Consider the following 243,793-nt stretch of genomic DNA (forward strand, 5'->3'; position numbering starts at 1 on the left):
TTGGTGATAGAGTCAGCTTCTTCTCAAAGGGCAGAATGCCTCAAAGACACTTCTGACACCTCCAAGAGGAATCTGGCTTAGGGAAGAAACCCTGTGGCCCACTACATCCTAAATGCATGCACCTTACTCTGTCCCTTTTGCTACCACCACTTTGGGGCATACTGTTGAGATGAAAGCCAGGATGATTAGTCACCTGAATCATGCCTATTCCCCCAAACTCACTCTGGAACAGCTTAGCTTTGCCACCAGCCCAGCTCTATAGGGCCCTTCCAATACCAAAGATGTAAAGTACTTGTTCTTAAAGCTGGTTGAGGAAAATGATATGCCCCTCCTTTTCCTCCTACATGAGGCTTCCTTCTTCCTTTCCCAAGGGGAACTGTTATGCTTTGCCTCAGGGAGCTGGCATCTGGTGTGAATCCCACCAGTCTCCAGTCCTGGACAGGTGAGAAGGTAAACAAAAGCCACTGTGGCCACGTTAAGAAACAGACTTACCAGGTAAGTCACTTCACCGTTCTGAGCTTCTCTTTCCCAACTGTCAGATGAGAGTAACCACTAACACCTCTTCTGCATCTCTCAAAGCTATCACGTAAAGCACAGTGGGCCTGATCCTGGAGACCTGGGATCGAGTCCCACGTCAGGCTCCCTGCAAAGAGCCTGCTTCTCCCTCTGCCTGTGTCTTGCCTCTCTCTCTCTGTGTGTCTCTCATGAATAAATGGATAAAATCTTAAAAAAGAAAAGTACCTCTGTACTCAGTGGTAAAGTACCAAAGAGAAGAATGTTCATTAGCTTTGTCTTCCTAAGTAAAAAGTTGAATTGGACTGCAGATGGTAAACGTTTCTGGGCCTTAGGAGAGTATAAAACAAGGTAAGGTAGTATGGAGTGCCCTGACCTACTTCTTATATACCAGCCTTGTGGGATGGGAGAGGGATGGACCAGCAAAAGCCTGGTCTTGTTCTGAAATGCACAAAGTGGGAGAAAGTGGAGAGAGGTGAGGTATTCATTCAAAAATGTCTGAGCTCTGGCCATAGACTGAAGGTGCAACAGGCTTTCATCATTATTCTTTCAGCAAGATCCTTACAAAGTGCACTCTTTACAACTTAGTCTTATTCTTCTTATTCTTCCTGGGAAAGGACAAATGGCAAACAAACAAACAATGGGGCTGGGAGGAGCAGGTGACATCCACCAGAGGGGAAGTGCTCAAGGACTATGAGGTCATCTGTCCAAAGGCAGGGTGGGGAGATAGGATTTGGGGCAATTTTTTTTCTTTCCTTTTCTTAATGCCTGGTGAATGAACATTTCTTTTAAGTGCTCAGTGATAGTCAGTGCTTAATTCTGATTAGTTATGTTTGGAGGTCACCAAAAGAAGATGTGGTCCAGGTGACAAATTGTAACTGTACTTATGGTCGTGAGCATTTCATAATGTATATAAATATCAAATCACTATATTGTATAGCTGAAATTAATATCATACTGTATGTCAGCTGTAATTTTTAATGAGGAAAAAAATGTTCAAAATGTTTAATGAGGAAAAAAATGTGTGGGTCTACAAAACACCCTCCAGAGGAAAATGACTACTCAAAAGGATCTGTCACCAGTCATTTCCCTGGCCATCCAGGGCACCAGGACCATGTTGTCCTGCTGGAGGGGCACCCTTGCCTTGCTGCAGTTACAAATGCCATGGCTCAAAAGGGCTTCCTGTAGACATGCCACAAGTTCCACTCCATGAGTCTGGAAATCATGAGACCAGCTAGAAGGGAAGTCAGAGCTGCTCTCTTGAGCTTAGGCTCAGGGTCCCTGTCTGCTTTGCCTGCCACAAAAACCAGACTTTCTTACCTCTCCAGTAACTCAACCTACCTAGGATCTACTTACAGCTTCTCTGTGCCTGACATCATGCAGGAGACAGTCCCTGCCCTCATGTACTCCAGAATATGTTGGGGGAAATAAGAGACAGAAGCAAGTGCTCATGGGACAGAGGGGCAATGTGCAAAAATATAAGTATGAGCAAAAGTTGTAGGAGCTCAGAAGAAGCGCAACTAACTCTGCCAAGGAAGGCTCCATGGAAGAAGCAACACTGGTGTAGTTTCTTGGAGGATGAAATCAGGAGACAGAGAAAGAAGATAAGAGTACTCCAGACAAGGGAAGCTAACATGCCAAGACTTCAAGGAGATAAGAAGTAGAGTTCAAGAAAGAGCATAGTAGTTGAAACACAGCATGAGGCACAGCAAGCCAAGAATACTTTGGTATGAATGCCCTCACCCCAGGTCACCCATAATGTGGGAATGCCATGCCAAAAGAGAATTTTCCATGCCATGAGAAGCAGAAAAGCTATTGGGGACTATTGCTCCATTCATTACCCCACTCATAAAGAAGGAAAGTCATCTGAAACAAGTATGTCACTGTTTCCAACCCGCCTCCAGAGCAGTGACATGGTGGACCTGCCCAGAGAAAGAGGCAGGCCATAAGAAAAGAGCTCCATAGGCCCCCCTAAGAGGACTGACTTTATTTGGAAGAGAGCATGGGGAGGTTCAACCTAAGGGTGCTATCAAAAACAGTGGAGATTTTGGTGGCAGGCAATTAAGAAGAGAATGGCGCTTAATGAGAGCAACAATCCAAGGTATAAACCAACTGGAGGTATGCAATAGAAACCAAGAAAGGAAACTGCCAAAATAAATCCTCCTAGGCTAAAACAAACTTCAAAGACAGTTTTCAAAAACTACTGCTATAAAAGGTCCAACTTTATTTGGATATGACTATAAAGCAATTTATATCCCAGGGCATTGTCAAAAACAACAGCAATCAGCCAGCAATTAGTGAAGGCTAATAGTAGGATGTGGTACCAAAAGAGTCAGAAAAGCAGACAGAGAAAGAGGCAAAGAGAGAACAGCTAAAAACCTTGTCATGCCCCCTTGGGGAATGCATGTGCCCAAGGTGGCATTCTGAGGAGTGACAGAAGAACCTCCTGCACTACAGAGGAAACAGACTTCACTGTATTGGTGAGTCAAGTCAATAAAAAATAATCAAAGGACAGCAACAGATGCATAGACCAATTGAACAGAATAGAGTCTAGAAAGAAACCCATAAATATGGTCAACTAAACTATAACAAGTGTGCCAAGGGTATACAATGGGGAAAGAATAGGCTCTTCAATAAATGATGTTGGGAAAACTGGATATTCACAAGCAAAAGAATGAAACTGAGCCCTTATCTTACACCATATATAAAATCAACTCAAGATGGATTAAAGGCTTAAACATAAAGGCTGAAATGGTAACACTCCTACAAGAAAACATAGGGAAAAAGCTCTTTGACATTGGCCTTGGCAATTATATTTGGATATGACACCAAAAGCACAGGGAAGTAAAAGCAAAAATAAATAAATGAGACTACATCAAACTGAAACTCTTCTGCATAGCAAAGGAAGCAATGAACAAAATGAAAAAAAAAAAACCAACTATTCAATGGGAGAAAATATTTGCAAACCATACATCTAATAAGAATTTAATCTCCAAAATATATAAGGAACTCCTACAACTGAATCGCAAAGAAACAAAAAACCGAATCAAAACTGGGCAAGTGACTTGAGTAAACATATTTTCAAAGACATACAAATGGCCACCAGGTGCATGAAAAGGTACTCAACATTACTAATCAGATAAATGCAAATCAAAACTACAATGAGATAACAAACTCACACTGTCAGGATGGCTATTATCAGAAAGACAAGAGGTAACAAGTGTTGGCTACAGTGTGAAGAAAAGGGAACCTTTGTGCAATGTTGATGCGAATGTAAATTGGTGCAGTAACTATGAAAAAAAGTATGGGGTTTCCTCAAAAAATTAAAAATAGAACTACCATATGATCCAGCAATCCCACTTTTGGGTATAGATCCAAAGGAAATGAAATGAGGGTCTCAAAGAGGTATCTGCATTCCCATGTTTATTGCAGCATTATTCACAATGGCTAAGATATGGAAACGACCTAAGTGCCCATCGATGGATTAATGTATGAGGAAAATGTGCATCTATATACAATGGAATACTATGCATCCATAAAATGTTGTTGCATTTGCAACATGGATGCAACATGGATGACCCAGGAAGACATCATGCTAAGAAAGCAAATACTATATGATCTCACATGTAGAATCTTAAAAAGTTGAACTCAGAACCAAAGAGTAGAGCAGTGGTCAGCAGGATCAGGGATGTAGAGATGTTGGTCAAGGGGTACAAACTTCCAGTTATAAGATAAATAAGTTCTGGATATCTAATGTACAGCATGGTGACTGTAGTCCATAACATTATACTGTATAGTTGAAATCTGCTAATAGATCTTAAGTGTTCTCATCACGCACAAAAAAAAAAAAGAACGAAAAATAAAAAAAGGAAATCATGATGATGGATGATTGCAGTAATCATGTCACAGTGTATCCATTTTTCAAAACCTCACATTGTGCACATTAAATATATACAATTTTATTTGTCAGTTATACCCTAATAAAGCTGGGGAGAGGGAGACATAAAAATAAATAAATAGCTTTCCTTCAAAAAAAAAAGGTAAAATATTCAGGAATAAATTTAATAACAAAAAATGCACTGAAAACTACAAAACATTATTGAAATAAATTAGAGAAGATCTAAATGAATCGAAAGATGTCCCATGTTCCTGGTTCAGAAGACTTAGAAAAACTTTTTAAAATGTTTTAAGCACCATATATGTACTATAGCAATAAATGAGGGAAAGCAAGCTAAATGCCCAATAATAGTGGACTAATGAAAAGAAATAGTGGTATACCCATATAACTGAATATTATGCAGTTGTCAAAATATTTTGAAGGTAAAATTATGTAGGAAAATGCATGTTATAATACTAAGGAAAATGCAAATCTGGCAAATTACACACTATGGTGTGGTCCTGATGGTGTAAAAATGTCTAATAATAAATAATTTACTACTTTTCTATCCACGAATTTTGTTTCTATATCAAACTTTTCTTTAATGTCTACAATAATTTATTACTTTTATCCAAAAAAGTGTTGTATGTACTTTTTAAAGAAAAACAATAGTCATTTCATTCCCAGATGTCAAGTGCAACTCCATAGCCATTCTTCACACCACCCGCAGGGGTTCCTGAAGCCTGTCTCTTGGCCTGGCAGGGGTTGGGTCCCAATTTTGTGTTAGCTTCACCTGTGCATCTCAGCTGTGCCCATTCTTTCATGTCTTGACTCCCAGAGAATCCCTTCAGTGCCTGTCTTTCCATGAATAAGGCTAGTCCCACTGAAATCTGCCCTTATCTCCCACTTGTGGAAAGTGTACTGGCAGGTACCCACTCTGCTCAGTGGTTGGTCCTGCCAGGCAGAGAAGGAAGCAGGATTTGCCACCAGGTGGAGCCCGGGGTCCCAGAAATAGGGAGCCTGCCTCAGGCCTGCCTCTTTGCTCCTCCCCAACAGTGAGTGTACAAGAAGGCAGGGGACTTGACACACCCACCTCCCAAACACACATGGAATGAACTTATATTTTAATTTAGTTCAGCTCATTACTGAATGTGTACCAGTTCTTCAGTTGGCGCTGGGGAGGGGAAGGGCTGTGAGCCTGAGCCTAGTAAGTGGGAATGAAGTGTGGGGGGTGCAGGCCAATACAGAAGACTTATAAAATCATGTCACGGCAGTGGGAAAGCTGACCACCCATGGAGGCTTCCTTCTAGGGAGCAACATCTTCTACTAACATCTCTTTCAGATTTCAGCCTGAAAATTAGAAAGCTGACCGATGACTCCGCCAGGCAGCGCGCTCCCCAGGTGCCGGTCCCAATTCCTGGAACATGTTTGCTGTGGAGTCCACCACATCTTCTGTCCCAGAACTTCCAGTCAGTGGCCCCCCGCCCCCAGGAGCCGTCACCAAGCAAGCCTAACGCCTTCCCCACCATATCCGTCTCCCCGCCCCCAAGTTTCTTCAGCCAACCCGCCCCCCGACCTCCCCGAGCCCGCAGGCCTCTCCAGACAACACCTAAGCGTTGGGACGTGTGTGTTGTTGACCCGGCCTCCCTCTGGCTGCCCTGCTCCCTGCTCTCCTCGGAGGATCTCTTGTCCTGAGAGCGGCTGGCATCTGACTCCCTTCGGTGCCCACTTGCCCCCTGCCGAGAGTGACATTCAGCCAAGCCTTTGGATGAAGCCAGAGCTGACCGAAGTCTCTGGCTTCCAGAGACCACTCTCCGTGTCGGCTCTGGCGTGGCTTCCTCCAGGGAGTCTTCCCGGAATCCCCAGGTGAGTCTCCCCTTTCCCTGTAAACTGCCAGAGCACCGCTGGTCTAAGAAACCATGGCATGGGCGATCACCCCAGTCACACTGGGAACTTGGGGAGTGTAGGGACTATGTCGCATTTTCTGGAGGTCCCCGGGACCCCAACCCTACGCCTTCTCGGACGGAGCCTGGCGCTGAGGCAAGCAGAGGCAGAAAGGAAGGGTGGAGAGCGGGAACGATGAATAGGAAACAGTGAGTGAACGATGCACGGGGAAGGGGATGGCAGCTTAGGTGGTCCCGGCCCCAAGACGCCTAACAGACACCGAGCGAAAGCCGCCGCGAGAGGCTGAACTGCGGGAGCCCTCGCTCGCCCGCCGCGGGTCGCGAGCCGCCTGAGCCTCGGGGCGGGCGGGGGGCGGGGCTGGGGCTGGGGCTGGGGGCGGGCGCGGGCGGGGCTGGGGCGGGGGGCGGGCGGGGGCGGGGCTGGGGCGGGCGCGGACTGGGGGCGGGGCGGGGGCGGGGAGCGGGGCGGTCTGGGGCGGGGCTGGGGCTGGGGGCGGGCGGGGGCGGGGCGGGGGCGGGCGGGGGCCGGGGCTGGGGCGGGCGCGGACTGGGGCGGGGCTGGGGCTGGGGGCGGGCGGGGGCGCGGGCGGGGGCGGGGCTGGGGGGCGGGCGCGGGCGGGGGGCGGGGCGGGGGCGGGCGCGGACTGGGGGGGGCGGGGCGGGGGCGGGGAGCGGGGCGGGCTGGGGCGGGGCTGGGGCTGGGGGCGGGCGGGGCTGGGGCGGGGGCGGGGGGGCAGGCAGGCAGGGCGGGGGCGGGCTGGGGGCGGGGCGGGGCGGGGGGCGGGCCTGGAGCTGGGGGCGGGGGCGGGGGGCAGGCAGGCAGGGCGGGGGCGGGCTGGGGGCGGGGCGGGGCGGGGCGGAGGCTGCGGCCCTGGTCCCCGCGACCCGCGGACGCGCGCGAACCCGCCGTGCCGAGGCTCGTGGAGCTCGCAGCCGTCCGCCATGCCGTCCTACACGGTCACCGTGGCCACCGGCAGCCAGTGGTTCGCTGGCACCGACGACTACATCTACCTCAGCCTCGTGGGCTCCGCCGGCTGCAGCGAGAAGCACCTGCTGGACAAGCCCTTCTACAACGACTTTGAGCGCGGCGCGGTGAGGGCGCGGGGCTAGGGCCGGGCTGGGCACCCCCAGGGTCCCGTCGGGGCGACCCAGACCAAGTCGGGGCGGGGGGCGCCCGGGACCTGTTGAGGTGGTAGGGACTGGGCTAGGGCAGTGTCCGGGACTCCGTCGGGGCGTCTGGGACCCAGGTGCAGGGGCGGGAGGCTTGCAGGGTGAGACCTGCAGGGCGCCGCGCTTCTGCCCGGCAGCAGGAGAAGGCGCGAGGTCCGCTTACCGTTTCACAGCTGGGACCCGAAGGCTCTGAAAGGTTCCTCGTTGGGCAAGTGCTGTGGGCAGCGCTACTTGTGCCCCGTTTTGTAGGGCTCCTTCCACATGTGGGGTTTGGGGGCGCGCAGGTCCTTGCCCTACTGTGAAGCACAGATGGCACCTCGAAGCAGCCTCAAGCTGTGGGGAGAAAGCACAAGTCTGGGAGTTCAGAGCTCTGGGCTGAATCTGGGCCTGACTGCTGGCACACTCTGTCCCCTCACTGGGACTCCGTTCCCTCAAATGTAAAATGGAAAGGATGATTTCAGGCTGGTCCAGGAATCTGGTTGAGCCTAAGCCCAGCTACTGGCCCAGAGTGAAGTTAGCAGATGTCTTCACACCTGTATAGCGCACATTCTCAGGACAGGTCCCCAAAGGAATTTAGAGGGAAGAACAAGAGAACTCAAGCAAGCAGCCTTTTGCAAGACCTGGAGATTGTCTGTCTCCCAGCAGGGTATACACTAGGGAACACTTCCACCCCAGACATGAGGGCACAGTGGATCAAGAAGAGGAAGGAGGGCTTCTCCTCTCCCCTTCTTACTAGATATCCTGGAGCTGTGGGAATCCAGAGAGCAAAAAAAGAGCCAGTATTTACTGTACGTCTACTCTGTGGTGCCACGTACAGGTGGCCCCATTTAGAAGTGAACTCCTGATGCTGATCTGGGCATGAATTCCAGCCCTGTGGCTTTCTCTCTGAGCATGGCAGGTCATGATCCTTACTGAGCTTTTAATGACTTGCCCAGTCCACTGCCAAGTGCATAGGAAATGTTCATTGTATGATTATTATTATTGTGACAGTCTCAACACACTGCATGCCCAACACACTTCCATCCGCCGCCCCCCCCCCCCCCCGCCCAGATCCTGAACTGGACCAAAAAGATTCAGACTTTACAAAGTGGTCTTTTCACCCTTTAGTTGTTTGTTAGGTTGAACCATATGTCAAAATTGCTCATAGTTGACAATTTTTTGATAAGCAAAACTGGGAATTTCATATGGTTCAACTGAATATTTCTTGGATAAAATTCATGAATTAGGTTTCAAGTCTGTAGAGGCTGCAGTAAGTAAATAATAGTCTACTGCTTTTCCCAAATTCAAACTCAAAGTGGGCTTGATTCATCCCCAGGAGCTTCAAAATCTTGTTATTAGAGGACTTGGCACTTAGCCAAGTTCAGGACGTTAGCCTGGTCCAAGCTCCCTTTAGGAAGAGTGAGGTGTTAAATATAAAAACAATGGTCTGTTGTTTGGTGTGCCCATTAGGGAACTGGCCCAGAGGACCGTGGTGCAGGAGGGCCAATAAGACATCCATTTGGGAAGATGACACCTTCTGCCATTTCTGTAGGACTTTCATTTAATTCCATTCATTCGTGGTTCCCCCAACATCTCAGGAAGGAGGATAGGATACAGATTATTTCCCCTTAATAAATGGACTGCAATGGGCCCTATTTTCCTTTACACACACACACGCGCACGCGCACACACACACACACACACATCTGTGTGCTCATGCTGTATAGGACAGGGCACCCCACATGTGGCCTCTACCAGGAGGAGACACTGTAGTGTGACAATAACAGGATCATTAGAGGAGGGGTAAAAGCACTGTTCTGTTCATTATTTCCCCACCTTGAGAATTCATTCAAATGACACTGTGACAAAACATCTCAGTGAAAGTCCCAGAAGCAAATTTCAGGAGAGGTTTGCATGTCACATTTCCATTGAGGTGGGAGAGGGCAAGTCAGGAGAGCCGCTAGGCTGCAGGGGAATTGGTTAGTTCCTAAAGACTCTGAAAAAAAAATTCACTTTTGAGAAAGTTCCTGTTGATGCAAAGCTATTCCACACTTTGTCTTGCACAGCCCAGAGCTACTTCCTCATTCTCCAGCTGCTGTCTCTTTAAGGACAGTCTGTTCCTGTTGGGTAAAGGTGAAAAAGAAACCTTAGAAGAGGAAATATTTGCTGAGAAGAACTGCCCATCCCCTCTTACTTGGGAAAGGGTTCTAATCATTATGGTCAACAACAGTCACAGTCACAATAAAGGCTGTTACCAGGCAGCCTGTCCAGTCATCCCTAGGTCTTTGGCAGGTCAACATGCACATTCCTCTGGGCACAATTCAAATGATAGAACTGATTTCTTCTCCATAAATTGAGTTACAGATTCCTAGCTATTCTCATCAGAGTTCCACATACTGATTCGGGTCAGGACTGGGAATTGAAGCCCTTCAAAGGTGAGATTCTCCTGTGAACGGTCATACCCTCAGTGGCTTCCCTACTGCCTGCTTGGGAAAGCCCATACCATGAACCCACACAGCCCAGAGACTGGCCCAAGTCTGGGCAAATTGATTTGTCTCCGAATTTCTGTCAGTTGAAAGCAGTTCAAGTCAAATGGGACAACTTCTACAGATCTGAAGATCTCTGGGAAATATTACTTGATCCATTTTCATTCCAAGACAGCACTTTTAGGAAAGCTAGGGACAATACAGAAGTGTTTAGTATGTTGTCCTTAAATGTATTCAGTGAGTGTAGACAAGTCTTACAACTATATATACTTCTCAAGTATATTCAGGGTATGTTAATCTTATTAATCTCCCTATGAAGCCAATACTCTAGAATACCTCCTCAGTAATAATATATTAATGAAAAATAAACATTTCCCTGTAAGCTTCAATCTCTATCCCCTAGTCTTCCCTCTCTGTCCTCTCTTCCCTACATTCTGGCTCCTGTTTCTCCTTTTCTTCCTTCCTGTCCCCCTAGTTCCCATCACCACCAAATGTCCCCCATTTCTCTCTTCTTTTCTGCTCCATTTTCTCCCTCTTTCTCTGTTTTCCAGTGTCCCCTAGTTCCCTCTTCCCTGCTCCATAACCTCCTCATCTCCCTGCCCAGCCCCTTAACCTCCATCAATATGAGCATCCCAGGCTGGGCCTCAGGACTCTGCTCTGTCCTTGCTCCAGCAGAGAGATCCCTCTCCCTGTCCCAGCAACAGCAGGGATCTGGGACAGAAACAAAGAAATCTCTCTAAAAATGCTGATATAAAGATCAAATGAAAAGTGACCAGCTAACACATTGATGAAATATTCAAAAGCCTTAAAACCATATATGTAATAAAGAGTTTAAAGCAATGAGTAAAACTAGAAAACTGGCCCTTCTGTGAGATGAGACTGGGGAATTGCATGTTTCCCTGCCTGTGCATCCCTCTTCAGCATCTGACCTTTGCACCTCTACCTCTAACCCAAGGAACTCTAGGCTCTAACCTCCTCCTTCTACACATGCATTCCCCACCTCAGGGGTCTTGCTCTCTCAGTTCCCTACATCTAAATGCCTTGCCCATCTCTTCCCCTCCCCATTCACCTCACCCCCCAAGAGCTGCCACAAATGCCATCTGTTAGGCTTTACCATATCCTTCCACTCCACTCCATGTTGGCCCTTCATACTTTATATCAAGAGGTTGAACCAGGACTAAAAGCAAGGTCAGGTGTCTCCCAGTCCAGGGCTTTACACATGATATTATCAGGGGAACAGTGGGAGGAACTTGGGCTTGGCCATCCACAGATACGGATTCTAAATGCAGAGCCACCAGTTACTAGCATGGTAGCTACCTTAGTTTCCATCAGTAAAATAAGATGATCATCTTCTTGGCCATGTTCATATACTATATTTATTGAGGGCCTGTTATGGGTAATCCACTGTTGATAGCATCCAGTGTACAGAATGGACATGAGAATTCGACGTTTCATGGCAAACAGATGATAGACACAGCATTCGCCCAGTGTACTGGCCTACAGAGAAGAGACAGGAAGATACATCTCACAGTTCCTAAGACCTGACTTTGCTGTCTGATGTACAGAGCCCTGAGATCTTCCTGGAGGCCTTACTCTCTCCTCTATGACTCCCCAATAGTGGCTCCCTTAGGTGCCAGAGCCACAGACTAGACTTTGTCCCTAAGACTTTCTGAGTTGGGTGAGACTGAATTCCTCTGGCCCTGGTTTACCTCCTATAGTACCAGGTCTGAAGCCAGGACCAGCCAGATACAAGCCAGACAGACAGGCCTGTCACTCTCCCCCTGCCAAAGACCCCATTAGATGGCATGTTGAGTCCCTGTTAGTCTGTCTGACCTGTTCATTCTAGGTGAAACTCCAGGGCGCTCTGCCAGGCATCAATGGGGGTGGTGGGGGAAGGGGACCTGAAGAGTTCCATTCTCCTGTGACTGCATCACAGGTATGCTGAATGGAGACCCCACTGTCCTCAGAGAAGCTGCTCCATTTCTTCCTGGTCAGTTACCACTGCCAGCTGGACACCTAGCCCTCCATCTGAGAATCACCCAGTCCTGCAGAGTCTTCTTTGGTCCCAACTCCCTTCCCTTTTTATTACAAGGTCCTGAACTCACCTTTCCCAAGATAGTGTCCACACTCAAGGCACTTTTTACTTTAGAATGGCTGTCCTCTCATCACTTACCCTGGCATCAAAACCACAGACACTGTCAACCCACTCTAGCTCCTTGGAGACACAGGAAAGCCACTTTCCTGGAGCAGCTGTCCAGGCCCAGTCCTTACCACATTCTGACTTCCCTTTGCCTGCCTGCAGTGCCAGCAACAAAAATGCACATGGCCCCTTCTCCACTCTCAGGAATTCTCTCCAGATTTTGAGCCAAGAGGTTTGAGCTCACAGGCTCAATTTCTTCCTCCCACATCAACTTCTGGCTACTCAATTTGCTGTGTGTAGTCAGGGATGGATCACAGCACAGAGGCCCATACTAGCTCATGGCTGTTCATAAGCAGTAACCTCAGGAGTCCAGGAAGAAGGACCTGTTGATTCTGATGCACACAGCAGCTGGTTACCTGTGGCCTTGGAGAAAGAAGCCTACTTAGATATCATATCACTTGGAATTCTCAATGGTCCAACAAGCTAGGCATTCTTTCCCCTCGATAGATGAAGAAACAGAGCTTCAGGGAGTAAAGCAATTTGCTGAGGCCCATGACCAGTCACTTTGGATCTGCAGTATGATTTCAGAATGAGGCTGGCTGAGATGCCCTGTTGCATGGCTCACCTTGCCCTCTGCCCCATACTGCCCACCCCCAGTCCTTGGTTGGATTCTCTTTCGTGGCCCCATGGGAGAGCTGAGGTCTCTGCCCATCTGCCTGGCTGGCAGGTGGAGTCTGGAGTGGGGAGAGGCCCTGCAAATGTCCAGTGCCTATTCTCCTTCTCCAAATGGACACTGGGCCTACTGTTGCCTCAGCTCAGGGGGTCTCCATTCTCTCCCAACCCCAGAAGCCATCCCACAAGAGCTGTGTCCTTCCTTTCTTCTTTTCCTCCCAGCTCCTCAGGTCATTCAGCCCCTCACTGGGACTCCTCTCCCACCCCTGCATCCTGGGACCTGCTGGCTCCTTCCCAGGCATCAGCACCCTGCAGTACAGACAGGCTCCCCAGCTGAGGTCCCACAGGCCTGGGGGTCAGTGCTCTCTGAGACCTCACCTGTGGATTCTGCTCTCCCACAGGACACACTGTGGGGTAAAATAGTTCTTTCACCCTGCAGGATTCTGCATTCTGGCAATACAGATGTGCCTGCACACCTGTTAGGGACCAAGAAGCGTCATCTCAGCACAGAGGCCTGGCTCCTTGGTCCTCAGAAACTCTATGAGGACCAAGGCTCAGACCACAGGGCACAGGGAGGAGGCTTCCTCTTTCTAACCACAAGTGTCTGGCGTCTTCCGTAACCACAACATGCGAGCTGTACTGTGCTCCGAGCCAAGAGGTTTGCTGAAAATACCCAACTTCCCATTCGTCTTAGGAAGTCCTCCCTGGGGCTCCTCTGGAAGCTTGGTGAGAGAAGGAAATAGAGACATATGGGGTCTCACGCAGAATGAACACCCCTCCCCTCCATTTACTTCACTGTCATGCTGATAGTGTTCCTCTAGGTTCTGCCATCAAGGAAAAAGTTCAAGGGTTGGTGAAATCTGGCTTAGAAAGTACCTTGAGGGACAGTCTGCGTGGCTCAGTGGTTTAGCGCCGCCTTTAGCCCAGGGCATGATCCTGGAGACCCGAGATTGTGTCCCACATCAGGCTCCCTACATAGAGCCTGCTTCTCCCTCTGCCTGTGTTCTGTCTCTGTCTCTGTCTCTCTGTCTCTGTCTCTGTCTCTCTCTCTCTGTCTCTCATGAATAAATAAATAAAATCTTTAAAAAAAAGGTACCTTGGGGGAGCACTGAGGCCAGGGCTCCCCAAACCTGCAGGTGTATAGAACACCCAGTACAGTGCTCGAGCTCTCCTTTCTTTCTGTCTGCCATCAAGAGCTGCAGACACACAGATCACCCCAAAGCCATGGAAGAGCTGCCCAGCACCCCACCATGCCTGCCCATCTCCTAGAGTAAGGAGCCTGGCAGCCTGGAGCACTGAGGCACTGAGCAGCTCAGTGCCAGGGACCTGGTGGGCAGTCTGCGCATGGCCTGCAGTGGCACCTTTTAGCAGCAAGACCAGCCTCAACCCACCACTGTGCCACAGATGTAGTGGGAACTGCTTATCTGATTTTCTTGACCTTGCTGTGGCTCAGTGAACAGCACCTGCCCTAGGATGACAAATATCTATGCAATTTCACTTGCGTCTGAGCCTCCCCATTTCACTCAGTTATCTGCTCCCCAGAAAATAAGAGAGACATGGAGCAGCTGTGGTGGAATGGTCTGAATTAAAATTCCATCTCTGCAAAGAAATAGCTGAAATGGGACTTAGTAAGCCTCAATATCTTCATCTGTGACACAGTCATGACTGCCCCCCACCCTCACATCATTGTGAGGATCTATAGCTATCAGCAGCAAGCCCTTTGCAAGATGGAAAGGGCTACCCAGAATGCAAAGGCCAGTTTGCCCCTCCAGCCTGTAGGGTGGAAAGGCCAGCAGCTCCCCTGCCCTCATCATGAGCAGGGGCATCTGAAGAGGACCCTCACCAAGCACAGCCTACCAGAGGGCATCCCGGCCTGGAGTATCCTCTCCTCCAGCCTGAATCATGTGCAGACAGCAGGACGTCCCTCTCTGAGCAGCACCATCCGTCTCTTACTCATTAGACCTCCATCTCCATAAAGGCAGAGCCCAGGACTTGTCCACCTGTCTCCTAGGTACAGCACAGAGCCTTGCCGAGGGCAGGCATTCTGCAAACATCTTGGCAAACCTCTCCTCATTCTCCCATGCCCTTCTTTCTCTGGTCAGGGTCCCCAGCAGCTGAACCCCATGTAAACTAAGGGGTGATGCAGAGGCTCAGGAACCATCCCCCCTCCAGACAATCTGATTTGCCCTTTTTTTTTTTTTCTCTCAGGTTGATTCTTATGATGTGACCGTAGATGAAGAACTGGGCGACATCCAACTGGTCAAAATCGAGAAGCGTAAGTATTGGCTCCATGATGACTGGTACCTAAAGTATATCACGCTGAAGACGCCCTGTGGAGATTACATCGAGTTCCCTTGCTACCGCTGGATCACTGGTGAGGGCGAGATTGTCCTGAGAGATGGACGTGGTGAGTATTTCAAGCTCCTTCCACTCCCTGAGCTTCCCAGGAACCCAAGGGGTTTGCAGGCCCTCCTTTCTCAAAGAACTGTATTCATGGGCTTAGGCTCCAGGGTATCCCACACAGGACTGGGAAGGGAAAAAGTTGACTAGGAGTGCCCCAAGCACAGCCTAGAGGGGCCATGGTCATGCCTGGTGGTCATGGGCACCAGTTGTTAAATATGAAGTCCTACATTTCACTAAAAGAGAAAAGAACTTAAAATCTGCCCTCTTCAGCAAGACCCTCCAATGTGCAGACCCCAACCTGGCACTTTCTTTCTTATTCCTCATAAGAGACAGCCAGCTGGCCTGGTATGGAGGAGCAGAGAGAAGAATGGATGGCAAAGGTCAGCTAAAGCCACTGTCTCTCTGAATTAGTCCCCCTTGCATGCTAGCCTCTTAGTGTGTGAGCGTCAAACCCATGCCTTGGCAAAATTCTGACTCCAAATGATGGTCCTTCAGTTTGCTCACACTCTAAACCCAGGACAAGAAGTCTTCAAAGCTGTGAGTCACTAAAATAATGAGGAAGAGGACAGATGCTTTTGTCAGTAAGATGTTTAATACTTCCTAGTTGGCAGTGCATTCCTATCCTAGTAGATCATTCATTCTTCACAGAGGTTCAGTGGGGTAGGTAAAATGGAAATGATTACTACCCCCATTTTTTAGCTAAGAACACCAAGACAAAACAGGAAAAACTTCTTTTCTACCCAGTATTCAGGCTGCACCCCATGGTTTCTCACATGGAATTTAAGAAACCAAATTCCAAAAACATTTATGAGCTGAATGACTGGAGCTAGGAGGATTTTTGTCTCCCGACCTGACAGGAAAAAAAAAAAAAAGTCACAAAATTCACTCTGTCTTGTGGTGGCCAGAATGTGAATAGTTGTGGACAGGGTACTTCTCTTTCTCTAGAATTAGAAAAACAACTAGCTCCAGGTCTCCCTCATACCCCTCCAACCCAGGATTCTTGGTTGTGCAGTCCTTTTTCCCACAGACCCTGAATCCTTTTCTGGCAAAAAACATATGCATATGGCACATTCAAATGCGGATATTTAGAAAGGTGTAGGCCAGTATGCTGGGGAGCACACCAGTGTGCAGGCCATTAGCACTGCTAGTTCAGGCGGGGTGAGGGGAAGGAAAGAATGCCAGAATAATCCCAGAAGGGGGGTGTCCTGGAGACAGAGCTCCATTAGGAGTAGCTGTAGCCACCAGTAGAGATATATACAGTGTGGGGAAGCATGGAGAGAGGACCTGGGGAGTAAATGTCCTCTCCTCATTCTCCCATGCCCTTCTCTCTCTGGTCAGGGTCCCCAGCAGCTGAACCCCATGTGAAGCCCAATGATGCAGTTCATTCCAATGAAGAATAAGATCAGGGCCTTCAGGGACAGGACAAGGTGAAGGCTAGATCTGGAGGGGCACATAGAAGCTATCCATCGATTGCTGTGAAACAATCTTAGTGGCTTTAAATAGCCATTTTATTTTGTTCATAATCTTATGGGTCAGAATTTGGGAAAGACTCAGCCAGGCAGTCATCTGTGAGCCGTGGAGCATCAGCAGAGGGGGAAGGACTAGCAGGCTCACTCCTAAGATGGTTCTTCTCTCACATGTCTAGTGCCTTGGGGCTCCTTACCCTCTCTCCCCACATGGAATCTCTCATTCCTGAAGCCTTCTCTATGGAGTTGGGCTTCCCACAGCTTGGCAGTCACAGGATAATTGCACTTCTTATGCAGCAGCTGGCCTCCAAGAGCGAGTATTCCAAGAGATAGAAAGTGGAAGCTGCCCGTCTCTTCCTGTCTGGGCCTAGAAACTTACAGAGGGTGAATTCCACCATATTCTATTGGTCCAAGCCCACCCAGACTCAAAGCCCACCTCTCAATGGAAAGAATGTCAAAGAATGTATGGCCATCTTTAATCCACCGCATAGCATAACAAACAATCCTTGGGACAACCTGGAAATGAAGGGGCCCAGCCCACAAATGACATGGTAACCTCTGCGATCTAATACTTCCCATGGCACTTGGGGTGAACACAATAGTCAGAGGACCATCACTGTGGTCCCAGGGATCCAGAGCACCTGTGTGAAAATATAGCTTCATTAAGGCACTCATATCCAGGTTCTGGAACCAGCTCCCACTCCTGAGCCTTGGGGCATTCAGTCTAGGTCTTGTCACCTGCTGTGCTCCCAAAAGTTCCATCGGTCACCAGGGTGGAATGTCCAATATCCTCAGGGCCAGGAGAAATGGAACCGATGCCTTTTGAAACTTGGTATGTGCAGTTCCACATGTTCTGACATATTCATACCACTGAAAGTGAAGAGACCCAATTTTTCAGAGCCAGGTACCTGAGAAATAGGCTGGTTCTTTGAGATAGAATAGAGATGATAGATGTTGAATGCCTACACCCATGTCTCCTACAGCTAGTGACAGCTACCATTACAGTGACTGATCCTGCCTTCCATGGGTTCAGGCTGCCCCCACTGGATGGCTTTCCATCCTCACAGTAGAATAAATAGATGCCCCATTGATCTTCCTCTCCAGGCCCCAGTTCCCAGCCCTGGACTGGAGCTGCCTCTACCAGAAGGAGCTCTGAGTGCAGGCTAAGAACTATTGGGTGCTGGTCTGCAATGAGTCAACTGTAGCCTAAGAGTAGGCATTTACCAATGCTTATAGCAACTTGCAAGAATTATTCTATTATTGTTTCATCTTATAATAAAAGCAGCCCTTGTATTCTGAATGTCCTTGGTTTGTTTTTTATTTCATTTTTCTAGTAGTTAATTTTTATTGTGTTTTACAAAAAATATCAGACTGTGGTGGAATGGAAATTTTCAGAACCAGAGAGCTGGAGAAGCGCTATTATAGACCCCCTTTTCTGGAATCCTACTATCTGGGCTCCCACTAATTGTGTTCACTGGCTCTACCTTAAATAACAGTATAAAAGGTAGTCATGAACCAGCTTCTCCTGCTTGAAATTCCCTGAGCAGCTTGACCCTGCCCTTAGCTACTTGCCCCACTTCTGAAATGAGAACCAAGATGCCTTTGAATCTGGGCTAAGAGGGAGGAAAAGGCAGCACAAGTCCATCATGATTATAAGGACAGTAGTGTTAATTATTGTTCCTACTTACTAAGTGTCAAGCACTATGTGAAGTGCTCACTAAATCCCCACTATGACCCTAAAAACAGGCATTATTATCTCCATTTTACATGTGAGCAAGATAAGGCAACTTGCTGTATACCCTATATGCCTGCCGGAGAGAGGTAGAGAATCATTGGCCTGCCTCCATAATGCCTGATGAGAACCAAGCCTGGCTCACGTATCTGGATGTGATTCTCAGGGCCCCAAAGTACAAGGTCCTCAGCTTGCTGAGTGAACAGGCAGAAAGAGGGGGAACTGGATTTGTCTTTTATAGTGGGAGTGCCTAATCTTGTGTTGAAACTCCACTAATTAGGGATCCCTGGGTGGCGCAGCGGTTTGGCGCCTGCCTTTGGCCCAGGGCGCGATCCTGGAGACCCGGGATCGAGTCCCACGTCGGGCTCCCGGTGCATGGAGCCTGCTTCTCCCTCTGCCTGTGTCTCTGCCTCATTCTCTGTGTGTGTGTGTGTGTGACTATCACAAATAAATAAAAATTAAAAAAAAGAAAAAAGAAAAAAAAAAAAAGAAACTCCACTAATTAGCTGTGTGACCTTCAGCAAAGTTCAAAGGCAAAGCTGTTCAACCTCCCCAAGCCCCAGTGTCCTCAATATGAACAGGGCAATATTCTGAGGCATGTAAAGATGGGGGCAGGGTTTGTGTGAGGGAAACCCGAATATTGAACATTGTTACCCCTTCTTCCCATGGCTCTTATCAGATCTGTCCTTTCCTCACAGCAAAGTTGGCCTGCGATGACCAAATTCACATCCTCAAGCAGCACAGACGTAAAGAGCTGGAAACACGGCAAAAACAGTATCGGTGAGTTAAGACATCAGACCAAATGGCCATAAATAAACTGTGCCCAGAGGTTATGGCCGACCACTGCTGCTAAGATGACCAAGCCGCCAGTTTGCTGTAGTGCTCCTCAATCCCCAACCTCCACCTGACCACCAATACAGGCAGAGATGGTAAACAGCATTATGGAAAAAACTTGAGGTCAACCATATTAGCATTTAGGAAGAATGGGACAGCAAAAGCTTAGATTTACATTAAGGTTCTTTAGCCTCTAAAGAACAGATTGTAGAGATTACCTCTCATTTTTTTATGTCTTCTGATAAGAATTCAATTATAAAGTGATATATAATCTGCAACAAAATTGACAAATATTTAGCTAACAGACCAACGAAAAAGAGTGAGAGAACTCAAATTATTAAAATTAGAAATAAGAGAGGAAGTATAGTACCCACCTTGCACAAATTAAAATGAATCAAAGGGAATGCTATAAACAACTGCATGCACAGTTGTATAACACATTGTATAACACATTAGATAACTTGGGTGAAATGGGCAAATTTCCAAAGAGGCAGAAATAACCAAAACTGAGTCAGGAATCAATAATCTTTTTTTTTATTGGAGTTCAATTTGCCAACATATAGCATAATACCCAGTGCTCATCCCGCCAAGTGCCCCCCTCAGTGGCCATCATCCAGTCACCCCAACCCCTCCCCCACCTCCCTTTCCACTACCCCTTGTCATTTCCCAGAGTTAGCTGTCCCTCATGTTTTATCACCCTCACTGATATTTTCACTCATTTACGCTCCTTTCCCTTTATTCCCTTTCACTAATTTTTATATTCCCCAAATGAATGAGACCATATAATGTTTGTCCTTCTCTGATTGACTTACTTCACTCAGCATAATACCCTCCAGTTCCGTCCTCATTGAAGCAAATGGTGGGTATTTGTCATTTCTAATGGCTGAGGAATATTCCATTGTATACATAGACCACATCTTCTTTATCCCTTCATCTTTCGATGGACACCGAGGCTCCTTCCACAGTTTGGCTATTGTGGACATTGCTGCTAGAAACATCAGGGTGCAGATGTCCCGGCGTTTCACTGCATCTGTATCTTTGGGGTAAATCCCCGCAGTGCAATTGCTGGGTCATAGGGCAGATCTATTTTTAACTCTTTGAGGACCCTATACACAGTTTTCCAGAGTGGCTGCACCAGTTCACATTCCCACCAACAGTGCAAGAGGGTTCCCCTTTCTCCACATCCTCTCCAACATTTGTTGTTTCCTGCCTTGTTAATGTTCCCCATTCTCACTGGTGTGAGGTGGTATCTCATTGTGGTTTTGATGTGTATTTCCCTGATGGCCAGTGATGCGGAGCATTTTCTCATATGCATGTTGGCCATGTCTATGTCTTCCTCTGTGAGATTTCTCTTCATGTCTTTTGCCCATTTCATGATTGGATTGTTTGTTTCCTTGCTGTTGAGTTTAAGAAGTTCTTTTTTTTATAAATTTATTTTTTATTGGTGTTCAATTTGCCAACATATAGAATAACACCCAGTGCTCATCCCGTCAAGTGCCCATCTCAGTGCCCGTCAACCAGTCACCCCCATCCCCCGCCTACCTCCCCTTCGACCACCTCTAGTTCGTTTCCCAGAGTTAGGAGTCTTTCATGTTCTGTCTCCCTTTCTGATATTTCCCACTCATTTGTTCTCCTTCCCCCTTTATTCACTTTCACTATTTTTTATATTCCCAAAATGAATGAGACCATATAATGTTTGTCCTTCTCCGATTTTAAGAAGTTCTTTATAGATCTTGGATACCAGCCCTTTATCTGATATGTCATTTGCAAATATTTTCTCCTATTCTGTAAGTTGTCTTTTAGTTTTGTTGACTGTATCCTTTGCTGTGCAAAAGCTTCTTATCTTGATGAAGTCCCAATAGTTCATTTTTGCGTTTGTTTCTCTTGCCTTCATGGATGTATCTTGCAAGAAGTTGCTGTGGCCAAGTTCAAAAAGGGTGTTGCCTGTGTTCTCCTCTAGGATTTTGATGGAATCTTGTCTCACATTTAGATCTTTCATCCATTTTGAGTTTATCTTTGTGTCTGGTCTAAGAGAATGGTCTAGTTTCATTCTTCTTCATGTGGATGTCCTATTTTCCCAGCACCATTTATTGAAGAGACTGTCTTTTTTCCAGTGGATCCTCTTTCCTGCTTTGTCAAATATTAGTTGACCATAAAGTTGAGGGTCTGCTTCTGGATTCTCTATTCTGTTCCCTTGATCTATGTGTCTGTTTTTGTGCTAGTACCACACTGTCTTGATGATCACAGCTTTGTAGGACAACCTGAAATCTGGCATTGTGATGCCCCCAGCTCTGGTTTTTTTTTTTTTTTTATATTCTCCGGCTATTTGGGGTCTTTCCTGAGGAATCAATAATCTGAATAGAACAATCACAAGCAAAAAGATCAAATCGGTAATTTTGAAACTTCCCACAAAGAAAAGCCCAGCCCCAGATGGCCTCACTGATTAATTCTGCCAAACATTTAAAGAATTAATACCAATCTTGCATAAGTTCTTCCAGAAAATAGAAGAGGATAGAACATGTCCCAACTCATTGGATAAGATCACTATTATACCAAAATCAAAGACATTATAAGAAAACTATATACCAATGTCTTTTACGGGTATAGATGCAAAATTTTCAATCAAATACTAGCAAGCTGGATCCAGCAGCAAGTAAAAGGCATTATACAATATGACCAGGTGAGATTTATCCTAAGTATGCAAGTTTGGCTTAACATCCAAAAAAATCACTTAATGTATCTGTAGAGTAAATCACCGTATCTGTAAAGAACAAAGAAAGTAAATCACTTACCGTATCTGTAAAGAACAACGAAACACAAGAGTGCATGTGACAAAATCCCACACCCTTTCATAATTAAAAATAACACTAGAAAAATAAGAATTAAAGGGAAATTTCTCAACCAATAAGGGGCATATGTAAAAAAAATTAGTTAACATCATACTTAATGGGAAAAAACTGAATGCTTTTCTCCTAAGGTCCAGGAGCAAGATAAAGATGTCAGCTTTGCCACTTGTATTAGCTTTGTACTGGAGGTTCTAGCCATGGCTATTAGGCAGGAAGGGGACAAAGAGCACCCACATTAACGAAAAATAAATAAAACCATTGTTATTCACAGATGACACAATCTTTTATGTAGAAAATATGAAGGAATTCACCAAAAAACTATTGGAACAGGGTCTTGGGTGGCTCAGTCAGTTAAGCATCTACCTTAGGCTGAGGTCTTAGTCCTGGGGTCCTGGGTTTGGACTCCCGCTCAGCGGAGAGCCTGCTTTTCCCTCACCCTTTGCCCTGTGGACCCCACTCATGCTCTCTCTTGCTATTTCTCCCTCTCTCTCAATCTCTCTCTCTCTCTCATAAATAAATAAATAAATAAATAAATAAATAAATAAATAAATAAATAAAATCTTAAAAAACATCCTGGAACTACTAAGCCAGCAAAGTTGCATGGTACAAGATCAATACAGTTGCATGTACAATAGCATCAAAAAGAATAAAATATTTATAAATAAGCTTAAAAAAAGAAGTCCAGGACCTATACAATGAAAACTACAAAACATTGTTGAAAGTAATTAAAGAAGACCTAAATAAGGTGAAAGACATCTTATGTTAATGGACCAGAAGACTTAATATTATTAAAATGGCAATACTCTCCAAAGCAATGTACAAATTTAACACAAACCCTATCAAAAAAGGTTACTTTTTTGCAGAAATTGACAAACTGATCCTAAAGTTCATGTGGAAATGGGAGGAACTCAGAATAGTTAAAACAATCTTGAAAAAAAAAAAGTTGTGGAACTCACATTTCCAGTATCAGAAATACTACCCTGCTGCAGTAATCAAGACAATGTGCCATAAGCAAAAGGTCAAATATATAGAGCAACTAAATTAAATTGAGAGTTCAGAAATAAGCCATTACATTTGTGGTCAATTAATTTTCAACAAAGGCAGCAAGGCAATTCAATGGAGAAAAAAATAGCCTTTTCAACAAACAATGTTAGGACAACCAACTAGCCACAGGCAAAAGAATGAAATTGGACCCTTATACCACATACAAAAATTAACTTAAAGTAGATAAAATATGTAAATGTGAGAGCTAAAACTATAAAACATTGAAAATACAGGAGTGAAATTTCATAACCTTGGATTTGGTAAAGGATTTTTAGAAATGACAACAGAAGCATAAGCAATAAAGGAGAAAGATAAACTGATGTCATCAAAAAGTTTTAAAAAACTTGTGCTGCAAAGGATAACAAAAAGAAAGTGAAAAAATGGGGTACCTGGGTAGCTTAATCAGTTGAGCATCTGATTCTTGGTTTTGGCTCAGGTCATGATCTCATGGGTCATGGAATCGAGCCCCACATCAAAGCTCTATGCTCAGCGGAAGTCTCCTTGGAGAGTCTCTTCCTCTACCTCTCTTGTGCTCTCTTTCTCTCTCTAGCTCTTTCTCAAATAAATGAATAAAATCCTTTTTTAAAAAGTGAAAGACAACCCACAGAATTGATAAAATATGTACAAATCATGTATCTGGTAAGGGACTTGTATCCACAATATTTACAAATCAAAAATAAAAGACAACCCAATTTAAAAATTGAGAAGCATCTGAATAGACATTTTTCTGAGGAAGATATGCAAATTATCAGTAAGCACATGAAAAGATGCTTGACATCATTGTTCATCAGGGAAATGCAAATCATTACCACGTCATGCTTGCTGTGATGGCTGAAATAAAAAATGTTAGATAATTACAAGAGTTGTGAGGGTGTGGAGAAATCAAACCTCTCAAACACTACTGGTAGGAATGTAAAATGGTGCAGCTGCTTTGGAAAACAGTCTAGTAGTTACTCAAATTATCTTTTTGTTTTTAAATATTTTTTAGTTTATTTATTTATGAGAGACACACAGAGACATAGGCAGAGGGAGAAGCAGGCTCCCTGAGGGGAGCCCGATGAGGGACTCTATTCTGAGACCTGGGGATCACGCCTTGAAATGAAGGCAGACGCTCAACCACTGAACCACCCTGGCATCCCTCAATTTATCTTTATTTAAAGATTTATTGACTTAGAGAGAGAGAGCATGAGTGGAAGGGGCAGAGGGGGAGGGAAAGAGAATCTCAAGCAGATCCCACACTGAGCACAGAGCCCAATAGGGGGCTCAATCTCATGACCCTCAGATCATGAGATTGAGCCAAACAGAAACCAAGAGTTGTATACTTAACCGACTGTACCACCCAGGCATCCCAAGGTACTCAAATTATTAAATAAAGAGTTTCTGTATTACCCACCAATTCCACACCTAGGAATATACCTAAAAGAAGTGAAAACATATGTCCACACAAAAACTTGTATATGAATGTTTAAATTACCCATAATAACCAAAGGTGAGCATAACCCAAATGTCTGTTAACTGATGAATGTATAGTATAAATAAAATGTGGTATGTCTGTACCATGGAATATATTTTGGCCATAAAGAAGAATGAATAAATACTTCTCCAGAGAAAATATATGAAATAAGCACTTGAAAAGATGCTCAATACCATTAATCATCAGGAAAATGCAAATCAAAATCACAATGAGAAACTACCTCACACCCACCAGGAACTAGAATCAAAAACACAGACAGTAGCAAGTACTGGAGAGGATATGGGGAAACGAGCCTTCAGATGTTGCTGGTAGAAGGTAAAATGGTGCAGCCAACTTGAAAAACAATTTAGCGGTTGCCCCATTTTTTCTTTTGTGTGTGGTATTTACACAAGAGTAGTGAGAATAGGGATCTCTACACACACACACACACACACGAATTTGTATACAATATTCATAGCAACATTTATAATAGCCCAAAGGTAGGAACAACCTAAATTCCACTAACTGATAAATGGATAAACAAAATGTGGTATATCCATATAATGGAGTACTCCTTGGCATTAAAAAGGTATGAATTATGGATCCATGCTAAACCATAGATGAACCTCAAAAACATTATGCTAAATAGAAAAGTCGTTTATAAAAGACTACATGCTGTAAGATTCTATTTATATGAAATGTCTAGAACAGGTAAGTCTGTGAGCACAGATTAGTAGATTATTGGTCTCCCAGGGCAGGAAGTTGGGGATGGGGTATGGGGACTATCAATGGGCACAGGGTTTCTTTTTGGGGTGAAAATATCCCAAAATTAGATTTTGATGAAGGTTGCACAAGTCTGTAAGTATACTAAAAATCCTTTAATTGGATATTTTTAAGGGGTGAACTTCATTATATGTAAATTATATTTCAAATAGCTGGTTTTGAAATAATACATGATCTAGAGTGCTCATCTGGAAAATGATGGTCAGTGTGCTGTATCCAGCCTGTAAATTTGTATCATGATCATTGTGGAGCTCTGAGTAAACAGGGCTCTCATCCCCCAGGCCTTCTCAGTCCAACACCTGTCCATCATCAAGGCATATTTCACGTCCTTCTTTGGCTGTGGAGACATCTGAGTTTGTGACTCCTTCCAAGGATGAGGAATGGAAGGAATCATGCTGAACAATCAGTATGATTACCTGGGCTGTGGAGGAGCTTTTGGGAAGTGATGACCATTACATATTTCCACATATTCCTCTATAGTGTAACTCCTTACAAGGTATGTGTAGTATGTCAGGGTTTTTTTAGTCCAATAAAGCAAGAGAAGAGGAGTCAGTGAACTGCTGCTATACAGAGCAACATGGGCAGCCTCACAAATACAGTGTTGACCAGTGGAAGCCATACACAAGATATCTGGCCAATCCATGGATTTTGGAGTTGTATTGTTTAGGGAAAGTTATATAGCAGTGCAACAATAGACAATAGCATGGAAACCATTCCCATAAAAGGAAGGATGGAGATGGGAAGCAGGTGTGGTGTCAGGGGACTGGTAATGTTCTGATTCTCCATCTGGATGTTGGTTATAGAGCTGTTTTGTACATTTTGTTGCATGTGTGTGCTTATATATGTTATATATATACAGATTATATACAGCTACAAACATACACGTATTCATATATTTGATTTCATAGTAAAATGTTTAAATAAAACTTTAATGTCTTTATATCAAGTGAAGGAAGGTAATCTGAGTAATGTTAAAGATTTATGAATTTGTGATATGTTTTAAGACGTTTGTGTTTGAGCCTCTCAGCTCAGACACCATATGATGTGTTTTGAGACTTTTGTATTTGGCACAGCGCACAAGGCATTGTCTGAGAGCTCTATACCACCATTCCCATTTTAAAGGATTGTTATTTCTATGCTCCTTCCTCAGCCTTCCTCCCCACTTCAGCCACACCTGTCAGAGCCCCTACAGTGAGCACTCCATGGACATTTGGCCCTGTGGAAAGAAGGAAATGCTAGATTGTGGTGATGCTAAACAGCTTTCAGAGAATTAACCTGGTTTGTATTCTGTTAGGTGAACAGACAGCAAGTTTTACCCATTACACTGTAATTCGGACTAAGATGTTAATGGCTGACAAATTAAATTAGTCTTACAGGCATGTTGTCTTAACTCGGTATTTTCCAAAGTGTGTCCTGGAGCAGTGGTCCAAAAACTTGGTCCCCATGATAAGACAAGCTCAGGAAACTGTTTATTACATCCCCCTCCTGGAGGTTCCCAGTACACATAAACATTGAGAATTCTGAGAAGTTCTGTGCTGGTGGGCTGTGCTAATTCTTTTTTAAGCCCAGTGTTTTCCAAGAGAATCTGACACATGATTCTAAACATCTACAGAACAAGTACTCTATGAGGCACCCTTTGGAAAATGCTACTTTACTAGGGAGCTGTGGATTCTGTGATGTGTTTGTTTCACAGGGATAGGGCTTTGGCAGGGCCTAGGGAGATGGGGCCAAGAGCTTTTCTGTTGAAGCAGTTTTCCCCTCTCTTAGATCTAATCATTATTTCTTCTTCCTCCTTCCACTCATCTGTCCTTTTCAGATACCCTCCTCTGCTTCCGTTCAGGAAACACTGTACCAAATCTGCACTATCTGCATAATCTAGGGTTCCTCTTTCACATAAACTCTTGGGGTTCCAGATAAGAGTTTGGAAGTAAAGTAACTAAGAATAGCCTCCAATCTGTTAGAAAGCTGCAGGTCCAGCTGGCTCTCACCCCTCAGTCAGCCAGGAAGGGCAATGGAGAAACCCACATAGGTGGTTAAGCACTGCCCCGTTCTCACCGTGACTGCATATTTCCGGAGGGCGCATGCACACAGAACAGTGTGCAGTGGAGTGGTTTGCAATCAACAATATTTAATCACTTCACAACTTTGCTTTGCTCACTCATTATTCTGTTTTAAAGAGGAGCCAGTTGACACAGTCAGGTGTTATCCATTCATTTGCAGCACATCATTGTATGAATAAACCGTCAGGCTCACTCACTCTCCTGCTGATGGGCATGTGGACTGCACCACAGTGAGCTTCCTCATAGGTCTCCTGGTGCCATCATGGAATAGTTTCTCCAGGGAATATTCCTCAAAGTAGACTTGCAGGATTGCAGACCACATTTTAAGTTTTCTAGATATTGCCAATTGTTTTCCAAAGAGGTTCTTTCAGTTATCACCCAGAGCAACTGTTTCTGAGACATGCTTTGCATCTTGAGACATTTTCATTCAGGTCAGTCTAATGTCCTGCAATCGTATCTCTTTGATTTCCTCATTCTTGAATTGCCGCATATTTCTAGGTGTGTGTGAATTCAGCCATTCCCCTATTGATGGACATTCAGCTTGTTTCCCACCTGTATGTTTGTCTGTATGTGGCATTACTCACAGTGGTGCAAGAAGCAGCCTTGTACAAGCAGCTTGATGGACTGGTGCCAGATTGATTTCCATAACTCATATTGCTGGGTCAAATGAGCAGTTTCATTTTAAGAAATACTAACAAAAGTCCTTCCCCACAATTTTATAGCAATCTTCAGTGCAATTTTCCAGTTGCACGTGTATATATACAACATACCCAATCATGCTGATGTTTTGTATTTTTAACGATCTAAAAATCTCTAAGTTGGATTCCATTGTTGTTTTAATGTGCATTCCCCGACCACTAGGAGTTATGCCCCTGTGCATTGCCTCTTCTTTGAATTGCCTATGTTTATGCTTTATTTTTCTGTCTTTCTTATTAATCTAAATAAGTTCTTTGTATATTAGGATAATATCATTTTGTTATAAGTATAGAATATGTCATTTGTCTTCTGTTGCTTTTGTCACAGAAGATTTTAGTTCTTTATTTTCTTAACTACATATATTGACTTTTCTTTACTGCTTTTGGGTTTCCTGCTTTGCATAAGAAGGCCCTCCCCAACCCAGTGTCACATTCGTACACCTATATTTTTGTCTTATACTTTTGCAATTTAGTCTTTAACATGCCATGTTATACACCCACAATTCACCTGCCATGTATTTTTATACATTACGTGAAGTAGGGGTCAAGCATCCTCAGTATCACTTATTACTTATTACATACTACATTCATCCCTACTACCTAGGGAGGACACCCACCACGCGCAGAGCCAGCCCAGGGTTGTGGTTATGGGCAAGGGCTCTGAAGCCAGTTTCTGAGCTCAGCTCCCATTTACTGCCACTCACCCCATGTTCTGTGCAAGTTGTTTAGGCTCTGTGTGCCTCACCCCCTCAAGCTATAAGATGAGTGAAATGCACTTGATGGGATGAGCACTGGGTGTTATTCTATTTGTTGGCAAATTGAACACCAATAAAAAATAAATTTATAAAAATAAAAAAAGATGAATGAAAGAATAGAACTACTTTATAGCAGCAATGTCCATAATAGCCAAACTGTGGAAGGAGCCTCGGTGTCCGTCGAAAGATGAATGGATAAAGAAGATGTGGTTTATGTATACAATGGAATATTACTCAGCCATTAGAAACGACAAATACCCACCATTTGCTTCAACGTGGATGGAACTGGAGGGTATTATGCTGAGTGAAATAAGTCAATTGGAGAAGGACAAACATTATATGGTCTCATTCATTTGGGGAATATAAATAATAGTGAAAGGGAATAGAAGGGAAGGGAGAAGAAATGAGTGGGAAATATCAGAAAGGGAGACAGAACATGGAAGACTCCTAACTCTGGGAAACGAACTAGGGGTGGTGGAAGGGGAGGCGGGTGGGGGGTGGGGGTGAATGGGTGACGGGCACTGAGGGGGGCACTTGACGGGATGAGCACTGGGTGGTATTCTGTATGTTGGCAAATTGAACACCAATAAAAAATAAATTTATTATTAAAAATAATAAAAAATAAATAAATAAATACATAAATAAATAAATAAGAACTACCACCCAGGGTTTTGAGAGAATTAAATAGATTAAACCATGAAAATTCATAGAAATAGTTTGGGGCACATAGAAAACACTTGATAAGCGTTAGCTAGTTTTATATCATAGTTACATATTTTCTTGGAGCTGTTTCTGGACTTTTCATGTTAGTCTGTTTTTCTTTCTGCAACTCAGTGCCATCTTTTGAATATTATATCTTTCTAATATATGTTAATAGCTCTGTCATTCTCTTTTAAAATTTTCATGATGAGCATTGCTTTGAATTACATATAAATATGTTATGTACTGAATGACATTCAGCCCTCCCCGCCCCTGCCTGAGAACACAATATGTCTTTCCCTCCCATCTAGGTCTTGTGGAATGACCTTCTGTAGAGTTTCTAATTTTCTTCTTGCAGACTTTTCTCCTCCCTGGGTACTTTATACAAGGGAAATTATAGCTTGTACCATTCTGAGCGGGATATTCTTCTAGTTGTAAATAAATATTGCTGGGATAAAGATATATTATTCATTTTTAAATATTTTGTATTGACAACTTACTAAACTCTTATATTGGCACTAATCATTTTTTTAAAGATTTTATTTATTCATGAGAGACACAGAGAGAGAGAATGAGAGGCAGAGACACAGGCAGAGGGAGAAGCAGGTTCCATGCAGGGAGCCTGATGTGGAACTCAATCCCAGGTCTCCAGGATCATGCCCTGGACTGCAGGCGGTGCTAAATCGCTGAGCCACCCAGGCTGCCTGGCACTAATCTTTTTTGTTAGTGGGTCTTTTTAGTTACCTAGTTATTCGGTCAGATTATCTAAATGGCGATAATTTTGTCTGCTATTTTCCATTATTTACATCACTGTATTTTTTTCCTTATTTCATAACTGGAATTCCCAAAACAAGTAATAGTAGCAATGATGGTTTTGATTTTTGAGAAAAGCCTTTGATATTTCTGTTAATTTAATATTATACTTGCTATTGTTTTCTGATGAACACTTTTTACTATATTTCAGAATTTTGTGGTTCATTCTAATGGTTTAGACTGAATTTGTTCAGTTAATTTCCTCAGAAGAGGTTTGGGGTAATATAATACCTGAATGGATGCTTGTCTCTACCTCCCGAAAATTCTCCTGCCCTCACCAATTACTTGACGATATAAGAGGCTTAGATGACGACCTAAAAAGAAATCTGTAAATACTTCACACTGTCTCCTCATTTTCAGTATAAAATGAGAAACCTAATGATAAGTCGATTATTTTCTTCTCCTAGAAACTTGTGAGCTTGTGAGAGCATCTCTCTCCTCCGCTCTCCCTTTCTCCCCCTGCTCCCTCTCCCCTTCTCCCTTCTCTCCACCCCACCTCCTTTTGTCTTTCTGCCCCACTCCACGCTTCCCACCAACACACACACACACACACACACACACACACATACACACACACACACATCTTCCCTCTCTCTGGCATTTTAACACTTAATCAGTATATAACTATACATGCCCTTTTGCCCTTTTCTTTTCCACCTGGGGCTTACTCAGAAAATTGAAGTCTTTTCAATTTAAGAAAGTTTTTCTCTTATTTCTGGATTTTTGGTTCTCCATATATCCCTCTCCCTCCTTTTGGATCTTAGTCTCTGCATGTTAAATCTTCTATACCTGCCTTTCATGTCTCCTGTGTTTTCTTTTTTTTTAATTTTAATCCCAAGTAGTCAACATACAGTGTCATATTAGTTTCAGGTGTACAATATTCAGTGCTTCTGCTTCCATATAACACCAAGTGCTCATCACAACAGAGTACACTCCTTAATCCCCATCGTAGTTTCCATTTCTTTGTGGTTTTGTTCTGTATTTGTGTTACATTTTCTTCCACTTTGCACAGAGCAGTGCCTGGCACCTGACAGGTTCTCAGTAACTAGTTATTGAATGAATACATTTTGTCCAGGAGACAAAATTAGATCTCACAGGGACTATTCTCTTTTCCCATTTCTCTACTGAATTTTCAATTCAGAAATCATGTTTTGTTGTTGGAGAAAGTCTTTTAACTACTTCCTTTACTCACATCTCTTTAACATTTCTCCTTTTTTCAAAGAAATTAAATGTCTTTTTTGCTTCTTCTTCCTTCTGCCTGGTTGTTCAACTTGGTCTTCCTCAGTGGAGTGTGATTTTTTTTTCTTTGCCTGTTTATCGGAGGACATGAAGGCCTTTGGCCCCCATGCAGGTTAGCCGGTCAGGTGTTTCAGGTAGCAGTGCCTACAGTGGGAGGGACACAGGTGTTGGTGGCAAGCTCACAACTGTGCTGTCTCCATGCACTCAGAGGCCATAGTCTCCTGACCACCCTGGCCGGGCACTTTCATCCATCAGTGCTGCCCACTCAGGAGGTGGGGCGACAGCAGTGAGAGACAGGAGTTCCCAGGAAATGAATTTTCTAAAATAAGGGGGGGGAAATATCAGTAGATTAGGATGTTGTACACTTGTACACTTGTCTCCATTGTATTCTGTTAATGTGGTGTTAAATCAAATATAACAAATATAGAAGATTTTCTTAGAGTCCAGGAAAATGGAATCTTATAAGTAAACCATCAATGAGAAATGGCAGTGCTGCGAGACAGAAAATGCTTTTCAAAATGCATTTGCTCTGATGGATCATATCCAGTTCCTATTTGGCTCTTGTGGTCCTAATGGAGTCCTACTGGACCAATAGGACTGCACAGAAAAGCCATAGGGATTTTTGTGACAGTAAAAGGCAAGATGAAGGCGGGGCGAGATGGAGGAAAAGTAGGGTCCCGAAGTCACCTGTCCCCACCAACTTACCTAGATAAATTTCAAATCATCCTGAAAACCGATGAATTCAGTCTGAGATTTAAAGAGAGAACAGCTGGAATGCTACAGTGAGAAGAGTTTGTGCTTCTATCAAGGTAGGAAGATGGAAAAAAAATTTAAAAATAAAAAAGGCATGGGGAGGGGGGTGTGACGAGCTGGGCTAAGGCCGCGGGGCGAGTGCCCCCAGGACAGGAAGGCCCAGGTCCGGAGAAGCAGGAGCTGCACCAACCTTCCCGGACGGAAGGACGGAAAGGCGCTCGCAGGGAGTTGGAGCAGGACCCCAGGAGGGCGGGAATGCCCCCGGGCTCCCAGGGGCACTAACAGACACCTGCGCCCAGGGGAGAGCGGCCACACGCTGTGGGCCAAGCTCCCTAAAGGGCTGGAGGGCGGGCCCGGCTGGCCCTGGGAGCAGCTCCCGCGACGGCTCCACACGGAGGGGGCTGCGGCCCTGGGAGCACGATTCCAGCAGTGCAGGCCCCGGAACCCAGGGCGCTGGACACAGCCCAGGATCCGGCGCTCACCCAAGGACAGGCAGAGGCCAGGAGGGCACAGGACAGCAAGGACGCTCCTGCCCCGAGCTGAGCAGGGGCAGGCTCTCATTCAGAATACAAGGAGAGATAAAGAGCTTCCAAGATAGGCAGAAACTGAAAGAATATGTGACCACAAAACCAGCTCTGCAAGAAATATTAAGGGGGACTCTGTAAAAGAAAGAGGAAGTCCAAGGACGAAGTCAAACTCTCCCTTTTTGCAGATGACATGATACTGTACATAGAAAACCCAAAAGACTCCACCCCAAGATTCCTAGAACTCATACAGCAGTTTGGCAGTGTGGCAGGATACAAAATCAATGCCCAGAAATCAGTGGCATTTCTATACACTAACAATGAGACTGAAGAATGAGAAATTAGGGAGTCAACCCCATTATCAATTGCACCCAAAAGCATAAGATACCTAGGAAGAAACCTAACCAAAGAGGTAAAGAGTTTATACCCTAAAAACTACAGAACACTTCTGAAAGAAATTGAGGAAGACACAAAGAGATGGAAACATAATCCATGCTCATGGATTGGCAGAATTAATATTGTGAAAATGTCAATGTTACGCAGGGCAATTCACACATTTAATGCAATCCCTATCAAAATACCATGGACTTTCTTTAGAGAGTTGGAACAAATACTTTTAAGATTTGTGTAGATTCAGAAAAGACCCCGAATAGCCAGGGAAATATTGAAAAAGAAAACCATATCTGGGGGCATCACAATGCCAGATTTCAGGTTGTACTACAAAGCTGTGGTCATCAAGACAGTGTGGTACTGGCACAAAAACAGACACATAGATCAATGGAACAGAATAGAGAACCCAGAAGTGGACCCTCAACTTTATGGTCAACTAATATTCGATAAAGGAGGAAAGACTATCCACTGGAAAAAAGACAGTCTCTTCAATAAATGGTGCTGGGAAAATTGGACATCCACATGCAGAAGAATGAAACTAGACCACTCTCTTTCACCATACACAAAGATAAACTCAAAATGGATGAAAGATCTAAATGTGAGACAAGATTCCATCAAAATCCTAGAGAAGAACACAGGCAACACCCTTTTTGAACTCGGCCATAGTAACTTCTTGCAAGATACACCCACGAAGGCAAAAGAAAGAGAAGCAAAAATGAACTATTGGGACTTCATCAAGATAAGAAGCTTTTGCACAGCAAAGGATACAGTCAACAAAACTCAAAGACAACCTACAGAATGGGAGAAGATATTTGCAAATGACATATCAGATAAAGGGCTAGTTTCCAAGATCTATAAAGAACTTCTTAAACTCAACACCAAAGAAACAAACAATCCAATCATGAAATGGGCAAAGGACAAGAAGAGAAATCGCACAGAGGAAGACATAGACATGGCCAACACGCACATGAGAAAATGCTCTGCATCACTGGCCATCAGGGAAATACACATCAAAACCACAATGAGATACCACCTCACACCAGTGAGAATGGGGAAAATTAACAAGGCAGGAAACAACAAATGTTGGAGAGGATGTGGAGAAAAGGGAACCCTCTTACACTGTTGGTGGGAATGTGAACTGGTGCAGCCACTCTGGAAAACTGTGTGGAGGTTCCTCAAAGAGCTAAAAATAGAGCTACCCTATGACCTAGCAATTGCACTGCTGGGGATTTACCCCAAAGATACAGATGCAATGAAGCGCCGGGACACCTGCACCCCGATGTTTCTAGCAGCAATGTCCACAATAGCCAAACTGTGGAAGGAGCCTCGGTGTCCATCGAAAGATGAATGGATAAAGAAGATGTGGTCTATGTATACAATGGAATATTCCTCAGCCATTAGAAACACAAATACCCACCATTTGCTTTGACGTGGATGGAACTGGAGGGTATTATGCTGAGTGAAATAAGTCAATCAGAGAAGGACAAACATTATATGTTCTCATTCATTTGGGGAATATAAAAATTAGTGAAAGGGAATAAAGGGAAAGGAGAGAAAATGAGTGAAAATATCAGTGAGGGTGACAAAACATGAGAGACTCCTAACTCTGGGAAATGAACAAGTAGTAGTGGAAGGGGAGGTGGGTGGGGGTTGGGGTGACTGGGTCATGGGCACTGAGGGGGGCACTTGGCAGGATGAGCACTGGGTTTTATGCTATATGTTGGCAAACTGAACTCCAATAAAAAATAATAATAATTCAAAAATAAATAAATAAAAGGCAAGATGATATTAAAGGGACTCCAGGGCAGCACCGGTGGCGCAGCGTTTCAGCACTGCCTGCAGCCTGGTGCGTGATCCTGGAGACCCAGGATGGAGTCTCGCGTCGGGCCCCCTGCATGGAGCCTGTTTCTCTCTCTGCCTTGTCTCTGCCTGTGTCTCTGCCTGCCCCCTCTCTCTCTATGAATAAACAAATAAAAAATCTTAAAAAAAAAAAAAAACGGACTCCAGACTTTTTTATGACTTCAACTCTTGGTGTTTTACTTTCCTTACATAAGAGAGATTTTTTTAAAGCTTTTATTTATTTTTTCACGAGAGACACAGAGAGCGAAGTAAAGACATAGGCAGGGAGAAGCAGGCTCCCTGCAGGGAGCCTGATGTGGGACTTGATTCCCGGACCCCAGGATCACAACCTGAGCTGAAGGCAGATGCTCAATCACTGAGCCACCCAGGTGTCCCAAGGGAGATTTTAATAAAGGGAAATTAGGAATACAAATGGAAAAGCTGTTAACCAGATTGTAAATTTTGCTTTTTAAAGACATAGGAGATCATTCTCCCTATGCTAAAGAGACAGTTTTGGTTAGTTTCGGTTTTGCATAAGCAAAGAAAGAAAAGTTTAAGAAAAAAATCTTTAAGTAAAATTTAAGGAGCACCTGGGTGGCTCAGTTGGTTAAGCGTGATTTCAGCGCAGGCCATGATCTCAGGGTTGTGGGATCCAGCCCCATGTCAGGCTCTGTGCTCAGTGGGGAGTCTGCTTGAGAGTCTCTCTCTTCCTCCCCCTCTGCCCTCCCCACCCCATGCTCACAGGCACATTTGCACCTCTCAAATAAAGTCTTTATTTAAGAAAAGTAAAATTTAAAAAAGACGTAAGTGATCAATGCTGCAGGATAAGTTTCAAGGACACCAGGACCTGAAATTTTTGGCATGGCCTGTCTTTGGGGGAAGCTATTTTGGTTATAACAGTGACTAAGCCTACCACTAGCAGTGGTCTGTGCCTGAAGCTCCTCATCGAACCACCCTGCTGCCCTGGACATGACCCTGCCCCCATTCCCCAGCTACCACACACAGTGCAGCGGTGTGTTGACTGAGCAGGGGACATACTAGCTGTCCAGGTCAGCCCAGAAGTGGGGTAGCATCAACCACTTCTACCTCCAGTGATCGTCAAGGCTGCTCTATGCCAGGGGAGAGATTGCAGTTGGGTGAGGTCTTCTGATGCTTCCTTTCGGCTTCTTTTTGTACACTGGTAAACATCGACCATTCACTACTCCTCTGCCGTGAGCCCAGTCTCAGGTTCAGGGGACCTCAGACCTCCTACTGTGATGCTCTGGGCACAGCAAAGCAGGCTACTGCCAGCCCCTGGGAGGGGTCCCAGTACCCCCCAGGATACACACTCAGCTAGAATGCGTTGACCTGATAGAAGACACATCCTCAGACCAGTTGAGCAGCCTTTAGTCTGAGAGGGCTAACCCAAAGGCCAAGCATTTGATGCAGTTTTCTTCTTTTTATTCATGCTCAGGTGGATGGAGTGGAACCCTGGCTTCCCTTTGAGTATTGATGCCAAATGTCACAAGGATTTACCCCGAGACATCCAGTTTGATAGCGAGAAGGGTGTGGACTTCGTTCTGAACTACTCTAAAGCGTGAGTTTCCAAGAACCTAAGGATGCTGGGCAGCTCCTCCAGGGGCTAGGGCTGCGAGTGAGATCCTCACTCCTTTCTCGGAGTGTGTGTGGGGGGGGTGCTTTGGATGGGGAAGCAGTTCAGCTGGGCACCTCTTTCCAAATCATCTGACTGTATCTTGGCCATGCTGGATCCTCAGTGTACAACCACAGGGTGGCCTGTATCTAAACAAAATTAAAACCTGGATGACTCCAGACACCAAACATAGCTCTGTTGTCAGCCCAAAGTAGAGGTCTTTACTTGAAGTGTCCCATCCCCACCCATATCTCATCTTCCCATGGCCAATGCAAGGGTGGACAGGGCCCAGGCTGTACCTAGATAGCAAAGCTCTGCAGGAAAAATGGCCACCATGCCTGCGCTGACCACTGACACCCATCCCCAGGCTGGCTGTCACAGCAACCCAGTGAGGCAGGCATGGTTATTATTCTCACTTTGCAGTTGAAGAATCTGAGGAATAAGGAAGTCACAGAACTTGTCCAATGGCCCTGGCTGATAAACAACAGAGATTTGATTTGTGCTCCTTCTTTGTGATTGAATTACTGCAGGGCTTTTACTGAAACTCTTAGGGTGCTCGTTAAAACATATGGAGCCCCAGCACCATCCCAGGGCCAGTAGAGGAGACTTTGAGCTGTGTCTTGACACTTTAGGGAGTTCTCACACCAGCATCTGCAAGGCCACTTCTACATATGTTCTCAAAGTCCCCTGGGGCCTCCAGTGTGCAGTCAGGGTTGAAACCATTGGCCTCCATGCCTCCCTTGGCCTCTTCCTCCACCCAGTTGCCTGTGGGGTCATGTCTATCTCCTGGGGTCTCAGGATGCATGTCTCCCTCAGGTTCTGTCATCCCTCCTTGGGACATTCAGAAACATCCTTCTACCTGCTTCCCCAGGATCCATCCCACACAGCAATTGGAAGTTCATTCTCAAGTGCACACATAGTTTGCTGGAAGTTCCCTCTACAAAGGCAAATATAATTCTTTTACTCCCCTTCTAAAATCCTCCAATGATTACCCCAACTATGGGTGAGAGCCTGCACATCTCTGCCCAGCTCACCTGCCTTCCCTCTTGCTCCCAGATGCACAGGACACTCCAGCCATGTGTGTCAAGAACTAGTTAGCAAGGCATCTTCATGCCCTTTGTCTTTGCATGTGCCATTCCCTCCACCTCAGATACCATTCTTCCCTTCTTGGCCTGGCTAAATACAACTCATCATTTTCCAGGACCTAGATGAGGTGGCCCTTCTCCCAGAAGCTCCTAGAAGCCCCTGGGCCTGAGTGATGTCTCCTCCCTTATGCTCCCCAGTACTGGCCACACAGGCCACCATTTCTCCAATGATACCATAGCCCATCCTTCTCTACATCTGCCACGTAACTTGGCCCCTTGAGTTATGGAATGTTTGGCAAAGGAACATAGCAAAGGAATCTTGAGATGGGCCCTCAGCCCCTCCTGGTACAGCACAGCTGAGCAGGCCAGCTAAGCCCTACCTCTGCTGGCTGAGGACCATGAGGTTCTAAGAAGGAAATTAGAGGTGTGCTCTCTGCATTTGAGGAGGGTACATCCTGAGTCAAGGGGACTGGACCTCAGCGAGGTAGCTCAATGTACCCCATACCCTGAGGAGATGAGGGGCAGATGGGAGAGGCCTCTGGGCCAGTGGAAGGTAATCTTAGGGAAGCTAACTTCTCAGAGCCTCAGTGTCTCATCTAAAGAATGAGACCACAGATCCTACCCAGGGTTGTTGTGAGAATATAATGAGGCCACATAGGTCAACCCCACACAGAGAAGGTTCTCCCTCAAAACAGCATTAGTTTCCATCCATTCTTAGTAATGGGGTCAGGCCAGCCAGGACCCAGGTCTCCATCATCACACACTTGCTCCCTCAGATTGGCCTCTGCCCTCAAGGACTCACAGAGGATCCTTCACTTTGTCTGGTGTTATCTTGTTATGGAACCCAGGAAGTCTTCACAGCAGAAAGGCATCTGGCCTGGCCTTGTAGCCAACCAGGCAGACAGAGGCAGGGGCCTAGAAGAATGGGACAAGGATGCTCTGGCAGAGAGGGTACCTTATGCAAAGGTCAGCTGTGGCTGGGCCTTTTCACAGAATCAAGTGGCTTGTAACGTTTCCTGGTGGTATTGAAGGAGGAACAGCTTGTGTGTTTACTCACCACTTGTGTTTACAAACTAGAACTTGATTGCAGGAAGTTGGTGGGCTGATTAGGGAATGTCTCTTTAAAGGAAATTGAGAAAGAGAGCTTCCTTCCTTGTAAGGTATAACAGTGCAGAAATGTGACTGAGCTCCAGAGGAGGTGACCAGCCTCGCACCAAGACCAAGGTGCTCAAACCTTCACCTCCTGTGCATTTTCCATCAGATGGAATCAGGTGGAGGCTGCTCCTTGAAGGAGCACCCTTCTCTGTGAGGTCACCAGGGACACCTCACCACCTCACTGTAACCACAGATGGCTCCCTAGGTAGGCAGCATCAGAAGCGCTGCCACAGTCTGCCCGGACTCCTACAGACCTGCATTTGCAGAGTTCGGGGAGATGTGAGAGCTTGGCTTGGCAGCCTCCAAGGGTCAGATGAGAGGACCCAGAGGTGGTGAAGGGAGTGACCAAAGAGGGACTAGGGGAGTGAGGAAAGAATGCAGGTTGTGGTGTGGATGGACCTGGGATTCAGGTCAAAATTAGGAGACACTGAGGCATCCTTGACCTATGCATCTGGCTGATCGGGGAAACAAAGTGGTCATTACATAGGGCAGCTGGGGAAGGAGTGGGGTAGACGAGCCCAGCGTGGGGGTCTTGTTGAGGTCAAGAGCCCCGTGTAGCCTCTGGTGATGTCTTGCAGGCTCAGGTCGAGGGCCAGAGGTCGTGTACTGGGGAGGGGCAGGAGGGGTAGGGCCATAGCCCCTTGGCCATAGCCCCGATCACTGCCTGCTCCCAGCCTCCTACACAGGTCACTGCTGCTAGTTGAAGGCCAGACAAAATCACATGTGTGGCTCCTTGAAAGGAGTTGGTGGTGAAGAGAAGGCTCAGGCGCCTGAGATGCTGAAGAGCAGGAGCCTAGAAGGGATGGAAGGGATGACACTGGCTGGGGGCAGTTCCAGCAGAGGAGGAGGAGGAAAGCAGGGAAGCAGCATAGTGAGGCCCACGGTGGGGCCTTTCATTTCTCCAGAAACTAAAGCCATGAGTTCTGTGCAGAAAGAAGACCCCATGCCCTCCTACTACCACCCCAGCTCAGAAACAAGTTGGCTGCAAGTTGGCTGCACATCACCAGAATACTCATAGATAATAGTGTCCTCCCCCTTAACCTAACAAATGCCACCCAAAATCCCCTAATATTGGAAGTTTAAAAACTATCTCCTTCTTCTTCCAACTGATGTCTGCATGTCTGTATATTAACCCTGTTTGCCTCTATCGAATTTTGTTAGGCAGTCAGAGATGCATCCCATTGGAAGATAAAAATGTTGGGAAATGTAGAGGAGATATTCCCACCTAAGTTAGACCTGGGACATTTTAGTTATATTTGCTAAAGTAGCATTTTTGTGTGTGTGGTTAAAAATGGGTCATAAAAGAAGACATAACACAAAGCATAAAATATGGTTTCCCTATAAAAGAGCTTGTTCTGTGGTCAAATTACTTTGGAAAACATTGCAACCTCATCAGAATCCCCTGGAGAGCTTGTTAAAAATCAGGATTTCTCGACCCATTTCTATAGTTTCTGATGCAGGAGGGCTGAGGCAGGACCTGATAATCTGCATTTTAACTCCAGGGGTTGCTGATGCTGCTGGTCTGGGGAGCATACTGTGAACCCCTGCCCCCAGGATTGTAAGGCCTTGAGAAACCCTGGCATAAAAAAAATCTGCTTAATATCCCTGTGCTCTCCCATCTCCTCAGACTGGCTTTCCTTTGTGGGCTGGAGGCCTCCCAGAGCAGGTGGCCCTCGGGGGACAGGAGGCAGAACCGTTTCCTCTTCTTGGCTTCCTTGTGTCCTTCTCTGCTCTTTACTTTAGCTCACCTGCCATTTATGTAGCGCCTGCTGGATGTCTGGACCCTAGAACTCTTGTAGGTACCAGCAATCCTTGCCTTTTCTTCTCCTGTGCCCCTCCCCCACACTTACCTCAAGCCTGCCCTGGGAGTAGAAAAAGAAAATACTGATTTCTACTATGAAACAAACTCAATGAAGGAAGGTGCAATTTTAACTGAATGTGGCTCTTTTGGCAAGGTTTATTCTGGGGCAGCTGGGCTCCTCCAGGACACCGGGCAGCTGCTCCAAGCCTCCTTGCTTAAGACAGTAAGGACAAGCAGCCAGGCTGCCTGGTGAGGGAGTGTGGGTCCAGACAGCATCTCTCAGACATTCATGTGCATGTGGGTCCGCATGAGACATTGGTAGACACAAGTTCTGATCATTGGGTCTGAATGGGGATCGAGTATGTATTCCCAGCAAGCCCCCATGTGATGCTGGTGCTGCTGGTTCCTGGACCAGACTCAGAATAGTGAGGTTGTATTTTGCTTTCTTGGGAAAAAAAATCTATTGATCTCTTAGAATTACAGCAATAAGTATCAACCCATGATTCATCACCCTTCAAAAACTAAAGGCTGCCTCCAGCAGCTAGGGCTGATAAAAATTCTAGCTGTGTCATCTTGGGAGAGTCTTTTCAGTGTCCTGACCCTGAGTTTCCTCCCTACGATATGAGGCTGATGATGCCTAGCTGCTGGAATTGTTATGAGATTTCTATGAATTCACCTATGCGATGCCCCCATGGTGATGTCTGATATGCCATAGGCGAGTTCCCTCTAGTGTATCCATTCTGGGTGCTTGGGAGGACTCTTTCCTCATTCCTGAGCCCAAGGAGGAGCCCAGCTGGGAGCTGCCTCCTCAGGCACTGTCACTGCCCACTTGCGAGCTCTTCTGGGCTTCCTCTATGCCCGTGCAAGCAGGGCTGGGGGAGCTACTGCTGCTCCTCCTTTAACAAATGTTTATGGAGCTCCTGGGGGGGAGGTCCAAGATGAATGAAAAGTGGGCCTCTGGTCCCAACTCCAAGAAGCTCAGAGTCTAGTGGAGACCAAGTTGTAGATAGCTGCATACAATGGATACTACATACAATGGCATGTAGTAGCTCTTCCCTAGGGAAGGGGTGCTGGGGGAACTTGAGGCAGGGAGGAAGTAACTCTGGGAGGGGGGGAACAGCATCAGAAAAATGCTTTCCAAGAGAGAAGATGCCCAACCTGAGTTTTGAAGGATACAGAAGGAATTTACACTGCTTGGAGGAGTGGAGGGGATGGCATTTTAGGCAGTGAGAATTCTGGCGAGCCAGGGGACCAGAGTAGAAACCTATGTGGGGAAGAGGGGCTGAGGCTATTAAGACGGGAAGGGGGCAAAGAGCTCAGCCTCTACCTGGCAGGGGGTGGAGGGGAGTAGGACCATGGTGGTCCAAGAGGCTCAGCATTTTAATGTCAAGAAGAAAGGAGTTGGTTGTCAGATGCACTAGAGAAATCAGGGGACTTTAGAGTCGACTATAGGGCCCTTTGGATGCAGCCACTAAGAAGTCACCGGTGCCCTGGATGAGAGCACTTTTGGGGGCAAAGGGGACAGGAAGTAAAAAGGAGTAAGTAGGTAAAGATTCTTCCATGAATTGGGTGTAAAGGAGGAAAGAGGAATAGAACAAGAAGCCCCAGGGAAAGGAGGGGGGTAAAGTGCTGTGCTGCAGACAAGATTTTGAGCCTGTCCGCTGGTTCCCCAGAATGCCAGTGCCGAAGGCTGCAGACTAATATTAACAGTGAGTGACGATTATGGCACTACTTGCTAATGTTTGTTGAACTCTTCTTAGGTACCAGAGTTTTCTGTACACTATGTCGACTCTGTGAGGCAGGGACTGTCATTGTGCCCATTTCACAGGTGAGAAAACGGAGACACAGCAAGATCAGGGACTTACCCAAGGCCACGTGTCTGGGAAGCGATGGGGCTGGGTTCTTAGGCCAGGCCCGTGACACCTTGTGCTACCAGCACCATCTCAGCTACCATCTTTCAGGGACTCCCAGACCCATCCAGTCTTGGGCCAGACGCCAGCACTTGGGTGGGGGAGGAGGGAGAGTCCAAGACCCCGGGTCCAGCCCCCTAGTGGTCTGATGGGGAAAAGACACCCAAGTGCCCAGCAGCTGGCTCTGGGCGGACAGTTCCAGATAGAGAGAACCCTCAGCCCCAGGGCCTCGCTAGCCTGTGCCCCTGTAGCCCAATCCATAGCGTGCCACTCTGCCCATGGCTAAACCTAGTCCTGCCTGAGGAAGACAGACTTGTGGCTGAGGTCAGCACAGAGACCTTCCCCATCGAACCTCCAGGTTTGGGCAGTTCAGTTTCCATGCCACTTCTGGGTAAATCTGGTAACCTGTTTGGTCTCAGCTGCCTGCTCTGGCTGGGATGAGGCCAGCCCTCCTCAGTAAGCTTTGCCTCCCACTCCAAACAACAAAACTGTGAGGTGGAAAATGGAGAAGCTGCTAGAAGGAAAGGAGCAGGGGAAGCAGAGGAGGCAAGGGCTCAGCCCTCTCCTGGCACAGCAAGCAGCCCAGTGCACGTCCCCGCCTGGCTGTGTGACCTTGAATGAGCCAGGTGCACTCTTGAGGCTGCAGGATCCTCTTCATGCAATAACAGATCCTTGGTCCCAATATTCTAGTTGTCTATAAGCACGTAGAAATATTTTGCCTCCAGATGACATGCAAATATTTTCCTCCTAACTCCACTTCTTCCTGAATTGGTGGCTTCCTCTGAGTACCGCTATACCCCACCCTGTTTTCATGACAACCTTTCGAGGTCAGAGAGACCCAGCTGGGGAGACGATGAGCCAAGGACTATGACTCACTCTTGGTTCCCCACAAGATCCCTCCATGTTCGGGACCTCTTTCCTGGGCACCATCTGGCACTGGGCTTGGGGTGGGGAGGGCGGGGGACTGCCGAGACCGCTGAGACCTGGGAAGGCCTCTCCTCTCCCAGAAATGAGTGTTTTTCCACACCCAGTCTGAAGTGGATGTCACAGTGAGGCTTACTCCTCTGGTTTACCGGTGGTTTCTGTCCCAGGAGGCTCAGCTGACAAGGGAGGTGGAGGAGGACAGTGGATGCTGGCAGAGGAAGGGGTGACAGTCCTGAAAGGCTTAGCCAGGGGCCTGCCTCGCTGTGGTGAGGCCCAAAAGCATGTGTGGAAAATAAGCAGTCGTGAAAAAAAAAAAAAAAAAGACGGGTCCCGAGAGTTCTGGGCACCTGCTGAGTGCGCCACACTGTCCAGGCTGCACTCCAGCACCTTCCAGGCACTACTGCCTCTCGATAGCCTGCAGGCAGCCGCTTCATCCCACTCACAGAAGAGAAGTCCAGGCCCCTAGGGATTCCCAGCATGGGCTCCTCCGGCTCCTGGGAGGTGGGGGAGGGCTGGTGCAGAGGAGAAACATTTGCTAGATGGAGCGGGGACCATCTAGCAAAAGGGGAGTCATAGGTGTCATGTTCTGCCTCACGTGCCTTTCCTGTGTCTGGCAGGGCTGGGAGGGGCCCCTGCATTTCCTGCTTGCCTGCTAAGTCCCTGCATTCAGCCACTCAGGCTCGCTGCCCTCATGCCTGCTCCCAGGTCACTTCCCTGGGATGAGGCAGCCACATGTCCCCATCAGCCAGGTCCGCTTGGGACAAAACACCCAAACCTCAGTCCTTTGATTCTGATGGGAAAGGCTTGAGGTGGCTTTGGAAGTCACACACCTTCCTGCAACAACACTCAGGCCCCAGCCAGCACCTCCCCTGTCCCACGACCGCCACCCCACCCCCCCCAAGGAGCGGGTCCCAGGACAGCCCTGGACCTGCACAGGTTAGGGCTGCTTCCTCTGGGCAGGGTTAGGTCTGCTGGCCCTGCTGGGGAGCTGGCTGGAGGGGAGGGGGGTCTCCTGCCCCAGGTACCTGCTGTCCCTCCCAGCGATCCAGGCTGCCCGAGCCACCGGGAACCTGGAGGCCTAGGCTCAGCGCTGAGCACGCGGACTCAGCCCGCCCTCCTGGTGCTTCAGGCAGAGGCCGAGAGCCACATACATGGCTTTGTACAGAATCTGCCATTGGCGCTGCTGAGACAGTGTCATGGGGCAGCCTGGTCTGGGCAGGGAAGGAGCAACTTCCCTGAGGTCAGGAGAGGACTAGGGTCACTCTAGGCAAGTCCTGCATATACACTCAACCCCGGAGGCTCAGGAGGAGAAGAAAGGAGCACAGGGCATTCCAGGCAGAGGGAGCAGTACACGCAAAGGCCCCAAGTGAGCACGTACGAAAGGCAGCGCAAGTAGGGGGCTTGAACTCTGGAGTGGGCAGTGGGGATGAAATAGGATAACTGCCTGGTACCCTCAGCTGTGGGTGTGCCAGACTGAGGCAGAGGGTGTCACATGAGCACTGGCTGGAATTTCCTAACCTCTGTCCTGTACCTTGCTCGAGTTAGGAGGGAAGTCTGGGATACCTCTTTCACGATTCCCTACCTTTCCCAGGCCCATCCCACAGTTACCTCCTCCAGCAGGCCCCCAGGATTGCTCAGACCACTCAGATCTCACTCTCTAGTGCCTGCAGCCTGCATTTTGAATTTATCACGCTTCTGTCCTGGCTTATTTTGCTACCCCTCATAATGAGCATTGGGAAAACTATCTCCCTCAGCACCAGGCACAGAGCCAGGATTAGGCAGAAAGTAGATAAGGGATAAAGTCAATCAAACTGCAAATCCTCTAAAACTCCAGGAGACTAGCTAGGGTAGCTGCACAGCAGCTAGGGCACTCTGTGCCTGGAAGCTTGCACCAAGCGGGGACTGCAAAAGTTTGATGAATGAATGAAGGTGTGGATGAAAGCAGGGATGGATGGGATTGGAGGCCCTATAGACTGTTCTCGAGGGCAGTAGTCAGGTTCCTTCACGGGGAGATGCAGTAGGAAGATAAGCACAGGTGCCTGTCTGTGTCCTGGTTCTTCAAGGCCCATCAGCTGCGCCCTCACAGCTGTCCTGGGTTCAGCTACCTGTTGCCCAGGGGCTATTCAGAGGCCTCAGGAGACACAGGGTGAGGGGGCTTTGGAGAGGGGGGCAAAGCCAGGATGAGTGCAAGTGGGGATGTGGTCTCCTGGCCTGCAGGATGGAGAACCTGTTCATCAACCGCTTCATGCACATGTTCCAGTCTTCTTGGAGTGACTTCGCTGATTTTGAGAAGATCTTCGTCAAGATCAGCAACACTATTTCTGGTGAGTGTGCCTTGGGGTTCTCTCGTGGTGCTGGGGAGACTGGCCTGGGAACTAGCCCACCCCTCCACCCCCCACTCCAGTGTGGCAGCAGGCTCAGCTGGCCGGGCCGCCCTGGCCTCCCCAGCACCCACAGCACCCTGCTGATCACCCTCATGCCCAGAGGCTTCTCCTCCTTGGACATTCGGGACTGAGCTCCCTCCACCTCACTTCATCATCAGAGGTCTCAACACGGTCAGAACTTTGTGTTTACATGAATCGCTCATTTATGATACTTCTGAGCAGAGCAAAGGCAGAACTTAAATGTGTTTTTAAAGCATTTACCAAATAGCAACTTTAGGTTCCCTCAGACTCGGAGGTGTTGAGTAGGTGTTGGCTCGCAATAGCATCGTAATTGCCGGGGTTGGCCCAGGAAGGGAAAAACAGCAACAGAAAGATAAGGAAACAGGAAGGATGATGAAGAACGGGCATCGAAATAAGCACCTGGGGGGCAGCCCAGGTGGCTCAGTGCTTTAGCGCTGTCTTCAGTCCAGGGCTTGATCCTGGAGACCTGGGATCGAGTCCCACGTCAGGCTCCCTGCATAGAGCCTGCTTCTCCTTCTGCCTGTGTCTCTGCCTCTCTCTCTCTCTCTCTGTCTCTCGAATAAATAAGTAAGTAAGTAAGTAAGTAAATAAATAAAATCTTTAAAAAAAAAGAAAGAAAGAAGCACCTGGGGAAAACTGCCTTTGCAGACTCCTCCCCAGGAGGGCTCTCTGCTCCCCTCCTTCTCCCTCCTTCTCCTTCCATCCTGGACAGAAGGACCCAAGTCCCTCTTTCCTCTACAGGCACAGTGTCGTACTGCAGATCTCTAGAATGAATTCATCTTGCTCAACTGAAACTTCATGCTCACTAATTGGTGACCCCGCGTTTCCCCTCCCACAGCCCCTGGCAACCACCATTCCACTCTGATTTTATGAGCGTGACTGTGTTAAATACCACGTGTAAGTGGAATCCTGCAGTATCTGTCTTTCTGTGGCGGGCTGACTTCCCGTAGCATGACGGCCTCCACGTTCATCCGCACCGTCACACACGGCAGAACATCCTTCCTTTCTTAAGATTGTTTCCACATCTCAGCTGTTATGAAGTGCGCTGCAGTGACCGCGGGAGTGCAGATATCTCTTCCAGATCCTGATTTAAATTCTTTTGGATAAATACCCAGAAGTGGGATCACTAGATCACATAGGAGTTCTAGTTTTAATTTTTTGGGAACTCACTCTCCTGTTTTCCATAGTGGCCACACATTTTGCATTCCCCCCAACAGTGCACAAGGGTTCCGGTTTCTCTGCATCCTCTCCAACACCTGTTGTCTTTTGGTTTTATAATAGCCATCCTGACAGGTATGAGGTGATATGTCATTGTGGTTCTGATTTGCATTTCCCTGGTGATTAGTGATATTGAGCATTTTTTCATATACCTGCTGGCCATTTGTATGTCTTCTTTGGAGAAATGTCTGTTCAAGTCCTTTGCCCATTTGTTAATCAGGTTATTAGTTTTTTTTTATTGAGTTGTGGGAGTCTTTACATATTTTGGAGATTAACCCTTTATCAGATGGTTGGTTTGCAAATGTCCTCTATTCTCTAAATTGTCTTTTTACCCTGTTAACTGTTCCCTTTGCTGTGCAGAGCTTTTTTAGTTTGATGCAATCCCATTTGTCCATTTTTTGGTGTTGTTCCTAAGAAAGGAATTCTTCAGGAACCTTCTGAGGCACCAAGGGTGGTTCAGGGAGGACAACATAGTGGCGTGGCCTGACCCCGTGGTCAAGCAATAGGGCATAGCCAGGGGAATCTGTGGTTGAACAGCTGCCTAGTGAACCCCTGCGAGAAGGTACCCAGCAGGGACGCTGACCCTCAGCCAGGGTCAGAAGGGCTGCAACCTGGGTTGCCCCCACTCAGAGTTCGGGCAGGGCCACAATTTTCTCCCCTACAGAGCGTGTCATGAACCACTGGCAGGAAGACCTCATGTTTGGCTACCAGTTCCTGAATGGCTGCAACCCAGTGTTGATCCAGCGCTGCAAGAAGCTACCCGAGAAGCTCCCTGTGACCACAGAGATGGTGGAGTGCAGTCTGGAGCGGCAGCTCACCTTGGAGCAAGAGGTCGAGGTAGGACCTGGTTGTCTGGTGACTTCGGCCAGGCCAGCTCAGATGGCCAGGTCACACTCTGTCAGGCAGAGACCACTTTCTGCCAGCTGGTGCTCACCAGCCTGCAGGCTGCTATGTCCAGGCTCATCGGCCAGGCTGACGAGATGAGCTGCCCTCGGTAAAGTGGTCTCTTCCCTTCCCTGGGCACTGATGGAAAATTTCCAATGTAGGAGGAGGAATTGAGGGTGACATTTCTCAGTGCTTGGAGCTAGGAACATGTCAGTATTTTCAATAGCAGTATCATTAATTAAAAGAGGGGTCCCTCTCAGTAGAGGCTGGTTGTGAGCCAGGCTTCATGAGAGAGGCTTTATACACAAGGCTGCAAAATTGTCACCAGCCTTGCAAAGGTAAGGAAATGGGAGAAAGAAGCAAACCTTGCAGCAGAAGAGGAAAAAAGGGAGAAAATGGATGGAATTTTTAACTTTCTAATTAGAAATGTTGATGTCTTCTGCTTCTGCCCTCCCCCTCTCTCCTGCTCTTCCTCTGGCTCACCTGCAGGGATTTGAGGGCCCAGAATAGTGCTTGCTCTCCAGGCGGTTAGTATCTTCCCCCAGAGCCAGGACAAGGGGGCCTCCTGCCCCTGCCCCCCAGGTGTCTAGGTGGCCTCTGTTTCTGGTCATCATGTCTGATTTGCTCAGCTTGCCTTGGGGCCCCAGCTAGAGATGGATGGTCTGTGCATCTGTGGACAACCCTCCCAGCTCGACACCCTGCCCACCGGGCTCTAGAGGGTCACCTGCCCAGCTCACAGTCCCCTGCCCCAGGGCAGCAGTCCCAACCCCCTCATTCTGGACCAGCCCAGGCCCCAGACACTACCTACTCACATGGACAGCTAATCAGGACAACACACACCCCTACACGGGCACATACTCACACATGCATGCACACACAGCAGTATTCCCTTGTAGATTTAATTTCTGGATGGATTAACATTGATTCAGTGGCTATATGTTTCACACTTCAAGTCAGAGAATCAGAACCTTGAAAGCCACAGAATCCTAGAATTAGAAGGGACTGTAGCCCTCTGGCAGGGGGCTACACAGCGTCTGCTTGGGAGTCCTTGCCACTTCACGGCTGGCCGTCTTTGTCACAATAGTCACCTTTCCTCTGAGTGATGGACTTGAGTCTCAAAGCAATAAGCTAATAGCTGCCACTGACTAGAGTCTTACACACCATCTTTCACATACCATCTCTTACACACATACCAGCCATCTTTTGCAGACCTCTCATCTCCTACAACACAAGTCTTAATTCCCTGAATTAGTTATTAGGGCCAGGAAAATGGAGCACGTGGGCCAAAAAGAGAGGACAGGGACACCAGACAGGCAAGAACATCAGTGTCCACTGCAGAATCCCCAAACGTCAGAACTAAGAGATACGTTTTCCCCCTCACGTTTCGGAAGGACGAAACTGAGACCTAGAGAGAGGAAGTGGCTTGGGATAACAGAGAAGTGTCCCAGGCACAGGTCCAAATCCCAGGGCCCCTTGTTAGCCTGCCCTCATCACCGTAACTAACCTGGGTCTTCTCGAGATGTGATCAGCAGCCACCCCTGTGCAGTACTCACAATGGTCATGTCCACTCTGAAAATCCAGTTGTCCAGCCTATCACAGAAGCCCACCCAGCCCTGTGACCCAGCAGCCCATGTGTCTCTACCTCCTTGACAAGGTGATTCCGAGGGGCCCCATCACACACTCTCCTGAAACCAGCTTCTCCCCATGCTCCTGCCCTCGTGAGCAATGGGCGCAAACCCCATCCTCCTCACCCCTGCCCCCCACACACTGCAGACAGACTGCTCAGAGCTCATCACTGGTGTCAGATGACTGCCATGGTCCTTTGGGTCGCAAAAGGAGGAAGCTGGTGGCCAGGCCCTTGGCTCCTGTCCCATCTTTGGTCTTTGGTCCCCCTTAGAGGGATTCCTGAAGCCTGTGCTCGGTGGCCCAGCACGCCCTCTACAGGCAGAGTGGTGGACACACATCTCACCTGAGCACCTGTGGAAACTGGGCAACCCTGCAGCAGCACAGAGCCCACCCCGCTCCCCAGCGGCATCCATTACTTGCTTAAAATAAGAAGGGCTTTAGAAGAAGCGCCACCTGTCCTCTACCCAAATTCTTCAAGTTCTGGCCTGAGTAGACCCCAAGTTTATGAAAGGAACCCTCACAGCACTCAGGGTGGGCTCCCTGTAGAAGACTGAACAATATTCTGCAAAGAGTAGCTTTCTCCCTTCCTCAAATCCCACTAGCAAGTTAATTTTTTTTGAAGTATAATAACCACAGAAAAGAACCCAAATCAGGAGTGTCAGCAAGCTCAGTGAATTTTCACCAAATGGCCCCACCATGCCACCAGCCTCAGACCAGGACACAGGACACACCATCCAGGGATACAGACCCCTCCTGCCCCTGAAGAGCCTACCCTCCCCCAAGCCCTAAAGAGCCCCTCCCCGAACCCTGCCTCTCTAGATCCTGCCCCTGCAGATACCCCCTGCAGAAGCTTCCACCACCAAAGAGCCACCCCCACTTCTCCTCCCAAAGGTGACCAGGTTGTGACACTACGTAACGGAGGCCGGGTGCGGTGCTCTTCTGTATTTGCATTCTCTTGTCTGTTTTGCCTGCACTCTATCTGCTTCCTTATTACACTGCCACCCTGCCACTGCTAGCATCTTCCCTGAGGGTCAAGCAGCTTCCAGTGACAATACATCCTTCCCATTACCAGAAAACCACCACAACCTCTGAACGTTCTGGATGTCAATTGGCCTAGAGTCAGAGAACAAACTGTAAATTCTGACCCTAATCAGACACTAGGGGCCTCTAGAGCCACCTTTCCCTCTCTCTGGGCCCGAGCCTCAGGTCCATCTCCAGCTGGGAGTGATGTGGACACATTTCCTCTTGCCTCCCGCAGCAAGGAAACATCTTCATCGTGGACTTTGACCTGCTGGATGGTATCGATGCCAACAAAACAGACCCCTGCACTCTGCAGTTCCTGGCAGCGCCCATCTGCTTGCTGTACAAGAATCTGGCCAACAAGATTGTCCCCATTGCCATCCAGGTAGGCTGCCTACCTTGCTCCTTTCCTAGACAGCTCTGGGGCAGCCAGGGCCTAGGCAGGAGTTCCCTGGGTGTCTCCACCTTAACCTCCAGAAGGAGGAGGCCACTCTCCTCACATCTCCTAAGGAGGGTGCTGAACGCTGAGACTCTGCCAGATGGACCAGGAAAACAAGATCTTAGGGCTTCCTGGCAGCTGTGGGGAGGGCTGGCCACGAGAAGCAGAAAAGGCTCCCTCCCCAAGGTACACTCGACAGGTTGCTGGCAGGGCCAGCTGCTCTGCTAAGGACCTGCCCTGGGGTAACATACTACATCCCTCCCACCCGCCCAGCATCCTGACCAGGGGACCCAGGTCAAAACAGCAAAAGGGAGTCTGGCAGGTGAAGCTGGGAGAGGAGCTGGAGACCATGGCCACCAGGGTGCATCATGGAGGTCAGGAAGCAGGCCAGACCAGCAATGCTCCCTTCTAGTGCCCTAATGCCCGTGGATTGTTGTTTTTACTAATGATGATGGAGGAGGAGAAAGAGGACCAGTTTGGGTGACAGGAGGCAGGGGCAGAGCTTCATCTCTCCAATTCCTGGCTGCCCTCTGCTTCCTCAGAGCACCCAGCACATTGTGACAGCTGGTATGTAGACAGGAAGAAAGAACACGCAGGACAGGACTAGATGTAGTTCTGTGCAGGGGGCTGCTGCCCCGGGGCTCCTTCTGGGGACAGGTGGGCAAGCATCCAGCAGACTTGACTTTGAGCCAGCTACAAACTGGGCATTGAGTGCTACGGGCATAATAGCAGCTGGCTTGCCTGGCGCTAACCCCATGACAAGATTGTCCCAAGAGTTAGCCTGCACAGTCCATAGTCCCTTACCTGCAATTCTAAAATCTAAAAAGTCCTAAAACTGCTAGGTTTTTCAAAAGTTTGCACCAAATTCATTGGCAGCAAAACTTGCTGTGAACCAAAAGGGAAGACTGTATAGAAGCTTTGCCCCATCCAATGTGGTATGCATGTCTGTCACTACAGAAATACTGCTGTGTTTGATTGTAAAATATTCTGTTGTCCAAGACTCAGAGCAGGGGAGAGAGGTGTCACATAATGAAGTATATATGCTGCTAAAAATCCTAAAACTTCTGGATTCTGAGACACCTGGTCATCAGGGTTTCAGACCAGGACCTGCCTTTATTTATGTAATCGTCATTACAACCCTCCAAGGTTGGGGACTACTGCTGTGGGTCATTTCCAGCAGGTGAGAAAACAGACACAGGTGCACACAGCACAGTGGGGATGGGTGCCAGGCCGTCCAGCTCCAGAGTCCAGTCCATACTCGCCCCAAACCCCCACACATCTCCTGGTCACAGGGGCACATCTTCCCCCAGAAGAATTCCCAGCCTATCAGCCTTATGCTTAAGAAACTGAAGCAAAAGATAAAGGGACAGGCGATGGAAGGGAAGCAAACAGAACTAAGAGACCTGAGGAGAGGAGCCATTTACCACTGGCAGGCTCCCTGAAGCCGCCTGTCCTCCAGAGTCTTCATGTGGCCTAGAGTCAGGGGCCTGGCTGCAGTCCCAGGTTGGCCGCTTGCTAACAGGCGTAGGACCTTGGACAAGTCACAATGTTCCTGAATCTCTTCTCTCTACTGAAAATGCAACCTTTGCAAACTATAAAGAACCATGAAAATGAAAGCCAGAGGATAATAAACCAAACTTCCGTTCTTAGAAACGCCAAGAAAATCAATAATCCCATTATGAAGCTAATGAAAGAAAAAAAGAGCGAAAATATACAAGAGTAGGAATAAGAAGACATAATCACAAGGGTGTTTGTCCTCTTTAATGGTAATAGCATGGCAACAAATTTGAAAAGCTGGAAGCAATGAGTAAAAACCTGACACCACTCCAGAGAAGCTGAATGTCTAGCCTGGTAAGGGGACCAGGTGCTGATCAGCCAGCCAAATTCCAGCCAGCCTTTACCCAGCAGACACTTCCAGGACTCCTTCAGGTGTTTCAGCTCCAGAAATCATTTTTTTTAAGATTTTATTTATTATGAGAGACACACAGAGAGAGGCAGAGATACAGGCAGAGGGAGAAGCAGACTCCCCATGGGGAGCCTGGTGTGGGACTCGATCCCAGGACCCCAGGATCACGACTTGAGCCAAAGGCAGACACTCAACTACTGAGCCACCCAGAAGTCCCAGCTCCAGAACTCATTTTGTGAAGCTGGCATAACCTTCATGCTGAAACCCTGAACAGGCAGGTTTCCAAAGAAAGTTAAAGACCAATCCAAGTTACAAATAAAGATTTTAAAGGAAATCCAAAGATGATATTAACAGAGTGAATACAGCAGTGTCATGAAGGACTAATAGGTCATAACCAAGCAGGGTTTCTTCCAAGATGTTTCAATAGCAAGTAAACTTCCGGTGTAATTCGTGACACCTATAAGGAACAATCTTTTGATTCTATCAATTGACACCAACAGGGAACTTGATAATATTTAGGAGCCACAACTAATAAATATTAAAATACCAATGAAAGGAATCTATGTCCCTGTGATAGAGACAGGAAACATCACCCAAAAAATGGCAACCCTATGGACACCTGTAGAGTGGCTCAGTGGTTGAGCATCTGCCTTTGGCTGAGGGTGTGATCCCGGGATCTGGGATCAGATCTCCCTCTGCCTATGTCTCTGACTCTCTGTGTGTGTCTCTCACGAATAAATCAATAAACCTTTTTTTAAAATGGCAACCCTAAAGCCATTTCTGTTAAAATCATAAATAAGAATGCTGATGTCACTATTTCACTCAACACCGTCCTGGAGGTCCCGACACCAGTGACAAATAAGAACATAATCAATAAGCATGTGGAAAAAAAACAGAGAAGACTATCTTTTGGTGATGATATGATGATGGATCTAGAAAACCTAAGAGATTCTCATTTTTCAAAAAGTTATTAGAATCAATACATAGGTTTAGCGATGTGTCTGGATAAATAGACTCCTTGAAAGCACCAGTAGTGGCTCTCCATACTAACAACACGATATCAAACCATATAAGCTGTAAAGTCATTTTAAATGCTGTAAAATCAAATCTTTTTCTAAATTTATTTTTATTGGTGTTCAATTTGCCAACATACAGAATAACACCCAGTGCTCATCCCATCAAGTGCCCCCCTCAGTGCCCGCCACCCAGTCACCCCCACCCCCCGCCCTCCTCCCCTCCATCACCCCTAGTTCGTTTCCCAGAGTTAGGAGTCTTCATGTTCTGTCTCCCTTTCTGATATTTCCCACACATTTCTTCTCCCTTCCCTTCTATTCCCTTTTATATTCAAATCTTAACAAGTGCCTTTTTCATATTGATCAAGAAAAGTTTATATCATAATAGGGTCAGTTCTATCAAAGTTAAACCTATGAATTTAATGTATTTCCAACTAAAATTTCAGTTTCTCCTCTCTCTCTCTCTCTCTCTCTCTCTCTCTCTCTCTCTTTGGTAAGGGGTGGAGAAAAGTTGAAGGTGAGAAAATCAAATAAAATAATTTAAAGAGTCATGTGGAAAAAGACGTATTCAAGGAAAGCCAAAAGGTTTTTTGGAAAAGAAAAAAATGAGGACTTCCTTGCTCTTATTACGGAATACCTTAAGGTCTCTGTTCAACACAGGTGCTACGCATCACAGACTGGGGGTGAGAGTGGGGTAAGTGTAAAGAGGCCAGAAATAAGCCCAGTATATAAGAATTGAATGTAGATAGTGGTGGTTTCTCAACTCAGTGCAAAGGGGTGAATTTCAATGATGCAATCACAGCTGCCTTCACAGAAGGAAAAGATTAAATTGGATCCGTATGTCATACTATTAACAAAAATAAATTTCAGATGAAGGAAAGATTAAAATAAAAAAAAGTAAAAAGAATTTAGGAGAAGGACGTATAATATGCCCGCTAAGGAGGTTCTTAAAGTAAAACAGAAAACCAAGAAGTAATAAAGGGAAAGATAGGTATATTGGATTGTCATCTTTTAAAAATTAAATGATAAAATACACCATAAACAAAGGCAAAAGGCAAATAATAGGAGGAAATAAGTGCTCTACAGGGACAGATAAAGGATGAATATCCACAATATACACATAGCTGCTTCAAACTGATAAGGAAAAGACAAATATCCCAATACTAAAATGGGCAGAGAATGAGAGGCAGTTGATAGAAGAGGAAACGTATGGAAAAATCAGCACAGGGAAAAATTCTCCAGGTCACTAATAGTTAAGGAAATGCAAATTAGTTACAATGAGATATCACTTCTGACTCATTAAGTTGGAAGCAGAAAAAAAAAGTGGGATCGCGCAACCTCTAGCAAGGATGGCCTCCCCAGCCCTGGCTGTGAGCTGCTGCAGGCCAGGGCGAGCGCACACTGTGACACCTGGGCCGGGGCAGCTCACACGCCTTACCGGGGCGTGCACCTGTGCGGCTAAGGTGTGCCTCTGAGGTTCTGGATTGCGGTGGGTGGTCAGAGGGTCCCCAGGGCGGGGTGGCATGGCCAGGCTGATGGGAGGGGCGCAGGGTACCAACGCCACTGAGCGGGCGTGTCCCAGCTGCATGAGCCCACGGGATGGGGGGAGGCGGGGGAGGACACTGCCTGCCCCAGAGAGCAGCCTTCCCAGCCCTGCAGCCTCTCCTCTGGTGCCCGGGCAGTAGGATGAAAGCGCTCCCAGTGAGCATGCACATGCGAGGACATCCCAAGCATGGCTAGTGGCAGGAACACAAACTTGGAGACAATCCGAAGGCAGTAGAGGATTGATTGAATGAAATCTTTTATGTCCAGATGATGAATTGTTGCACCACCATTAGTAAGAATGAACTTGAGGTATCACAGCCGACCCGAGGGGTTTCCACAGTGAGTTAACAAAGCGGAAAGTAAGACACAGAGCAGAGATCTCATGTCATCCATGCAAACTGAATGCACAGTGCAGACGGGGCAGGGCCGGCACCTGTGTGGGTATGGAGAGGTGCCCCAGGACACAGGTGCACCGGTAATGAACACTGGGATGGACTGGTTAGGGCACAAAGTGAGCCAAAGAAAAAAGAGACCTTCCTTATCACAGTGTTCAATTTATGGGAAACTGAACAGGTAAACACATCTGCAAAAGAAGCTGGATTATCAGGTTATTTTTTATTATGCTCTTCTGAAGTGACTAGAATTTTTTTTTTACGATAAGATTTCTAATCAGAAACAAAAAACTACTTTGTTAATAAAAACACAAATTTAAAAATCAAAAACAGCAAGGTATTTCATGGCACATTCTGGAGTCCCACGGTACCACTGAGCCTGGACAGGAGTTGGGGGGACAGCATGATGGGTAGCAGGGGACAGCCCAAGTCAACATGGCCTTAGAGGCCAGTGTACAAGTTCAAGGAGGAAGCAAGGGGGAGTCTGGACGAGGCACTGAGTGAAGAGATGGGCTGAAGGCAGCGCCCAGGAATGAACAGTGTGGGTCCCATCCCAGCTCAGCTGTTTGCCCAACCTGTGACTTGGGAGACCTACGCAACCACTCTGAGCCTCAGTTTCTCCCTGCTGGTGGGGATTAAATGAGATAGTACAGCAGAGCACCTGGTGGCAGAGGGTGTCCTCAGCTGCAGAGCCAAGTTCCAGAGCGTGGCAGGCCGCCCATGTGTTCTGGGAGACCAGGTGCCGAGTCAGGTGTCTGTGGGGCCAGGCAATTAGGACAAAATGAAGGAAACTCGGGAGGGGTGCCGGCTGGGGGAGGGGCAGGACAGTGGGTGAGGGGGAGCAGCCAGGGAGGTGGAGGCAGTGGCAGGGAAGGGAGAAGTGGGGTGAGGGGGGTGGGAAGGGTGCAAACAGGGAGGGCAGGGGCCGATGGCAGAGGTGGCACCATTCAAAAAGGATGAGTGCTGTTCTATAAAAATGTGCATTCAGAGTTCACAGACCTAATTTTTGAAGACGACCTGATAATTCGGATTTTTACATGAAGTTATCTGATATTAAAAGTTAGCAACTAAATTGCATTAATAAATAGACATGAATATTGGGAAAGTCATGGGATCCCTGGGTGGCGCAGCAGTTTAGCGCCTGCCTTTGGCCCAGGGAGTGATCCTGGAGACCTGGGATCAAATCCCACATCGGGCTCCCGGTGCATGGAGCCTGCTTCTCCCTCTGCCTGTGTCTCTGCCTCTGTGTGTGTGTGTGTGTGTGTGTGTGTGTGTGTGTGACTGTCATAAAGAAATAAAAATTTAAAAAATTCTTTAAAAAAAATATTGGGAAAGTCAAACCTTCCTATCCCAGGCGAGCAGAGTGGAGCTGGCTGTCATAGAGCACTTGAAACATGGTGAGTCAGAGCCCAGGTGTTCTGGTACATACCTGATTTCAAAGGCTTAGAATGAGGGGAATATATTGAGTAAAATAAAATTAGATCATTAGCAGAAAGTTCACCTGTTTCTTTTTACTTGTATTACTGTGGCCACCTGATACGCGGCTTGCACTGTTTCTACTGGACAACAGTTTGCCAGCGAGAGACAGGGAAATCACCTCCCAGAACAGTCCCTGTTACCTTAAGGAGTCCACTGAGTTTGGCCCCTCCGCCCAGTCCCAGGCGACCGTCCCCCTTGGTCTGTCAGTCGGCTAACCCGCTGGTGTCCCAGGAGCCGGAGGCCTGGCCCGCAGCTCCCCGAGCCGTATGCTGCTCCTTCCACTCTGGTAGTTCCTTCTCATCATAAATGTTCACCCCTCCAAGGCTCCGTGTGCTCCCCTGAAAGAGGTCAGGACAGCACTCGCGTGACCTCACCCTGCTGAGTCCTGAACCCGTGCAGGCTAGTGGCTGTTGTCATGGGCAGAGCTGGGACCAAGGAACTGGAGGGCAGGGAGGGCCGAACATAGGGTGACTTCCACAGAGGCGTCAGCTGCCAGATCATGGACTTTGGGGGCTTTATTTTCCTGCATTAAGAGGTGATCTTTTTTAAAGAAGAGGTTGATATTACCTCCTGTTTGGCATTTTAGAAAAAAGTCACCTTGGCCGCGGTGTGGAGTCCAAACTGGAAAGGGTGCGGGCAGGCCTGGTCTCACCTACAGGAGGCAGCTGGCTGCAGGTCTGGGCTCAGGTGACCGTACCCTTGGCCACTGCAACCCCAGGACCCTAGCACCTGGGGAGCCGGGGACCTCATCCAGGGCAGAAAGGGAAGCAGGTGTGGCAGCTGGAGGCTGCGGAACAGCAATGTTTAAGGGAAGAACAGAGGAAGGGCAAGTGTGGGACACGGAAAAGCAGCCATCAGAGCAGTGGGCAGAAACCAGGAGGGAGGAAAGCTGGGGGCCCGAGCGACGCACTCAAAGCACCCGGCCTGCTCCTTGCTGGGATTTTCTTGCCATCTTAGTCACTCGCCATCACTCTGGGAGTAAGCAAATAGTGCTGCAGGTGGCGGGACTGGAGCTCAGAGAGGCTCAGGAAGGTGTCCAGCGTCCCACAGATGATGTAGATGATGTCGTAAGTGATGTCACTGGGGTGGGAAATGCAAACCTTGGGCTCCCTGCACTCCTTGGTGATCCTCTCATGACTAAGAGGCCCCTGTTTAAGACATGTGGATGGATTCTTCTGGAATTTCCTGAGAAGCCAGGCTCTCCTACAGCTATATAGAACCAAACATTGCCATTCATTTTCTTTATCCAATGTATCAGCTCAACCAAGTCCCAGGAGATGAAAACCCAATTTTTCTCCCTTCGGATGCAAAATATGACTGGCTTCTGGCCAAAATCTGGGTGCGCTCCAGTGACTTCCACATCCACCAGACCATCACTCACCTTCTGCGCACACATCTGGTGTCTGAAGTCTTTGGCATCGCCATGTACCGCCACCTGCCCGCAGTGCACCCCATTTTCAAGGTAGGGCAAGCTCCTGCCTTGCCCAGCAGAGCAGGGCGTGGGCATGGTGGGGGGACAGAGGGAGGGAGCTGGGGCACGGACCACCCCACGGGAGGAGCCAGCAGAGAGGGGCCCTTGGAGAGATGCTCAGGAGGCAGTGGTACAGCTCTGAGCCTGTGGGTTCCTGAGGACACAAGGCCTGGGCCCAACACAGGGCGCCCTGGCTGGCCTGGGAAGAAAGTTTGAAGAGGCCGATGAGGTCAGTGTGAGCCTCGTGTGATCCGCGGTGGTAGTCCCCACCATCACCACGCTTCTGTCTTCCTGAATCCTACTGGCACCGACTGCTGGGGTGATGCAGGCTCAAAATAGCTCTCTGGGCCTGTTTCCTCATCTGTAAAGCAGAGAGCACTTGCCTCATAGGATTACTGTCAGAACCAAAATAGTTCACGAATTCAGAGAGCGTAAACCCATACCTAGCACCTAGTTAAACACTTGACAAATGTTGGCTATTATCATTTTTATCATTATCATGTCACTCAGCATCGAAGCTGCATTCCCCAGGCCTCCAGCAGCCCCTCTGCATCGGACTGGGGTGCAGGGTGCTTGGGGTCTCTGGGGGCCCCTGGGGGTGCAGACCTGGCCAGGATGAGGCCTGGCCAGGCCTGCTTTGAGGCCTTCTCCTGCTCTTCCCTGCAGCTTCTGGTGGCACACGTGCGGTTCACCATTGCCATCAACACCAAGGCCCGTGAACAGCTCATCTGCGAGTATGGACTCTTTGACAAGGTGGGCACCTCCTATCCACCTCTGTGGGGGGGCCCACTTCTCCAAACCTCCACCCCCATGCCAGATTTCCTCTCAGGAGACAGACCTCTAGGCTCTGTGATGGTTGTGGGTGCCTCGGAAGGGTTGGAGGCCAGAGGCACTCACAGTGACAGCTCCCCACGTCCTCTGGCCAATTTGTGGCACCTTCCATACCAGTCACCTCTTCCCTTCCAAATGCGCTGCTTGCTTCTCACCGCTTCTTCTCCTGGCCTGTGTCACCCTGTAGACTTCTCCTGCTCCTCCCCATCCTCTGGCCTGTGGGTAGAGATCCTGCCTCCTGGCACCCACTCCTCCCTCTCTCAGCTGGGCCTACCACCTGCCTGTCCCTCACATCCTCCCAGGCAGCACCTTGCCCATTTGGACCCCCTGTGGCCTTACCACGCCTGGACCCTCCCAGTATCCCTCACTCCTGCCCCCTTTCCTCTTCGATCTCCCATTAGTGAGGCAGTCACATCATCAGTGAGGCTGAACCACCGTTTGGGTTGAAAATGACAAAACCCAAGTCAAACTAGCTGAAGCTGGAAAAGAAGTGTATTCTCTCAAAACCCTGGACATAACAGAGGCGAGAGCGCCTCTGACCCTCCCAAAATGGACCCAGGGACTCGAATAATGGCCCCAGGGACAACCACACCAGCTGGTACTCTTCCTCTCTTTCCACGGTGTTGGTGCCATCCTCCCAGTCAGGCCCTGCAGACAGGCTTTCCCCCAAGGGTGAGGGACTGGGACCTCACCACAGGGAGCTCCAGGCTCACGTTCCCACATGGCAACTGCCATCTCCCATCCAATTAGAAGGTCCAAGGAGCATCTCCAATCACTCTGGCTTGGGTTAAATGACGCTGTGAACCGATGTGTGGCACCTCAGGATGCAAGTCCTCCTTTGAAGGTTCTGTGGCCTGACTGCCCAGCCACCATGTAAGCCTACGTCTCAACGGCTGGGATGAGGACCAGGATCCCTTCTTATGTATCTCTCCAGCCCTCACCTAAGCAAACACTGCCCTCAGGAGAGCTGAATGGTCCTGGGGGCTGGTATCTGCCCCTTTAGCCCAGAGATGAGGTCACTGAGAGCAGTGCTTGCACTCTGGGCAGCCTGTGCTCAGAATGAGAGCAGGCCCCGCCCTCTTGCAGCTGCCCCCTCGTCCCCCGTCTCTGCACACACCCCTTCCACTGCAACCTCTTGCACTGGATGGGGCACAGGTGCCTCCCCGTAACCTCCTCTTTGGGCTGCCCTTGGTATTCCCTGAATTAAACATCCCACCTCCCAAACTCACAGGACATGGGCTCGCCCCTCCACATGCCTGGCCACCCCAGTGTCCTTTCAGTTTCTTGTGGAGAGCTCTGGGCAAGAAGGCTGGAGAGGGCTGCCCAGGCTCAGCTCATGGTACTCTTTCTCCTCCCACTCAAGGCCAACGCCACAGGGGGCGGTGGACACGTGCAGATGGTGCAGAGGGCCATGCAGGACCTGACCTACATCTCCCTGTGCTTCCCCGAGGCCATCAAAGCTCGGGGAATGGACAGCACAGAGGACATTCCCTACTACTTCTACCGGGATGACGGGCTCCTGGTGTGGGAGGCCATCAAGACGTGAGTGCACGCTGGGGCTGTGGGGCCTGCTCTGTGCAGAGCGAGGGGAGGTCCTGGAGGAGGAGAGGCCCAGGGCCTGGACGGCTGACTTAGTGGGCCAGAGATGGCTCCATTGTCAGGGCACTGATAGAGGGAGGAAGGAAGGTGGATGTGTGAGTGTGGGTGAGTGACCGGAGTCTGGACATTAAGGAATAAGTCCCAGGGTCACCACTGGAGCCCCGCCCTGGGGCCCGGCTGCAAACCTGGGCCAGGTCATCCGCTCCTAGCTGGGCCCCTCCTCCTGAGCCAGGTTCACGGCCGAGGTGGTAGGCATCTACTACAAGAGTGACCAGATGGTGGTAGAGGACCAGGAGCTGCAGGACTTTGTGAAGGATGTTTATGTGTACGGCATGCGGGGCAAGAAGACCTCAGGTACACACTGCCCCAGCTCTCCCTCTGGCTCTCCCTTCTGCTCTTCCCTGCCCCTCTGACTGCCCTTGGGCAGTTCTGGCCCCAGCATCCACCTTAGCACCTGGTGCTGGGGCCAGAGCCCCCTAAGGGGACCCCTGGCCATCAGGAGGCCTCATGGGCACTTCCCAGGGACTTTCTGCAGCCACTGAGAACCAGGATGAGAAACATCAGAGCCCTGGCCAAGCTGCTGTCTCTCCCAGTGTCTTGCCCATGGCTGGGCCCCCCGAGCCCATGTGGGGGAGCTCAGGGCCTGGAGTGGGGTGGGGGAGGGTGCCCAAGGGTCATCAGTCCACACCCCCAACCCCAGGGCCTCAGCCAGCCCCTGGCTCTTCACTAGGTTTCCCCAAGTCCATCAAGACCAGAGAGAAGCTGTCGGAGTACCTAACAGTAGTGATCTTCACGGCCTCGGCTCAGCATGCAGCGGTGAACTTCGGCCAGGTGGGCAAAGGCTGGGCGGGACATGGCTAGGGTCACCTTGACTGCTGCTGAGGGGCCCGGCCAGAGCCACCCCTCTTTCTGGTCTTCTGGGGCTGGTCTCAGGCAGCCTCAGGGACATGTTCCGCCCACTAAGCTGAGGGCAGCAGCCAGCGAGGGGACAGTAGGCGGCCCTGTGGGAGCAGGAAGCCTAGTACAAGGAGGGCAGGCGTGTGGCCGGCGCTCTCAGTGGTGCAGGGAGGGACGTGGGCCACTGCAGGCAGTGGGACCAGCCAGGGAGGCACGCCTGTGTCTGTGGCTGTCCCTGCAGTATGACTGGTGCTCCTGGATCCCCAATGCCCCCCCAACCATGCGGGCCCCACCACCGACGGCCAAGGGTGTCGTCACCATCGAGCAGATTGTGGACACGCTGCCAGACCGTGGCCGCTCCTGCTGGCATCTGGGCGCAGTATGGGCACTGAGCCAGTTTCAAGAAAATGAGGTAAGCACGGGAGACATTCTGCCCCTTCTAAAGGGCAGGTCGCTCGGATGTAACCCATTCCTCCGTCTCAGGACTTTGCAACCTAAGGGCTTAAGCTGGACACCTGCTCTCCAGAAATCCTGACTTCCAAGGCTGGGGGTGCCCAGGAGGTCCTCAGGCCTGCGCCTGGATGGAGCTTGGAGCAGGGGAGCAAGGGACTCTGCTCCCCGGTGACTACCCCGAGGGAACGACCAAGAGTTTCCTGGGAATCTTTCCAGACATTTCCATGCACACACCCTTTACTGAACCTAATGTCAAAGCTGGGTATCTCAGGATCTCAGGCACAACCCTGTGGCATTAGCTCTGTGTTGCACAGAATGATGACCAGTTCTACCAGCCCCAGACCCATGTGCCATTTTAGGGGGCACTGAGGTTGCTTTGGGGACTTTGCTAATGTGTTAGTCCTCCACTAACATCTTTGTATACATGTCTTTGCACATGTGTTCAGTAGCGCCAGATGACGTGTTCCTAGTAGAGGAATTTCTGGGCCAAAGAATGTTGAGACGATCTGTCCTCCACAAACTAATCCAAAATCTCACCCTTTCCAGGCCTGGGTATGAAACTTTTCAGTTTTAATAACCCAATAACTTTTATAAAGCTCTATCTAGTTTGAATTTGCAGACATCTGTGTGAGTGTACAAACAAGCACAGTACCCCAGCAGGGCCTGACCATGGCCGTCCTGGGCCGGAGAGGCAAGCGCTGGCTCCTGTGCCCCTGTTGCCTGGAGCCCAGATGGGAAGGCAGGACCGTACAGCCGCGTGCCCACCACAGTCCCCCATTCACTCATGTCATTACACACCCTGGTAGCCACCCCACAGCAGGGCAGTTATCTTTCCCATTTATCTGAGACCCCAGACCAGGAGCATTCTTGGGGTGCTCTCAGCAGGTGGCAGTGGATGGAGGGAGGGAAATGAGCACATGCTCCCTCGCTCACTTCCCAAGAGATGGTCTCTGGGGGTGAGACAAGGCCTGTCATTTGACATCACCTCAGCAAAGATTAACCTGTCTGTATCTGGGCCCTTAGCTGTTCCTGGGCATGTATCCAGAAGAGCATTTCATCGAGAAGCCTGTAAAAGAGGCCATTGCCCGGTTCCGCAAGAACCTTGACACCATCGTCAGCATGATTGCTGAGCGCAACAAGAACAAGAAGCTGCCATATTATTACTTGTCCCCAGACCGGATTCCCAATAGTGTAGCCATCTAAGAAGCCACCGGAGTCAGTCTCACTTGGATATGGCCAGACGCTTGAGGCTAAGCTCAGGTCCCAGACTCCAGCCTGCCCAGGTGGGCAGGCACCCAGGTGGCCCTGGGGCAGACCTTGCAGCTTGCTTTTCTGTGGCTGCCACGATTCCTCAGGCCCAGGCTTACTGGCTTCAAACCAAAGGATGTCCAAGTTGGGCCATGTTATGCCTAAGCTTCAGTGCATTCTAAAAGTTTTTCCCTAAATCTTTAGTGAATCCCATACTCTGATCAGAGTGGGTACACTGCACAAATCTGTCTGACGCAGAGTAGGACTGTGTGGCCTCCTGCCCTGCACCCAGCTCAGTGCTTCCACACCAGACAGCAACAAGAAGACAACTGATAGACATCTGTTCTCATTGGGAGGCATGATTATTTCTGTTCTATTTATGCTTAGTCCAATTTCTTGCATATACTAGATGCCCAAATACATCCTTGTTGAATAAATTAGGAATTGTCATAAAAATAAAGAAGTGCATTCAAAACAAGTCTCCTTAAACATGCTATATTCCAATCAACCCAAACAGCTCACATTCCCTCTACCCACCAAAAAAAAAAAAAAAAAAAAACCATAATCACTGTGATTCCATCTAGGCAAAAGTGCCCCCTGCCAAAAAAACCAGTCTAGATAGAAGGTGGTTTTCCCAACTCGTTGCTCAGAAAGCTCCACTTTTTCTTCAGAACACCTCCCAAATGTCATCCACCCTGGGGAGGCGTCTTTGATTCTCATCTCTGCCCCCCGCAGGGCTTTGTTCCCCCCCCCCCAGGATAACTACTGTAATCCTCCCATGTAGCCTCTCCCTTGGACCTAGGGCTCCTGCAGGACAAGGAACTCACCTTCTATGTGTGCCCAGGGCTGGCACAAGGCCCCAGCCTGCTGCTCCCCCATTTTTCTCCTGCAAGGCACCTGACAGGTTCTAGGCACTACCTTGGGAGCTGGGGGCTGTTTTCTCTAATAAGAGAAGACTCAAAATGATTTTTTAAAAGATTTTATTTATTTATTCATGAGAGACACAGAAAGAGGCAGGGATATAGGGATAGGGAGAAGCAGGCTTCATGCAGGGAGCCTGATGTGGGACTCAATTCCAGGATCACGTCCTGAGCCAAAGGACGACTCTTAACCACTGAGCCACCCAGGTGTCCCTCAAAATGACTTTTAAAATGCATTTCTTTCCCCACACCCAAGAAACAGAGCCAGCCCTGAGCTTGGGCAGGGTGATTCATTGTGTCCTCCTACACACTTGCCCAAACTATATTCCCTGCCTCTGGCTTCAGAATTGAATCAGCAGGGTCTCCAGAATTTCTGGAAGGTGTACCCAATGTGATAGGCCAGAAGCTCAAAGTCTGCATAAAAGGTTTCCACAGGGGATGATACAGAAAGGGAGAGAAGGCATGCATGTGCCCCTGAAAGCTTAAGTCCCTCTGAGGAAGCCTGACCATTAGGTAAGTACCAGAAACAACAAAGTCTGGACATTTACTGACCCAGACTCCCTACCATCCCTTTGAGATGTGCCCACACTTATGAGTGGCCTTAGGGGTAGACTTCATTATCCTATGATCATGGGAGAGGTCCTCACTCAACCCCATGTCCTTGTGAGGGCGAAGGTACCAACCTTTAGAATTGGCAAGGCCATATGAGCAGAGGAAGGGAGAGGAGCAGGCATAAATGATGGTGCAGGCCTGAGCCTGTGGGTGCAAGCAGACCAGAAAGGAAGGTCGGGGCAGGATGGACCCCAGACCACCCGCACCTCTACAAAAGCCTCACTCCAGCTAATGTGGAGTCCTCAAACAAAAGTGATCCATTATAAAATCTTGCATCAGGCAGGAGTGACAAAAATGGTCTTGGCATGAATGTCACAAGAGATCCAAAAGTGTGGCAGAGGGAGCTCGCAGTTAATTAATGTTCTCTGCAGCCGGCCCTACCAGCTCCCTGCATATTTAGTAGCACCACAGGAGAGGGAAAACCCCACTTCATTGCATAAACTTGTCTAAACCTCTGGCCTCTGGTTGACCCCTAAGCCAAGCATGTATGGAGCAAACTGCAAATAGTTCAACTGAGGGTGAAACAACTAGAGTAAGATTTGAACTTTTAAACAGGTTTCAGTTTAGCGCAGCCAAGTTAACTGCTTGCTTAAAAAAAAAATTCCTTTTCAGAGGAATATAAAAGAACTCAGAATTTCTATATAATAACATTCACAATATCCAAGGCACAATCCAAAATTATGCAATATACAAGGAAAATGTGACCTACTCTCAAGGGAAACCAAGAGGAACTGTACAATGGAACAGATGTTGCAATCAACAGATAATGATTTCAGTGAAGATTTTATACCTGTGCTCTGTGGATCAAATATATTACCAATTCATGAAAGGATAGGAAATCTCAGCAGAGAATTATACATTGGAAAAGAGAGGAAGAGAGGAAGACATAGACATGGCCAACAAGCACATGAGAAAATGCTCTGCATCACTTGCCATCAGGGAAATACACATCAAAACCACAATGAGATACCACCTCACACCAGTGAGAATGGGGCAAATTAACAAGGCAGGAAACCACAAATGTTGGAGAGGATGTGGAGAAAAGGGAACCCTCTTGCACTGTTGGTGGGAATGTGAACTGGTGCAGCCACTCTGGAAAACTGTGTGGAGGTTCCTCAAAGAGTTAAAAAATAGACCTGCCCTACGACCCAGCAATTGCACTGCTATGGATTTACCCCCAAAGATACAGATGCAATGAAACGCCAGGACACCTGCACCCCGATGTTTCTAGCAGCAATGTCCACAATAGCCAAACTGTGGAAGGAGCCTCGGTGTCCATCGACAGATGAATGGATAAAGATGATGTGGTTTATGTATACAATGGAATATTCCTCAGCCATTAGAAACCACAAATACCCACCATTTGCTTCGACGTGGATGGAACTGGAGGGTATTATGCTGAGTGAAATAAGTCAATCGGAGAAGGACAAACATTATATGGTCTCATTCATTTGGGGAATATAAAAAATAGTGAAAGGGAATAAAGGGGAAAGGAGAAAAAATAAGTGGGAAATATCAGAAAGGGTGACAGAACATGAAAGACTCCTAACTCTGGGAAATGAACTAGGGGTGGTGGAAGGGAAGGTGGGTGGGCGGTGGGGGTGACTGGGTGGCAGGCACTGAGGTGGGCACTTGACGGGATGAGCACTGGGTGTTATTCTGTATGTTGGCAAATTGAACACCAATAAAAAATAAATTTATTTAAAAAAAGGAAAAGAGAGGAAGAAGGAGAAGAGAGGGAGGAGGAGGATAGAGAATCATCATCAGATGCAAATTCTAGAACTAAAAATATCTGGAAAAATAAGTAATAGAGCAAAATATAGATGAGAGCAAAGAGACAGTGAACTTAAGGCAGATCAATATAAATGATCCAATCTGAAGGAAAGAGAGATTTTTTTTTTTTTAACATAACAGGGCCTCAGAGATCTATGCGATGACATCAACATGCATGTAATTGGAGTCCCAGAAGGAGAGGGAAGGTACAAGACAATGCGGAAGAATATCTGGAGAAATAAAGGCCAACAATTCCCCAAGTTTGGAGAGAGACAAATTTATAGCTCCAAGAAGTTCAGCCAAACCCAAGCAGAATAAATGCAAAGAAAACCATACCTTAGAGTCAAACTCCTCCAAAAGAGAGTGAAAAAGATGACCCGGGAAGCAGTAACAGATAGAATACAATGGAACAATGATTTGAAGTGCAAAGGACTTGTCATCAGAAACTGTGGGGACCAGTTGACAATGAGATGACATTTTTAAAGCGCTGAAAGAAAACAGTCACCAACACAGAATTCTGTAACCAGCAAAAATACTTCTCAAGTATGAAAATGAATTAAAGAAATTTTCAGGTAAAATGAAATGAGGAGAAGGTATGACCAGCAGATCTACACACCAAGAAATGCTCCACTGGAAACAGGTCCTCAGGAGGGATAGGAGAGTATCAGATACGGCAAACGTTTGGCAAATGTAAGAGACTTTCTTCCCTCCTCCTTCCTTTAAAATATATAAGATTATTTGAAGCAAATATTATAACACTGTCATGTGGCATTTATAATACATGTAACCATTACATGAAGACAGCATAAAATACAATGGGAATTGATGGACTATTTCAGTCATATGCTTTCTACATCTTCTATCAAGTGGTACAATATTAATTCTAAGTAGTTTGTAAAATTTTAGGTAGGTTATAATCTCTATTGCAACCACTGAAATAATGTAAAGAAGTTTATAGCTAAAAACCAAGAGGACTTAAAATGGAATTCTAAAAATATATAAATAATTTAAAAGAAAGCAAAAAAAAAAAGGGGGAACAGGGGAATGAAAACAAAGAGGACAAATCAAATGGTAGACACAGAACCAACCATTTCAGTAATTACATCAAATGTCTATAAGGACTAAAAACTCCAAATAAAAGGCAGAAATTATCAGAATAATTCAAAAAACCAATACCCAACTATATGCAGTATACAAGATACATACTTTAAATCCATAGCAGTGTCAAGGCCTGAGTTTGATTTTGTTTTTGTTTTTTAACCGTGCTGACAGTTTGATTGCTGTATGGCTGCCCCTCCCCTCTGAATGTTTAAATCAGATATTTCATTTTTTCCAGAAAGACCAGCCATTCCTGGTCATCTAAGTGGTTCTACTTCAGCATCAGGGGGTCATCCTCCTCCTACCACCCTGACACCCCAAGTAATGAGGAACAGGAAGTATGTCAACATGTAAATTAATGGGCACAGGGCTGTAAGTTTGTTAAGTTTATTTACAAAACAGGAGGCTGGCCCTGTGAATAGTTTTCCCTGAGAGGATTGAAAGCGACCCCTGGAAGTGTGCCATGCAGCAGCCCTTGCCCCATTACTTTGTGGCTGGCGTTATAAAGGACAGAAAGGCCTTGTCAAGGCTGTGTGCAACAAGACACCCCCTCCCCCCCTACCAGGCATCTCTTCAGCCAAACTCATCAAATTTGGTGGATTCCCAAAGCACAGAGGCTCCCCCCTCAGGCAGCACCCCCACCTCACATTCTGACAGAAACAGAATCCTCTTTCAGCTCCACCCTCCTCACCCCTCCAACCAATAGCTGAACACTTGAGCACTCCCTCCCTCTCACAGGCATGTACCTCTTCAGCTGTTCTGTGGTCACCTCCTCCTCGTGAGGCCTCGACAGCTCCAGAAGCCCAGCAAGGATACTTGGCAAAGTATCCTCCTGCTTAGCTCCAAAGTCTCCCGGTACCTACTGTGGTACCCTTAACTGGTGGATGAATTCTCTGAGCTCACCGAGGGTACAGTATGTCTGGGGCAATGCTGGCCTCTGTTTTCACCTTATGCATACAGGTAAAGGCAGGTGCCAGCCCTCAGCACTCACAGTTTGGAGTCTTGAGACAGGAAGATCAGCGACATCACCATGACTCAGGGAGGACCCAGCAGAAGCTGGGAGATGCAGCCAGGCTAAGCTATCGCCAGAGATCCTGCTGATCTTCCCTGGTCCTCCTACTCAGCTAGGCTGAGTAAGTGTTTTCAACAGATAGGGCAAGTGGGGCAATAATCAACTGTTCCACGGTCACATTGCCATATACTCTCTGAACTTGAATCTGGCTTCTCGCAGGGCACGAAGTCCAAGTAGAGCCTGGATATTTGAAATAAGCACACCTATGTGAGCTACTTTAGTTTTCTCTCCTGAACCCACCCCCTCCCCACCAACCACCCGCTCTGCAGGGACAGGCTGAGGAAAAGATACCTCCAGAGGTTGCATAGTTTTCTTCTTCAACATGTGAGCCAGAGGAATGTGGAAAGGGGATCAGAACCACTGGAATGAATGCCTGCCAAGGTTCCCAGCCTTCTTGCAGGAAAACACTTTCATGGCACAATCTCTTTTTAAAGAGATGCTTTATTGCTGCAACTAGATACCCCATGTATAACACAAACAACCCCTCGAGAGAATTATTCAAGTGTTAATACTGAGAAACAGTGAACACACACAAAAGGATACAAAACCAGATAAACATTCAGATAACTAGAAACTTTCCAAGTTAAGCAAATCTTCAAATGTGAAGTGCCTTTTAGAAACCACACCACACATGCCAGTGTAAATTTGGTTTTTATTAACAATCAGCTCTCTATAAACATTGCATCTAAATAGGTAAATAGCTGCACAACGTAATTACTTCCAAAACAAAGAAAAATGCTTTTATTTCCCTATGTTCCTGTCTTTCCTTGGGCTAGAGAGGGAAGCTACATATTTCAAATCAGATTCAAAAGGGAAAATATTCAGAAAGTGTCTCTGCATTAGGCCAAACGCACAGCATTGTGGACCTTACCCCTGCTGTTCCCAGGCCTCCTCATGCCCTGCAGCCAACCCACCAGGCAGCAGAAGCAGCTCCAATTGGGCAGGCTCGACCTGAGACTCTTGAACTGGCCCACCGCCTGGGGCCTGCGTGTCTGGAACCAGGTAGGGCACGCCAGAAAGGCTGAAAACTAGACCCAGAAGACTGAAAAGAGTGGGAATGAGGCAGAAAAGGAGGAGAGAGTAGAGGCCCAGAACCCGGATGAGATCTTTGATAGTTTTCAGGCTTTCCTAAAATCAACTCAGACATAAAAATCAAATTCCTGCTGACAGCCAAAGTCAAAAGCGATAGAGCCAAACTAAATTTGAGGGAGTAGAGGCCAAATCAGAGAGGGCTGGCTGGCCACACCCCTGATGCCACTTCCCTCTCCCCCTTGCTAGTCCCCAAGTACCAGCCCTCCTGCCCCTGAGACCCCCAGGTTATCCCACATTTCTGGTTCAGCCAAGTGTTGTCCTCCCACCAAAGCCACATGCAGAATGAGGGGAAACAGGAATAAATAGCCCCTAAAGAACTAGAAGGCAAGCTGCTGCAGACTAAAGGAACACTGGGCAAATCCGCTGCCCTCACTAGATGGCAGCACAGCACCACCTTTCCAGAGCTTCTGGCTTCCCAGGTCAGTCTCTGGGTGGTAGAGATTAGAGCTAGAACTAAGAATGGGGTCAGAGGTGCTCAACTAGAATCTGTGAGAGAAGAGGAAGGCAAGGGGGAATCTATGTGCCATCCCAAGAGAGGAAAAAAGGATGTGGGATGGACTGTCCTGGGACAGAAGGCTTTTTTTAGGAGCTTGGTGGAAGTGATGAGATGGCATTAGGCCTTCCTGAAAAAAAAATGAGGATTTCATGTGAGAATTTGGTCAGGCACAGAAGCAACACAGCGGTCATGGCTATAAAGGCACCTTTGCCATTAGGGGGTGCCAGCCACGACAGGTGGGCTGCCCAGAGGCTATTCCTACCTAAGCACACTTTCCTCTCTGAGCAGAAAGTCTCAGTGACTTTCAAGTCCAGTATGAAGGGTTCCATCACGGAGAGGAGAAGAAATCCGACTTAAAAATCTATCCCGCTCCTCAGATGACTACTCATCTGCTCTAAGGTGGCAGGGACAAGGGCCCTTGGCTGGGCAGCTCCCAAGGGGCACAGACAGGCCGGCTCCAGGACTCGGCTCCCCTGAGGGACAGTGTGTAGTTGCTTGGCATCACCAGCCTGAGAAGGGGTGTGGGTAATCGCACTTTGGGGCACAGTGGACACAGGCACAGACTGGATGCAGCCTGGGAGATGGAGAGAGAGAGCAGGCTGACCTATTTTCAGGGGCTGGCCATGGCTGGACGGTGCCTGTCCAGCCTGAAGAAGGCCACAGTGGAGCAGCATCTTAGACCAGGATCTGTGATGCCAATGAACCAGACCCTGGATGGGAAGAGCTGGCAGGGCCAGGCCTGCTATCACGTGCCCTCTCCCAGAGCTCAGACACACTTCAGCCCTCCTGGCTTTCAAAACAAACCATAGCACTTCCACTCTAAAAGGCCAAAGGGATCATCTTGTGTTTGCTTCATCCTCTTAACAGGAGAGGTGAGGCACCGAAGGCTCAGAGGACTGAGGGCAGGACCCCCAGGCATCCTTCCCCTTAGAGGAGGCTCTACAGATGCAGAGTTGCCTGGGGAGTAAGTATCTGGGCATACTTATGTCACACTACAGACCTTCCTGGCCTAGCTTCCTGGAGTTGATTCCTATTTACCTGGCGAAGCGAAACTGATTTTTAAAAACAGACTTTTTAAAGGGACAAAGGCCATTTGATGGTAGTGACTTTGGTTTTGTTTGTTTTATGAAAATGGTACAGGAGATAATCCCTGATGTCAGAACAAACTGATCATAAGCATCCTCTCTGTCTGGTCCAGTTAAGGCGATAAACGGGTAGACCTGTGGCTAGGGAGCAGTGACACAGTGGGCCATGGCAGTTTGCTGCTCACTCCTGGCCTCTGTCCCAGAGCCAGCCTGTATATCTCTGTGCCCTGGCCAGTGATCTACAGAACCTCCTCAGGAGCAGAAGCTGTCCAATGTGGCTGGTGCCAGGAGCACCCACAGCGTACACGCTCCAGACCAGGGCAGCACATGCTTACTCTTTTGAGGAAGCCAGCACACACTGGAGAGGTTTGTCCATAAAGAAATCAGTTTTAAATATTCAGTTTTGTTCTAATTACTCACTTCCTTCCTTTCATTTAGATCTTACAAAATCTTCTTTTTCAGTGTTGACCAAAAAGAAATGTTTGGGGCAGACCCATGACATAAAGACTTGTCATAAAATAGGCTTGAAACCACAGGCATTATACTCAAATTACCATCTGGCATCCACTGATTCCCATGAAGTGTTAGGAAAAAGCCTTACACCTGTTTGTCCTGCTTTACAGCCAAGAGTCCTTTTTTATGGACACAGAGTAAATGTCAGGTTTCTTAGAATATATAAGGCAAAAAGGGTTTTAGATCTATTGTAATGTAAAAGAGATAATGAAAGAAAGGCTTCTAAATGAGACATTCTTTTAAATGTCAATCCTACTGGACACACATATTACAAAATAAAGATTTTCTTTTTGTAAAGTGCTGTTTGCTTAGTGAATCACTCACCACCACACACAGAGCACCACAGCCTTGTCTGCTCAGGAGAACTGTCTATGGCGGCATCGGCAGGGAGCTCATCTCCCCAGGCTATTCTCAGTAAGGACAGAAATCCTCTCATCATGGCTAGACATTCCCAAACACTTAGCTCCAGGATGAGGACTGCTGCCAACTAGGAGAGACCGGCCATTGAAGCCTGGGTGCCACCCTGCTCCTGCTCTTCCCTCAGGTTTGGCATTTTATTCTTTCGTTCTGCTCAAGGTTTCATGGGCCAGAACCCAGCCAGCAACCCATCATGGTGTCATGGAGACTTCCCTTCCCATGGAAATGCTGGCAGAAGTGGAACCCAGCCATGTACAGCCAATGTGAGGGCTTTCCAGGAGATTCACTAAGGAGGGTTTAGAAAAAGAGAAGCCATTAAAACAGTCACCTGCCCAGTCTATGCTATTAAAGTACATAAGAAAAGGTACACAATTGGCAGTAAACAATTTCCTTCAGCTTTTCTTTGATGTCCAGGAAAACGACACTCTCCACAAAATCAGACATGAACGATTTCTGTTCCAGTGTCTTCAGGTTCTGTCCAACAAGAAGAGTTTGTGTCGGAATGGCAGATTCCATGTCCATCTTTATTTTCAAAGTTGGGTTCTGTTAGTGCAGAGTTTTCAAAAATACTCTTTTTGCTTGTTTCTGGACAGTTCTGAACATAGATTACTCTGTTATAAGCCTTGAGTCTCTTCCATAATTGTATGTACACTTTGCACTGAACGTACATAAAAAGAAGTCCGCCAGTAAAGCCAATGGCCACAACCACCAGTTTAGTCCAAAATGGCCACTCTAGGATTCCTGGAAGGGTAAAAACCTGGTTAGTCTATCAGTAGACCTAATTTAAGATCTGAAGTAAATAAAACACAACTTTTGACCTTCCCACAACCAATGGATTCTTTGCTCATCAAAAAGGATGCTTGGTACCTCTTAATTGATGCCCCTGTCCCAGAAACTGAGACGTTTGAAATCTGACTTAAAAACCAAACAGCAATAACACCCCAATCCTATGACCCCAGTGTGTTATCCAGGATCTCCACACTGAGGTCATCTTTCATAATGAGCACGTACCTGTTGCCTGTCCATGTTTGATCTCCTCAGTGGTTCGGTCAATGAGCACATACAAGGACCAGACCACACAGGTGATGGCGATGACATGGAATGTCACTGAGCACATTATCTTCCTGCGCTCACTAGCCGTCATCTGCAACTTCTCCCACTGGAAAGACAATATGCAGAGCATGAGGTGCAGAACCCAGATGTAAAGGGCTATAATGGGGGTGAGAGCATTACAGATAGGTAAGATTGGCTTTTTCTCCCTTCTCCTTTTCCTAAACTACATGAATTTTCCCAAACACCAGAAGTCATTTTCCTTAAGCCATTTGGCTTCAAGCAAGTACCAGCCACTGGTACTCTGTCAACAGCCAAACTTTTTATGCAATGCAAAGAAGCTGGGATCAAGACAAGCTATGAACCACAAACAGAAATCAATCCTCTTGTCTGCTTATTCTTGCAGGCAGACATCCAATGGCTAGCTAAAGGACTCTATAGTTTCAGTCCTGATGAAAAAAGCATGTTGGTCTTGACCCAGGAGGCACACGAGAACTTCCTGCCTTGTGGACTGGCATGGGCAGGGAAAAGAGGGTTGATGACGCCACAACACACAGCAGATGGGTCACACTACATCGTGAAGGTGATGACAGAAGGCGCTCTTTGGTCCTTTGCTACTTTGGCAGCACCAGCTTGAAACTGATGCTAAGAGTTCCTGGTGTAAGCAAGCTGTGCCAGTCCCATCTCTTCTAGGAGCTCATTAATTTACTCCAAATAGCCAGATTATCTTTTTCACTTACTGTTTTCCAAGTCAGAAGAAAAAATATAAGGGTAGAGAAAAAGAACAAAGTGCAAACACTCTGCATGTCCTTGGCCAGCCCTAGTCATAGCCTCTTTCCAGATGGTTCTATGCAGAACAAGCTGAAAGTAGAGCCTCATGGATTATCTACACTAGTCAAAGTCTCACTTGACAGATCAGCACAGAGTAGGTATCTGATAAATTACATGGTCTTTATGGGGCAAAACATTTGTAAGTAGTTTACATCTGCCTTCTCCAACACCCAGAATGCTTTCTGCTATGGTTTTATATAGTATACCTTCTTGTAGCTTCCCTCCTAAAATGCCCCCTCTGCTCCCTGATCTATTTCCTAAGATATACTCAGTCCACGCCTTTCACACTGCCCTGAAAGGCTCACCCTCACCTTTTTGGTGTATACTTTTCTATACAATCTGATCTCTCTAAACTCACTTTACACCAAATCCTACTGGTCCTTCAAGAACGGCTTTAACACCCAAATATTCTGTGACACTACCACCACTTCACCTCCCCAGTGCTACAGCCCACAGCTGATGCTTCCTCCTCTGAATATCTGAAGTGCTCTGCCACCACTTAATCTAGCATCAACTTGGCATTGTCATGTGTCGTGGTTTGATCATGTGACTCTCCTTGGATATACATATCGTAATTCTCGAGATAAGAACAAGTCTTATTCTTCCCAACAAAACCTTATGTGCTTGGCATATACAGAAACACGTTAAGCAATTTACACAGGAGGCACTTACCAGATGAAGCTCTGCTCAGAGTGGGCAGTGACATGGGGCCTGAAGACAGGAGCATTTCACATAAGGCCTGTGGTGCACCCTCCCCCTACTGACTGGCAAATACTTATCACAAGTATCGATCAAATAAATTTACTATGTTACTCTGTGCTTTGTGCTGGGGAGAGATATTAATGTCTAATAACATACATTCCTCATCAAAGGCAAGACATGAACAGTTAAACGTATAAAGTTAAATGCTGACTAAGACATCACAAAATGGTCTGTGGTCAAGGGCCAAATGACTGACCCGGACAAGCAAGCAGTCTTAGTCTGATGGAAAAATACATTAGGACTGAAGGGTCAGTAAGAGCTTCTTCCTGAGAGGAAGGAGCAGGAAATAAGACACGGAAATGAGGACTTTTGTAGCACAAATATGCACCCGTGCCCACTTCTCATAGACAGGAGTGGAAATGAGCTATGGCTTCATCCCAGGCCAATGAGTTAACTCTACCGGGGGCTCTCATTTCAAAGAGGTGAGAGCACTTCCGAATGCATCCTTGCACATACTTTTCTCAAAGGCTTCAGCTTGATCTCCATGATGAACTCGTACTTGCAGAGCTCACAGCAGCGTGTGTCAGAGCTCTTGATCCACTGCTGCAGGCAGGTCTGGTGCACAAAGTGGAGGCTCCCTGTGCAGCGGCAGGGGGTGATCAAGGGGCTCTCTTCATCCCCTTCACAGTGGCAGATCCTGCAGTGAAAGGAGAGCCAGTCATTACCAGGAGAGCCACATGACAGGGGAGGGTCAGTCCCTCCAGTGGAAACTTTCAGCAACAAACATCACAGAAATGACTACAAGCACAGAAACAGACAAACACGGATGCGAACAATTACTACTAAAACTAAAAACTTCTAGCTTACCACACCAAATTGGAAAGTCTGGATGGCATTTGGCATCAGAAAGGAAAATATGATGTAAGAAATCACAAAGCAGTCATTTTTGGTAAGATTTAAGAACTTCACTGAAAGCTGAATCTAAGGCAACATGGAAGCATCTTTCAGAACATGTTAAAATAATTAGAAGAAAAAATTCTGTGTAAAACAAAGCCGGCACTCTACCTTCCAAAGATACCAGTGCCTTAAAAAGATGATGAATTTGCTTTTTAGCTATAATCACTCACTTCACCTTCGCACACCACAGCTACACATTTCTGTCCTCCCTCAGAGGGTAAACAGAGAAAATACAGGGCTTCTCCTGGATCTAAAATCCCCATTATAAGGTGCTATTACCTTCTTTTTTGAGGGAGTAAGAATTTTAAATCATTCATGATTTCTAAGGGTGTATGCAAGGGGATATAGCTACTAACCTCAAGGAACTCAACAGATTTTTGAGAAATGGAGGGTCTTTTCCAGCAGCTGGACAACAGGTAGGGACACCTGGCCTGAAAGGAGCTGGCCCCGGGCCCTAGCCAGACCCTGGCCAGGCTCATAGCTCTTTGTTTCTGTGAGAGGGTTTCTGATCCAACTGTTAGAAATGGTAACAGCTGGCCCAGAGGAGAGGTGCCCAGGGAAAGGCAAAAATAGGAAAAGCTTGGGCATGGTGACAAAAAGTGAATGCCGAAAGATTCTGGAGACTAGACGAGGATGCTGCACACGGGAAGACAAAGGTGGGAAGTGGAGTCAGGACCTAGACAGAGGTGGCCGCATCCAAGTTAAAAAGAAGGAAGAAAGATGCCGCTGAAGGCCGGCCTCTTCCCATGCATATTGTGTTGCAATCGGAACAAAGGGTTTAAAAATGAGGCTGGAAGGGGCAGCTGATGCTTAAAATCTAGATCATCAAGCTGGAAAACTGGAGATAGTATTTTCTTTCTTCCAATTTCCTTATGCAAGGCCTACTTATTTTTGGTTGAGAAGAGTCAGCTTTGCCTTTAATATGTGTAGCTTCTTCCTCTTTTATCATCTGTAAAACTATTTGGGACCCATCTCATAAAAATTGGTTTTTCTAATGATATCAATACTCCATTCTTCTGGAGAAAACTATTAACCCACAATTGTCTACCAATCACCCATTAGTTCATTTTCCTGAAACTTCACATATTAAAGCAAGATGAGGCCACTGAGGTGTGGGGAGCAGAGCTGGCCAGAATCGTGGTTCTTGGCAAACCAACCTGCAGGCATCCCCTGACGTGGACACAGGAGAGACAGGGGGGCATTTTTCAGAGGGGGGAGAAGGACAATCCAGGTCACTGTCCTTCTCTACTGAGCAGAGGGGTGCCCGCAGGACCTTGCTCCTCCACTTTGCAGATGTGCTCTCCTCAAAGACATCATCATCTCCCATCTCATCAGAGCAGAAGCCTGTGCTCCCTGCCAGCCCACTGGAGGACTCAGCGGTGTGCAGGTGGGTGGCACAGCTCTCCAGCTCGGGGAGCCCATGTGGGCCACTGGCACTGGAGCCGCGCGAGAGCAAGAACAGGCACTGGAGCAGGCGCCGGCTCCTAGACATGGTTTCACCATCTGTTTTCTCTTCCAAAAGAGGGATGTGCGTGCCCCCCTTGCCAGCTTCCATCTCTGAGGCAGTTGAACAATTGGCAGAAAGGAATGAAACACAAGACTGTTTGGAACTGCCAAGAGTTTTGCAATGCAGTTCTCTTTTTTCCTTCTGATGGAACCTGTTAACTCTTAGACCTGGATCTTGAGGAAGTATCAGTTTCCCTTCGGACCAAGTTCTTTCCACATAGTCAAAACTTCCCACAGTATCCTGGGCCTTCTCACCCACATCGTTTAGGGATTTCGAGCACTTTAGTGTTCTTCTGGCTTTGGTGCTGTCAGCAGACTTCAAGGCTGGGGCCCGTTCTGAACCTCGGGAATTTCTCTTGGACAATGTGTCTTTACAGATAACTGTCACAGTGAGCCCTTGTGTCAGAGAACTCTGGCACTGAGGAGCTTTCAAGACAACAGCAGACTGCACGGGACTTTGGTGACAACACTCAGAACACACCGTACTGGCACTGCACGCAGAGAACAGTGGGAGAAAAGCACAGAAAGTCAAATGATCTTAAAAGAGAACGGACACCAAAGTGAAGTGGTGAGACCCATGTGGGTGACCGGGTGAGCGCATAGCACATGAAACTGAGCCAGCTGTTGACAGCTGAGGCATACTGTAAGTAAGTGGATGGAAAACCCAGAACCTGCACAAACTAGCGCTTACTTCCCGGATGTCACATGACCCAGCACCGCAGGTGAAACAGAGCGTTACCTGCAGATGTCCTGATTGGATGGCGTGACAGAAGCGCGAGAGAAGGCGGATGCCGGAGCCGACGCCAATGAAGAACCCCCAGCCTGCAACGACACACCGCCAGTCAGTTTCAGGGGAATGAGCAAAGGGGATGGTGAATGCCATCTCCTTCCAAATGACTATGGGCAAAGAAGCCAGAACGCCTGCTATGTCCCACTGCTCACTGAATAACACACATTTAAAGTCCTGATGCACAGAGGCAAAACAAATCAAACAGCACTCTTTGCTTCTATGTGGGTAAAAGTGTAGTCAAGAAATATTTGAGACTCTAGAGCAGCAATACCAATCTCCTGCAGATTCACTGATCCTTTATTTCCTGAGCATCTAATTAAAAGTTCATATGTAAGTCAAAAATCAAGTACTACACAGGAGGCACCTGCTTGGCTCAGTTGGTAGAGCTGCAACTCTTGATCTCAGGCTCATTAAGTTCAAGCCCCACATTGGACGTGGAGCCTACTTAAAAAAAAAGAAAGAGGGGCAACCCGGGTGGCTCAGGGTTTTAGCACTGCCTTCAGCCCAGGGCATGATCCTGGAGTCCCAGGATCGAGTCCCATGTCGGGCTCCCTGCATGGAGCCTGCTTCTCCCTCTGCCTGTGTCTCTGCCTCTCTCTCTCTGTGTCTCTCATGAATAAATAAATAAAATCTTTAAAAAAAAAATAAAGAAAAAGAAACCAAGTACCAGATGGTATATGCAAATGCCAAAGAAATGTGAGCTGCTGTCCCTGCCAGTGCTTACCTTCCTCACCTGGCAGTCTTTAACCTGGTCCCAGAGGTAATCCTAATCAGGGTGGCTGGATGTTTCTCCTACTCACCTCACACTGGGCCCATGAAACCCTGCTACCCTGCCAGAACTCTACACACAAAAGGGAGACTAGCTGACCACAGGGTCACCAATCCATGGCTCAACCTGGGGCCCCGGAGAGAGCTGAGCACATTATATTCCCAAGAGTTCTAATCATGGGATTGTGAATTAAGAAAAATAATCAAGAAAATTTAAATTTGAAAGAATGTGAAGTCAAAGGTCATGACACAGAGCAGAGGGTCTGAGAGGTTATAAACAAGCCAAAATGAGAAAAGAGCTCTTGGAGGGTGAGGAAGTACCACAGTGGACAAAGAAGTGGAAGGAGAAACAGGAACAAGGAGTGTACCTGAGCTGAGGAAGCAGAACCATTGCTAGGGGGTCCCCCAGCCTCCCACTCCATCCTCTGTGGGGTGCTTGCTAAGCCTTCTCTAGACACAGATTCCTGAGTTCCCATGGGCCTAGGAGCACCATGCATATTCATATAAATGCATTCCCCCCTCCTGAGGCAGTCAGCCTGATTAAGCATCTGTCCCACACAACCTAAACAGTCACATGAAAACAGCACCAGAGGCTGTTATCAAGAGCAAGGCTACATTACCTCCCTTCCTTCCCCAGGCCCACACAAGAGGCCTTCAGCCCTGCTCCTGGATTTGAGGGAGCCCCACAATTCCTGGATGAGGCCTAGCCCCCACTCTTCCTAAGTGTCATCCCCAGGGCATGCTCTCATCCTGGCATTCAAGCTACAGGACCTCTGCCATGGGCCAGCCACCAAGACCAGCAGCACCACTGTCCAGAAGCTCTCCCCATCTGCCCTCTCCAGCAAACACATCCATCTGGGGAGAGCTAGGCCTGGCAGTCTGATTGAGGGCTTCAATGGACCACTCTTCCTGCTCCCCAGCAGGAGAACTCAACATCACTTTAAATCTAGCTCAACCTGAAACCTGGTCCAAGAAGTTACACGCTATCACATTGCATGTGTATGCTAAAATCACATGGTAGTACTCAACTAGCGCATCTTCTGAGTCACCAAAGAATCCACATATTCTAACTGAATGTGGAAAATATTCAGTGTCCTGGGAGGAGGTAAGTCTCATGAGGTCAGGAAGTTGAAATAAAAAGAAAATGGCTTCTCACTCCTGTCCTGAATTCAAGTGTCCCACATCAAAAAGGGAAGTCTAGGGATGCCTGGGTGGCTCAGTGGTTGAGTTCTGCCTTCGGCTGAGGGTGTGATCCCTGGATCTGGCTCCTTGCAGGGAGCCTGCTTCTCCCTCTCCCTGTCTCTGCCTCTTTCTCTCTCTCTGATGAATAAATAAATAAAAATCTTAAAAAAAAAATAAGGGAGGGGGGAAGTCTGGGGTAATGATCACATCATCATTCGCCCAGAACAGGGGAGTACTTGGGAGGCAGGAGGGAGGAGCCTCAGGGCAGAACAAGCCCTGCACCAAGGAAGGAGCTGCAGTCCACGCATACAACAGGGCGGGGAATCATTTTCCCATGAATTTCATGTCTCAGGTGGACCCCTGGGAACTCATACTGTCATGTGTGTACTTGCAGTAAAGCATCATGCCTGTGAGCTGGTGGCAGCAGTCCCAAGTCTCTGATCTGCTTATTCAGAAAAAAAGGAATAGTCTCAGCATCCTCAGTCTGTGTCCCTGGGCTCATGTCATCCTCTCCAATTCCACAAAAATATCATGAGACACTTGCAGCAGGTAACATCCAAGCTTCAACAAGCCTCCCAATTTTCTCTTCTTATTAAATCATGAGGATATTTTTTAAATCTACTTTCTGTTGTTTTACATAAATACAAACCAACAAATGCCTTATCCTGGCTGACTCCTTCTCCAGTAAGAATGAGAAACGAACATGATTTGTGAGGCCATCACAGATCTCATAAGAGGCTCCTGCTGTTTCCAGATAAAGGGGAGCCCATGTTGAAATTCAGGACCAGTCCACATGTAAAATGATCACCAAAGCATAGCATCAATAATTTTAAAGAGCTTAACTTGTTGCTGGCATCAAGCAGGGTAAAATCTGTCAACCTACCAATGAGGATTGAAACAACTGGACTGATCATCCACAGCAAGGACAAAACGAAGCCTACAAATACAGTTCAAATACAGTGCCAGGGTCCAGTTGGGGAAGTCAAGCTAAGTCAGGAGCCAGCAGTCCCCTCTCAGAGGCTTGGCACACTGGACAGCTCTCCCATTCATCCTGAGGGCAGAGGGCAGGTGGCGCAGGGCAGGCTACAGGCCAGCAGTACCGGCCTTAGGGGAAAAGGAGAGTGCCCTCCCTCCTCTACGAGATGAGGCCACACAGGACTGTTGCTGATAAAAGGATGTGTAAATGTCCACAATGAGAAAATTCATGTATGTCGAAAAAACTAAAGTCCTGTGTTCCTGAAGTTCTTTGTTGGTTCTCAAACAAGAGACTTCCTGGTCATGAAAAGGAATGAAAAGTAATCTCACTACAAAAAAATGTTTGTAAAAATCCCCTCTTGTTAAGATGTCATAATCAATTATGCAAACAAACCTCTGGATTCCATCTAGGCCTAAATCCTAGATGATTTTATTTCTTAGGAATGACAATTTTAGAGAATTTGTCTTGCAGTACTCAAGTCACTTAGTGGTTGTTTTTCCTATCAGATTTACTGTTTTCAATTATTTTATCAAGGCTGCCAAAAACAACCAAATGAAAACTTTCCATCTACTCTGTAGAAGCTGACATTTCCTTTTGTGAGAACTCACTGCCATTGAAAGGGCTATCATAACAGGCTCATCAAGTCCATTTCTCATTCCATGCCAGGAACTTACCAATTTCACATCAGAGGGACTTACTCACTACAGGACACCAGCGTACCTTCCTCAACTCTCCTTTTGCTTCATTTCCTTCCCTTGCTTTCTAACCTTTGTGTGTGTGTGTGTGTGTGTGTGTGTGTGTGTGTGTGTGTTAGAAGGAACTTTATTGGGTGTCGGGGGTTCAGATGAGATCCATGAGGATGTCGTCCTCCATGACGCTGGGCTGCAGGCCCGGCTGGGGATCCGGGCCCCGGGGACCCCTGCTCAGCAGCATCTGACCTGGCAGCAGAGCTCTCGGGGGAAACTGTGTGGGCCAGGACCAAGCAGGTGGTGGGTGCAGGAGGGGGGGCCCCAGCTGGGGTTGCCCCAGGCCCTGGTGTGGTGGCAACAGTGCTGGAGCCCCTGATGGCTGGAGGTGGTGGAGGGAAGCCTGGGGTGGGGGCACCCCAGTCCGAGGCGGAGGTGGGTTGAGGAGGATGTTACTTCTCAACCACATTCCCTACTACCACCCTCTTCCCATCCCTCCTTCTCTGCTGTAAATCCTCAGTGGGTCTTCTTTTCATTATGGACAATGTTACTTTTAAACATCTGGGGTCTCGTGTCCCTAACAAAAGTGAATACACCCATCTGATTTACATCAACAGGGCCACAAGAAATGGTTTGCTTTTAAGCCAGAAGCAATTTGAAGATGGACTGGATAAGGAGGGGAAGAGACAAGCAACCTCAAACTTGATAGAAAAAAATGGGGAAAGGAAGTACAGATGGCTCTTAAAACATGAAAAGATGCTTAACCTCTCTTACAATGAAAATACAAATTAAAACTACATTGCAGTATACCTGTTGTTATTTTTTTAATTACCTAATACCCGTGTCGGCAAAAGTGTGGGAAAACAGCCATGCTTATACACTGCTGGTAGAAAAGCAAATTGCTTAACTCCGTAAGATGGCAATTTGGCAATTGCTCTCTAAATTACAATGCACATTCACTTTGTTACAGGAATTCTTTCAGGAATTCATCCTCACACCTATGCACAAATAGGTTTGTTCAGCACTGTTTGTGGGAGAAATTGCTTGGCATAACTTCAGTGCCCATGGGCCTGAGGTTGACTGAGTCAATACTGGCACATTGATAGTACAACACTGGGTAGTCATTAAAAGAAGGGAAAGGTACTGTTATGCCCCATACTGGGGACACGGAGGGAACAGGCAGAGGGGAGAGCCATGCTATGTGTGCTGGCCCACATGGAAGAGTACACACTTCAAGGCTCCTAATAGTGATTTGTTTCCTCTGAAACATGGAAAGAGATCAGGGACCCTGGGCAGGAGAAACAAGTACTTCAATGGAGACCCTTCCCAACCATTATACCACTTTTACCATGAACACTTATTTCCTAATGACAAATTCATTTTTAAAATAACATGTAAGTCAGTCAGTCGGAGAAGGACAAACATTGTATGTTCTCATTCATTTGGGGAATATAAATAATAGTGAAAGGGAATATAAGAGAAGGGAGAAGAAATGTGTGGGAAATATCAGAAAGGGAGACAGAACGTAAAGACTGCTAACTCTGGGAAACGAACTAGGGGTGGTGGAAGGGGAGGAGGGCGGGGGGTGGGGGTGAATGGGTGACGGGCACTGGGGGTTATTCTGTATGTTGGTAAATTGAACACCAATAAAAAATAAATTAAAAAAAATAAAATAAAATAACATGTGATTAAAAGTTTAAGAAATAAAATAAAACTACAGAAGCACAACCAACTGTTTTGATTTTCCAACTCTGGGAAAAATCAGTGAAGAAACTAATTTACTGAGTCATTATCTACATTTTTATTTATTTATTTTTTCTTTTTATTTTAATTTATTTTTTACTGGTGTTCAATTTACTAACATACAGAATAACCTCCAGTGCCCGTCACCCATTCACTCCCACCCCCCGCCCTAGTTCGTTTCCCAGAGTTAGCAGTCTTTATATTCTGTCTCCCTTTCTGATATTGCCCACACATTTCTTCTCCCTTCCCTTATATTCCCTTTCACTATTATTTATATTTCCCAAATGAATGAGAACATATAATGTTTGTCCTTCTCCGACTGACTTACTTCACTCAGCATAATACCCTCCAGTTCCATCCACGTTGAAGCAAATGGTGGGTATTTAACTACATTTTTAAAAAATGAAATAAAATAGAAGATGTCAGAAAGCATCTGACATCCTATGGATTAAGTCTTTTGGAGGTATTTTTTTTTTCAGCTGTGTTTGTGAATAAACTTTCAATGTAAAAACTATTTCTTACCAACAATCAGTCAAAATAATTCAAAAGTCATTACAGTATTGTATTTCTAATGAATACAAAATATCAAAATAATAAGAAGAAGATGGCTTAAGAGAGCATTTGACATCATCAGCACAGAGGTTTCAGAGGTGACAGTCTGACAGTGCCCAAGCCAGAAGGGCTTTTCTCTCTAAGGACAGTGTTTCCACCTATATTAGATTTCTACTACTGTGTAATAAAGTACCACAAGCTTAGTGGCTTAAAACTACACAAATTTTTAATCTGACACACTGTGTGATGAGGTCCTCTGCTCAGGGTCTCTCTTCTTTCCAAAAGCTCCAGGGAAGAATATACTTCCACATTCACACAGATGGTTGGCAGGTGCAGTTCCTTGCAGGCTGTGAGGCAGGGGCCACCTGCATTCCTCATCAATCCCTCCCCATTCTCAAGCCCACTCTTATTTCTCTGTCTTCTTCTGCCACCAGTTAGAGAAAGTGCTCTGCTTTTAAAAGCTCATGTGATTACATTCATACAACATAATATGATGGGAACAATGCCTCATCATATACACAGGTTCTGGGCATCATAGTGGGGTACTTTAGAAATGGTGCTTACCAGACCACCTGACATTTACTTACTGCTCAGTACATTACTTAATGCTACTGCTATCCCAAACCAAGAGATAATAATCTGCTCCTTACTGCCAGCTCAGCAGGCCTGACTTCACAGAAATAAAGCCAAATAAAGTCTAACTTGGTGTTTAGATGCTGCAATACAGACTGAGATTGCATTTCAGCAAACTTTCTGCTTAGTACAGAAGTTGCTCTGTGGAAAAAAAAATGCTTCCTTATGAGAGACTCTGATTTCTGTAAATAACCAGTTGTATTCAACTTCATTAATGAGCTACAATTGAAGGAGAGGCCAGTTCTGTGGCTGCTCTGATAAATACATGTTGACTCTTGATGAAGGGCTGTGCCAAGAACATGCTTTCACAATGGCAATTAATTAAAACTGACCATTAAGAAAGTAAATATAGGATATATACAATATAGGATTCATGGAGGAGAGTGTACAATAAAAACTACTGAATTCTCAAATGAGGTCCATTATAAATGACTCCCAGCATTGCCTAGCAAATAGTGCTAACACTGAATTCTTTTCTATGGTGGCCTTTTAGAGAGAATTAGAATTATGTGAATAATAATATATCCCCAGCACAATGAGGGGCATATATCACAGCACTGTTAGAGACAAAGCAGTAACTGAAGGGACCTTTTCATAGCTCATTTTCCAAAGCAGGCTTTTAGCTATTGCTGGAAACCTTACAAATATAGCTGGTTTTCAAGAAATTACATTGAAGGCAATGATTTCTGAGCAAAGATAGCTTCACATTCCCAGAAAGTACAAGTGTAAACATAAAAAGACCCAAAATCATGGTGTTGGGTCACCCAGCACTCCACACTCCCTTGTTCCTTCTGGGTAATGCTCCATACTCCATCCAGCATGACCAACCCCTCCTCAGATTTCTCCTCAAAAGGGGCATTTCACTATCCTTGTAACCCTGTTCTTTTCTTTCATAGCACTTATCAAGGTTTATAAAAAAATGTTTCCAGGTTTCTGGAATAATATGCTAACTCGGAATCTGCTGTTTAGCCTAGCCTGGTACACAGTAGGTATTAAAGGAAGAGCTGTTTAATGAATAAAAAACAAGTGCACTCTGGAATGACTGCCTATTCATAGGTGTAAAACAGGTTCTCAAACTTGTTGGTCTCAGGACCCCTATATGCTTTAAAAAATTACTGAGGCCCCCAAAGAGCTTGTGTTTATGTGGGTTACATCAACCAATCTTTACTATATTAGAAAACTTTAAAAGGGGCACCTAGGTGACTTAGTTAAGTGTCCAACTCCTGATTTCAGTTCAGGTAATGATCTCAGCGTCATTAGATTGAGCCCCGAGTCTGGCTTCACACTGGGTGTGAAGCTTGCTTAAGATTCTCTCTTTCCCTCTCCCTCCCTCCCTCCTCCTCCCATACTCGTTTTTGTTGTTGTTGTTATCCTCTCTCTCTCTAGAAAAGAAAGGTTAAAACACAATGTTACCAGCACATATTCCACTAGTGTTGGAGAAAAGATGCCATCTCACATGCTACACAGCCCCTGGAAGCTCCATTGTACACTCATGAGAGAGTAAGAGTGAAAAAAGGCAATTAAATCATCTGCTAGTATTATTATGCAACTGGTTTTAACCTTGCCCCTTCCCCCTCAAGACTATGCAAAACCAAATTTTGAAAACCACTGGCCTAAAGCTTTAGCCAAAAACTAAATTGTAAGCAGTCAGAAGAAAAAAATATATAGAAATATGGTCAATCTCTGCAAAAGGTGAGCCAAACAGTACAACAGCACCCATGGCACTCCATCAGGATCCAAAGTGAGGCTACACCATGTTCGTGATGCCACTCAACTTCTCCAAGTCATTCCCCTGTTTCTGCCACAGGAAAGTATCTTATCTTTGGGATAGATGTTTTCTTCAAATTAAGAAAGGCATATTTTGGCTCATACTTTACCTATAAGTCTGAGCAACTTAAGTCTGTCACCGGTCAATTTTTTATTCCAGAAACACAGAGAAGCAGACATTGGTCTTGACAACCATACCACAGCCTGTGAACCCCCCTCCTAAGGCTGTATTTACATCTACACATGACATTCTACTATAAGTCATTCCTATCTAATGGCAGCAATCACTAGAAAATATTCAAGAGATCTAGGAGTGCCAAAGCTTAAATTCACTCAGATTTGCTTGCCAAACTAGCATAGCAATAATTTTAAGGGCTCGTTAAACAGGTCTAGTCTGACTTGTTCCCGGAAATACCTGATTAACCAGAGGCACATATACTCATGGTATCTAAATAAAATTATTTCTATTCTAAGCTATTCTAAAATATTCTAAAATATTCTACTAGGTACCAGTCTTAGCAAATGTCAGAGTCTAGTAAGACTAACTGCCTGGCTATAAAAAGGACGGTACCCATGCAGCAGTTTTCATGATGTACGTCTAGCTCACCACTACCATCTCCTTCTAAGTGCTACCAATCATGAACTTGCTCGAGAAATTGTATCACCTGGACCAAGACTAATTCTCAGGATCCATGAAAAAACTTCCCTTGAGGTAAACTAATAACCATGTCTGTGTGCTATGAGAGGCTTGAGCAGAGGCTCTAGAAAGTCCAGCCCCTACAATGAGCCTGGCCTAAACATATTCCTGGTGCCTAAAAAAATTCCAGTGGGACTGAGTGAGTTCAAGTATCCCCAGGGAATGGCAACCCTCCTCTAAGGAATTTTAGGCTAATATACAGTAATCCTCACTACAATGCCCCTGGCACCCAGGAATTGGGCAGCTATGACGGGTCATCATTCTCAGTACATCTGCCTTTCATTTCTACTTACTATCTTGGATTTCTCAGAGATGTGACAACTGGTTTCATACAATTAAAAAAAAAAACATTTCATTTATTTATTCATGAGAGGCACAGACAGAGAGGCAGAGACATCGGCAGAGAAGCAGGCTCTCTGCAGGGAGCCCAATAAGGGACTTGATCCCAAGACCCTGGGATCACCACCTGAGCCGAAGGTAAACACTCAAACACTGAGCCACCCAGGTGCCCCAGTTTTCTACAATTTAATTCCATCCTGGTTGGCTCCTTTTCACTGTTTATATCCTGCTTTAAGTAGCCCCTCCTCTGCCACAACTTCCCCAAGATGCCCTTCTAAAATCTGGTTCCTTGTCATGCTCCACCTCAGCCCCATGTCTTCTACCTTCATAATAATTCTCTCCATCTGCCCATGTTTTCTGAAGGTCTGCTTACCCATCTCTTCCCTGGTTCAGCTTTCAGAGCACAGTGAAATCTGAACTCATGTTAATCCTTGTATATGCTGCACTGGACCCCCTTGTCTATGTTACAGATGAGGATAAATCATGCCAAGAATATCTTGTGCCAAGCAATGAGAGAGCCTTTAGGTGGAGGCAACTGTGATATGGTTCCCCTGAATTGGGGAGCATACCACCTCACTCTGATCACCTGAGTTCATGCTGAGGCTGTGAACAGTACCTCACTGCATTCCTTTCATCAGCCCAAGCTCCAAATTATCCTGGGAGTGACAGCCACCTGACAGCCAGATGTGGCACATCATACGCCTGCTGCAGAGACACGTTCCTCTCCCCCTCTTCTCTCCACCACATAGCCTCCCAAATGCCCTTGTCTGTCTGAGTGCTAGTTCACAAAGAGCAAAATCAGGAGCCATGGTGGGTGACAGAGTCAGAGTTCAGGTGACATAACAAAGAACATTATTTCTGACAGCTATGTTTTGATTTCACATCAAAAAACTAGCAAATTGAAAATGTGATCTCACATGTCATACAGGGATAAAAAATTCTCACTGCAAACAAATTTAATTAAGTAGAGTAAGTCAGTTGAAAGAAAATGATGCAAGAGCAGCATGGGTAGTGTGTAGGGTGAGGGTTGGGTATAGATGGCTGCTGTCGGGGGAACACTGCTGGCTCGCAGGATCAAGGACCCCTCAGCAGGACAAAGGTCAAGGTGGGGCTACATGGAGTTGCGTTCAAATGCCCGTCTTTGTGAGGTCTCATCACACCTCAGCTTCTCTAGGCATTCAGTCACCAGAACAGGTCTTTTCCAGAGGGCAATTCTGCTACTTCTTTAAAAAAATAATAAAGGATTGGCCACATATTGCTACAATATCATCATAAACCATGGTAAGTGCTTTAAATGATGAGTGTCCCTGTGGCTAGGACCAGATCACCTCAGATTTGGAACATCAAAGTAGAAGTTTGAATCTTATTCTAAATGCAATAAGAAGCCACTGAAGAGGGATCCCTGGGTGGCGCAGCGGTTTGGCGCCTGCCTTTGGCCCAGGGCGCGATCCTGGAGACCCGGGATCGAATCCCACATCGGGCTCCCTGCATGGAGCCCGCTTCTCTCTCTGCCTGTGTCTCTGCCTCTCTCTCTCTCTCTCTCTGTGACTATCATGAATAAATAAATAAAATCTTTAAAAAAAAAAAAAAAAAAGAAGCCACTGAAGGCTTAAAAAGAGAAACATCAGGATACTATTTACCTGGTTGCTGGGGTGGAGGCTGATTTGGGAGGTTGCAAGAATGTAGGCAGATTCTTGGAAAGCTACTGCAGTAGTTTAGGAGGCTTGGGCCCAGGACATGGCTGTGACGATGGAGAGGAACAATGGGATAGATATAAAGTGTCTTACACAACACAATGCAAACATTCACTCCACAATCATGTACTGAGCTGCTCCAGAGCTACGGTCTATCCTTGGCTCTGAATATTTATGAGTAAACAAAACACAGCCCTAACTTCATGGAACTTATTTGTGGGGTGAAGGGGCACCAGAAAAAAATTAATAAAAACTTAAGGAGTGCTCTGTTGAAATACAACAGGAAAAGGTGACCACTTAGGTGATTAGGATGGATCACTAGAATGAGGTGACAAATTTCATGAAAACTTGCACTTCTAATAGACTCTCAATAAATGATAGATACCCTCTTAATGTCATTACCACTAATACAAAACAAAGTACTGGCTGAAGATTTTGCAATCAAAACTGCTTAAATGTTCTATTCTTCCTTAATTTAACTCTCCAAGAGGATAGCACCTGGATGCCCATTTTAAAGACAGATGAGCCATCTAGCATCCTTTCACACATCCCATCTAACCTGTCTGCTTATTTCTTTGAAAGGGGAGTGTGGTTTTTGAGGCCACAACAAAACATGGGGAGCCTCCAACAAATATTGAATGAAACACCCCATCCCTCTATAACAAAATCTAGATGGAACACTAGAAGACAGATGGAAGGTTCATTTTTACCTGCTCTCAACCTCTAACTTCATGGAACGTCAGTTACCAGGAAGTGGTAAGCTGCAGGAGCATAATGCACACTGGCCACAAACCAACACACTGAACCCAGTTGGCAGCTGAGTAAGCAGAAAGTCTCCCCAGAGAGACAATGGTGATTTCAGGGAGCGTAAAACATGTTTGGGCTCTAACCTTTTTTTGCATCTTCTATCTCAAAGGTACAAAGCATCTGCTTAATTATGTCTACGACACAGAAGACACAGCTTTATGTGCCATGGCCTAAAGTGGCCTCAAACGACAGGCTCATTTTATAAATGTTGCAAGAAAGAACTGCATTCTCAAAAACAAAATTATCTTTCATAGCAGTCCTCCCCTCCCAGAGGCCGGCCCACAGAACTGTTCATGCCTAACAACTAACTCTATATAACACAACTTTCTTATTACAGCGGGGTACATTCTGCAACAAAATTTCATGCTGCCGGTTCAGTGGAAGTAATGTGTGTACAACACAACACAACACAACACCCCACTCCTGAGATTTCCCTCTAGGCCCAGTTCAGGGAGCAGGAATTCCTGCTTTGAAAATAGAAGACACCAATCTTCTTGGCACAACTCTGTGGCAGGAAGCTTTGAGGCTTTCATGGTTACCCTGTTTCTAAAAGTGTTAAAAGTGTGAAGCTAAAATTGCTTTTTTAGAAAACTCCAACCTTGCCCACAGGAAAGCACCCCGTCATTGGCCACGTTTGTTTCCCTCATCATTTTATGCTGGTACCCAGCTCCATGCCTGGTACAAAGAACACACAATAAAAACGTATGCAAGAAGGAAGAAAGGAAAGGGCAGGGGTTTTAGTAGATGTCTTAATTTCCACCCCAGGTGATATTTAATGTATATAGCCCTGTCTTTTATCAGTAATAATAATAGCTGTCATCAAGGACTACCATGCCCCAATCAACCTAAGATCAGCAGGGTTCAACAAATTTTGACTACAGTTAGTTCACTGATTAACTGCAAAATGAGGGAACAGCCTTAGGGTTCCTTGCAAACATTATCCCCAAGATTCACAACAACCCTAAATGTTGTTATTCTCTAATTTTATTCATCAGGAAATTAAAGTTCAAAGAAGCATCCTTCCTCAAAGTTACATGGTTAGTAAAACATTGTCCATTTAACCCCAAAACTATCACAGAGCAATTCAGAATATCACAACCCAACCTGCACCAAGTCCATATGATGTTTCCTATAGATACTGTAAGCCAGTAATTTACAAGCTTTAAAAAAAAAAAAAAAACTAGAGGAAGAAACTTTCCTTCAAGTAAAATCTTACTAAAATCATAAACAAACATACATTTGAGGCACAGGGTGATGCCCTCCTTCAGAACTGCCACCATTAGGGCAAGGCAATGAGTGTTACTACATGCTTTTAAAATGATTAATTCAACTTAACCAGACAATGCCATATGGATCTGCATCTTCTCATTTTTCTCAATTCTTAAATGTTGGACCGCTCTTCAAATGGGGGTAGGGCAAATTGGCCATTTAACTCAGACAGTAATGATGTATACCACTACACAGTTCTATTAACCCCTAGCTGAATGAACAGCAAAAGGAAAGAAATGGAGGTTGAAACAGGAGGGATTATTTGTTGAAAGGTATTTATTTGAGACGATCAAAGCCTAGGTTTTGAAAGACTGTTCGGAGGGGGATAGGGGGGTAGGAGGGTCAGATCAGGAATGTACCAAAGAACAACCTAAATGACCTTCAAAGTCATACTGAGCACTATGGACTTTTCTTTTTATGCAAAATTAAGTGGATGGATGATATGGTGAGATCAGAAATATGTCCAGGAACAGACTGATCGTCTCAAAGGATTTGATAGATTCTACTTTTAGTTAGGGAAAAAAAAAAAAGGTGATACAGATGAGAGTATCTGCATAGTTTGTAAATTAAAATGACACATCATATAGCTATTTATTTCTGAGTACTTAGGAGGCCTGAGACAGCAGAGCAGGTTATGTTCAGATCTGTTCAGATCTTCCTGTTGGGATCTGTGTCAATGTTTGGCCAGCTGACATAGACATGGAGAGAAGGCCCATCTCTGCAAGGAACCTACATGGACATACTGCATGATGGACAACAGGTTGGCTGGAGCCCATGTCCAGGCTGAGAAATGAGCAGTGCATGCAAATACGTTTGTCTGCTGCCTCCCGGGTCACCCATAGCAGCTATTATGCTCCTGACAGGCTAGTCGAGTGACTACACCACAGGAGTGTCAGGTGCTGTTGCATGGCCAATTCACTCTCTCAGCCCTCATTTTCCTAGCCATCTTCCAGCTGGAGGTAGCTCTGTGATCCAGTTCTGGTCAGTGAAGTGTAAGCAGAAGTCAGGCAGCTGGGTGGAGATTCTGGGAAAGCTTTTTGCCTTCCTGCTGAAAAGGGTCACTCACAGCTGACAGACCCCTCCACTGTTCATCATTCTTCTTATTCCTGCCAAGGCCATAGCCACGGTACCTAGAGGTCCAGCTCCCATCTTGAAACCATGAGGTACTAAAGCATGAGGATAACAGTGTGCTAAGGATGGTGGCAGAGAGAGGACAGAAAGTGCCTGAGTCCCTGACAACACCTGAGTAACTGCATCAGCCTTGAACCATCTACCTCCAGACATACTTTGTCATCAGAACCACATAAATCCATAATTATTTAGGCCACCAGAGTTGGCTTTTTATTAGTCAGTCAAATGCATTCCTGAGGGGAGAGATGCTCTAGTGACTGAAATTTTTTTAACCTGAGAGTAAATGATTTCTACTGGAAGAAATAGGATTTTCTCCCATTAGTCATTAACCTCAATATACACTCAAAACTGCCTCACTAGAAAAACATAGCTGCCATGCACCTTGTTATATAGTCCTAGAGCAGATTAAAGAACTGTATCAATAACTTTGCATCATAAAACGAAAAGTGTATAAAACATGGAAGATAGAAGAAACCAAACCCCAAACTATGAATATAACATACTTCACTGGCACTCTACCTTAGAAATGTTACTTGAATGACTCATGGAATGTCCCAAAGTCTTCTCATTCTGCAAGAAAATCAAAGAAGTGTTAAATATCAAGAAAATCAAACAGGTGATTAAATTGTGCAGAGAACAATTAATTGTAACAATCCTACTGACAATCATTCCCTCAACTAGAATTTGCTAAGTGCAAACTACTATGTACTAGCAAAAATGAATAAAATAGTAGTTCTTGCCTTAAAAGAACATAATAAGAACAGGAATTTGGAATTAACTAAAAATGAAAGGGCTATAAATATCTTAAGACACATTCAAATGGAGGTTCAGAGGCGAAAAACTCCATGTTCAGCTTTATCACTCCGTAATGTGAGGAGCCATGGTAGGATCAAGGACCAGAAAGTGGGATAGCTGATCCCACCCAGGTCATTTGGCTATCAAAGTGTTAGGTACTCAACAGGGACATCCCATAGCTCACATCTATTACCTCAAGCCTGTTTCTTTAGTCACAAAGTCTTTTTTTTTTAAAAAAAAAAAAACCTTTTTTAAAAATTTTTATTTATTTATGATAGTCACAGAGAGAGAAAGAGAGAGAGAGCAAGAGAGAGGCAGAGGGAGAAGCAGGCTCCATGCACCGGGAGCCCAACGTGGGATTCGATCCCGGGTCTCCAGGATCGCGCCCTGGGCCAAAGGCAGGCGCCAAACTGCTGCGCCACCCAGGGATCCCCAAGTCACAAAGTCTTATATCAAATTCCCTCAAGCCTGTTTCTTTAGTCACAAAGTCTTATATCAAATTCTTCCACTTTAATATCTCTCAATCTCCAATCTCCACTCCTCAACCCCACCCCCTAACATGGTTGGACTTCAGCAAGCAACACAGTATCCCCAAGGGAGGCTGGAGCCACTTACACCACCCCCATCCCCTGTACCAGCAAGGGCATCTTTACTAGGGCATGTCTGACTGTGAGCCACCAGTGTAGTAGGCCTCCCCCCTAGAGGACCAACACAGCCCCCCTGCTTGTATCAAGTCTACTCATACAGTGCTCCAAATCATCAGCTTCAGTTCTGGTGGAAAAAGGACCAGGCTTTCTTTCTTTTGTCTTCAGAATCAGGCCTACAGTTTTTTGTTTGTTTGCTTTTTAAATTCTTTTTCCTTTTCTCTTTTTTTGGATCACACTTTTTTAAAAAATCAGGCTTATTTTAACAAACAAATCAAAGCACACTTAAAGTCCAAACACTCCCCACCATTGCAAGCAAGGAGGAACTCTGCAGAGGACTGTGGGAAAGAGCAGCCAAAACAGCATAGAAGAATGCACACAGCATACACCAGAAACACTTCCTGAAGCACCAGGCCCTGGACAGTGCATGATCCCTTAATATAGCACTACTCTCAGAAGCAGGAAATACTACAAGATTTCATAACACATAGACAGAAACCTATACAAAATGACAAGACAGAGGAGTTTTCCCCAAAATAAATATCAAGAAGAAATCACAGCCTGAGATTTGCTCAAAACAAATATAAGCAATATATCTGAACAAGAATTTAAAACAACAATCATAAGAATACTAGCTGGGCTTGAAAAAAAGGCAGAGAAGACACCTGAGAAACCCTGACCCTGAAGAGATAAAAGACCTAAAAACTAGTCAAACTGAAATAAAAAAATGCTGTAAGTAAGATGCAAAACTGATTGGATATAATTACAATGAGGATGGAAGAAGCAGAGGAATGAGTCGATGATACAGAAAATTAAATTACGGGAAATAATGAAGCTGAGAAGAAGAGGGAAAGAAAACTATCAGGTCACAAATACATATTTAGGGAATTCAGTGATTCCATTAAAGTACAAAAATATCTGCATCATAGGAGTCCCAGAAAAAGAATGGGTAAAAGGGGAAGTTTAATTGAACAAATAGGTGAGAACTTCCCTAATGTGGGGAAGGAAACAGGCATTCAAATCCAAGAGGCACAGAAAACTCCCCTCAAATTCAACAAAAACAGGTCAACATCAAGATATATCAGAGTGAAACTTGCAAAATACAAAAATAGAGAATTCTAAAAAGCAGCTAGGGACAAAAGGTTCTTAACCAAGAAGGGCAGACACATAAGGTTAGCAGCAGACCTGTCCAAAGAAACTTGAAATGCCAGAAGAAAGTGGCATGATATATTCAACATGCTAAATGGGAAAAATATGCTTTATCCAGCAAGGCTGTCTTTCAGAATAGGAGAGTTAAACAGTTTCCAGGACAAGCAGAAACTAAAGGAGTTCCTGAACACTAAATCAGCTCTGCAAGAAATATTAAAGGCAACCCTTTGAGCAGGAAAGAGAGCTCAGAAACAACAAACACCAGAAAAGAACAGAGACAATCTATAGGACCAGTGACTTTACAGGTTATACAATGGTACTAAATTCGTATCTATCAATAATTACTCTGAATGTAAATGGACTAAATGCTCCAATCAAAAAACACAGGGTATCAGGAAGGATAAAACACACACACACACACACACACACACACACACACACACACACAAGACCCATAGATATGTTGCTTACAAGAGACTCATTTTAGACCCAAAGACACCTCCAGATTGAAAGTGAGGGGGTGGAGAACCGTTTATCATGCTAATCTTCAATCTCGTTTATATGTCTACTGTCAATGCCTTAGGTTTATGTTCTCTTCATTTCTCATTTGGAATTCTTAAATAACTTCCTACCTAATCTTCCTGCTTTGAAAGAAGTGACCTCCCTAATACATAATTGCTTTGGACTGCATTGTGTCTCCCCAAATTTGTTACAGGATAAGAACAAAACTATAAAGTATGTTCAAAGTGTTGGCAATGTCACCAAAGACTATTTCTAAAAGACCGGAAGATTCAGAAATTTCATTCCTTCATCTTATTCATTCATTCACTCACTGGGAGTGGAGAGTATTTCCTTCCGCAGAACAGGTAAATCTGTAACCATTTAAGTCTCATTCATGAGTAGTATGGACAAACATAGGGCACTGCTGTGAATCCAGGCTTAAAGGGTCATCTAGTGGCAATTTATTACTAAATTTTAATTTATTTTACTAAACTAAAATAAATACCATATGCCCTGGATTATCTGCACAGAAAACCACTATAACCACTATGATATTACCCACTACCTTAAAAGAAATGGCCAATTTAACACCACCTGGAAATCTACAGAGAAGTTCTGAGGTACTAAGAGAAGCAATAATTCCTATATCTGACTTTTTTGACATTTATTATTCCATAGAGAAGGGTTACTGGGGTGGAGAGAGGCCTAGCTGTTAAGGTAGGTAACATTATAAATCCAGACTGAAATCTAAAAGTTGCTCTTTACCTTATGAACTTGAGAAATAAATTTAATGATGTAAAGTCTGTATCCTGTTTTCCTTGTTAGAACAATTCAATATTTTACATTGGTAAAAATCAAACAAATTATCCAGCCCCAGAACGTACAGATGTTTTAAAGCTTGAAACTTATCAATATTTAGGGATCCCTGGGTGGCGCAGCGGTTTGGCGCCTGCCTTTGGCCCAGGGCGCGATCCTGGAGACCCGGGATCGAATCCCACATCGGGCTCCCTGCATGGAGCCTGCTTCTCCCTCTGCCTATGTCTCTGCCTCTCTCTCTCTCTCTGTGTGACTATCATGAATAAATAAATAAAATCTTTAAAAAAAAAAAAAAAAAAAAAAAAAAAAGAAACTTATCAATATTTAGTATTGGGTGACAGGCATTAAGAAGGGCACATGATGTGATGAGCACTGGGTGTTATACGCAACTGATAAGTTGAGCACTGGGTATTATACGCAACTGATAAGTTCTGAGCACTACATCTGAGACTAATGATATACTATATGTTGGGTAATTTAATTTTTTTAAATGAAAAAATATTTAGAATTGCTTCTCCATTTCTTGGCAAGAAATTAACAATTCAGTTCTAACAGACCATTTTTTCCCCTTAAATACTGTTACATTTATTCAGACTTACTCAAAAAAATCTAAGAAGTTCAGGACCATAACAGACCTATTTTTCAGGAAGCAAATCCCAGGATTCATTCAAACCAGTGACTTAGTCATTCCATACTTATTTACTATGTGACTAAGACATGCAAACAACTGTATAGATATAAAACATGGACAAAAATAAATCTGACTCCTAATGATGATGTTACCAAAGAACTGCTTTGAAATACTGTTTCAATGACAAATATACAACCAGGGAAGAAAATGAATTTTTAAAAATTTAAAAACATTAAAAAACACAAACATGAATTATATCAGGGTACAGTGGGTGACACTCTTCTTTCCTACAGTCACACGGGCATGTTTCTGAATGAAAAGAAGTAAAGTTTAACCAAACATTAATGTCTAGATCTGGAATTAGGCATTCCAAAGAGAAAAAAGAGTTTCATTCCAGTTCAAGCCAAAACTAAGCTTCAATGCCCAAGTAATACAAACCTTAGCAAATTATTTTCATAAATCTTTAATATGGTTAATCACTGCTTAATGGGTCCACTAACCCTGGGAGAGAGAAAAGCCTCACTGCTGGTAGCAAAAACTGTTCCCTTCTTTCCTCAGAGAAGGCATCAGGAGATGCCACGCTGTGATAGCACATGCTCCCCTAGCTTGCTCTCATCTCCATGTGTCTTTGGTGGGCTCTTATTGTCTACATTAAACATAAGAACTCCTCAAATCACAGCTCCATGCCCTCTTCTCATTTGTTGTCTCCCTTAGATGAGTGCTTCTGAAACTGTGCACTTGTATATTTAAAGACCTTTGTAAAATGCAGACAGTGATTTGTTAGGTCTGAGGTGGGTTGAGATTCTGCATTTCTAGGAAGCTTCTAGGTGACTCCCATGCTGCTCGTCCCCAGACTACACTTTAAGATGTAAGTTTCATTTCAAATCCTAGGCCAGAATAATATATAAGGCTATGATTCTTTTTTCTAATTGAGGAATAACTGAATATGACTCATTTTTTAAAGAGCAAATCATGACTACTATAAAAATAAATTTCTGTATAAAAGATGGCACTGAGCTCATAATTGAGTTAAAACAAATAAATCAATCAGGAAGCAAACTGATACATACACTGGGAAAGAATGAGTCTGAGGGTGTGAGAAAGAAAAGTTTTCTTAATGTAAGAAGTTACCAAATCACAAAGATAAAGAGAAGCTCTGTTGAAGAATAAGGGACATTTCACAATTTAATCAGTCCTGTCAATGGTGTTTTGCAAGTCCATGTGTGGCTCAAACAGAATGTACCTTGCAGATAGAACGGAGATGCAGAGCCCACAGAGTCCGAACACGCCCTGGAAACCAGAAGCCAAGAATTAACAAGAAGACAACGAGGTGAGATGTCTAAGCAAGTTCTGAGGATTTTGTATGAAGGAGTCAAACAATAAAACTTCATGTGGGAGTTTCCCGGAAACTCTGACAAGGACCACTCATTAAAACAAAACAAAACACATAAGCAAACAAGCAAAAAACAAGACTCTAACAGACATACTATATATCTACTCAATATCCATCCTTACCAACAGAATAAATTTGTTTTTTTAATTTTATTTATTTATTCATGAGAGACAGAGAGAGAGAGAGAGAGAGAGAGAGAAAGGCAGAGACACAGGCAGAGGGAGAAGCAAGCTCCATGCAGGGAGCCTGACGTGGGACTCGATCCCGGATCTCCAGGATCACGCCCTGGGCTGAAGGCGGCACTAAACCGCTGAGCCACCTGGGCTGCCCCCAGAATAAATTTGCTCTGAGCAGCAATGGACCCAACTAAAAGTCCTCACTTTCTCACTCTATTTTGCACTTAAGGGTAAATATGTAAGAAAGTTCTCCCTAAAGACATTAAACTTGAGGTTTTCTGGGAGAACATTTTGCTTTTTGATATAGCCATTGTTTCTTTGTCCAGCACACCTTCCTTTCTCAGTCACCCTGGAATAAAGATGTCGTGCCAGGATATACATTAGTCACCTTAAGACCATGAGGAGAAAAGGTATACACAGAGATCTCCAACTTTTTGGTCTCAAGACTCCTTTACAATGTGAAGCACTGAGGACTCCCCAAAGCCTTTTGCTTATGTGGATTATATATATTTACCACATTATAAATTAAAACAATTCTTAAAATATGGATCTCTTAATTCAATTAGAATAAACCCCATTATATAAATAACATTTCTATGAAAAATAACTATTCTTCTGAAAAAAAGTGACAGAATAACATATTTTTATATTTTTATAAATCTTGTTATTGTCCAAATAATAGAAGATAGCTCGATTCTTTTTTTTTTAATTTTATTTATTTATTCATGACAGAGAGAGAGAGAGAGAGAGAGAGAGGCAGAGACACAGGCAGAGGGAGAAACAGGCTCCATGCAGGGAGCCTGACGTGGGACTTGATCCCGTGTCTCCAGGATCCAACCCTGGGCTGAAGGTGGCGCTAAACTGCTGAGTCACCCAGGCTGCCTGATAGCTGGATTCTTATATCTGCTTGTACACTCAATCTCCTCTGTTGTTTTGACTGAAATAAATGAAGAAAATTTGGCCTTAGACTTTTATAAGTGTATATGTATTTAAGAACCATTTGAGATAATTGTGGATATTCTTTGTACTACACAAAAACTCAAGTAATCAGCTGTGATGTACACTCTAATATTAATAAACTTTTAATACTCCACTAAAATCAACTAGTCCATCTTTTACTTCGAATTGGTCTCTTAATCATGTACGACTTTATAACATCACACTAAATTGGTCATTTAGAAATTACTGGTTCACTAGGTTATGCAAATCTTCCAAGCCTGACACATTTCATTATGCAATATGAAAAAATATCACACTCATTAAAATAATCATCAGAGTCCTTAATTATTGAAAAGCTACCAACCTCACAGTGGTGGATACAAGTTTTCCAAAATCCTAATTTTTGCTTACAGACTTCAAATTTTTTCACTGGCAACTAAAACTGTTCCTTGAAAGGAATGATTGGTTCAATTCATTCAATTTAGGGAAATGTCTGCCAAATATCCAAGTCAGAATAAACTAGAGTTTGACTGCCAATAATTCTTTCAATAAAAATTGTATTCCATTAAAAATGACTAGTTAATTTAGCAACTCAATCACAGAAATGCTTTGCTCTGAAGCAACCACTGCACTTTGGTATTCAGTAGAAATGATCTATACTAGACATGCAAAAATGGAATAAAATACATAATATTTAACGAGAATAGTACATTAAAACTGACACACATATTAAAATTTGCAGAAAATGAAATCAAAGTATAATTGTCTTCAAAATGTTCCCAAAGTTAAAGATATAAGATACAAGAAATATATCAAGCTTCCAAAGATAAGCACTAAAAAATCTGCACCAAGAGATACACTCATTAACACCTCACATAAAACAAAAAGAAATTCTTAAAAGTGTTCAAGTAGCCCACATGACAGTGCGTCCCTCCTGAAGCTGTGCGCTCGGTCGAAGAGGACGACCATCCTCGATAGAGGAGGACCGTTCTTCCGTCAAGAGTATACGAGTAGCTGCGCTCCCCTGCTAGAACCTCCAAACAAGCTCTCAAGACAGTAAGAAAATGAGAATAAGAAAGAGAGATGGGGAGAAAGTATGGAGGGGGCAAACAGAAAATAAAAAGTAAAATGGCATCCTTAATTCCTAAGATCTCAGAATCTATCCTAAGGTCATACAGCAAATAGAGAAACATTTATTCAAGAAAATTTACTATATCTTGGTATGAATAGTAGGAATCTGGCATTTGAGCTACAACCCAGTCTATCCTCAGGTTGACAGGTTGACAGAAGCTCCACTCTGGAAGGGTGCAGCCACGAAAAAAAAAAAATGGCTTCCTCCCCTCTCCCCCCAAGTTCCCAAAAGAATAGAATGGTATCTCCAGAGAGAGGGGCAGGTCCTAAGTATTACATACTACTCTATCAACACCATGTTCTGGAAGCCATGTTCCAGGCAAAAGTGATTTAGAAGTATGTCTGGGCTCCTTTCTGCACAGTGCCCACTAACAGAGCAGAAGCTCTACTCCAGGCATGGCAGTCTGGGTGTAATGGGGACCAACTTTGCTTAACTCAACAGACTGAAAGGGTGGAAGTTCCACACCAAGACAGGCAAGCCAATTTCTTTGCCCTACATAAAGCAGGTGCATGACTCCAAAAGATGTGGGCCACTGTACCTACCCCCACCTCCAGAGCACAAGCTTAGATTTTGCAAAGGTGGAAAGTCAAGCCAAAAGAGTAGAGAGCTCCTAAGCTATCTCCAAGAAAACAAACATTATCTGGAATAGAATACGTAGAAATTCCAGCCTAATGGTACTAGCAAAAATGGTGGCATTTTAGGAGGCTGGTAGCTCTAAGAGATCAACAAGAGAAACCATAAAACAACTAAAAGTGTACCACAGAAAACCAGAGACAGACAACTAAGAAAGTCCTCCTGAGGATGGAAGAAACCTCAAAGACTGGCCTCAAAAACAACTGCAACAAAGGGATCTGCATTTACTTGGATCAGACTATGGAACAATGTCCTACGGAACTGTCCAAAATATCAGAGCAATCAGCCAACAGTTAATGGAACTAAAACCTGAGTGTGAAATCAACAGAGATAAGAAAACTTAACAGGTCAGGAAGAGAGACAGTTACTGCCATAAATGTAGTCATCCCAACTTGAGAGAGTGCATGCCCAAGGCTTACCCACTGAGAAGCAAAATCAGAAACTATATATTGTGAAGAAAACAGATTTTACTATAAATCCAGCCAAGTTACTAAACAAAGAACAACCCACAGGAGGTGGAGGGTCAAAGAATTTTAATTCAAAGATAATAAAAAGTATTATCTAAAACATACAGCATTGAGTACAGAAATTACAAGACATTCAGAGAAAGGGGAAAGTATGACCCAAACAGTAAAAACAGGAGGTAATAAAAAAGGCCCTCCATAAGGCCCAGAAACTGTCTTTGGTACAGTTACTGTTTTGAGGTCCAGTTACTGTCTTTGGTACACAAAGCCTTCAAAATAGCTAATATAAATATGTTCACAGAACTAAAGGAAGCCATACTTAAAGAGGTGAAGTTCCTTCACATGACAATACCCTACCCAACTGATGAAAGCAATAAAGAGATAAAAACTATAAAAAATGAACAACATGGAAAATGTGGAAGTGAAAAGTAAAATAATTGAAATGAAAAATCCATTACAAGCATTCAACAGCAGATTTGACCTGGCAGAGGAAAGAATCAGTAAATACGAAGATGGATCCTAAGAGATTATGCAATTTGAAGAACAGGGATCAAAAAGAATAAAAAAGATAAACAGAGCCCTAGAGAAACATGGAACATGATTAAGTACACCCACATATCCGTAATGTGAGTACTAGGGAGAAAGAAGAGAGAGGAGAAGAAAAAATATTCGAAGAAATAATAGCTGAAAACTCCTAAAATCTGATAAAAACATTAATCTCCACATCTAAGAAGCTAAATTAAATTGTAGTAGGATAAAAGCAGAGGGACCTGCATCCAAACACATCAAATTAACATGCTGAAAGACAAAGAGAATATCTTGAAGGCAGCAAGGGAAAAATAACTAGTTGTGTACAACTAAACCCTCACAAAATTAATAGCAGATTTCTCATCAGAAACAATGGGGGCCAGAAGACTGAGGGGGGTGGCAATTTTAGGGAACTGAAAGAAAAAGAATCTTAACCAAGAATGTTATTCCAGCAAACCTACCTTCAGTAATGAAGGTGAAATTAAGAATATCACAAGTAAGAAAAACAGAGAATGTAACACTAGCTGATACATCTTAAAAGGAATGTTAAAGAGAAGTTCTTCAGGCAGAAAACAACATCAAATAATAATTAATTGAAACTACATGAAAAAAACACAAAGAACACCAGAAAAGCTAATTATGTAAAAATAAAAGACAGTATGTGTGTGTGTGTGTGTGTGTGTGTGTGTGAATGTTTTTCTTGTTCTTTCATTTCTTAAGAGATTGTAAAAAGAATTATACAAAAACATATATTTTGAATTGTTGGACCTATTACATAAAGAAATGTTCATATATTTGACAATAACAAAAGAAGTAGGTTGGGTACAAGACTGCATTGGCAAAAGAAGTGACACCAGATAGCAACTCAAATCCATGGAAATAAATGAGAACAAGAAATGGTAAAAACTTTAAAAGAACAAACTCTGTAAATGCTTTCCTTTCTTTTATTTTATTTTTTAAGATTTTATTTATTTTATTATTATTTATTCATGAGAGAGAGAGAGAGAGAGAGAGAGAGGCAGAGACACAGGCAGAGGGAGAAGCAGGCTCCATGCAGGGAGCCTGACACGGGAATCGATCCTCGGACTACAGGATCACACCCTGGGCCAAAGGCAGACGCTAAACCACTGAGCCACCCAGGGATCCCATCCTTTCTCTTATTTAAGTGACAAATTAATAACTGCAACAATGTATTATTAGGTTTGTAACATATACAGATGTAACATGTATAGCAACATTAGCAAGAAGGGGAAAGAGAACAGAGGCACATAGGCATGATTTTATATCTTATGGAATTAAATGAATATGATGATAGATTTTGTTTTCTTTAAAAGTATACTCTAAACCCAGGAGCAAACACTCCACATGATAATTTTTAAAAATCACGTAATACAAAACAAAGCAGTAAAGGATAAACAGAGAAAAAAGGCATAAGATACATAAAAAACAAAAAGTGAAATGGCTGACACATCAAACTATATTAACAGCAATAAATATTAACAATCCAATCAAAAGGTGTGTCACTGTGGATAAAAACACAAAATGCAAGGTACACTGTCTAGAGAAGACACACTTTACACTGAAAATTGCAAATAGGATGATAGTTAAGGAAAAAGATAAAATTACAAAAACAGTAACCATAAGAAAGTTGAAAAGACTATACCAATATCAGACAAAACAGACTTAAGAAAATTATACCAGAAAGAGGAATGAATGCTTATTTTAAGAAATCAATGAATCACAAAAATCTAACATATATATGCCTCATAAAAGAGCCCAAAATTACACAAAGCAAAAACTGATAGAACAGAGTGAAAACCAGACAATTCAATAATACTGGCAGACCTCAATGCCCTATATTCAACAACGGACAGAACAACTAGATAGAAGGCTAACAAAAGGTAAGAACTGAACAGCACCATAAACCAACTAGACCTTGAGCAGACCTCTATAGAACACTAGACCCAAAAACAGAACACACATTCTTCTCAAGTGTACATGGAACATTCTCCAGGGCAGCAATACATGGAAGACCATAAAACAAGCCTCAGTAAATTCAAAAAGAATTGAAATAATACAAAATATGATTTCTCACAATGGAGTTAAATTAGATATCAATAACAGAAATAAGAGAAAATCACAGACACGTGGAAATTAAACAATAAAATCTAAAATAATCAATTGGGTCAAGGAACTCACAAGGGAAATTAGAAAATGTGAGATTAATAAAAATGAAAACATAAAATTCCAAACTTATTCAATGCAGCCAATATAGTGCTTATAGAAATATTTACAACTGTAAATGCTGATAAATATAAAGAATAAATAAATCACTTCCACAATAAGACACTGGTAAGAAAAGAGCAAAGCATACATAAATTAGCAAAAGAGGAAAAAATTACAAGGAGATATTAGTAAGGACTAGAAAGTTGATGGAGAAAAAACAACAAAACCAAAAGTTGGCTCTTTGACAAGATTTTTTTTTTAAATCAAAAAACTTTTCTGTAGCTTCACCAAGTAAAAAAATAAAATACAACTCTAATCACTAAAATTAGGAATAAAAGAGCTTGTATTACCAAGCTTTCAAAAATATAAAGGGTTATAAAGGAATATTGTGAACTATTTTATACCAAAAAAATAAACAAGTAAAGAGGAAACCCTACAGAGACAGACACAAACTACCAAAAGTGACTCAAGAAGAAATAAGAAATCTAGGAGGTGCCTGGCTGATTCAGTTGGTGGTAGATGGTGTGTGATTCTTGATTTTGGGGTCATGAGTTCAAGTCCCACAATGGGCATGAAGCCTACCTAAACATAACAATTTTTTAAAAGAAAGAAAGAAAAGAGATAAAAAATCTGAATAAACCAGATTCAATTAGCTATTCAAAAACTTCCCACAAAAGGGCACCTGGGTGGCTAAGTTGGTTGAGTGGCCAACTCTTGATTTTGGTTCAGGTCATGATCTCAGGGTCCTAATGTCAGGCCCTGTGTTGGGCTCTGCTCTCAGCAGGGAATCTGCTTGAGATTCTCTCCCTCTCACTCTGCCCTCCTTCCCTCCCCCCTGCTCATTCTCTCTCAAATAAATAAATATTAAAAAAAAAAAAAAGAAAAAGACCAAAGACATCCTTAGAAAACTGCATACCGGTATTACTTATGAGTATAGGCTCAAGATTTCTCAACAAAATACTACCAAACCAAATCCAGCAACAGAGGGTGCCTGGGTTGGTTGAGTGTGCCTTTGGCTCAGGTTGTGATCTGGGGGTCCTGCAATGGAGTCCCACATCGGTCTCCTTGTAGGGAGTCTGCTCCTCCCGCTGCCTGTGTCTCTGACCCCCCCTCTCTCTGTCTCTCATGAATAAATACATAAAATCTTTTTAAAAATCCAGCAACAGATAAAAAGGATATGTACTATGACTAAGTGGAATTTATACTAGGAATGTAACACTAAAATAGCCAAAATTCAATATAGGACACAAGATCAAAAGAATTTTTAAATATATATACAATAAACATTTGACAAAATCAAACAACTTTCCTGATAAAAACACTCAACAAACTAGGGATAGAACTTCCTCAACCTGATAAAGTACATCTACAATAAATCCACAGTAGTTAATATCACACTCAATGATCAAAGAATGATTTTACAGTAAGACTAGGAACAAGACAAGCTGTTCACTCTTTCACCTTCTATTCAACATTGTAGTGAGGATTCTAGGCAGGGTAATTAGGGGGAAAAAAGAGAATAAAGACATTTAGCTGGGTAAAGAAGTAAAAGTATCTTTGTAAATGACATGATCTCGTATACAGAAAATTCTGAGGACAAAAACAATATACAAAAATAACTTGCATTTCTACACACTCTAAATGAACAACTCAAAAACAAAATTTAGAAAACTCATTTACAATATTCTCAAGAAAGATAAAATACTTAGGAATAACTTCAACAAGATAAGTGCAAAGTTTATACTGTGAAACTACAAAATATTTTTGAAAGATGTTGAAAGACCTAAATAAATGGAACAACATCCTTTGTTAATGATTGAGATGACTTAAAATTTTTAGGATGGCAAAACTTTCTGTTTGACCTACAGACTCAAGGCAATCCCTATAAACATCCAGTTGACTTTTTAGCAACTAACGAGCTGATCATAACACTCATTACATGGAACCAACTATAGCCAGAATAATCTTGAAAAGGAAGAACAAAGCTATACTGATACCACAACTCATTGCAATTAGTGATATAAGAATAGCCCAAACAATGGAATAATACTTGAAGTCCAGAAGTAAGCCTTTACATTTTTGGTTATCTAGTTTTTATTTTTTTTATTTTTTTAAATTTTTATTTATTTATGATAGGCACAGAGAGAGAGAGAGAGAGAGAGAGAGGCAGAGACACAGGCAGAAGGAGAAGCAGGCTCCATGCACTGGGAGCCTGACGTGGGACTCGATCCCGGGTCTCCAGGATCACGCCCTGGGCCAAAGGCAAGCGCTAAACCGCTGCGCCACCCAGGGATCCCGGTTATCTAGTTTTTAATAAGAGTATAAAACAAGTACCTGGAAAAATAATAGTTTTTTCAACACAAGCTTGGGACAACTGCAAAAAAATGAAGGTGGATCCCTTCCCCACACTATACACAAAGTTAACTCAAAATGGATCACAAAGCAAATATAAGACCTAAAACTACACAGTTCTTACAATATAATATAGGAGTAAATCTTAATGACCTTCGGTTAAGCAAAGCCTTCTTAGACATGACCGAAACCATAGTGGCAAAAAAAAAAAAAAAAAGTAAATCAGACTTCATCAAAATTAAAAACTTATGTGATTTAAGTACAACAATCAAAGAATGAAAAGAAAACCCACAGAATTGGAGGAAATATTTGCAAATTATATATTTAATAAGGGACTTATGTCTAGAATAAACTGCTTATAACAATAAAAAATAATGTTTATAAAATAAGCAAAGGATCTCAAGAGACATTCCTCCAGAGAAGATATATAAATAGCCAATAAATACATGAAAATACAGAAAGGAGGGATCCCTGGGTGGCGCAGCGGTTTGGCGCCTGCCTTTGGCCCAGGGCGCGATCCTGGAGACCCGGGATCGAATCCCACATCGGGCTCCCGGTGCATGGAGCCTGCTTCTCCCTCTGCCTGTGTCTCTGCGCCTCTCTCTCTCTCTCTCTGACTATCATAAATAAATAAAAATTTAAAAAAAAATGTTTAAAAAAAAAAAAAAAGAAAATACAGAAAGGAAATTCTTCAATTTGATAAAGAGTGTCTATTAAAAAAAACTACACGTAACATTATATCTAATGATGAAAGAAAGACTGAATGCTTCTTCCCTGATTATGAACAGGGCAATGATATCCATTCTCATCATTCTTCTTTTTTTTTAATTTTCATTGGAGTAAAATACATGTAGCATAAAATTTATCATCTTAACCATTCTTAAGTGTACAGTTCAGTATTGTTAAGAATATTTACATTATTGAGCAACCAGTCTCTAGAATTTTTTCACCTTGCAAAATTGAAACTCTAAACACATTAAATAACAATCCCCATTTCCCTGTCTCTCCTTGCCTAGCAACCACCATTCTACTTTCTGTTCCAATGACTACCTTAAGATACCTCATATAAGTGGAATCATACAATATTTATCTTTTTGTGACCGGCTAATTTTACCTAGCATAATGTCCTCAAGGTTCATCGATGTTGTAGCATATGCCTGAATTTCATTCCTTTGTAAAGGCTAAAGAAAATCCCATTGTATGTATATACCATATTTTGTTTACTCATTCATCCATCAATGGTCGACTATGTTGCTTCCATCTTTTGATCATTGTGAATAATACTGTTATGAATACAGATGTCCAAATATCTCTTCAGGACCCTGCTTTCAATTCTTTTGGATATATACCCAAAAGTGGAATTGCTGGATCATATGATAATTCTATTAATTTTTTGAGGAACCATCATACTGCTTTCCATAGTGGCTGTATCAATCTACATTCCCAGCAACAGGGCACAAGGGTTAGTAGGTACTTGATGTGTAAGCTGCTATCTCATTGTGGTTTGGAGCTGCATTTCCCTAATGCAGTTCACCCTAGCAACCGTGAATATTTTTCATATGCATATTGACCATTTATATATCTTTGGAGAAATGTTTGGCCTATTCAAGTCCTTTGCCCCTTTTCCTTAGGTTACTTGTTGTTGTTATGTTGTAGGGGTTCTATACATATTCTGAATATTAACTCCTTATCAGATATATGATTTGCAAATGTGTCTCCTATTCCACAGATTTTTTCACTCTGTTGATGCACAGAAGCTTTTAATTTTGATGTAGGCCAGTGTATTTATTTTCACTTTCATTACCTGTGCTTTTAGTGTCAATAAATCTTTGCCAAATCCAATGTTATGAATCTTCTATTTTCTTTTTCCAAGAGTTTTACGCTTGGTTTAGTTAGGACTCTTGACACATTTTGAGTTAATTTTTGTATGCAGTGTAAGGTAAGAATCCCACTTCATTCTTTTGCATGTGGATATTTAGTTTTTCCCAGCACTATTTGTTGAAAAGGCTGTCCTTTCCCCACTGATCATCTTAGTACTCTTAAATCATTTAGCACTCAAAAACCATTTGAGCACATATGTGAAAGTTTATTTCTAGGCTTTCTATTCTATTCCATTGGCATAAATGTCTTTATGCCAGTACTACAATGTTTTGATTACTGTAACTTCTTAATAAATTCTGAAATTAGGAAGTGTAACACTTCCTAACTGTCCTTTTTTTAGTCCATCAATGTCTGTCCTTTTTCTCAAAATTGTTTTGGCTATTCTGGGTCACCTGAGATTCCATATGAATTTTAAGATGAAAGTTTTACTTTGGGTAAACAATATTAAGTCTTCCAACCCATGAACAAGTATAAATACTTTATATTTATCTATATCTGCTTTCTTTTCTTTCAGCAGTGCTTTACAATTTTCTGAGTACATGTCTTTCATCTGCTTGGTTAATCAACAAAAAAACTCCTAGAACAAGTGAGTTCAGCAAAATCACAGGATACAAAATAAACACAAAAAATTAATTGCATTTCTCTATATATCAATGAACAAAAGGACTTGAAAATTAATACTTACAGTGCAAATCTAACAAAGCAAGATATGAATGCTAACTAAAATGCTGATAAAAGAAATCACAGAAGATAATAAACAGAGAAACACACTGTGTTCATGGATTAGAAGACTCAACATAGGAAAGTTATTAACTCTCCCCCAAACTGATATACAGTTTTAATCCAATTCCTATCAAAACCACAGCAATTATTTTGTAGATAAAGAGAAACTATTCTAAATTTACAGGGATAGGTAAAGAAATTAGAATACCTAAAATAATTTAATAAGAGATTAAAGTGGGAGTAATAAGTCTACATGATTTCAAGACCTATTAAATAACTATAGTAATCAAGACTGTGTGGTGTTGGCAGAGAAACAGACACAAAGATCAATGGAATAGGACAGAGAGTTCAGAAACAGACCCATACAATGTGCTCAACTGATTTTGGAGAAAGAATCTTCAACAAATGGTGCTGGAGCCACTGGACAATAAGCAACAAAACAAAACAAAAATCTGTGAAACTTTAAAAAAATAGAAGAAAAACTTTAGAGTTCTTATACTTGGCATCTAAAATATGATTGATGTATAAGAGAAAAAAAATGATAAATGATAAACTAAAATTTAAAACTTTTGCTCCATTAAGAGGATGAAAATAAAAACTACAAACTGGGAGAAAATATTTGTAAATCACATATCTAACTAAAGATTAGTTAGAATATATAAAACTTATAAAAACTCAACAGCAAAAAAAAAAAACTCAAGTAGAAAATGGGCAAAAGACATGAACAGGTATTTGAATGAATCAGATACACAGGTGGCAAATAAGCATATGAAAAGATGTTCAAAAAAAAATAAAAAGATGTTCAACATCATTAGCCATTAGGGAAACAGAAATTAAACCGTAATGAAATATCACTACACATCTATTAGAATGATTCAAATAGAAAATAATGATATCACCAAATTCTGGTTGAGGATACAGAGAAGTTGGATCATGGGTATGTTGCTTGCAGGAATGTAAACTGTTATTCACTGTGAAAAACAATGGAAGTTTCTTTAAAAATTAAACAGGCAATTACCATACAAAATAGCCATTGTTCTTCTGGGCATTTATCCCAGAGAAATGAAAACATATGTTCATGATGGGGAGGACCGCCTGGGTGGCTCAGTAATTGTGCATCCGATTTTTTATTTCAGCTCCAATCATGATCTTGGGGTTGTTGGATTGAGCCCTGGGTAGGGTTCAGTGCTGAGCTCTGCTTGTCCCTCTCCCTCTCCCCCTCCCACTCTCACTGTCTACACACCTGTGCACTCTCTTTCTAAAATAAATAGATAATTTTTTAAAAAGTATGTAGGTGCTTATAATAGCTTAGTGAAACAAATGTCTTTCAAACAGGTGAATACTTAATTAAACACTGTGCTGTATCTGCACCATGTAACACTATTCAGCAAAAAGGAAATCTCAAGAGAATTATACATAATTTAAAAAGTCAGTCCCAAAAGCTTACAAATTGTATGATTCCATTTATAGAACATTCTTTAATTGACAAAATTATAGAAAAGAGAATAGATTAATGGTTGTCTGTGGTTAAGGAGGTAAGTAGGTGTGGCTATACAGGACAACTGAAAGATCCTTGTGGTGATAGAATTACTATGTATATTGACTATATCAATGTCAGTATCCTGATTGTGATATTTTACTAGAGCTTTGTAAGCTGTTACCATTGGGTGACAGTAGGTAAAGGTACATGAGATCTCTCAGTATCATTTTTTACAACTGTCTATGTGTGATATTGTGATTTATAAGAAATGTATATTTGTCATCTAAATGAGAAATATACATTTCTCATATCTATTTGGTTTTTATTTTTTTATTTTTTAGGTTCTTTTTTTTTAATAATAAATTTATTTTTTATTGGTGTTCAATTTGCCAACATACAGAATAACACCCAGTGCTCATACCGTCAAGTGCCCCCCTCACTGCCCATCACCCATTCACCCCCACCACCCGCCCTCCTCCCCTTCCACCACCCCTAGTTGGTTTCCCAGAGTTACGAGTCTTCAAGTTCTGTCTCCCTTTCTGATATTTCTCGCCCATTTCTTCTCCCTTCCCTTCTATTCCCTTTCACTATTATTTATATTCCCCAAATGAATGAGACCATATAATGTTTGTCCTTCTCCGATTGACTTATTTCACTCAGCATAATTAAATATAGTTCCTGGCTCACAGTTCCCAAAACCCTTAGAATTTCCTAGGCCTGAGAGTGGTAGGGGTGTCTTCTGTTATGTTAATGAGGGGAGTTTGAATGCAGTTAAAGATGGGGCCATGTGATTACAGAGGTGGCATTTTTAAGGGAGAATGGTGGAGGCTGAATCAACCGTCAATGGCTAATGATTTAATCAATCAATTAATCATATCTTATGTAGAAAGCCTCCATAGAAACCCAAAAGGACAGAGTTTGAAGAGCTTCCAGGTGGGTGAACATGTAGGGGAGTAGGGAAAGTGGTGCTCCTGCAAAGGACATGGGAGATCTATGCCCTTTTCCCATGACTTGCCCTATGCAACATTTCCATTTATCAGGCTGCTCCTGAATTATATATCCTTTTACAATAAACTGGTGATCTAGTAAGTAAAATGTTTCTCTGAGATTTGTGAGCCACTCTAGCAAATTAATCAGATCCAAGTAGGGGTTTGTGAGAAACTCTGATTTATAGCCAATAGATGAGAAGTACAGATAACAACATAGAGTTGTGACTAGTGCCTGAAGTCCAAAAAGGGTCACGAGAACCTCTATCTGTAGCCTGTTGGTCAGAAGCACGGGTAACAGCCTAGGCTTGTGACTGGTGTTGGAAGGTAATGGTGGAGGTGAGAGGGGCAGTCTGCTAGAACTGAACCCTTAACCTGTGGAATCTGATGCTTATCAACAGGTGGTAGAATTGAGCTGAATTCTCATTCTGCTGGTGTCCTGAGAATTGCTTGGTGCTATGTGGGAAGCCACACTCCCCATACTGGAATCAGTACCAGAACCAATGTGTATATATTTATATATGTATGTGTATATGTGTTTGGGATATATATGAATGAAAAACCATCACTAAAATGCAGAGATTTTCAAATTAGATATAAAAGCAAGATATAACTACATGCCACATACAAGAAAAACACTTTACATATATAAATAGAAACAGGTTAAAAATAAAGTATGGGACATCAATAACAAAATGATAGTAATAACAAGATGACAGAGATGCTGAAATTATCTAGCAAAGACTAGAGGCAGCTCAAATGACCATTCACAACTCTTAAAATAGAAAATAGACTCAGGACACCTGGGTGGCTTAGAGGTTGAGTACCTGCCTTCCACTCAGGGTATGACCCCAGGGTCCTGGAATCAAGTCCCACAAAGAGCTCACCCACAGGGAGCCTGCTTCTCCCTCTGCCTATGTCCTGCCTCTCTGTCTGTGTCTCTCATGAATAAAGAAATAAAATCTTTAAAAAAAGAAAAGAAAATGGACTCAACAGTAATGACAAAAGAAAAGAATCAAGAAGTTGATAGAAAAATAGAAAGCATTTTTTAAAAAGAAAGTAGAAAAATAGAAGGTATTCAATCTTAAATAACAGAGAGGGAAAAAGGATTTTTAAAAATGGGCACACACACACAAAAAAAGGGCAAAACCTCAGGAACCTGTGAAGCAAAACCAAATGGTTTAACAGTCATGTCACTGGAATCTAAAAAGGAGAAGAAGTACAGTGCTGAAAAATACCTGAAGAAAAGCTTGTTAAAATATTCCCAAGTTGAGCTAAAATAAATGTTCCCAAGTGCATAGAAAGACATAAACCTACAGATTAAAGAAGCTGAGTGAACTCGAAACAGGATAGAACAAAAAAAATTTATTAGAAATCTTGCTTTAAAAAATATTGCCTTGGTCAGTGCTCTGGACTGAACTGTGCCCCCCTCCCCAAAGTTCCTATGTTGAAGCCCTAACCCACAATGTGACTGTATTTGGAAATGGAGCTTTAGGAGGTAGGTAAGGTCAAATGAGGTCATAAGTGACCCTCATCCAATAGGCCTGGGGGCCTTATGAGAAGAGGGAGAAAGGGGTAAAAGGAATGAGGGAGGAAGGGGAAAGGAAAGGAAAGGAGAGGGAGGGGAGAGAGAGAGAGAGAGAGAGAGAGACTGTTTCCACACACATGAACCGTTTTGTTATGGCTGCCCAAGCAAACTAATATAGTTCATAAAAAGGATTCAGAAAAATTCAGAAAAAATTATTAAGTAATCTATATTTATCTCAAAAATAAAACTCAGGTATTTTTAAGGAATAATAAATACAGCACATAATATTTTATAATATAAAATTTATATATATTATATACATATTATATTTTTTTTAATTTTTTTAAATTTTTATTTATGATAGTCACACAGAGAGAGAGAGAGAGGCAGAGACATAGGCAGAGGGAGAAGCAGGCTCCATGCACCGGGAGCCCAACGTGGGATTCGATCCCGGGTCTCCAGGATCGCGCCCTGGGCCAAAGGCAGGCGCTAAACCACTGCGCCACCCAGGGATCCCCATATTATATTTTATAAATATAATTTGTATTATATATTTATTATATAGTAATTATATGTAATAATATATGTAATGATTAATATATAATTAATATAATTATTACATATAATTAATATATAAAACTTAGAGCACAGTCATTACAATTATAAGTCAGGAAAAAAACAATTACATCACAAAATTTTAGGGGGGAAAGCTTATAAAACTGTATTTCAACACATGGACTAGGCAATTTATTTAAAGCTATGCAAAATGCACCAATAGTTGTCTTCAGTAAAATACAGTTCAAATTTATAGTAATGTGATTATCTGCTTCATTTTTTAAGCTAGCTTTCTTTCTTCTTTCTTTCTTTTTCTTTCTTTCTTTCTTTCTTTCTTTCTTTCTTTCTTTCTTTCTCCTTCCTTCCTTCCTTCCTTCCTTCCTTCCTTCCTTCCTTCCTTCCTTCCTTCCTTCCTTCCTTCCTTCATTTTTTCTTGGCCATTCATCTATATTCTCTGGACTTCAATTTTGTCCTTTATAATACGGGCTTGTATGGAAGTGGGCAGGGCAGAGAAGTTAACAGAGCTGGTAACTCTGAGCTCTAAATGTGGTATATCTGTGGGGAATATGCTGCCCTCTTTAGTTCTACTCAGCACCACACATACTGCAGTTTTAAACTTACCCCAAAGATATGAATAAATAGGTTTATAGTTCTAAAAACCCTTCTGACACAGACTAATACTTTTTTAAATGTTTAATGTAGGGACGCCTGGCTCAGCGGTTGAGCATCTGCCTTCCATTCAGGGTATCCCAGGGTCCAGGATCGAGTTCCACATCGGGCTCCTTGTGGGGAGCCTGCTTCTTCCTCTGCCTGTGTCTCTGCCTCTCTCTCTCTGTGTCTCTCATGAATAAATAAATAAAACCTCTATAAATAAATAAATAGCACAGCAAAAGAAACAGTCAACAAAACTAAAAGACACCCTATAGAATGGGAGAAGATATTTGCAAATGACGTATCAGATAAAGGGCTAGTTTCCAAGATCTAAAAAGAACTTATTAAACTCAACAGCAAAGAAACAAACAATCCAATCATGAAATGGGCAAAAGACATGAACAGAAATCTCACAGAGGAAGACATAGACATGGCCAACAAGCACATGAGAAAATGCTCCGCATCACTGGCCATCAGGGAAATACACATCAAAACCACAATGAGATACCACCTCACACCAGTGAGAATGGGGAAAATTAACAAGGCAGGAAACAACAAATGTTGGAGAGGATGTGGAAAAAGGGGAACCCTCTTGCACTGTTGGTCAGAATGTGAACTGGTGCAGCCACTCTGGAAAACTGTGTGGAGGTTCCTCAAAGAGTTAAAAATAGACCTGCCCTACGACCCAGCAATTGCACTGCTGGGGATTTATCCCAAAGATACAGATGCAGTGAAACACCAGGACACCTGCACCCCGATGTTTATAGCAGCAATGTCCACAGTAGCCAAACTGTGGAAGGAGCCCTGGTGTCCACTGAAAGATGAATGGATAAAGAAGATGTGGTCTATGTATACAATGGAATATTACTCAGCCATTAGAAATGACAAATACCTACCATTTGCTTCCACGTGGATGGACCTGAAGGTTATTATGCTGAGTGAAATAAGTCAATCGGAGAAGGACAATCATTACATGGTCTCATTCATTTGGGGAATATAAAAAATAGTGAAAGGGAATAAAGGGGAAAGGAGAAAAAATAAGTGGGAAATATCAGAAAGGGAGATAGACCATGAGACACTCCTAACTCTGGGAAACGAACTAGGGGTGGTGGAAGGGGAGGTGGGCGGGGGGTGGGGGTAACTGGGTGATGGGCACTGAGGGGGGCACTTGATGGGATTAGCACTGGGTGTTATTCTATATGTTGGCAAATTGAACACCAATAAAAAATAAATTTATAAAAATAAATAAATAAATAAATAAATAAATAAATAAATAGTTAAATGTAACATGACATGAGTAGAGGGATTATTTTCCTAGAAATATATTAGTGAATACCATCTTTTCCAAATGAATTTTCCATCAATTTTCATTTTTTTTTGAACATGAAATAAAGTTATGCTAAAAAACATTAAAGGTCTTTTTATTCATCATTAATATTTTTAAAACTTTAAAAAATAATAAAACTTTAACTATACAAACAGTAAAATAAACAGATTTTAATTTCTGCTATTTAAAAACTATATATCTAATAAATCCATACACCCTTAAGGGGTATATAGCTGAAAAATCTTTATCAATACAAATCAGAATACATTAGCTATAAAAGTTATTATAGAAATTGTAGCACTGTAAACACTTCCTACAGTGCTGTATACGCAAGTAACCTTTATAGAAAGACTATTCAATTTCTTTAATATAGAATGTATTCAGTCAGGGAACATATTTACTGACCACATACTGTGTGCCGGGTACCATTCTAAGCCCTTGGGAATGATCAATGACCAAAACAAAGATTCTTACTCTTGGAGTGCCTGGGTGGCTCAGTCGTTGGGTGTCTGACTCTTGGTTTTGGCTCAGGTCATGATCTCAGGGTCTTGGGGTGGAGCCCCACAACAGGCTTTGTGCTTAGCTAAAAGTCTACTGGAGATTATCTCTCCCTCCCCCTCCCCCTCTGCTCTTCCCTCTGCTTATACACTAAGTAGGTAAAATCTTAAAAAAAAAAAAAAAAATTTCTACTCTCGTGGAGCTTGAGAAAATGGTGCAGGAGACTACTGGTCTCAGCTTAGAGTATATCTGTTCACAACATGTTTGTTCAGTGAAGAGTTTCAAAACTATAAATGATATTTCATGGTGAAATACATACATCCAATTTGGTCCAGATGCCTTGAGGTTCTGATTTCCTTTCATCTTCACTATCTTTGTCCCTTATAGCTCAAGGGCATCTCATAGCCTCAGCAAAGTTAAGAGAGAGAGAGAGAGATATGAAATCAAGCAGACATGCAAATGGAAACATTAGAATGTCCCTGTCAAATGAATTACATGCTTGGCTTAGACACACACACACACCACACACAATAATACCAAGAAACAGAACTAAGAGCCTTTGTTACTGTTCCATCTTTATGCATTTTCCATCCTATAAGAAACTAAAAAAATCTTCCCAGCAAGAAGAACTAAGCAAGGAAGCTTTTGAAAACAATACTTGCCCCAAAAAATGCAAGTGGAGCCTGCAGCTGTACTCATTTGAATTATAAACTAACCTGCCTTCTCCAGGATTTTCCAAAGCCATAATTCCATGATTTAAATTTAAGTGGGCAACATCACATCAATAAAAGACATTTTTTATACTAGCAGGAGGATATAATATAAACTCCTTTATACTTTATATACTTAAATGTTTCTTTGGCTTAAGAATACTTTTCACAATTTCAAGGAACAGTTTTGTTACAAAGTACATACTTGAAAATGGAATTAAACTGCTAAGCTTCTCTGGTTGAGAACCTCAATGGTGAGGTATCTTTGAACAATTCTAGTTTTATATATTAATTCCATTAAGACCTAATAGCATCCCTAAAATCAGTGAGAATCTGGCCACTGCTGACAGAACACTTCTCCTACCTGAAGCTTCATTTTCCAGCAAGACGCATTGGGGAGCCCTCAGTGCAGCTCTCCCCAGCAGCATGTTCCTGGGTTCATCTGCACAGCAGCTGCCGCCCTACAGCAGCCAGCAGAAGCACATCACCACAGCTGGACTTGTAAGGGCTTGCTGGAGCCCTTGGCATACCACTGCTGTGATCAAATTGGACTACTTCCTCCAGCTGATTTCCAAGGAACGAGATAGTGAATGAATAATTCATGACAAGTCCGTTCCAGCAACCCATTTCTGCTCTATGGACTGCAATTGCAATGTAAAGATTCTAAAGCATATACTTGCTAGCAGGCAAAGAATGAAAGTTCACTTTTCTAGTCAATTACAGTAAATGTTAGTAGATCTGTTTGCTCTTCTTTCATGCTAACCTGTCACCCAGACTTACTTAAGAGATTTTTTTTTAATGTAGGAAAATTACAGTAAATGTTAGATCTGTTTGCTCTTCTTTCATGCTAACTTGTCACCCAGACTTACTTAAGAGATTTTTTTTAATGTAGGAAAGGTAAATGATTAACCACAGGTATCTGACACATACACACACAAAATTTTTTCTCCATAAAACCTGTCTTACACAGTGGTTTCTGGTGGTAGGAAAAGCAGCAAAGTGCTTGCTGTAAGATCAGCAGGTCAGTACTTAACATTTAACAAAAGACCAGTTCCAGCAGAGCACAGGAAATTATCACATGGTCGGGGAGGGGAGTTTCAGTATCAATGCCAGGAAACAAATTGCTTCAAAGGGGAATTTTCCTGGTCTCTCAGGCTATAAATATAACTTTCATCTCATTGGTATTCTTCTAGGAAAAACATGAACATTCATTTTCACCAATTTGTCAGTGGTTACATATTTCCAAAGGAGTGATATCTAAAGTAGAATTCTCTGCAGCCGGACACATGATGATGCCAAGAGGAACTTGTAAAGAAAACGGAAGGCCCATACCCCTTCTAGCTCAGTTCCACCTCCAGGAAGTCCAATCTTACACCTATCACTTTTACCTGTTTCAATCTTTCTTTCCTTTTCTTCTGCACTCACTGGGAATATCTCAAGCTTGTGCTGTGTTAGTAAGTTCATTTTCCAGCCATGACTATTCTGTTCCTAGCTACTTCTGATTTATTTGTTCTGCAAACTGGTTCTCCATGTGACTCCTTGGCTCTGTATTCTTCCCTTTTCACCTCATTCTGTTATTTTATTTTTTTCATTATTTTATTATATCATTTCTGAGCCTGTTGTTTTATGAAACTCAGGTTCTTAATAGTCTACTCCTTAATAGCTAACTCAAGAATTCTCTGCATTTTGAAGGGAAATTAGTATTTCTTCCAGAATAGATCCTGCATCCTTCTTCTGCATGTACTGTACCTTTCCCTCCATCCTGCCACAGGCTTGCAATGCCCTCTTGTTGGTTCAAGCTTCACAGGGTTGTTCTTTAGAGCACCTCTGCCTGTGTTACTGTGTAGTCTAGGGGAGCCCCTCCCCTTCCAGCTGCGTTCTAACTGCTGTTCACTGAGTGTGAAAGGAGAAGGGAACCAGCTCCGCTGCGACTAGGGCTATAAGCAGCCCTAACTCTGAGTTTCTCTCCCAGGGATATATTCTTTTCCTCCAAACATTAATTCCCTCAATCCTTGAGGAAGTTCATCCCCACCAGAAAGAGTCTGGCCCAGGTTGTTCTCTTCTTCCTTTGCAGTCAATCCTCTCCCCCAAATCCTGACTACCCACTCTCCACTCCTACCCAGTCCTGTCACCTGCAGTTCACTCTATGCCTTTTTTTCCACTTACTGTTCTCCAAACAGATTTGCCTGATCTACGTTCCCTTCTGCCAAGTGTTCTGCTACCTCCCACTGTGCTGATGAAGATAATCAGCTCTAGGGTTTAGGGCTAGTCTATCTTCCTTCTCTACTTCTCTCCCAGCCTAAACATACCAAACTCATAATCTCCAGTGTGCTTTTATCACATGAAAGAAATACTCAGGCAAAGGCTTCCAGTCACCTGGAATTCCCAGTGTTCCTACAGCATTGCCTACACTGACTCATGCTCCTCACAGACATTAGGGATTTTGCAGTACTTTGATCACTATCCTTTTCTCTCAGAGAGCTTCTGCACAGGCTGGATTTAAGGATGACTCTGAGCCAAATACTCTGAATTCTCGGAAACTTTCATTTCTCTCAATGACCATTTTTAAAAATTAACTGTAGGTATGTTTCTGCCAGTTTTTATCCAATTTGCTATTCATATCACTAAATCTAAAAAAGTGAATATTTTGAAATTTGGCTTTATTCTGCCATCTTAAGATGGAAACCACACTACTTAAAAAAATAATAATAATAATCTGATATGGCCGCATCAAAAATAGTTCTAATGCAAAGACTTGTGGCACAACAGACATTATATCAGTAGATCATAACAAAATGACTACAGTGGATGTGACAGGTTGCTGTTCCTTCTTCCTTTTCGGTAGCAGAACCCCCAATTCTCAGGATGCCTGAGTGGCTCAGTGGTTGAGCATCTGCCTTTGGCTCAGGTCATGATCCCAGGGTTCAGGGATAGAGTCCTGCATCAAGCTCCACGCAGGGAGCCTGCTTCTCCCTCTGCCTATGTCTCTGCCTCTGTCTCTGTGTCTCTCATGAATAAATAAAGAAAATCTTTATTTTTTTAAAGATTTTATTTACTTATTTATGTTAGAGAAAGAGAGAGAGGGGCAGAGACACAGGCAGAGGGAGAAGCAGGCTCCATGCTGGGAGCCCGACGCGGGACTCGATCCCGGGACTCCAGGATCGTGCCCTGGGCCAAAGGCAGGCACCAAACCACTGAGCCACCCAGGGATCCCAGAAAATGTTTAAATAAATAAAAAGAACCCCCAATTCTCTTCAGTATTCCCCTCTCCCCAGAGTCATCATTTGTGACTCACCCTTTGTCCCTATAGTAGGTTGCCTGGCAAGAGCCCACTTATGGTGAGATCTGCTGGAGACATCCAGGAATACCTTCTCATGCTTAGAGAGAGCAACTAGTTTTTCTTCCTTTCTTCCTCCCATGTACAAGGCTATGTACAGTCCTGAATGCTACTGACAACAGCTACAACATTCAGGGAAATCTGCCTATAATGAAGTATATTCCAAACAGAGCAAACAGAACCTGGGTCCTTGAGAATGTCTCTGATTTGTATCAACCACTCTAAGACCCATCTTTCCTTTAATATAGACTTCCTTTTATACGAGCTAGCAAATTTTCATTGTTTAAGACAGGTTGCATGGTTGTTCTGTTACTTGTAGCTGAAAACATACTTACAGATAGCATTTGGATTATCTGTTTACATTATCAAACCCTCTTTTGTCTGGCTGTATATTTTTATTTTATTTATTTATTTATTTATTTATTTATTTATTTATTTAATAATAAATTTATTTTTTATTGGTGTTCAATTTGCCAACATGCAGAATAACACCCAGTGCTCATCCCGTCAAGTGCCCCCTCAGTGCCCGTCACCCATTCACCCCCACCCCCCACTCTCCTCCCCTTCCACCACCCCTAGTTCGTTTCCCAGAGTTAGGAGTCTTTATGTTCTGTCTCCCTTTCTGGCATTTCCCACACATTTCTTCTCCCTTCCCTTATATTCCCTTTCACTATTATTTATATTCCCCAAATGAATGAGAACATATAATGTTTGTCCTTCTCCGATTGACTTAGTTCACTCAGCATAATACCCTCCAGTTCCATCCACGTTGAAGCAAATGGTGGGTATTTGTCGTTTCTAATGGCTGAGGAATATTCCATTGTATACATAAACCACATCTTCTTTATCCATTCATTTTTCGATGGACACCAAGGCTCCTTCCACAGTTTGGCTATTGTTGGCTGTATATTTTTAAAATTAACAAAGAACTTCAAGCTGATTATTAAGAATCAAGTATGGCTAAAGATGCTCCAAAAAATATCAATGATTCTCAGAATTAAGAGAGACAAAGATCATCTATTCTAACCCAACAGAAAGCTGAATCCTTGCATAATATTGCAGCACTGGCTGTTTCTTCTTAATACTGCCAGGAACAGAGTTCTCCAACCACATCCTAAGGCAAACAATTCACTTCACTCCACTGATAAATGAATCCTTATTTACTGTCAGGCTCATCATCCTTGGCCTGAAGTGTCTATTGTAATACTGGATTTAAAAGCAAATTAAAGAGAGGGCAAGCAGTTTGGCACAATGCTGGCAGCAACAGTAACAAGGTACACTGGGACACCAATTTTCCCTAGAGTATCAGTTAGTTGGCAGAATTGTGAATCCACTAGCATTTAACCAGATTATTAAAACTCTTTTTTTCATGGACTGTACACATGTACAATTCTACTCTGTTAAAGTTTTAGGGCCTCCTTCCACTCCCCACTGTAAGAGTGACAATGTGAGGGATGCCTGGGTAGCTCAGTCAGTTAAGTGTCTGCCTTCGGCTCAGGTCATGATCCCAGAACCTTGATTGAGATAGAGCCCCATGTCTGGCTCCCTGCTCAGTGGGGAGCCTGCTTTTCCCTCTCCACCCTGTTTGTGTGCTCTCTCTCGCTCACGCTCTCTCTCTCTCTCTCTCTCTCTAATAAGATCTATTTGATCTCAGGGGCTCAGAATAGTCTGCTTAAGGATTCTAGAACTCTCTCCCTCCCTCTCTGCCCCTCCCCTGACTCCTGCACATGTACACATACTCTGTCTCTAAAATAAGTAAATCTTTTTTTTTAAAGGGCCTATAACTGTTGTAAGAAACTAAAGCTAAAGAGAAGATTTTGAAACAGAGTCATTCAAATTTTCTTATATTTCCCATGTTCTCTTCAGCAGTCTGAAGTTTGGATAAACATGCTAAATATACAGTAAGTAAGGGTTTTCAACATTTTTTTCCATGATGAACCATCAGAAAAGCATAAAAGATTGCTGGGTAAAATATTAATTCGGGAAGCCTAGGTGGCTCAGTGGTTTAGTGCCACCTTTGGCCCGGGGCCTGATCCTAGAGTCCCGGGATCAAGTCCCACGTCGGGCTCCCTGCATGGAGCCTGCTTCTCCCTCTGCCTGTGTCTCTGCCCTCCCCCTCTGTCTCTCATGAATAAATAAATGAAAATCTTTTAAAAAAATATTAATTCTACATGATAAACCTATTTTAAGATTTTAAATTTTAAGACAATCATTTTAGTCATCAATACAGTAGACTGTTTTTATATATTTTAAAATATAAAAAACTTTTGGAGTTTCTTACTGTCTTTGAACTACTGTCATCTATTCATTAACTTAACTTCCTCTTTTCAAGTATCTGTATGCTCTGGGTTTAAAAATTCTCACTGAAAGAACGAACCACCCTTGAAAACTTTAAAACATATATATTTTCTGGTAAAGTTTATTTCTCCAAAGGTTATTTCATCTGGCAGCTGAAACAACAGATGATGAACTCACAGCATATTCCAAGTATTTCAAAAATTTTTTATTGCTTTTGCATATCTGAGGTAAAAGTTCTGATTATGGAGGACCTGGCTTTCAGAAAAAATATGAAATAGGGCAAGATGGTGGTTGTCAGACAAGCCCCTCCAACTTTTATAAAAACTGTGCATCATAGCTGGACTGCCCCAGAATACTTTTACGTTTATGCTACAGTGCCACATGAAATGCAGGATAGCAAGCCCTAGGTGAGATAGAACACAGAGCTTGTGGCTTGATTACAGTATACATGTACTCTCCCCACTGATGACATTCCAACTAAGACCTTCAAATTCTTAAGACCATTACAATGACATGTCCCTGAAGCAGCAGAAAATATAAAAGGAAAGCACTCATAACTCTGCCTGCTTTTAGTTAACAGTCATTCATGGCTTTTCTCTGTCAGTGCCACTATCCTGAAGACCCTGATGATGAATTCTTGGCTTGCCAGCTCTTGAACATTCTTAAAACCTGCTCCTTCAAATGTTGCCCAATACTCTGGATAAGCTATCTGGTTTGCTCTGCTTCTCTACTATATGCTTGTTTTGGTCTCTGAGAAGGACTGGTCTTTCTCGGTTACTAAAAAGTTACTCAAGAGAGCACCCAGCATGGGAACCTAGTAGACTGTTCTACATTATCTCTAGAATGCCAGGCCTAGCCTGGCCTGCTGATAACAGCTCAGCAGCAAACTGTGCCCTTAGACACTGGTACAATTTTCTACCTGGAGCCTTCTTCCCACTTATCTGCCACATACAAGAGCATTCTCAAAGTTACCAGTATCATATCATTGCTCTACACCACAATGTTTCTAATATAGCATGCGTCATATACCAATTAAAACAACTTAGCTTTCATCAAACCACTGTATTTGTCAGAGGACCTGGGGACCTTGCCGGTTTTATAACAGAAGCATTGAGAATCCCACTACTACAGAAATTCTAACAGGTGTGTTGGGAGGAAGTCTACACAAGAAAATCTTTCCTAGATTTTTCCAAATGCCACTGCATACTTTTTTGACCTACTCCTAAAATGAAAATACAAATATTTGAGTAGAATCATAACTACCACTTACAAAAGGTTGAGTATGTCTTCATTCAAACTTGGATAGCTATATGCTACAAGGGACGTCTGTTGATGAATAAAATTTCATTCATTCCCAGGACCCTTGCACCCTGGGGCTAGAATGCAGCTTGGCTCCCCATGAGTTCCCAGCATCCCCACTCCACATGTCCTCAGTTGTAGTACTGCCTTTAAAGACAGAGGTCCCCTCCATTTGCACTCCCCCATCAAGGCTGGGTGCTTCATGGGTTCCAGGTATCTCCTTCCTCTGTGGTCCCCTCTGTATTTTCCCCCTCTCCTCAATTAAAGTTCTGTCCTGGGGAAAAGAAAATCATCTCTACCAGTAAGGAACCTGTATGTACTCTGTTATGGGATATAAACAAATAACTACAGGTAACAACCACGTGGTAGAATTTTTAAAATGCCACATCAGAGATACAGATACTATTTTTTCTTTCTCTCTTTTACCTACTACAACTCATTCATGGAGGAAGAGAATGGAGAATGAAGAGGAAGAACAGAGTCTTTAATGGGCTTATGAATTAGAGAATTTATAAATACCTTCCATAGACCTACTTAAATACAGAAAAAAAAATCAGAGTATTCACAATAATAACATTCTTAAACACTAATGCTTGAATACTTGACATAAAGCACAATATATTATTAAACATATAATTTAGCAAACTAAATTATATCAGATTAAGTTCTTCAATATTAGAAAAATTAATGCTAAAGTAGTATGTAGGCCAAGATAAAAAGTACAAATGAAGATTTGTACAGTTTGGGTAAAGCAAAATCAGACTTAGGATAAAGAATGGGACTAGGGTCTAAAATAGGTGTCAAGTAGGATTCAGATCTGGGCCAGTCATCAGGTTTCCAAGGGAACTCAATTGCATGCTTTTGTTTTGTTCTAAAGACTGATATAGGCTATGAAGTCCTTTCTACCACACAAGAGAGGATGTGGAGCAAATACTAAGGTAAGATTACTAAAACCTAATGCAATTACTGTACTACTAAAAGCAAATCAGTCTGGCAGCAAGAATATAATTTCATTTTTTATTAATAGGAGGTAGAAAATATAAAAAATTTTGAGAATGAACTATAACTAGATCAAATATTTCATAAGATTCAGTTAAGAGGTATTAACTTTGTTGAATGATACACATTTTATCTGAAAGAAATCACAAAATATTTTTATCCTCATATTTTACCTGAAATACCCTGAAAAACTGTACAGTCCAAGAAGATTTTTAAAACAATTGGCTTCACCAGCAAGTACCTACTTCAGCTGCTCAAATACAACATTACTCTATGTCTATGATCCATCATAATAACTGAGAACTGAGAATACCTGAAAAATCAGCTTATCTTTAAATATGTTATTTTTAAAAACAAACAAAACACTTTTATCACATGAAACTTACTTAGCTCTGCTCTCAAAGGTTTCTCCCTCAAAAGCTTTTGATTGAACAACAGTAATTGAGGGTGGAAGAAATGAAATCACTTTTGTCAATTTATCTATGAGTTCAAAATACACAATCACAGGCCAATATAACCTCCTTCTGAGGGTTCAGAAATACAGTTTGTATAATACAGGAAAAGAAAAATGGCCTAGGCAGGTATAATGAAATAATTTGATTACTTATTTAAAGATTTCCCCAAACCAGTAATTCCACTTGTCCCTCCAACAGTCTGAGATGTTTATTTCCTAGGTTTGGTAGCAGAGTAATATAAACGGGTGTGTCCTCCTTCCGAGGAGGGAAGAGCTGCTGGGAAGAGGAGGTGCAGGCAAGCAGTCTCAGGATCAAGTGTACATGGACCAGACATCACCTCTTCATGACCACCACAAGCCATCAGCAATAAGCACTGTTACTGATCCCAACTCCTATCCATCTCCTTGTGATCTGCTCACCTCTTTCATCCCGGATACTACACCTCCCTGGTTCAGGCCATCATCACATAGAGCGTAGCATCAGCTTTTTTTTTTTTTTTTTTTAAGATTTTTTATTTATTTATTCATGAGAGAGAGAGAGAGAGAGGCAGAGACACAGGCAGAGGGAGAAGCAGGCTCCATGCAGGGAGCCCGATATGGGACTTGATCCCAGGACTCCAGGATCACATCATGCCCTGGGCTGAAGGCAGGCTGTAAACCGCTGAGCCACCCAGGTATCCTGTTGCCTCAGCTTTCTGAATGCTCTCCTCCCTGATCCCCTTCACCAAACTATGGTCACTTTACTAAAATAGAGCTCTACCCTCCACTGTTTCAGTTCCCTTAGCACCACGGTGGCTACTCTTGCCACACCTGATACTTCAAGCTCCAGCATAATGAGCTTTTCTCAGTATCTCAAACACACCATGTACTCTTCTCTAGGAATTTCTGCCCCATATTCTAACCATGGCACTTACCACACCGAACTGGGTAACTGACTATTTTCCCGGCCAGCAGTATGCAGAGCAGGAAGAGGGAGAATATGGAGAACCAAAGTGCAGGCTGCTACAGCAGGAGAGCAGACCAGGACCCGACTACAGTTGAGGCGTGGCTTACAGAAGCATAAGGCCTGGAAGAGACGCCCTCTGTGTTACACAGCATTTATGCTCAATGTCTGATGGCATGCACCATGTAATGGGTGCTTAATATATATTTGTTCAAAAATATGAGCAGATTAATGAAGACAGAAGAGAAAGACAAAGAGAAAAACATCTGAATTGAACCCAGTGTAGACTCACTGAGTGCTGTGGGAATGAAGTCATAGAACAAGCAGAGCTGGGTGCATTTCATTAGGAGGGATGTGTGGTTTGCAGAGATAAAGGTCAGTGGCTGGCAGAGCAGCATGCAAAAAGAAAGTGAATGAAGAACATGAGTATGGAGGTTGGGTCTGAATATCAATTCTGATATTTGCCAACTGCCAATGAGGGAACCTTGGGCAACTCCTCCAACTGTTCTGTGCCTCATCTATAAGATGAGGGTGACAAAGGATGACAATGATAATACCTACCTAACAGTGCTTGGATGAGGGTCAAATGAATTCACTGGGTTAATGTTTGTACATTAGAAAAACAGTGTCTTGTACAGAATAATCATGATATATTAAATAAAACAAAACTTAGTAGTAGCTTGACCTACTCAGATGCAGTAAAAATGGCCACATGTGAAGTGAATAATTAATTAATGGTAGACTGCATACCTCCACTTACTGGAAGGAGATGTATCAACCATATTTACTAGAAAATGTGAAGAATTTTCTCAGAGTTTTAGGTAACACGGCAGAATCGTTTCCACACATATATACACAATTCATGGTACACTGGGGAAACTAGAATGTCTGAGCTATACAAAAACACAGCACCTATTCCCATCTCCAATTATATACAAATCCTGGCAAAAATACAGCAAAATAATTTTTAATATACAGCCAGGCTCAAAAGCAAGAAGAAAAAACTCCCAGGGGCTAAGAGCAAGGAAAAAATTTAAACTCCAAGCATTAAACAAGAGGCTAGGGACACCTGGGTGGCTCAGCAGTTGAGCATCTGCCTTCAGCTCACAGCGTGATCCCGGGGTCCTGGGATTGAGTCCCGCATTGGGCTCTACGCACTGAGCCTGCTTCTCCCTCTGCCTGTGTCTCTGCCTCTCTCTGTGTGTCTCTCATGAATAAATAAATAAAATTTTTTAAAAAAATAAACAAGAGGCTAAAGCTAAAGGAAAGAAACTTGAATTATATGTTCACAGAGATAAAGAAAAATATTTAAGAACATAATTCAAAGACAGGGAATTATTTTAAAAATTTATGAAATAAAACCACATAGGTGTGCCTGGGTGGCTCAGTTGGTTGGACATCTGCCTTCAGCTCAGGTCATGATCTCAGGGTCCTGGAATGGAGCCCCATGTCAGGCTCCCTGCTCAATGGGGAATCTGCTTCTCTCTTTCCCTCTGTTTCTCCCTCTCCCTCATGCTCTCTCTCTCTCTCAAATAAATAAATAAAGGGGATCCCTGGGTGGCTCAGCAGTTTGGTGCCTGCCTTCAGTCCAGGGCATGAGCCTGGAGTCCCGGGATCAAGCCCCACGTCGGGCTCCCTGCATGGAGCTTGCTTCTCCCTCTGCCTGTGTCTCTGCCTCTATCTGTGTCTCTCATGAATAAATAAATAAAATCTAATAAATAAATAAATAAATAAAATCTTTAAAAAACAAAACAAAACGTGTAGACACTGAAATTATGATCTCATGGTAAAACTAGACCTGGCTGAGGATAGGGTTAGCGAATAGAAAGAGAATGCTGAAGAAATCACCCAGAGGGCAGCACACAGAGAAAGCAGGGCAGAAGACAGTGAGCTTTATTCCCAGAGAGAGAAAATGAAGAGAATGGGGGAGTGGCAATATTTGAAGAAATAACAAGTCAGTGTTTTCCAAAAGTGAAGAAAGGCCTGAGTCCTCACCTTCAAAAACTGAAAGAGCACACCTAAATTCCAAGTAGAAATGGGATAAACAAAACAAAAGCAAAACTAGCCACATCACACATCAAAGAATCTCCAGTTACAATACAATGGGGAAACTGCTATCAGTATTAACTGCATCCCCTGACAGGGCTCTTCTTATCTCCCTGTCACATTAGAGGCTCCCCCAGGACAGGAGGCTTTCCAGTATATAATACACTGTTAATATCTGTTTGACACATGAATGAAAGTATAAATGTGTGCAGTAAGTTTATATTCATGTTATATTCATGTGAAAGCATTTTTAAGAGGTAACAAAATAATATAGAAGAAATACCATACAAATTCAAGTGTAAGGCATTTCTGTTGGGACCCACTTCTTCATTTGTTTAAGATAAAGGAATCCTATATCTCAATGATGTCAGATATAAAACCACTATAGGATACTATAATATTATTCAAGTTGTTTTCTTATTGTCAACAGAGTTACTGACAGAAAATCTGAAAAATTACCTGCCTCCTAGTTGTCTAATGCAGGTAGGACAGCTGTAACAGAATAGTGACAACCAACAAACCATAATCATTGAATCTTGAAGTAGGACCTACACTAATATATTTACGTTCCACTTTTGGTCAATTTACATGCAACACACTAAAGCCAAATGCAAATGTTTCATTTCACAATCAAACTAGATTCTTGGTTTTACCTACATGACATGGACTCTTATCTAACAAACTCTCATGACATCAATATCACAGAAGTAAGTTACAGTCATTCTTCCATCTCCATGCCTAAATAAATAAAGAGCAAACCATTAACCAGTCTAAGACTATATGAGAATTGTCTGGGGAAAGTAAGCCATTAATATATAAAATAACTAGAGCTAATACTGTTGGCTTTTAAGAATATTTAAAATGGCAGGACCTCAAAGTTGTAAGTAATTGTATCTGCATTCAAGCTTCAAAATCTATGTATGCAAAAGAAAATGTAATAGTTTAAACTGATCAACTTGTATTTAATGTTTGATAATGGCATGCTGTCTTATATCTAGAAAAACATCCAAATTAAAAAAATCTAAGTTTATTTCTTCATTCTTAAAGAAAGCAAGCCTAACAAGGCAGAAAACAACCATTTAGAAAAGAAGTAATCAGAATTTGTTTCTTAAACAGTCAATGTGCTATAACCTTCTGTGTGCTTGAGCAAACTAGGAGTTACAGTGACATATTTGATTACCAGGCAGGAAACACATTCTAAGAAGCAGGTTTTTAAAAACCACTCCAGGGGCAAAGGAAAGGTAAATAGATGACAAAAGAAATCCTTGTTTCTAGGTGTGAGAATATTAATCTCTTGGGCTCTTGCAGGTAAAGTAGGTAGATGATTCAAGAAGTCATGCACATGATCTCACAGAAGGTGACACCGAACCAGAGACAGTAATTTGAGACAGGTATACGTTTTTAAGATTTAAAAATTTTTTTTAATTTATTTTTTAATTAATTATTTTTATTTATTTAAGAGAGAGAGAGAGAACACAAGCAGGGAGGGACAGAAGGAGGAGGAGAAGCCGACTCCCTGCTGAGCAGGGAGCCCGGTGAGACTAGATCCAAGGACTCTAGGATCATGGCCTGGCAGACGCTCATCAACTGAGCCACCCAGGCTACCCCTGGACAGGTATATTTTAAAGATGTATATTCATTTTTTCATTTAAACACACCTCTATGAAGCTAGGAATGGTCCAAAAGAGAACAATCAGAATGTTGAGAGATTCAATTCTGTAATACATGAAACAATGGATTTTTATGTTGTGAAATAAGACTGATGGTTCCTGGAAGAAAAAAAGAAGATAGCCAATAAAAGAAAGCTACAGAGAGTTTGTTCTTATACTGGATCTCAAATCTCTTGTCACCCCCCAAAAAAGAACAGAACTACCTTTGGAAGTAGTGGAAGATGCCCTAATGGTGCCCCAAGAATAAGCCAGCCACAATACAATGATACAGAGCAGGTTCAAGCAGGTTAAACTAGGAGTTGGGCTAGAATCTGAAGATTCCGAGATGTTAAAAAACAGACTGTTTTCTCCACGTTTCCTATATTAGGCTTTTATGATTTAAGAAGCAATGATTTATGGAACAGAAAAAAAACAAATAATAAGATGTTAAAGTATAGTGATTATGCCTCAAAATACTGTTAACAGTTGAGAGGCTATCTTTTCAGAAGATGTCAGGTAAAAATGAGTACAGTATTAGCTGTCAGCATTCATATATTTTCATAGCAAATATAAATGTGGTTAGATGACCATCATCCTATAAGTGCATGTGAACTTATGTGTAAAAGCAAACAGAAGAGCTATGTGCTTATTAACTCGTTGAAACTATAGGACATCATTCATTTGGGGAATATAAATAATAGTGAAAGGGAATAAGGGAAGGGGGAAGAAATGTGTGGGAAATATCAGAAAGGGAGACAGAACGTAAAGACTGCTAACTCTGGGAAACGAACTAGGGGTGGTAGAAGGGGAGGAGGGCGGGGGGTGGGAGTGAATGGGTGACGGGCACTGGGGGTTATTCTGTATGTTAGTAAATTGAACACCAATAAAAAATAAATTAAAAAAAAAAGAAACTATAGGACATATAAACTGTCTTTCCAGTAACACCTTACTTCATTAAGATACAAGTGCTTATAAACATATGTGTAGAAGCATAGAACAATGATCATATCTTGATGCTTTATGGTAAAATCAGAAGCAAGATGGGGAGGCCAATGGGGCCAGCAAAAGAATTGTTTATAAAGAAGAGAAACTATCACTTTCTTTTGCCATGGAGCTTATTTAATGTTTCAATGTAAGCTATTCACAGAATTACCTTCCTGTTTATCCTTTTCAAGAAATACCATAATGTGGGCCACTTCATTCAGTATTCAGTATCTATATCTATATCTATATCTATATCTAGATATATATATACAGCAGAAAATTTAATAATGTATTTTCTGAACAATCTTATAATATTGTTCTAGGAACAATTAGGTTGTGCTTATTCAATGCACTCACAAAGTATTGATTTGGAGATGATACATGGGGGAGAAAAGCAGAGGGCAGAGCATCCACTTAGCCCAACCAGATCATTGCAAAAGGAAGTGGTTCTGGAGCCAGCAGCTTCTCACTTCAGCAAAGTCTGTAGCAATGTGGCAGCTTTTCCAACTATGGTAAAAATAGTGATTTCTTACACCAAAAGTGGCAATAGCAACTTTCTGATTTGTCAGCTGATGTCAGCAGAGCAGTCCAAAAGTGTGGGGATTAGTTCTTCCTGGAAACCTAGCCTGCTCCTGCAGCCCTTCAATTACTTCGTAAGCATCTACTACTTCCCTATATTAAATCCCTCTCCTTAAATTAACTGGAAATAATGCTGCTGTTTACAATGGACCTTGTCAATAACAGGGTAAAATGATCATCATTCTGGAAAATAATTTATAAATACTGTAAAATGAAATGTGTGTTTCTTTTTTTTTTTTTTTAAAGATTTTACTTATTTATTCATGAGAGACACAGAGAGAGAGGCCAAGGCATAGGCAGAGGAAGAAGCAGGTCCCCTGTAGGGAGCCTGATGCAGAACTCGATCCGAGGACCCCAGGATCACGACCTGAGCCAAAGGCAGACACTCAACCACTGAGCCACCCAGACATCCCAAAATGTGGACTTCTAAACATTGATTTGATAACCAAATACAAAACGGTCTTTTAGACTATTAAAAATACATGTTAAGAATCCTACTTAAATGCCCAGAAGGATATTTTAAAATAGGTCTGAGTGCTTCTCCCTCTGCCCGTGTCTCTGTCTCTGCCTCTGTCTCTGTCTCTCTCTGTCTCTCATGAATAAATAAATAAAATATTTTTTAAAAAGGGGGGGGGGCAGGGATCCCTGGGTGGCGCAGCGGGGGATCCCTGGGTGGCGCAGCGGTTTGGCGCCTGCCTTTGGCCCAGGGCGCGATCCTGGAGACCCAGGATCGAATCCCACATCGGGCTCCCAGTGCATGGAGCCTGCTTCTCCCTCTGCCTGTGTCTCTGCCTCTCTCTCTCTCTCTGTGACTGTCATGAATAAATAAATAAAATCTTTAAAAAAATAAAAAATAAAAAATAAAAAATAAAAATAAAAAGGGGGGGGCAGCCTGGGTGGCTCAGCAGTTTAGCACCACCTTCAGCCCAGGCCCTGATCCTGGAAACCCAGGATCAAGTCCCACATCGGGCTCCCTGCATGGGGCCTGCTTCTCCCTCTGCCTGTGTCTCTGTCTCTGTGTGTGTGTGTGTGTGTGTGTGTGTGTCTTTCATGAATAATTAAATATTTTTAAAAAATAAAAAATACAATAGGGAACCAAAATGAAATAGGCCTGAGGATAGGAAAAACATCAAATAATGGGGAAAGGAGACAAAAGAATGAGGAAAAACATGGATTTTTTTTTAATGGTGAAATTATTTGTGTGAAAAGAAAAGAGGAAAAATCTCATTTAATCAAGTGGAAATGTATTCAAGATACTACAACTATGCAGAAATTAGAGAAAGAAAAAAATCTACAAATATTCAATACTTGGTATCTTACATCAGTTTTATTTTTAAATAAATATTTAAAGTTCAATTTGGATCTTATGATCAAAAATTGAACACAGTCATGGAAGATATAAAGAAAGGATCCAAACTGAACATCTAGAAACAAAAACTATACAGCGCCTGAGATGAAAAATACACTAAAAAGATTAACATCAGATTAAACATGGAAAAAGAAAAGATTAATAAACTCAGAGAAATTAAAATGATGCAAAATAAAACGCAGAAAGAAAACATAAAAATTAAAAAATCAAAAGCAATGTTATTGCAAAGTTACCACTGAGTAACTTGGAGGAGTCTCCAAAGAAGGGAGGAAGTAGAAGAATATTTTAAAAATATTTCAAATTCAATGGAAACCCTAAACTCACATCCACAAAGCTCAACAAACCCAAGTCACAAGAAATGAAGAAAACACGGTGCCTGGACAGTTCTGTCAGTTGAGCACCTGACTCTAGGTTTCAGCTCAGGTCATGATCTCATGGGTTTTGAGATCAAGTTCGGCTGCACACTCAGTAGGGAGTCTGGTTGAAGACTGTCTCCTTCTGCCACTCCCTCCTTCTCTAAAATAAATAAATAAACAAACCTTAAAAAGAAATGAGGAAAACAAAAAAAGAAGAAAAACAAAGATGAAAAATTAATTACCAGCCACTCACACTGCAAGATATGTTAAAGTCCTTCACAAAGAGACAAGGTACAACAGAAAAGGTATTTATGAGAGTACATAGATATTTTGATTAATTAATCTCTTTAAAAGTATTTTAAATAATGAACTGTAATTCTGGGATTTATAACATATATATATGAAAAATTTATGACAATACCACAAAAACCAGGAAAGAAATAAAAGTATAATACTGTAAAGTTTTTATAGTATACTTTAAAAAAATTTTTTATTGGAGTTTAATTTGCCAACATATAGCATAACACCTAGTGCTCATCCCACCAAGTGCCTCCTCAGTGCCCATCACCCAGTCACCAAAACCCCCCACCCACCCACCTCCCTTTCCTCTACCACTAGTCGTTTCCCAGAGTTAGGTGTCTCTCATGTTTTGCCACCAACACTGATATTTTCACTCATTTTCTATCTTATCCCCTTTATTCCTTTTCACTAATTTTTATCTTCCCCAAATGAAGGACACCATATAATGTTTGTCCTTCTCCGATTGACTTATTTCACTCAGCATAATACCCTCCAGGTCCATCCATATCAAAGCAAAAGGTGGGTATTTGTCATTTCTAATGGCTGAGGAATAGTCCATTGTATACATGAACCACATCTTCTTTATCCATTCATCTTTCAATGGACACCGAGGCTCCTTCCACAGTTTGGCTATTGTGGACATTGCTGCTAGAAACATCGGCGTGCAGGTGTCCCGGCGTTTCACTGCATCTGTATCTTTGGGGTAAGTACCCAGCAGTGCAATAGCTGGGTCGTAGGGCAGGTCTATTTTTAACTCTTTGAGGAACCTCTAAACAGTTTTCCAGAGTGGCTGCATCAGTCCACATTCCCACCAACAATGCAGGAGGATTCCCCTTTCTCCATATCCTCTCCATCATTTGTTGTTTCCTGTCTTAATTTTAAGACAGGAATTTATGTCTTAAATTTTATGTCTTTAAATTATGTCTTAAATTTTAATTTTTAGTTTTCCCCATTCTCACTGGTGTGAGGTGGTATCTCATTGTGGTTTTGATGTGTATTTCCCTGATGGCAAGTGATGTGGAGCATTTTCTCATGTGCTTGATAGCCATGTCTAGGTCTTCCTCTGTAAAATTTCTGTTCATGATTTTGCCCATTTCATGATTGGATTGTTTGTTTCTTTGCTGTTGAGTTGAATAAGTTCTTGGATACTAGTCATTTATCTGATAGGCCATTTGCAAATATCTTCTCCCATTCTGTAGGTTGTCTTTGAGTTTTGTTGACTGTTTCTTTTGCTGTGCAGAAGCTTCTTATCTTGATGAAGTCCCAATAATTCATTTTTGCTTTTGTTTCCCTTGCCTTCATGGATCTATCTTGCAAGAAGGTGCTGTAGCCGAGTTCAAAAAGGATGTTGCCTGTGTTCTCCTCTAGGATTTTGATGGATTCTTGTCTCACATTTAGATCTTTCATCCATTTTGAGTTTATCTTTGTGTATGGTGAAAGAGAGTGGTCTAGTTTCATTCTTCTGCATGTGGATGTCCAAATTTCCCAGCACCATTTATTGAAGAGACTGTCTTTTTTCCAGTGGATAGTCTTTCTTGCTTTGTCAAATATTAGTTGACCATAAGGTTGATGGTCCACTTCTGGATTCTCTATTCTGTTCCATTGATCTATGTGTCTGTTTCTGTGCCAGTACCACACTGTCTTGATGATCACAGCTTTGTAAGACAACCTCAAATCTGGCATTGTGAAGCTCCCAGCTATGGTTTTCTTTTTTAAAATGCCCCTGGCTATTCGGGGTGTTTTCTGATTCCACACAAATCTTAAGACGGTTTGTTCCCACTGTCTGAAGAAAGTGCATGGTATTTTGATAGGGATTGCATTAAACGTGTAAATTGCCCTGTGTAATACTGACATTTTCACAATATTAATTCCTCCAATCCATGAGCATGGAATATTTTTCCGTCTCTTTGTGTCTTCCTCAATTTCTTTCAGAAGTGGTCTGTAGTTTTCAGTGTATAGACACTTTACCTCTTTGGTTAGGTTTATTCCTAGGTATCTTATGCTTTTGGGTGCAATTGTAAATGGGATTGACTCCTTCATTTCTCTTTCTTCAGTCTCATTGTTAGTGTATAGAAATGCCACTGACTTCTGGGCATTGATTTTGTATCCTACCACACTGCCAAACTGCTGTATGAGTTCTAGCAATTTTGGGGTGGAGTCTGTTGGGTTTTTTTGAATTATTTTTATTGGAGTTCAATTTGCCAACATATAGCATAACACCCAGTGCTTATCCTGCCAAGTGCCCCCCTCAGTTTTCTATGTATACTATCATGTCATCTGCGAAGAGGGAGAGTTTGACATCTTCTTTGCCAATTTGAATACCTTTTATTTATTTATATATTTTGTTGCCTGATTGCTGAGGCGAGCACTTCTAATACTATGTTGAATAGCAGTGGTGAGAGCGGACATCCCTGTCTTGTTCCTGATCTTAGGGGAAAGGCTCCCAGTGTTTACTCATTGAGAATGATATATGCTGTGGGCTCTTTGTAGATGGCTTTTAAGATGCTGAGGAATGTTCCCTCTATCTTTACACTCTGAAGAGTTTTGATCAGGAATGGATGCTGTATTTTGTCAAATGCTTTCTCTGCATCTATTGAGAGGATCATATGGTTCTTGGTTTTTCTCTTCTTGATATGATCTATCACACTGATTGCTTTACAAGTGTTGAACCAGCCTTGTATCCCAGGGATAAATACCACTTGGTCATTGTGAATAATCTTCTTAATGTACTGTTGGACCCTACTGACTAATATCTTGTTGAGAATTTTTGCATCTGTGTTCATCAGGGATTTTGGTCTATAAATCTTTTTAGTGGGGTCTTTGGTTTTGGAATTAAGGTGCTGCTGGCCTCACATAATGAGTTTGGAAGTATTCTATCTCTTTCTATCTTTTGGAACAGCGTTAGTAGAATAGGTATGGTTTCTTCTTTAAACGTTTGGTAGAATTGGCCTGGGAAGGCATCTGCCCTGGACATTTGTGTCTTGGGAGGATTTGGATGACTGCTTCAATTTCCTCCGTGATTATTGGCCTGTTCAGGTTTTCTATTTCTTCCTGTTCCAGTTTTGCTAGTTTGTGGTTTTCCAGAAAGGCGTCCATTTCTTCTAGATTGCCTAATTTACTGGCATATAGCTGCTCATAATAAATTTTTAAAATCGTTTGTACTTCCTTGGTATTGGTGGTGATCTCTCCTTTTCCATTTGTGATTTTATTAATTTGAGAGTGTTCTCTTTTCTTTTTAATAAGGCTGGCTAGCAGTGTATCTATCTTATTAATTCTCTCAAAGAACCAACTCCTGGTTTTGTTAACCTGTTCCACAGTTCTTCTGGTCTCTATCTCATTGAATTCTGCTGAAATCTTTATTAACTCTGTTTTCTGCTGGGTGAAGGTTTTATTTGCTGTTCCTTCTCTAGCTCCTTTAGGTGCAAGGTTAGCTTTTGTATTTGAATTCTTTCCAGGTTTTTGATGGATGCTTGTATTGCAATGTATTTCCCCCTCAGGACTGTTTTTACTGTATCCCAAAGATTTTGAACAGTTGTATCTTCATTCTCATTAGTTTCCATGAATCTTTTTAATTCTCTTATTTCCTAGTTGACCCTTTCACTTGAGAAGAATGTGTACTCAATTGCGTTTGGATGTAAAGTTCTGTAAATATCTGTGAAATCCATCTGGTCCAGTGTATCATTTAAAGCTCTTGTTTCTTTGGAGATGTTGTGCTTAGAAGATCTATCAATTACAGAAAGTGCTCTGTTCAAGTCTCCCAGTATAAGTGTATTATTATCCAAGTATGTCTTAACTTTGGTTATTAATTGATTGATATACTTGGCAGCTCCCTCATTCGGGGCATAAATATTCATGACTGTTAGGTCCTCTTGTTGGATAGATCCTTTAAGTATGATATAGTGTCCCTCTTCATCTCTTACTACAGTCTTTGGGATAAACTTTAACTTATCTGATATGAGGATGCCTACCCCTGCTTTCTTTTGAAGACCATTAAAATGGTAAATGGTTCTCCAACCTTTCATTTTCAGGCTGTAGGTGTCCTTATGTCTTAAATGAGTCTATTGTAGACAGCAAATAGATGGCTCTTGCTTTTTTATCCAGTCTGAAACCCTGCACCTTTTGATGGGACCATTAAGCCCATTTATGTTCAGAGTTACTATTGAAAGATATGAATTTAGTGTCATCATGATACCTATTCAGTCCCTGTTTTTGTGGATTGTTTCCTTGGACTTCCTCATTCTTTTACAGAGTCCCCCTTAATATTTCTTGGAGAAATGGTTTGGTGGTCACATATTCTTTCAGTTTCTGCCTATCTTGGAAGCTCTTTATCTCTCTTTGTATTCTGAATGTGAGCTTTGCTGGATAGAGTATTCTTGGCTGTATGTTCTTCTCATTTAGGACCCTGAATATATCCTGCCGGCTCTTTCTGGCCTGCCAGGTCTCTGTGGAGAGGTCTGCTGTTAACCTAATACTTCTCCCCATAAAGGTTAGGGATTTCTTGTCTCTTGCTGCTTTAAGGATCTCCTCTTTATCTTTGGAATTTGCAAGTTTCACTATGAAATGTCTGGGTGTTGAAGGGTTTTTATTGATTTTAGGGGGACTCTCTCTATCTCCCAGATCTGAATGCGTGCTTCCCTTCCCAAGTTAGGGAAGTTCCCAGCTATGATTTGTTCAAACACACTTCCTGATCCTCTGTCCCTTTCGGCGCCCTCTGAAACCCCTATTAAACGTAGATTTTTCCTTCTGAGGCTGTCATTTATTTCCCTTAACCTAACCTCATGATCTTTTAATTGTTTTTCTCTTTTTTCCTCAGCTTCCTTCCTTCAACTTGTCTTCTATGTCACTCACTCATTCTTCTACCTTGTTAACCCTCGTCATTAGGACCTCTAGTTTGGATTGCATCTCATATAATTGATTTTTAATTTCTGCCTGATTAGATCTAAATTCTGCAGTCATGAAGTTTTGAGTCTTTTATTGTTTTTTTCCAGAGCCACTAGTTGCTTTATAATCGTGCTTCTGAATTGGCTTTCTGACTTTGAATTGCAATCCAAATTCTGTAATTCTGTGGGAGAGAGTACTGTTTCTATTCTTTCTTTTGTGGTTGAGTTCTTCCTTGTAGTCATTTTGCTCAGTGCAGAGTTGTTAAAAACAAGTTTTACTGGAAAAAGTAAGGTAAAAGAACAAAAAGAACAAAAAAATAAAAAAGGGGGGAAACAAACAAAAAACAAGGAGGGGTATCCTCTGATTCTTTTTTTTTTTTTTTAATTTATTTATGATAGTCACACACACACACACACACACAGAGAGAGAGAGAGGCAGAGACACAGGCAGAGGGAGAAGCAGGCTCCATGCACCGGGAGCCTGACGTGGGATTCGATCCCGGGTCTCCAGGATCGCGCCCTGGGCCAAAGGCAGGCGCTAAACCGCTGCGCCACCCAGGGATCCCGTATCCTCTGATTCTATATACTGTAAGTCCCTCGACTTCCCCTGGAGCTTTCCAGCTCTGCTGGAAAGAACTTGCTCTTCCCCTGTCCTTCCAGCTGTTCTTCTGGAGGAGGGGCCTGCTGTGCTGATTCTCAGGTGTGTGCACCTGGGGGAGCTGCCCCACCCCCCTGCCAAGTGCAGAGTTCAGTGGATGCCATTTTTCCTGTGAGGCCCCTGCTCCATGGCAGTCCTGCTCAGTCCCAAGCACAAGGTGACACCAGGAGGAACAACAACAGTGGCAGCAGCCAGCTCTCCAGCCCTAGAGTCAGCTCCCACAGTGACTACCGCAGCTCCCAGTCCGCAGGGGCCTGGACGCTCTGGGGGCGGGGGGCGCTGATCTGCACACCTCCGGCCGCCCGCGGCAGGAGCTTCCTCGCTGCCCTGTGTCCTCCAGGCCTCCGCCTGTGGGGGTGGGGGTAGGGGGGGAGAGTGCCAGATCCTGGGCTGTCTGTGTCCCCCGACGCCTTGTCCTCCGGGGCTTTGGCTGCTGGAATCGCACTCCTGGTACCGTGCAGACCCCTCCGCATGGAGCCACCGCCTGAGCGGCAGCCTGAGCTGCTCCTGGGGCCCCGCCAGGCAGGCGCTCCAGCCCTTTAGGGAGCTCGGCCTGCGGTGTGTGGCGTACTCTTCCCTACACGCCCCCGCGCACCTCCTCTGTTAGTGACCCCGGGAACCTGAGGGCATCCCTGCCCCTCCTGGGATCCTGCCCGAGCTCCCTGCGAGCGCCTTTCCATCCGGGAAGATTGGTAAAGCTCCTGCTTTTCCGGGACTGGACTTTCCTGACTTGGAGCCTCTTACCCCCCAGCCTTAGCCGAGCTCCTCGCGCGGTGGTCCCTCCCCCTTGGATGCTTTTTTATTTTATTTTTTCCATTTTCCTACCTTGATAGAAGCACAAACTCTTCTCACTGTAGCATTCCAGCTGTTCTCTCTTTAAATCTCAGGCCAAATTTGTAGGTTTTCAGGATGATTTGAAAGTTATCTAGGTACGTTGGTGGGGACAGGTGACATGGGGACCCTACTCTTCCACCATCTTGCCCCCAACTTTTCTATAGTATACTTGAAGTAATATACTGTCACTTGAAGGTAGACTGTGACAAGTTAAAATGTATGCTATTATAAACTCCAAAAAAATTTTAAATTAAAAAAAACACTAAAATAAAGAGTTATAGCTTATATGCCAACAAAGAGTTTTTAAAGGCCAAGAGGGATGAAAAGGGGAACACAGGCAGTTGGGCCAACAGAAAACAAATAGGAAGATTTAACCTAACTGTATCAATAATGTTTGGTCCAAACATCTAAATAAAGGGCAGCGATTGTCAGATTTGATAAAAAAAAAAAAAGACCCAATCAGATGCTGCTTATATAAGAGCACTTTAAATGTAACACAAATAGGTTAAGTAGAAATACAGAAAAGATGATGCCAAACTAACACTTATTGAAAGAAAGTTGCAGTGCCTATATTAGTATCAAAGTAGATTTCAGAGCAAAAAATATCACTGTGATAATCATTTCATAATAATAAGGGGTTAATTTATCAGGAAGACCAAACCACCCTAAATGTTAATGCACCTAATAACAGAGCATCAAATACAGGTAGCAAAATTGATAAAAATAAGACAAATCCACAACTATAGTCAGCAATTTCACTACTACTCTTAAAACTAACAGAACAAGGACATTCAAGGATATAGTAGACTTGGAAAACACTACCAATCAACTTGACTTTATTGACAGTCATAGAATACAACATCCAAGAATAGAGAAATACTATTTTTCTAAAGTGTATACCACATATTTACCAAAAGACACCATGCCATGTTTCTGTGCCATGAAACAAGCCTCAATAAATTTTAAAGGACTTAACTTATTCAAACTATGTTTACAGACCAAAACGGAATCAAATTAGAAATAAATGAGAGCAAGATCTCTGGAAAGTCCAGAAATTTTGAAAATTAGATAACACCCATGGATCAAAGACGAAATCAAAGGGAATTAGAAAGTATTCTGAACTGAATAAAATGAAACTCAACAGGAAAATTCACTGGGAAAATAAATTGGAAAATTTACAATCTCTAAATACCTACATTAAAAAATAAGTTTTTGGGCATCTAGGTGGCTTAGTCAGTTAAGTGACTGCCTTTGACCCAGGTCATGATCCCAGGGTTCTGGGATCAAGCCCCACACAGACTCCCTGCTTAGTAGGAAGTCTACTTCTTCCTCTGCCTGCCTCGCCCCCTGCTTGCATTCTCTGTCAAATAAATAAAATCTTAAAAAAAAAAGAAAGCTCTCAAATAACTTTTGCTTCTACCTTAAGAAGCTAGAAAAAGAGCAAATTAAACTCAAAGGAAACAGAGGAAAGAAAATTATGAATTTCAAAGCAAAACACACAAAAAAAATAGAAAAATGACAACAGAGAAAATCTATGGAACTGAAAGATTTTTTTGAGACCAATTAAATTGATAAACCTGTGACCAGATGATCAAAGAAAAAGGATAATCAGTGCTATAAGATGAATGTCTGTGTCTCTCCCAAAATTCATATTCATATGTTGAAATCCTAATGGCCATGTGCTTGTATTAGGAAGTGGGGACTTTGCAATGTGTATTAGGAAGTGGGGACTTTGCATATGATTAGGGCAGAGCTCTCATGAATGAATGAATGTCCTTAAAGAGGTCTTAGAGATATCCCATGGCCCTTCTGCCATGTGAGGCTATAAGGAGATGTCTGCAACACAGAAGAAGGCCTTCACCCTGGATCATGCTGGGACCTTCACCTGGGACTACAGAACTCTAAGAAATGAATTTCTATTGTTTATAAACCATCAAGTCTGAAGTATTTTGTTATAACAGCCCAGAATGAACTATGATAATAACATTATAAACAATTTTATGCCAATAAATTCAATAATGAAACCGACCAATTCCATAAAAGACACAAATTATCAAAGCACATTGGAAAAGAAACAGATAATCTAAGTAATCTTATACTGAAGACATTGCGACTTTAGTTTAAAACTTGCTCACAAAAAATTCCCAAGGGCACCTAAGTGGCTCAGTCAGTTGAGTGTCTGACTCTTGATTTCAGCTCAGGTCATAATCTCAGAGTCATGAGATCAAGGCCCACACTGGGCTCCACCCTCAGTGGGGAGTCTGCTTGAGATTCTCTCCCTCTGCTCCTCCCCACCTTTTGCACATGTGTGCTCTAAAATAAATTTTTAAAAAAATTTCCAGACCCAGAAGGCTTCACTGGTTAATTCTACTAAACCACAAGTTAGAAAGAAATAATAATGCCAATTCCATTTAAACTTTTAAAATACTCAAAAGGAGGAAACAATCCCTGATCATTGAATGAGGCCAGGATTGTCCTTATGACAAAATCAGATGAAGATATCACAATCAAAGAAAACAACACACCAATGTCTCTTCGGAACATAGATGCAAAAATTCTAGACAAGAATTTTAGCAATTCAAATACCATATATTAAAAAGTTAATACAGTATAGCCGGTTTATACCAGAAATGTAGGGTTGGTTTAACATTAAAAAAAAAAAAACCCCAACCAGTGTATTTTGCCATATTAACAAACTATGATGGTTACTTTTATGTGTCCACATGATTGAGCTAGCTAACGGATACCCAAATGGCTGGTAAAACATTATTTTGGGGTGCATCTATGAGAGGGATTCCAGAAGATATTAGCATTTGAATGCCCCTCCCCCTCAAAGCAGAGAGGCATTATCCAATCCACTGAGGGCCTGAATAAAACAAAAAAGCAGAGGAAGAGTGGATGTGTTCTGTTTGCTTGAGCTAGAACATCAATCTTATATTGCACTTGGATATCAGTACTCCTGGTTCTCAGGCCCTCAGACTCCAGCCTTCGGAATCAAACTGAGACTTACATTTGCTTCCCTGGTTTGAAGGCCTTTGGATTTGGACTAAATTATACCATCAAACATCTGGTTCTCCAGTTTGCAGATAGCAGGTGGTTGGATTTCTCAGCCTCTATAATCATGTGAGTCAATTCCTATAATAAATCTCATATCTAAATCTATATCTACACATCTATAGGTAAAGATATCTTATTGGTTCTGTCTCTCTGAAGATCCTCTGAAGACAACTATACAAAATAAAATATAAAAACTGTATGATCACCTCAGTAGACAGCACTCCAAGAATTCTTTGGTACATATTATTCCATCCAAACCCCTGCATTAAGAGACTTGAAAAAACACTAGCATAATTTCTAACTTCTCATGGCCATGTCCCTCTTAAGTTCCTGCCTAGAAAAACTCAAGGTTGCTAAATGCATTTGTTATTTGTTCCAGCCAATACCTAAAGATAGAGCCCCTGTATCCACTCTCTGTAGGAGAGTACAAGTCTAACTTGAAACAGCACCAGACAGCAAACCCAGATGGCTTAATCACACTGACTCCTTTTCAACTTTTTATAAATCTCTACGTCCCTGAATCTGCTCAAGCCCCCAATCATTTCCCATTTGTCCCTCCTCTCTGCTCCCTCATTCTCCTTTTAAAATATCCTGGTCACCTCCACACAAAAAGCTGAGTTCAATTCACACTGGATTCTCCTCCCTACTGTAATAGTTATTACTAAATAAAATCTACCCTATTGCTTTAATTAGAATACAGCTTTCACAGAAAAAGAATTTGACAAAACCTATGATTCATTCTTGACCAAAACTCTCAGCAAACTAGAGATAAAAGGAAGCTTAACCTGATACAGTGTATCTACAAAAAACATAGAGCTAACACTATGCTTAATATTGAAAGAATAAATGCTTTCCCCCTAAGATCAGGAACAACATGAGTATTAGAGATGTTCCCTAGGACAAAAACGGAGGAGGGACGCATGCATATAGAAAAGGGCAGCCTAAGGGACAATGGCATCTGTCTGCCTTTGGCTCACGGAGTGATCCTGGGGTCCCGGGATGGAGTCCCACATCAGGCTCCCTGCATGGAGCCTGCTTCTCCCTCTGCCTATGTCCCTGCCTCTCTCTCAGTATCTCTCTTGAATAAATAAATAAAATAACGAAGAAATCAAGAAAAGAAAGAAAGGAAGAGAGAGAGAGTAGGAGAGACAGAAAGGGGCAGCTTAAAACACTATTCACAGGTAACACAACTGCCTATGTGGAAAATTTAATGGAAGCAAAGCTACTAGAACTCATAAGTCAGTTTGCCAAAACTGCAAACAAGATATAAGATCAGGGGGTCGGGGCAAGATGGCGGAAGAGTAGGGTCCCCAAGTCACCTGTCCCCACCAAATTAACCTTCAAATCATCCTGAAAATCTATGAATTCGGCCTGAGATTTAAACAGAGACCAGCTGGAATGCTACAGTGAGAAAAGTTAGCGTTTTTTTTTGTTTTTTTTGTTTTTTGTTTTTTTTTCTTTTTTATGATAGGCACACAGTGAGAGAGAGAGAGGCAGAAACACAGGCAGAGGGAGAAGCAGGCTCCATGCACTGGGAGCCCGACGTGGGATTCGATCCCGGGTCTCCAGGATCGCGCCCTAGGCCAAAGGCAGGCGCCAAACCGCTGCGCCACCCAGGGATCCCAGAGTTCGCGCTTCTATCAAGGTAGAAAGACGGGGAAAAAGGAAATGAAACAAAAGGCCTCCAAGGGGGAGGGGCCCCGCAAGGAGCCGGGCTGAGGCCAGGGCGAGTGTCCCCAGGACAGGAGAGCCCTGTCCCGGAGAAGCAGGAGCTGCACCAATCTTCCCGGACGAAAAGGCGCCCGCAGGGAGTTAGAGCAGGACCCAGGAGGGCGGGGATGCCCTTGGGCTCCCGGGGGCACTAACAGACACCTGCGCCCCGGGGAGAGTGCGCTGAGCTCCCTAAGGGCTGCAGCGCCCACGGCAGGACCCGGAGCAGCTCGGAGGGAGTCGGGAAGAGGCTCAGCACGGAGGGGGCTGCACAGCCCCGGGAGCAGCTTGGAGGTGGCTCCAGCAGAGGCTCTGCACTCCACGCAGAAGCGGCTGCGTGGCCAGGAGCACAGGGCACCGGGGACACAGACCAGGATCCGGTGCTCCCTGCGAGACAGGCAGAACCCAGGAGGGCACAGGACAGCAAGGACACTCCTGCCCTCAGGTGAGCAGATCAGCGGCCCCGCTCCCGGAGCATTCAGGCACCTGCAGACTGAGAGCTTCGTAACTCTGTAGCTACTGCAGGAGCTGAATCCAGGGCTCCAGAGCTGGCCCCGCCACTGTGGTTGTTCCTCCTGGGGCTTCACAGGGTAAACAACCCCCACTGAGCCTTACAGTGGCCTCACCAGATAAGCAGCTTAAACATCACTCACTGAGCCCTGCACTAGGCAGGGGGCAGAGCAGCTCTCCAAAATGCTAACACCTGAAAATCAGCACAGCAGGCCCCTCCCTCAGAAGACCAGCTAGACGCCGGGGGAAAAAGAAATTATTGACCAAGCACCTCTGAAAGTTCCAGGGGAAGTCGAGGGATTTACAGTATACAGAATCAGAGGATACTCCCTCTTGTTTTTTTTGTTTTTTTGTTTTTTTTATTTCTATTTGCTTCCCACCCCTTTTCTTTTTTTTTTTCTTTTCTTTTTTTTTTCTTCTTTTTATCTTTTTCTATTCTTCTATCTCTTCTCTCTTTTTCTCCTTTTCCCAATATAACTTGTTTCGGCCACTCTGCACTGAGCAAAATGACTAGAAGGAAAACCTCACCTCAAAAGAAAGAATCAGAAACAGTCCTCACTCCCACCGAGTTACAAAATCTAGATTACAATTCAATGTCAGAAAGCCAATTCAGAAGCACTATTATACAGCTACTGGTAGCTCTAGAAAAAAGCATAAAGGACTCAAGAGACTTCATGACTGCAGAATTTAGATCTAATCAGGCAGAAATTAAAAATCAATTAAAGATGCAATCCAAACTAGAGGTCCTAAAGATGAGGAAGAACGACTGAGTGACATAGAAGACAGGTTGATGGCAAAGAGGGAAACTGAGGAAAAAAGAGACAAACAAAAGAGCATGAGGATAGATTAAGGGAAATAAATGACAGTCTGAGGAAGAAAAACTTACGTTTAATTGGGGTTCCCGAGGGCACCAAAAGGGACAGAGGTCCAGAATATGTACTTGAACAAATCATACCTGAAAACTTTCCTAATCTGGGAAGGGAAACAGGCATTCAGATCCAGGAAATAGAGAGATCCCCCCCTAAAATCAATAAAAACCGTTCAGCACCTCAACATTTAATAGTTATGCTTGCAAATTCCAAAGATAAAGAGGAGATCCTTAAAGCAGCAAGAGACAAGAAATCCCTGACTTTTATGGGGAGGAATACTAGGGTAACAGCAGACCTCTCCACAGAGACCTGGCAGGCCAGAAAGGGCTGACAGGATATATTCAGTGTCCTAAATGAGAAAAACATGCAACAAAGAATACTTTATCCAGCAAGGCTCTCATTCAGAATGGAAGGAGAGATAAAGAGCTTCCAAGACAGGCAGGAACTGAAAGAATATGTGACCTCCAAACCAGCTCTGCAAGTAATTTTAAGGGGGAACTCTCAAAATTCCCCTTTAAGAAGAAGTCCAATGGAACAATCCACAAAAACAGGGACTGAATAGGTATCATGATGACACTAAAGTCATATCTTTCAATAGTAACTCTGAACGAGAACGGGTTTAATGACCCCATCAAAGGGCACAGGGTGTCAGACTGGATAGAAAAGCAGGACCCATCTATTTGCTGTCTACAAGAGACTCATTTTAGACAGAAGGACACCTACAGCCTGAAAATAAAAGGTTGGAGAACCATTTACCATTCAAATGGTCCTCAAAAGAAAGCAGGGGTAGCCATCCTTATATCAGATAAACTAAAATTTACCCCGAAGACGATAGTGAGAGATGAAGAGGGACACTATATCATACTTAAAGGATCTATCCAACAAGAGGACTTAACAATCCTCAATATATATGCCCCGAATGTGGGAGCTGCCAATATATCAATCAATTCACAACCAAAGTGAAGAAATGCGTAGATAATAATACACTTATACTTGGTGACTTCAATGTAGCGCTTTCTATACTCGATAGGTCTTCTAAATACAACATCCCGAAAGAAACAAGAGCTTAAATGATACACTGGACCAGATGGATTTCACAGATATCTACAGAACTTTATATTCAAACTCAACTGAATACACATTCTTCTCAAGTGCACATGGAACTTTTTCCAGAATAGACCCATACTGGGTCACAAATCAGGTCTGAACCAATACAAAAGTTTGGGATCGTCCCCTGCGTATTCTCAGGCCATAATGCCTTGAAATTAGAACTAAATCACAACAAGAAGTTTGGAAGGACTTCAAATATGTGGAGGATATGGACCATCCTGCCAGAAGAGGAAAGGGTCAACCAAGAAATTAAGGAAGAATTAATAAGGATTAATGGAAACTAATGAGAATGAAGATATAACCATTCAAAATCTTTGGGATACAGTAAAAGCATCCTGAGGGGGAAATACATCACAATACAAGCATCCATCCAAAAACTGGCTAGAACGCAAATACAAAGCTAACCTTAACACCTAAAGGAGCTAGGGAAAAAACAGCAAACAGATCCTACACCCAGCAGAAGAAGAGAGTTAATAAAGATTCGAGCAAACTCAACGAAATCGAGACCAGAAGAACTGAGGAACATATCAACAAAACCAGGAGTTGGTTCTTTGAAAGAATTCATAAGATAGATAAACCATTAGCCAGCTTTATTAAAAAGAAGAGAGAGAAGACTCAAAAAAATCATAAATGAGAAAGGAGAGATCACTACCAACACCAAGGAAATAAAATGATTTTAAAAACATATTATGAACAGCTATACGCCAATAAATTAGGCAATCTAGAAGAAATGGACGTCTGGAAAACCACAAACTACCAAAACTGGAACATGAAGAAATAGAAAACCTGAACAGGCCAATAACCAGGGAGGAAATTGAAGCAGTCATCAAAAACCTCCCAAGACACAAAAGTCCAGGGCCAGATGGCTTCCCTGGGGAATTCTATCAAACGTTGAAAGAAGAAACCATACCTATTCTACTAAACCTGTTTGGAAAGATAGAAAGAGATGGAATACTTCCAAACTCATTCTATGAGGCCAGCATCACCTTAATTCCAAAACCAAAGACCCCACCAAAAAGGAAAATTATAGACCAATATCCCTGATGAACATGGATGCAAAAATTCTCAACAAGATACTGGCCAATAAGATCCAACAATACATTAAGAAGATTATTCACCATGACCAAGTAGGATTTATCCCCAGGATGCAAGGCTGGTTCAACACTCATAAAACAATCAATGAGATTCAACATATCAGCAAGAGAAAAAACAAGAACCCTATGATCCTTTCAATAGATGCAGAGAAAGCATTTGACAAAATACAGCATCCATTCCTGATCAATACTCTTCAGAGTGTAGGGATAGAGGGAACATTCCTTAACATCTTAAAAGCCATCTACGAAAAGCCCACAGCAAATATCATCCTCAATGGGAAGCACTGGGAGCCTTTCCCCTAAGATCAGGAACAAGACAGGGATGTCCACTCTCACCACTGCTATTCAACATAGTACTGGAAGTCCTAGCCTCAGCAATCAGACAACAAAAAGACATAAAAGGCATTCAAATTGGCAAAAAAGAAGTTAAACTCTTCTTTTTCGCCGATGACATGATACTCTACGTAGAAAACCCAAAAGACTCTACCCCAAGATTGCTAGAACTCATACAGCAATTTGGCAGTGTGGCAGGATACAAAATCAATGCCCAGAAGTCAGTGGCATTTCTATATACTAAAAATGAGACTGAAGAAAGAGAAATTAAGGAGTCAATCCCATTTACAATTGCACCCAAAAGCATAAGATACTTAGGAATAAACCTAACCAAAGAGGTAAAGGATCTATACCTTAAAAACTACAGAACACTTCTGAAAGAAAATGAGGAAGACACAAAGAGATGGAAAAATATTCCATGGTCATGGATTGGAAGAATTAATATTGAGAAAATGTCAATGTTACCCAGGGCAATATACACGTTTAATGCAATCCCTATCAAAATACCATGGACTTTCTTCAGAGAGTTAGAACAAATTATTTTAAGATTTGTGTGGAATCAGAAAAGACCCCGAATAGCCAAGGGAATATTTAAAAAGAAAACCATAGCTGGGGACATCACAATGCCAGATTTCAGGTTGTAGTACAAAGCTGTGGTCATCAAGACAGTGTGGCACTGGCACAAAAACAGACACATAGATCAATGGAACAGAATAGAGAATCCAGAGGTGGACCCTCAACTTTATGGTCAACTAATATTCGACATAGCAGGAAAGACTATCCACCAGCCAAAAGACGGTCTCTTCAATAAATGGTGCTGGGAAAATTGGACATCCACATGCAGCAGAGTGAAAGCAGACCACTCTCTTGCACCATACACAAAGATAAACTCAAAATGGATGAAAGATCTAAATGTGAGACAAGAATCCATCACATCCTAGAGGAGAACACAGGCAACACCCTTTTTGAACTCAGCTACAGCAACTTCTTGCAAGATACATCCATGATGGCAAAAGAAACAAAAGCAAAAATGAACTTTTGGGACTTCATCAAGATAAGAAGCTTTTGCACAGCAAAGGATACAGTCAACAAAACTCAAAGACAACCTACAGAATGGGAGAAGATATTTGCAAATGACATATCAGATAAAGGGCTAGCGTCCAAGACCTATACAGAAGTTATTAAACTCAACAGCAAAGAAACAAACAATCCAATCATGAAATCGGCAAAAGACATGAACAGAAATCTCACAGAGGAAGACATAGACATGGCCAACACGCATATGAGAAAATGCTACACATCACTTGCCATCAGGGAAATACACATCAAAACCACAATGAGATACCACCTCACACCAGTGAGAATGGGGAACATTAACAAGGCAGGAAACCACAAATGTGGGAGAGGATGTGGAGAAAGGGGAACCCTCTTACACTGTTGGTGGGAATGTGAACTGGTGCAGCCACTCTGGAAAACTATGTGGAGGCTCCTCAAAGAGTTAAAAATAGACCTGCCCTACAACCCAGCAATTGCACTGCTGGGTACTTACCCCAAAGATACAGATGCAGTGAAACGCCGGGACACCTGCACCCCGATGTTTATAGCAGCAATGTCCACAATAGCCAAACTGTGGAAGGAGCCTCGGTGTCCATCGAAAGATGAATGGATAAAGAAAATGTGGTTTATGTATACAATGGGATATTACTCAGCCATTAGAAACGACAAATACCCACTATTTGCTTCGACGTGGATGGAACTGGAGGGTATTATGCTGAGTGAAGTAAGTCAGTCGGAGAAGGACAAACATTATATGGTCTCATCATTTGGGGAATATAAATAATAGTGAAAGGGAATAAAGGGGAAAAGAGAGAAAATAAGTGGGAAATATCAGAAAGGGAGTCAGAACATGGAAGACTCCTAACTCTGGGACACTAACCAGGGTGGGTAGAAGAGGAGGAGGGCAGGGGTGTTATTCTGTATGTTGGTAAATTGAACACCAATAAAAAATTAATTTATTTAAAAAAATGTATCTGAGCAAGTAAAGCAGACATACCTTGATGAAAAAAAAAAAAAAAAAAAAAGAAGCAGGCTCCTTGCAGAGAGCCTGATGTGGGACTTGATTCTGGATTCTGGGATCATGGCCTGAGCCGAAGGCAGATGCTCAACCACTGAGCTACCCAGGAGCCCCAATGTTTAGCTTTTTAAGGAACTGCCAAACTGTTTTCCAAAGTGATTGTACAATTTTACATTCCTACCAGAAGTAGTAGATTTCTAATTCTATTACATCTCTGCCAACACTTGGTGTGGTCTTTTTAATTTTAGCATCTGATAGATATATACTTGCTTCTCATTGTGGTTTTAATTTGTATTTCCCTCATGAGTAATGATGCTGAGTGTTTTTCCATGTGCTTATTTTCCATCATTATGTTTGTTTGTTTGCTTTTTGCTGAAGAGCCTCTTTAAATCTTTTGTCCACTTAAAAATTGGTGGCGTTTTTTCTTATTGTTAAATTTCGAACATTCTGTATGTATTTTAGATACAAGTCTTTTACTAGATATATGCTTTACAAATGTTTTCTCCTAATGTCTGGATTGTCTTTTCAGGTTCCTGCCAGTGTCCTTTGAAGACTAAAGTTTGGTTTTAAGTTTTTTAATTTTGGTGAAGTCAAATTTATCCTTTTTTCCTTGTATTTATTGTACTTTTGGTGTTCTATTAAGAAAGCTTTATGTAGCCTAAAGGTGCAAATAGTATCTTAGAACTTTTATAGTTTTGGTTTCACATATATGTCTGTGAACTATTTTCAATTAATTTTGGTATGTTATATGAAGTATATATCCAATATGATTATTTTGTACAGTTGTTCCCCTAATATTTGTTGAATAGATTGAACTGTCTTTTCTCCATTCTGCATTACCTTAAATCAGTTGCCCATATATGTGTGTGCCTATTTCTTGACTCTTTTCTGTTTCAGTGATTTATTTACTATCTTTACACCAATACCACACTGTCATAAACAATCCAGCTTAATAATAAGTCTTGAAAATCAGATAGTGTTCTTTTTCATACGTGTTTTGCTTATTTTAGGTTTTTTTTTCACTTCATATGAATTTAAGAGTCAGATTGCCAGTTTATACACAGAAATAATCTTCTAGGATTTTTATTGGGATTATTGAATTTGTAGTTCGAGGGAGAATTGATATTTAACAACATTGAGTCTTGACTCATGAATAAGATATATCTCTTCTTTAATTAAGTCTTATCTAATTTCTCTTAGCAATGTTTTGTAGATTTCAGTGTGGAGATCAGTGTTAACAGATCTTTTGTACTATTTACCCCTATTTACTTTGTTCTTTTGCTGCTGGTGTAAATGGTACTGTTTTTTAAATTTTTAATTTCCTATTTATTGCTAATACATAAAAATAAAATTGATGTTTGTATATTGATCTTATATCTTATTTTTAATAATAAATTTATTTTTTATTGGTGTTCAATTTGCCAACATAAAGAATAACACCCAGTGCTCATCCCGTCAAGTGCCCACCTCAGTGCCCGCCACCCATTCATCCCCACTCCCTGCCCTCCTCCCCTTCCACCACCCCTAGTTCGTTTCCCAGAGTTAGGAGTCTTTACGTTCTGTCTCCCTTTCTGATATTTCCTACCCATTTCTTCTCCCTTCCTTTATATTCCCTTTCACTATTATTTATATTCCCCAAATGAATGATAACATACACTGTCCTTCTCCAATTGACTTACTTCACTCAGCATAATACCCTCCAGTTCCATCCACATTGAAGCAAATGGTGGGTATTTGTCGTATCTAATGGCTGAGTAATATTCCATTGTATACATAAACCACATCTTCTTTATCCATTCATCTAAGGAGCCTGCTTCTCCATCTGCCTGTGTCTCTGCCCTTCTCTGTGTGTCTCTCATGAATAAATAAAAAACTCTATATAAAAAAAGAAAAGCTGGAACAGCTGGGTGGCTCAGCAGTTGAGCACCTGCCTTTGGCTCAGGGCATGATCTGGCGGTCTCAGGATTGAGTCCCACATCAGGCTTCCTTCCTGCCTGGAGCCTGCTTCTCCCTTTGCCTACGTCTCTGCCTCTCTCTTTCCATGTCTCTCAGGAATAAATAAATAAAATCTTTTTAAAAAAGCGAAACATACATCTACATATGTTTCCACTCCTAGGTATTTACCCAAGGGAAAGGAAATATATGTCCATATGAGGGCTTGTAGGAATATTAACAGGAGCCTTATTCATAACAACCAAAAACTGGAAACAATCCACATGTCCATGAACAGGAGAATGAATAAACAAATTGTGGTAAATCCATACAATGAATACTATTCAGCAAGAAAAAGACACAACTTGTACATATACTAAACACACACACAGAGGAATATTCAGTCATCAAAAGAATGCAATCTTGGGATCCCTGGGTGGCGCAGCAGTTTGGCGCCTGCCTTTGGCCCAGGGCGCGATCCTGGAGACCCGGGATCGAATCCCACGTCGGGTTCCCAGTGCATGGAGCCTGCTTCTCCCTCTGCCTGTGTCTCTGCCTCTCTCTCTCTCTCTCTCTCTCTCTCTCTCTCTGTGTGACTACCATAAATAAATAAAAATAAAAAAAAAAAGAATGCAATCTTGCCATTTGCATCTACATGGATGGAACTAGAGGGAATTATGATAAGTGAAGTAAACCAGAGAAAGACAAATACATCATGATTTCAGTCATATGTGGAATTTAAGAAACAAAACAGATGAACATAGGGGAAGGTAAGGAAAAATAAGATGAAACAAGAGGGAGACAAACCATATGAGACTCATAACTATTGGAAACAAACTGAGGGTTGCTAGAGGGGAGGTAAGTAAGGGGATGGGATAACTGGGTGATGGGCATTAAGGAAAGCATGTGGAATATTACTCAACCAATGGAATTGGTGAATAACCACTACCTGCTTCGATGTGGAAGGAACTGGAGGGTATTACGCTGAGTGAAGTAAGTCGATCGGAGAAGGACAATCATTATACGGTTTCACTCATACGGGGAATATAAAAAATAGTGAAAGGGATTACAGGGGAAAGGAGATAAAATGAGTGGTAAAAATCAGAGAGGGTGACAAAACATGAAAAACTCCTAACTCTGGGAAATAAACAAGGCGTAGTGGAAGGGGAAGTGGTTGGGGTAATGGGCACTGAGGGGGGCACTTGATGGGATGAGCACTGGGTGATACGCTAAATATTGGCAAATCGAACTCCAATAAAAAATATACATATTAAAAAAAAAGATCAAGAGCTTCTTTCAAGGGGTTTCAGGTCAAATATTTGAAATTTCCTTCTGGCAATTTTATTGCTCCTGGGAATAGTATCTATTTGGATTAAAGAAATTAAATACATGGGAAGTATATTTTACAGAAATTCTGTACAACTATATAGTGCTTCCATCTGTTCATTTCTCATTTTTGTTACCTTGACTTTCCTGTCTTAAGACTCCTGAAATGATCAACACACTCACCTGCGGAGTCTGTGTCCATCTAGTCCGTACAACTCCTTCTCAGTGTATGAGAATACATCAACTATTTGGGATTAGAGACTTTGTGGTGGCTTCTTCCAAATTGTAGTTTAACTCAGGTTTGGTACCAAAGTAGTGTTTTTTGATGAGACTGTCATCGGTCAAGGTAACAAGGCTATCTCTGTAGCCTGGTATCACAGAGAAATTAGTTTGCCTCATGAAGAAATGCAAAGAACAGGTATTTACTTTTCAGTACTTGAAGCATAGTCACCAGTGTAATCTTCTGACTTTGCCAGAAAATATTTAATTCTTAACATTTGAGCCCTTTTTAACCAAATGTAGTCTGAATGTCATTTCAAATGATGATACAAATAAAGTCACGTTAACATTGGTTATCTAATGGAGGAGGGGCAAGAAGGCGGAAGAGTAGGGTGCCAAAGTCACCTGTCCCCACCAACTGTGTCCCCGATGGACACAGATGTAAAATTTCTCAACAAGGTACTAGCCAATAGGATCCAACAATACATTAAGAAGATTATTCACCATGACCAAGTGGGATGTATCCCTGGGATGCAAGGCTGGTTCAACACTTGTAAAGCAATCAATGTGATTGATCATATAAGCAAGAGAAAACTCAAAACCATATGATCCTCTCAATAGATGCAGAGAAAGCATTTGACAAAATACAGCATCCATTTCTGATCAAAACTCTTCAGAGTATAGGGATTAAGGGAACATTCCTCAGCATCTTAAAAGCAATCTGCGAAAAGCCCACAGTAATTATCATTCTTAATGGGAAAACTGGGAGCCTTTCCTCTAAGATCAGGAACAAGACAGGGATGTCCACTCTCACCACTGCTATTCAGCATAGTACTAGCAGTCCTAGCCTCAGCAATCAGATAACAAAAAGACATTAAAGGCATTCAAATTGGCAAAGATGTCAAACTCTCCCTCTTCGCCGATGACATGATACTCTACATAGAAAACCCAAAAGACTCCACCCCAAGATTGCTAGAACTCATACAGCAATTTGGCAGTGTGGCAGGATACAAAATAAATTCCCGGATGTCAGTGGCATTTCTATACACTAACAATGAGACTGAAGAAAGAGAAATTAAAGAGTCAATCCCATTTACAATTGCACCCAAAAGCATAAGTCACCTAGGAATAAACCTAACCAAAGAGGTAAAGGAACTATACCCTAAAAACTACAGAACACATCTGAAAGAAATTGAGGAAGACACAAAGAGATGGAAAAATATTCCATGGTCATGGATTGGAAGAATTAATATTGTGAAAATGTCAATGTTACCCAGGGCAATATACACGTTTAATGCAATCCCTATCAAAATACCATGGACTTTCTTCAGAGAGTTAGAACAAATTATTTTAAGATTTGTGTGGAATCAGAAAAGACCCCGAATAGCCAGGGGAATTTTAAAAAAGAAAACCATAGCTGGGGGCATCACAATGCCAGATTTCAGGTTGTACTACAAAGCTGTGGTCATCAAGACAGTGTGGTACTGGCACAAAAACAGACACATAGATCAGTGGAACAGAATAGAGAATCCAGAAGTGGACCCTGAACTTTATGGGCAACTAATATTCGATAAAGGAGGAAAGACTATCCATTGGAAGAAAGACAGTCTCTTCAATAAATGGTGCTGGGAAAATTGGACATCCACATGCAGAAGAATGAAACTAGACCACTCTCTTTCACCATACACAAAGATAAACTCAAAATGGATGAAAGATCTAAATGTGAGACAAGATTCCATCAAAATCCTAGAGAAGAACACAGGCAACACCCTTTTTGAACTCGGCCATAGTAACTTCTTGCAAGATACATCCACGAAGGCAAAAGAAACAAAAGCAAAAATGAACTATCGGGACTTAATCAAGATAAGAAGCTTTTGCATAGCAAAGGATACAGTCAACAAAACTCAAAGACAACCTACAGAATGGGAGAAGATATTTGCAAATGACATATCAGATAAAGTGCTAGTTTCCAAGATCTATAAAGAACTTATTAAACTCAACACCAAAGAAACAAACAATCCAATCATGAAATGGGCAAAAGACATGAACAGAAATCTCACAGAGGAAGACATAGACATGGCCAACATGCACATGAGAAAATGCTCTGCATCACTTGCCATCAGGGAAATACAAATCAAAACCACAATGAGATACCACCTCACACCAGTGAGAATGGGGAAAATTAACAAGGCAGGAAACAACAAATGTTGGAGAGGATGTGGAGAAAAGGGAACCCTCATACACTGTTGGTCAGAATGTGAACTGGTGCAGCCACTCTGGAAAACTGTGTGGAGGTTCCTCAAACAGTTAAAAATATACCTGCCCTACGACCCAGCAATTGCACTGCTGGGGATTTACCCCAAAGATACAGATGCAGTGAAACGCCGGGACACCTGCACCCCGATGTTTATAGCAGCAATGGCCACGATAGCCAAACTGTGGAAGGAGCCTCGGTGTCCAAAGAAAGATGAATGGATAAAGAAGATGTGGTTTATGTATACAATGGAATATTACTCAGCTATTAGAAATGACAAATACCCACTATTTGCTTCAACGTGGATGGAACTGGAGGGTATTATGATGAGTGAAGTAAGCCAGTCGGAGAAGGACAAACATTATATGTTCTCATTCATGTGGGGAATATAAATAATAGTGAAAGGGAATATAAGGGAAGGGGGAAGAAATGTGTGGGAAATATCAGAAAGGGAGACAGAACGTAAAGACTGCTAACTCTGGGAAACGAACTAGGGGTGTTGGAAGGGGAGGAGGGCAGGGGGTGGGAGTGAATGGGTGACGGGCACTGGGGGTTATTCTGTATGTTAGTAAATTGAACACCAATAAAAAATAAAAAATAAAAAAATAAAAAAAAAAAAAAAAAAAGAAAACCATAACTGGGGGCATCACAATGCCAGATTTCAGGTTGAACTACAAAGCTGTGGTCATGAAGACAGTGTGGTACTGGCACAAAAACAGACACATAGATCAATGGAACAAAATAGAGAATCCAGAGGTGGACCCTCAACTTTATGGTCAACTAATATTCGACATAGCAGGAAAGACTATCCACTAGCCAAAAGATGGTCTCTTCAATAAATGGTGCTGGAAAAATTGGATAGCCACATGCAGAAGAATGAAACTGGACCATTCTCTTACACCATACACAAGATAAACTCAAAATGCATGAAAGATTTAAATGTGAGACAAGATTCCATCAAAATCCTAGAGGAGAACACAGGCAACACCCTTTTTGAACTCGGCCACAGTAACTTCTTGCAAGATACATCCATGAAGGCAAAAGAAACAAAAGCAAAAATGAACTTTTGGGACTTCATGAAGATAAGAACCTTTTGCACAGCAAAGGATACAGTCAACAAAACTAAAAGACAACCTGCAGAATGGGAGAAGATATTTGCAAATGACCTATCAGATAAAGGAGTAGTATCTCAGATCTATAAAGAACTTGTATGTTGAGTTTTCAACAGCAAAGAAACAAACAATCCAATCATGAAATGGGTAAAAGACATGAATAGAAATTTCACAGAGAAAGACATAGGCATGGCCAACAAGCACATGAGAAAATGCTCCGCATCACTGGCCATCAGGGAAATACACATCAAAACCACGATGAGATACCACCTCACACCAGTGAGAATGGGGAAAATTAATAAGACAGGAAACAACAAATGTGGGAGAGGATGTGGAGAAACGGGAACCCTCTTGCACTGTTGGTGGGAATGTGAACTGGTGCAGCCACTCTGGAAAACTGTGTGGAGGGTCCTCAAAGAGTTAAAAATAGATCTGCCCTACGACAAAATTCCCAAAGATACAGATGCAATGAAACACCGGGAAACCTGCACCCCGAATTTTCTAGCAGCAATGTCCATAATAGCCAAACTGTGGAAGGAGCCTCGGTGTCCATAGAAAGATGAATGGATAAAGAAGATATGGTTTATGTATACAATGGAATATTACTCAGCCATTAGAAACGACAAATACCCACCATTTGCTCTGATGTGGATGGACCTTGAGGTTATTATGCTGAGTGAAATAAGTCAATTGGAGAAGGACAAACATTATATGGTCTCATTCATCTGGGGAATATAAAAAATAGTGAAAGGGAATTAAGGAGAAAGGAGGAAAAAATAAGTGGGAAATATCAGAATGGGAGACAGACCATGAGAGACTCCTAACTCTGGGAAACGAACAAAGGGTGGTGGAAAGGGAAGTGGGCGGGGGGTGGGGGTCACTGGGTGATGGGCACTGAGGGGGGCACTTGATGGGATGAACACTGGGTGTTATGCTATATGTTGGCAAATTGAACTCCAATTAAAGAATATATGTAAAAAAATAAAAATAAAAATAAAAATTGAAGTGAAAAAAAAACCCACTTAACAAAAAAAAAAAAACATTGGTTATCTAAAAAAAGGAGGGCACAAGATGTCATGAGTACTGGATGCCATGTAACTGATGAATCACTAAATTGTCTCTGAAACATAATATACTATATGTTAAATTGAATTTTTAAAAAATTAAATAAATAAGGACATAACTATAATGCACATAGTGTGGATTTAATCTCAAAAGAATTAATCTTTGAAAAATGCTAGATTAAAAAGAGTACATAACATATTATTCCATCTATTTAAAACCCTAGAAAATGCAAACATCTACAGTGAAAGAAAGCAGATCAATGACGGCTTAAGGAAGAGGCATGAGGAAACTTTTGGGAGTGATGGATATGCTCACAATCTTGCTTGAGAAGATACTGTATGCTTTTTTTTTTATACTGTATGCTTTAAATATGTATTGTTTATTGGATGTCAATTATACTCTAATAAAGCTGTTTAAAAATGCAGTAAGGGCAGCCCAGGTGGCTCAGTGGTTTAGCGCCACCTTCAGCCTAGAGTGTGATCCTGGAGTCCTGGGATCAAGTCCCATGGCGGGCTCCCTGCATGGAGTCTGCTTCTCCCTCTACCTGTGTCTCTGCCTCTCTGTGTGTGTGTGTATCTCTCATGCATAAGTAAATAAAATCTTTTAAAAATGAAAGAAAGAAAGAAAGAAAGAAAGAAAGAAAGAAAGAAAGAAAGAAAGAAAGAAAGAAAGAAAGAAAGAAAGAAAGAAAGAAAGAAAAGAAAGAGAGAAAGAAAGAAAGAAAGAAAGAAAGAAAGAAAGAAAGAAAGAAAGAAAGAAAGAAAGAATAATAAAAAATAATCCTGAAAAATGTAAAGGGACCCAGTGAACCACAAGACAGAGTTAAGTCTTGATAAGAAATTGATAGGGATGCCTGGGTGGCTCAGTGGTTGAGCGACTGCCTTTGGCTCAGGGCATGATCGTGGATCAAGTTCCATGATGGAGTCCCACACCAGATTCCCTGCATGCTTTTCCCTCTGCCTAAGTTTTCGCCTCTCTCCTTCTGTGTCTCTCATGAGTAAATAAATCAATTTTTTTTAAGAAAGAGAAATAACTCCCTAAACTATAAGGAAAAAAACATTCTAAAAAAAAAAAAACCCTATGTAGAATATATTCCTAATAGAAGGAATGCAAACAATCTGCATGTCAGGTTTCTAAATGCAGACCAGACTCTGGAAGGCAATGGATCAATACTTACAAAACACTAAGGAAAAAAAAATACTCAAGAAACATCTACCCAGTTCATAAGCAATAGCAGCAGAAATCCTTTTATTATAAAAAATTCCTCTTAATTCCACAGTGGTCCCCATACCATTAAAATTAAATTCACTCATTCATTCAACAACTGTATTGACTACTGTGTAAAAGTCATTAACTCTTCTTAGAACTGTATAGATGTGGGCTCATGCAATGGAGCTATAGAATCATGTATCTGATAAACATAGGTAAAACTGTCAATGTTAATGATTGGATTATTTGATTCTGGGTAAACTGCAAGGCCCCTCTCTTCTCACAAGATTCAGAAGGAATAAAACTGTTATTGATGTAATGCACCATCTCCTGTTAACCAAGAGATTGTGAGATAAAGTTAAATCTTTGCACCTCTGAGAACAGTGGATGATGAGCAGGAAAGGAGTGTCTCTTTCAGCAGTGCTTCTCTTCCTTCCTCTTCTCCTCTCCCAAATACAGAAGATCATAAATTATACCAAAGAACTCTGTTTTGAACTTATTGTGCCAGAGAAACTAGATAAAGAAAAACAATCTCCAATGGACAAAAATTTGCCTTCCAAATCATTCTGATACATTTCAGAACCTAGACTTCTACAAAAATCATTTTTAGCAACATGCCAGCTGCTGCCAAAACTGTTATGGAACCCTTTCAAACTCCTGTGTCAGCTGCAACTCCACTACCTGCAGCCGCACCTTGGCACCATGATTCCCAAAACCATCACACTGTCATCAGGTTCAAAGTATTCCCCACACTAAAATGGGACAGAATGGTGCCTCTTCCCAATACCAATTAAAATCCCAATTCCATGAATATGGTCATTAATGCTACTTATTTAAACCTTAAAAACCCCATCAAATAGATCAATTCAGTAAGTATGTATGTATAGGTGTATACATACATGTACATATGTATATACACATGTATATGTGTATACACATATGTGTGTATGTACAGACATACATATCCTGTCTATACATACATACATTACAATATATATACACATATCAAGAAATTCCTGCTATCTGGTGTCCAAATTTGACACAGCAATGAATAGAGACCGAGCAACCTCAACGTGGTATAGGCAAGCACCTTAGCCTAAAAAATGTTCTATGTAGTAGTATTTAAAAATCCATTTGGGCTAAAGGGTTACAAAAAAAGACCATTAATTTAAATGAATCTTTTTTTTTCTGGTTTCTAATTTAAATGAATCTTAAATGAAGACTATTAACTTAAATGAAAACTGAAATAATATGGGGAGATGGGGTATTCTTTCAGCTCCAGTAAATTGAGGAAAAACTAAAATTTTGAAAATAATATATCCCAAGCCCATCTATACCACCACCACCCCTGGTCAGGCTTTCAACCAATGCTGACCACACTCCTCCTAAGAGCTCAGAAACAGAAAGGGTGCAGACTGATGACACAAACAACTGAAAAAAGGAAAACACAAACTAAGAATATGGAGACCTTTCTTAAGTTATATGGTACCTTTTTATCTTCCACAGTCAATCTACCTCAAGAGCTATGGTATGATAAGTTTGGGGGTTTTTTTTTTTTTCATTATTTTAATAATAAGGCAAAGAGTGGTATCCTGTCTACTATAATGACTCAATTTCAAACAAGACATCATTTTTTGATTTAACATGGATTCTTTAGAGTCTTCAGTAAAGATTTACTACAAAAGAGGAATGCTGTGAGAACTACTGAGCACATGTCTACACAGCACATCGCAAGGCAAGGAGAAAGTAGGAGTCATCCCTGACTCCTCCCTATCTCACCCCACACAAAATTATCAAGCCCAGTGTGTTAATAAGCTAATTATCTCTATATCCCCACTACTCTATCCTAGACAAAGTCACTATCACCTTTTCCTTATAGGTCAGAGATTGGCAAACTACAGCCTATAAGCCAAAACTGGCCTGTCACCTGTTTTTTTGAAAGAAAAGATTTATTGGTACACAGTCATGACCATTCATTCTTTGGCTATTTTCATGCTGCAATGGTAGAATTGAGGAAATATGACTATCTGGCCCACCAAGTCTAAAACATACATTATCTGGCCCTTTTTAGAAAAAGTTTACCAAACTTGGCCTAGGTAGGCTATTAAATAATCCTCTAACTAGACTCTCTACCACTCATTGAATTCACTCTCCAAACTGCAGTCTGCATGAAATGCTTTAAGAACACAAATTTGATCATTCATTCTCCTGCAAACATAAACCCAAATTCCTTATGGTAACTCCTATAACTTTTCCAACCTCCTATCTTGCCACTACCCTTTATATTCCAGTTATTCTGTTTTAATCTCTTCAAGCTCACATTACTTTAAATTTGGGCTTTCAGCATATAATATTACTTCCAATTGGGATACTCTACCTTTCTCTAGCTAACTTCAGGTCATATAAAGGTCATTTTCTCCAGGAAGCCATTCCTGACCTCCTGAACTGGAATTCGGTAGTTCTGCATTCCTCCATTGCTAATTTTACTGTTGGATTCCAATGTATTTTAACTGTCAGACCAGATCAAGAGCCGTATAAGGGCAGAGACAGGCTCTATGCTGTTAACTATGATACCCTTGCAGCAAACAGAGACTAGTATGTATGAGGTCTTCATAAAACCTTGATTCAAATTAATTTATCCTTTGTATCATGTTTTGAGAATTCAAAGAACTTTTCCTCAGAAATTTATCATAAATAAACATACCATTTTAGGCAATGAAGATAAACAATCATGTATAACCATGGCAGAATAAGTTGATACCAAATCTGAAAACCTAGAAACCTGCAGAGAAAAATTCCAAGCCCAACTATTTATACCATGTGTATTTTAGTATATTACTGGAGAAAACCTTGGTCGTCAGAGCCTATCATTCTAGGCCATCTATAATGAAAACAACAAAAATAATGAAACTAAATTAAAGTATTCTCCTAATACCTGCTCTTCCCTCTCCTTTTCTTTGGTCTTACTTCTGTAGATTCTAGCAGAGGTAGCATCCTGGGTTGGAATAGCAGAGATCTGATGCAGTGGCATGCTCATCCCAGCCTCCTGTCTGGTTGTCTTCTTTACTGAAGAGACTCTCCAGTGGTAGAGTCATTTTGGGCCATGGACTTCAAGCTGAGAGAAAAAAGACAAGACATAACTGAGATAAAACACTTCAAATTTCCAACAGTGAGATTAGCATTTTATATTTATTCATATATTTATATTCTTATATTCATATTTGAATCAGTTACAATGACTGACATAAATACTTGATCTTCAAAAACAATAGAAGATAAATGTCTTATGGGGAAAATTTTAACACTTTTTCTTATGTAATAAGACAGAAACACCTGAAAGAGGCTGTGGATCAGCTACATGTATAATCAGATGTTAATTTTCCATTGGCTATTAGGTTTTAGTGTCATCCTTTATTTTAAGAATATTTCTGAAGTTAATTTTTTTCCTTGAAAAAAAGCACTCATTCTGATAAAAGTAGTAATCTTGCCTTAAAACTATTGCCCTTGAAACCACATAAATTTAAGGTATCTATGATCTCTGCTTAACGTTCTGAAAGTCTAGATACTCTAGACCAGTTGTTGGCAAACTTTTCCTATAAAGGGCCAGGGAGTAAATATTTTAGGAACTGTGGAGCATATATTTTTTAAATTACTCAATTCTGTTGTCCCGTGAAAGAAGGCACAATAAGTGTGTAAATTAACAAGAATCGTTAAATTCCAATAAAACTTTACTTACAAAAATAGATGGCTAGCTAGATTTGGCTCACAGCTTATAGTTTGCTAACCCTGTTCTTTTTTTTTAATAATAAATTTATTTTTTAATTGGTATTCAATTTGCCAACATACAGAATAACACCCAGTGCTCATCCCATCAAGTGCACCCCTCAGTGCCCGCTTCCAAGTCACCCCCATCTCCTGCCCCCCTCCCCTTCCACCACCCCTGTTCATTTCCAGAGTTAGGAGTCTTCCATGTTCTGTCTCCCTTTGATATTTCCTACCCATTTCTTCTCCCTTCCCCTCTATTCTTTTCACTATTATTTATATTCCCCAAATGAATGAGACCATATAATGTTTGTCCTTCTCCGATTGACTTATTTCACTCAGCATAATACCCTCCAGTTCCATCCACGTCGAGCAAATGGTGGGTATTTGTGTTTCTAATGGCTGAGTAATATTCCATTGTATACATAGACCACATCTTCTTTATCCATTCATCTTTCGATGGACACCGAGGCTCCTTCCACAGTTTGGCTATTGTGGACATTGCTGCTAGAAACATCAGGGTGCAGGTGTCCCGGCGTTTCATTGCATCTGTATCTTTGGGGTAAATCTCCAACAGTGCAATTGTTGGGTCGTAGGGCAGGTCTATTTTTAACTCTTTGAGGAACCTCCACACAGTTTTCCAAAGTGGCTGCACCAGTTCACATTCTGACCAACAGTGCAAGAGGGTTCCCCTTTTTCCACATCCTCTCCAACATTTGTTGTTTCCTGCCTTGTTAATTTTCCCCATTCTCACTGGTGTGAGGTGGTAGCTCATTGTGGTTTTCATTTGTATTTCCCTGATGGCAAGTGATGTGGAGCATTTTCTCATGTGCGTGTTGGCCATGTCTATGTCTTCCTCTGTGTTCATGTCTTTTGCCCATTTCATGATTGGATTGTTTGTTTCTTTGCTGTTGAGTTGAATAAGTTCTGTATAGGTCTTGGATGCTAGCCCTTTATGTGATATGTCATTTGCAAATATCTTCTCCCATTCTGTAGGTTGTCTTTTAGTTTTGTTGACTGTATCCTTTGCTGTGCAAAAGCTTCTTATCTTCATGAAGTCCCAAAAGTTCATTTTTGCTTTTGTTTCTTTTGCCTTCATGGATGTATCTTGCAAGAAGTTGCTGTAGCCGAGTTCAAAAAGGGTGTTGCCTGTGTTCTCCTCTAGGATTTGATGGAATCTTGTCTCACATTAAGATCTTTCATCCATTTAGAGTTTATCCTTGCGTGTGGTGCAAGAGAGTGGTCTAGTTTCATTCTTCTGCATGTGGATGTCCAATTTTCCCAGCACCATTTATTGAAGAGACTGTCTTTTTTCCAGTGGATAGTCTTTCCTCCTTTATCGAATATTAGTTGACCATAAAGTTGAGGGTCCACTTCTGGGTTCTCTATTCTGTTCCATTGATCTATGTGTCTGTTTTTGTGCCAGCACCACGCTGTCTTGATGACCACAGCTTTGTAGGACAACCTGAAATCTGACATTGTGATGCCCCCAGCTATGGTTTTCTTTTTTAAAATTCCCCTGGCTATTCGGGGTCTTTTCTGATTCCACACAAATCTTAAGATAATTTGTTCCAACTCTGAAGAAAGTCCATGGTATTTTGATAGGGATTGCATTAAATGCGCAAATTGCCCTGTGTAACATTGACATTTTCACAATATTAATTCTGCCAATCCATGAGCATGGAATATTTTTCCATCTCTTTGTGTCTTCCTCAATTTCTTTCAGAAGTGGTCTGTAGTTTTTAGGGTATAGATCCTTTACCTCCTTGGTTAGGTTTATTCCTAGGTATCTTATGCTTTTGGGTGCAATTGTAAATGGGATTGACTCCTTCATTTCTCTTTCTTCAGTCTCATTGTTAGTATATAGAAATGCCACTGACATCCGGGAATTGATTTTGTATCCAGCCACACTGCCAAATTGCTGTATGAGTTCTAACAATCTTGGAGTGGAGTCTTTTGGGTTTTCTACGTAGAGTATCCTGTCATCGGCGAAGAGGGAGATTTTGACTTCTTCTTTGCCAATTTGAATGCCTTTAATGTCTTTTATGTTGTCTGATTGCTGAGGCTAGGACTTCTAGTACTATGTTGAATAGCAGTGGTGAGAGTGGACATCCCTGTCTTGCTCCTGATCTTGGGGGAAAGGCTCCCAATGCTTCCCCATTGAGGATGATATTTGCTGTGGGCTTTTCTTAGATCGCTTTTAAGATGTTGAGGAATGTTCCCTCTATCCCTACACTCTGAAGAGTTTTGATCAGAAATGGATGCTGTATTTTGTCAAATGCTTTCTCTGCATCTATTGAGAGGATCATATGTGCTAACCCTGTTCTAAGGAATTTTCCAGGGAAGATGAGGGTCATCATGGATATCCCGGGATCCTCCAAAGGTTGCCCCTAGGTAAAATAAGAGTTTCTAAATAAGCTATATTCTGTGATTCCAGGCATTCCTCCAAAGTACCTGGTAATTGAATTGTGTGTTCTCTATCCCCTCCACCCTGTCCCCACTGCAATCTATCAAACTGAATATATAAAACCAATTATATACACGAATTATCCAGAAAGTTTAATATAATAATATTTGATGCTATTAGAACTTTAACAAAGAATGGGAGCAATAAACCAAAGCATGAATCTCTAATTTGGGGATTTTCACTTATTAACCATGTACTGGAGGGTGGAATAAGCTAGGAGCGTAAACAACAGGGCCTGGAAACTCTGAGGTCATATTTGATGAGTAGCTATTTATTCCGCCCAGCCCTAAGGTCCTCTCTAAAGGGCAACCAGCTATTCCACCTCTCCCCAAACTCTGCTCTGAACCAAAAGTAGGTGTTTGTGTGGCTGGTCTCATTTCTGACTGTGTTACTAACCAAACCAACGAGCAACAGAACTCACAAAATTAATTTCTTTCACTAGATTCTCTGATCAAGAAGCAACAAGAATGAATAAGAAACTGGAAGGGATCAACACTATGAGAAAATGAACTAAAAGAATATTGTTTTTAAAAGTCTACTGTTAAATAAATAATAAATAAAAATAAAAGTCTACTGTTATAATAGGTGGGTGATCATTGATAACCAATAAAAGAGGAAAATATAGTTGATATAATGTCTAGATATTATAATCACTAATTAATTAAGTATGAGTGTCTACATACTATACATTACCTACTCTATCTTAAGCCTTTGATGAGGCTGACACGGATGGAGCACTATGTCCAACAAATGGCCTGAATATTTATGTTCACATTACACAAGACAAGAGGCACTTACTGCTTAGTTGTCTTATACCATCTGGAAGATCACAAAAGTCACTTGTGAGCAGTTTTTTTCATCACTCATGCCTCAAAGTCCTTTGTTAGAAATGACAAAGTCCATGTGGATTACTTATTCAAACTAATCATGTCCAAAGCCCCTACCACATATTATACCAATAGCTGCTTTTGGTGATTCTAGTATAATAATCATTATCACATCATTGGTACATGATCATGACAAGCCTGAAGAGGACTATTTACGCCAGAGAAACACAAACGTAAGAAAGGGTTTTAAATATTGTGTGGAATTTTGAAGGACCTCCCCTTCTTACAGCCGTTTAAGTTACTCTTCTGGTATGAACCCCTATCTCCAGATTTGAAAGTCTGCCTGAAGCAAACCCTCCCCTATGCCATATTTAGGATAAAAATGATAATCTTAAAAAACAAACTGCAAAATATACCATGCCACTTTTCATGTGAAAAGCATAAAGCAGGTATTACTCATACTATTTTCTTTGCGTGATTTCCAAATACCTATTTTATATCAATTTACAATAAAGAGCAACAATTAAACCTCCGCACTATGCCTGACAACCCAGGCATGAGGACTTCAATTCCACTACTGCTAAAAATACAGCACACCTAATATGAAAATCCATATCTAGAAATGGACAAACTGGGTGTTTAAGAGTATGGAAGCAGAGACACCTGGCTGGCTCACTCAGTGGAGTATGCAACTCTTGGTCTCACTGTCATGAGTTCGAGCCCCACATTGCATGCAGATCTTAGTTTAAAAAATAAAATATTAAAAAAACAACAAAAAAGGAACTATGGAAATGGTAATGCCACGTCAATTGATCGAAAGAGTTACTATTGTGAAGATGGTAAATCTCCCAAAATTGATATACACATAAAGCAATCCCTATCAAAAACCCAGCTGACTTCTAGGCAGAAATTAGACAAGCTGATCCTAGAATTCATATGGAAATTCAAGGGGCCTGTGATATCAAAATGATCTTGAAAAAGAACAAAGCTGGAGAACTCCAACTTCACGATTTCAAAACTTGCTAAAAAGGAATAGTAATCAAGACAGTGTGCAATTGAAATAAGGACAGATACACAGATTAACAGAATAGAATTGAGTCCAGAAATAAACCCATGTATCTATGGTCAATTGGTTTTTCAACAAGGGTTCCAAGACTATTCAAAGGAAAAAGAAAAGCCTTTTCAACATGCCAAAGAATAAATTTAGACCCTTACCTCACACAAGTAAAAAATAAACTAAAAATAACCAAAATAAAACATTTGTACTACAACAGATACCATCAAGAAAGTGAAAAGACAACCATAGAACACAATAAATCTTTTTGCAAAGCATACAATAAGAGATTTGTGTGTTGAATATATAAAGGGCTGTCACAACTCAGTAATAAAGAGACAACCCAATGAAAAATAAGTTGTTCAAGAGACTCTTAATTATACAGATTACTAGAGGAGAAGGAGGTATGAGAATGGGTCAAATAGGTGACAGGGATTAAGGAGTGCACTTGTGGAGATGAGCAGGGTGATACAAGGAAGTGTTAAATCACTATACTCTACACCTGAAACTAATATAACAGTTTGTTGACTATACTGAAATTAAAACAAAAAGTTTTTATTTTTTAAAAAGGAAAAATGAGTTGTTCAACCTGACTAGTTAAGAGGAGAATGCAAACTAAAACCATAAGATATACTTTAATCACTGCTATACTTAAACATAGGTAAGTGTTGGCAAGGATGTGGAGAAACTGAAACCCTCATACAACGCTGGTGGAACTATACGTAGCTGCTTTGGAAAACAGTCTGGATCTTCCTTAAAATGTGGGAATAACACAAATGTCCATAAATTAGTGAATGGATAAATAAAATGCGTTATCTATATAATGAAATATATAGTTGCTACAACATGGATGAAACCCGAAAGCATGATACAAAGTAAAAGGACCAAATATTGTATGATTACATTTGTATAAAATGTCTAGAGTAGGCAAACTATAGAAGCAGAAAGTGGATTACTGGTTACCAAGGACTGAGATAGTGATCGGGGATGGGGGCTGACGGCTAGAAGGGTTTCTTTTTAGAGAAATAAATGTGTTCTAAAATTTATTACAGTCATGCTGCATAACACTTAAGCATACTGAAAGCCATAGAATTATATACTTTAAATGAGTAATTGTAATTAATGTGAATTATTTCTCAAAAAAGCTTCTTTTAAAAAGAATATACATATAATTATTATGTATTAAGATAGATAAAAACTGTTTTTCCTTTGTGCTTGTCCTATGTAATTTATCCAAATGACATGGGGACAGTCACTGTTATCCTACTACTCTTCTGGTTTTGAGAAAGATAACAGGAAGAGTACAAAATCAGCAATCAGAAATCGAAGTGAAGCCTTGACTTTAGAATACTGTGTGATGTTGGACAAATTGTGGAATTTCAAAGGCTCTGTTTCTTCACCCACAAAACAGAAGGGTAATAATCTCTACTCTACTCACAGGGTTATTGTGAAGACCAAAGAAGATTGTGTCCATGTGCACAAATGTCAGGGTTCTTAACATCAGCACATTTTCCACATTTTCAGGCATCTGCAATGAATCCTCTCACTGCCTTACAAAGGGCAATTTGTTTGCATTGTCTTTCCAATACTATTTTCTGTCTTCCTACACCTCATTCTGTAGATTTACACAACTGAGAACTTCAAATCCTTCCAACACTTATTTAGGACCTCTAGTAGCATGACTCTGAGGGGAAGCAAGGTTGACAATGCTATCCCTACAAGGAAAGAGGTAGGAAGGCCTGATCCTAAAGATGATCAGTGCGGCACAAGAGTCAAGCTGTTCCATGTGCTTTCCAAATGGTCCAGATAAATGAAGGGTTCTCTCCATTCCAACAATGGTGCTTGGGACAAATATAGACAACAAAGAGGCAGCCAGGAGAAGACAAATATGCCAGTCACAACTTCCTTGAGGGATGGTCACCACAGGTCTGCATGCCTCCCTGCACCCCTGCTATAAGGGTGCCAGGCTCCAGCAGCACCCTGCTCCTCTCCATTATGCAGTGTTGAATCATAACATCCTAAATGGCACTCAGAATAAACAACTTTAAGTTAAGCCTGTTTTTATCAGAAGCACATTTCATATAAAAAAATGAGAAGCTTGTGTACAGCAGCTAGCAGATTCAAAAAGAAAAAAAAAGCAGTAAGAAGAGAGAGGAGACCAGCTGTAATACAGAGCACTGAATGATCAAAGCCACACTTAAAGAAGTGAATGTGATGTAGGAAGGAGAGAGACCATTTGAAAAGGAGGATTGACATCTAGTGAGAGGACTAAATCATACTCTGGTTTCTGGCTGTGCATTCAAAAGACTGGGATGCACAGAGGAGTGGGGGATAAAGGGAAGCTCACCAGGGACACTGAGCTTGACATGCTTGTGGGAAACCCAAGATATAGACATGGTGTGCACTGGGAATCATGCACACACCACAACACCTGAACACACAAGAACAGAATCCATTTTCCAAGGAAAACCCGCAGAATCAGTAGTTTACATCATTAGGTGCTATAAACAAATGATAAAACCCAACATCAATACAGAATTTTTAAACAGCAATGAAGAATCCCTAACTTTAAAAAACATGTATCTCAATAAAAATTTAACTTCACACTCACACAGCAAAACTCCTAGAGGCATACTAATTAAACCAAGAAGCAAAATAAGGACATTACCACTTCTATTGTTTAATATACAGCTAGATTTTTTTTTTTTTCTGCTAATGGGATAAGACTTAAAAAGAGAACTTTATAAGGGCACCTGGGTGGCTCAGTAGGTTAAGTGTCTGACTCTTGATCTCAGCTCAGGTCTTGGTCTCAGAGTCATGAGTTCAAGTCCTGAGCTGGGCTCCACACTGGGCATGGAGCCTACTTAAAAGAGAGAGAGAAGTTTATAATGCAATGAAAGAGCTAAAGTCCAAAGGAATTTTCTAAGAACTACTAGAATCAGTTAAAAATATAAACATTTGTATAAAATCAGTAATGTATTCTAGTATAAGAAAAAAGTATATAAATACATAATGTTACCAACATTCCTTTACATAAACATAACAAAAATCATGACATAGAGATGGATGATATAAAAGTTATTTAAGAACTTTTAATGATTCAATGATTCAGTAATTTTGGAGTATATTTGAAAACTCGAAAGCAATAATAGTTTGTTATAACAATAATTTGTGTTCTTCCCCGATAAAGTATATATATATAAGGTAATTCCAAGGTCTAAGCAAGATTTTTCTATTTTACAAAATGATTCTAAAATTCTGCATAAGAATTAATCAGATGATCAAATAAAAATGATGAGAAAGAATAGAAAGATGAATCCTCTTGAAATACAGACAAAACAGTAATAATAATTATTAAAACAGCAAGATACAGAAAACTGAAAAGAATTTAATACAAGTAACTTTTCAAAAATATTAAAATCCCCACATAAAATGGACGTAAACAGCACTTTACTAATGAGGACATTGCTCATTTAATATTTCAATAATCAGGGAAAAACAACAGCTCAGAGAATGATATTTTCCCTTCATAAACTTCTACCAAAAAATATGATGAAACCTAACATTGGCCTATGTTCTTATGATCCTCCGTAGTATCACAAACTCAGAATACCTATCAGGAAAAATGCTGAGCAACAGAGCTAGGAAGAGCTTATCTCTGAGAAGCTTAGCCTGAGAAAATACAAAAAAAAATCTACAAGTCCCAAGATTTTCACAATAACATTATTTACAACAAAGAAAAACACACAGTTCCCTTAATTTTCCCAAACTGGGGGAAAGCTAAGTAAATTGCGGTGCTAATACAATCAAAGGAATATTATGTAATCAAAGAAATACTATTAGAAGCAAGAAAAACATGGATTTGATAAAAAGCAGATGATAGGGACACCCGGGTGGCTTCAGCAATTGAGCGTGTGCCTTAGGCTCGGGGAGTGATCCTGGGATCCAGGATCAAGACCCACATTGGGCTCCCTGCAGGGAGCCTGTTTCTCCCTCTGCCTGGGTCTCTGCCTCTCTGTGTATCTCTCATGAATAAATAAATAAATCTTTAAAAAAAAGAGTATATAAATTATATATACATTATAATTACAAATACATTGGTACATACACAAGCTAAAACCCTAGGAGGGAAACTCATTAAAAACACTAAAAGCAGTGGGGAGCTTGAGTGGCACATTGTAAGCGTCTGACTCATGGTGATCTCAGGGTCTTGAGATCAAGCCCCACATTGGGCTCCACACTCAGCATAGAGTCTGCTTCAGTTTTTCTCTCCCTCTGCCTCTGCCCCTTCACCCTACCCCTGTGCATTCACATTCTCTCTAAAATAAATAAATCTTTTTTAAAAACGCTAACAGCAATTTAATGATGTAGCAATATGACTTTTCATTTCTCTATTTTTTAAACCCTTAGTGATGATCTATTACTTTTATAGTTTAAATATTTAAACAGCTAAAATTAAAAGCTCAAGTGATTCCACATAGGTTGGCAATAGTCAGAATTTTGGATATCAATGAACATATACAACCATGAAAGGCAGTACATTTCTGAAGGCCTCAAAGAATTCAAGCCTCATCTTCCTACATGAATAAAGTAGAAGATGCATTCTCAGGACACAGCTGTCTTCAAGCATTATAGTGCTTGTATTATGTTCTTTCTCAATTTTCTCAGCATCTCCTTTAATATTTTTGCACAGTGCTCTCCCTTTAAAAACAGCATAGTGCATCATGGTAACAGTTTACCTTTTTTACAATGTTTTATTATGTCTGATTTTCATTCTAAAGTTACTGACTTTGGAGACTGCATCATTCCATATCCTACACATTGTAAGACTCATTAATATTTTCATGTCATACTATTTCTAGTTTGTATATTTCTCACAAAATGGAATGGCTATTACACACCAGCAGAAATGGAGACTCAGAACATGAACATGTAGCAAACAGGAGTCTCGTATTCGAATATGGCAGACTGGGTAGGTCACTACTCATCCACTGTCAATAAATCTGAGCATCTGCCCAGCACTTGGAAAGCACTGTCTTTGTTTTTTTTTTTAGTATATGTTTATCCCTGTTACTGTGGCAGAAACCATCATCCTTACAGAACACAGAAAAGAACAATAAACATGGACTATTAATATTTTTTCCTTTTAATCATGGCTGTATCTTGTTCCAAAAAAAAATGGATGCCTTCTTTCCACCAGGAGAATTGACTTCTCTCTTAGCAAGAGATATCTGTGTATGAAGGAAGCCGACATGCCCAGAGTTTGACCATGAGATTAGGTGCTTTTATTGTTCAAACGGTATTTACTATTAAAAAAAAAAAGTTCCTCAATTTCCTGCCACTAATTGCAAAAACTTGCTTACTGTCCCCAACCCTTTCATGAATTATGTAAATTATATCCTGTAGCTCAAAGGAAAAGGACACCCCAATGCTGGGAAGGTACCTGGGCTCTCTGCCTTCCTCTTCATATGCCTCACTTACCAACCATCCATCTACCTGATTCTTTCATCCTCTCTTTGCAAAGGCTCCTTCGCATCAACTAAGTAAGAGCTTTCCAAGGAAAATACAAAGAGTAAGTAGTTTATATCAGTAGATGCTACTTAAGATTTATTAAATTCCACATCAATTAAGAATTTTAAAATACTTTGTGGATCTCTGATTTTTAAAAACAAAAGGAAAATGCTTCCAATTTGTCTATCCTCTTTCCCTCTATGAGAAAACTTTCTATGTACAATGTTCTTCTCTTGCTTGCCTTTCACAACTCAATTCAATGCAATCCAACCTCTGTTCCCCCACTTCACAGAAAATGTTCTTGGCCTTTCTTATTTACTAATCAAACTTGGGAGAAGAGCTCCAAATGAAAGTAACCAAAAGAAGACACACAAAACAACAACTAAGAGAGATAAAAAACAATTTTCTTAAGTTTTTTTTAAGTTCTTTTATTTATTCATGAGAGACAGAGAGAGAGAGAGGCAGAGACACAGGCAGAGGGAAAAGCAGGCTCCCTATAGAGCCAAATATGGGAGTTGATCCCAGGACCCTGCACACACACAGAGAGAGAGGTAGAGACACAGGCAGAGGAAGAAGCAGGCTCCCTGCAGGGAGCCCGATGTGGGACTTGATCCTGGAACTCCAGGATCTCGCCCTGGGCCAAAGGCAGGCGCTCAACCGCTGAGCCATCCAGGTGTCCCAATTTTCTCAAGTTTTGAAAACTCTTTTAAATAAGTCAGTCAATGTCCTCTTAGATATACAGATGATATACCATTCATAAAGCTAAAATGTGATAATATGAAAAAGAAAAAAGTACTTGAGAATTTTTTTAATAATAAATTTATTTTTATTGGTGTTCAATTTGCCAACATACAGAATAACACCCAGTGCTCATCCCGTCAAGTGCCCCCCTCAGTGTCCGTCACCCATTCACCCCCACCCCCCACCCTCCTCCTCCCCTTCCACCACCCCTAGTTCGTTTCCCAGAGTTAGGAGTCTTTATGTTCTGTCTCCCTTTCTGATATTTCCCACTCATTTCTTCTCCCTTCCCTTCTATTCCCTTTCACTATTATTTATATTCCCCAAATCAATGAGAACATATAATGTTTGTCCTTCTCCGATTGACGTATTTAACTCAGCATAATACCCTCTAGTTCCATCCACGTTGAAGCAAATGGTGGGTATTTGTCATTTCTAATGGCTGAGTACTTGAGAATTAAAAATTATAAGCAAAATTAGAAATTCAACAGAAGGGTTAGAAAATAAAAGTCACAGAACTTGCTCAAAAAAGTACAAAAGTATGCAACAGGGAATAAGAGGGAGAAGACAGAAGATCTGAGGATATAAGGTAATATATGCAGATCAGTTTAGAAATTCCAACATCTGACCCAAAAGGAGTTCCAGAACGAAGGGGCAGAGAAAACAGGGAAGGAAATAATCAGAGAAATAATACAAGAATTCTCCAAATCTGAAAGATGCAAGTCCCCAGATTGAAACAGCCTGGTATGAACCTGGCATAATGAACTGAATTAAAAAAAAATTTTTAAAGGTCCACATGAACACATATTATTATAAAACCCTAGGACACCAAGGGCAAAGAAAAATCTGAAAAAGAAAATGTCCTCGGGAAGTGGGGGGAGTGAGGAACAGGGATTGGAGCTATTACATACCAAAGAAATAAATACATCAAAATGGAATAAGGCTTCTTCTCAGTAGCACCAGCACCAATGAAGCCAGATAACAGAGGCATAATGCCTTCAAATTTCTGAGGGAATATTTCCACACTGAATTTAATATCCAGCAAAACTATCAAATAAATGTGAAGAGAGAACATTAATAATATAAAGGAAGTTACTGCCTGTGTTCCATAATTTTCATGGTTGCAGTTTTCACATTTAGGTGTTTCATCCATTTTGAATTTATATTTGTGGATTGTATAAGAAAGTGGTTCAGTTTCATTCTTTTGCATGTTGCTGTCCAGTTGTATCAACATCACTTACTGAAGACACTGTCCTTTTCCTATTGGATATTCTTTTCTGCTTTGTCAAAGATTACCTGACCATACAATTGTGGGTTTGTTTTTGGATTTTCTATTCTGTTCCAAATAGGTCTATTTTTGTACTACCATACTGTTTTGATTACCACAGCTTTGAAATATAACTTGAAGTCTGGAATTGTGATGCCTCCAGCTTTTCTTTTTCAAGATTGCTTTGGCCCTTTAGGGTCTCTTGTGGTTCCTAACAAATTTTAGGATTGTTTGTTCTAGCTCTGTGAAAAATGCTGGTAGCATTTTGATAAGAGATTGCATTAAATGTGTAGACTCCTTTGGATAGTACAGACATTTTAACAATATTTGTTCTTCTGATCTATGAGTACAGACTGTCTTTCCATTTCCTTGTGTCATCTTCAATTTCTTTAATCACATGTTTTATAGTTTTCAGAGTACAGGTCTTTCACCTCTTTGGTTAGATTTATTCCTAAGGTATTTTATTATTTTTGGTGCAACTATAAATGGGATTATTTTAATTTCTTTTTGTTGCTTCATTATTAGTGAATATAAATGCAACAAATTTCTGCACATTGATTTTTGTATCCTGCAACATTACTGAATTCATTTATCAGTTCTAATAGTTTTTTTTTTTTTGGTGGAGTAGGTTAGGTTTTCTATATATAGTATCATGTCATCTGCAAATACTGAAAGTCTTACTTCTTCCTTACCAATTCAGATGCCTTTTCTTTATTTTTGTTGTTTGACTGCTATAGCTAGGACTTCCAGTACTATGTTGAATAAGGGTGGTAAGAGTGGGGACACCTGGGTGTCTCAGGAGTTGAGTGTCTGCCTTCAGCTCAGGGCTTGATCCCAGGGTGCAGGATCGAGTCCCACATAGGACTCCTTGCAGGGAGCCTGCTTCTCCCTCTTCATATTTCTCTGTCTCCCTCTCTCTGTGTTTCCCATGAATAAATACATAAAATCTTTCTTTAAAAAGTGGTAAGAGTGCACATCCTTGTCTTGTTCCCAACCTTACAGGAAAAGTTCTTAGTTTTTCCCACCCCCCACCCTCCTCCCCTTCCACAACCCCCAGCTCGGTTCCCAGAGTTAGGAGTCTTTATGTTTTGTCTCCCTTTCTGATATTTCCTACCCATTTCTTCTCCTTTCCCCTTTATTCCCTTTCACTATTTTTATATTCCCCAAATGAATGAGAACATACAATGTTTGTCCTTCTCGGATTGACTTACTTCACTCAGCATAATACCCTCCAGTTCCATCCATGTCGAAGCAAATGGTGGGTATTCGTCGTTTCTAATGGATGAGTAATATTCCATTGTATACATAAACCACATCTTCTTTATCCATTCATCTTTCAATGGACACCGAAGCTCCTTCTACAGTTTGGCCATCGTGGACATTGCTGCTAGAAACATCGGGGTGCAGGTGTCCCGGCGTTTCATTGCATCTGTATCTTTGGGGTAAATCCCCAACAGTGCAATTGCTGGGTCATAGGGCAGCTCTATTTTTAACTGAGGAACCTCCACAGTTTTCCAGAGTGGCTGCACCAGTTCACATTCCCACCAACAGTGCAAGAGGGTTCCCTTTTCTCCGCATCCTCTCCAACATTTGTGGTTTCCTGCCTTGTTAATTTTCCCCATTCTCACTGGTGTGAGGTGGTATCTCATTGTGGTTTTCATTTCTATTTCCCTGATGGCCAGTGATGCAGAGCATTTTCTCATGTGCATGTTGGCCATGTCTATGTCTTCCTCTGTGAGATTTCTGTTCACGTCTTTTGCCCATTTCATGAATGGATTGTTTGTTTCTTTGCTGTTGAGTTGAATAATTTCTTTATAGATCTTGGAAACTAGCCCTTTATCTGATACATCATTTGCAAATATCGTCTCCCATTCTGTAGGTTGTCTTTTAGTTTTGTTGACTGTATCCTTTGCTGTGCAAAAGCTTCTTATCTTGATGAAGTCCCAATAGTTCATTTTTGCTTTTGTTTCTTTTGCCTTCGTGGATGTACCTTGCAAGAAGTTGCTGTGGCCAAGTTCAAAAAGGGTGTTGCCTGTGTTCTCCTCTAGGATTTGATGGAATCTTGTCTCACATTTAGATCTTTCATCCATTTTGAGTTTATCTTTGTGTATGGTGCAAGAGAGTGGTCTAGTTTCACTCATCTGCATGTGGATGTCCAATTTTCCCAGCACCATTTATTGAAGAGACTGTCTTTCTTCCAGTGGATAGTCTTTCCTCCTTTATCGAATATTAGTTGACCATAAAGTTCAGGGTCCACTTCTGGGTTCTCTATTCTGTTCCATTGATCTATATGTTTGTTTTTGTGCCAGTATTGCTGGCTACATGTTTTCCTTTTATCGATTTTAACTCTTGTCTCTCTAGGCCAGTAGTTCTCAACCTTTTTAGTCTCAGGACACCTGTATATTCTTAATCATTATCGAGGACCCCAAAGATACTTTTTGTTTACATGGATTTTATCTACTGATACTTACCATGTTTAGAAATTTGAGAGATTTAAGAATAATTGTTTTATTTAAAGATAATAAACCTTTTGTGTGATAATGTTTTTATGAGGAAAAGAATCTTCCAAAAAATTAGAGTGGTATTCGACATTTTTGTAATCTTTTTTTGTAATTTTTTTTTTAAACAGGAAGCTCCCACATCTGCCCCATGATGCAACGATGACCGCTTGCACAAGTATGTCACTGGTGGGGGAAGGGGAGCGCCTGCCTGGAATTCTCTGAGGTTGGAAATGCAAACACTAACTATTGAAAAACCTTGAAAGGGCAGCACAGCTCCCAGTAAAAATTAAAGTCCGACCTGAGGAGTTGAAAGAACCAAGCCTCCCTGCTCCCAGTCCCAGAAGGAGAGGGAAAGGTCCACGTCCCAGTCCGTTAAGACAGCACCTGTCGGCGCAGCAGGTCTCGGCAGAAGGCGCTCCGGCTCCTGCTCGGGCTCCTCGGCGCCCCGCTGCGCACGGACGGCGTCGGCTCCCGGGGGCAGGGTCCCTCTTTAGGCCTCAGCAGCCCGGGGGGCAGCTCCTCTCCCCCGGGGGCGGGCCTCGCCTCGGGTCTGCGCCCTCCGGCCGACGGTTGGGCCCGCGATTGGGCTCCGGTGGCGCCGCTCGGGGACCCCCAGAAGGCCGCCACGGCCCGCACGAGCACGTTCGGCATGCTGTCCAGGGAAGGAGGCCGGCGACGCCGCGACATCGGCGGTGCCATCGGGCGGCGGGCTGCAGTTCCGGAGGCCAGAGGCGCCCCTGCAGGACGCGCGCCAGGTTGGGGAAGAGGCCTCCGCTGTCTTGATGACCACAGCTTTGTAGGACAACCTGAAATCTGGCATTGTGAGGCCCCCAGATATGGCTTTCTATTTTAAAATTCCCCTGGCTATTCGGGGTCTTTTCTGATTCCACACAAATCTTAAAATAATTTGTTCTAACTCTCTGAAGAAAGTCCATGGTATTTTGATACGGATTGCATTAAACGTGGAAATTGCCCTGGATAACATTGACATTTTCACAATATTAATTCTGCCAATCCATGAGCATGGAATATTTTTGCATCTCTTGGCGTCTTCCTCAATTTCTTTCAGAAGTGTTCTATAGTTTTGAGGGTATAGATCCTTTACATCTTTGGTTAGGTTTATTCCTAGGTATCTTATGCTTTTGGGTGCAATTGTAAATGGGGTTGACTCCTTAATTTCTCTTTCTTCAGTCTCCTTGTTAGTATATAGAAATGCCACTGATTTCTGGGCATTGATTTTGTATCCTGCCACGCTACCAAATTGCTGTATGAGTTCTAGCAATCTTGGGGTGGAGGCTTTCGGGTTTTCTATGTAGAGTATCATGTCATCGGCGAAGAGGGAGAGTTTGACTTCTTTGCCAACTTGAATGCCTTTAATGTCTTTTTGTTGTCTGATTGCTGAGGCTAGGACTTCCAGTACTATGTTGAAGAGCAGTGATGAGAGTGGACATCCCTGTCTTGTTCCTGATCTTAGGGGAAAGACTCCCAGCGTTTCCCCATTGAGAATGATATTTGCTGTGGGCTTTTCATAGATGGCTCTTAAGATGTCGAGGAATGTTCCCTCTATCCCTACAATCTGAAGAGTTTTGATCAGGAATGGATGCTGTATTTTGTCAAATGCTTTCTCTGCATCTAATGAGAGGATCATATGGTTCTTGGTTTTTCTCTTGCTGATATGATGAATCACATTGATTGTTTTATGAGTGTTGAACCAGCCTTGCATCCTGGGGATAAATCCTACTTGGTCATGGTGAATAATTTTCTTAATGTACTGTTGCATCCTATTGGCTAGTATCTTGTTGAGAATTTTTGCATCCATGTTCATCAGGGATATTGGTCTGTAATTCTCCTTTTTGGTGGGGTCTTTGTCTGGTTTTGGAATTAAAGTGATGCTGGCCTCATAGAACGAATTTGGAAGTACTCCATCTCTTTCTATCTTTCCAAACAGCTTTAGTAAAATAGGTATGGTTTCTTCTTTCAACGTTTGATAGAATTCCCCAGGGAAGCCATCTGGCCCTGGACTTTTGTGTCTTGGGAGGTTTTTGATGACTGCTTCAATTTCCTCCCTGGTTATTGGCCTGTTCAGGTTTTCTATTTCTTCCTGTTCCAGTTTTGGTAGTTTGTGGCTTTCCAGAAATGCGTCCATTTCTTCTAGATTGCCTAATTTATTGGCGTATAACTGTTCATAATATGTTTTTTAAATCGTTTGTATTTCCTTGGTGTTGGTAGTGCTCTCTCCTTTCTCATTCATGATTTTATTGAGTCTTCTCTCTCTTCTTTTTAATAAGGCTGGCTAATGGTTTATCTATCTTATTAATTCTTTCAAAGAACCAACTCCTGGTTTTGTTGATCTGTTCCACAGTTCTTCTGGTCTCGATTTCTTTGAGTTCTGCTTGAATCTTTATTAATTCTCTTCTTCTGCTGGGTGTAGGATCTATTTGCTGTTTTGTCTCTAGCTCCTTTAGGTGTGAGGTTAGCTTGTGTTTTTGAGTTCTTTCCAGTTTTTGGATGGATGCTTGTACTGCGATGTATTTCCCCCTTAGGACTACTTTTGCTGCATCCTAAAGATTTTGAACGGTTATATCTTCATTCTCATTAGTTTCCATGAATCTTTTTTTTTAATTTTTTATTTATTTATGATAGTCACAGAGAGAGAGAGAGAGAGAGAGAGAGGCAGAGACATAGGCAGAGGGAGAAGCAGGCTCCATGCACCGGGAGCCTGATGTGGGATTCGATCCAGAGTCTCCAGGATCGCACCCTGGGCCAAAGGCAGGCGCCAACCCGCTGCGCCACCCAGGGATCCCTCCATGAATCTTTTTAATTCTTCCTTAATTTCCTGGTTGACCCTTTCATCTTTTAGGAGGATGGTCCTTAACCTCCAAGTGTTTGAAGTCCTTCCAAACTTCTTGTTGTGATTTAGTTCTAATTTCAAGGCATTATGGTCTGAGAATATGCAGGGGCCGATCCCAATCTTTTGGTATCGGTTCAGACCTGATTTGTGACCCTGTATGTGGTCTATTCTGGAGAAAGTTCCATGTGCACTTGAGAAGAATGTGTATTCAGTTGAGTTTGGATGTAAAGTTCTGTAGATATCTGTGAAATCCATCTGGTCCAGTGTATCATTTAAAGCTCTCATTTCTTTGGAGATGTTGTGCTTAGAAGACCTATAGAGTGTAGAAAGCGCTAGATTGAAGTCACCAAGTATAAGTGTATTATTATCTAAGTATGTCTTAACTTTGGTTATGAATTGATTGATATATTTGGCAGCTCCCACATTCGGGGCATATATATTGAGGATTGTTAAGTCCTTTAAGTATGATATAGTGTCCCTCTTCATCTCTCACTACAGTCTTCGGGGTAAATTTTAGGTTATCTGATATAAGGATGGCTACCTTTGCTTTCTTTTGAGGACCATTTGAATGGTAAATGGTTCCCCAACCTTTTATTTCCAGGCTGTAGGTGTCCTTCGGTCTAAAATGAGTCTCTTGTAGACAGCAAATAGATGGGTCCTGCTTTTTTTATCCAGTCTGACACCCTGCGCCTTTTGATGGGGTCATTAAGCCCATTCCCATTCAGAGTTACTATTGGAAGATATTAGTTTAGTGTCATCATGATACCTATTCAGTCCCTGTTTCTGTGGATTGTTCCATTGGACTTCTTCTTAAAGGGGAATTTTGAGAGTCCCCCTTAAAATTTCTTGCAGAGCTGGTTTGGAGGTCACCTATTCTTTCAGTTCCTGCCTGTCTTCGAAGCTCTTTATCTCTCCTTCCATTCTGAATGAGAGCCTTGCTGGATAAAGTATTCTTCGTTGCATGTTTTTCTCATTTAGGATCTTGAATATATCCTGTCAGCCCTTTCTGGCCTGCCAGGTCTCTGTGGAGAGGTCTGCTGTTACCCTAATATTCCTCCCCATAAAAGTCAGGGATTTCTTGTCTCTTGCTGCTTTAAGGATCTCCTCTTTATCTTTGGAATTTGCAAGCATAACTATTAAATGTCGAGGTGCTGAACGATTTTTATTGATTTTAGGGGGGGGGGGGATCTCTCTATTTCCTGGATCTGAATGCCTGTTTCCCTTCCCAGATTAGGAAAGTTCTCAGCTATGATTTGTTCAAATACATATTCTGGCCCTCTGGCCCTTTCAGCGCCCTCGGGAACCCCAGTTAAACGTAGGTTTTTCTTCCTCAGGCTGTCTCTTATTTCCCTTAATCTATCCTCATGATCTTTTATTTTTTTTTAAGATTTTATTTATTTAGGGATCCCTGGGTGGCGCAGCGGTTTGGCGCCTGCCTTTGGCCCAGGGCGCGATCCTGGAGACCCGGGATCGAATCCCACATCGGGCTCCCGGTGCATGGAGCCTGCTTCTCCCTCTGCCTGTGTCTCTGCACCTCTCTCTCTCTCTCTCTGTGACTATCATAAATAAATAAAAATTAAAAAATTTTTTTATTTATTTATTCATGAGTTAGAGAGAGAGAGAGAGAGAGAGAGAGAGGCAGAGACACAGGCAGAGGGAGAGGCAGGCTCCATGCAGGGAGCCCGATGTGGGGTCGATCCTGCGTCTCCAGGATCACGCCCCAGGCTGAAGGCAGGCGCTAAACTCACTGAGCCACCCAGGGATCCCATATTCTCATGATCTTTTAATTGTCTCTTTTTTCCTCAGTTTCCCTCTTTGCTATCAACTTGTCTTCTATGTCACTCACTCGTTCTTCCACCTCGTTAACCCTCATCCTTAGGGATCTAGTTTGGATTGCATCTCATTCAATTGATTTTTAATTTCTGCCTGATTGGATCTAAATTCTGCAGTCATGAAGTCTCTTGAGTCCTTTATGCTTTTTTCTAGAGCCACCAGTAGCTTTATAATAGTGCTTCTGAATTGGCTTTCTGACACTGAATTGTAATCCAGATTTTGTAACTCTGTGGGAGAGAGGACTGTTTCCGATTCTTTCTTTTGAGGTGAGGTTTTCCTTCTAGTCATTTTGCTCAGTGCAGAGTGGCCAAAAACAAGTTGTATTGGGAAAAGGAGAAAAAGAAAGAAGAGAAAGAAGGAAAGAAAAAGAAAAAAGAGAAAAAGAGAAAAAAAGAAAAAAGAGAAGAAAAAGGGTAAAAAAGAAAAAGAAAAAGAAAAAAGGGGGGGAAGCAAACGGAAATCAAAAAGCAAAAACAAACCAAAAAAAGGGGGGTGAGGGGGGAGTATCCTCTGATTCTCTATACTGTAAGTCCCTTGACTTCCCTGGAACTTTCCAGTACTGCTTGGTCAATAATTTGTGCTTCCACTGTCCGTCTAGCTGGTCTTCTGGGGGAGGGGCCTGCTGTGCTGATTTTCAGGTATTAGCAATTGGGGGAGTTGCTCAGCGAAAGATATTTAAGCTGTTTATCCTGTGAGGCCACTGTGAGGCTCAGTGGGGGTTGTTTACCCCGTGAGGCCCCAGGAGGAACAACCGCAGTGGCGGGGCCAGCTCTGGAGCCCTGGAGTCAGCCCCCGCAGTAACTCCGGAGCTCTCGGTCTGCAGGGCCTGGAGGCTCCGGGGCGGGGCCGCTGATCTGCTCAGCTGGGGCAGGAGCGTCCTCGCTGTCCTGGGCCCTCCCGGCCTCTGCCTGTCCCGGGGGGAAGGCTGGATCCTGGGCTGTGTCCCGGCGCCCTGTGCTCCGAGGCCTGCGCTGTTGGATTCGCGCTCCCGGGCCGCAGCCCCCTCCGCGGAGCCGCCGCCCGAGCCCCTCCGAGCTGCTCCTGGAACCGCGCAGCCCCCTCCGCACGGAGCCTCTTCCTCTGCCCGAGCCCCTCCGAGCTGCTCCCGGGGCCGCGCAGCCCCCTCCGCGGAGCCGCCGCCCGAGCCCCTCCGAGCTGCTCCTGGAACCGCGCAGCCCCCTCCGCACGGAGCCTCTTCCTCTGCCCGAGCCCCTCCGAGCTGCTCCCGGGGCCGCGCAGCCCCCTCCGCGGAGCCGCCGCCCGAGCCCCTTCAGCTGCTCCGGGTCCCGCCGGGTCCCGCCGTGCGCGCTGCAGCCCTTAGGGAGCTCGGCGCACTCTCCTGGGCGCGCAGTTGCTGTTACTGTCCCGGGGAGCCCGAGGGCATCCCCTCCCTCCTGGGTCCTGCTCTAACTCCCTGCGAGCCCCTTTCCCCCGGGAAGGTTGGTGCAGCTCCTGCTCCTCCGGGACGGGGCTCTCCTGTCCTGGGGACACTCGCCCCGGCCTCAGCCCGGCTCCTCGCGGGGCCCCTCCCCCTTGGAGGCCTTTTGTGTCTTTATTTCTTTTTCCCCGTCTTCCTACCTTGATAGAAGCCGAACTCTTCTCACTGTAGCATTCCAGGTGTCTCTCTTTAAATCTCAGGCCAAATTCATAGGTTTTCAGGATGATTTGATGGTTATCTAGGTAATTTGGTGGGGACAGATGACTTGGGGACCCTACTCTTCTGCCATCTTGCCCTTCCTCCAGGTTGTCCAGTTTGTTGACATACAGTTTTTCATAATATTCTCTTGTATTTGCTTGTATTTTTGTGGTGTTATTTACCCTCTTTCATTTGTGATTTTCAGTCTTTTTTTTTTTTTTTTTTTTTGATGAGACTGGGTAGAGATTAATCAATTTTATTGATCTTTTCAAAGAACCAGCTCCTGGTTTCATTGATCTGTTCTATTGCTTTTTCTTTCTATTTCGTTTATTTCTTCTCTAATCTTCAGTATTTCTGGTTTGGGATTTGTTTGTTCTTTTTCTAGCTCTTTAGATGGAAGGATAGGCTATTCATTTGAGATTTTTCTTGTTTCCTGATGTAGGTCTTTGCTATAAACTTCTCTTTTAGAACTGTTTTTGCTGCATCCCAAAGGTTTTTGACTGTTGTGTTTTCATTTTCAGTTGTTTCCATGAACTTTTTGATTTGTTCTTTGACTTTGTGGTTGACCCATTCTCTAGCCCTTATGTTATCTGACTTGACACATTTATCCTTCCTCGTCTTCAAATACTCTCTTCTTTTGATTTACATGATACAATATTCTCATATTTTTTCTCTTACTTCTCCTTCATGTTTGCAAATCTGTTTCCACTAACAGAATATTAAATGTTAGGATTCCCCAAAGCTCCATTTTACCCTCTCTGCTTCTCATTCTGTGTTCCCTTTTCCTGGGTTATCTAACCCATAACACTATGGCTGCAATGACTACCTTTTTGCATTTTACTCAAAAAAGAAAATAGTGACAAATTAGTTTTGGTCAAATTTTAGACTTCTGTGCTTTAAAAGACATCATTAAGAAAACTAAAGAGTGAAAAAATATTTGGCAATTATATATCGGATAAAAGATTTGTATCCAGAATATATAAAGAACTCCTACAGGGACGGACGCCTGGGTGGCTAAGCAGTTTAGCACCTGCCTTCAGCCCAGGGCATATGGAGCCTGTTTCTCCCTCTGCCTGTGTCTCTACCTCTCTCTCTATCTCTCATGAATAAATAAAATCATAAAAAAAGAACTCCTACAAATCAAGAAGACAAACAACCCGATTTAAAAATGGGCAAAAGCTTTTAAGAGACATTTCACCAAAGAATATATACAAGGACAGCCCGGGTGGCTCAGCGGTTTAGCGCCACCTTCAGTCCAGGGCCTGATCCCGGGGACCTGGGATCAAGTCCCACATCGGGCATGGAGCCTGCTTCTCCCTCTGCCTTGTCTCTGCCTCTCTCTCTCTCTCTCTCTCTCTGTGTGTGTGTGTGTGTCTCATGAATAAATAATAAAATCCTTTTTAAAAAGAATATATACAAATAACTAATAAGCTCATGAACTTATCTGCAAATTAAAATAACAATGAGATAACATTATATCCCCACTAGAATGGCTATAATAAAAAAGACAGTCACTATCAGCTGTAGGATGTGGAGAAACTGGAGCCCTCATGTATTATTGCCAGTGAAAATGTAAAGTGGTAGAGACACCTTGGATAATAGTTTGGCAGTTTCTTAAAAAGTTAAACATAAATTTATCATTTGACCCAGAAATTTCCACTCCTGGGAATCAATCCAAGAAAAATGAAAATTTAAGTCTACATAGAGACACATATATTTGAATTCCACAGCAGCATTATTCATAAGAGCCAAAACCTAGAAACCTTCCAAATTTCCATAAACTGATAAAACGTGGCACAACCATATAATGGAATACTACTCAGTAATTAAAATGAACAAACTAATGATACATGCTACAACACAGATGAACCTCAAAAACATAAAAAGTAAAAAAAGTTAGACACAAAAGACTACAAATTTCATGACTATTTTTATGAAGTTTCTTGAATAGACAAATTCATGGGGACAAAGTATATCAGTGCTTGTCTAGTGTTGGGGTAGGGATAGGCATTAACTGCTAATGGTCACCAGAGAACTTTTGGGAGCAATGGAAAGGTCTCAAAATAGGTGCATAACTTCAAATTAATTAACTTTATGGAAGTGTACGCTGAAAATAAGTGAATTTTACAAAATCTAAATTATACTTCAAGATCCTTGTATAACACAGCCTACATAGCCTGGTGTGCTTTCACCACTATTTCAAGCCAATATCATCTTGTACTGCCCTCTCCCTCTCCAGTCCAGGAACAGTGGCCTTACTTACTTCAGGACTTCCCAGCTCCTTCCTACCACAGGAACTCTATATATGCTGTCCTGCAATGTTCTTCCTTCCCCTCATGATCTGACCATCCAGAGGAAATCTCACATGTACAGGTCTTTAGAGCATCAATGAAGAACTTTTATTTCATTAACAATGATCACAGTTGAAACTTTACAGCTACTGTATTCTTTAATTAATGACTTCCTCCCTTACTGGCTGTAATCTCCCCCAAAGACAGATAACCTATCTTACTTTGTTTACTTTTATATGTCTTCCTTCTACCCAAATGACTATTACATAAAATGCATTTAATAAATGTTGAGTAGATCAATTTCTCTCAGAGAGGAGCCAGAATTAGCTGGGAATTTCATTGGTAACTGAAACTAAAATCAACACTATTCACTATCTCAAATGCTGATCAAGTACCATAGCAGAAACTTAGAAAACAGTAACAATAACACATTATTTTTCATTCTTTTACAATACCAATTGGGAAGAAACAATTGATCTTTAAATAACTGCAACACATTAACACATCAGACTAAGTTCAAAGTTGTAATGAAATTCAAATATAGTGAAATGTGATCCAAATGTCTTTAAAAATAATTCTAGGGGCATCTGGCTGGCTTAGTTGATAGAGCATGCAACTCTTGATCTCAGGGACTAGAGGCCTTAAAAGGCCACAATTACAAATTGTTAGGAATTACTGATAAAAAAAATCGTTTTTTTTTAATTTGGAGTAAGCATTTATTTGCACATGATAAAAGCTTTTTTAAGATTTTGTTTATTCATGAGAGAGAGAGAGAGAGAGAGAGAGAGAGGGAGGGAGAGGCACAGACACAGGCAGAGGGAGGGGAAGGCTCCATGCAGGGAGCCCTACATGGGACTCGACCCCCGGGTCTCAAGGATCAGGCCCTGGGGTGAAGGCGGTGCTAGGCCGCTGAGCCACCCGGGCTGCCCAAAAGCTCTTTTAACAGAGAAGAAAACTTAAATTTCATAAGTTACAGATGAAAAATTACAACCTTGGAGTCAAAAATCCAATGCAAAATAGCAATCCAAGTTACCGAAGACATATGTACACAAACAAGGACACAAAACATGCTATCACACACTAGCAAGAACCTTAAAGCCTTATTCTCTTGATGCAGCCAGGAAAGAAAGCTCTCCCACAAGCAGTTCATATGTGGGCCACCGACCAGCCGTCACGAGACCACCGGGTAGCAAGGCACAAACCCTAAGATATAAAGATTACCCTACTCCTACTCTTTACTGGAATAAACACTAAAATAAAGTTCAATAAAATCAATTCACATTTACTCTGAGGATTTTAGGGAAGATGATAGAGTAACTGCACAAAATCTCTATATGCCACTCACTAAAAAAACAGTCTGAGACAAAGCTTTGTTATTTAGACTTATCAATATACTGAACTTCAAAAACAATGAGTTTATTTTAAAATATAAAATGAATTAAAAATTTTAAATGCAACAGAGTAAAACAGCAACTACCAGAAAACTTATATGCAATTACCAAAAGCGAAGAAATCATAAAACACACATATACCACAGACTAAAGTTTACTCAGCAACTCAGAAACAATTAAAGACAATAGTTTAATTTTTAATCTCCTAAAATAATAATTTTTAATTTTAAACCTCCTAAAATAATTCAGAGCATCATTTAATTCTCACAGCAGTGCCAGGAGGTGGAGAAGCTGTTTTATCACCATTTTACACATGGCTTAGAGAAGGTTAAGCCACTTGCCCAAGGTTTCATAGCCATATTTCACCAAATATGGTAGCCTATGATGACTTATATGTATGTTTTTTCTTTTTTATCTCACTGTGGCATTGCTATTGGAAAGACAAAAAGTGTATTGCTGGCTTTGTTATGGATACAGAAGATAACATGGAATTCACATTTGAAGTATTAAATAATAACATGCTTTTTCCTGAACTTTATTATTGGCCAAAGTAATGGGTATATTTGCTAAAAATTCAAGAAAGACAATAATCTGGATATTTCAAAAGTGGGTTTTTTTTAAAGATTTTATTTTTTTATTCATGAGAGACACAGAGAGAGAGAGAGAGAGAGAGGGAGGGAGAGAGAGGCAGAGACTCAGGCAGAGGGAGAATCAGGCTCCATGCAGGGAGCCTGACATGGGACTCAATCCTGGGTCTCCAGGATCACGCCCTGTGCTGAAGGCGGCACTAAACCGCTGGGCCACTGGGGCTGCCCAAAAGTGGTTATTTTAAAGCAGTAAGACATGCTTCAGATAGTTGGGTCTAGCTTATAAGATATCTAACTATCATTTTCAGTTCATTTGCAAATTTATATCACAAACCACAGAAAAATACTGTGTTTTAGAACTGCAGTCCCTATCTTTAAACTATCATAACTATATATGTATTACATATGTTATAACATATCCTTAAACTATTGCAACTATGTAAAACTTAGAGCCATATCTTTTTTTTTTTTTATGATAGTCACAGAGAGAGAGAGAGAGAGAGAGAGAGAGGCACAGACACAGGCAAAGGGAGAAGCAGGCTCCATGCACCGGGAGCCCGATGTGGGATTCGATCCCGGGTCTCCAGGATCGCGCCCTGGGCCAAAGGCAGGCGCTAAACCGCTGCACCACCCAGGGATCCCCTAGAGCCATATCTTTAAACTATTCCAGTAGATTATATAAGAGTAGACTCCAGGTACGCCCACCAATGCTGCCTCATGGGAGGAGAATGGGCCCCCAGAGGGAAACTGATGGAACCTGGTACTAAGTTCTTAGCCAAAAGCAAATGGTGGGAGGAGCGGGCAATTGGTTGGCTCAGTCAGTGGAACATGCAGTTCTTGATCTCAGGGTCATGAGTCTGAGCCCCATGTTGGATGAAGAAATTACTTGAATAAATAAACTTAAAAAAAAAAAAAAAAAAAGCAAGAGAAAGGAGACATGCTGCAGACTTAAAGGCCAGTATATGTAATTTAGGATCCCAAGGAGCAGAGCAACAGAGCAAGTAAGGGAGAAAATAATGTGGGGCAGATGGGACTCAGCTCAAAACAGTGCATGCCATCTTATCCAATGATCCTGGGAGACCTCAGCAGAAACACTCCACTATGTGTGTGAATAAGGTGAACCAAGGATGATTACTGGGTGAAGGGCCTGAACCAACAGACAGATTTTCCAAAAGATTCTGAACATGAGGAAACTTAAGGAGGAATATTCACGGGCATTCCCTTGCTCACAGGACAAATATCAGAATATTAAGAACACTCAATTAACAAAAGGAAAAGAAATATATTGGGGCTCTTTCAGCATTTCACTTCTAAGAAACAGAAGTATGAGTCTGACTTTAGTAATAGGAAACACTTCCAGTGAAGACCAGAAATAGTCTACTTTCTCTAGTTCCTCCAAATGCTCTTCAATGTCTGTCCTACAGAAGACAGTATCTGATCCTTAGAGATGAGGAACGGAGGCAGAGGAGAGATCAAGATCACAGAAGCCCAGAGCCCTTCCTTGGAATTCACCACACTGAGTGACCTGCTTCTATTTCTGCCTCCCTCACTGGACTGTGGAGCCAGGACTAGAAAACAGAAATAGATTCCACCCATTTATCATACAATGTTTCCATTCGTTATTGCTGGGTAACAAACTACCCAAAACTTAGTTGCTTAAAGGGCAATGATTTCTTCTTTCTCTGTGGGACCCAGGAAATCTAACAAAAATCCCCTACCCCTGGACAAGCAGAGCAGGACTAACTCCATTCTGTGCTACACCCGCCATCTCATGTAAACCCCCCCCCACGACCTGCCTATTGCTTAAGGCACTCCCTCACCCTAGTCTAACTATTAAGCACACTCTTACCGGAAACCAGCCCGCATAGGAATGCGGAACCTCTAACCGCCCTTAAAATGTAAACCCGTCTTTTGCCCGCCAAACCTGCGCGCCAATTCTAACCAGAATGATAGGCTAGTTCAAATGGTTGCTATAGGGTAAATTGTGATTCAATTAGCCCATGCGTGTGGACCGACATGACTGTGCAACTTCCTACGTGTGTTACAATCTCATTGGCCACTGGCCCCTATAACACTGCTGTGCTTCTTGGTCTCGGGGTCCAAGTCCCTGCTCTGCTGTATGGAGTATACTTGGAGTATACAAGCTCGGGCTTGTAAATAAATCCTCATGTACTTGCATCGGTGTCGGCTCCTTGGTGGTTTCTCGGATTCGCAATCTTGGGCACAACGTCTCACAATTCCATTTTTCACAATTCACATTCCAAGGGCAGCTCTTCTGCTGCCCTTACCCAACTTCCATGCTGCTGCACTGGATCCAGGACAGTTAAGGACTGGGCTCAGTGGGGAAGGCTGGGCCTCCCTTTCCATGTGGACTTCCTCCCGAGCTTCTCTATGTAGTAGCAAGCAGCACTCCAAGGGGGGAGAACTCAAGAGGAGTGGCTTACTGCACATGGTACCTCTGGCTGCATCATGCCTGCTCATGTCCCCCTGGCCAGATCAGTCACATGTCAAAGTCCAGCATCAAGGGTGGAGAAACAGACTCTTAACACTTGATGGAAGAAACAAGCAGATTCATATTGCAAAGAGGTAGAGACATTACAGGCCATTTTGCACCAAACCACCACACACTATTTGTGCTATTTTTCTCTGTGATAATAATTATTTGTATTGGTAGAGGGTTTTTTTCTATATCATAAAGTGTTTTTAAACCTATTACATTCTAAAAAATAAAGTATTTAATTTGTGTGGGAGAAAAAAAGTTATTGAGCTCTATTTCTATTTCAGAATAATGGATCCAAAAATATTTCAAGCCTTAGAGACTAGAATTACTTCTAGCAGCAATTCACATAGGAGTTGCCACATTTCTTCACAAACAGATCTTTTGAAGCACTTTTATTAAGTTGATAATACTTTATAACAAAAAATCTAAAGCAACTATATTTCATTTGAAGTGCTTCCAGCAAAAGGAATTCTTTTCATAGCATATAATATAGCATAGAACGTTGGTTGTGCAGACAGCCCTGCACCAGCCTACTGTCAACTCAGGCTGGAGCAAGCACCTTCTCTACTCCCTGTAGTGAAGTTGGAGAGACCACAGTGGGGCTTGCCTCACCTCTTCAGTCTTAACCTCCCTCACCTTCTAAGATAAGTCTGTCCAGCCAGGACAAATCTTCTCAAGAACCCTGTATATGCCACAGTCAACTCTACCCTTGTTCATTCTGATCTACCCCCTTGAGATGCTCTCCATACTGTGTACACTGGGGCGTAAACTCCCTGGCCTTCAGAACACGTTTCAAAGCTTATCTCCTCTGCAAGAAATAAACAGCAAAACAAGTTTCCCTTTCCCTTTATTACCACCCATAGCACTTACCCAATACTCCTTACAGTTTGAACAAAATGGTCCTTCAATATATGCAATGGCTAATTTTATGTCAACTTGACTGTGCAATAGTACCCAGATACTTGGTCAAACATTATTCTAGATGTTTCTGTGAAGGTATATTTTCATATGTGATGAACATATAAGTCAGCAGAATTTGTGTAAAGGAGATTACTTTCCATAATATGGGTAGGTCTGATCTAATCACTTGAAGGCCTTAATTTAAGAAAAGGCCAACCTACCCTGGAGGAAGAGAGAATTCTGCCAATAGACTGCCTTCAGACTCGAATTCCAGAATCAATTCTTCTCTGGATTCCCAGCCTGTCAGCTTCCACAGCACATGAACCAACTGGTCAAAATCAATAAAAATCTCAATCTCAATCTCTTAGTGTCTCTATTTCTGCCTGCCTCTCTCTCTCTCTCTCTGTCGTATGTATATATGTGTGTGTATATATGTGTGTGTTTGTGTGTGTGTGTCTCCTATTGATTCTGTTTCTTTGGAGAACCCCAATATAATATACTATATACTTTTAGATTATTTCTAAGCATATAAAGCTTAGCCTACTTAAAAGGCTGAATTCTCTCTGGATCATTACATATTTCTTTAGTATTCCCTATAGTGTTCTATATAGAAGTAATATAAATGTAAATTGGGAAATAGTTATTTGTTTTTAAAGTCAACTATCAAGTCTCAGAGATTTTTCTCTCATTATAAATGCCTTCTCTTTGGGAAGACATAAAATATCTGAATCAATTAAATTAACCAAACAAATAGACATATATTTTAATAGGAACAAGAAGGCTAGTATGACCCAAACACTGAAATGGCTCATCAACATTTTCTGAGCACCTTCTAAGTGCCAGGATCCTACAGGGAACTGTGAAATATTAGAAGGGGACTGATGCTAGCCAGTCCTTCCCTAAAATATACTGGCTAATACCCAGAACATATAGACTATCACATTTAGTAAGCAAATCTCAGTAATGTGCACATTTCTGCTCCCACCAGTTATATACATATCAAAACTCTACAGTTTATACTTGTTAAAAATACCAGATTAGACCCAAGATGGAATCGCTATGTCAACGAATCAAAGCTTAACTAAATTTCTATGTTCATTTCTCCCAGAAAAGGAAGGTTTAGGTTAACCATCAGCAACTGTCTGCTCAGCACAAGTTACTTGACTTGGCTCCAAGACTTCCCTTTGCTTCACATAAGGAAAGTAACTCTGCTCTAACCAGTCAGCAAATGACCAGTATAACCTCCTTGTTCCTACTCCCCTTGATCTATAAAAAACCTCCTTGTATAGCTCTTTTGATCTGCTAGTTAGATGCTGCCAATTCATAAACCACTGTATAAAAGCCAACTAGATCAATAAACTGCCTGTGGAAAATTTTCTTCTAACATACCCAAAGCTATTTATGTCAGTTGTATTCATGATCACAATTGTTTTTCTGTTTTGTTTTTTAAGATTTTACTTACTTACTTATTTGACAGAGAGAGGAGAAAGCAAACACAAACAGGGGAACTGGGAGAGAGACGTAGAAGAGGGCTCCCCACCAAATAAGATGCTGGATGCAAGGCTCAATCCCAGGACCCCAGGATCATGACCTGAGCCAAAGGCTGACACCTAACTGACTGAGTCACTCAGGCGTCCCTCATGATCACAATTATATAATTTAATACTATATAAACTAATCACAAATGAACAAAAATGTGGCTACAAAAATAAGAAACTACGATTCCCATAAAAAGAGTTGACTACTTTGGAAATTACCCATAAAAGTACATTATTTCCCTTAAAATTTTCTGACAAATGGGTTATAGGTAAGACAACTACAAGAGACTTGGAAAAAATACTCTAAGTACTAAAATTCTGTGCTCAGATTGCTTCAGAAATTCTAAAATCTCAAATCTACTTTAAAGAAACTGAAACTAGAAAGTACAAGTTACCATATAGATGGAGTTTATACAAGAATAATGATCTAGAACTCCAATCACTGGAAGCATACTAAAAAAAACTCCTACCCTAGGTCAAGAGATTGTCCTCCTGCACTGTCCACTAATATCAGAAACTTTGCATGTGAATGCTTTCCCACAGTTACTCTACTTAAATTTCCCTTTAGGTTGGCAAAGATTCAAAAACTATATAGATATACCAGTTATTTAAAAGAATTAAAAAAAGATATACCAATTATTCACTACAGTACTATTTGAAACAGCAAAAGACTAAAGACAAAATGTCCATTAACACAGGACTGGGTGAATATTCGACATTATGTTCACACAATGGAATATGATATAGCTGCAAAAAAGATATAAATAATGTCTCTATATACTTGCATTGCATGATTTCCAGGAAATAACAAGAAGAGTAAAAAGCAAGGAGAGGAAATGATATATAGCATGCTACCATTCATCTAAGATGGCGTTGAGAGGCAGAAATAACTATGTACATGTGAGTGCACTGCATGCACGCCCACTTGCTTACATGTTTTAAATGAAATAATAGGGAGAGAAGACCAGAACAGAGAGGATGAGGATCAGAGCTAGGCTTTCCTCATCCTGTCTTGTTCCACAGACTTGGCTCTGGGACCATGTATATGTTTTCCATATCAATTAACAAAAAAAAAAAAAAAAAAAAATTCCCAAGAGACAAAAGTTTCTAATTCCTAAAATTCAAAAGCAAAATAAAATAAACCTAAATATTTATACAATCAGTGGTGTAACCATATAAAAAGGAATTATTTGAAATAACTTCAAACACAATTTCACCCTTTATCCCTTGAGGATACTATCCTAAGAATAGAAAAAAGAATTGGAGAAAAATGATTTTTAATTCTTAAACCATTTTTAGTAACCATATTGTTAGTAATAATATTTATAAATGTAAACATCAAAGGAGTTCATGTCAAAAGGATCCAGGAACCAGTCTGAAGGTATTCACACTGGCCAAAGACGAAACAATATAAGAATAACTCTGATAGACTTACAAAAGAATCAAATATGCTAAAATTCATGTGTTCATAATGCTATTTGTTAAAAATGAAGAAAAAAAATCATTTACCATCTTTGAAGATATTAAGAACCCTCCAAAAAAAAAAAAAAAAAAAAAGAACCCTCCAAGAGTTACAAGCAAAGGGAAAGAAACATTCATTTAACTTGTTTCCCCTACGTGAACTGTTACCTCTGAATAACCAAAACTTAAGAAAAACTTCTCTATAGATGTATTACAGCTAATAAATGAAGAAGAAATAATGAAATTAGAATAGCAACATCTTGCAAAACCCTGATTATGCAAATTGAAAGTGGCCATCAACATCACAAAGAAAAAACAATCAGACATGAAATGCTATTGGAAACCACCCTCTATGAAATATTCTTGCAACAAAAATGAACCTAAATCAAATACAATCTCTAAAATTAACATTCAGTTTATAGGAAGTAAGGGATGGGGAAGAAACATGTTAAATGACACCACTGGGATGCATTCAGCAAACGCTAATATAAATGACAGGATTTCTTCAGCAAATATGTTTCAAGAACAAAGTAAATAAATAAGAAGGGGAACCTGTATGTTAAGAGATGTTAAAGAAAACGTATCAACTAAATGTAACATGTAGATGAACCAGGTTTAGATTCAAATAAATCAAATGCAAAAAACAGTATGAAGAAATAGGGCATCTGGGTAGCTCACTGAGTTAGGCATCTGCTTTAGGCTCAGGTCATGACCTCAGGGTCCCTGATGGAACCCAGAGCCAGACTCCCTGCTCAGTGTGGAGTCGGCTAATTCCTCTCCCTCCCCCTACTTGGCTAACATGCTGTCTGTCTCTCTCAAATAAATAAAATCTTTTTTTTCTAAAAAGTTTAAAATAATTTTGGGGCAATTGTGGTATTGTTGTTAATTCTAAGAAAATGGCCTTCCTCTCAGTAAAAGTACTGAAATATTTATATGAAATATTCTAACTAGAATTTTCTTCAAAGATGCCGGGAGTGGAATATAAGGAGACAAAAGAGGCTGGAAGGTGATGCCAGCTGGGATCCGAACACACAGCAGTGCATTGTACTATTATTCCTCTTTTGTGTATATCTGAAATTTTCCATAATTAAGTTTTGAAAATTTTATGAATGCTTGCACAAATATATACTTTAAGTTAATAATAAAATGTTCAGAGTATACACCATTTTTCTCTTCTGTAGTTCAGTTTAAGTGGCAATGCTTGTATTCTGTCACCTACCTGTCCTCTGGGGGCACATGCCTCTTATATCTCTAGATTATGAACTAAAGGGACCGGGCCTGCTACACTGGAGGTGGCCAATAAATGTTAAATGAATAAATTCTGTTTGTTATACATCTTCCCTTCCAATAATTCTAATTTGTCTATTCAATTTGTGATAAAGGTTGAATAAATAGAACTAAGTACAAAAAAAAAAGAACTAAGTACAAAATAAAAAGTTTTAAAATCCCAAACCCTATATTTAACTTTTTAAATTTACATTCCACAAAAGATACTCATTCTTCTTTTTTTTTAAGATTTTATTTATTTACTTGACAGAGAGAGTGAGTGAGAGAGAGAGAGAACAGAAGCAGGGGAGCAGCAGAGGCAGAGGGAGAAGCAGGCTCCCCACTGAGCAGGGAGCCCGATGTGGGGCTTGATCCCAGGACGCTGGGATCATGACTTGAGTCGAAGGCAGATGCCCAACCAACTGAGCCACCCAGGCACCGCTCATCCTTCTTTTATTGTGATAAAAACATGTACAAAATTTATCAATTAACCATTTTTAGGTGTACAGTTCAATAGTGTTAAATATATTCACAATGTTTTGAAAAGATCTCTAGAAAAAAAAAAAAAGAAAAGAAAAGATCTCTAGAACTTTTTCAAACTTGCAAAACTAAAACTCCATACCCATTAAACAAAATGTGCTAATCCTTAACACTTCCAATCCATTGTCTATTTTATTGTATACATGCCTCTAACTACAACAGCCTTTATTTTTTTAAAGATATTTATTCATTTATTCATGAGAGACACACAGAGAGAGGCAGAGACACAGGCAGAGGGAGACCATGCAGGGAGCCCAATGTGGGACTCGGTCCCAGGACTCCAGGATCACACCCTGAGCCAAAGGCAGACGCTCAACCGCTGAGCCACCCAGGCATCCCTACAACAGCCTTTAAAGTATAATTCTTCTAAAAATAAACTTCATGGACCACTAGCACAATAGCAGATTTTTTTAAAAAGAAAAAAATAAAACACACTAGTACTTAAAGGAAATGGGAGAGAGGTCAGGAGTATGACTATTAACAGAAGATCCTAAGAACTCCTGTGGCAGAGAAGAGGACAGGGCTGGAAAGTAGATTCAGAGTTACTCTAAAGGAGCATGAGGGGTCAGAAGCAGCATGCCCAACACTAAGAGAAGTCAAATGAGGCAGCACCACCGCAGAAGCAGTAGTCCTTTCACAGGTGCACTCAATAGGGGCTTGACACCCCCCCCCCCCCGGCTGCTATCCCACAGCATCGATAGCAAGATAGCTAACAAGTACACAGCACCAAGCTAACAGATGCCTTGGATCAGGTACCTTAGAAAAACACTGTGCCCAAGACTCACTCAACATTTTTAGAAGTGTGTGCTTATTCAGGGCTACCATAATACAATGGCAGCTATAAATTTAAATTTTTTTTTTTAAAAAAGGGGGGGCGGGAGGGAGGGAGGGAGGGAGGAAGGGGAGGGAGGGGGCAGGCGGCCGGCGCTTCACCTAAATTTATTTTTTTAAGATTTATTTATTTGTTTATTCATGGAGACGGAGACAGAGAGAGAGGGGGGCAGAGACACAGGCAAAGGGAGAAGCAGGCTCCATGCTGGAAGCCCGACATGGGATTCGATCCCAGGTCTCCAGGATCATGCCCTGGACCAAAGGCGGCGCTAAACCGCTGAGCCACCTGGGCTGCCTGGCAGCTATAAATTTAGCAATAATAATCTACTACAGTGTAAATTTCTAACAAATATGTAAAAAAAAAGGATCACTGATACTTTTCTATTATAGTTCTAATTAACTTTGGTATTTCTATCTTACAAAGGTGAACTCTGGGGTGCCTGAATGGCTCAGTGGGTTAAGTGTTTGCCTTCAGCTCAGGTCATGATCTTGGGGTCCTGGGACTAAGCCCAAAATCAGGCTCCCTGCTCAGCGGGGGGGTCTGCTTCTCTCTCTCCTCTGCCCCTCTCTCCACTTGTGCACACTCACGTTCTTTCTCTTTCTCAAATAAATAAAATCTTTAAAAAAAAAAAATCACTTTTGGGATGCCTAGGTGGCTCAGTGGTGGAGTGTCTGCCTTCGGCTCAGGATGTGATCCCGGGATCCGGGATCAAGTCCTGCATCGGGTTCCCTGCATGGAGCCTGCTTCTGCTCCCTCTGCCTATGTCTCTGCCTCTCTCTGTGTGTTTCTCTCATGAATAAATAAATAAATATTTTTTTAAAAATCACTTCTATACAATTTTATTCCTCTGAAGCACAACTCCCAGCTGAGCCTACACTAGGACTACTCTAGGAAAGACAGAGAGATTTTGCACATGACTGAGGTCACTGGCAGGGCCAGACATGCCAAAGGCCTGTTTACAAAAAGGACCAAGAGGACCAAGAAATCTCTAAGGGTGGGTTGCAGGGAGGGGAGGGAGGCACAACCATTCATTGTAAAGCAAGAGCCCAGGTTTAATCCAAATAAAGCCATGGAACATTAGAACCTAGACATGGCTTGGAGGACCACATGGTGTGCATCACTCATACTATGTTGCATAAAACAAGGGAACTGTAAAGAGAGGTAAAGATATATCTCAAAAAGGCTCTGTAGAACAATAAAATTTCAAGGAGTTGGCAGCACAGGAAACAGTATCTGTTAGCCAGAAAATGATAGCAGCATGGGTGATAATGACCATCCTGGTGCCCCAGCCACAATGGTAGCCCTGCCAACTAACAACATTCGCACTAGTAACAGTGCCCGCACTGCCAGTGTTGGGCACAGGGGTGAGAGCTCTCAGTTCTGCCTCCAGCACCAGCAGGTTATATGTGTGGGTATGTGTGTATGCACAAACACAGAAGTATAGGTGCGTGAATAGGTGCTTGTGACATCCAACTATTAACACTGTAACTGGAAAGTATCCAGAGAGAATGGGAGTAGACTCACAAGGGAACTTTCACTTTTGCTATGCTGCTTTCTCTTTTTTTTACAATTATATCGTACCACAAATAAAACTTACATTTTGAAGAAATAATGTCTACTTAAAGCAAAACATTTCAAGGCCTAAAGAGAAAAAAATATGTAGTAAAATCAGCAAAATAGAATATAGAATTTGTGGGAAAGCCTCATTCATACTTTGACAATTCTTGCCCTTTTTTAAAGATTTTATTCATTTATTTGAGAAAGAGAGAGAGAACACAAGCAGAGGGCAGGGGTGGGGTGCAGAGAGAGAAGGACAGGGAGAAGCAGGCTCCCCGCTGAGCAGAGTCCAATGCTGCGGGGCTTGATCCCAGGACCCTGTGATCATGACCTAATCTGAATGGAGACGCTTGACTGAGCCATCCAGGCACCCCTTACCTTTTTTTTTTTTTTTTAAGATTTTATTTATTTCTGAGATAGAGAGAGGCAGAAAGACAGACAGAGGGAGAAGCAGGCTCCATGCAGGAAGCCTCACGCGGGACTCAATCCCAGGTCTCCAGGATCATGCCCTGGGCCAAAGGCATACGCTCAACCACTGAGCCACCCAGGGATCCCCACCCCTTACCTTTTTAAATCAAATATTCCAAGTGAATGTATCTTTAAAAAGGAAAAGTGTGGTTTAAAAAGTAATAATTTTCTGGCAATTTCAATTATTCAGGAAGAACATAAATTTTAGGAAAGGAACAATTAATTTTAGCCTTGTTCTAATCATATGTAAATTAAAAGTTGGTAGACAGATCATAAACTTAATAGGCCATCAGAAGAAACACAATTATAAAAGTACAAGATTTAGAGTCAGGGAACCTGGGTCTGCCACCACTGCTAGTGAGCCTACACCAGAACAAATACTGATAGAGAGCTTACTGCATAATAGGCCAGTTCCATATACTTTATATATACTAAATAAATCAATCCTCACAACCTTATGAGTCAGATCCTACTATTATGTCCACTTTACCCATGGGTAAACTAAGACACAGAGAACTGTACTGGCATGCTGAGGGTCCCTCATCTGGTGAGGGGTAGCCCAGATGGCCAGCAGCAAGCCTAGTCTCAGAGTGTGTGCTCTGAATCACTTAGTTTCCTCATTTAGCACAGCTCCCTACCTTCCTGGCATAAGTCATACTCTGAAAAAATATATATAAGGTCAAAATCAAATTTTGCCACACATGAATATGTCTCTATGAATAAGACAGCAGAAAGAACAAACACCAGAAACAATATTTGAAATGATAAGAGGGGAGAATTTTCAAAAACATAAAAGACTTGGATCAAGATTCAAGAAAAATAATATACACCAAGTATAAATAAGAACTCAACACCTAGAAACATTGTAGGAAACTATAAAATGAAATATTTTAAAACAGCCAAACAAAAAACCAATTACTATAATTAAATCTGACTAAAGAATTCTTACCAGCAACAAAAACCAAAAATAGCAGATTATTTTCAAACTACAGAGAAAATGTAATATCATCAAACACTGTATTCTCAGCAAAACTATCCTTCAAGAATAAAGATGACATAAAGATACTTCCAAATATATAATAACAGAGTTTATAACCAGCAGATCTTCATCAAAAAAAATCTAAAAGAAAAAAAATTCTAAACAAATATACTGCAGAAAATAGAAAATTATCTGAGAAAACATCTGAGATATCAAAAGCAATAATGGTAAACATGCAAGAAAATGTAAAGAAACATTTCCCATGCTAAAAGTAGTAATAGTTTGTAATTAATTGTGGGTTTAAACAGAAGAGAGAAAAAAATCTGAAAAACCAAAGTGTTTAAATTAAGGCATATGTATGGGAAGAGAGTACTATCTCAAGAATAAACCAAGAAAAAACTCCTAAAACAATAGAGAGGGAAAACACCGTAAGAGAAAAACAAGAGCAAAAATCTTATTTTTTTTTCCAAAAGAGAACAAATAAGAAAAAAGTATAGAAAAGTGCAAATAAAAAGTGCAAAGTAAAATAGCAGGTATCATGAATATATCAACAATCATGATATACATAAATGAATTAAAATTGTCAATTAAACAGATAAGATTTTATAAAATATAAATAGCTTATATATTTTATATGTTATATATTATTTACACAAGACATAATAATAATAACTAAAAGTTGAAAGTGAAAGGATTAAAAATGTTAAGTATTAAAAGAAAACAAAGACAGGTACAATAATATCAGAAAAAAATAGACATCTCAACGTTACCCACTACAAATAAGAAAAATAAGAAAATGTGGTCTAAATGAGTAGAAATCTCAACTGAGAATGAAAATTAAGAAATGAAGCCAGAGAGAAATCCTAGAAGTGAAGAAAATTAAAATTTTAAAAACTCACTGGATGATCTTAACAGTAGATTGGAGAGGATAGAAGAGTCAGTGAACTGGAAGAGAGTCAGTGAACTGGAAATTATCCAAGCTTAAAAATGGGAGGAAAATTGCACATACATACACACACACACACACACACACACACACACAAAAGAACAAACTCTTACAAATCTGTGAGATAATATCAAAAAGTATAACATACATATAATTGCAGACACAGATGAGGAAGCGTGTCAACCTGCAGCAGAAAAAAATATATGAAGACATGATAGCCAAAAACTTCCCAAATTTGATGAAAAACACTGATCTGTAAATCCAAGAAACTCAGTGGATACTAAGTAAGATAAGTACAAACAAAATTATACCAAGGCATATCATAAACTACTGCAAACCAAAAATAAAGAGAAAATCTTAAAAGCACCTAGAAATAAATAACAATAATAATACTAACAGCAATACAAATGACAGTTGACTGTATCATTAAATAACATCTATAATGCTGAAAAGGAAAAACTGTCAGCCCATAATTCCATATGCAGCAAAAATATCCTTCAAAAATGAAAGACAGGGCATCTGGCTGGCTAGTCAGTGGAGTATGTGACTCTTCATCTCAGGATTGTGAGTTCAGGCCCTATGATGGGTATAAAGATTACTTAAAAATAAAATTAAAAAAAAAAAGACAAAAATATCCAGATAAGCAAAAACTAAGGAAATAAGCCCCAGCAAATGACACCTTATAAAAACTAGGGTATACAAACAAGAATTCATCGGAAATGGTAAACATTAAAAACTGCCTTTCATTTTCTCCTCTTAATTTCTTTAGAAGACATTGGCTGCTTAATACAAGAAGTAGAATATTGGAGCTAATAATGTAGGTATATGTAGATACATTACAATAATAGCACAATGAATGGGGCAGCAATAGAATTACATATTTACAAGGTTCTTATATTTTATAGGTTGTGCTATAATACTAACTCTTAAGACTAGGATAGACCAGGATAAGTTAAGGATGCATGTTGTAATTGCAAATGCAAATGTTCTTAAATGGAATAGTAAAAAATAGTCGATTTGCCCTATAAAGGAGGAAAAAAGAACAGAAAAAGAAAAGAAAAAAGATTTAAACCCAACCAGTCAATTATTATTTGAAATATTTATGCTCTTAAACTCACCATGAATACTGAATTAGCAAATACAGAACCACTGCCCCTAAGGAAAATTCAGGGTTGCGATTTTGTGAGCCTTTACTAACAACACTTCAGTCAGCCAATCAATACATAACCTTGTTTTGTGTTTCTGTTTCAAACCACCTTATTTAGCAAATATATATTGCTGATTCATTAACATAGAACTCATGCCTAAAGGGAAGTTTATCTAACAAGTCTATTTTCTCTGTAAGGGACATCACTGCCTTCTTGCACTAAGGAACACTAGATAGCACCTCACATTATGTTTAGGGGCTATTTGATTTTTTTCACAAAAATACTTTTAACTTGAAGCATATTTCAAAATACAGGTTCTAAAAGACATGTATATTTCATCCAAGAAAAACAGAATATTTTCCTTTTTAAAAAAGATTATTTATTTTAGAGAGAAGGAGTAGGAGAGGAAGAGAGAATCTCAAGCAGACTCCATGCTGAGTGCATAGCCCAACGTGGGGGGTGGAGAGGTGTCTCAATCTCACAACCCTATGTACGCATTGAAGAATCCCCTAGTTAAATCACATAAAAAGAGAAGTAACAGGGTGCCTGGGTGGCTCAGTCAGTTAAGTGTCTGACTTAGGCTCAGGTCATGAGCTCAGGTCCTGGGATCTGGCCCACAGTGGCTCTGTGATCAGCAGGGAATCAGCTTCTCCCTCTCCCTCTGTCCCTCCTCCAACTTGTGCATTCTCTCTGTCTCTCTCAAATAAATAAAATCTTTTTTAAAAAGAGAGAGAGAGAGACATAACAAATATTACACATTTAGGAAGACTGAAATCACACCAATTTTTTCCAACCACAATAGTAGAAAACTAAAGATCAACAACAAAAGCTGGAAAATCTCCAACGTAAATATTAAACAACACACTACTGCATAAGCAATGTGCCAAATAAGAAATCAAATAGCAAATCAAAATATGTCTTAAAACAAAAAGGAACATGGCATGTGAAAAGGCACTGGATAGACTGCAAAAAAGACACATGTTTACAGTAAGAGCACTGAAACAAGAAAGCAGAGTATGATGTTCAACCTCAGGCTGGGAACATGAATGTCAGATGATTCAAATTTTTCACTGCCTTGTGAATGTCCATGATTGTCCTTAAGAGTCCTGCCAAGTATTAATTTGGGGGTTACAAATAAATTTTAGCAACTAGACAAATTTGCAGATATAGAATTCATTAACAATGAGGATCAACTGTGTATCAATAAATACATTAAATAAAAAGGAACTGAATATTACAATTAAAAGGTAGAGATTGTCAGACTAGAGGGAAAAAGAAAAAAAACAATAAGGCCCAATATACTCTGTCTACAAGAAAAACAGTTTGAATATAAAGTCAAAGGTTAAAAGTGAGAATGGGGAAAGATAAAAGAAAAACACAACTGACACAAGATGAAACTTTAAAAATCCAAATAGCCATGTATCTATGAAATAAGCTGAATTGGTTAGCTAACCCTTTTGCAAAAAGAAAACTCAAAGCTCAAATGTTTCACTATTGAATTCTATCAGACATATGAGGTAGACAATTAAGGAGGAAACACTTGCCAGCTCATTTTAGGCAGTTTGCATAACCCTATTAGCAAAACCTAAAAGAAGTTACAAAACAACTACAAATCATGAACACAGTTTATAAATAAGATGAAAACACCCTTGGCAAACTAAGGGAAAATCAAAATTGATAACTTAAAAAAGGATAATATATCATGACCAAGTGGGGCTTATCAAAGGAATATAAAGTTGGATTAACATTTGAAAGCCATTATCTTTTAATATAATAATATAAAACAAGCATGACAAAAATCAACATCCATTCTGAGTTAAAAAAAAAAACTTCACACTACAAAGAGAAATTCCCTTTATTATATAAGCTTATGGCAAATAATATAATAATGAAATCCTCAGAATTTTCCCTCTATGGTGGCAACAAGGCAAGTATGCCTACTGTCATTGCTTCTATTCAACAATATAGAGAATGTCCTAGTCCTAACCTGGCAAGAAAAAGAATTACAGGTATAAAAATTAGGAAGAGTGATGTAAAACTCTTTTCATAGATAACATAATGTTAACAAATTCCTAAGAAATCTAAGTCAGGGGGCACCTGACTGGCTCAGTCAGTTAAGCACCTGATTTGGCTCAGGTCATGATCTCTGGACACTGGGATGCAACCAGAAGGGTTCCTTGCTCAGCAGAGAGTATGCTTCTCCCTCTCTCTTTGCCCTTCTCCCTGCTCGTGCTTGCACACTCTCTTAAATAAACAAATAAAATATTTTTAAAATAAATTAAAAATTAAAAAAAAAAGAGATCTAAGCCAGTTTAGCAAGATTTATCGAGGTCACCTTAGCAACATTGCAGGATGCAAGGTCAATATAAAAAATTCAAAAGTACTCAAACTAGCAACAAAAAGAAAAAAAATGTTAAAAATTTATCTTAAAATAATGTCAAATGTTGAATAATTATAAAACATTTTTACAAAAGCCATGCATTCCCTATATACTGAGAAGTAAAAAAAAAAAAAAAAAAAAAAAAACACTACTGAATGATTTTAAATATCTAAATACCTAAATAAATAAAGACATACACCTTGTTTGTAATTTGGAAAATTCAATACTGCAAAGATACTGATTCTGCCCAAATCAGAATTACATTCACATTCCTACCAGGCATTTCTATAGAAATTGGCCATTTAATTCTAAAATTTATGTGGAACTGAATAGGATATTTGCAAAATATCTTCTCCCATTCTGTAGGTTGTCTTTGAGTTTTGTTGACGGTTTCTTTTGCTGTGCAAAAGCTTCTTATCTTGATGAAGTCCCAATAGTTCATTTTTGCTTTTGTTTCTCTTGCCTCCATGGATGTATCTTGCAAGAAGTTACTGTGGCCGAGTTCAAAAAGGGTGTTGCCTGTGTTCTCCTCTAGGATTTGATGGAATCTTGTCTCACATTAAGATCTTTCATCCATTTAGAGTTTATCTAAGCATATGGTGCAAGAGAGTGGTCTAGTTTCATTCTTCTGCATGTGGATGTCCAATTTTCCCAGCACCATTTATTGAAGAGACTGTCTTTCTTCCAGTGGATAGTCTTTCCTCCTTTGTCAAATATTAGTTGACCATAAAGTTGAGAGTCCCTTCTGGATTCTCTATTCTGTTCCATTGATCTATGTGTCTGTTTTTGTGCCAGTACCACACTGTCTTGATGACCACAGCTTTGTAGGACAACCTGAAATCTGACATTGTGATGCCCCCAGCTATGGTTTTCTTTTTTAAAAGTCCACTGGCTATTCGGGGTGTTTTCTGATTCCACACAAATCTTAAGATAATTTGTTCCAACTCTGAAGAAATTCCATGGTATTTTGATAGGGATTGCATTAAACGTGTAAATTGCCCTGGGTAACATTGACATTTTCACAATATTAATTCTTCCAATCCATGAACATGGAATATTTTTCCATCCCTTTGGAACACAGTATTTATATAGTGTCAAGAATTACCAACTTCAAAAGAAAAAATTATATCTTGACAACAGAGAAATCTAACAGAAAGCAACTTAACCAAGTGTTCGATTTTACCAGCAATATTGGAACTACCTATCATCTAATGGCTCCTCTTATGCTGCACTGAGAAAAATAAAAATCACTTTTGCTTTCTTCCTGTCTAAAATATACAATCTGAATCTAACCATGAGGAAAATTCAGATAAGCACAAACTGAGGGACAGTCTAGAAAATAATTAGGCTGTACTCCTCAAAAATGTCAGTATCTGGGGCACCTGGGTGGCTGAGTCGATTAAGTATCTGCCTTGGGCTCAGATCCTGATCTCAGAGGGTCCTGGGATAGAGCCCTGTGTCAGGCTCCCTGCTCAGCGGGGAGTTGGCTTTTCCCTCTCCCTCTGCCTCTCCTCCCTACTTGTGCTCTCTCTCCAATCAATTTTTTAAAATATTTTTTTAAACATCAATATCAAGAATGACAAAGACAGGTTGAGGAACTACTCCAGATTAAAGGAGACAGAAGAAACCTGAACTCACCATGGCTGTTTTCCACCATCCCATTTTCCAGCAGTGTCAGTAACTCAACTGTCTCACAGTGTTTCATTTAGGCAGCTTGACTTATTAACCATCATTTACATCACAACTCATTTTATGGCTATACCAACTTGGCATTTTTATATCATCTAAACAAGGAAACTGTGTCCACGCAGTAAGGACAAGAGTTTGCAATCTCCGCCCATTCCAAATGGTTGTGTTAGTTTTGGCACGTTGTCAGATAATTTTTGGAAAAGGCAATAAAATGATGTATGAAGATAGAAAAAAAATTCAGTGTGATTCTGGATTGCAGAGTAGACAGGAAAAACAAAAGAATAAAGGACATTATAGGGACAATTGTTAAAAATACAATATGATGTATGAATTAGGTTACACTCGTGTACCTGATTATTTAATTTCCTGACAAATATTTTACTGTATTTATATAAGAGAATGTCGTGGTTCTTGGGAAACATACAAATTAGACTCAAATTAATCAGAAAAGCTTGCATTTATATATATCCATAGAGAGAGCATGATACAGCTAATGGGTAAAATATAAATAACTGGTGAATCTTGGTAAAAGATATGTGGTAATTCTTTGTATTCTCCTTATTCTCTGTAAGTCTGAAACCATATCAAAATAAAAAGTAACACCTAACAAAAGACATAATTGAAAAACTGGAAAACTTTTTGACAAATATGACAGATAAAAGGTTACTTCCTTTAATATATAAAGAAACTGTATAAAACATTCAGAAAAAAGTAATACCCCAAAATATTAATGGGAAAAGGTATCTATAGCTTATTTACAAGAAAAACTAACAAACTTTTAAAGGAAAAACAACAAAATATCAAACTCATTAATAATTTAAATAGGCAAAGAAAGATGAGATGTTTTCTACCTCTTAAATCAGTTTGGTAAGTATGCCTGAAAATGGCCACTCAAAACCCTATTAGTGAGAGTGTTAATTCGAACCTTAAAAAAAAATCTTTCAGTAAAGCAGTTCAGAAATACAAATCAAAAGCCTTAAAAATATCCACACCATCTCACCCAGTGATTCTAGCACATAATACTGTCCCCAAAAGAAATCATCTGAACGGTGGATTTAAAATGTATGCCCAGGGATCCCTGGGTGGCGCAGCGGTTTGGCGCCTGCCTTTGGCCCAGGGCGCGATCCCGGAGACCCGGGATCGAATCCCACGTCGGGCTTCAGGTGCATGGAGCCTGCTTCTCCCTCTGCCTGTGTCTCTGCCTCTCTCTCTCTCTCTCTCTCTCTCTGTGTGTGTGACTATCATAAATAAATACAAATTAAAAATAAAATAAAATAAAATAAAATAAAATAAAATAAAATAAAATAAAATAAAATAAAATGTATGCCCAAAGATATTCATCAAAGGATATTTACAGTAGCAAAATTCTTTAAAGCAAGCTGTATGCTCAACAGTAGGCAAATGGCTAAGTAAATTAGAATATAACCACAAATACGAAATGCAGTCACTGAAAGAAAAATGGGGACTGTTAAGCAATAAATGTTAAGAAAATAAAGTTTATAAAAACAAGCATTCATGGATGACCCAGTCTAGGTAAAAAAAAAAAAAATTCATGAAACACAGAATAAAAATACTAATAACAAACACTGATTGTTTGAATATAGACAAGGAGTGTGGACACCTGGTCCAAGTCTCAAGTTATCTATGAGATCTCTTCTTGTCCACCCTTTACCACCTGAGACAGAGCTACTACTCCTTACATGGTGGCATCATTCCAAGTTACCTGCCTCACTCTTCAGAAGAAAGGACTCAACCTTTCTTGAAGACATGACACCATCCCTAGTTGGACTCAACAAACGTTTGCTGCTTCATATTTACAAATTCTCCTACTCTGCTTCATGTATGTTTAAAAAAAAACTGTTAACTATCTAGCTGTTAAGGTCACATCAAAGAGCGCCTGGGTGGCTCATTCAATTGAGCATCTGCCTTTGGCTAGGGTCCTGGGATAGAGCCCTGCATCAGGCTCCCTGCTTGGCAGGGAGCCTGCTTCTCCCCATCCTGCTCCCCAATGTACACTCCCCCTCCTGCTCCCCGCTTGTACACTCGCGCGTGCCCTCTCTCTCAAATAAATAAATAAATAAATAAATAAATAAATAAATAAATAAATAAAATCTTTTAAAAAAAAAAAAAGTCACCTTGAAAATGAAATGAAAATTAAACATGGAAGTGCATCAAGAAGCAGTCTCTCTCTTTTTTTCTTTCAAATAAAAACATTAAAGAGAGAACATCCCTAGAGCTTTGTTTCAAAACCCCAGACTCCCAAGGCAGGCTTCAGACAGCATTAAGACATCACATACCTGATGAGCATGATACCACTGTCACTATCAGCTCACTTTCATGTTAAAAAAATTTTTTTTAAGTCTAATCATTAGCTGCCACCAAAAAACACACCCATCTGTGTGTTACACTGATTAGCCATTACCCAGGGCCACACCTTATTCCAGTTCTGCCCTATTCCCCATTGATTCCACTTCTCTGCCCTATTCCCCACCTTCCACTTGGCAACATTCCACCTAATTAGCTGAGCAGAGCACAGTCACAAGGAGGAAGCCATGAGCAAGACAAACAACATGGAGAAACCAGATGGAAGTAGGATGACCACAACTGTGGCAGAGGGCTGCTGGAGAAGAATCCACAAGTCAGTGGTTCTCAACCAGAGCAATTTTGCCACCCAGGGACTTTTGGAGATATTTCTGATTGCCATTCACTGTGGGGGTACTACTGGCATCTAGTATGAAGACACCAGGGATGCTATTAAATATCCTATAATGTACAAGATAGCCCCTCACAACAAAGAATTATCTGGCCCCAAATCTCAATAGTGCTAACACTTAAAAACTTGCTGTAAAATGATTTATCCACTAATCCCAACTCAGAAGTAGGATACCCAGTGGGTAAAGGAGATCTGAAGTAGTTTAGGAAATGTACATACACACACAACCTCCTCAACCAGATGCTAAGTCAGAGTGTGAGACAACTGTTCCTTTAGTGACCAAACTCTACCTCAGGAAGTAGGAAAAAGAGAATAATTCAATAAGTTATTTAATAAGAACACCTTCTTCCCCCAAGGGCTTGCTCCCTTACATATTCTTCTTCAAAGACTGCTTCCTAGCAGAAACTGTAAGATGATAATACTATCAAAATTGTCCCCACAGGGATTCCTGTGTGGCGCAGCGGTTTAGCGCCTGCCTTTGGCCCAGGGCGCGATCCTGGAGACGCAGGATCGAATCCCATATCGGGCTCCTGGTGCATGGAGCCTGCTTCTCCCTCTGCCTACGTCTCCGCCTCTCTCTCTCTCTCTGTGTGTGACTATCATAAATAAATAAAAATTTAAAAAAAAAAAAATTGTCCCCACAGACTGGTAAACATCTCCAAAGCAGTTGGCAATGCACTCCACCATCAATGACAAATTTACCTGGTATGTCAACAAGACCAAAGAACCAAATTCACAGTTCCTAGCTTAGCTTAAAAGAAAAGGGGCAAACATTCACAGATCAGCCAAAACAAAGAAAGTAAGAGTGCTGTTCTTCCCAGATGAATCATCCAAAACTACGTAAGACTTAGGAGGAGCAACATTTTCAAAACTAAGAACAAATAATACTTAGTCTCACACTTCTACCCAAAGAAAAAAACAACAGAAAACAATTTAGAATATGAATGTCATTGTTATAAGTCAGTTAAAGTCTGAGCACTTTGGACATGACAATATGGTTTTTCTCAATTATTTTAACAACTGTATCATGTCATGATTTCCACCTATGGGAGGCTAGAGGGTTTACAGAAGTTATCCAGCACCATCCCTGGCTGAGGCAGAAATAACTTTGATCTGACTCTGAAGCACCACTACCAGTCTGACCTCGGCCTTTGTCCTTGCAGTGTTAGGAAGCACTTAAAGTGGCCCATTTCAATGTTGGTGCAGAAGAATCTGTTAGAACATGTCCATCATGCTGAGTCAAGAGCTCTTCCCTATGATCCACAGGTGTTAGTTTGGCCCTAGGTTAGAATCAGTGAAACAAATCTAATTATCAATGTATCAGCTCTTGGTGTTTCTATAAGATTACCATGCTTTCCCTACCCAAGTCTTTTTCTTCTTTCTTCTCCAGGCTGTAAAATATGCTCTCCTCATGAACTGTGTTAGGGCTAGCTCAATTATGATTCAGTGGGAGACAAAAAAACAGAATGGAAGAACCAGAAGGAATCTTAGAGATCAACTAGTTCAAATCTAAGCCCACTTTTATAAATGAGTAAAATAAGGCAAAGAGAGAGAAAGCAAGGTTGCCGCTTGCCAGAGGTCAAGGTTGCTTGCCAGAGGTACTTGCTCAGGAAAGCCAGAAGTGGAACTCAGGTTTCCTACCTCTTAAGCCTAATGCCCTCAGAACTATATGAATTGTAGAGTATGCTATGTAACTAACAGAATTTACATAATTTATTTAAAGTTTTATAATTTAAAAATAATTTTCAGTTTTAACAAGTTAAAAAAAAAAAACACTTCACATTGTCACAACCACCCTATGAAGTAACAGAATTGCTATAATCCCCACTATATGGATGGTAAACCCAGGCTCAAGTTCATACAGTAAGCACTGAAGCTGGCTCCAGGGCCCATATCCTTAACCACAATGCTACCTAGGTAAGTACTAGAACATTCCTAACATTATCTCAACTGAATTAACAAACTTAAGATTTCCAGTAATTTTTGAAAAATTTAATGCTTTGATAGAATCTAATATAAAAGCTATCCTTCCTGAGAATATAGTAAAATTATTTTTAACAAATCAAGATAAATGTAAAAGATAATTGCATAAGAATTATAATTTATAAACTATAAACTTAAAGGATATATTATGCCAGTATTCCTGACATTTTTAACTTAAAAATGACGTTACGGGGGCAGCCTGAGTGGCTCACTGGGTTAGCGCCATCTCCAGCCCAGGGCGTGATCCTGGAGACCCAGGATCGAGTACCACATCTGGCTCCCTGCATGGAGACTGCTTCTCCCTCTGCCTGTGTCTCTGCCTCTATGTGTCTCTTTTAAAAATCAGGTTATGGTATTAATGTATGATTTTCTACATCAACTACCCAGAAGAAATTCACCTAAAAGCAATCTAATCTTTCTAGGAATAATACAGAAAGGATTCATTTACAGAATGGAGCTTTTTAAGAAATCTTAGCCAAGCAGAGTTTTATACCCTTAATAATTTCTCAATGGCCTTTCACATATTGTGTACCATGAACAAAATAAGCTCTAAGCAAATAAAATATATAATCTGCCTAATTCATACAAATGTACTAAAACATTAATAAATATTAAAAGTATGGATTAAACACTTAAGTTTAGTTTTTGTTCCACCAAAACTCTATTAAAATGACAGTAAAATGACTTTTAAAAAAAGGTTACATTTCTGGGAAGATGGAGTAAATATACATTTCCCTATTTGTCCCACTAAATACAACTAAAAACTGTGGACATTATATATTAAATAAATAAAAGCTCTGAAAGGCAGAAAAGAAGGCAGACCAGCTAGGGACCTCAGGATTCAAGAAACAACATGATGTTGAGTTCCCAGGGTTTTCTTTTTGCTTTATATAATTCAAACTTACAGATGAAGAACTGGCAATTCAAAAACACCAAGGAGTACGGACAAAAAAAAAAAAAAAAGCCCCACTCTTTCTAACCCAACAAGTAGAAAAGGGTCAGCCCAGAAAGACAAAAAACTTTAAGACAGTGAAACTTTTAGACATCCTACTCCAGCCATACACCACAGAAAAAACTGCAGCTACACCCCTACTCAGTCCAGCAAAGACAGAGGATAAATTGGAATTCTACTCCTACCAAGATGCAACAAGGCATCCCAATATCCCCATCAGGATGGTATTAGAGAAGGCTGAGTAACTTGTGAGGACTTTCATCCCCACCACTGCTGTGTTTGGGAAAAAAAAAAAAACCAAAGCCTCAGCAAAGAAATATAGGATACAAAGAAGAACCAAAAGGCAACTTCAGAACTGAAAAATATAATGATCAAAACACAAAAATCAATAGATGGGCTTAATATCAGAATGGTGGGAACAGAGAAAAGAGTCAGTGAACCAGAAGAAAGAACAACAGAAACTACTCAATCTGAATGACAGAGAGAAAGCAGACTGTGGGAAAAAATAAATAGTGTCTCAGGGACCTGTGGGATTATACCTAAACAGCTAATATTCATGTCATCCCAGAGGTCTGAGCTGAAAAAGCACTTGAAATAATGGCTAAAAATTCCCAAAGTCCGCAGATGTATGCACTCACAGACTCAAGATTCTGAGCCAACTCCAAACAGGATAAACTTAAAGAACTCCCTCCAAGACACTGTCATAGTCAAACTTCTGAACACTACAAAGAAAACATCTTGAAAATAGTGAGAAAGCAACAACACCTTACCTACAAGGGGAAAATCATTTCAATGAGAGCAAATACTTCATCAGAAACCAGAGAAGCCAGTAAGAAGAGACACAACACCTTTCAAGGACTGAAAGAAAAGAACTATGACCTCCGAACCCATATCTGACAAAAATATCCTTCAGAGAGGGAAGTCAAGACATCTGAGATAAAAGTAAACTAAGAGAATGTGTCACTAACACATGTACTCTAAAAGAATCGAATGGCTACCTATGTTCTCTAAACAGAAAAGAAAAAGTTAACAAAGTATTTACAAATAGAATTCAGCAAATATAAATAGAATTATAAATCATGACCAAATGAGGCTTATTCAAAGGATGTAAGATCTGATCTATATTTTGAAATCTATAATATTGACCTACAATGTTAAGAGGCTAATGAATAAAATCACATGTTCATATCAATTAATGCAAATAGCCAAATTCAACCCCTGTTCATGATAAAAACTCTCAGAAAAAATATGAAAAAAGAACTTCCTTAATTTGATAAAAAGCATCTACCACAAAAAAAAAAAAATACCTACACCTAACATGACATATAATGATGAGATCAACCATTTCCCCTCCTCCTCCCAAGACTGGGAAAAAGGCAACTCTTGTTTAATATGTTGCTGGTAGTTCTAACCAGTGCAATAAGGCAAGAAAAGGAAATAAGAGGCATGCAGTTTGGAAAGTAAGAAATAAAATTGACCTATTTGCAGTTGGCATAGTTATCTATGTAAAAAAAAATCCCAAGGAATCTACCAAAACACTCCCAGGATAAGTGAGTTCAGCAATGTGCAGGATATGAGATAAACATACTAAAATTAGTTTACTTATATATACTAGCAATGAAAACAAGGACACAACTTAAAAATAAAACATTCATAATCATTTAAAAATGGCATACTTAAGATAAAACAAAGCTCTTTTATGCTGAAAACCACAGGATACTGGTGAAAGAAACCAGAGAATGAATGAATGAATGAATGAATGAAGAAACAAACAAACATACTGTGTACCTGGACTAGAGCTCAACAAAGTAAAGCTGTCAAAAAAAAAAAAAAAAAAAAAAAACAGGTAAAGCTGTCTATTCTTCCCTAATTGATATACATGTGAGAGGCACCTGGCTGGCTCAGTTGGTAGAGCATGCAACTCTTGATCTCAGGTCATGAGTTTGATCCCCACGTTGGGCATGGAGCTTGCTTAATATTAAAAAAACAAAAAACTAAACATGTTAATATCATACAACCCATTATATGCACTCCAGGACACTTATCTCAGAGAAATGAAGTAATATGGTCACACAAAAGCCTGTGCACAAATGCTTGTAATAGCTTTATTCAACCAGATGTCCTTCAATAGGCAAATGATTAAACAAATATGGTACATCTGGATGTACAGAATTACAGTACATCTATGGGATATACCACAGAATACTATTCAGCAACAAAAAGGGAATAAAAAGAACTATTTGGACATGGGATAACCAGAATGAATATCCAGAAAATGTTGAATTTGAAAAGCCAATCCAAAAAGGTCATAAAATGTGATTCCATTTATATAACATTCTTAAAAAGACAACAGTTTAGCAATGGGAAAACAGATTAATGATTGCCAGGGGTGAAGAAGGCGGTGAGTGTGGGGAGAAGTGGGTATAGCTATAAAAAGCACAACATGAGGAATTCTTGGGGAGACAGAAATATTCTGCATCTTGACTATAACAATGTCAGTGTCCTGGTCTTGATATTTTACTGTAGAGTTTCAAGATGTTAATTCTGAGGGATATTGAATAAAGGTTAAACAGGATCCCTCTGCAAGTTAAACAGGATTCCTGACAACTGCATATAAACCTACAGTTACCTCAAAATGGAAAATTTAAAGAAAAACGGTATAAATAAGAAGGCTACCCAAGCAGACAAAAAAAATTTTTTCGACACATTTTTTGAAGACAGGAAAATATGGAAATAATAATTTAGCCAGCTAAATAGGGCCACAATGTAAAATACATGAAATGATGGATAAAGATACAAAACGAATTAATTTCCCTATAAAACACTAATGGGCTCAGGCTTCAAGTTATAAGTGGGAACAAGCTACAGGCTAAAAAACAGAGATATAATAAAAGTCTAAAAATAAAACAATTGGTCCCCTGGCCACCTCCCCAACCAAAACTGCTACCAAAAGCAGGGTGCTGTCATAACAAAAACCTAAATAAGTTGTATTTATTTAGTCATCACTTTGTCGGCAATGAGGAACTTCATATTAGAGAATGAAAAGATGATGATCCATGTTATGCAAAGGAAAATATTTAGAAACTCTGCTGATGGCTCTAACTCAGAAGACAAACCACACAACTGATAAACTTTAAGCCCTATGGGGGGAAAAGCAGAAAACTTTAAAACTATAGTGTGTGTTGGTTACTACTGGTTATTTCTAGCAGGGTATTACAAGAAAAAATGAGCTCAGAGAAAATCAGATTGCAGTGTTATATAGATGGCTTCCACTGAAACAAGATAGAGGAGTGGAAGCAAAAAAGCAGAAAAATAAAGTAGATTTGAGAACTATGTCCCAAAAATTAACTTGGTTATTGGCACTGTGATTGATTGGAAGCAAATGGATAATAAGTCTGCTAAGTTTCTAAGGGAAATATACCGGCAGAAAAACTACAAGGCCAGATTTAGAAGGTCTGACTGTTCAAGACCTAAAAGCCATCTCTGGGAGTCCAACCTTCTACAAAAAGACCAACTTCACCATACCCAAGGAGGCCATGCACAGAACATAAAATGTGGATGTGGGATGTGGCCAAATAAGCGAATGGGGGAGGGGGGAACCTCCTAAAGGATGATCCCTGGGGCAATGAAGCAAAAAAGAACATGAGAGTTTGTCTCAAGGAACAAAAATTAGAGTCTAATTAAGAAACATCCTTTCCTTCCAGGGATGGAAACCCTCCTTTATAATGTCTGCCCATAAACAAAGAACTGTTACAGAAGAGTGACTACTGTCTCTATATGTTTCACCTTCCAGTGGAATTGTTTACTAATCATGTTGTATTCTTACTATAATACTTTTTTTGGCGGGGGGGGATAGGGAGAAATATGTCTTCTTCACTCACCTGAACAAGAAAGGCTGATATGGACCTGACAGGCATCACTTAAAGATCCTGTACTTTGAACTGAAGGCAATGACTGGCTGGATAGGGGATTAGTGTGCTCTATGTGTGGGGAAAAAAAATTAAACAGTTTGGGGACCAGAATGACTAACTGAAACAGAGCCAACCCTATTCATCTACTTACATAGTTTCTTGTTCCCAGGCAAACCAGAGACTACATTTCCAGTCTCTTGCAATTATGTGAGAGGCCTGTTGACAGATTCCCAGCCAATATAATATAAGGACAGTAATATTTGTCCACTTCTAGGCCCTTACAAACATTCACTGAGATCCTCCATCCAGCAGTCTCTTCAACCTTCGTCTTGGAGGCAGATGGCATAGTTAAAGGAGTTACATTCACCTTGTGTTAGATTACGCATGACAATATTTTGTTGTTGCTGTTTTTGCTGTTACCATGGTATAGCACAGCACCAGGCTCTCAAAATTTTTGGTGCATATGAATCATCTTGTTCTGATGTAGCAGATCTGGGATGCAGCCTGAGATTCTACTTTTCTAACAAGCTCCAAGATAATACTAATGTGGCTGGTTTATGGAATACACTTTGAGGAGCAAGAGCTTAAATTACCAAGACTAATACGCAAGGAGAGAATAGACGATTCTCTGGGGAAACTAGCCAGGATAAAGGTCTCCCACATAGTGACTGAGCAGTGAGCCTAGAGAATTCAGGCTCACATTAAAGCAGGATGATGGAAGGCTCTAGGAGGAAAGACCTCCAGAAAATTATAGAGATTGATAGAAAAGACACTATAGATGATATAAGAGAGCATCTAGTAAAAAAATTTTAAGAATATGTGTATGAAAAGTTACGTCACTTAAAAAAAATGAGGTAACTGGGCAGCCCCGTGGCCCAGCGGTTTAGCGCCGCCTTCAGCCTGGGGTGTGATCCTGGAGACCCAGGATCGAGTCGGGCTCCCTGCATGGAGCCTGCTTCTCCCTCTGCCTGTGTCTCTGCCATTCTCTCTCTCTGTCATGAATAAATAAATAAAATCTTTAAAAAAAAAAAACACAAGGTAACTTTAAAAAGATACATTAGACCATCAAAAGATGAATGGATAAAGAAGATGTGGTTTATGTATACAATGGAATATTACTCAGCCATTAGAAATGACAAATACCCACCATTTGCTTCGACATGGATAGAACTGGAGGGTATTATGCTGAGTGAAATAAATCAATCAGAGAAGGACAAACATTATATGGTCTCATTCATTTGGGGAATATAAATAATAGTGAAAGGGAATATAAAGGAAGGGAGAAGAAATGGGTAGGAAATATCAGAAAGGGAGACAGAACATGGAAGACTCCTAACTCTGGGAAACGAACTAGGGGTGGTGGAAGGGGAGGAGGGCAGGCGGTGGGGGTGACTGAGTGGCAGGCACTGAGGGGGGGCACTTGATGGGATGAGCACTAGGTGTTATTCTGTATGTTGGCAAATTGAACACCAATAAAAAATAAATTTATTATTTAAAAAAAACATTAGAAAAAAGTAGTCACACACTACTACTTGGCTCTGTAGAACAATTAAGTTCAAGTGGTCACTGACTACTATTTCAGTTAGAATAGAGCTATAATCACAGCTGGAATGAAGTAAAGGTAAGTGAGGAATTTAAGATGCCCAAATCCACATAACATGAAAGGAATGCAAAATCTAAAACTGGTAAATCAATAATATGTATAAGCATTAAGTTTAGAACTATGGAGGTAAACTACCATAGAAATAAGAAAACAGAAGTTGCCTCTGTGTTCATTATAAACCCTTTGTGTTCATTATTTTTAAACACTATCCAAATATTTTGATGAAAACTTAAACATTAATTTTAAAATACAAAAAAATATAGAGATTGGTAACATAATATGGGCAAGGGAATGGAAAAAAACGGTATCTACACATTAGGGGAAGTATAGATTGAAATAAACATTTGGGCAACAATTGCCACTATACAATTTAAATCTCATCTGACCAGACAATTCCACTTTTAGGACTCTATACGGTACTAATACTTCACGAATGTTCAGAAACATACATATGAAAACAGGCACTTCAACACTGTTATAAATGAGAAAAATCAAGGGTGCCTGGGTAGCTTAGTCGGTTAAGCATCCAATTCTTGATCTCAGCTCAGATCTTGATCTCAGGGTCATGAGTTCAAGCCCCATATTGGATGCAGAGATTACCAAAAATAATAAATAAACTTCAAAAAAAGTTCACATAACCACTGCTAATAACAGAAAAAAATTAACAATCCAATCATTCACCAAGAGTACAAAGATCAAATTATGGAATATTCATATAATGTAATGCAACACAACAGTGATGTATCCATGAACTACAGCCACCTACAGAAATACGGGTCAGTCTCAAGTCTCATATTATGTGGGATACAAAAGCAAGTGATGAAAGTATCCACACACTGTGATTCTAGTTATTAAGTTCAACACTGTGAAGACTGAAAGAACATAGCTTAAAGAGGCAAATATGATAAAACTATGAAAAATAACAAGGAAATAACAAACATAAATTTAGGGCATTAGTATGTCTGTGGGGAGGTAAAAAGATGGGGTGAGATGGGGACCAGGGGCACTAAAGATAATGTAAGATTTTGTTCCCAATTCGTGGTGATTACAGACTAATAGCATTTAAGTTCTAGACATATTTCATAATTATTATAATGCTTATTCAATATCTAAAATATGAAAACATCTAGAAATAAAACTTCCAGGTAACAATTTTTTTTCCTTTTGTCAAGACATGTTCATGAGAAAAATAATTCAAATAATATATGAAAGTCCAATCATTTTTTTTAAAAAAATCACCTAAAATCCCACCATCTAGACACAATCAGTAACAATTTACTGACTATCCTTCTGGACATTTGTTATTCATGTATGTATACATACATTTAAAATTTTTACATAAAATTACAACACATATGCGCTTATTGTATAAATGCTATTTACACACTTGCTTTTTAAAATTAGCTGTACTGAGGGATCCCTGGGTGGCGCAGCGGTTTGGCGCCTGCCTTTGGCCCAGGGCGCGATCCTGGAGACCCGGGATCGAATCCCACGTTGGGCTCCCGGTGCATGGAGCCTGCTTCTCCCTCTGCCTGTGTCTCTGCCTCTCTCTCTCTCCCTCTCTGTGACTATCATAAATAAATAAAAATTTAAAAAAAAAATAAAAATAAAATAAAATAAAATTAGCTGTACTGAGTCCACAATTTACATAAAATACACTCATTTTAAGTGTAATATTGGAAAAGTTTTGACAAAAATATATGCAGTATAACCACTAACCACTTAAAATTCAGACAGAACATTTCTATCACTGCAAAAAATTTCCTCTTGCTCCTCTGCAGTCAATTCCTCCCACTCCCACCTAGGTAATTACTAATCTGCTTTATTATAGATTAGTTTTGTTGGCTCTAAGATAAATCAAATGGAATTATACAGTATGTACTCTCCTGTGTCTTCTTTTGCTCAGCAAAATGTTTTTCAATTTCATGCCATGATATTATCAGTAGTTCCCTTTACTGTGGAATACTGTTCCTTGTGTAATTATTGATAAACATTTGGACTATTCCAGTTTTGATCTCTGAACATTGGGGTCTAAGTCATTTGTGATGTCACATTTTATTTTATAACCAGGAGAAGAACTGCTGGTCATCCCATAAATGTAGAAGTTAACAGGAAACTGCCACACTGTTTTCCAAAGTGCCTGTATCATTATACACTCTTACTAGTAATTCATGTATGTTCTGGTCACTCTATACCTTCACCAACCCTTGGTATCATCAATCTCTTCAATTGTAACCATTCTCATAAGCAAAGAGTTGTTTATAATTTTGATTTGCATTTCCCTAATGACTGAACATATTGAGAACTTTAAATATGCCTATTGTGAATTTAAGTATCTTCTTTTGTGACATCTCTGCTCAAATCTTTTTTTTTAAAGATTGTATTTATTTATCCATGAGAGAGACAGAGAGAGAGAGAGAGAGAGAGAGAGAGGCAGAGACACAGGCAGAGGGAGAAGCAGGCTCCATGCCGGGAGCCCGACGTGGGACTTGATCCTGGGTCTCCAGGATCACGCCCTGGGCTGAAGGCGGTGCTAAACCGCTGAGCCACCTGGGCTGCCCTCTGCCCAAATCTTTTACCAATTTTATAATTTGGATTGTCTGCCTTATTAATGATTTATAGAGGTTCCTCATATATACTGGATAAAAGTCCTATGCCAGATGTATGAATGGCAAATATTTGCTCCCATTCTCTAGCATATCTTTTATTTTCCTTAGCAGTGTCTTTTAAAGATTTTTTTTCAATTTACTTATGATAGACATAGAGAAAGAGAGAGAGAGAGGGGCAGAGACACAGGAGGAGGGAGAAGCAGACTCCATGCCGGAAGCCCGACGCGGGACTCAATCCTGGGACTCCAGGATCGCGCCCTGAGCCAAAGGCAGGCGCCAAACCGCTGAGCCACCCAGGGATCCCCCTTAGCAGTGTCTTTTAAAATGCAGAAGTTTTTAAATTTTATTAGGTCTGATTTAACGTTTAAAAATTTTTATAGGGGCACTTGGGTGGCTCAGTGGTTGAGCATCTGCCTTTGGCTCAGGTCGTGATCCTGGGATCGAGTCCCACATCAAGCTCCTTCTCCCTCTGCCTATGTCTCTGCCTCTCTCTGTGTGTCTCTAATGAATAAACAAAATCTTTAAAAATAATAAAATAAAAATTTTTATAATTACTGCTTTTTGTATCATTCATAAGACTCAATGTTTTCTCCCTCAGACTGGGAATAAAACATGAGAGTCTGCTTACCACTTCTATCATAATGTTGGATTTGAGGTCCTAGCAAATGTAATAAGCCAAAGAAAAGAAATGAAAAAGGAAAGAAAGAAGGCAGGCAAGAAGGGACAAAGAAATGGCATACGGATTGGAAAGGAAGAAGTAAAACTGTCTTTATTCAGTGACTGCATATATAGAAAATTCTTAAAAAGTAACCAAAAGACTACTAGAAATAGTATGTAAATTTATAAAGGCTGCCAAATACAAAGGTAATATACCAACAAAACCAACTGTACTTCTGTATATTAGCAATGAATAAGTGGAAAATTATTTTTAATCCCATTTACATTACAATCCCATAACATCAAAAAATATAAAACATTAAGATACAAACTTGACAAAATATGTATATGACATGTACACTACAAAATTAAAAATAGTTCTTTGAAACAAATCTTTGAAAATAAAGAACAAAGGTAAAGGATTTATACTAACTGATTTCAAACCACACATAAAGCTACAGTAAGAAAGGCAGTACAGTACTGATAAAAGGACAGAACTTAATAGAATAGTGAGTCCAGAAACAGATCCATATATATATCACCAGTTGATTTCCAACATAAAATGGCAAGATAATGCAATGGGCAAAAAGCACACATAAAAAACAAGAAATTTAATAGGAAAAGGATAATCTTTTCAACAAATGATAACTAAGCAACCATGTATTCATAAAGGAACCTAGATTCCTACCTCCTACAACATATGCTATTAACCCCTAAAAATAGGTCATAGACCTAAATATAAGAGCTAAAACCATAAAACATTTAGAAGGAAACTTCTAAAAAAAATAGAAGGAAACTTCTATGGCCTGATTTTCTTGATATAACAATATTTCCAATAACTTCGTATGTTAATAAATATACATCTTTTACATTTTTTAAAAGATAAGAAAAATAAAGGACAAAGAGAATCTTTAAAACATTTTAAACATGTCTTCATTTTTAAAATCAAATATCCTCCCTTCCACCAATGACTTTTTCAAGCGTACAATTCACAGAATTGTGCAACCACCACACAATCAATTTTAGGACATTCACCATCCTAAAAAAAAAAACAAACAAACAAACAAACAAACAAACAAACAAAAACAAACAAACAAACAAAAAAAACCATTACTCATTATCAATTCTCCTGTCTACCCACAGCCCAATTCCCAGCACTAGGCAATCACTTGATCTATTTTCTGACTCTATAGATTTGTATATTCTAGACATTCTGTGTAAACATAACCATATAATACGTGGCCTTCTGTGACTTTTATCATTTAGTATCACCTTTTCAAGGTTCATCTATGTTGTAGCATGAATCTGTACTTCATACTTTATGGCTGAGTAATATTCTACTGTATATATATAAACCACATTTTATTTATATCCATTTGCCAACCTGTATACATTTAAGTTGTTTCTACTTTTGGGCTATTATGAATACTGATGCTGTGAACATCTGCATATAAGTTGTTGTGAATATATATTTTAATTTTTCTTTGGGTATAAACCTGGGAATTGCTGTGTCATTTGCTATCCCTATGTTCAGCTATTTGAGGAAGTACCAGACTGTTTCCCAAAGCAGCTGCATCACTTTACATTCTCAATAATAGTGTATGAAGATTCCAATTTCTCCACTATCTGCAACAGTTGTGATTATCTGTCTTTTGATTATAGCCATCCCTGTGGGTATGACATGGTATTTCACTGCAGTACTGATTTACATTTCCCTGGTGGCTAATGAGATCAAGCTTCTTTTCAGGTGTTTACTGGCCACGCATATGTCTTGTCTGAAGAAATGTCTATTCAAATCCTTTGTTTTTAAAATAAGGTTTTTTTGTTGAGGTGTAAGACTTCTTTACATACTCTGGATACTTGACTTTCATTAGTAGATATGATTTGCTCATATCAAACAACAAAGAGAGCATGTAGACAGGATATCAACAGAAACTCTTAAACACTGAGGGGAGGCAACCAAAACAGCACTACAATGTAAGGTAACTTGCAATATTTAGAAAATTATAGATGCCCATAACCTACAAGCACCAACTCCAATCCTAGGTGTTTACCTCAGTGAAATCCTTACACTTGGTAAAAACTAACATGGGTGGACCTTGTGGGGGGAGGGAAAACATGAATGAAATGTAGTAACCTAAGTGGAAAAGTCATAGAAAAAAATCTGCATAGTATGATGCCATTTACAGAAAGTTCAAAAACATACAAAAGTAAACTGTTTGGGGTGGGGGGAGTGTACATACTAAAATAAGTTCATGAAGAAAAGCAAAGAAATGATAGAATTCAGTAAGGTGGTTACTTCTGAAGGGAAGGAAGGGGGTGTCTAGTCAGGAAGGGCACAAAGATTTCAATGGTGTGATAATATTCTGATTTTTGAGTTTATATATGCAAATAATACATTTTTGCATGTGTGATATATTTCATAAACAAATTTTTCAGGGAGCTACACTGATATATAAAGATCTCTGTAATTCCAATATACTTAATGCAAATGAGTATCATAGTGAACCAAAAACCACATATAAACAATATTATCCATTATTTTTAACCCAACAAAGTGTAATGCTTTGTAAAACTGAGAAGAGGGATTCCCTGCCTTTTCCTGCTTCTCCCTTTCTATAAGCCTGTCTTCTCAACCATGATCTGGTTTATTTCTTTTAATTGTTTTTTACTTATTTATGATAGTCACACACAGAGAGAGAGAGGCAGAGACCTAGGCAGAGGGAGAAGCAGGCTCCATGCACCGGGAGCCCGATGTGGGATTCAATCCCAGGTCTCCAGGATCGCGCCCTGGGCCAAAGTCAGGAGCTAAACCGCTGCGCCACCCAGGGATCCCCATGATCTGGTTTAACTACTACCTCCTCTAGGAGGTTCTGCCACTCAAGCTATCAACTTGATGGGCTCTTCTCCTCTCAATTTCCACTGTATTTGGATTACCTCAAGGCCCTTATCACATTATGCCTAGAATGCATGTGATTTAACTCCTCTGTCAAAGATAAGTACCTAAAGGTCTAGAATACTGATTCTATCAGCCTGACTCATAGAAGGCTCTCAGTTTTTGAGTTTCATTTATATTGAATAAATGAATTTGAAAATTCAGGAGTTTCAGAGAGAAGTGAGTAAAGATTTGGCCTGGGTTTTCTTTAAAACTCTCAAAAACTGAGGAATTAAATAATTATACTCCTTGAAAAAGAATTTCAACATTGAAACTCTTCAAGACATAGCAAATACAAGATTAATAGTTGGTTAAAATATAAAATGTAAAATGTTGGGATGCCTGGGTGGCTCAGCAGTTGAGCATCTGCCTTCGGCTCAGGGTGTGATCCAGGGTCTGGGGTTCAAGTCTCACATCAGGCTCCCTGTGAGGAGCCTGCTTCTCCCTCTGCCTGTGTCTCTGCCTCTCTCAGTGTCTCTCACGAATAAATAAATAAAATCTTAAATATATATATAATGTTTATAGAGCATACACTGATTATTTTCCATGTCCACAGGCGGCCAAATCAAAGGCATAATAACTTCCAGAGAGATTATTCACCACCAGTACAGTCCACTGCCTTAGAACATGTCTTGAAGTCAGTCATATAACTGGAGGACAGGTAGAGTTGTAGCTTTCATAGAAAAAAAAAATAGTACATGCCATTTCATGTCTCAAACTTGTTACATTTAGAAATTTTAGCAACTTTTTTTTTTTTTTTTTTTTTTTTTTTTTGCTTTCAGATATTTAAACTGTTTACCAGGGCACTTTGGTGGCACAGATTGTTGAGCATCCAACTCTTAGTCTCAGCTCAGGTTCTGATCTCAGGATCATGAGATGAAGCCCCAAGTCAGGCTCCACGCTCAACTGGAGTCTGCTTAAGTCTCTTTCTCTCCCTCTCCTCTGCTACTCCTTACCCCTGTGCTTGCTCAAGCTCTCTCCCTCTCTAAAATAAATAAATAAAAATTCTTTAAAAATTTTTATTAAAAATATAAATTGTTTACCACCAAGAGTATGAACCTAAACATTATGTGCTTACGGCAGAAAAAGAACTGCTTCACGGGGGGACAAGTGAAACAGAGCTGTTCAAGAGCTAGCCACTATGGCTGATAATAAACAGGGAGTCATAACTGGTTGAACCAATCCATTCCTGTGTATGCATCTGTAATTTCTTCCTGGAGCTAATTTAAAGGAGACAAAAATAGTGAAAGGGAACAAAGAGGAAAGGAGAAAAAATGAGCGAGAAATATCAGAAAGGGAGACAAACATGAGAGACTCCTAACTCTGGGAAAGGAACAAGGGGTGGTGGAAATGGAGGTGGGCGGGGGGCGGGGGGTGACTGAGTGACCGGCACTGAGGGGGGCACTTGATGGGATGAGCACTGGGTGTTATGCTATATGTTGGCAAATTGAACTCCAATAAATAAATAAATAAATAAATAAATAAATAAATAAATAAAATAAAATAAAATAAAGGAGACAAAAATGTTGAAGGTTTGCCAGATTTAGCAAATAAAAATACAGTAAGCCCAGTTAAACTTAAATTTCAGATAAACAATGGATTTTTTTTTAGTAATGCATACCTTATGCAATATTTATACTAAAAACTTTTTCACGGTTAATCTGAAATTCAAATTTCAACTAGGTTATCTGTATTTTATCTTGCAACCATAACTAAAGCCAAAAAAAAAAAAAATGGAGCAGTAATCAATTCAATTTCCTCACTTTGTAGCCGAAACTAAGACCTAAAGAAAGAAGTGACTTACCTAAACCCACATCAAAGATTAAGGAAGTGAGTTTACTTTGAAAACAAAAAAACATATTTCACTAGGTCTCCTTGGGTTCCATTCATAGTCTATTCAACCTCCAATGCTGACTCCTCTCACAGAAGCACCAAAGTGGACAAGCTTTAAAAGGCTACAGTTTTTCTCTTTCAATATCAAACTTCAGATTTCAGTAAATCCTTTCTTCGAGAACAACTAACCAGAAAACTAAGCATTTCTCTTAACTTAAAAAATCATCCTGATAATTTTTGGTCTACAGACTACTACTTCATATTGTTTATACGTTCACTCACTATATGAAACAGGACCTCTTTTTCTCCTAAAACCCAGTTCTCTCAAAATCCAGGGTTTCAAAATTTGTAATTTGTTCAAATCATTCCATGACTGTAAGTAAAGACTTTGGGTCATGTATTCTCTCAACTTTTATATTTTTCCGAAGAAATGTCCTAGTCCATTCAGTTGGGTCTAAATAAAAGTCCTGCACAAAGTCTTCCGCTCCCATTCTGTACTTGAGCCAGCAATGAGCATCAGGTACAACTCTTATAAATATACACTTACTTTCCCTGGGCCTGGAGCGCAAGAAATGAAAAGATGGAAAGATAAAGGTCCATTGGAAATTTGGGGCCTTTTCCAAGTCTGTGTGCAGAATATACTAATTGTCTCTCTAATTGCATGACACAGGGTCAAACAAAATTGAAGGAAAAATAATGGAAAACTCCATGTAGGCAAAAGACTCATCTTCCAGACCCTGTCAAATTAACAAACACAGAACCCTTCCTCAGCAGTGCTTCTCAACCTGTGATCCCTGGAGGCCTTCAGAAGTATTGCAGTGGAACAGGAAGACAGTAAAGCAGACAAAGGTTTCGATTTTATCTTTTTTTTTTTTTAAGATTTTATTTCTTTATTTGAGAGCGAGCGAGAGAGCACAAGCGGGGGAGGGGCAGAGAGAGGGAGCCGCAGCCTCCCCGCTGAGCAGGGAGTCTGATGTGGGAGCTCCATCCTCGGATCCTGGGATCATAACTGAGCCGAAGGCAGACACTTAACCCACTGGGCCACTCGGGCACACACCCCCCGCCCTCCTTTCCGTAACTGAGGCTTCCAGAGAGGTTCTAAGAAAGGTTTTGTTGCGTCAGAAAGGCCTGGGGGAAAAGGCAGCAACATAAACCATGACGACCTAGTAGGTAATACGTTTTCTACTAAAAACTTTACCCAGGTGAACATGAATCCAAATCGTGTCAGATGAAAAATCTAAAGACAAACAGGAACTTAGCAATTAAAAGACAAATATCTACCTAAGCTTCCCCTCTGGCAGCTTCCAAAGTACGCAGGTTATGCAGGTTTCTGTCGAGATCACGCACGTCAGGGGTGGAAGGTCCTCAGGGATCACCTAGTCCAGACATTCAGCACAGGTGTGGAAACCCGGGCTAGCGCGAGGCTGACTTGCTCCAGGTCTCACGGCCCTCAAGGGCCGGACTTCACCCGGGACTCCCGGCGGGCAGCCCGAGGCCTTCAGCTCCCGACGGATCCTGCGGCCCCCGGCTTGGCCGGGCCCCAGGGGCAGCCTCGAGCAGCCGGGGCGGAAGAGCCCACGGCCCGGGATCGCCGCCGCCTTTCGGCCGGCTCCACGCCGGGGCGGGGACCCAGGGCGCTACGGAGCCCCGGCCTCGGCGGCCGCCCCCGCCCCGCCCCGCCCCGCCCAGCCCACCTGTCGCGGACCGCACCGCCGGCAGCCACACCCCCTGCCGGGGCCGGGGCTCAGCCGGCCTAGTCCGCTGCGGGCAGCGGCGCGACCTCCGCCGGTCCCGAGGCCGCAGGAGTTACCTCAGGTGGGCGCTGAGCTCCCGGATGGGCCGACCCGGCCCGCCCGAAGCATGCCGGACACCAGGACGCCGCAGGGCCGCAGCTCCGCCGCCACCGGGCCTGTTTACACCCCCGGGCGGGAGGACGCCACCGTCTCCTCACGTGACACGTGCGTCACGTGTCCTCCCGGGGCGGGCGAGGGGCGTTGTGCTGTTGCCGGGCAACGACGGCGCGTCGAGGGGCGGGCCGCGGCGGCGCGATCCTTCCCCCGGGCCCCGGCGGTCGGGGGCGGTCGGGGGCGGACGGGGGCGGACGGGGGCGGACGGGGGCGGTCGGGGGGCCTCCCACGGCTCCGCTTCCATCCCCTTGTGACTCCGGGCCTTGACCGCTGTGTGGTTAGCGCTTTGCCAGGACGAGGGAATTCGGCCAAGTATTCTGATGTTAAACTTGGAGGAAAAAATGGAAATCATTGCTTACCTACGCTAGCAAAGGCAAAGCGTTTGTTTACCTTAAGGGACCCTTGTGTTTGCTTTCGCTCTCTGGAGTCCATGGCTATTCTACAGCCTATCCTATTATAGAATGGATGTGGGGAAGGCCTGTGGCACTTCCAACTTTTTTTTTTTAATTTTTATTTATTTATGATAGTCACAGAGAGAGAGAGAGAGGCAGAGACACAGGCAGAGGGAGAAGCAGGCTCCATGCACCGGGAGCCCGACGTGGGATTCGATCCCGGGTCTCCAGGATCGCGCCCTGGGCCAAAGGCAGGCGCCAAACCGCTGCGCCACCCAGGGATCCCAACTTACAACTTTTAAATCATATTTTTTTATAATTTTCATAAGAACTAGTCCTTGTATATGTAAATACATCTAAGTAAGTGTGTGATTCAGCATTCACCTTTTGTCCACACCAAACTTTCCTGATTATAGCTGATACTTGTTTTTAGCAATTATTTCTACCAAATCTTTTTCCTACATCAGACTTTACAGAAGTTTCAGCCACTGCCAATTTCTCCCATAATATTCATGACAAATTTCGTAAGACTAATAATTTGTACTATTTCTTAGTAAATTCATGAGTGAATTGTGAGCAACTACCTTCAAATAGTACAGAATTGTTCTGTTGCCCAGAAGTGATCTACCGCATAATTAATTCCTCCACACAATCCTGATCACTTTGCATACATGGCTAAGAGCAAATTGACAGGGTCAAGAGTGTGCTCAAAATACCCTTCAGGTCAGTGCAAGGTCAAGCATCCTCTACATTAACACATCTAAAACGCAACATTACAAAAAGGCGAAAACAGGGATCCCTGGGTGGCGCAGCGGTTTGGCGCCTGCCTTTGGCCCAGGGCGCGATCCTGGAGACCCGGGATCGAATCCCACGTCGGGCTCCCGCTGCATGGAGCCTGCTTCTCCCTCTGCCTGTGTCTCTGCCTCTCTCTCTCTCATTCTCTCTGTGTGTGACTATCATAAATAAAAATTTAAAAAAAAAAACAAAAAGGAGAAAACACAGTCATGAAATTTTCTCCATACTCATCTCTTCCTACAGAAAATAGGTTACAAGGCCAGTTGCCACAACCTGCTTGACTTTTTCTGCTGCTTCTGGCAGCAGAAGTTCCATGAAAGGAGAAATAATATCTTTCACTGATATACCTTATGCCTACGCCATGCCTGAGAAGCAAAAACAGTTGGCTAACCTGTGGCTTATGAATCCCTAAGACGTGGCAAAGACCCCTCACACATCCAGAGGGATCTGTAAGTTAGGGAGTACTCATGGAGACAATGCTAGGATGAATCATTTCTCTGTAGGCCATTTCTATGTAGGCAGTTTACTTAAACCTTTCTGAACCTCTTCATCTACCTAAAAGAAAGTATCTACTGAATAGTTATGAAGTGAAATAATGCTAGTACTTTAAGTGCTCAACGTTAACCATATTTGACCTTTGGCAAGAGAGTACTGATATAGAAGGTCAGAGTCCTGAGGAAAAGGCAGCTGACAATTTCAAAGTGTTCAGGTCCTGGGCCTGGATTCTCAGCCACCTGGACTGGAGTTGAGCATTGCCAGCAAGGAAACAAAGAAATTTTGCATTTAGAATGGAAGACTACCAATAAGAGAATTGCTAATGGGTGACCTGGTCTTCACTTCAAAGGGAACATCGGCCTTATGGCAGCAAGTCAAATTCCACATCCTATTTGTGGTGATGGGGACTCCTCATATACTATCTGTCCACTGCTTCAGCCCACATAGAAAAATTGCCTACCCTCTCCTAGAGTTTGTGGGAAAGAAAGAAGTCACCACCAAATGGCTGAACATATCTAGTTTGTCAGTTAGGGTTTCATTGCAAACAAAATGCACTGGTACGTAGGATAAGATGTACTATACTCATATATGACTCCAAACAGCATATTATCTAACACAGTGGGTATATACCAGGGATCTCTAACTAGAGTGATGACTTGCAAAGAGAGAAAGAGGTGAATGATAACCTGCTAAGGCTACAAAGCTATGATGTGGTAGAGCCAGCCTTGAATTTATGTCTCCTGATTCCAAGTCTGAATGACTTTTCCTTTTTATTAACAAACAAACAAACAAAAAAAGTGGTTTCACCGTATCTGTTTATTCTATCTTGCTTTTGGCCTTCCTGTGCTATGCTAAATGACAGTTTTGCTTCACATAGTGTTTGGTATATCTCAAAAGTAGAGCCAATAGAATATCCAGATTGATTAGAGGTATATGTAAAAGAACAGAGTGCAGGATGACTCCAAGGTTTTTGGCCTGTACAACCAAAAGGATGGAACTGTCATTTACTTAGATGGAGAAAGGTGTGAAAATAAAGAGAAACGTCACGAAAATGGAGTTGGGAGACCAGCAGGGGGAGCTCTTGTGCCATACCACTTGTCATCAAGTACTGGAAGAATTATCAATTACAGGTCCCAATAGGAAAAGATGTACAGTGAGTGCATCTCCTGTAATAAATTGACTATCCCAGCAATTTGGCCAATGAGAAACCCTCATCTCACCCAAATTCTTGCTTTTCTCTAATGGACTTTTGTTCAAAACAACCACTCCCAACTTCTTCCTTCATCTCCATAACATAACGTTCCTCTCTTGTGTTAGACTACCCTAAGGTTGCAATTCTCTGCTATTCACGAATAAAATAATTTTGCTGGTAAAATAACTGACTTTTATTTGGAAAGTCAACAAAGGATATGTGCATCCTGGGAGAAAAAAAAAAAAACAAGAATTTGATTTTGGACGTGCTAAATTTGACATGCCTATTAGTCATCCAAATAGAGATGCACAGTTAGCAACTGCACAGAAGACACTGGAATTCTGGAGAGAGATAGGGAGATATAAATTGATTGGTCGGTGGTATTTAAAGCCACAAGACTGAATGACATCACACGAAGCAGTAACTTTCATACCTTCTTATCTCAACCCAGGATACAAAATACATTTTCCATACCGACCAAATACATGTAGATTACTTAAAAGTTTCAAGCAGCAAACCTAACTTCCCTATAATTCACTATCTCCATTCTTTTCCACTTTATTCTGTTCCATTTTTAAAACTTCTCCCAACTCAACTGATTTTTTAACCAAGTAACAGTATGGTCCTACAGTTTGAAAATCACTGAAAGTTGCTGACCAAGAATATTAATTGTGTAACTACAGGGGAGAAAAAACATCCAAAGCCTGCTCATATAGCACTTTGGGGATAGGAAGATTAGCAAAGGAAACATAGCAGGAGCAGCCAGAGGTAAGAGAAATGAAATAGAGGAATCCTAAAAGCTAAGTGAAGAAAAATGTTTAGGAAGAAGGAAAAAGTGCCTCAGTGTGTCATTTCATTTGCTGAGAAGTTAAGTAAAATGAGGACTGACCTTTGCATTTAGGAGTGGAGAACTTGAGAACAGAGCAACTAAGATAAAGTGGCAGGGATACAAGCCTTATTTCAGAGATAGTAAATGGTGACAGGAAGCAGATTTCCTTTTGCTGCAAAGACAAGCAGGGGAATGGGACAACAGCAGGCAAAAGACGGGGGGGGAGAGTTAAGATTTTCTGTTTAAATATTTATACACTAATAAAAATGGTCCAGTGATAAGAAAATACCAATGCAGAAGAATGACAACTGTAGGAAGGAAATTCTGGAGTTGGCTGGAAGGGTCATCCATAGATAGATGACCAAGGGGAGTGGGAAGGCACAGACAGATAGCTTGGTTATATTTGTTGTTAGATGCATATAGAATCTCTTTTCCAGGGGCGCCTGGGTGGCTCAGTCAGTTAAACATCTGACTCTTGATTTCAACCCTAGTCATGATCTCAGGGTCCTGGGATCAGGCTCCACGTGGGGCTTTGCTCAGTGTGGAGTCTGCAGAAGATTTTCCCTCTCCCTTTGTCCTTCCCCCTACTCACACATGCTCTCTCTCTCTCTCTCTCTCAATAAGGTATTATGCTGAGTGAAATAAGTCAATCGGAGAAGGACAAACATTATATGGTCTCATTCATTTGGGGGATATAAAATATAGTGAAAGGGAATAAAGGGGAAAGGAGAAAAAATGAGTGGGAAATACCAGAAAGGGAGACAGAACATGAGAGACTCCTAACTCTGGGAAATGAACTAGGGGTGGTGGAAGGGGAGAAGGGCGGGGGGTGGGGGTGAATGGGTGGTGGGCACTGAGGGGGGCACTTGATGGGATGAGCACTGGGTGTTATTCTATATGTTGGCCAATAGAACACCAATTAAAAATAAATTTAAAAAAAGAAAAATAAATAATCTTTAAAAAAAGAATCTCTTTTCCAATTGTTCCTAGTTTAGTAAAATAAGAAGTTGAGAGTGAAGACAGGGAGAGGGGTGCTGGTGGTTTCAGGAGAGAAGGGTAAAAACCATCCAGGAGAGTGCTACATCCTAGTCCAGCCTGTGATTTCCTACATGGATGGTTACTGTATCTGTCTCCTGACTTCCATCCATGTCCCCTACAATCTTTTCTCCATACAATCACCAGAGTGATTTTTTTAAAACTTAAGTCAAATTATGTATACCTCCAATATTATTCCAGTTCAGAATAAAATCCAAATTTCATGCCTATGAAGTCCTCCCTTATTTTCTGTTGTCCTCTTACTTGCTTTGCTCGTTACCAGGCTTCCTTGCTATTTCTTGGTTTCCTCAGGCATAGAATGCTTTCTCCCATTTCCTCAATTCCTTTGTGACTCTACTTAAATGTCACTTTCTCATAGTGAAGGTCTTTGACCACCCTTTCTAAAACAGTTGTTTTATAAACACCCTATTGTGCCTGGTTTTTGTTCTTAGCACTTAATAGCATCTGTGGCAGAGACATTTAGAGCTCATTAAATATCTATTCTCACCCCCATAACTCAACTGGGAAAAGCCATTTGACTAGCTCTAACCAACAGACTATAAACAGAATGTATATGCACTTCTAGACAAAGTCATTCAAAAGCCCTCTCTCCCCTGCTGCAACAATCTTAGAGAACAAATGTTGCCTTGGCAAAACCATGCAATGGAAATAACCTGAATCAGCCTGAATTGCCTCATCAGGCAGCTATCCTGGGAAGTTGCCTGGCTCAGTGGATTTTGCATGGGTGAAGAATAAACTATGTTGTGTTAAACCAATGAGCTTTGGGGGTTAATTTGTTACCACAGCAATATATAGATTGTTATGGTCTGAATTATGTCTCCCCAAATATGTTGAACCCCTAACCCTCAGAATCTCATACTGTGATTGTATTGGAGACAGAGTCAGCAGTTAGTTAGGTTCTAATAGGATACCTGGATGACAACAACGAGGAGGTCTGGCTATCAGGGAAAGTCAGAGACCTGTCCTGGCAGCACTCACAAAAAGCCAGCTCAAACCTGACAAAAACAAAAACAAACAAACAAACAAACAAACAAACAAAAAACCCTGAGATCCAGGATGGAGGATGCCATGACAGGAAACTTCTGACCGAATTAGAAAGAAAAAGTGAGAAACCGGCTTCCTGTCCCAAGTAATAACTGTTCCACCCCCTAGTTAACAACTATCTATTAAAGATAGAAATCAAAGCCAACCCCCAGGGCACACAGGTCTTTCTCTCTCTCTCGTCTCACATCTTGAGAGTGTACTTTTCGCTTTAATAAACTTTCCCACTTCCATTACTTATCTGCTATGCTGTGTGTCTGTCCTTGAATTCCTTCTCCTGATGAGACCAAGAACTTTTGGTGACTTTTTCAGGTCTGGATGGGTTGAGGCCCCAGGGCACAGAGTCTCCCCAGTTCACTCCACAACAATAGGGCATTTGAAGAGGTGATTAAAGCAAAATATGGTCATTAGGGTGGGCCCTGATACATTAAGATTGGTGTCCACAAAGGAAGAGGAGATTAGAACACACATTTCCTCCATGCACTGGAGGAAAGACCACATGAAGACATGAGGAGATGGGGACTATCTGCAAACCAGTGGCATTCTTCTCAGAAGAAACCAACTCTGCCAACTCCTGGATCTCTGACTTCTAGCTTTCCGATTTGTGAGAAAATAAATCTGTTGTGTAAACTGCCCACTTTATGGTACTTTGTTATAGTAGCCCTAGTAACTAAACACAGCAACCGAATACACCGATACTCCATCTGGCATATTTACTTTTTATTTGTTTTTCTTCTAGAATGTAAGCATGCAACGAAAGCAGGAATTTTGGTTTAGTTAAACACTACATCTGCATCACTTACAATAGTGCATGACACCTAATAGATGCTCAATTAATATTTATTGAATAACTAAATACTGTATTTAAATGAAATTTTTAAGAAAGATTTACTTGAGAGAGCAAAAGAAGGGGGAGGGGCAGAGAGAAAGACAGAATCTCAAGTAGACTGAGTGTAAAGCCCAACATGGAACTCGATCCCACAAACTTGAGATCATGACCTGAGCCGAAACCAAGAGTCAGGCACCCAACTGAGTCAACCAGGTGCACCTTAAAGGAAATGTTTTTCAAGAAAATCATTTTGGGGTGCCTGGGTAGTTCAGTCAGTTAAGCATCTGCCTTTGGCTCAGGTCATGATCCCAGGGTCCTGGGATCAAGCCCCACATTAGGGTCCCTGCTCAGTGGGGAGTCTGCCTCTCCCTCTGCCCCTCCCTCAGCTCCTGCTCTATCAAATAAATAATAAAATCTTTTAAAAAAAACAATATAGCACCATTTTCCTGTAAGCTACAGCTTTGACTATGTTGTGCACATTTTAATAAGTACTATTTATAAATGTTAGTATAAAATAATATATTCTAGAATTTTTTAAGTGTGAAGAATTTTTTAGCTTCAGTTATTGCTGCACTTTGTATTGACAGCATTTTACAACACAGTAATTCTAAGAATATAGTGTTTAAAAATTCTTTTTATATTTTACAGAGATTTTCATGCCCCCAAAGTTAATTATTTTATGATTTAAAACCTTCAATATTTTTAAAACTGCACATTACCATACTGGGTAGAAAATATTGAGTGACAAAAGATGTTTAAAACTGTACATGAAATTCCTTTCCTGTTTACCAATAAATGTGGCATAAGATTTTTTAAAAATATCCTAGAGAATCTCTTTGTTGATACTTCTGTCCATGTATATTTTAGTAAATGGTGATGCTCTCATTCACCAGATCCACTACTCTAATTTTCTAATGGAGGAAGAATAAAATATACTTACCATTTTCTGTGGAACAGTTATCTATCAATTTAAGACCAAAATTAATAGCAATATAGGAAATTCAGAAACAGATATTTGGTTTATATTTCATGGACGGTGCTGCTGTTCCAACCTTATAAAATAAAGCGGTCTGGGGATCCCTGGGTGGCACAGCGGTTTAGCGCCTGCCTTTGGCCCAGGGCACGATCCTGGAGACCCGGGATCAAATCTCACGTCGGGCTCCCGGTGCATGGAGCCTGCTTCTCCCTCTGCCTATGTCTCTGCCTCTCTCTCTCTCTCTCTCTCTCTCTCTCTGTGACTATCATAAATAAATAAAAATTAAAAAAAAATAAAAAATAAATAAAGCGGTCTGCTTTCCAAATTCTAAAAATTAATACAGTCTCCCCATCTTACCATCCAAACCAGTGTCCTTTGGTTTCTTTAGGAAAAGGAAAGGTTAAAGGGTTGTTGATTATGGAAGAACAATTTTGATTTGGGACCTTCCATACACATAAATCATATTGAGTGGCCAGACACTTATTTTACAGAACAGTTTAAAACATACACAGAAGCCAAATCAACTTGTTCTACCAGCCCTTTGAGGGGAAAATAATACAACATTCATAAAACTATTCCACTTGATAGGAGGCGTATCAACAATAAATGCCTTAAATTTTAACCAGCAAGGTGTCTAGTTTGATTTTTAAAATGGTAAAGTCACACATTTTAAAAGCAAATATAGGGCAGCCCGGGTGGCTCAGCGGTTTAGCGCTGCCTTCAGCCCAGGGCATGATCCTGGAGACCCCAGGTCAAGTCCCACGTCAGGCTCCCTGCATGGAGCCTGCTTCTCCCTCTGCCTGTGTCTCTGCCGCTCCCCCTCTCTGTCTCTCATGAATAAATAAATAAAATCTTTTAAAAAATTAAAAATTTTTAAATTTTAAATAAAAATAAATAGAAGCAAATATAGTTGAAATTGTGAATCAATTTTAAGTTTGAACCTAATGAATGATACAGGAGCAAGGGTTAATAAACCAATATGCCTTGAATTTGTTCAAGCACTGATATTTCTGTATACAAAGATTTAGCATATATCACAGCTATTATGAAAAGTGGAGAAATTTCCTCAGAAATTAAAATATTAAAACTAAGTTAAAATAAAGTAGTATTAGTATTCCACACAGTGTAAAATTTGAAAGTTTACATGACCCAGCTGACTATGTGTGAAAATACAAAGTGGGTATTAAAAGTGATATTAAATATTTCAGTATTTAAAGCCAGTTGTAATTGGGAGAACATCTAAATCCTTAATTTAAAAACACAAATGAAGTGAAAGCTTTAAACTGGTACAGACTGTTGACACTTGTATTTCAAGTTTGGAAATACATATTTGCAAGCAGCAATACAAAAGTATTCATGAAGAATGCATAATCTCTGAATATTATTAAAACATCCCTGTTACCAATCTACAAAACTGGGGGCACCTGGGTGACTCAGCAGTTGAGCATCTGCCTTCGGCTCAGGTTGTGATCCTGGAGTCTTGGGATCGAGTCTCACATCAGGCTCCCCTGAAGGAGCCTAGTTCTCCCTCTGCCAATGTCTCTGCCTCTCTCTCTCTCTCTCCCTCTGTGTCTCTCATGAATAAATAAATAAAATCTAAATGAATAAATTACTACTCTTGATACTTCTATGTAGGGAGAGAAATTCATTTTCAAAACAAAATTCAGTCTTTAGATGAGAACAATATGTATGAGTCTTTTTTTTTTTTTAATTCTTAATTCTTTTGGGATTGGTAAGAATGCAAGATTTCAGATGAGAGGGCCCACAAAGGAACCTTATTTTGTGAGAAAATAAATCTGTTGTGTAAACATATATAGGGTTGTCTTATGGCATCTAGTTAAGGCAGAGCTGGGAATGCCTCAGGGTCATCTACATCAGAAGTACTTGTCAGTTCTGCCTCAGTTTAGATATCCACCATGCGCACCACCTCATCCACCCTTAGCAACACATCATGGGCAAACAAGGTCTCCAAAACTGATCTCCAGCTAAAAATATCATTTGCTGGCTTTCAGATATGATGGTCTATAACCAAATCTGCAGCATGAGCATCTTCACTCTGACTATGAAGAAAAAATCCCTTCTTCTACTGCCCATTGGCACCTTCATTTGGTTTTCCTTTTTTTTCTTTATATATCAATCTTCTTTATTTTTATTTTTTATTTAATAAATTTATTTTTTATTGGTGTTCAATTTGCCAACATACAGAATAACGCCCAGTGCTCATCCCGTCAAGTGACCCCTCAGTGCCCGTCACCCATTCACCCCCATCCCCCGCCCTCCTCCCCTTCCACCACCCCTAGTTCATTTCCCAGAGTTAGGAGTCTTTATGTTCTGTCTCCCTTTCTGATATTTCCACCCATTTCTTCTCCCTTCCCTTCTATTCCCTTTCACTATTTTTTATATTCCCCAAATGAATGAGAACATATATTAAATCCTACTTTTTCCCGGTCCTTAATTTTGAATAGCTTTCCACTCATCCAAAGTCATTTCTTCTGGTCCCTCTTTCTTTACTTCTTCAAATTCATTCCCCTTATATTCAGTGTCTGCAACTGGATGTTCTTCACCTTCAGGTGTTTCCTCAGTCACATTTGATTGATCCAAGTCACTGAAGTTATATTTGTTTCTGAATGTATTTTGGAGACTCTATTAACTCATCTTCAATGGTTGGTTTTCTTCCAACACATCTTATTCTTAAGTGACATTGGCAGCTACGTCTCCTCTTTCTTGCACACCACCCCAACATGAGGGGTCACCTGGTTCTTGGGACTCTTTATGCAGCTGTTTGCCTGCTACATTGGAGTTGGTCTGGACTGCAGCCTGAACTGTGCTCTTGGCCCCAGGGACCCCAATGCCGGCTCCGCCAGCTTTTTTTCTTGTTCTCTGCTGACTTCAACAACTCAAAGGGGTCTGATTTGTCATCAAATAACTGGTCACATCGGTTGGTGACCATGCAGCTGAAGTCTTCCTGTGAGTGCCCAGGCATGATGGTGGCTGGGCGGTGAGTTCCTTCACAGACTGAGGCATGCAGCGGGGAGCCAAGAGCACCTACTTCAGCTCTTCCCTCCCACAATATGGCTGTGCTCAAAGTAGAATTTTAAAAAAATATATTTCATTTATTCATGCATGAGAGAAACACAGAAAGAGAGAGAGGCAGAGACACAGGCAGAAGGAGAAGCAGGCTCCATGCAGGGAGCCCGATGTGGGACCTGATCCCGGGTCTCCAGGATCACACCCCAGGCTGAAGGCGGCGCTAAACCACTGAGCCATCCGGGCTGCCCTCAAAGTGGAATTTTTATAAAGGAATAAAATACTTGAGAAAATATATCCCTACTATTTGTCCCATTTTACTCTCTACCAAAATGTTAAATCCATCTTGTTTTTCACTATAAACTTGTCCTGCTATGTCTACAATAGGTATTAAGGTACATACTACCTAGTCTATTCCAATTCTGTTCGCACATCTTTTTTTTTAACTATTTTTTAGAATAGTTTTTGATTTACATAAAATTTGCAAACATAGTATAAAGATTTCCTCTATATCCCACATAGTTTCTCCTATTAATATATTAATTAGTATAGTATATTAAAGTCCATGCTTTATTCAGCTTTCCTTAGTTTTTACCTAATATCCCTTTCTTTTTCCAGGATCCCATCCAGGATCCCACATTACTTTTAGTCATCACATCTTCTTAGGCTTGTCTTATCTGTGACAGCTTCTCAGAATTTGTTTTTGATAACTTTGACAGTTTCAAGAAGTACAAGTCAAGTGTTTTGTCAAATATACCTCAGCTGAGTATTGCTAATGTTTTCTCATGGGGAGAGTGGGGTTGTGGAGTTTTGAGAGTAAGTGCCATTCTTACTACTCATACTATCAACATGACGTATCATTGTTGATGTTGAACTTGATCACCTAAGGTAGTGTTTGCCAAATTTCTCCACTGTAAAGTTACTCTTTTCCTTCTTTCCATTGGAAAGAGGTTACTAAGCACAGAGCACAGTTAAAGGATGGGGAGTTAGTTATACACTCAAGAGAGGACTATGTACAGAATTATTCTGTACAGGAGACATGCCTTTTTCTATAATTTCAAATTTTATTTAATCATTTGTTTATATAACTATAGACTTATTGATACTTATTTTGTACTTTGAGTTATAATCCATACTACTTTACTGCTCACATTGTATCAGGTTTGGCCACTGGGAGCTCTGTTAGTGGCTGCTGTGTTCCTCTGACATACCCCCCTTATGATTGTACATTTTTTTTGTGGTGGATTTTTTAAAAATCATTTCCTTTCTGGAACTACAAGAAGCCATATATTTCCTGTCCCAGTCCTAGAATCAGATATTTCTCCAACAGGTATGGTATTGTCCTTTTATTGGGGTATGGTATCAGAAACCTTTTATTGGGGTATGGTATTAGAGCATGTATTGGAGTATGGGTGCTTAGGTGTGCTTGTTACTACTAGGATGCTGTTGCTTCTAGGCCCTCTCTGCTGACACACTAATGATATATACTCATATAATTAAATATTGCTAACCACCAAAAAGAAATGAGCAAAAAGACTGGCCTAATATTGGCCTATATGTTTCTCCTTCAGATGTTTCCTATACAGCAAGGTACTGGATTTTTTTATTCTACTTGTAACTTTTTATTTTTATGACTTAAGCCTATTAGCATTTATTCCATCCTTTATCAATTTTTCTACCCTTAATGTCTTCTACAGGTATTTTTATTGGTCAACATTGCTTTTGGTAAAATAGGAGTGCATATATTTAAATATTGAGGATGCGATAACAAAAAAATACTATATAGACTAAAATCTGGAATTTATTATTTATTTTTTTCCTCTCCTATGTATATAATCTTTCTCTGGGCAGACTCTGGATATGAGCTCTTGGGTTAACCTAGTGTCCCTAAATTCCTTTCATTAGGATTTTGTCCTTTATATTTTCCTTCCACTCCAACAAACCCTAAATTCTCATCCTTTTTGAAATCTAATAATTCTTTTTGTAGTGGACACTGTAGGTTGCTGACCCAATCTCCATTTCCAACCTCTTTCTTCTTTGCTTGAAACTACTTTAATGAAAAAACTAAAACTTTGATCTCCCAGCTACCCCTGTAATAGGTCATTACATCCCTTCCTGAATAAAAAAGTAAAGCATAACTAGGGAAAAAGTCTTTATGAGGAAAAAATACACACACACACACACACACACACACACACACACACACTATACACATCATTCAAGGGAGACCACCTCCTCCCCAAAGCTGGGACCTTACTCCATCCCAATTCCTAAAGCTGCAAAGAAAAGTACCTTGGAGCTGCTAAGAAATAAGGGTGAGGAGGGCAGGAACATGTGAGAAGTTGTAAACAAAAGCCAGTCACTGGAATGACTAAAAGAAATAAATACTGGTAAGGATATGAAACAGAGGAGGACTCTCAAACTGTTATGGGTAGAGATAAATTAATAAAAACCACTTTGGAAAATTTGTTAGTATTATCTAGTAGATTAAACACAATGATAAGACTACAATCCAGCAATTCTACTCTTAGGTATAGACTCAAAAGAAATGTGTATACATTTGCTCTTAAGAGATATGTGTACAAATGTTCATAACAGCATTATACAGAATACTCAAAGCTAGAAACAACCTAAATGTCCATCAACATGGATGAAGAATACATTGTAGCACACTCATACAAAAGAATACCACAATAAAAATTAAGTACAACTACATTTAACACAAATCTCACAGTGAATACTGAGTGAAAAAAATCCAGATAAAGACTAACACATACTATACAATTCCCAAGGCAAAAGTTTTGGTTTTTTAAGGCAAAACTGCAGGGATAGATGGTTAGGTGGTAAAACCATAAAGAAATAGAAGAAAATGACTAATGCAGGAAAAATGGTTGGTTACCTTTATAGACGAGGGGGTAGTGATTGGGAAAGGACAGAAGGCAAGAATGGCTTCTGGGGTACTGGCAATGTTTCCTATTTCTTAACCTGGGCAGTAGTTAAACAGAGATTTGTTTTGTGATAAGTTATGGAGCTTTATATAATTTGTGTATATTCACTTTTCTGTATATGCATTAAGAGTTTCTTTAATTTTACATAAAAATATTTTTAAATAAATTGAGTATCTGTCTAGGGAACCAACCATCTAAGAGAATTTCCATAAGAAAACAGAGGCAATGGAGGAGATCAATTTTTCATTTAAAAAAAATCCCTGAGCTATTGAAAATAGAGACTTCAGAAAGAATAAATACAACAATATCAAGAAAAATGGATGAAAATGAATGAAGTTTCAGATGTCCAAAAACTAAGAGAAAATGCTTTAGTGTCTGGAAAAAAAAAAAACAAAAAAGGTGACCATCTTACTAACAAAAATGTAAATATTAGATTGGCTTTAGGATTCCATCAGTAACATTCTATACAGAAGTCACTGTTTTATTTTTTTATTTTATTTTTTTTTAGAAGTCACTGTTTTAATGCCTTCAAACTTCTGAGGAAAGACTTCTAAACCCAGCCAAACCATTAAGTGTGAACTCATAAAAAGGACAATTTTATACATGTCAGGAATGGCAAAGTTTCTTTTTTTTTTTTTATTTATTTATTTATTCATAGAGACACAGCTAGAGAGAGAGAGGCAGAGACACAGGCAGAGGGAGAAGCAGGCACTATGCAGGGAGCCTGATGTGGGACTCGATCCCGGGTCTCCAGGATCACACCCCGGGCTGCAGGCGGCGCTAAACCGCTGCGCCACTGGGGCTGCCCAATGGCAAAGTTTCTATTTCCAAGGCCCTCCATGAAATTCTGCTGAAGGATCCTGAGCCAGAGAGGAAAGAGAAAACATTATTGTGAAAGTTGGCAAAATTTGAGTGGGGTTCCATAGATTGGACGCCATATCAACAATACTTTCTCTTTTGAAGAGCCTCTCTCTCTCTCTCTGTGTGGCTATCATAAATCAATCAATCAATCAATCAATCAATCAATCAATAAAATGATTTAATTATAAGGGCACCTGGGTGGCTCAGTGGTTGAGTGTCTGCCCTTGTCTCAGGTCATGATCCCTGGGTCCTGGGATCAAGTTCTGCATCAGGTTCCTCTCAGGGAGACTGCTTCTTCCACTGCCTATGTCTCTGCCTCTCTCTCATGAACAAATAAAATATTTTTTTAAAAAATTATTTAATTACAATAAAAGGCAAATGATTATGTGAAGAATGTCTGCAAGAAGAATGATCCCCAACAAATAAACTATATAATTAGCTATCTGAACAGTCTTTTTTTTTAATTTTTTTATTTTATTTTATTTATTTATGATAGGCACACAGTGAGAGAGAGAGACAGAGACATAGGCAGAGGGAGAAGCAAGCTCCATGCACCTGGAGCCCGACGTGGGATTCAATCCCGGGTCTCCAGG

The 243,793-nt window shown here is 41.7% G+C and overlaps 2 protein-coding genes across 15 annotated transcripts; one reads left to right on the forward strand and one right to left on the reverse strand.

The window, feature by feature from the left end:
- Window positions 1-5,993: 5,993 nt before the first annotated feature.
- On the forward strand, window positions 5,994-64,479 carry ALOX5 (arachidonate 5-lipoxygenase). Of its 4 annotated transcripts, none has more exons than XM_077878549.1 (15): window positions 5,994-6,256; window positions 14,950-15,148; window positions 15,472-15,524; window positions 19,041-19,122; window positions 36,523-36,645; window positions 45,792-45,898; window positions 47,862-48,034; window positions 50,967-51,113; window positions 58,761-58,964; window positions 59,640-59,726; window positions 61,168-61,346; window positions 61,636-61,757; window positions 62,134-62,234; window positions 62,542-62,712; window positions 63,777-64,479. In XM_077878549.1, the coding sequence occupies exons 3-15, from the start codon at window positions 15,512-15,514 to the stop codon at window positions 63,954-63,956; spliced, it is 1,689 nt and encodes a 562-aa protein (XP_077734675.1). In that variant the 5' UTR covers window positions 5,994-6,256; window positions 14,950-15,148; window positions 15,472-15,511; the 3' UTR covers window positions 63,957-64,479. The 4 variants fall into 4 exon arrangements, with proteins under 4 accessions (XP_077734675.1, XP_077734674.1, XP_077734673.1 ...); XM_077878550.1 differs by lacking the exon at window positions 5,994-6,256 and adding an exon at window positions 9,780-9,878; XM_077878548.1 differs by lacking the exons at window positions 5,994-6,256; window positions 15,472-15,524 and adding an exon at window positions 7,152-7,386 and having other exon boundaries at window positions 14,950-15,016.
- Window positions 64,480-70,108: 5,629 nt separating this feature from the next.
- Window positions 70,109-228,822, reverse strand: MARCHF8 (membrane associated ring-CH-type finger 8). 11 transcript variants are annotated; one of them, XM_077878559.1, is made up of 10 exons: window positions 228,134-228,485; window positions 163,672-163,851; window positions 117,487-117,573; window positions 98,939-98,985; window positions 93,679-93,729; window positions 78,865-78,947; window positions 77,777-78,616; window positions 76,179-76,359; window positions 74,091-74,238; window positions 70,109-73,820 (listed from the first exon to the last, which is right to left on the reverse strand). In XM_077878559.1, exons 5-10 carry the CDS (start codon window positions 93,703-93,705, stop codon window positions 73,516-73,518), a joined length of 1,584 nt encoding a protein of 527 aa, XP_077734685.1. In that variant the 5' UTR covers window positions 93,706-93,729; window positions 98,939-98,985; window positions 117,487-117,573; window positions 163,672-163,851; window positions 228,134-228,485; the 3' UTR covers window positions 70,109-73,515. The 11 variants fall into 11 exon arrangements, with proteins under 11 accessions (XP_077734685.1, XP_077734679.1, XP_077734686.1 ...); XM_077878553.1 differs by lacking the exons at window positions 98,939-98,985; window positions 117,487-117,573 and adding an exon at window positions 228,663-228,816 and having other exon boundaries at window positions 228,134-228,228; XM_077878560.1 differs by lacking the exon at window positions 117,487-117,573.
- Window positions 228,823-243,793: the final 14,971 nt, after the last annotated feature.

The sequence above is a fragment of the Canis aureus genome, chromosome 29 (genome assembly GCF_053574225.1).
Source record: "Canis aureus isolate CA01 chromosome 29, VMU_Caureus_v.1.0, whole genome shotgun sequence".
Classification (NCBI taxonomy): Eukaryota; Metazoa; Chordata; class Mammalia; order Carnivora; family Canidae; genus Canis; species Canis aureus.

Excerpts from the sequence above, each read along its gene's own strand:
- ALOX5 (XM_077878547.1), top strand. The coding sequence starts at position 7,237 with ATGCCGTCCTACACGGTCACCGTGGCCACCGGCAGCCAGTGGTTCGCT. Across the intron at positions 45,899-47,861 it reads GATCAGCAACACTATTTCTG|AGCGTGTCATGAACCACTGG; the intron begins GTGAGTGTGCCT and ends TCTCCCCTACAG. Across the intron at positions 48,035-50,966 it reads CCTTGGAGCAAGAGGTCGAG|CAAGGAAACATCTTCATCGT; the intron begins GTAGGACCTGGT and ends TGCCTCCCGCAG.
- MARCHF8 (XM_077878552.1), bottom strand. The coding sequence starts at position 163,773 with ATGAGCATGCCACTGCATCAGATCTCTGCTATTCCAACCCAGGATGCT. Across the intron at positions 78,617-78,864 it reads TCCAATCAGGACATCTGCAG|TGCCAGTACGGTGTGTTCTG; the intron begins GTAACGCTCTGT and ends CTCTGCGTGCAG. Across the intron at positions 73,821-74,090 it reads CAAACATGGACAGGCAACAG|GAATCCTAGAGTGGCCATTT; the intron begins GTACGTGCTCAT and ends TTACCCTTCCAG.